Below are 261,260 nucleotides of genomic sequence, written 5' to 3' on the forward strand. Positions count from 1 at the left end.
CAGTATCTTTCCAACTTCTTATATGGAATCTGGTTTTTAAGAGAGAGAGCTTACATTCTGTCATTTGGGATCATTTCCAGTGGTTGAGGTCTTATGTAGCATGACTGAGCATCATCTTACAAACAACTTGCCTTTGCTTATTTTGATAGTGTGACAAAGTGAACATTTATTGGGACAATAGTTCCCGAGGGAGGTGAATGTACAGAGTGGTTACAACCTGTGCTAGGGATACAGACAGACCCAGCTCTTAATGGTTGCTTTGTCACTTTCTAGACCGTTTCGCATCAGTAAAGTGGAACTAATAACCATGAGGGATTAGAAGAGATTTAAACCTGTGTCTTTACATAGTAAACCTGCCTTGAATGAGACCAAATGGTTTATGAATGGATTTGTTAGGGAAAAAGAATCACAACTGCTCCTTACCAGTGGAGACTGTGGGCTGGGTTTCCCTGTTCTGCTCACTCTGACCTTCTCTAGGGGGTTAGCATTTGGTCAGTCACTGACAGATTGTGACTTTGCCTGAAGAACGTGTCCATCTGCAAGCTCTTGTATAATAGACGTAAATCCCATTAAGGCTCCCAGGACTGGTTATGACCCTGAGGTGGGAAGGGATAGATAGGTCTTCTGAGGTCTAGGTTATACAAATTCCATCATCATAGGAAAAATAATATCTAACATTTTTTGAATATTACTATGTACCAGGGACTGTGCTAATGTTTTATTTTTAAATTTTTTTTGGCTACGCTGCACAGCGTGCAGGATCTTAGTTCTCTCGACTAGGGTTCAAACCTGCACCCCCTGCAGTGGTAGCTCGGAGTCTTAACCACTGGACCGCCAGGGAAGGGCCGGTCCTAATGTTTTAAGTGCATTTTCTTACTTAATCCACTAATGACTCTATCAACAGTCAATACGTCCTCCTTTATTAAGAAAGTCAGAAATGCAGAAATTATCAGGGGATTCGTTTAAATTGCAAGCCCCTTTTCCCTGCTACAGTGTTTCTCCTCTAGCTTTATTAAGGTATAATTGATGAATAAAACATATATTTAAGGTGTACAAGGTGATACATTGTGAAATGATTGCAGCAATCAAGCTAAGTAACACATCAACTCATGTAGTTATCTTCGTGTGTGTGTGTATGTGTGTGTGTGTGCGTGGTGAGAACACTTAAGATTTGCTTTCAGCAACTTTTGAATACATGCTATTATTTACTATAGTCACCATGCTGTACATTAGATCCCCAGAACTTACCCATCTTATAACTGGAAGTTTATACCCTTTGACCAGCACCTTTCCATATCTCCCACCCTCCAGCCCCTGGTAATCTCCATTCTAACCTCTGCTTCTATGAGTTGACTTTTTTAGATTCCATGTAAAAGTGAGATCATAGATCATACAGTATTCATCTTTCTGTGTCTGGCTTATATCACTTCGCCTGACGTCCTCCAGGTTTATCCATGTTGTCTCACATGGTAGGATTTCCCATTTTTAAGGCTGAATAATATTCCGTTGTGTGTGTGTATGCACATATATACCACATTTTCTTTCTTTATTCATCAGTGGACACAGGTTGTTTCCATATTTTAGTCATTGTGAATAATGCTGCAATGAACACGGGAATGCAGGTACTTCTTCAAGGTACTGATTTCGTTTCCTTTGGATATATATATTCGGCAGTGGGATTGCTGGATCGCGTGATAGTTCTATTTCTAATTGTTTGAGGAACCTCCTTCCTATTTTCCATAGGAAAATTTACCAATTTACATTCCCACTAACTGTGTGTGAGGGTTCCCTTTTCCCCACATCCTCACCAATACTTGTTCCTTGTCTTTTTGATAACAGCTATCCTAAGACGTATGAGGTGGTAGCTCATTATGGTTTTGATTTGCATTTCCCTGATTATTAGTGATGTTGGGTAGTGATTCAAAATATCAGTTGATTTACAAAGATTCCACGTATGGTTGTTCACACACTTCTGTAGGGCAATGTACATTGATGGATTTGGGGTTTTGAACAGTGTTCTTTCAGGTTCCAGAGTAAATTCTGTTTCTTCTAATTCTTAATCTGGTGGGTCAGGAAGGGAAAGGGAAAACTTTGGGAACCCTCGGAAGCAGCAATGAAGAGCCTAACCGGTCTCCCTGTCCTGGGGCTTCCATGATGGCGCTCGCTCAGGTCAGGCAAGCTGCTGCTCCTTGGGCAACTTGGAGTTGGCTGGACAGGAAGTAGCCTGGTACAGCAGAGCTTGATCTTTACTGCTTGTTCCTGAGGATGAAGGAGCTCCATATTGTGCTTTGCCTGCACCACTTCTTTCTGCTCCCTCCCCCTGTACTCTGGGCCCTTAACATGCCCTTCTTTCTCTCCCTATCCCCGTCAAAGTCTACACTCAGATTCCTCTGTCAGAAGCTAGCAGTGATTTCCAAAATGTGATACAAGGACCATACACACCAGAATTTCCAATGGGGCTTATAAACAATGTAGATTCTGGGCCCCATTCCAGGAAGCTCTGCTTCTCTGAAGGTGAGACACTGGGAATCTGCATTTTGATAAGATTTTTAAAAACTGAAGTATAGTTGCTGTACAATATTATATAAGTTACAGGTGTACAGTATAGTGATTCACAATTTTTTTAAGTTATACTTCATTTATAGTTATTGTAAAATATTGACTATATTTCCTGTGTTGTGCAATATATCCTCGTAGCTTATTTTATACCTAATAGTTTGTACCTTTTTTTTTCTTATGGCACGCGGGCCTCTCACTGCTGTGGCCTCTCCCGTCGCGGAGCACAGGCTCCGGACGCGCAGGCTCAGCGGCCATGGCTCACGGGCCCAGCCGCTCCGCAGCATGTGGGATCTTCCCGGACCAGGGCACGAACCCGCATCCCCTGCATCGGCAGGCGGACTCTCAACCACTGCGCCACCAGGGAAGCCCTAGTTTGTACCTTTTAATCACCTACCCCTGTTTTGCTCTTCCCCACTTCCCTCCTCCTACTGGTAAACACTAGTTTGTTCTCTATATCTGTGAATCTGCTTCTTTTTTGTTATAGGTAATCTGCATTTTAATAAGCAACTCAATTGTTGCCTTTGCACGTTAACATTTGACAACCAATGTAGAAAAACAGAACAAAGTGTTATTGCTCCCGGGGACCCTAAATTTTTAACAGAAATAAACAGCCTTTATACCAAAGGCTGTTAAATTAATAGACGAAAACTATCTTTCTATAGCAGTGGCTCTCAGCCTTGAGTTTACATTTAAATTCCTTAGGGACATTTAAAAAAATAAAAATAAAAAACATGCCTGGACCACACTCTAACAATCTCTGGAGGGAGGACGAGGCATCAGTACTTTTTAAAGGCTCTCCAGATGATTCTAAAGCATAGCCAGGACAAGAACTATTGCTCTGCGGAATAGAAGGAGGATACAGAGAACTGGAGCATCCTTTCTCAGACTGAATATGCATACGCGTTAGCTGGGGGTTTTATTAAAGTGGAGATTCTGATTTTGTAGATCTGGATGGTGACTAAGATTTGCCTTTTTAACGAGTTCCCAGGCCCTCAGCCCACGCTTTCACTAACAAAGCAGTAGAGACCCTGTTCTCAAACTTTGCTGCCTGTTAGAATTAGCAGGGAGCTTCTACAATAAGTGGATTGCCTGGGCAGCACTCTAGACCAATTAAATCGGAATTTCTGGGAATGGGACCCAGGCATGAGTAGTTGTTTAAGCTCCCCAGTAACTCCAGTGTACATCAAGGGCTGGGGGCCGGTGCTGGAGAGGTTTGTTGAATTAATCTAAATCCCAAAGAAGACAGGAGGTTGTAGCCATGCTGAAACACCAAAGAGCAGAAGAGATTAACCCCATTCACTGATTATGTCAAAATCAAGCATCACTGAATTTTTACATCTTAATTTGTTTCACTTGGAAGAAGGGGGCATTGTTCTCCCTTGATAGTCCCACAATCCCCTTCATACACCTCCCTTGTTCCACGCTCATGGTGAGGATTCATGTACTTCTGCAGTTTCCTGGTCTGAGCATGACTGGGGTGAACTACATGCCCAGTTATCCTGTCATATCATGTTACTTTGCTCAGATGGAGGCTGTGCTGTCTTTTTTTTTTTTAATTTAATTTTTATTTTTTTGCCTGTGTCGGGTCTTCGTTGCGGCATGCAGGATCTTTTGTGTGGGCTCTTCGTTGCAGTGTGCGCGCTCTCTAGTTGAGGCGCGTGGGATCAGTAGTTGTGGCACGCAGGTCTAGTTGCCCCGCGGCATGTGGGATCTTAGTTCCCCTACCAGAGATTGAACCTGCATCCCCTGCATTGGAAGGCAGATTCTTCACCACCGGACCACCAGGGAAGTCCCTGTGCTGACTTTCTAAATAAGACATGAAGTCCCCAAATTTAAAAACATGTGAGGTCATAGGAAATCTTTTTAAAACAAATAATTTGGTACTCATGGAAACAAGAAGCTTAATTACATTGTCTAAGAAAGTTGTCTGGAAGGACTTCTCACAGCTCTCAAATGGCTCTTGGTTATGAGGCGCTGGGAGCATCCCAACTGGCGGGAAGCACATCACTTTGATGCCACGTAAGAGCGGATAGATGGAGAATTTTAGAATTTTGCTCCATGTTTAACTCCATCGGGACAGATATTTCACTTTTTCCTTGGCAATCTAATAGAGAATCTTGATTTGTGAACAAGTCCTAAAAATAAATTCATATACCAGCACTGTTTGGTTTGAACTTCATTTTATTCCCCAGTGTATGCTAAGTTGGGTCTCATCTAAGTTTTTTACGTGAACCCTATTGCTTTTCTCCTGAGATTATTCAAGATTATGACATAACCAGGCAAGCCTTACCTAGTGATTTTTGTGTTTCCTGTAAGATGTGACACATAAGCTTTCTGTCTTTCTTGCCTGTCTGAGTCCACTGGGTTCTGTCTTAGGATAAAGGTCTCAGCACTATGTTCATATTTACGTTTCATAGTTGTTTCTGCAGAGACGAGGGGACTTCGTCTGTCATAACCAGAGAATTCTTCCAATTATCTTTGAGAGAAATTAAAAAACCAGAAAAGATCTTTTATATTTACTGCCACGTTTGCCATTTTATTACTATACTTACCATGTTGGCTTTTACTGCCCTTTGTAGTTTATTGTCTTTTATATATACTGCAAAATTTGTCATATTAAATGCTTAAGGAATTGTTAGGGTCTTAGCTAGAACCACGAGCTAATGTACTACTGAATTTCTCATTTTTGGAAAATGTGAGATAATACAATATATTTTTGCTATTTACATTGCTAAATTTTGGGTTAATTTGTTACACAGCAACAGATAAGTAATACAGTAATTTAACATGGTTATAATCACTGTTTTAAAGTCCTTGTCTGCTTATCCCATCATCTCTTTTATTCCTGGGTTTATTTCTATTGTCTGATTTTTCTCCTTGTTTTATAACAAAAGTGCCAAACAAGAAAACACACACACACACACCCCCACACACACACACACACACACAAGAATTTTCCTACTTCTTAATAATAATTTTTTAAAATTGTGGTAAAATATACATGACATGAAATTTACAATTTAACCATTAAAAAATTTACAATTCAGTAGCATTAAGTATATTCACAGTGTTGTGCAACCATCACCTCTATCTAGTTCCAGAACATTTCTTTCACCCCAAAAGGGAACCTGTACCCATTAAGCAGTCATTCCTGATTCCTTCTTTCCACCACCCCCTAGTCACCACTAATCTGCTTTCTATCTCTATGGTCTTACCTATTCTGAATATTTCATATAAATGAAATTGTGCAATATGTGATCTTTTGTATCTGTCTTCTTATACTTAGTACAGTGTTTTCAAGTTGTCATGTTGTAATTCATGTCAGTAATTCATTCCTTTTTTGGCTGAATAATATTCCATTGGATGGACATACCACAGTTTGTTTATCCATTTATGAGTTGATGGACATGTGGGTTGTTCCCACCTTTTGGCTATTTTGAGTAGTGTTGCTATGAACATTCATGTCAAGTTTTTGTTTGAACACATGTTTTCAATCCTTTTGTGTATATATCTAGGAATGGATTTGCAGGGTCATATAGTAATTCTAGGTTTAATTTATTGAAAAGCAATGTGAGAATTTCTTTACATCTTTACCAATACTTGTTTTTTTTCCATATTTTTTTTATTATGGCCATTCTAGTGGGTGTGGAGTGGTATCTCATTGCAGTTTTGATTTTCATTTATCTAGTGAATAATGGTATTGAGTATGTATAATCATTTCTAGTGGAGTCTAGACAATGTGATGACTACATTGTTGAGTGTCTGGGTTTTGTTGCCTTCCTTTAATCAGCATTGGATTTTATTCTGCAAAGCAATTACTTTAGTTCTAGATCTTGATCCTTTTAAGGCATTTTGACACTTCAGGTAGCCTTCACTCTATCTTTCCTAAAGTGTAGCCTTCTGTGGATTCTAATGAATGCCCTGAGTGTTCAGTGAGGTTTCTCCACTTTGATTGGTCAGACCGAAAGGTTTATTAACACTCTGAAAGTTCTGATAGTTGTTCAACTTATAGCTCCACATAAGTTTTTTTCCTATAGTGGTTGCTCTTGTATGTTCTCATCCTATAAATACACAGCTTATTATTTGACCGAATATTCAAGGTGATTCCCATGAAGATTTATGGAGCAATTGATCTAGGCACCTCATTCCTTTCTGGTGCTCCATACAAGTTCTAGCCACTTTGGCGCCCCTGAACGCTGACCTTTGTAACCTCAGCTTATGGAGACTGCTGTGCTCTGCTTGGATTCCTCCTCCTGGAGTCAATGTCTGGTAAATATCTCCAGGTAGAAAGCTGGGGTAATCATTGGATTCAACTCACTTGTTTTCCTTCTTTCAGGAGTCACAATTCTGTGCTGCCAGTTGTATGGTGTCTAGAAATAGTTGTTTTATAAATTTTGTCCAGTTTTCTAGTTGTTTACTGTAGGAAGGTTAGTCTGGTATCAGTTATTCTATCATGCCCAGAAGTGGAAATGTAAAGGGTTTTTAAGGCACTATCTCTCTCTTTTTTTTTTCTGTATAATTAGTTGTTTTAATTTCCATTTCTTATCTTCAACTTGTTCTTTAAGTTAACTTTAGTTCTTATATTATATATTTTTAAATACATCTTTATTGGAGTATAATTGCTTCACAATGCTGTGTTAGTTTCTGTTGCACAACAAAGCAAATCAGCCATATGCATACATATATCCCCATATCCCCTCCCTCTTGAGCCTCCCTCCCACCCTCCCTATCCCACCCCTCTAGGTGGTCGCAAAACACTGAGCTGATCTCCCTGTGCTATGCAGCTGCTTCCCACTAGCTATCTGTTTTATATTTGGTAGTGTATATATGTTGATGCTATTCTCTCACATCGCCCCAGCTTCCTCCTCCCCTGCCATGTCCTCAAGTCCACTTTCTATGTCTACGTCTTTACTTCTGCCCTGCCACTAGGTTCATCAGTACCATTTTTTTTTTTTTTTAGATTACATACATATGCGTTAGCACACAGTATTTGTTTTTCTCTTTCTGATTTACTTCACACTGTATGACAGACTCTAGATCCATCCGCCTCACTGCAGATAACTCAATTTCGTTTCTTTTTATGTCTGAGTGATATTCCATTGTATATATGTACTACATCTTCTTTATCCATTCATCTGTCAATGGACATTTAGGTTACTTCCATGTCCCGGCTATTGTAAATAGTGCTGCAATGAATATTGTGGTACACGTGTCTTTTTTAATTATGGTTTTCTCAAGGTATATGCCCAGTAGTGGGATGGCTGGGTCATATGGTAATTGTATTTTTAGTCTTTTAAGGAACCTCCATACTGTTCTCCATAGTGGTTGTATCAGTTTACATTCCCACCAACAGTGCAGGAGGGTTCACCACACCCTCTCAGCATTTATTGCTTCTAGATTTTTTGATAATGGTCATTCTGACCGGTGTGAGGTGACACCTCATTGTAGTTTTGATTTGCATTTCTCTAATGATTAGTGACGTTGAGCATCTTTTCATGTGCCTCTTGGCCATCTGTATGTCTGCTTTGGTGAAATGTCTATTTAGGTCTTCCACCCATTTTTCAATTGGGTTGTTTATTGAGCTCCATGAGCTGTTTGTATATTATGGAGATAAATCCTTTTTCTGTTGTTTCATTTGCAAATATTTTCTCCCATTCTGAGGGTTGTCTTTTCATCTTGTTTATGGTTTCCTTTGCTGTGCAAAAGCTTTTAAGTTTCATTAGGTCCCATTTGTTTATTTTTGTTTTTATTTTCATTACTCTAGGAGGTGGGTAAAAAAGATCTTGCTGTGGCTTATGTCAAAGATTGTTTTTCCTATGTTTTCCTCTAAGAGTTTTATAGTGTCTGGTCTTACATTTAGGTCTTTAATCCGTTTGGAGTTTATTTTTATGTATGGTGTTAGATTTCATTCTTTTACATGTAGCTGTCCAGTTTTCCCAGCACCACTTATTGAAGAGGCTGTCTTTTCTCCATTGTATGTTCTTGCCTCCTTTGTTGTAAAGTAGGTGACTACATGTGCATGGGTTTATCTCTGGGCTTTCTATCCTGTACCATTGATCTATATTTCTGTGTTTGTGCCAGTACCATACTATCTTGATTACTGTAGCTTTGTAGTATAGTTTGAAGCTGGGGAGCGTGATTCCTCCAGTTACGTTTTCCTTTCTCAAGATTGCTTTGGTTATTCGGGGTCTTTTGTGTTTCCATACGAATTGTAAAATATTTTGTTCTAATTCTGTGAAGAATGCCATTGGTAGATTGTCAGGGATTGCATTGAATCTGTAGATTGCTTCGGGTAGTATAGTCATTTTCACAATATTGATTCTTCCAATCCAAGAACATGGGTATATTTCTCCATCCTTTTATGTCATCTTTGACATAAACACTTTCTTTCATCAGTGTTTTACAGTTTTCTGAGTACAAGTCTTTCTCCTCCTTATGTAGGTTTATTCCTAGGTATTTCATTCTTTGTGTTGTGATGGTAAATAGGATTGTTTCCGTAATTTCTCTTTCTGATTTTTCGTTGTTAGTGTACAGGAATGCCAGAGATTTCTGTGCATTAATTTTGTATCCTGCAACCTTACCAAATTCATTGATTAGTTCTAGTAGTTTTCTGGTGGCATCTTTAGGGTGTATCTAGTATCATGTCATCTGCAAACAGTGACAGTTTTACTTCTTCTTTTCCAATTTGTATTCCTTTTATTTCTTTTTCTTCTCTGATTGCCATGGCTAGGAATTCCAAAACTATGTTGAATAAGAGTGGCCAGACTGGACATCCTTGTCTTGTTCCTGATCTTAGTGGAAATGCTTTCAGTTTTTCACCATTGAGTATGATGTTTGCTGTGGGTTTGTCACGTATGGCCTTTATTATGTTGAGGTAGTTTCCTTCTATGCCCATTTTCTGGAGAGCTTTTATCATAAATGGGTGTTGAATTTTGTCAACAGCTTTTTCTGCATCTGTTGAAATTATCATATGGTTTTTATTCTTTAATTTGTTAATATGGTGTATCACATTGATTGATTTGCGTATATTGAAGAATCCTTGCATCCCTGGGATAAATCCCACTTGATCATGGTGTATGATCCTTTTACTATCTTGTTGGATTCTGTTTGCTAGTATTTTGTTCAGGATTTTTTCATCTATGTTCATCAGTGATATTGGTCTATAATTTTCTTTTTTTTTGTGATATCTTTGTCTGGTTTTGGTATCAGGGTGTTGGTGGCTTTGTAGAATGAATTTGGGAGTCTTCCTCCCTCTGCAATTTTTTGAAAGAGTTTGAGAAGGATCGGTGTTAGCTCTTCTTTAAATGTTTGATAGAATTTGCCTTTGAAGCCATCTGATCCTGGACTTTTGTTTGTTGGAAGATTTTAAATTACAGTTTCAGTTTCATTACTTGTGATAGGTCTGTTTAAATTTTCTAATTCTTCCTGGTTTAGTCCTGGAAAATTGTACCTTTCCAAGAATTTGTCCATTTCTTCGTGGTTGTCCATTTTATTGGCATATAGTTGTTTGTAGTAGTCTCTTATAATCCTTTGTATTTCTGTGGTGTCAGTTGTGATTTCTCCTTTTTCATTTCTAATTTAATCGATTTGCATCCTCTCCCTTTTTTTCTTGATGAGTCTGGCTAAGGGTTTATCAGTTTTGTTTATCTTCTCAAAGAACCAGCCTTTAGTTTTATTGATCTTTGCTATTGTTTTCTTCGTTTCTATTTCATTTATTTCTGCTCTGATGTTTATGATTTCTTTCCTTCTACTGACTTTGGGTTTTCTTTGTTCTTCTTTCACTAGTTGCTTTAGGTGTAGGGTTAGATTGTTTATTTGAGATTTTTCTTGTTTCTTGAAGTGATACTGAATTGCTATAAACTTTCCTCTTAGAACTGCTTTTGCTGTGTTGTATAGGTTTTGGGTTGTCGTGTTTTCATTGTCATTTGTTTCTATGTATTTTTTTATTTCTTCTTTTATTTCTTCAGTGATCTCTTGGTTATTTAGTAGTGCACTGTTTAGCCTCCATGTATTTGTGTTTTTTACAGTTCTTTTTCCTGTAACTGATTCCCAATCTCATAGTGTTGTGGTCAGAAAAGATGCTTGATATGATTTCAATTTTCTTAAATTTTCTGAGGCTTGATTTGTGACCGAAGATGTGATCTATCCTGGAGAATGTTCTATGTGTACCTGAGAAGAAAGTGTATTCTGCCACTTTCAGGTAGAATGTTCTATAAATATCAGTTAAATCTATCTGGTCTTCTGTGTCATTTAAAGCTTGTGTTTCCTTATTTATTTTCTGTTTAGATGATCTGTCCATTGGTGTAAGTAGGGTGTTAAAGTCCCCTACTATGATTGTGTTACTGTTGATTTCCCCTTTCATGGCTGTTAGCATTTGCCTTATGTATTGAGGTGCTCCTCTGTTGCATGCATACACATTTACAATTGTTATGTCTTCCTCTTGGATTGATCCCTTGATCATTGTGTAGTGTCCTTCCTTATTTCTTGTAACAGTCTTTATTTTAAAGTCTATTTTGTCTGATATGAGAATTGCTATTCCAGCTTTCTTTTGATTTCCATTTGCATGGAATATCTTTTTCCATCCCTTCACTTTCAGTCTATATGTGTTCCTAGGTCTGAAGTAGGTCCCTTGTACACAGCATATATATGGGTCTTGTTTTTGTATCCATTTAGCTAGTCTGTGTCTTTTGGTTGGGGCATTTAATCCATTTACATTCAAGGTTATTATCGATATGTATGTTTCTATTACCATTTTCTTAATTGTTTTGGGTTTGTTTTTGTGGGTCTTTTTCTTCTCTTGTGTTTCCCGCCTAGAGAAGTTTCTTTAGCATTTGTTGTAAAGCTGGTTTGGTGGTGCTGAGTTCTCTTAGCTTTTGCTTGTCTGAAAAGCTTTTGATTTCTCCATCAAATCTGAATGAGATCCTTGCTGGGTAGAGTAATCTTGGTTGTAGGTTTTTCTCTTTCATCACTTTAAGTATATCCTGCCATTGCCTTCTGGCTGCAGAGTTTCTGATGAAAAATCAGCTGATAACCTTATGGGGATTCCTTTGTATGTTTTTTCCATTGCTGCTTTTAATAACTTCTTTGAATTTAATTTTTGTTAGTTTGATTAATATGTGTCTTGGTGTGTTTCCCCTAGGGTTTATCCTGTATGGGACTCTCTGCACTTCCTGGACTTGGGTGACTATTTCCTTTCCCATGTTAGGGAAGTTTTCCACTATAATCTCTTCAAATATTTTCTCAGATCCTTTCTTTTTCTCTTCTTCTGGGACCACTATAATTCAAATGTTGGTGCATTTAGTGCTGTCCCTGAGGTCTCTGAGATTGTCTTCAATTCTTTTCATTCCTTTTTCTTTATTCTGCTCCTTGGCAGTTATCTCCACCATTTTGTTTTCCAGCTCACTTATTCGTTCTTCTGCCTCAGTTATTCTGTTATTGATTCCTTCTAGTGTATTTTTCATATCAGTTATTGTGTTTTCCATCTCTGTTTGTGTGTTCTTTAGTTCTTCTAGATCTTTGTTAAATATTTCTTGTATTTTCTCAATCCATGCCTCCATTCTATTTGCATGATTCTGGATCATCTTTACTGTCATTACTCTGAATTTTTTTTCAGGTAGATTGCCTATTTCCTCTTCATTTATTTGGTCTTGTAGGTTTTAACCTTGCTCCTCCATCTGTGACATATATTTTTACTGTCTCTCTCTCTTTTTTTTTTTTTAATGGGTGGGATTGTGTTCCTGTTTTACTGGTTGTTTGGCCTGAGGAGTCTAACACTGGAGTTTGTAAGCTGTCGGGTAGAGCTGCATCTTGATGCTGAGATGAGGACCTCCGTGAGACCTCACTCCGATGAATATTCCCTGGGGTCTGAGGTTCTCTATTAGTCCAGTGGTTCAGACTCAGAGCTCCCACTGCAGGAGTTTTGGCCTGACCCCTGGCTCGTGAACCAAGATCCCACAAGCTGCACAGGGTAGCAAAAAAAAAAAAAAAAAGGAGAACAATAACAAAGAGTAAAAAATAAAATTAGACTAGGAAAGTAACAGATATATTAGAAAGAATATAAAAATAAAAGTAGAGCTGAAACAACAAATGGAAGGTAAAAAAGAACCACAATAGAAGGAGAAGGAAAGAGCTTCCCTGGTGGCGCAGTGGTTGAGAGTCCGCCTGCCGATGCAGGGAACACGGGTTCGTGCCCTGGTCTGGGAAGATCCCACATGCTGAGGAGCGGCTGGGCCCATGAGCCGTGGCCACTGAGCCTGCGTGTTCGGAGCCTGTGCTCCGCAACGGGAGAGGCCACAGCAGTGAGAGGCCCGCGTGCCGCAAAAAAAAGAAAAAAAAAAAAAAAGGAAAAAAGAAAAGGGAAAAAAACAAAAATAAAGGAGGAAAAGGCCTTGGCTGTGGAAGGTGGGGCCTAGGCAGGGGTGGGGTCTGGGTGCTGGGTGGGGCCTATGCTTAGGACCCACAGGGCTGGAAAAGACCCTGGTGAGTGTGGGGCGTGGGGCTTAGGCTCAACAGAGTGGGGGACCCCGCTTGGGAGCCCAGCAGGTTTCCTTGCCCAAGTGGGCAGGGCAGCGCCCTCCACTCTTCTCCTGCTCCTGCATTCTGGAGGGCCCCTCCTGCCTGCCTCTCTTGTTCTCCCCCCACCCTCCCTCCTACGCCCCCAGGACCATTGTGGCCCAGACGGGGCCTCTGAGGGTGTAGGACCCGGCAGACTTCCCCTGCCGATTTGGCAGGTGAAACGCTCAGTGCATTCCCCCCAGTTTGAGCCCCCAAGGGTCCCTCCAGGCGTGGGAACCCCTCTCCCCTCTCAGCCACCCCTCAGGGGCACTGGTCCTGTCCATCCTCCACTTCTCCTCCCCCCGTCAGTCCCCCCACGTCCTACCAGTTCACTTGGGGCTTCCTCCTGTCTCTTTGGGCATTGAGGGTCCCCCACCAGCGTCCAGCAGGTGTCCTAGTTACGGGGAGACACGAACTCCACGTCTTCCCATGCCGCCATCTTGACTCCACGCCTAAGGTACTATCTCTTAAGAACTAGAAAACTTCTTACCCAGTGCTCCAATTCATCTGCAAACCTCCAGTGCCTTTCATTGGTCAGCGGGGGGTATTAAATTTGCTTATTTCTGAACCAATCTCTTTGGTTATCAGATTATGCTACTTATAAATCAATCCCTATGACAAGGTGGATTGTAGTCCCTGATTTTCTTAGTTCAATCAAGACTAATCTTTCAAACTGAAGGTGCAGTCAGGTGACCTAAAATTTCTAAACTCCATGGGGGAGAGGTGGCTTCCTGAATGAAAAGTATGGATAATGCTAGGATGACAGAAGGGGGGATTAAATTCTGGTAACTAACCAGAAGTAGGTAACATACATTCACTACATCCATTTTATAAATGAGAAGTGGAAGGACAGAGAGGTTAGGCGACCTGAGCAACATCCCAGATACGGTGAGTGACTGAATTAGGACTGATCCATCTAACTCCAAAGGCAATGATGATGGCAGAGCAATGTATTCAAATAGACTTTTAAAATTATAAAATACTTTCATACATCTTCATTCGTTTTAATTCTTCCATCAATTTAATGGGTTGAGCAAGGTAGATATTGGCCCCATTTTACAGATGAGGAAACTGTATCTCAGAGATATAAAAGTGACCGATTCAAGAATATATGATTTGTGCAGAACTGGGATTAGAACCCAAACCCTCACGCTCTTTCCATGGAATATGATCTTTCCAAAATTCCTTTAGTTATTTAGCCCAGTTCCTCCCTTCTCCCCCTTCTCTTACCTGTTAAAGAGAATAGATTCCAGAACTTCATTGTGAACCATTTGGTTTTTGTTTCTTAATTTTACAGCTGAGTTCCTTTCACTGGGAGTCGAAAACCACATAACGAAAGATAAAATAATGTGTTCGCTTTATTCCTTTTCTTGGTGAAAGGTCTTGGCTCATGGGATAAATTCACTTTGTTTGGCAACTTGAGATAATCAGAAATTGATTACTTGAATCATTTAAATCTCTTTCTCATTTAAATCTTTTCATACAGAATTAAAGATGGTCATAGGTCAGAGACTACAGGACAAGATTTCAATGCATGCTTTTTTGAAAAGGAAAGAAAATAATTAGAAGACAGTATCTTGGAAAGAACAAGGGCTTTGGAGACTGGGAGACCTGAATTAAATCCCATCTCATCTACTTAGTTACTTAAGGATTTCTAAGCCTCAGTTTTCTCTTATAAAGTGAGGATAATAATAAGTACTTGGAAGGGTCATGTTAAGAACTAAATGAAATATGGAAGGTTCCTACTGTAGCACCATCACATAGTTAATACTCAATGACAGCTATTATTTTTATTACCTTAATGCTATGGAAAATTCTGGAGCTCTGAGAGCAGTGTACTAACATTTTTATCTTTGTCAGATCCTTTCTCCTAGGCTCATTAAAATGTATCAGTAGGATAATCAGGGTCCAAAGTCTTAGAAAAACTGGTTAGGCTAAGATAGTTACTTTCTCTTAGCCTGAAAACCATAGTAGCCTTGAATCCTTGAGTTTAGAGCAGTGGTTAAGGGGACAGGCCCTGGAGCCAGAATGTCTGAGTTACTCCCTGCCCATGGGACCCTGAATATCAGTGTAAGCTTCAATTTCAACATCTATAAAATGAGGACGATGATAATAAATGTGTCTACTTACAGGCTTAGTTTAAAATGAAATGAGACCATCTCTCTAAAATACTAAGAACTCAAACAGTGCTGCTCAAATTGGAGAAGGACCTGGAATGAAGTGGGGAATGAAGACATTTCCTGGTTCTCCATGAACTCTGCATTTAACTCCCAGAATGTAGGTTTCCCAACCACACGGAACTGTTTATTAGCTTCCCCTGAATGCCTATATCATTGTTTTTTCCTGTTATTTTTAAAATCTCTCGAGATTTTAAAAGACTATCTCTCTCTGGAGGCTGAACTACAGAGAAGGTCGCTGGAGTCGTCATAGCAGGCAGACTGATTGTGGATGGGGCTGTGGACCCCCAAAAAGAGAATGAGAAGAGTTATGGAGTTAGAAGATGCTGCCAGCACAGGAGGGCGAAGGGCATGGAATGGGGGCCAGAAGGAACTTGGGGGAAATAGTGTTCAGTGCAATGGTTTGAAGAAGCTGAGAAGGTAACTCTGGGTTTTAGGGGAGGAATTACACCATATTTCTAGGTCTGAGAATGGAGCAGTACATAAAGAGACTTGAGGAGGTCAGATAATATATTCAGCTAGTGGCTGCCCGACATGATGCCAAGTAGGAAACAGAAGAGTCCCAGAAGGGTCCACCACCCAGACATCTCAGAGGGGAACTCCACTCATTAGGCAGTTCTTATAGGCCAGTCAGTGTCACACATATGTCACCTCAGTTAATCCTCAAAGCAACTCTGTGGGGCAGACACTGTTATCGAATCCATTTTGAATTAGATATCAGTAGCTTTCCCAAGGTCATGTGACTAGTCAATGTTAGAACTACTCATCTTCTGTCATTCAGTTTAACATAGTTACTTTGCCTTCTGAAAAACCTGGGGAATAAATCCACTGGAGATGGCAACAAATTTATGTAAGCAAAAGTTAGGTAGATTAGATGCTAAACACCGGTTCACTGAGAGACTAAATGCGGCTGACAAAGAGAAATGGAGAAAGTAAATCTGGTACAATGAGAACAGCTATTGGTAAACTAGGAATTATATGCACTGTAAATGCCAGCTTGGAAACAATTTAAAATTATTTGATTGTTCAAATGAGAATTACATGCATTAAAATACGGTTTTTGTTTGTTTGTTTGTTTGTTTTGCGGTACGCGGGCCTCTCACCGCTGTGGCCTCTCCCGTTGCGGAGCACAGGCTCCGGATGCGCAGGCTCAGCGGCCATGGCGCACCAGCCCAGCCGCTCCGCGGCATGTGGGATCTTCCCGGACCGGGGCACGAACCCGTGTCCCCTGCATTGGCAGGCGGACTCTCAACCACTGCACCACCAGGGAAGCCCTAAAATACTTTTGAATATAAAACTTACCCTTCCCTCCACCCTCCCCTCTCCACAATAAGAGAGTACTTCCTACTGTATCTGGATCCTTAGGAATCTAGGCTTAAGGAGTTTTCCTAGAACGCTTAGGGAAACCATATGGTTCGAGGAGCGCTTCTTGGAATTTTCCATCAAACCCCAAGAAGCTCCTGCAGATCACGTATGGTGGCTTCTATGAGCTCAATCTCTTCCCTCCATTTTAATCAAGAGCACACCAATGCTATTTTTAAATCCATCCAGATATCTGGATTGCCTAGGAATCAACTCCTACCTCAACAAATCCAGCCCAACGAGAGAGATCTGGGCCAAGGCCTTCAGATCCCCTGCCTCCATGTGCTCTAGGAAGTTGGGGGGCAATCCCCCTACCTCTAAGACTTTCCTTTTAACTGACTCCTTCTCTAAATGACTGCTGGCCTGACAAAGTGACCTCAGAATTGGCTTGAGGGCAGCAGAATGTCTTCCCAAGAGCAGGATTCAGTCCTCAAAGTCATCACCCTCTGTCATCACTCTCTAAACAAGAGACTGCATAGGTCTTTCTGAGGATTTCTGGAGACCATTGGGATGGGCATTTTTCATCCGATCTCACAGAATTCTTATCAGTGAGGTCAATTTTGCCTCTTTACTTTCCTAGAAGCCATGGGCCATGTACTATCAGCTCTCTTTTGAAAGTTACCCTACCCCTTGGGAATTCCCCGGCAGTCCAGTGGTTAGGACTCTGCACTTTCACTGCCGAGGGTGTGGGTTCAATCCCCGGTCAGGGAACTAAGATCCCGCAAGCTGTGCGGTGTGGCAAAAAAAAAGAAAAAAAAAAGTTACCATATTGCTTACCGCTCAACTAAGTTTGTATTTTCCATTTCTATAGCATCTGCCCTTTGCCTGGATCAGTTCCTAGAAACATCCTCTAATGAAATTATATGTTTCTTTAGCTTTTCCATGTCTCTGCATAAATGTTTAAACTAACAGGTAATTTACCTGCTCTCTTAGAGTAGAAAGTTCCCGCTGAGTTGGGTTCCAGAGCCACACCATTCCTTTCAGGGTGCGCAGTACTCCTTTTTCAGTCACCACTTTCTACCAGGCATTCCCAAATAGGGTTTTCCTGTTATTGATAGCTCTGGGCATTCTCTGGAGTTCTTCTCACTTCTTCCTTGGACAAGCGTGTTAATTATCATAATATTTCACCCTCTGCCAGGGTGTTAGTGCAAGGGGAAGAATGGGGTAGAAAGAGTGCTGTAGTTCCTGAGTAGTGGGATATTACTGGTCACATTCTTGAATAACTTTTTCCCTGATATCTAACTCATCTGAAGCTGGAAAATATCCAGACAGCTAGCTACCCCCCAAGTCTCCTACCAGTAGGATTTTGATCGTCCTGATTTGCCTTTGTGGAGCAGTATTTCACCAGTTTTTCTATTCTGAGAGAATAGAATTGGGAATGAGAAAGTTGGGACCTTATTCCCTGCAGCAAAAGAGTTTTGTGGAAGCACGTTGAAGATATATTTAGGTCTGGGTTCATTCTCATGTGTGATTTAGCATTTCTTTTTTCCAGGAAATAGGATGCCCTTATACTAAGAAGAGTGGCTTGTATAACGCACTCTAAAAATTTGAGACTCTAGTATCGAGATTGAGTGTGCAGCGTGCTGAGGTGGTTTCTTTTGCTCGCTGACCAGTCTCTGTGGGCAGGGTTTGGACTGCGATCCCTGGTAGGCAAGAAGAGGAAGTGAGTAAGAGAAAAAGCTGATGAGGAGAGAGAAATAGTGCCAGGTTCCAGATTTCCTTCGTTTTTCTTTCCTTTCTTCAGCTCAGGGTGGGAGGGAAATAATAATTTTTAAAAATTTATTTATTTATTTTTGGCTGTGTTGAGTCTTCGTTTCTGTGCGAGGGCTTTCTCTAGTTGCGGCGAGTGGGGGCCACTCTTCATCGCGGTGCGCGGGCCTCTCACTATCGCAGCCTCTCTTGTTGCGGAGCACAGGCTCCAGACGCACAGGCTCAGTAGTTGTGGCTCACGGGCCTAGTTGCTCCGCGGCATGTGGGATCTTCCCGGACCAGGGCTCGAACCCGTGTCCCCTGCACTGGCAGGCAGATTCTCAACCACTGCACCACCAGGGAAGCCCAAGGGAAATAATAATTTTAAAAGTCTACAAATGTTATTCCCTTAGGGTAATAGAGATGGAATCTTTAAAAGTAAGTAAAAATAAGCTAAAATAGACATCTTTGGGGGAATTTCATTTGTCGAAAGTACAGAGATAGTTGCAGGACTTCTTTTCCATCCTACCTGGAGTATTCCTTTCCTGCCTTCTCCCCCACCTGCCAATTCTTTTAACCCACCTTCTAATAACCACTTATTAGAAGGTGAGTTTTGTATTTGAACAATTTGACTTCAAAGTAAAATTGTTCAAATACAAAACCAAAAATAGGACCAGCAGCAGCAGCATCACTAACGTCACATTTGAGAAAGATGCCTGTTTTCACACATTCTCCGAGTTTGGGGAAAAAAGAGGAATATAAAATTGTGGAGAAATAGATGTCTTGGTATGAGAATAACTTTAACAGGGGAAAAAAGGTCACAACCTCCGGGATTTGCCACCCGAGGAGAAGGAAGTCTTCTGCTGTCTTCATCTCAGGGTCTGGCTCCCCTTCCCAGGCCAGGCTTGGCTAAAGTTATTTCCCTCTGAAAGGCTGCTGAGGGAAGGGGAGCCCACAGTTGGGGAGCTTGATTCCTAGCTCAAATGTCAGTTCAAAGCTCCCAGCAGTTCTTTGCTTTGTGTGTGCATGTGGGGGAACATTCCTTTGTTAGGGAAAGACCACCACAAATACCTCATTTGGGATTGGAGAGCTGGGAGACTTTCCAGGGTTTCCAGGGACAAAAATCCTCTGCTGTTCCTATAAAAGGTTGACTTCATTGTGGGCAGAGTTGGATCTTTGCAGATTTTATTTCCTTTTGGAAAGTGCTGCTTTTCTAAATATGACTTAGACTGCGCTGATATTAAAAATTATTTGTTTTTCTTATGAAGTGTGTGTGTGTGTATGTGTATGTTTTCACAGTTATCCACAGGCAATATATACATAGTATAATATAATATATGTTAGATATTTTATACATTGATTTGTATATAGTATATGTTATACATCACTATATATGGTAATTATATGTTGTATATATAAACTATACAATACACTATATGTTATACAGCATTTTAATATATAACATGTTATATATGACATTATAAATATACACATTATAATATATAATGTATTACATATAACATAATATATATATAACATTATATATAACAGATATATAACATTATAATTATATATAATATAATATAATTATCTGTGACATTATGATATATATAACATAGTATATTGTATATTTTCACTTGAATACAAGTTGGTAATGAAAATCAATTGTCAATTATGTCATTGAGGGGTCAGGGAATTACTACACTTATTTTAACTTACTCTGAAAAGACCTTTAATGAAGGTTGAAATTTCAAGAGCTCTTAGCATACAAAAAAGCGTCAGAACTTGGCAAATGGTATTGGAGGGGAGGGCATAACCTGATAGGCATCAAAGATGGGAATGTGGGAACACTGGAATTAAGAGGGTAGCAAGAAATTTTGCTTGAAAGAAGTGAAGATGTTAAAAGGGAGAGTCGTCTGGTGAGAACCAAAAGTGGGGAATTCAGCAGATAGTGCCTTGATATGTGTGCAGTGAGCTATGTGATTTGCATAAATGAATAGGTCTGAAGCTTGGAATTTACAATAGAATTTGTATTTTAAAGCTAGAAGGAAATTTGGAAGGAAAAAGAACCTTTCTCAAGCAGTATCTATGCACTGAGCATAATGCTTTCATGCATGCTTTCATGCTTTCAGGCAATAACTTTGAAACTAGACAAAGATTCAAATCTCTGCTCTGCTACTTTTTTGCTTTGTGACCCTGGGCAAATTAACCTGTCCGAGCTCCAGTTTCTTCATGAGAAAACATTTCTTTGCAAGGTTTTGTGTGAAATGTAAAAAGTTTAAAAAGTGCATGGAATATTGTATCTACTCTGTGAATGTTAATTTTTGTATCCCTTCAATAATTTAGAACACTGAGTCTAGAGATTAGGTGCTGTCTTTGAAAATGAGATTTGGCCAAATTTCAGTTTCCTTTCTCCTAGTCTGATTCCCCCCGACCCCCATTACACTTTGTCACCACTCGAGTTTGAATGACCTCTACTAGGCAACCTGGACATATCTGGTTATGCCAGGCCACTAGGCAGTTTCTAGGAAGGCAACTCTTCCTTTCTGTTTCCTGGAAAAGCCCTCAAAGTAGCACTATTGTAGAGACAGCAAGGCAAAAAGACAATAAACTGTCCCCGAAGGTACAGAGTTTAGTTCAGTGGTTGAGTTAAAGAGAGAAGTGTGAGATACTGTACAGTTGTAAATGGCAGGCACTGAGCAGATCTGAGTGGAACAGTGAAGGCATTTATTGAGGAAAAAGTATTTCTTGGTGAGCCCCTGGGATGGGGAGGCTAAGCCTTTGGGTTATTATGGATATGAGATGAAAGCTATGTTTCAACTTAGAGATAATATTTCCTCCATCATTTCCTGGCATAATTATCTGGACATTAACAAGACACGTGATTGAACTTTGAACTCACCGATTGGAATTCACAGGGAGCAGACACGCTCCAAAAAGTCTGTGAGGTCGTTGTCCGCTCTTACCTAAGCACACTGAGGCTCCAGTTTCTCTTAGTCACTCTGGATAGATTTAAAAGGGCATTGGCCCAAGCTCCTTCTCTTTCCCCATTTGTTTTTTATGGCAAAATGTACAAGGGTGATCATGTCTGTATATTGTACAAGTTCAAGAGCCATGTGACTTGTGGTTTTCTGAGCTTCACTGGTAGCTCTTTCCAATGTGTAATATCCACCCTGCTCCTCGGAGTAAACCCTTGGAGCAGATGTGCAGATGTGTTGATGTGTAGACATGAGACATAGTACCCTCTACCGGGGCTGTGGTCCTGGTGGACAGACGGGAAACAGACACGCTGAGTGGTTTGTTCTCAGACAGTAACTGGAAAGATTGATGTCATTTTATAGTCCATATTTCACAATAAGGCACTAAGCCTGGCTTTCTATCCTCTCAGAACTGAACCATGTGCCTAAGCCTTAAAAAGGAAAACTAAAAGCAGAACATGAAGAATATGTTCCATTATAAGCTCAGGAGGGAGGTGAAAAGTTTAACAAATGAAAAACAGAATAATTGTCAATGGTTGGCTATCGTGAGGCAACATATTGATGCACTCAACCATGAACCAACTGCGAACTGTCTTTTGGGGGCAGAAGAATATACTACACGTTAGAAGGTAGATGTTTAGTTATTTTTCCTTAGCATGATAAAATGCAGGCTTTCGACCTTCTACCAGCTCCTGTGTGCTAATGGGGAAAGAACCTTAATAAAGAGTGAAAGAACAGACCCCCACCACAGGGGCATGAGCTGGTATAATCAGAGGAGGGAAAAGACCATATTATTTAGGATAAACAAGAAGGGGAGAGCAATTTAATTGGTTCCTGATGTCCCACATAACACAGGCCAGAGCTCTTAAAACCTAGTGGCTTATTTTTATTTGTGAATAGATTTTTTTTTTTTAATGGGTTTTCCATCTGTGTTGGTGGAATTCCAGTCAAGAAACTTCCATCCTGGCTGCTTTGATCTTGTGCTCACCTTTGAAAGACATAAAAAGGTCTTCTTTTTCCTTTATGTAAAAGTACTTCCAGCCAATATTTAATATGAAAGTATGAAAGAGATGTTTATCAGACTTGGGACAGGCATATTGAAGCTATTCAGGGGTTGGGGCTTTCTTTCCCTGTTTCGTCTTTTTCCCATGCACACAGGTTTTTTTTTTAATCTATCAGTCTAGGTCCCTGGCCTATACGTCCTCTTGTGAGTTTGCACAGCAGAGGGAGGTGGCAATTAATAAAGTTGTTATAAAAGTAAGTGAGAAGAATGGGAATTCAAGGCGGGAGTGTCGCTGTGTAAGGGAGAAATGTGCATTAATTCAATTGCAAAACCTCTGACTGACAGTGGGTGTGATTATTTCAGAGAGCTGACAATTTCAGTACTGTCTGTTTGCCAGATCTTGATGTGAAGTCCAGACTTACAGGCGGTATTTGGAAGATAATTCTCCGTGGGTGCCGCTGTTACCTTTTCCCCCTTCCTATCTCTAGGAAAGCTATCTGTCTATAAATTATTTAAATTCGGCAAATCAAATAGGTCTCTTTGTGAACTTTTGCAAATAAAACAGAATGTGTTATTTTAAAAACCAACTGATGATGATAAAATAGATCTTTTTTCAGGTGAAAGAAGTTATATAGTTTTTGGACATAAAGCCTTGTCATCTGAGACGATTCTAGAGCCAACTAACGTTTTTCAGTCCACTTTCCACGTAATGTTTTTTATAAACGGTGATACTCACCAGTTAACTTACATATAATTACCCTTGTTTCTTATGCAAAGTAAACATGGTTATAACATTTGTGTTTCTCCTAACATTTAAAGCAAAACACTCCATGAGACAGAAATGTCTCTCCACTTTAAGGAAAATGGGGGTTTGCAAAATAAGTCAGAGCAGAATAATTATTTACACAATGAAAAAATTAATTATTTGAACCCCAGATTACTACAAAATTCCTTTAAATATAGTTTAAATATATTTTTATTAACCATAATTTAATTAAATGCACCTTTTCAATAACATTGATTGCAGTAAAGAACAGTAAATCTCTAAACAGTTTTCTTTTAGCTTTTTGTTTTTCATAAAACAACCACCACAGACTTTGCCTGTGTTACCTACTTCTGCAGCCAACAGGCTTTGAAGAGATTGCTTCATTTTCTGCTCACACAGACCTCTAAAACCACGTGGAAGAATTAATAAGCCTTTTTACACAAGGGCTGTAGGATGGAAACTTTCTCAAAAATAAGCAGTGAAATTGTGGTGAAGGATAAAGGAGACAGGACAATGTCAGCTTTTAAATAGCCATTTATCACACATTCCAGATGATGGAGCAGAAATGCTGGAGCAACAGGTCAGCTGTTTTCATGCTTCTCCCTGAATCAGAGAGCGGGTACTTTATGGATCCCAGCTGTGCTTATTTTGGGGTTTCCTGGCTCTTTACCATTTTCTAGGTTGTAGTCTACGTGTCCAAAGCTCCAGGGAGATTTTGGTCCAGCAGCTCTTGCCAAAGTTAGTTTTCTTTTCTCTTCCTTTCTTTTCTTTTTTCTTTTCTTCTCTCTTTCCTTCTTTTCTTTTCTTTTTTAAAATTTTATAAAGAGTAGCAGATACTTGTAATGTTCCAGATACTGCCATGATGTCCTTAAATGCCAGGTCAAAGTCAGGACTGGGCAGGAGAGTCAGAGGAAAACAGAGAGAGAGAGAGAGAGAGAGAGAGAGAATGAATGAATGAATGAGATAAAAAGAGAGGAAGAAAGACTAGAGACCAGAAAGTGAGGCCAGGGTGTTCCATTAATTTCCCAAGAAGGAAGAAAGGAACCAAAGAATCAGGAATTCAGAGGACTGAAGGCCTCACCTATTTTTTACTTCTTAAGTTTTAGTGCATATCATAATCATCTGGGAAGCTCGTAAAATGAAGAATCCCAAGACTCGCTGACAGTTTCTGATTTATCTGGGGCTCAGGAATCTGCATTTTAACAAGAAACAACTTAGTAGTCTTAATAATGTTGAAGGGCAGTAGCTCCCAGGTATTGGAGCCTGCGGAAGTTGCCTGAAGCGGCTCTGCAGGCATGTAATGAAGTCACAAAAGCAGAAAGAAGAATGAACATTTGAGAGGGAACTAGGGAAACACGGTCAGAGGAGTGTGTTAGGAGCAAAACAAAAGTGACCTCGTGAGATGTGGGAGAAAGAGGGTTAAAAGAGGACGTGAGTACCTATAGAGAGTCTTTTTACTTTCTAACATCCAGATTTGCCTGATGAGATGAAATAGAAGACAGGAAAAGGAGAAGACATAGAAGATGGCCAAGTTGCTGTGAAGGCATTAATTAAATTAGCCAAAACTTAGGGCTGAATTCCTTGATCACTTGATAAGTCCTCTGTCCCAATACTTCTCTTTGAGATATTTATTACACAAGAGGGAAATCATAAGAAAGTACTATGAGAAATAAATGACTGATTGAATTCATTTCCCTTATTCCCAGAAGTTCTACTGAGGTGCCTGCCTTTTATTAGAGAGGAAGACGGAATTTCAAAATAGCTGAAGAAAATCGGATCCAGGAGAGATAGGATCAAAAGTTGCCAATGGAAAGATGGAAGGCTGTTATTCCCACCTCAGAAAAGAAAACTTCAAAATGTCAAAGTTCAAGTGTCCATTTTAAGCGTATAGAGTTCAAAAATGGTATCTGGTTAGCCACTGATGATTACAAAATTTCTTTGTATGAGGGACTTGCAGGCAGTAAGAGGTTTGGAAGGGAGCCAGAGTTGGGTTTGTATAGCGCTTTACATAAGCTTGAGAAAGTCAACTGTTCACCTCAAAGAATAAGGGGTGATGGAGATTATTGGGGGTAGGGTAGGGGGGTGGCTGAAACCATTCCAGTCTCTTTTTTTTGGCGTACGGATAACGAGACTGCTGCTCCCTGAGGCAGACTCACATAAAGTCTCACTAAAATAACCGTGGAACCACAGAGAAAATGAAAACGTGGGTCTTAAATAGACTGATAAGCAGTTGCCTGCATTCTGGAGGGGACTTGGCTGACTACAAAGACCTTGAAATAACCTATGCACACCTTACCACCTGGGAGGAAGCAAGGTGGGCGTTTTCCCCCCACTGCAGCCGACACTCAGCGGCCTGCCCGTCCGCCCGGCGCCCTTGGGCCACCCACGTGAAGGCACATGGGAATGTCTTGCTCCCCTGCAAGGCGCACACAGGGGTGGGGAGCTGTCTCTGCAAACACCTTCCTTTGCTGGTGCTGCGTTATAGCCCTCACACATCATACATCGTTGACCCTCGCATTGAGCAAGACTAGATAGGGCTTCCCTAGAGCCAGGGAAGCCGTCCACTAGCTCCACGGTCCTCAGTTTCCCTGACACGTTTTCTGGATGTTTTTTACTGACCCCTATATGCTAAGAGGAGGAAAGTGAGATCCCCAGGATCCGACTTCATCCTTCTTTTTCTCCAAACTCCACTAGAAAAAGAAAGGATGGACTTCCATTCCTTCCTGCATAAGCAGGAAGCATGGCCTTTGTAACATGGCCTTCCAAAGCATGGCCTTTGTTTTCTGAGTTCTCCCAACTTAATACTTGTAGCGGAACTCTACAATCAAGTTAATGATTATGAAAGTGAGATCTCAAAGAACTGAGAAAATCCTTTTCTCTCTGGGCAAAGCCATTTGACAGAAGCTGAACACTGACCTTTCCATCTCCTGCATTCCTGCTGTTAAGAGTCCTAATTACCCCTGACCATCATCCAAGTCACAGGGCTACTCAAAAAGGACAAACTACATTAGATTATTTCAAAAATATTGTTCATCTAACACAACTATTTCTCCAGTTTATCATTTAAAAAGTGTTGTTTGTTTTTATTTAGAGGCGTTGTAAATTGCTATAAAATTCCCTTATTGAGTAAACTGAGTGAACTGCCCTCTCAGGACTGTTGCATTTACCTTCCCTTTTACCTGGGAGGCTTACCTCCCCCCCTTCCTCCCCCCCTTATCTGCTTTCCTCAGATCTCTGTTTAGTGCCATCTTTACAAAAGGTCTTTCCTGACCATTGGATCTGAAGTAAGTGCTCCCCTAATTACTTTGCATTCACTTTTCTCTAATCCTCTTCGTAGCACTTACTGCTGCCCGACACATTACCTGCCTTTTGGTTGATTTTCTGTCTCCTCCCATTGGAATGTAAGCTCCTTGAGGGATAGCTATATTTTGTTCACTGTTGTGTCTCCACGGTCTAAAATGGGACTTTTCTGCATTTACTAAGATGTATTTTGTTTTCTCCTTTGACCTCATTTTGGGATGACTTATGAATGAAATTACAAGTCACTTTTAAATTCCTAGAAATAATTTTATGTGGTTATTTTGAACTTTTATAATACTGCCATCTATTTTAAAATGTTGCTTCTGGAATACTTTTATCTATAGTTGTTAGTCAACTTGATTTGTACTTCCTCTTACTATCTCAGAATCTTCTTGTGCTTCCAATAATTTTTGCTCTACATAGTTGATGTGATATTGTTAGACACGCCAAGTTTCGTTACTACAACTTTTTGAAAAATTATACCATCGGTTCTTCTCAACTGTCCATTTTTATCTCGTTTCATTTTTTTCATTGACTATTACTTATTCTGATCTTAATAATGCCAGTCTTGAGTTTTTAGACTAGCATTTGCCTAGTATTTTCCTATTCTGCTTATTTTCAAACTTATATTTTCTTTTAGGTCTGCTTCTTTTATTTATTTTAAATTTATTTATCTTATTTATTCTTTTTTTTTTTTTTTTGGCTGCATTGGGTCTTTGTTGCCTCACGTGGGCTTTCTCTAGTTGAGGCGAGTGGGGGCTACTCTTCATTGTGGTGTGAGTTTCTCATTGCGGTGGCTTCTCTTGTTGCAGTTGTGGAGCATGGGCTCTAGGCCCGTGGGCTTCGGTAGTTGTGGCACGCAGGCTCAGTAGTTGTGGCTTGCGGGCTTTAGAGCGCAGGCTCAGTAGTTGTGGTGCACGGGCTTAGTTGCTCCATGGCATGTGATATCTTCCCGGCCCAGGGCTCAAACCCATCTCCCCTGCACTGGCAGGTGGATTCTTAACCACTGAGCCACCAGGGAAGCCCTAGGTCTGCTTCTTTTAAACAGCAGATAATCGTTATTTTATTCAAACACTGAACCTTTAAAAAAAACTTTTAAAACTTTTTTTCATCAATACCTGTACCCACATGTGTTCTTTGGTTATTTAGAAACAATTCTCAGATATCATATTTTATATTTAACACTTCAATATATATCTCTAAAAAGAAAATAACTTTAAAAACATAACCACAATACTATTATCACACCTAAACATTAATAATAGTTTCTTAATATCATCAAACACCCAGTCACAATCCAAATTTCCCAATTGTCTCAGTTTTTCAAAACAAAATGTATTTGTTTGGATCAGGATCCAACAAATGTCCATACATTGCTATTGGTCAATATGTCTCTTAAGCTCTGTTTAATCTGAAGTTCCACTTGTGCCTCTGTATTTTTTCCTTACTTCTCTACCCTTTGTCAAATCTCTCACGTAAAACTGTCCCAAGTTGAGCTGTCAGGAGAGAGCCGTTGGATGGGACTACTGTATATAAAATAGGTAAGCAACAAGGATATACTGTATCACACAGGGAATTACTATCTTATACTATCTTATACTTACTTACTATCTTATACTAACCTATAATGGAGTATAATGTGCAAAAATACTGAATCGCTATGCTGTGCACCTAAAACTAACATAATATTGTAACTCAACTATACTTCAATTTAAAAAAAGAAAAAGAAAGAAAGAGAGAGCCCCTGGACTTGACAATGAACAGTATTCTTCACCGCTACCCTCCCACTTATTTTACATTTCTCAGGATTCATCAGTATGCTGGACCGAGTCTGGTGCAGGTCATTTTCCCTGCTGCTTCTGCTATGTCTGTAGCTTCACAGTGGTTTCACTAGACAATATGTACAATCAGTGAGAATCGTATACAGTCATTTATGTGAACTCTGAAAATCCTCACCTTCCTCCTTTCTCCTGGTATAGACTGGGGCTGGGGAAAACGGTGCTATTAGTGGCTAGGGACTGCTGTGTCATCTCTCATTACACCATGTAAGTCTGTTCCTACTTGTTAGTGTTTCTCTTTAGAAAGCACACACTTGGAATCTCCTTATTTTCAGCCACCAGCCTTAGTAACCCGTTTTTGTAAAACTGGAAAAGTTTTCTTCAACACCCTATTAGATACGTATAACGTTTGATTTTCCATATCTCTCTTTTACATTCTTTATCTTCTCTATTAAAAATTCCACTTCTTTGCTTTTTACTGGGTATTGATAATGATAGCTAACATTTGTTAAGTATTTTATGTATCAGACATTTAGATTTTGCATAAATTAATCATTTAATCCTTATGGCACTCCAGTGAAGGAGGCACTATTTGGCTCAATGTTATAGATGAGGACTTGAAACCTAGAATCAATACTTAGAAAAGATAACTAAAGTAGCACAAGATGAAATACCTGAAAAGGAGTGGAGCTACAATTTGAGTACAGGTCGTCTAACTACAAAGTCTAGGATCCCACCACAACACTATACTGTGGTTACGCTCTGTTCTAGGAGAAGTCTAGCAGTGGATCTAACCCATTAATTTGATTTCCATAAATGTCCGTTCTGCCACTTGTCAGTTTTGCTTTTAGTTGTTTAGTTATTTATTTACTTGCAATCATATTTTTAAATCTATAAGAATTCATTCTTGCTTTCAATGACTACTTTCTAATACCATCTAATGGAAACCCGTTTTAATTTTATCTATGCATTATCCTTTAAATCTCATGGGGAGTATCAGCTACAATTCTTCTGAAGTTCTATTTCGTTTTGCCCCATGACTACTGTTAATGAAGGTCATTTTCTCTGACTCTTCAGAAGAGAACCTGTCTTCTGGTGGCAGATTCTCTTCTTTCATCTAGTTATTTTTTGCTGTCCACTCACGTATGAGTGAAGGGTTAGAACAATCAGCACCAGTGGCCATCGTGGATTTCCTTAGGAATCTTGCTGGACTGTGTTGAGCATCCCTTGGTAGTGCTCTTCCCTTCCAGCCTTGTGGAGGGCAGGTAGGTGTAAGGATCTTGGATAAGCTGAGTCAGCTGGTCTGGGTCAGAAAACTTTCTTTTTTCCAGATGTGTCAGCTAGAAGCAGACCTGAGGAACAATCTCAGAACCACCCCTTTAGGGAGTTCTTGGGGGCCAAAGCCCTACTCAACTTCACTTATCTCATATGAAGTTCAGGTTGAATGATATGCCAGCGGTCTGTACATGGGCCACTCAGGTGGCTTTCAACATCCTGTGGTTTGCTCTCTGGTGGCTGACCTGATCCTCAACCTGCCAGTCACACAGCCTTTGCTCATGGGATCCCAGGGACATTGATGGATGGTTCAAAATGTCGTTGCCAGTGGGAAGCAGGAGGGGTTACAATGACTAAGCATGAGTGAGGTTTTATTGATATACTGAGCTGTCCCCGCCACCTCCCATGTGGTTTTGTGGTGGAAACTTCCACTGAGTAGAATTTTTGACTTCACTCTACTTCAGAAGCCTGCTACAAAGAATTGTCCATTTTATTTATTTGTGCCATCCTCACCAAACGAAGTCTGGAGATAAACACCAGAATTGGCCACTGTCTACAACTTCATATTCATTTATATTCATTACTGTGGTGTAATGGTTCATCACAGTATCGATTAACCATTATACCACAGTGTTATACCAGTTTACTCAGGGAGGGGAGAGGGCATCTAACCCAAAGGTAACCAGTCCTACAAGAAAGCCTGGAACAAAACAGTTTTGTCCAAACAGGGACAAGCTGGGCCAGTCAGATTCTCACTCTCAAGAATTCAAACGAGGAAATACGGTGAGATTCAGGCACTGGCAGGAAGAACAGAAGACAAAAGGGTGTAGAGAGAGATCTTGAGGTACTTTAGGGACCAGGATCAAGTTAAAGTTATGAAGAAGCAGAAAACATTTCATTTACATCAAAGACGTACAGTCAAGGGTGATGAATTCAGTTGATAGTATGAGAAGCAAAAAGACGCAGAAAGAATACAGATTGAGATAGCAATGGAGTCACACTAAAGGCATGCTTTACAGTGAGTATCTATCAACCTGCTTCTCTCAGAGATCCAGTTACAGTCTCCATGAGATCACACAGAGCAGCAGAGTGCCCCTGGACAATGTATGACAATTACATCCTTTGACTTTTGGGGGAAGATGATTCGGTTCTTAATAATCAGACCATGCACATTTCAGAAATTGAGAAAATAGAAAAGTGTCAGATATTTTATGGGAAAAAATTTCTCAACCTTCATTTTTTTCCCTCTACTTTATACAGTTAAAATTCCAATGAGAGAGAGAGCATTTTGTTCTGGAACATTCAGTGAGAGTCACTAGCAGAGTAGGTGAAGTCTTCTTGATGACTAAGAATGACACATACCCTTTACAAAATCCAAGCAGGCAAGTCTTTCAGAAATGGATCAAAATGAAGTTCTATATAATAGCTGAGGGGCTTCTCTCTTAACGTTTGAGCAGAGATGTTTTCTCAATATTGTTTGATAAAAGTTTCAGCATGGTTGTCAGAGGAGAAAGCAATAAGGTGATGGCTGCAATAGCCTATAGAACCTAAAGAGAGACAAAAAGACCCTGAGCAGATGGAGTGTAACTAAGGAGACATTGTGGAATGGAAACTATCTGTTATGAAAAAGTGGAGAAGGCTATGGTGAAAGATTCAGAAAATAGGAAAATTAGAATAGATGCTAAGGTGCTATAGGAAAAAAGAGCCCTAAAATACAGGGGCTTGACTAACATAGTAATGTATTTCTCGGTCAAGAAACAGTCTAGTGGTGAGTGGTCCAGATTGGTGGGAGAGCTTTCCAGTCTTCAGTTAATCATTCAGGAACATTGTTTCTTCCATCTTGCTGCTTCTGCAGTCCCTAGGGTGTTGTTCTCATTAATCATTTGAAATTAGATCAAGCTAGAAGGAGAAAGTACAGAGATGGAGGGCAGGCAATTTCCTTTTAAGCAAATGGTATAGAAGTCGCATACATTTCTTCCACTCACACTCTTCCACTTCCATTGGTGAGAACAAATCACCTATCACTGATCATAACTAGTTGCAAAGGAGGCTGGGTAGTGGAGGTGCTAGCTGAACGTCCATGTGCCAGGTAAAATTCCACTATTAAGGAAGAAGAAAAGAAAGGATTTCTGGTAACCACTAGCAGCATGCCACACCAAGATAATCCCTGCTAGGGATTAAATCTCTTGAAAAGTTTGGAAACCCAGGTCAATAATGTCTTTCTCTGAGAGCCCAAAGCCATCTTGGTGGGTTACGAGTCAAAAGGCAAGTCTGTGAAGTCTGGCACAACCGTGCAAATGGAGCCTTTTTGTTACCACCATAAAACTTCAACTATTGTTGAAATCGTTTTCTGTTTGCTTCATCCCCAAAGATTCTGTGTGAAAGTCCAGAATATTTCCTTTGCTTTTCTAAAAGGCACAATCTAGACCCTCTCTTTTAATGCCCTGAAAGATTAGCTCTGCTCGGGGATATCCTCAAATCTCAGCCTTTTGTTTTTCTCCAGAGCCTTCTTCAAGTGCTCCATTGTTTTTCCTCACAAAGGAACACAAGGCAAACTCTCTCCAAAGGGGCCAAGGACTCTTAGTTCTCTCCTTCTGTCAGGACTTCTTAGGTAGCTCAAAAAGCTTAAATAAATACTGGAATTTATTGGCTTATGTAACTTAAAAGCTCAAGGGACAGACTATAGGTACACCTTGATCTAGGGGTTCAAATTATGTCATCAGGATATTATCTCATTCCCTCTATGTCTCTCAATGCTACTTTTCTGAGTGTTGGTTTCCTCCTTTGGCAAGTTCTCATTCATGTTGGCCTCCAACATTTCAGGCTTTAAGTTTCATAGCTCTGATTGTAGCAGGAAAAGAGAATATACTCCTTTCTCCTCAGCTGAAGCAAAAGTACCCAAGATTGTACATCAGTGGCTCTGATAGGATCACTGGCTCATGTTTGAATTAATCAATGTGACTGTGGAATTGAATGCTTTGAATGGTCAGCACCACATCATAGGAGAAAGCTAGCTAAGTCAACACAAATCAGTAGAAAGAAATATCAGAGTGCTGTTAGCAGAAGGGAGCCTGGATCCTGGGCAACAAAACAACAACAGATGTCCACTGCCCATTCATTTGCCTATGAAGTTGACAAATCCAAACTGGTCTTAGGATGACTCTTAAATACTTGCCTTTGAATAAAGATGCTCTAAAGCCCTTTAAACTACTTAGTTTCCCTGAGTCTTCTTCTTGCAGTCATACTCCAAGTGTTTGTCATTATCATGTCCTCATGGTCTTTAACCCTGAGGGCAGGCATATGCCTTCCTACAAGGACCTACTGATCATGAGTTACATCACAGTAATTGCCATTTTGCAATTATAATTTCCTAAGGTTTTCATTTTGCAGCCCACTTCCATTTTCTGTAACTTCATGCTGTACTTTATGTCTTTTTAAAAAAAATTTATTTATTTTTGGCTGTGTTGGGTCTTTGTTGCTGTGTGCGGGCTTTCTCTAGTTGCGGTGAGCGGGGGCTACTCTTTGTTGTGGTGTGTGGGCTTCTCATTGCAGTGGCTTCTCTTTGTTGCAGAGCATGGGCCCTAGGCGTGTGGGCTTCAGTAGTTGTGGCACACGGCTCAGTAGTTGTGGGTCACAGATTCTAGAGCGCAGGCTCAGTAGTTGTGGCACACGGGCTTAGTTGCTCCGCGGCATGTGGGATCTTCCTGGACCAGGGCTCAAACCCGTGTCCCCTGCACTGACAGGCGGATTCTTAACCGCTGCGCCACAGGGAAGTCCCTGTACTTTATTTCTAATGAAATGGATTACTTAAAAAAACTTCATGTCCCATTTAATATAATGAGGGACACCAAAACTAAAGCATCCATAGCAAGAGTAATTTGTAAAGGATTTCAGGAAAGAAAACCTCCTTTATTTCTTAAACAGAATAATAGATCTCTCCAAGATACAATGGAGACTGGCCCTACTGATAGTTGGTTATATACCCTGCCATAGTCTCTAAGGCTTGGAATAGATAAGATGTTTGCCACAGTAATATCAAGATCTTGTTCATATTAATGAGGACTAACCAGGGAGCAGGGAATCCAGTTTTACCATTGTTCTCTTGGAACAAGCTAGATTCGTTGGGACTTAAACAATGCAGTGTAGGGTGAGGTAGTTAAGACCATAGACTCTGAGACATTTTCCCCAGGATTGAAATTCTACATCTACTACTCACTGCCTGTTTGACCTTAGGTAAGTTACTTGACTTCACTATTCCTTAGTTTCTTCAACTGCAAAGTAGAAATAATAATAGTATTGACCTCACAAAGTTGATGTGATGCTTCTATGAGTTAATATGTATAAAATGTTTAGAATAGTGTGAGAACTATGAAAATAAAGTAAGAGCCATATAAATACATAGTAAGAACTTTATTAGCTATTATTAATTTTTCATGAATATTCATATATAAATATTTAAATAAACAAAGTGAGGGAAGTATTCAGTAGCAAGTTCCTTGAAGAAACAACTGAAGCACAAAACCCACATTTTCTTTTTATGAATCCCACTTAAATTATCCACATCTGAGGAAGAAAGTGGGAATGACATACTAATGGAAAAACAGGCTAACCTAGTTTCACATTTGAGAGGTGGAATAATTTATGGGAAGGCTCTCAAGGCTTCTAAATGCTGCAATCAAATCACTATATGGAGAAAACTACAAAATCAAATTCCAAACAATGAAAACATTAGTTTCTTAATGGAACAGTTCCAACCATCTGGCATTCATATGTTTGCAGGGAGGTTATTGTGCAGACATAAGGACCCAATCCCACCTCTAGGCAAGAAGCTTTCATGAAGGAAGTTTACCCTGGCCATTTGTGGCTGGTTAATATTACCAGAAGAGGTTTTATGGCGTTTTTTGTTTGTTTGTTTTTTTGTTTAAGTGTTCCACTGTTAATGTTTCAAATGCAAACTTTTTTTTCAAAAGAACACAGAAAGAAGGAACTTCAAATATATTTGTAGAGTGCAAAAGAGTGGGTAGGAGATTTCAGCATCTCAGAAATAAGCTTTTTCTTGAAGGCAATTTTTAAAAAGAGGTGCCCTGTTGCATAGGTTGGATTCAGTCTTGATGATAATCTGTTATCTCTTCTAAACAGATTTAAATTAAATGCTAGATAATCTTCTCATCATACTTTAACAACCGATTTTGAATGAAACTTGGAACACAGAAAATAATGACATTTCATTTTTCTTTGAATGAACTGCCAATTTTGTTAGCATATTATCTTTTCCCTCTACTATGGAACTTGACCTACTGTTGAAGGTTCATTCATTCACTTAAGATTAATAATCCAACAAGTATTTACTAAGCCTCTACTAAGTGCTAGGTACTGCATGAGACATACCTATTCAATAGAGTATAAAAAGATGAGTTTTTAAGAAATGAAAACAGGTGTGTTATGAAAAGGGCAGTTTGATATAAAATGTTAACAGCATGAGAGATTTTTAAAAAGATAAAAGGAAGAACTGGAAAACAATTTAACATTCAATGTAAATAAAAGCCACATTGGAGTGATTAGAAAGAAAAATATGCTATGGATAATAGAATCAATCATGTGGGTTTCACACTTTATAAGGTCTCCTAGGATGCAGGGCAAAAGATTAAAAAAAGGGCAAAGAGATAAAAATGACAAGAGAGGAACTGAATGGAGAACAGAGAACAAAGAGCCAGTATATTGACAAGGCTGATCCTGAAGGAGACAGAACAAATGAAGCAAAGCCACAATGACATATATAGTAGAAGAAAACTTTCCTGAGCTTATTGTATAAATTTATAAAACGAATTATAAATTTTTTATATAAAGACCTATTTCTGTAGATGTGTAGTTTCTAGGTTACTACATAATTTACTTTTTATTTTTTTGAAGAGAATAGAAAACATTCAAAGATACACAAAGACTAAATATATACTACCCATAAAGCCTTGTTGAGAAATGTAAACATTAGTCCAAGTGCCTGAGGTGTATACCAAGTTGAGAACATTTGAAAATTATTATTAAAATGTTTTATTAAAAAGAAAGAATAAAATAAATTCATTAAGCATTCAGCACCAGAAACTAAGGAGATTTACAAAATAAACCCAAGGAAGTCAGTAGGAAGGATTTAACTATGAACAAAACAACTAATGAGATACACAGCAGAAAATGAATAGCGTTGATAAATCCATCCTAGATCTGTTTCTTTTTTTCATAAAGGTCAAAAAAAAAAATCCTTAGCAAAGCAAATCATTAAAACAAAGCAAAACAAAACAAAAAACATGTAACCTACAGTACTAGGTTAAACAGAGGGGTGAAGACCATAACAATTCCAGTTCAAGCAATTTGAAAATATCAACAAAAAGACTATTATATGACGATCATTGAAAGATAAATAGAAAGCTAAATAGGATAGAAACTGTGGAAGATACTTGTGCAGGTTTGGTTCTATGTAGATGCCGAGGCTGAGGTAGGAGAACAAAGAAAGGGTTTATCGGGGAGTAACATCTATGAAAAGAAAAGGTGGAGAAGAAGGATAGGACAGGGGGAGCTACCAGACCATGATACAGACCCAATAAAGTCTTCACTAGCCCAATACTGACCTTGGGAGCAAAGATGGTTCATTAGAGAAGTCCCTCATTAGACAGAAATGGCTAGGTCCTTGTACCCCCACCCCACCGCTCAGTCATTGGCCATGGTTGACCATGAGAAGAGTGTAATCTTGGCTATCACTTTGCTCATTCATTGGCTCAAGGGATGCCCTAAGAAGAATGTGGTGTCACCTTAAATTGCTGAAGCCGTGGACCATCTGCTAACCACACCCTTTGCAGCAGGTTTGTGAGTTCTTTCTTGGAATGGATTTGAATGGCACATATCCATGTCTGCTGAGCAGGCTCAGCCTTCCTGCTTGTGGAGATGATCAGGAATTCCACCTCTTCCCTCTCCTTTACCAGTTGAAAGAATTACGGAAGGGGGAGGATCGTGTGCATTCAAGTTCATCTTGGAATATATTACGATACTCAGTGTAATTTATCCTTGCCAAAACCTGTCCTTAATGGGTCAGATGCATGACCTGTTAGTCTAAATTTCTACAAGTCAGTTCAGATCTCTCTCTGGGAAAAAGTCCAGTTATTGTTATTGCTGTTTATCTTTTATCAACTTAAGGTCCCAGAAATGGCTTTTAGATAACTTTTCAGAGATATTTTTTTCTAGGTATTTTCTCAGTAATTGGAGATTAATTAACCTCATCAGCAAATTCTGTCCAGGCTCAATTGCTATACTTCCTTCCTTCTGATCACTGTGTATCTTCCCAGGGGTTTTAGAGTATCCCGTGTTACTGTCTCAAACCCCCTATAGTCCCTCTGTACTCTGCAAATTAGCAGTGACTTCTGTGAGGTCACCTCTTGTCTGCAGAGCAATCCTCCGAAGGTTGTGGCCATATTTTATATCAAATTAGTTCCTGTTGTAGGGTTTGTGATCTTTGCATGGCACAGATACAAGGTGGCCAGGGGTCCTTAACAATCATGGATAAGAACTCCATATTTAGTGGGTGTTATAGGCTGAATTGTGTCTCCCCCAAACTCTTTTCGAAGAACTTAAACCTCAGCACCTCAGAATGTGACTGTATTTGGAGTCAGGGCCTTTAAAGGGGTGATTGAGGTAAAATGAGGTCATAGGGGTGGACCCTAGTCCAACAGGACTATCCTCATAAGAACAGATTAGGGCACAGACGAACACAGACTGAGGGGAGGCCAAGTAAAGACATCTGGAGAAAACCACCATCTGCAGGAGTAGGACAGAAGCCTCAGAAGAAAGAACCCTTGATCTTGGACTTCTAGCCTCTAGATCAGTGGGAAAATGAATTTCTGTTTTTTGAACCACCCAGTCTGTAGTACTTTGTTATTGGCAGCCCTGCCAAACTAATACAGTGGGTATCAATGTCAACCAATAAACTTAGATATTCAAGAAGGATTTTTCTATATTTCAGATTAAATTCTTTTCTGGATCTCCCATTCCTCATGGTTGGTGGGAAAACATGAGCTCAGTTCTTTTGCAGTTTTCTTCTTTTCTTGGGGAATTATAGTTACACACCCCTATCTAGGTCAGTTACTCTTCCCGAGTTTTATATAATGGCAACGTGTTGGAGGGGCTTCTCCAGCATCGGTCTGCAGAGGTTGCCTCTGAGACTTCCTTTGTTCAAGTCCACTGCTGATATGTTACCTGTGAGACATGACCATCTGTGACCAAGCTATGCCATGTTCCATCTACCTAAACACATCTTGCAGTCTTTTCTTCTAAGGCAGCTTGCTTTCTCTCCAGCAGAATTGCTGGGAAGCAGGACAGAGGTGCCCTCTGTTCTTGGGATACACAGTCTTTTCTCTGTTGCTCTCACATTCCAAGTATACTTTTTTTCCTTCAGGTCTGTGCATACTGTGTATGCCTGTAAATCCCCTTCTCCTAAGAGCTTAGGTTTTCTATAAAGAGTTTTGGCTCTTCTGTTTTCTGTTTTGTCATATACTTTCCAGAGCAATGAGCACAGAACATACGGCTATTCAACAATGAGAGAAGGAAAGTAGAAATACAGGGAGAAGAAAACATGGGAAAAAAGTCTCAAAATATAGTTTGGTCATGTAATTATTATATCCCACTAAAGCCAGAAGACACATACTATTGATTATATAAATATATTTTATGGTTATATAGAATTAGAATCCTAGCCATGGAAAGTCACAGGCTTTTTACATAGGAATAATCTACTGACTTGCTTATTATTAAAAAAACAGTTTTTATTGAAGTATGGTTGATTTACAATGTTGTGTTAGATTCTGGTGTACAGCAAAGTGATCCAGTTATGCATGTATATATATTCTTTTTCATTATAGGTTATTATAAGATATTGAATATAGCTCCCTGTGCTATGCAATAGGAACTTGTTGTTTATCCTGACTTGCTTATTATAGTTAATTTTTCTTAGGACATGTGTAGAGTGTATCTTGGTTTTATACAGGAGTACAGTCATTCTCTGCTCTTAAGGGTTGTAGTGTTTAATATGTTCAGTCACAACAGCAGCCTTCAGAGGATGTGATGGCTGAATATTATTCCATAATAGTTTGTCTTAGAAATATCATTGTATGGATAGATCCAGATAATGACACTTGTGTTTTGAAATATACTATTCAGGTGTAATTTACAAATAATAAGTTACACCAATCTTAAATGTTCAGTTCACTGAGTTTGGACACATACATACACCCATGTTACCACAACACAAAGCAAGATATAGGATAGTTCCCTTACCCCGGGAAGTTCCCTTGTGTGCCTTTTCTGTCAGTCCCCATTCCCTATGCAATCATTGTTCTAACGTCATAGATAAGTGTTGCCTGTTCTGGAACGTCACAGAAATGAAATCATATAGTATGCACTGTTTTGGATCTAATTCTGCTCAGCATATTTTTGAGGTTCATCCGTACTGCTGTGTATATCAGGAGTTTGTCCCCGGTATTGCTGACCAGTCTTCCATTCACGTCATTATTTTTTTTTAACCTGTGGAATTTACTCTGCTTCTGGCAGAGTAAATGTTGTCAGAGAAATGAGGGGCGATTGGCAGAGGCATTCAGTGCAATGTGACCAGTAGAGTTTGTGCAAAGGTGTAACACGCCCACTTCTGGCGAATGCCCACTCTAGAGGGCAGGTCATCAGAATCTCTACTTTTCTCAGATCAATCCACAATCTAGGCTATAGGGTGTCATTGAACCCCTGAGATTACAGTCAAAGTGTGTATGAATATATATATATTAGTTAAGCCAAGGTAACTGAGAGATTCCCCAAGTTTAGTGGCTCAAAGAACAAAAAATTTCTTTTTCACATAAATGTCCAGAGAGATGTTCACATCAGTAGAGAGGCTGTCCTTCATGTGGACAGGAGCGTCCTTCAAGCGTCAGGAGTCACGGCTGCCTGTCATCTTCCATCCGTGGCTTCCAAGGTTGGTGTGGGTATTGCCATCCCATCAACAGAAGGGACAAAGAACCTGAGGGAGCACACCTGAGAGGAGTTTTTGGTAGTCCTACAATCAGCAGAAGTCACTTATGCTCAAGTTATCCTGGAGACAACTCAGTTACGTGGCCTCGATTAATCGCAGGAGAGGCTGGGAAATCTAATCTAGCTGGTGCCCCAAAAGGAGAGAATGGATATTGCAGTTGCTTCTGCTACAATATGTATACCTACGTTTACCTGTAAAGCAGTCTCATAGCTTTGATTCAGTTCTGAAGGGGGTCCACATCCAAAAATGTTTCAGAGCCTTCTGTTAAGGGACCACTACCCCACTGCTTCTTCCACCTTGCTCTAGGAGGTATAATAGGTATCAAGTCAAAACAACAGAAATGACATAAGATACACATGACTTGGGAAAACCCCTGTCCCACTTTTGCCCAGAGTGGCACAATACTGCGCATATTCCCTGGAACACTCATTGCAGGTCTTGAGGCAGACATCACATCAACTACTAGAACTCACAAGAATCCAGCATATTAGAGTCGGCCGTATTTTATTTGAAAGAAAAGAGCAGACTCTTTTATGGTTTGTACTTTTTGCACCGTTTGTAAGAAATTCTTCTCTACCCTGAAAAGATGAAGATATTCTAAAAATCTGGAAGTTTTACTTTAGGTCTTCACATCATTAGGAACTTATGTTTGTTTATAGTGTGAGGTAGGTATCCCATGTTGTTTCGGAAATATATTTAGAGGATGCTAAAGAGAACTACAGAGAACATCTTCGATGTACTATTTTACGTGGGCTTATCTCATTTATGTGTGCTTCTGTTTCTGAACCTGCCATTCTCTTTCATGAGATTATTTACCAGTCTCTGCACCAATCCTACATTGTTTCAGTTGGTGAAGCTTTAGAATATTTTGATACCTGGAGCGACAATTTTCCCTCCTTATGCTTCTTCAGAATTGTCTTAGTTATTCTTGGCCTCTTCCACTCCCACATGACTCGTAGAATCACTTTGTTAAGGTCTATGAAAAACCCTATTACAATTTGGAGTAGATTGCACTCTGTTTATGGAGTCCTCTCGTCCATGAACATGATATTATCTATCGATTTATTGAGGCCTCTTCATGTACTTCAATAAATTTTTATAATTTTCTACATATAGTAAATACAGATACTATACCTTTCTTTTAATTTTTATTCAAGTTATAATAAAAATTTGTTGCTACATAAGTGAGACCTTCAAACATTTATTATTTATAATGGGCTGTGGCTTCATTGTACATTGATCTTTTATTCAACAATGTTGCTAAACTCTCTTCTTTGTTCTACTATTTTATTAGATTTGCCTGAATTTTCTCAGAAGACAATTATATCATCTACAAATCACTTTTTTCTTCTTTTCCACACCTTATATCTTCCAATTTCTGTGTGTGTGTGTGCGTGTGTTATTATCTTGGCAAGGTGCTTTATTACAATGTGGAATAGAAATGGTAAAGTGATCCTCGTTTTCTTTCTTACTTTAAAAGGAAAATGTTTAATGAATTAACATTAAGAATAATGCCTCTAGAATTAGGTTGTTGGTAGCAACTCTATCATGTTCAGGAAATTCCTCCCTTTTCTAGTTTGTTGAGATTAAGAAAAATGAGTGGCAAATTTCTTTACATTTTCTAATATGAAGCCATTCTTACATTATGGTATCAGCCTGATGTGCTTGTGATGTATTTTTTAAAAACACATTGCTGAACTTGGTTTGATTATATGTAAGAATAAAATTTTTTATTCCTTTTGAGATTGGTCTAGAATTTTCCTTTCTATTTTGTTTTTGTTTTGTTTTTTTTGCGGTACGTGGGCCTCTCACCGTTGTGGCCTCTCCCGTTGCGGAGCACATGCTCCGGACGCGCAGGCTCAGCGGCCATGGCTCACGGGCCCAGCCGCTCCGCGGCATGTGGGATCTTCCCGGACCGGGGCACAAACCCGTGTCCCCTGCATCGGCAGGCGGACTCCCAACCACTGCGCCACCAGGGAAGCCCTTCCTTTCTATTTTAATGTCTGATCTTGGCATCAAGATTTTATTAGCTCATAAAATAATTGGGGTGCTTTCCTTCTTTTTCTCTGAAATCATTTGAATAGAGATTACCTATGAAGATTTGGTAAATCTTTGCCACCAAATTTTTGACCCTTTTTGTAGGTAGATTTAGAAATATGAATTTAATTTATTCAATAGTTACAAATATATTCATGTTTTTAATTTGTTTGACTCAATAAAGTTTTGTAATTTGCATCTTATTAAAAAGTATCTATTTCAGCTAAGTTTTAAAAATGTTCACAACATTCTGTTAGTATTAGAAAAAAAGTCTCGAAACTATAGTTATAGTTTCATTCACAATCTTGTTTCTTTTCTCTCTTTCCTCACTATCAGTCTTACTAGAAATTTACCAATTTTATTATTGTTTTAAGAACTTTTTGTTTTGTGACCCTTTCTATGAGTTTTTGGATATTTAGGTCTATTTTTAGCTCTAAAATTATACATGTAACACACATATACGGTTTTTTCTTCATTTTCTTCCCCCCTCCCCTTCTGTTTTAGATCAAAGGCTTTTTATTTGGGTGAGGGAAACTACAGGAAAAGGATTTGCTCACCCTTGATCTACTTCAGACACTACCCAGATTATTCATGCAGAAATAGGTGATAAGAAAAAGGTGAGCAAACAGTGCATTTAGGGCTTTCATTTCATTGTAGTCTGGTCCTCATACAGGGCTGCTGCACACACAATCCCATCTTCTACTCTCTGTTCCTAGAGTCTCTTTATGTCACTTCTACCCTGAAGAGTGTTATTTTATTTTATGCTATTTTAGTTTTACTACATTGGGCTGACCTCACCCACCTCTGCCGCTGGCCTTTTAAAATAGACACGTTTCCTAAGGAGAATGATTTCTTTCCAGTCAAGGGGAAAAACAGCAGCGAGGCATAAATACCCCCATTTTAACAAGGAAGAAACCTCTGCCTGAGAGGCACCTGAAAAATTTTCCCAAGCAGGCTGAATTCTCTCAGGGTATTGTTTCACCGGAATACATTCTCTGCATCAGTCTCTACATTAACAGACTGGAGGGAAAGTTTCCAACAGATCTTTTTGCTGATAGGTTTGATTACTCTCTAGTAGAAAATTTCAAAGGCTTTTTGCCAGACGGAAGGGAATGTGGGAAGGCAGAGGGAACTGGCATGACCAGCAAACCCTTCTGAACAAATAACAGAGCCAAAAGTAGTGACAGCCAATGTTTCAATCCTAAATGCTCTGCAGATTATAGTCCTTGGACCACTAGATAACAGCAATAATCTGACAAAGTCTACAGTTATCAAGATATTAATGTAAACTGTACTTGAAATACTCCTCATTCAAATTCTCTTCATTTTGCTGAAAATATTTTTTCTCACGTTTGACAGCACCAGCTATCTTTGGGCCTCTGGCTCTGGTGAAGTCATTTGAAGAAACAGATCTAGAGAAACATTGCTTGGCAGAGGATAAGAGAGAAAGGTTAGGACAGAAAGCATTAAGATGACTATCCAAGAAATGGAATCAGTTTGATTGGCAGGAGGGCCACAGACAGATAAAAACATTAAAGAAAGTATATCAAGGTATCTTTCTGCATCTCTATTGAAATAACATCACCTACTGTTGGGTTTGAAGAAGCCTGCTCAAATATATTATCTTACTTTGTTAAAGGCAACCTGGAACCTGATAAAATAGACTTTATTAGTATTATTATCCCATTTTACAGATGAGAAAACTGGCTCGTTTGGAACACAATACTAGTTTTGATGGATTAATCTCTGTGCTGAACTGGATTCTGTATTGGATTTCATTTTCTCTCTCCTTTTACACTGGGCATACAACCTACAGTTGATTTTAAAGTTATTAAACAAAAACTGGGTGAAGAGCAGTCTCATTCAGACAGGTCCGCATGTGTCAGGGAGACAGGTCTGTCCAGGCTGACCTTGTACTTTGCTCTCCAGTTCATTCTAGGCCATGGTAGGACAAATAAAGAGGAAAGAAAGTTTTTTTAAAGCCAATAACTTGGAACTCTTGAATACACGTCTTGCGTGGACAGAACTCCTCATTTGATGTTAGAAAGGATCACAGAGTAGTTAAGGCAGTTACTATATAGTCAAAGCAGAAGCCACCATATTCCTTAATATGGTAAGAGGTAAAATCAATATCCTGGGAAAAGATTCAAGCTGAGTGGTAGGCAAGAAACTCATTTGCACTTTATCTTTGATTTATGAGGAAGGGTGAAAGATTGAAATAATTAATTTGTAAATTATTTGATACTATTTATTGCTATAGTTAATATAATAATTTAATTATTTTAAATAAAATTTTAAAAGATTCTTTTTACTAGATATAGAAGTTTTGGTATTGAGAAACCCGACAGTAAATACAAAGAGCGTGTAGTAGAAAGAAGACAGGAAAATGAGCTAAGTGATTTTTCTGAGGTGGGTAGAGCTATGGTGCGAAACAAAAGTCCCTTTCAGTATAGTCTTTCTTTTCTTACCAATATGTGCTTTTTATTATATTTAGATTATATAGTGGACATTTTCCTATTTGTCCTGGTATCTTTCCTTAGAGTTTAAGATCAGCTCTCATTATTTTTGCGATAAGAGTTTTAATATGCATTTCTGCATGCTGTAAATGAACATATTAGCACCGTGCATGTATTAAAATTTCTATTTTTTCACATTTTAATGGATTATTATAAAAGAAATGATAAATTGGTAGGAAAGGAGAGGACGCAGAGTTCTTTAAGGCTGATTTTTTAACAAAGGGGATTTGCTACATTGTTTGAAAAAGGAAACAGCTTGAGAGTAATGGATGAGCAGTCAGGGTTTAGCTTTGAGCGCCCTTTGAAAACCGCAAGACGAACTCAATCAAGGTTCGAAGCAGTCACTTGCGGGCGACGGTCACGTTCTCTTCCAGGCAGACCTCACTGTAAGCTTGAGACGTTTCCATCCCCACCAAGAATTCTTCCCCTCCCCGCCCTGTGCGGTTTCCGGTGACCTCCCATTTCTGCGAAGCCCAAGGTTACCGAGTGGCTGCCCCCAACGCAGCCCTCCCTCCTGGTTCTGCGTTTCTTTCTTATATGTACTTGTATCAGTCCTGCCGAGTTCCCTGACATGCTGCTGTCGTAGACCCCACGTGCCGTTTAGAGTTTGCCCAGTTTTTACTCGTAAGCTGCTACTTTTGTTGTGTCGCGCCTTTAGCAGTGGAGCTAGAGGCAGAGAATTGCCAACACTCCAGGAAGCCAAGGGTGGGAGGTGGGTAGGGGGTGGCGCGGCTGGAGAGCCCCCGGTGGACCGGGTGTTGTTCCAGAACCTGGGCGAATCTCTGTGCCCGCCACTTTCCCGAGAACCATCCCCAGGCCTTAGTCCTGCGCCGCTCCCAACCACACCTCCAGGTGTGTATTCCCCGCCCTTAATTACTCTTCTAAAATTGATAGTTTGCACTTGCAAAGTTACACTGGGAAAGCGGAAGAGAAATTTATAATCATGGATATGGAGAACTAGGGGAGCACAGTCACACTTGCTTTGGTCTGCAGACCCAGGCAATCGAAAACTCAGAAATGGAAACGTGTGCACCTTTCCGGCAGCAAAATTGACTCTGCGTTCTTTGCAGACTCGACTTGAAGGCTGCACTGGGAGAAACTCTGTGCCTCCGGGAAAGTTTGGAAACGGAACTACGAGAGAGGCCAGACATCGGGGATTTTGCGGGCCCTGCGATGTCTTCCAGAGCTTTTCAAGTGGGGAGAGAAGAGCGACGAAATGAAAATGCAACGTGTAGGAGAGGCCGCCCGAGTCCCGCAAGTTGCCGGTCGCAGAGGTGAGCACGGGAGCGGGTGGGGATGGAGATCCGGAGCTGGAGGCCGTGGGTCTCCAGACGCGGGTGGGTCCGATCCGGGTGGGGGGCGGTGGGAAGATGATGAATGGAAGGCTTGGGCTACCCTCCGCCCCCGCCCCTGCAGGCGGGGCGGGGAGTCCGGCAACTGGATGGGGGAGGAGGAGCACAGAGGGTAGGGGCTCTGGGGGCGTCGCGCCAGGTAAGGGAATGAGCCAGGGGGAGGGAGTCGGGGGTGTGGGAGTTGCTGACTTGTGCTACGTGGAGCCTGCAGAAAAGAAAGAAGGCGGAGGAAGAAGGGGGCAGGCGTCCGCCCTGCTCCCGCGGCCCTCCCTCGGCGCCCCCCTCCCCCGCCGCCCTGCCAGCGCGCCAAAGCCGGAGCAGTCGGGGCCGAGCGGCGGCTGACGCTCCCGGAGCCGCGACGCCCCTGTCCCCCAGCGGAGCCTGCCGGGATCTCGGGCGGCCTGGGCCCCGGCGCCGCCGAGCCCTCCCCGGCCTCCCGGCCGCGCGCGCGGGACCCCGGCGGGGTGGGCGCAGGGGGCGGCCCCGCTCCGGGCGACGGCCGAGGGGCGGGCGGAGGGCCGGGCTCGGCGGGCCGCGGGGCGGGGGCTGCGGGGATTGACCGCGCAGCCTGAAGCCAGCCCGGGGGCGGCGGGAGCCGGACGCGCGGCGGCGACGGGCGCAGGTAAAGGGACTGGCGCGGCGCGGGGTGGCGCGAGGGGACGGTGCCTTCTGAGCGCGGAGCCAGCTTTCGCCGGGTCCCTTCCGCCGCCAAACGGCGCGCTGGGATCGCGCTGTCCTGCGGCAGACGGGCTTTGTGGCTGTGTGTGTGTGTGTGTCTGTGTGTGTGTACGCGCGCGCCTGTGCCGGGTGTGGGTGGGTGTGCATGCTCGCGGGCCGACCTGCAGGAGGCGAGGCGCTCTTGGCCTCCCCAGCCAACCAGTTGATCGGGCCCCGGGAGGGAAGTGGCCGCAGCCGCCCGGGCCGCCGCCCCTCCCGTCTCCCAACCGGGTCAGCGCTCCCCGGTGCCCACGCTGTGCCCCGTGCCAGCGGCCGGGACCCGCCCAAGTGACACGTAGGTGGTCTCCGGTTACCTGGGTCTGGGTGGGGGCCCGAGCTGGCAGGCGGGAGGCGCTCAACATTACTCCCAAGCCGCGTCCCGGTGGACGTGGACCGCCGGGGGTCCCCGCGACCCGCAGCGCCGAGCTTCCCCACCACTTGCTTCTCACCGGCCACGCAGCGGTCTCTCCCCGCCTGAGGACTTTAAACTTAAGTTTCTGTCCGGACGTCTAACAGACACGTTTATCAAGTAACTGGGGACTCTAAAGCAAGGGAGGGACCTGGCTTTGAGTTGGTGGTTTTGAAATAGACGGGCTCGTTGTGTGTGTGTGCGCGCGCGCGTGTGCGCAGGACTAGTTTGTTGTGAATGGATTTATCATTTATTCTTGTTTTTCTTTGCTGCCATTTGGACTTTGATGTGTAAGAATGACGGTATCCAGGACTTGTTGCTGCCTTCAGTCCGGGGCCTGAGATTGCTGCTTTCTGCTGCTACTTCTCTTTTTTTTGTTGTTGAAATCTATGGAGGTTTCCTAAATGGGGGTTTCCAGTGAGCGCTGGCTTGTTAAAGTTTCTCTATGAACGCGTTGTTTCCCATTGGAATAGATACATATTTACAAACATGAATCTTGAAAACAGGTGACTGCAGTTATGAGAGCAAAATCCTCTATTCCTTCGGGCTTTAACAGTCCGTGATTTTCACCTATTTGCATTAAGTGTCGTTTGCCCAGCCTAAACATAACTGTGAAGCAGGAGGTCTGTTATTCAAAGCTTGCAATTCGGGTTAGAGGGAGACCGTGCTGGTTTAAAACTAAGTTCTTTTTCCTAAGAAACTATTTCCTTGTCAAAGAAGAGTAGTAAGCCCCAAGGAAAAAGGGTGTGTACTGAAATTTGGACCGAATTAAATTGCATTAACACACACATGCATAATGTCATCCATTTGTTTCTGCCCTTGATTCTCCAATTCTGGGGAGGCCGGAGCATATTTGCCCCAAAAGCAAAATTGTGAATAACGATCAGCATTATTAAGGCTGCATTTTTCTTGATACCATTTAATTTGAGGATAAAGAAGCCAAGTAGCCAGAGAAAGAGGTAGTGTGTGGCGGGAAGGCCGGGCTGAGGGGCCAGGCAGGAGGACTGGGTTATCATAATCTGATCCCACAGACACACCACGTCCCCTAGTGGTGCGACTTTAGCTGGTTAGGTCAGCTGGTCCTCCTTCTTGGTGTACTCATCTGGAAAATGGAGGGGTTTGATCATCTCTGCTGTTCCTTCCAGCTCCCCCCACAACACTACAAACTGGAGGGTGGTTATCCCATGTTAGAACAGTAGGGCGAGAGTAGAGGGAAGTGTCAACTGTTAGTCTGGGAGGTAAGGGGGAGGGCAGGAAGGCCAAGAGGGTTGAGGAAAAGCAGCAGTGGGAGATGCCTGGAGGGGGAAGAACCTGGAGCTGGGAGTCGGTTCTCCCCTGTTTTTTCTTTCCTCCTGCACAAGGACATCAATAATACCACCCTACCCCACCCCAGTCAGTCTTCCACTACCCGTATTGTTTAAAGTGGGTGAGCTACTTAACGTTAAAATTGACTTGGAGTCTGTAGTCTGACCTGGCCAACTTCCCATTTGCATCGTTGTCTCTCAAGAGATGAGCTGCAGCTCAGTGCTGAGCGCACTCAGTGGATCTCAGAAATCTCTGCGAGTGATGGGAAAAGTTACCAGACGTGGGAATGTAAGTGGCAGCCCTTTCAACACCTGAGTTTGAAACGTCTGTTTTTATTTGAAGCTAATCTTTTCTGAAAAGTAATTTGATTTAAAAGAAGATTCTACCACAGACTTCTCAAGGTTTTACTGAATCTGTTCTGACTGTTAGACCTACTGGAAAATTCAAAGCAAGTAAAACTCTCACTTGCTAAGTCTTTTTGATACATAGTGACAGTCAGTCTGAGGTTCATGATTTTTAGGCAGGAGAATCTTATTTCAAATGCTTAGTAAGGAAAGTTGCAACCTGAGTGGAATAGACTGTATCATTTTCACTGGGACGCTCAAAGGGTCCAAATAACAAGACCTGAGATTTAGTTTGAGGTCACGATTTTAATATCTGTGCTTGATGTGTGGCCTGTCTCCCTTTTCTTTAATTTTTTTTTTTTTTTGGTACCTATATGCATACACACTTGAGGAACATGGTGTATTTTAAAAGTGAAGTGTGATGTAATAAAACTTGGTTTAAAATTTGAAAGCTTGCTCTGGCCTTGCTAACTCAGCATCTTATTTGGTTTCTAATGTTTACATACCACGCTATGTTCCAAATCCCTGTAGTGTTATGTAGCTATCTCATGGAGAGCTATCATGGATGCCTTAGAAAGTTGGGAGAAAAGGAGGAAATTTTAATCGGATAAGCAGTTACTGCATTCCTTCGACGGTGGCAGATACAAGGATGAGAGAAAGGAGGCTCTAGAAAGAGCTGCAGTACAGAGGGAAAAGATGCAGCTAACTTCAATATATAGCAGCTGGGTTGCATAACTAGGCGGCAGCTGTAGAATCTAAGAAACTTGGCATGCCAGGCAATGGAAAATTAAATTCTGTCTCTGGGGCAGACTTCACAAAAGGGACTTGAAGGATGAAAATGATGTGTCTCTTAAAAGATGAATGGTGGGGAGTGAACTATGTAGTTGGAGTCTGGAGTAATGGAGGCTGGAAAGATACAAGGCGATAAATTGTGGGGACCTTGGCTGTTATTTTAAGGAATTGTACTACCTAGGGACAGGGAGGGGGAAGTACAGTTTAACCCCACAACGCAGGAAGGCACTGAGTCACAAGTACTGGGCATAGAGAGGACTGAAATGATTGAGAGGTGCCTGGGCCCTGATTCCATCACATACCCTCGTAACTCATGCCGAGTGAGTTTCAGGGCGCTGCTGCCAGCTTATCCAGATTATAGAAAGGTTACAGAATAAAGAATATGCAGTTTCTTCGCCCGTATTGCCCCCAAATTGATAGTGGCCTTTTGAGAAATATAATTTAGTGAAAATTAATGATGTTATTGTGTTACATCTGGACCTTGCGAGGCCCTTGAAGCATGTGGGTTAAAATTGCTCCCCAGGCTCAGAGCTGACCAAGAAAGCATTCTGTTTTGTTTTTGTTTAGGGAAGGGCCTGCTAGTTAATGCTAATTGAAACGTGAATCTCATGGCAACCGACATTCTTGACTGTGTGTATGTTATACATAGTATTTCACAGCGGTTGAATATTTGCAGCACAGAAGAGAATTATTATTAGTTTAGAAATGGGGTTAACGCCCTTGTAAAAGGTAAGGGGGTGATGTTGGGGAGAAGGGAGAAGCACCCTTGGTGTTGCAGTGAGGGCTGACACACCACGAAGATCCTTTATTAAGTTTAACCTCCAATAGAAGTAGCTCGCCCAGTGCAGTAGATGAATGCTTCTCTGGGAACCTCCTTTCTGGTCATCTGCCTCTTTTGTTGTTGTTGTTGTTCTTTCCCCTAACTGTCCAGAGCGAAGGTGTATAGCTCATTATCTCTCAGACAGGAAGAATCTCTGTGGGCTCCATTTGGGAGAGACTTCCAGCAACTCTGGAGGTTTCCTCTCACACCACAATACCTCTGTGTCAAAGGTGGGAGTGGGTGGCCTTTCAGCTGCATGTCAAAGGTGCAGCTGATTTGAGTAAGTCTTCTAATTGCCTTCGAATCTGGAGGTGCTGGGCTAATAAGGAGACAGATGATGAAAGGAGATTAGGTCAGCTGCTTTTTACTGTCTTCTGAATACAATTTGAATGATCCTCCCAGCAGTTTGTTTTATCTTCTGCAAGGGAACTTGGGTTTGGCACGTTTAATCAATTAATTAAATTAGTTAAGTTGAAGTAACTCAAAGTTTTTTTGGTTTTTTTAGGAGGGGGGAGGGAGAGTGCTGGTTTTGGTGATTTTATTTAAATTCCCTGGCTTTTTTTTTTTTCAGCAGGTTGGTATGATTTCAGAGTAATATTGTTGTTACTATTATTGACCTGGGGGTGTGGGGCAAAGAAAATTGTCTCAATCCTTGGACGTTGGCTCCTGTCATCTGATCAGTACTGTAGAAACTTCAACTTTGAAGCTCATGTAACATTCAAATTTCTTTCAGAAATGAGAGGACTGTTTTACTACATGTGTGGATTTAGGCTATAATTTATTTGATTTTTGTGGTACTGTTTTTAAAAAAAGTGGTGTAAGGACAGGGCAGACTCTTAACTTTAGTCCAGTGCTAAAACAAATAACGTGTAAGCCTGAATGAGGTAGATCAGGTTGTGTTTGTTTTATTTAATATGGAGATAAAGGAAAGGGATTTCAGAACCAGCCTCTTTCTCTGAAAGAGAGAAAGTTGGACTAATAAAACCTGGTTATGGATCTCTTTGGGGTGGGATTTCCAAGGTTGAAACTGTTGTTAAAGGAGCTCTTGTTCATTATGGCCATTGTGTGTGCCTTGGCTTCTTAAGGTTTAGTATTCACTGTACAGAGAGGGCTACTGTGAACCATTCCTTTTTAGCAAGTTTTCTTTTTTCCCATTTTCTTAAATCTCAGAACAATAGACTGGATTCGATTTCATGTAAGTCTGCTATACTCAACTTTCTTCCTCTATGTTTAAGCGGTTCTTCTTGACCAATCCCCAAGCTGCCTTCATTCTGAAACTTGGCCCTAACAGAAGGATACTCCTGGCTCTTTGGAAGGAGCAATGATTTGGTGGCAGAGGAAACAAGTTCTGTTCTACCCCTAGCAGCACTGAACTGACCGTCTGCTATAACCCAAGCATTGTGCTAGGTGCTAGATGGAGGCAGGGAGGGGGGATGAATAAGGCAGGATTCCTACCCTCCAGCAGGAGCTGAGCTGACAGACATATTAACAAATGATGATTGCAATTCAGTGTGACAGGGCGATAAACTCAGGGCACTGTGGGAGCACCAAGCAGGGGCACCTGACCCTCAGGGGCATGGGGTGGGGGTGAGGGTGAGGGAAGGCTCCTAGGAGATTAAGATCTGGGAGGGACCTAGGAGATAAAACAAGAAACGCAGAAGAGAAAAAGGTAATCAAGATAGAGGGAATCAAGGGGCTTTTAATTTCCAGTGTTGTTATTGCTGAATGAGTCGAAGTTCCATTCTCTTTTTTTCTTTTTTTTTTTTTGCGGTATGCGGGCCTCTCACTCTTGTGGCCTCTCCCGTTGCGGAGCACATGAACCCGTGTCCCCTGAATCGGCAGGCGGACTCTCAACCACTGCGCCACCAGGGAAGCCCAATTCTTTTTATATCTATAAAATAAGAATAGGCACTGATATTATCTGGTTGCTAATTCTAGTTTTCGTTTACTTGTTCCTTAATCTTTAATTTGTTCATTTATTCCAGATGCAGTAAATATTTGTTGCACACCTACAAGGTACTGGGGAACAGTAGGAAACAAGACACAGAAGGTCCCCTCTCTCGAGGAGCTTGCATTCTATCATATTATGTTCATGACTGAAGTTCTTCTGAAACATCTTCAGACATGGAGCATGTTTGTTGAGTTTCAACTTTAGGAATGTTTTCTTCAAACTAGGCCCAGTGTTTTCAGGTCAGTTAGCTTTTCTTAACAAGGTGAGAAGAGATGGATCCTGGTATTCTCATTTTCGTTTTATAAACTTGAAACATTTTTGCCCAGATTTACCTCTTAGTTGTCAAGTCTAGAGATAGACGTAACTGTGTCTTATCTGTAGCCCTTGCTTCCTTCTCATTTCAGATATTCTAACTTTTGACGCAATTTGTGTTTGAGGCTCTATAGTCAGTTGATAACTTGCTTCCTAGAATAATCCAAACCTAGCCTTGCTGGGAAGTCAGACCTATTTTGAGGTCATGCCACAGTGAACTCTGCTTGGTTAATGCATTTTACTTATCCTGTTTAAGTCACTCGGCTATGAACACAGTAGAAAGTGTTCTCACCAGAAGATAGCTGCATTCATTTATAGAAAGATGGGGGTTTTGTAATGATTCAAATGATACAGATGTGTCTAAAGGAAATGTAATATCCCTCTGCTCTTTCTAGCTTACCCATCTGGTGTAACCAACCCCTCTGTCATGAATTTGTTACGTAGCCTTCCATAATTGTACTTCTGCTTATACAAACCTAATGTTTGTGTTTATATATATTGATGCATGTGGGGTATGTGTCTGTGCGTGCATGTGCTCTCTCTTGCCTCTTTTCGTTTTGGAGAGGCTGTGATTGAGATTGCCACCATGGGCCAGACGTTTGAGGTCCAGGAGCCTGCATGGCTCTTCCTGAATCGGTGCAGCGTGCTATGAGGAATTCCCTGGTGGTCCAGTGGTTAGGACTCCACGCTTTCATTGCAGGGGGCACGGGTTCAGTCCCTGGTCGGAGAACTAAGATCCCACGAGCCATGTGGCCCAGCCAAAAAAAAAAAAAAAACCAAAAACAAACACAAAAAAGGGTTCTTGTCCCAGAGATGGGAAGGTTGGGCTATTATGAATGGGAAAGAAGAAAATGATTTCCAGCTGCGTGACAACCAAGACAACAAATATCATTGCCCCAGAATGTTATTTCCACCAGGACTCTGCTTCATCCGGGTGTCTGGCGAGGGAAGGCAGGGCATTTAGAAGCACGTGGTGGGTATCTGCGAACCTTTCGTTAGGTGCAAAGCAAGGCAGCTGGGGAGGGCCTATCAACTGCTTCTAGAGCAGAGCAGATAGGGGGAGTTACTCATTATAGGCAGGTTTCGTCATGGGAGCATTAAACGAGGCCCCCCTAGCAGTCGGCAATCAGCAGGTGATAAGGATGGAGAGTTTTTAACCCAGGGAGCAGCACAGCTGAAATAGAATTGCCTTTTGTTAAGGGGCTGCTTTGCCATCTTGGACTATGATTTGTTGGGAGAGGGATTATTGTCATGTCGAGAAAAGGAGGAATTCATTCTGTACCCGGTATTTATTATAATTCCACAGAGAACGGCTTGCTTTGCTTTCTGAGTAGACACAGAGACCCAGAGGTTCAAAGGCTAGGGCAGGATGACTTGGCTTTTCCAAATTCAGTAGGATCTGTGCTCTCCTCCCTTTATCTGAGACCCTGTCAGTTCAGTTTCATGCAGCTAAAATCTCTGCAGGCTTATGAGATTCAGTCCCTGTGCTCGGCTGAGGACACTACAGTACGAAAATTAAAAAAGGAAAAGCAACCACCAAGCAAGGATGGTTCCCTGCTCTCAACCAGCTTCTAGACATGGAGAGGCATGGATACAAATGCCTGAGATCACGCAGACAGTGATAAATATTGTAAACCGAGGTTTAGACAAAGTGCCATCTGAATATCTGAGGATGGAGAGAGTAACTCTACCTTGGAGTAGAGGAAACATTTGCAAGGGGTTTCTGGCCTCAATGGGCAAGTGGGCTGAGAAGCTCATTCCGTGCAGAGGAGTCATATCGAAGGCCCAGGAGCTGCATGTGAGTGATGGGTTACAATTTGTGGCTGAGTGGTGGTCTGCTTTGGGTCAGTCTTTTTTTTTTTTTTTTTAATTAATTAATTAACTTTTGGCTGCGTTGGGTCTGTTGCTGTGCACGGGCTTTCTCTAGTAGCGGCAAGGAGGGGCTACTTTTCATTGCAGTGCGCGGGCTTCTCATTGCGGTGGCTTCTCTTGTTGCAGAGCATGGGCTCTAGGCGTGTGGGCTTCAGTAGTTGTGGCTCGCGGGCTCTAGAGCACAGGCTCAGTAGTTGTGGCGCATGGGCTTAGTTGCTCCACGGCATGTGGGATCTTCCCGGACCAGGGCTCGTACCCGTGTCCCTTGCATTGGCAGGCGGATTCTTAACCACTGCGCCACCAGGGAAGCCCTTTGGGTCAGCCTTGCAGGGCCAACAGAAGGGTGCAGGGAGCTTCTGGGGACAAAAAAGGGCACGTCGATGCCATTAGCAGAGAGCAGGGGCATGAGGCTATGAGGATTGTGTCAGTGAGGCATGCTGGTTTTAGACGTGTCTAAAGCTAAGGAGGCAGAGATTTTCAGCTGGTAGCTGGAAATTTGAGCTTGCAACTTAGCTGAGAAGTTAAAGCGTGGCAGTATTCAGGAGTACTTGTTATATATCAGAGTAAATACCAGTGAAATTGATGTGATAAGGTGGAGAGAAGTTTTAGAGTGAGAAAAGTGATATATACTCAGTGGGTTTTTAAAAATTATTAAAAAAAAATTCCTCCCAGCTTTATTGAAGTGTAATTGACAAAACTAAGATATTTAAAGAGTACAATGTGATGATTTGATATCCGAACACATTGTGAAAGGATCCTGTCCCATTGATATAAGTACTAGGTGTCTTAACAAGGACAGTAAGTCATTCTTTGATTCTTCAGGTACTTTTTCTATCCAGCAGGTGCTTAAAATAGTTTTGTAGGTTGTCAAACATTCAGTGAACATCCACTATGGCTTCTCTGATGAGGTGGTCCTGGTATGATACAAAGGAGATGGAGTTTCAGTTTGATGTTCCTTTGAGATGAATAAAAGCTTCCAAAACAATCCATTCAGGCAAAGGAAAAAAACAACCTGAAAAGAATTGGAAGATTCTTGGTGATTTGGGGCCTGAGTGGAGTTGCAAATATAGTTTTAGTTTACTGCTGTACTAACAGCATTGAGTATCATATTACTGTCATCACTGTAGTAAAAGACAAGCTGAAAAACTTCTCAGCCTAAAGCCCAGACTTTGAGAAACCCCAGCAAGTTTGCCATGGGGGTTTATAAACTCTGGTCAAGTAAATTTAAGCTTTAATTGCTTGATGAAGGTTAAAAATAACATACAGTAGAACTTTGCTCTTTACCTGGTTACAAAAAGATCTTTTCCAATTAAAAATATATGTTCATTTCAGGAAATTATATTGGCATGCCTTCTTGCAGTAAGATAGAGCAAAGATAATCTGTTCTCAGCCTTTTTCTCTCTAAGCCATTATGATTCTTTAAAATTATACTCATTTCCATTTGAAAGTTGTAAAAACAGTACGTGCTCATTTTGGAATTTGGCGGGACTCATCCATAGTTCCACTGCTCAGGGATAACTTCCTTATTCCATTTTGGGGTAACTCTTGCAGTTTTTAAAATATTTGATATTACTGAATATTTATAGCATTTTGCTTTGTATCATAAGTACACATGGAATTAAAATCTTTTACGTTAATTTTCCATTGACCACATGATAGTCACAGTATTTAATATGTATCATATTTAATCATTTCCTATCTCTGTTAGCTTCTTTATTCTTTTAAGAGTTTTTGCTTCTCTGCCCATCTTTAGGTACTCATGTTCCCAGAGTTCTATCCTTACTTTAAACAAGAACCATGTATGGACTTACCTACAGAGTAGACTGTGGTTTCTAGCCCTTTGCCATCGACTGTACCCTCTTGCTGGAATGCTCTGTTTCCAGGCGTCCATATGGTTGCTTTGTCATCATTTTCACATCTTAATTCAAATGTCACCTCTTAGTGTGGCCTTCTCTAATGATCACTACATTTAACATTGTATAACCCTTCCCATTTACCGAGCTTGCCTGTTATTTTCTTCTCCATTGCATTTATATTGTTTTTACTTCTTTGATGAGGGAAAGTATTAATTAAAAAAAAATTCCTGTTTTATTTACTGCCGTTTTCCCAGTGTAATACCCTTAGGGTAATACCTTGCATGTAGAACTCAAATATTTTGAATTAAAAATTTGTTTGAACTGAAATTTTCTGAATAAAAGAATCAATATATTTACCATCTCCACATGTTATAGTAAATAAGACACAGTCTTGACTGCATGAGATTTACAATCTAGTGAAGGAGACAGCCTCTGAACAAGTAACTCCAAGTTACTTGGAATTAGGGAGGAAAGCAGGGTCTCCTGGAAGTGTCATGGGGATTGACCTTGTCTGCGAGGGAGGGTGAGGAAAGTGTCTCTGAGAAAGTGGCATTTATGTGGGGGCTTGAAAGGTGAGTTCAAATAGGTTAGTGAAACTGGGAGGTGAGAATAGAAGAGGAGGGAGACATTGATTAAAGAAAAAGATGGGCTGATTTGATGGGGAAAAAAATCAAGAAAATAGACAAAACTGGTTCTCACTTCTTGAGTTGATACTAGGTCATTTGTTTTCAGTGAAGGAGTAGACATGGATCAACTTTGTTGTCATCTTTGACGTACATGACTTCATTTTCAATGATTTTGAAATAATGAGCAGTATTTTATTTTAAATTTTGAGTCAGTCATTATCGAGGGAGGAGGAATTTTGATATAAAAGTCCGAAGGTGGCAGTTAAAAAAATGAAGATAGCTTAACTTCTATGTTTTGTGCTAATAGAATCACTAAAAATGTAAAACAGTACAGGGAAAGTGAACATTTTTGTTAATACCTGACTATTGGGAATGCAGCTAGCGGCTCAGTAGGACTTGGCTGCATATTGCTTTATTGCTTACGTAGAAACTTTTGCATAAATTATTGGTTTTATTTATCATGGTAATTAAGTGAGGTTTGTACAATTTTTACTTATTGTGTATTAGGGATTTCTGTGTCCTGAGGATTGAAAAGAGCATGGTTTCTACAGGTGACAAGTGCAGATATGTTTATTAACTCAGCCACTGTAGTAATATTATTCATATCCTCTGTGTCCTGATTCTGTACTTGAGCTGTCACAGACTGATAAGAATGGTCCTTTAGTCTCTTTCTACAAATGGACTTTTGTCAGTTTCTTGATAGCAATTTCTATGTGTTACCATAATATTAAATGCATAAAGATTACTGTTAGGCCTTTATTTTGTTTATCGATGTAAAATAACCCTTTATGCGTTTGGAACTACGTGCTGCTATTTTCCTGATATTAATGTTCCCAGTGTTTTCTTCTTTTCTTTGTCTGAAATAATTTCACTCATCCTTCTGATTTTAAACTTTTGGTGTCTGTCATTTTGTTTCATATATTTTTGCTTATAAGCAACATTTAATTGGATTTTAACATACCTCTCAAAGGGAAACTTATTCCTTTAATATTTATTGTTATGGCCAATATGTTTGACCTTACTTCTTTAAGTTTTTTTTTCTGAGAGGTACTGTGAAAAGCACTGGTTTACTTCTTCCCACCAGTATTTAGCTGCATGGCCTCAGATAAATTACATAATGTCTCTAGGACTACAGTTTTTATTTGTAAAGGAACATGCATACATAGATTTTCAATCAATCCTTTAAAAGTGCCTCGTACACTGAACAAATTAGCTGACACTATTATTGTCGTTGTTGATGGATTGAGTCATATGAAATTGTTATTTGACTGCTTTTGACCTATAAAAATGGCAGTTTCCTACGGTTCAATCTAATATACTTTCTGGACTTTATTTTCTGTCTTTTTCTATGTATCATTTGTTTCATATATATAAACTATTTTTATATGGCCAAATCTAGTTTCCACTTTACTAGTGATTATCTCTGTTTTCCAAATACATTCATGATTCTGTGTTTCTCTGGTTCCCAAAGTCAAAGAACTGAATAACTTTTGATCCCACTCCTCTGCACAACAGAGAATTTAGTATGCCTTTATTTTTTTTGCCTTCTTGCCACTTCTCAATTTCCATCATATTTATATATATACACTATATATATATTTCAGCGTATAGCTTAAATTTTAAGTGTAGACTTTAGACTTTTGTATTCTAGTTTGTAATAAAATCTGCAGCAGTATTTTGTGTGTGTCTCTAGTTAGTTTTGACCCTCATTTGCACTTGGGGTCCCCTTGCTTATGCTAGTTTGAAAGGTGCCTCCCATGTAGTTGGGGTATGTCCTCATCTTTACCGGGCCAGTTGTATCTTCTGCGTTCCTGAGTTCGACTCAGAATTTTTTCTGCATTCATCAAGAGCGTCTGACTTGTTGAATTTCCAAAGGTGCAGTGCGAGTCTTTCAGATTCATGTGGTTCAAGAATTTTCTTTTTACCTATCCTTCACAGAGTTAGTGGAAATAATGCCTAGATTTTGGCTTTTCCCTGCCTCTTTCTAGTACTGCTGCCAGTTTTGCCATTTTGTGCACATTTTTGAGCAGTTTGGTGGGAAGTTGGGAGGAGTTGTATTGGGACATTCAGTTCAGTGGCTTTCCAACGTTTTGGACCATGACCCATAGTTAGAAAGGGTCATATATATATGAAGAAAATGACAGTTTCATGCAGCTTACTACATATAATAAGCATGATCCCCCCCCCATTTCTGTTATAATCTGTTCGTTTTCATTTAAAAGAAGTGTTGGTCATAATTTAGAAGTTTTGAAAACACTGATCTAACTGTGAAGGGTGGTTTGAAAAACACTGATCTAGTTTGTTGCTGTTCTATGTGGAATTAGGGTTATTCATTATTCTACAGGTCTTTATTATATACACAATACCAGTTCTTATGCTAATAGTTGGACTAGAGTGGGGAATAAAGCAGTGATCATCACTGGGCGCATGAAACAGAGTCCAGTGGGAAGGAGGATATTGACCAAATGAGCACCCAAATATATGTGGACAAACGTGATGAGTGTTACAAGGGAAAAGCACAGGGAGTTTCAGAAGAAATTAAATGGGGAACCTCATCTGACTTTGGGGTGATTCAGGATTTCCCTAAGTGACATTTGATTAGATCTGCAGAATGAGAAGGGGTTAACTCAGTGAAGGGTCGAGGTGGGGCGTGTGCGGGATTGTAGAGTCATGGAAGAACTGAGTAATGTAAGCAAAATAAAGTACTGGAAGTGAACGACAGATGGAAGGCAGACCTTTTTGTTAGATGAGTTGGCATTTTTGTGATACTTAGTGGGCCTTCCTGTTTGTGGCCTTTTTTTCAAAAGTCAAAGAGGAATAGAAAGAATATTTGGGGGGAGGTGGGTGCCAGTGTGTTTGAAGCAGTTTTGTATTATAGCAGTTTTGTGTATTGGTAAATAATAATAGCATTTGTTGCAGGTATGCTCTGCACTAGAAACTGTACAAAGCTCTGTGTGGATGTAGAGAAGTAGTTTTGGTTGGATTAAAAAAAAGTCCTACGTAGTGTAATTACCAATCTAGTAACTATGCATAATTTGTGAGAAAGTAGAGCACTGAAGTTAAGTTTTAGTAAGTGGAGATCTGATGACTGAATGAACATTTCATAGCTTCTTAGTGATTTTTTAAATAATGGTTTGGAATTATTGCTGTGTTAGGATTTTTATTTTTTATTTCCTTATTTTGTCATGACAGGGCTTTAGGGTTCATTCCCCTGCCCCCTTTTTAAAGCTGGGTGAAGAGTTCTAAAATATTTTAAATTGGATATCCATACATTAAGTGGACTGATTGAGACTAAGTAAGACAGGCGACCATAATTCAAGTACCAGTTTCCCCACCGCTGTCCATGGGGCCTTTGACAGGACCCACCCTTTCCAGGCCTCAAGGTCCTTGTCTTGAAATAGAAGATTCAGAATAACGTGCACAAATCATTCTCTCCATCGTGTTATGCAGTGACTTCATGCTTTTTATTTTCAACTTTGCTCTGGCTGTTTCACCTTCAAAGAATTGATGTTCTTGTGCCACTGAGTTAATTTAGTCTGACAAGCTCAAGCTAAACATGGGAGAACTCCAAGTATTTACATCCTTACTTGTATCGTAAAGGGAGGCTCAGGTGGTACAAACATCTTGACATTGGACACCAGCACTGATACTTCTGGAAGCATGAAGAGTGGGCAAAGATGAAGACTTTCCTGAGCAAATTCTTGAGACTTTAACATCATAGTTTGTAGTTTGCCCACACTTGAAATTACATTGGTTTTTAACCTTTCAGATTCAGTGAGGGTGAAAAAAATCATTATCTTAGGTTTATATGCTGGATGCTTGCTTTAGGGGAAACGTGTAGTATCTAAATTGTTATACATAATCCACATTTTATAAAAACCCATTGAACAGTAGTGATGTTATGTCAAAGAAATTTAAAGGGCTAAGGAATCCCCATGGAAGACTGATTCAGTTATAATGACTATTCCGAGTTTAAGGAATATTGGACAAGGATTGGGTTTTCTGTGAAAGGGAATGAGAAGTACTTGGCAACTCAGCTTTTCTTACCAGTGTGTTAAATCAGTTGATTAAAATACATTAGTTTTGGTAATTTCAAAACAGTTTTCAGTCTTCCACTTTCACTTACAAGTACTTTATTTCACTTGTTCTTATTTTTGAGGAAAATGTATTTGAGGAGGAAAATGTATTTGAGGAAACAAAAGATAAGATTCATGCTTTTTCTTTTTGAGCACTACCTAATTCCTTATTCATAATAAATATTTATTCAGGAAGTCCAAGTAACTGTGGGTATTCTACTTAGTGTGTTTTGGTATTGCTTCATCAGCTTATATGCCTTTATTTGCTGTTGAATATCTTCTCCTTAAGCTGATACTATGTGGAAACCTGGCCAGGACCTCAGGGGACAAGGCAGAGGCAGGTCACACAGGCGGTGTTTGGGAGCAGGTTGGGCATAGGTCCAGGCACGTAATAGGTATGGATGTTGCTCAAGGCTGGTTCTAAGAAGTAGGTTGGATTAGAAGGGGTTGGAGTCATGGGGTTAGGTTAGGTTCAAGGCTGACAGAGTCAGGGAGATGCACAGAGTGTTCTCATGCACCACCTAGTATTTTTTTTTTCATTTTTGCTGTACGCGGGCCTCTCACTGTTGTGGCCTCTCCCGTTGTGAAGCACAGGCTCCAGACGCGCAGGCTCAGCGGCCATGGCTCTCGGGCCCAAACGCTCCGCAGCATGTGGGATCTTCCCGGACCGGGGCACGAACCCGTGTCCCCTGCATCGGCAGGCGGACTCTCAACCACTGTGCCACCAGGGAAGCCCTGGGCTTATTTTAATACAGGAAGGATGCACAGAATTTTTTACCTACCCAAACCCCTTTCTTTTTCTGTTTTCATCACATTTTGATGGTGGAATAACTCAGCTGGTAGAAGAATTTTCAGCAAACACATGTTAAAGTATTTAAAGCTATCGAACTCATCTAAAAATATTTGTTTTTATGTAAAACGCTGTTTAGAGTATTCTTAAAAAAGTTTTGAAAATTATTTTTGAAACCACATATGGCAATATTTAAATAAATCAAACCTGTTATATTTTTCATTTAATCATGTTAGTTTTATGGTCTATTCCCATTATGGTCTATTTTATGATGTAATTCTACCTAGAGGTAACAAATGTGTTTTTGTTTCTACTGACCAATTTCTACCTATTGTTATATGTGATAATATAGTCTGAATCATTATATTTTTAATAGCTTAATAGTAATCCATTAAGTTGTTAAACCATTTTTCATTCAACTATTGCCCTAGTTTTGGACATTTAGTTTATTTCTCATTTCTTTGCTATTTTATTTTATTTTATTTTTTGCTATTTTAAAAAAACACTGCACCCAACAACTATCTATGTAATTTTCTGAGACTAAGAGTGAGATCACTAATTTGAGAATAGTATCATTTGGTTTCCAAGTAGGTTTAGAATAAGAAAAACTTTTAAAATTACAAAGGTAGTATGTGTTCATTGTAGAAGACAAAAGAAAATATAAAGAAGAAAAAAAGTTGTTATAATCCCCGCCCAGAGATCTCCAGTATCAACTTTATGGGATATTTCCTTCTGATATTTCCTCTGCACATTTTACTAGTTGGTTGAAATCCTGCTGAGTACAATGAGTATACTGTCTTTTGTCTTAATAGTATATCATAATTAGAGGTGACCTTAATGCCATTCAGAAGCTCTACTTCACTGCAGTGAACACCTTTTTCTGTGTTTTGGATGATTTGTTTAGGGTAGATTCTCAGTTACAGAATGTACTATCTCAAAAGGTAGGGATGATTTTTTGACTAGTGGTGAAAAATGATTAAATCAATTTCCAAAACAATGATAACACATTATACACCTACCAATCAAGTTTGAGAAAAATTTAAAGATATTTGCATGAATGAAATGTAGGTTTGTAGAACTTGGAAAATGAGTAGAGCAATGGGAAGCTTCGATAATAATTGGTCTTGGATGACACTGAGTGCAACTGACCAGACCTTACTGGTGGATGTACTTCTTTCCACTGCGGGGATATCCTTCATTCCTTTACAGTTCCGTGTCTAACGAACAGCATCTTGCAGCTTTCTTTGGTCCTGTACCCTCTGAGTGGACAGATTTTAATGTGCCATAAAATATTTTGCTTTTAACTGCATTCACTCTCTTGACTGATTGTGGAAAATTCCTGGTTAATATGCTTCTGCAAAAGAACTGGTTAACTACTAGAAAATGGAACAATTACTGGAAAAATGGATAGCAAAGGATTAAAAGCTAAATAGTATTTATACCTGCACTTGTTTGGTGTATATTACTCATATTAGTCCCCGTAAGTTTTATTTTCCTCCAGATGCTAATTGGTCTTGAGGCCAGGGACAACTTTTGCTCTTTTGGGGGAAATTAAGTGTGCTTCCTTAAGAGATAGTTAATTTACCATTTCATCCATGACTAGAAGGAATCACATGTAATACAGTTCAATTTGATATTCAATTAATGGTCCCTTATTAGCCTTCACAGATACAAAGATGAGTAAGATGGAGGCCTTGTCTTCAAAAAACTCACCAACGGGAGAGGTGGGAACTAAATGAAAATACTGTGTGGTGAATGAAGCGCTAGAAGTTAGTTACTTGAATATTTCCCTACTGAAGGGGAAGAAACTTAGTAAGCGCAGGAAGGAAATGCAGGAAGAGAAAGTGAGAGTGTGAGTTTCGGGAGAGACCGAGGCAGAAGGTTCCCCTCAGGGTCCTATCCATGTATTAGGAAAAGGCCACACATTTCACTGTCCTTGCTAGTAGGTGACACGAAGAGGGGACACAAACAACTGTATGATCCAAAAAGCCTGCAAGTATAAGGGCTAAACAAAGGGCACAACTCTTCATGGTGCTGGGAGGAGAGAGGATTTTATGAATGGTTCTTTAAACATTCAGTATGTTAATGTAATGAACAATGTCTCCAAACACAATCTTTACAATGAATATAACCGTGGGGTTAGAAAGACAACAGCAACGTTGCCCAGTAGGGGTCAATGGCATGATGCCAGAGTTTGTCTCAGAAAAGCAATTCTATGGGAGCTAAAGCAAGACAGTTCAGACAAGTAGCTCTTGGCTGGTGTAGCTCTGTACAAGGATAGACATTTCACATTCCTCGTGGAATAATGGGCTAGATGCCTTTCAGGATATTGCCTGTAAATGTTATTCCTTCAAAAATAATATTTTTGGTAAGTATTGAGTAGCAGTGAGTTCGAGGTTATACAGCTCGACACTGCATCCTTTCCTTGTACTCAGGTAAGTGGGGAGCTGTGTGCTTTAAGTGTCACCCCTGCTGGGCAGCAGGAACAAGGATCGGAATGCGACCACATGCTATGGGAACACCTACAGGCATGTTCTGTAGTCTTTTCAGTTCAAGGAGTAGAAGGAATAGAAATGATGGCCCTGACGTTTTATGCCTTTGGCTGGAGTTTGCAAAACTGGCAGTCTGTGTGCTACATGAATTTGGCCCCATATGCATTTTCTTTGTTCAGTATAAGGTTTTAAAAGGTGACATAGCCAGGCAGGCATTATGACTGGTCCTAATCATGCAGAGTTGAGATCTGCTTTCGCTAGGTACTTCATTTATTTATGATACCTGGTTGGTCCCTGGAGATGTTTGTATTCGTGACACCTGCCAAAGTATGATCACAGCATAATGTGAAGTATGTGTAACTTTCCGAGGCAGCGTAGAACAGGTAGTGATTACTCTGGGTGGGGAGGAGGGTCATAAAAGGTTTTGTTGAGAGGTGGTTCTGAGGCTGGGACTGGAAGGATGAAGTAGGTGTTTGCCAGGCACGGAGTTTGGGCAAGGGAAGGTGTTCCAGGAAGAACCAAGCGCATATGTAAAGACAGTTGTGTGGATCAGTATTATGTGTTAGGGCAGTTTCGAGCAGGTCCAAAGTGCTGATGGTTCATGAGGATGGGAGGTTATGGCTGAAGTGGGAAGTAGCTGGAGGACTCAGTAGGCTGCGCTCAAGGATCTTGGACTTGAGGCAATGGGAAAACATGGAAGGGTTTAAAACTGACCATTGGCATGCTAGATATCTGTTCCAGGAAGATTAGTCTCCACACAGCTAAGGGAAATGGTGGTAGGGGGAAGGGACTTGGAATATCCTAGGGGAGATGATTAGGACCTGAATTAAGGCAGTGATAGTGGGTTTGGAGGGAAGGAGTCAGATGTGAAAGATGTTCAGGAGGAAGAATTGACACAATTTAGTGAATGGGTAGATATGGTAGGCGAGGGAGAGTGGGGAGTAATGGTGAATGAATGGTGATTCCATTGACTAAGATGGAGAAGTAGGAGAGAGCAAGGAGGGCATGGGAAGTCTATGTGTTTGCTAGGGCTGCCATGACAAAGTACCACAAACTGGGTAGCTTAAACAATGGAACATTTTCTCATAACTGGAGGCTAGAAGCCCAGGATCAAGGTGTCGGCAGGGTTGGGTTTTTTTTTTGTTTTTTGTTTTGTTTTGTTTTTTTTGCGGTACGCGGGCCTCTCACTGTTGTGGCCTCTCCCGTTGCGGAGCACAGGCTCCAGACGCGCAGGCTCAGCGGCCATGGCTCACGGGCCCAAACGCTCCGCAGCATGTGGCATCTTCCCGGACCAGGGCACGGACCTGTGTCCCCTGCATCGGCAGGCGGACTCTCAACCACTGCGCCACCAGGGAAGCCCAGGGTTGGTTTTTTTTTTTGAGGCATCTCTTGGCTTGTAGATGGCCCCCTCCCTGTGTATCTTCATATGATCTTTCCTCTGTGTGCATATGTCTGTATCCCAATTTCCTCTTCTTCTGAGGACACCAGCCATATTGGATTAGCGTCCACCCTAAAGACCTCATTTTAACTTGATTACCTCATTAAAGACCCTATATCCAAATAAGGTCAGATTTTGAGGTACTAGGTGTTACGACTTCAACATATGAATCTTTGGGGACACAGTTCAGCCCCTAACAGGAAGGATGAGGAGTGTAGTTGGTACATGTTGAGTTTGAGATGCCTGTGGATGTGCAGTGGTGGTTTTGGAATGCGTTGAGAGATGTGAGAACACAGCTCAGAAAAGTGCTCCAGATTTGGTAGTTGAAACCATGGGAGTAGTTAGTGATCTTGGACCATGGTACCCAACCTTGTCTTATTTTAAGAATCACCTTGTTGGGGGAGCTTTTAAAATAAATCACATGCAGGGGTTCCACTTGAGACCCTCTGACCCCATCTTTGGGACAGACACGGGGGCAGCCACCTCGTGATTCTAATGTGCATGCAAGTTTGAGAGGAGTGTCTAGGGCACGTGATGGGTGAGCCAGAGAAGATGTATGAAAGAATGGCCCAGATCACTCAAGTGATGGCTGGAAGGGGAGAGCAGGGGGGGAAGGGCAGAATTTCAAGAGGCTTCTTGCTTGATGTCCACTGATTTCTCCACGATGGTTGTGAATGTTATGGAGCTTATTTGAGAGGATTAAAGGCTTAGAAGAGCTACCAGGAGAAATGGAAGACAGCAAAGAGCAGTGACACTATTAATGGCTGCTGTCATGAGCTCTGCTGAGATGAGAAGAACTGATGAGCAGTGACATCTTCATCTTATCCATACATTTGCTCCATGGGGCCTCTGGAGGCTGTGAGTGGGGGCAGAACTAATCAGAACTGAGGTGTTAAAAGGCAGAAAGGAGTGTGTGAGGTAGCAGGCTGGTGGGGGGGTGGCCTGTGACATTTAGGCTGGATATTGTGGGAACTGAGGCTGCATGAACAGGGGAAAATGGAGGGGGCAGGAAGCTGGATATTTTGACATCCAAAGGCAGATAGAGCGTATGTGAGTGCTAACAGCTGTAGGGATGTACAGTTCCAGTTAGAAAGAGGATTTTGAAGTGCCCTGGGGCAGTTCTGGGTAATGAGGGGCTAAGCAGAGAGGTCAGATTTGGGGGTATGTTGAAATTACTCTTGCTAATGACTTGCTTGATGACTGAGTTGTTTGAGGGTAGGAGGGATTTACTAAATAACCTTTAAGGTCCTTCCAGCCCTATGATTTAACAAAATGTCATTTGTTTTGAGCCACTGCTATCCTTTTTTTCCTCCCTTTTGTTGTTTTGGAATCCGAATACAGCAATCTGGAAAGTAACCATTTAACACTTCTCTTTTTATTGATCCCCTTGTAACTGTAAATGTTTGACAGGTTATGGCCTCTTTACATGCCGTTGGAATCTATTAGGGCACGTTTCGTAGGGTTCATACAGGGTGAAGTAGTACATTGGTCAGAAATGTCTCCACCAAACAGCTGGCTTGTGAGGTCTGTAGGGAGTAATTATGACAGGAAGGAGAGGCGTTACTGAAGTTCTTTTTAAAGGTAACGTTAGCTGGATTCATCTTTTACCGCATGGCAAAGGTCATTGTTACTACATTTACCATTTCGGGTTAGGAGTTTAACCTCTTTATTGTGGATTTGTTGGTCCTGGGCATTTTAGTTTTGCGGTAAGATGTTTTGTCTGCAGTTTGCATCTGTATTTGGAATGAGAACGAAGTATCGTTTTTAAAGCTAGGACCCAAAACAATGGAAAGAACTGTGAGGGCACATTCTGTGTTCAGTGGTAGAATTTCTTGTGGTTGTTGGAGGAGATAAATTTGACCCTCATCCTAGCATATAAAGATGACTCTTGAGTTCTTGTTGCAGCAAATGCAGACATCAACTACTGGGATTTTGAGTTTGCTTATTTGGGGAAAAGCATTTTCTAAATCACATCAAGCTTAGTATTAATACAAGAAAGCTTGAAAATTGTAAGGGTGAAACTCCAGAGCGTTCACAAAGCTACGGGCTGAAATCCAACTGGTGTGTCTTTATGGTCACAGAAATCCCCCTCCTCTGTTGCTTGGGGTTTTACTTTTCTCCTCTCATTCCTTGCCTTCCTTTTCTTCTTTCTTCTGGCAAGTCCTCCACATTGAGCAGTTTCTCAGCTTTTTACCACCCACCTCCAAGGATCAAGTGTCAGTGAATAATTGCTTTAGGATATTTATTTCCGTAAATTCAGCCCCGTCTCATACGCTGCCCTTCCCTCATTCTCCTACTACATCCCAGATACTGTTCTCCCTGTAGGGACAAGTTTGGACTGGAACTAAAAGAAGGGATTACCAGTACTGGCTTCTAATACCAGTTTAACCATCAGTTGAAACCAGCCCAGATTGTACTGGTCACTTGGATTCTGCCTTTGTGGACCTACGGGAGATAGAGGCGGAGGGAGAATGAGAGGTTGAGAGAGAATGGATGGGTTTGTGTGTGGTTAAGCGGTAATCATTTAGCGACCGTGAAGGTAGGGCATGGGTTCTTGCCTTTTACTTTGCGTCAGAATCAACAGAGAGTATGTTTAAAATGCGAAGTCCTGGACCCTCTCACAGAGATTCTGTTTCAGGCAATCTGGGAAGGGTTCAGGACTGCATTTTTAACAAACTCTACTGGTAGACCACATTTTCTTTTTTTTTTAAACATCTTTATTGGAGTATAATTGCTTTACAATGGTGTGTTAGTTTCTGCTTTATAACAAAGTGAATCAGCTATACATATACATATATCCCCATACCCCCTTCCTCTTGCGACTCCCTCCCACCCTCCCTATCCCACCCCTCTAGGTGGTCACAAAGCACCGAGCTGATCTCCCTGTGCTATGCGGCTGCTTCCCGCTAGCTATCTATTTTACATTTCGTAGTGTATATATGTCCATGCCACTCTCTCACTTCGTCCCAGCTTACCCTTCCCCCTCCCCGTGTCCTCAAGTCCATTCTCTACGTCTGCGTCTTTATTCCTGTCCTGCCCCTAGGTTCTTCATAGCCATTTATTTTTTTTTTTAGATTCCATATATATGTGTTAGCATGCTGTATTTGCTTTTCTCTTTCTGAGTTACTTCACTCTGTATGACAGACTCTAGGTCCATCCACCTCACTACAAATAACTCAACTTCGTTTCTTTTTATGGCTGAGTAATATTCCATTGTATATATGTGCCACATCTTCTTTATCCATTCGTCTGTCGCTGGACACTTAGGTTGCTTCCATGTCCTGGCTATTGTAAATAGAGCTGCAATAAACATTGTGGTACATGATTCCTTTTTTTTTTTTTTAACATTTTTATTGGAGTATAATTGCTTTACAATGGTGTGTTAGTTTCTGCTTTATAACAAAGTGAATCAGTTATACATATACATATATCCCCATATCTCTTCTCTCTTGCGTCTCCCTTCCTCCCACCCTCCCTATCCCACCCCTCTAGCTGGTCACACAGCACCGAGCTGATCTCCCTGTGCTATGCGACTGCTTCCCACTAGCTATCTATTTTATATTTGGTAGTGTATATATGTCCATATATACACTACCACTCTCTCACTTTGTCCCAGCTTACCCTTCCCCCTTCCTGTGTCCTCAAGTCCATTCTCTAGTAGGCCTGCATCTCTATTCCTGCATGACTCTTCTTGAATTATGGTTTTCTCAGGGTATATGCCCAGAAGTGGGATTGCTGGGTCGTATGGTAGTTCTATTTTTAGTTTTTTAAGGAACGTCCGTACTGTTCTCCATAGTGGCTGTATCAGATTACATTCCCACCAACAGTGCACGAGGATTCCCTTTTCTCCACACCCTCTCCAGCATTTATTGCTTCTAGATTTTTTGATGATGGCCATTCTGACCGGTGCGAGGTGATACCTCATTGTAGTTTTGATTTGCATTTCTCTAATGATTAGTAATGTTGAGCCTTCTTTCATGTGTTTGTTGGCAATCTGTATATCTTCTTTGGAGAAATGTCTATTTAGGTCTTCTGCCCATTTTTGGATTGGGTTGTTTGTTTTTTTAATATTGAGCGGCATGAGCTGCTTGTAAATTTTGGAGATTAATCCTTTGTCAGTTGCTTCATTAGCAAATATTTTCTCCCCCACATTTTCTTTGAGAAACTTTTAGGGACTTTAATTTTTTATAATTCTCAGTTTCACAGTAATAGCATATTTCAAGGCTGGACCCATTTGAAATGGCTGTTATCTCAAACTATAGACTTTATTTCATGATAGTGTGTTCTTTAAATACCTCATATCTGAAAATTAAAATGAAAGCAAGTGAGATGTAGGTTTCACCGTGTTCTGGATTGGTCAGAAGCACTCAGCAAGGGTACTGTATTGTGTTTTAGGTTGTAAAAGGGGTTGTAAAGGATCTATGAGATAGGAATTTTGAGAAAGGAAAGGAGTAAATGGGTGACTCGACCTCTACCTTTGTCTGCCTGATCCACCTTCAGGTGTTGGAAGGATGAGATTCAGTTTGATTACAGAAGAGCAGCTGAGCCCCCTGGATGGGCTTTTCAGCCGGGATGATGTGAACTATATTTAAGAGAATTTCTAGCGAGCAACCTGCCCAAGGACTTCATGGCTGGCCTTGGAAGGGAGTGAGCTTCCTGTCATTGGAAGTGTTCCAGCAGATAATGGAGAATGTAGACGAGATGAAAGCATTGGGGAAGAGGAAGAACTAGATGACCTCAGCAGTTTCCTTCCAATTGTGAGATACTACTTATTTCATGAACAGCACACTTGAAAGTTTTAGGATTCTATACAAGAATCCAAGGTGAAAATAAGACTAGGTAAACTATAGTTGGTCAATGGATTACACACCACACTCCCTCCCTCCCTCCCTCCCTCTCTCCCCCTCCCTCCCTCCCCCTCCCTCCCCCTCCCTCTCTCTCTCCCTCTCTCTCTCTCCCTCCCTCCCTCCCTCTCTCTCCCTCCCTCCCTCCCTCTCCCTCCCTCCCTCCCTCCCTCTCTCTCTCTCTCTCTCTCTCTCTCAGGCTCACAAATGATAAATGCCAGGCTGGTTTTGGGTTGCCTTTGAAGTTTATTATTTGCAGGTGTAGAAGCTCTTAGTTTTAGCTTGTAATGTTTCGAGACATGAAGTGCTCTCTTGAACTGTCTTTGATGATTTGATGTTTATACATCGGTTCTGCTGTGAATTTGGAAGGCACTGCAGAATCACTCTTTTAGACATCAGACGACGGCTGGATAGAATAAATTAAAAGTTTTCTCCTGATATTTTGTAGATTCTTGTTCTTTGCCTAGGGATCTGCCTTCGGAGATCTGCTTATGGAAACGGAGTCATGGCAATTTGTGTGAACTCATGAGCCGATGTGAGGTTTTCCTATCATTAGCTAGTAACATATATTTAAAGTCACATAAAAGTATGCTGCCTATGGTCTGAATTTTTATTCCTGAATAAATTAGAGATTGAAATCTGTGGTTTCTAGTTCAAGGATATTGTACATAAACACAGAAATCATGTATCTGATGTGGATTTTGATGTCATGAAAGAGAAGTGGCAGCAGCCAGACATTATTAGCTTTTCCCTCTTTTTCTTCGTTGCATCGGTCTTCTGCCGTTATGCTGAAAGGCCGTAGTAAATGTGGACTTTCTTTCTCTAAATGCCAATAATTGTAAATTTTGAAGTGTTTTTTAGGTAGGTGGTTTTAGCCCCTACCTATCTTTTTTCCTGGTTCTCTTGCTTTCACTGCTCTTGTTCCCAAGACTCAAAATTGAGGCCAGATGTGTGTCAACATTGAGAAACCCTGACTGGCTCTCTTGTTCTCTCCCTTCCTGATATTAACGCACGAAGGAAACTGCGACACCAGGGACGGCCACCATTAGCATTCTTCTATTATTTCTGCCCGTGATTCCCCTGCACTTTCTGTATGAGATCAGCACATACTTTCGTTCTGTGCTTTAAAATTTTAACATTTAAAGGCAACACTTTCCCATAACATCATAAGTCTCTGAAAACATTATATATAAATATATGTATATGCTGCAGATTTTAAATTTTGATTATTTTATTTTGGGGGGAGAGTAGAGTATTTTATTTATTTATTGGCACATGATTTATAAAATTTTGATTATTTGATTAAAATTATTTGTTTTTGGCTGCATTGGGTCTTCATTGCTGCACACGGGCTTTCTCTAGTTGCAGTGAGAGGGGGCTACTCTTAGTTGTGGTGCGCAGGCTTCTCATTGCGGTGGCTTCTCTTGTTGCAGAGCATGGGCTGTAGGTGCACGGGCTTCAGTAGTTGTGGCACACGGGCTTAGTAGTTGTGGCTCGCGGGCTCTAGAGTACAGGCATAGTAGTTGCAGCACACGGGCTTAGTTGCTCCACGGCATGTGGGATCTTACTGGACTGGACTTGAACCCGTGTCCCCTGCATTGGCAGGTGGATTCTTAACCACTGTGCCACGAGGGAAGTCCAAAAATTTTGATTATTATTATTATTTTTCCCTAATAAACCAGAACAATGTCTTTTTTATTAAGTATATATAATATCATATCTAAATGTTTTCCTGTAAGAAAAGAAAAAGAAAGATGCAGTTTTTGAAGAAATACCCATGTGTTTGTGAAAAACTGGTAAGGAGAATTGCAATGTCCCTATTTTGCGGCCTGTGATATTTATCTATTTATTTACATCTTTATTGGAGTATAATTGCTTTACAATGGTGTGTTAGTTTCTGCTTTATAACAAAGTGAATCAGTTGTACATATACATATGGCCCCATATCTCTTCCCTCTTGCATCTCCCTCCCTCCCACGCTCCCTATCCCACCACTCCAGGTGGTCACAAAGCACCGAGCTGATCTCCCTGTGCTATGTGGCTGCTTCCCACTAGCTATCTATTTTATATTTGGTAGTGTATATATGTCCATGCCACTCTCTCACTTTGTCCCAGCTTACCCTTCCCACTCCCCGTATCCTCAAGTCCATTCTCTAGTAGGTCTGCATCTTTATTCCCATCTTGCCCCTAGGTTCTTCATGACCTTTTTTTTTGATTCCATATATATGTGTTAGCATACGATATTTTTTTTCTCTTTCTGACTTACTTCACTCTGTGTGACAGTCTCTAGGTCCATCCACCTCGCTACAAATAACTCAGTTTCGTTCCCTTTTATGGTTGAGTAATATTCCATTGTATATATGTGCCACATCTTCTTTATCCATTCATCTGTTGATGGACACTTTGGTTGCTTCCATGTCCTGGCTATTGTAAATAGAGCTGCAATCAACATTTTGGTACATGACTCTTTTTGAGTTATGGTTTTCTCAGGGTATATGCCCAGTAGTGGGATTGCTGGGTCGTATGGTAGTTCTATTTTTAGTTTTTAAAGGAACGTCCGTACTGTTCTCCATAGTGGCTGTATCGGTTTACATTCCCACCAACAGTGCACGAGGATTCCCTTTTCTCCACACCCTCTCCAGCATTTATTGCTTCTAGATTTTTTGATGATGGCCATTCTGACCAGTGTGAGATGATATCTCATTGTAGTTTTGATTTGCATTTCTCTAATGATTAGTGATGTTGAGCATTCTTTCATGTGTCTGTTCGCAATCTGTATTTCTTCTTTGAAGAAATGTCTATTTAGGTCTTCTGCCCATTTTTGGATTGGGTTGTTTGTTTTTTTAATACTGAGCTGCATGAGCTGCTTGTAAATTTTGGAAATTAATCCTTTGTCAGTTGATTGATTTGCAAATATTTTCTCCCATTCTGAGGGTTTTCTTTTCGTCATGTTTATGGTTTCCTTTGCTGTGCAAAAGCTTTGAAGTTTCATTAGGTCCCATTTGTTTATTTTTGTTTTTATTTCCATTTCTCTAGGAGGTGGGTCTAAAAGGATCTTGCTGTGATTTATGTCACAGAGTGTTCTGCCTATGTTTTCCTCTAAGAGTTTGATGGTGTCTGGCCTTACATTTCGGTCTTTAATCCATTTTGAGTTTATTTTTGTGTATGGTGTTAGAGAGTGTTCTAATTTCACTCTTTTACATGTAGCTGTCCAGTTTTCCCAGCACCACTTATTGAAGAGGATTTCCTTTCTCCATTGTATGTTCTTACCTCCTTTATCAAAGATAAGGTGACCATATGTGCATGGGTTTATCTCTGGGCTTTCTATCCTGTTCCATTGATCTATATTTCTGTTTCTGTGCTAGTACCATAGTGTCTTGATTACTGTAGCTTTGTAGTATAGTCTGAAGTTAGGGAGCCTGATTACTCTAGCTCTGTTTTTCTTTCTCAAGATTGCTTTGGCTATTCGGGGTCCTTTGTGTTTCCATACAAATTGTGAAATTTTTTGTTCTAGTTCTGTGAAAAATGCCAGTGGTAGTTTGATAGGAATTGCATTGATTCTGTAGATTGCTTTGGGTAGTATAGTCATTTTCACAATGTTGATTCTTCCAGTCCAAGAACATGGTATGTCTCTCCATCTATTTGGATCATCTTTAATTTCTTTCATCAGTGTCTTATAATTTTCTGCAGACAGGTCTTTTGTCTCCTTAGGTAGGTTTATTCCTAGATATTGTGTTCTTTTTGTTGCAATGGTAAATGGGAGTGTTTTCTTAATTTCACTTTCAGATTTTTTAACATTAGTGTATAGGAATGCAAGAGATATCTGTGCATTAATTTTGTATCCTGCTACTTTACCAAATTCATTGATTGGCTCTAGTAGTTTTCTGGTAGCATCTTTAGGATTCTCTATGTATAGTATCATGTCATCTGCAAACAGTGACAGCTTTACTTCTTCTTTTCCTATTTGGATTCCTTTTATTTCTTTTTCTTCTCTGTTTGCTGTGGCTAAAACTTCCAAAACTATGTTGAATAATAGTGGCGAGAGTGGGCAACCTTGTCTTGTTCCTGATCTTAGTTGACATGGTTTCAGTTTTTCACCATTGAGGACGATGTTGGCTGTGGGTTTGTCATATATGGTCTTTATTATTTTGAGGAAAGTTCTCTCTATGCCTACTTTCTGGAGGATTTTTATCATAAAAGGGTGTTGAATTTTGTTGAAAGCTTACTCTGCATCTATTGAGATGATCATATGGTTTTTCTCCTTCACTTTGTTAATATGGTGTATCACATTGATTGATTTGTGTATCTTGAAGAATCCTTGCATTCCTGGGATAAACCCCACTTGATCATAGTGTATGATCCTTTTAATGTGCTGTTGGATTCTGTTTGCTAGTATTTTGTTCAGGATTTTTGCACCTACATTCATCAGCGATATTGGCATGTAGTTTTCTTTCTTTGTGACATCTTTGTCATCTTTTGGTATCAGAGTGATGGTGGCTTCATAGAATGAGTTTGGGAGTGTTCCTCCCTCTGCTATATTTTGGAAGAGTTTGAGAAGGATAGGTGTTAGCTCTTCTCTAAATGTTTGATAAAATTCACCTGAGAAGCCCTCTGGTCCTGGCCTTTTGTTTGTTGGAAGTTTTTTAATCACAGTTTCAATTTCAGTGCTTGTGATTGGCCTGTTCATATTTTCTATTTCTTCCTGGTTCAGTCTTGGAAGTTTGTGCATTTTTAAGAATTTGTCCATTTCTTCCAGGTTGTCCATTTTATTGGCATAGAGTTGCCTGTAGTAGCCTCTCATGATCCTTTGTATTTCTGCAGTGTCAGTTGTTACTTCTCCTATTTCATTTCTAATTCTGTTCATTTGAGTCTTCTCCCTTTTTTTCTTGATGAGTCTGGCTAATGGTTTATCAATTTTGTTTATCTTCTCAAAGAACCAGATTCTAGTTTTATTGATATTTGCTATCATTTCCTTCATTTCTTTTTCATTTATTTCTGATGTGATCTTTATGAGTTCTTTCCTTCTGCTAACATTGGGGGTTTTTTTTGTTCTTCTTTCTCTAATTGTTTTAGGTGTAAGGTTAGGTTGTTTATTGAGATGTTTCTTGTTTCTTTTTTTTTTTTTTTTTTGCCGTACGCGGGGCCTCTCACTGTTGTGGCCTCTCCTGTTGCGGAGCACAGGCTCTGGACGCGCAAGCTCAGTGGCCATGGCTCACGGGCGCAGCTGCTCCGTGGCATGTGGGATCTTCCCAGACCGGGGCACGAACCCGTGTCCCCTGCATCGGCAGGTGGACTCTCAACCGCTGCACCACCAGGGAAGCCCTCTTGTTTCTTAAGGTAGGATTGTATTGCTATAAACTTCCCTCTTAGAACTGCTTTTGCTGCATCCCATAGGTTTTGGGTCATCATGTTTTCATTTTCATTTGTTTCTAGGTATTTTTTGATTTCCTCTTTGATTTCTTCAGTGATCTCTTGGTTATTAAGTAGAGTTGTTTAGCCTCCTTGTGTTTGTATTTCTTACAGATTCTTTCCTGTAATTGATATCTAGTCTCATAGCATTGTGGTCGGAAAATATACTTGACACGATTCAGTTTTCTTAAATTTACCAGCACTTGTTTTGTGACCCAAGATATGATCTATCCTGGAGAATGTTCCATGAGCACTTGGGAAGAATGTGTATTCTGTTGTTTTTGGAAGGAACATCCTATAAATATCAATTAAGTCTATCTTGTTTAATGTATGATTTAAAGCTTGTGTTTCCTTATTTATTTTCATTTTGGATGATCTCTCCATCAGTGAAAGTGGGGTGTTAAAGTCCCCTACTATGATTGTGTTACTGTCGATTTCCGCTTTTATGGCTGTTAGTATTTGCCTTATGTATTGAAGTGCTTCTATGTTGGGTGCATAAATATTTACAATTGTTATATCTTCTTCTTGGATTGATCCCTTGATCATTTTGTAGTGTCCTTTTTTGTCTCTTGTAATAGTCTTTGTTTTAAAGTCTATTTTGTCTGATATGAGAATTGCTACTCCAGCTTTCTTTTGATTTCTATTTGCCTGGAATATCTTTTTCCATCCCCTCACTTTCAGTCTGTATGTGTCCCTAGGTCTGAAGTGGGTCTCTTGTACACAGCATATATACAAGTCTTGTTTTTGTATCCATTCAGCCAGTCTATGTCTTTTGGTTGGAGCATTTAATCAATTTACATTTAAGGTAGTTATCAATATGTATGTTCCTATTACCATTTTCTTAATTGTTTTGGGTTTATTATTGTAGGTCTTTTCCTTCTCTTGTGTTTCCTGCCTTGAGAAGTTCCTTTAGCATTTGTTGTAAACCTGGTTTTGTGGTGCTGAATTCTCTTAGCTTTTGCTTGTCTGTAAAGGTGTTAATTTCTCCATCAAATCTGAATGAGATCCTTGCAGGGTAGGGTAATCTTGGTTGTTGGTTTTTCTCCTTCATCACTTTAGATATGTCCTGCTACTCACTTCTGGCTTGCAGAGTTTCTGCTGAAAGAGCAGCTGTTAACCTTATGGGGATTCCCTTATGTGTTATTTGTTGTTTTCCCCTTGCTGCTCTTAATATATTTTCTTTGTTTTTAATTTTTGATAGTTTGATTAATATGTGTCTTGGCATGCTTCTCCTTGGATTTATCCTGTATGGGACTCTCTATGCTTCCTGGACTTGATTAACTATTTCCTTTCCCATATTAGGGAAGTTTTCAACTATAATCTCTTCAAATATTTTCTCAGTCCCTTTTCTATTCTTCTTCTGGGACCCCTATAATTCGAATGTTGGTGCGCTTGTTGTTGTCCCAGAGGTCTCTGAGACTGTCCTCAAATCTTTTCATTCTTTTACCTTTATTCTGCTCTGTAGTAGTTATTTCCGCTATTTTATCTTCCAGGTCACTTACCTGTTGTTCTGCCTCAGTTATTCTGCTATTGATCCCTTCTAGAGAATTATTAATTTCATGTATTGTGTTGTTCATCACTTTTTGTTTGCTCTTTAGTTCTTCTAGGTCCTTGTTAAACGTTCCTTGTATTTTCTCCATTCTGTTTCCAAGATTTTGGATCATCTTTACTATCATTATTCTGAATTCTTTTTCAGGTAGACTGCTTATTTCCTCTTCAGTTGTTAGGTCTGGTGGGTTTTTGCCTTGCTCCCTCCTCTGCTGTGTGTTTCTATGTCTTCTGATTTTGCTTAACTTACTGTGTTTGGGGTCTCCTTTTCGCAGGGTGCAGGTTCGTAGTTTCCTTTGTTTTTGGTGTCTGTCCCCAGTGGCTAAGGTTGGTTCAGTGGGTTGTGTAGGCTTCCTGGTGGAGGGGACTAGTGCCTGTGTTCTGGTGGATGAGGCTGGATCTTGTCTTTCTGTTGGGCAGGTTCATGTCTGGTGGTGTGTTTTGGGATGTCTGTGGCCTTATTATGATTTTAGGCAACCTCTGTGCTAATGGATGGGGTTGTGTTCCTGTTTTGCTAGTTGTGTGTCGTGGGATGTCCAGCACTGTAGCTTGCTGGTCATTGAGTGGAGCTGGGTCTTGTCGTTGAGATGGAGATCATTGGGAGGTTTTCCCCATTTGATATTGTGTGGAGCTGGGAGGTCTCTTGTGGACCAGTGTCCTGAAGTTGGCTCTCCCACCTCTGTGGCACAGCACTTACGCCTGGAAGGAGCACTGAAAGCCTGTCCTCCACACGGCTCAGAACAAAAGGGAGGAAGAAAAGAAAGAAAGAAGATAAAATAAAATAATTAAAATAAAAATTATTAAGAAAAATTTTTAAGCAATAAAAAAAAAGGGAGAAAAAATGGACAGAACCCTAGTACAAATGGTAAAAGCAAAGCTATACAGACAAAATCACACACAGAAGCATACACATACACATTCACAAAAAGAGAAAAAGGGAAGAAAATATATATATTGTTGCTCCCAAAGTCCACCTTCTCATTTTGGGATGATTCGTTGTCTATTCAGGTATTCCACAGATACAGGGTACATCAAGTCGATTGTGGAGATTTAATCTGCTGAGGCTGCTGGGAGAGATTTCCCTTGCTCTTCGTTGTTTGCACAGCTCCTGGGATTCAGCTTTGGATTTGGCCCTTCCTCTGCGTTTAGGTCGCCTGAGGGCATCTGTTCTTCGCTCAGACAGGATGGGGTTAAAGGAGCAGCTGATTCGGGGGCTCTGGCTCACTCAGGCTGGGGGTGGGGGGGGGGTTCGGATGCGGGGCGAGCCTGCGGCAGCAGAGGCCAACATGACGTTGCACCAGCCTGAGGCGCGCCGTGCGTTCTCCCGGGGAAGTTGTCCCTGCATCACGGGACCCTGGCAGTGGCGGGCTGGACAGGCTCCCAGGAGGGGGGTGTGGATAGTGACCTGTGCTGCACACAGCCTTCTTGGTGGCGGCAGCAGCAGCCTTAGAGTCTCATGCCCGTCTCTGGGGTCCGCGCTAATAGCCACGGCTCATGCCCATCTCTGGAGCTCCTTTAAGCGGCGCTCTTAATCCCCTCTACTCGTGCACCAGGAAACAAAGAGGGAAGAAAAAGTCTTGCCTCTTTAGCAGCTGCAGGCTTTTTCCTGGACTCCCTCCCAGCTAGCCGTGGCGCACTAACTCTCTGCAGGCTGTTTTCACGTGCCAACCCCAGTCCTCTCCCTGGGATCTAAGCTCCGAAGCCGGAGCCTCAGCTCCCAGCCCCGCCCGCCTCGGCGGGTGAGCAGACAAGCCTCTCAGGCTGGTGAGTGCTGGTCGGCACCGATCCTCTGTGTGGGAATCTCTCCATTTTGCCCTCCGCACCCTGTTGCTGCGCTCTCCTCCGTGGCTCTGAGGCTTCCCCCCTCCGCCACCCGCAGTCTCCGCCCACGAAGGGGCTTCCTAGTGTGTGGAAACCTTTCCTCCTTCACGGCTCCCTCCCAGTGGTGCAGGTCCCGTCCCTATTCTTTTGTCTGTTTTTCTTTTTTCTTTTGCCCTACCCAGGTACGTGGGGAGTTTCTTGCCTTTTGGGAGGTCTGAGGTCTTCTGCCAGCGTTCAGTAGGTGTTCTGTAGGAGTTGTTCCACGTGTAGATGTATTTCTGATGTATTTGTGGGGAGGAAGGTGATCTCCGCGTTTTACTCTTCCGCCATCTTCAAGCTCTCATGTCTTGATTATTTTAAAATGAGGTTTTCTTGCACAAAATTTTACCTGCAATCTATGGCCAGATGACCCACCTGTGTATCCACATGCATATGTTAAAAATTGTTTTCTTAATTGTGAAACAATAATTGTGTAAAATATAAGCAATAGAAACAATATAACAAATGAAAATTTGTAAAATACACAAAAATTATAAACCATGTAACTAAGCATCCAAAATAAAAGCACTTTTAATGTTTTCAAATACCAACTCTTTCCCCCTCTGCATTTGTGCTTATAATTTGTTTGGTCATTGATTAGAAACTGTAGGGGAAAATCCAAATTCTTACGAACTAGGAATATTAGCTGTTAATATCTTTGGTATATGTCTCTTCATATATTAAAAGACATTGATGCATTTCATATTGTTAAAATTTTAATATTTAGTAACTTTTCTTATTTTAAAAATGATACATGTACAGTTCAGAACCTCTGGAAAAGATAAAAAGCATAAAGCAAATGCTGACAGAAGTCTTTCCACTTAAAAATAAACATTAACCATTTTTAAACCATTATTTTCAAGTATGTACATGTCTATAAATGCATATTTTTTAAATAGGTCTTTATTGGAGTATAAGTGCTTCACAGTACTGTATCAGTTTCTGTTGTACAGCAAAGTGAATCAGCCATATGCATACATATGTCCCCATATCCCCTCCCTCTTGAACTTCCCTCCCATCCTCCCTATCCCACCCCTCTAGGTCATCGCAAAGCACGGAACTGATCTCCCTGGGCTATGCTGCTGCTTCCCACTAGCTAACTATTTTACATTTGGTAGTATATATATGTCAGTGTTAGTCTCACTTTGCCCCAGCTTCCCCCTTCCACCTCATGTTCTCAAGTGCATTCTGTATGTCTACATCTTTATTCCTGTCTTGCAACTAGGTTCATCAGTATCATTTTGTTTTTTGGGTTTTTTTTACATTCCATATGTACGCATTAGCATACAGTATTTGTTTTTCTCTTTCTGACTTAATTCACTTTGTACGACAGACTCTAGGTCCATCCACCTCACTACAAAGAAGTCAATTTTGTTCCTTTTTATGGCTGTGTAATATTGCATTGTATATATGTGCCACATCTTCTTTATCCATTCATCTGTCGATGGACACTAGGTTGCTTCCGTGTCCTGGCTATTGTAAGTAGGGCTGCAATGAACATTGTGGTAAATGTGTCTTTTTGAATTATGGTTTTCTCAGGGTATATGCCCAGTACTGGGATTGCTGGGTCATATGGTAGTTCTATTTTTAGTTTTTTAAGCAACCTCCATACTGTTTTCCATAGTGGTTGTATCAATTTACATTCCCACCAACAGTGCATGACGGTTCCCTTTATAACACACCCTTTCCAGCATTTATTATTTTTAGATTTTTTGATAATGGTCATTCTGACTGGTATGAGGTGATACCTCATTGTAGTTTTGATTTGCATTTTTCTAATAAATAATGATGTTGATCATCTTTTCATGTGCCTTTTGGCCATCTGTATGTCTTCCTTGGTGAAATGTCTATTTAGATCTTCTGCCTATTTTTTAAGTGGATTGTTTGTTTTTTTGATATTGAGCTCCATGAGCTGTTTGTATATTTTGGAGATTAATGCTTTGTCTGTTGTTTCATTTGCAAATGTTTTCTCCCATTCTGAGGGTTGTCTTTTCGTCTTGTTTAAGGTTTCCTTTGTTGTGCAAAAGCTTTTAAGTTTAATTAAGTCCCATTTAAAAATTTTTTTTATTTTTGTCACCCTAGGAGGTGGGTCAAAAAAGATCTTCTCAAAGGGTGTTTTTCCTATGTTTTCCTCTAAGAGTTTTATAGTGTCTGGTCTTACATTTAAGTCTTTAATCCATTTTGAGTTTATTTTTCTGTATGGTGTTAGGTAGTGTTCTAATTTCATTCTTTTACATGTAGCTGTCCAGTTTTCCCAGCACCACTTATTGAAGAGGCTGTCTTTTCTCCATTGTGTGTTCTTGCCTCCTTTGTCATAAATTAGGTGCCCATATGTGTGTGGGTTTATCTCTGGGCCTTCTATTCCTGTACCATTGATCTATATTTCTGTGTTTGTGCCAGTACCATACTGTCTTGATTACTGTAGCTTTGTGGTATAGTTTGAAGTCAGGGAGCCTGATTCCTCCAGCTCCATTTTTCTTTCTCAAGATTGCTTTGGCTGTTTGCGGTCTTTTGTGTTTCCATACAAATTATAAAATTTTTTGTTCTAATTCTGTGAAGAATGCCATTGGTAGTTTGATAGGGATTGCATTGAATCTGTAGATTGCTTTGGGTAGTATAGTCATTTTCACAATATTGATTCTTCCAATCCAAGAACATGGTATATTTCTCCATCTGTTTATGTCGTCTTTGATTTCTTTCATCAGTGTTTTATCATTTTCTGAGTACAAGTCTTTCACCTCCTTAGGCAGGTTTTTTCCTAGGTATTTTATTCCTTTTGTTACTGTGGTAAATGGGAGTGTTTCCTTAATTTCTCTTTCTGATTTTTCATTGTTGATGTATAGGAATGCCAGAGATTTCTATGCATTAATTTTGTATCCTGCAACCTTACCAGATTCATTGATTAGTTCTAGTAGTTTTCTGTTGGCATCTTTAGGATTTTCTATGTATAGTGTCATGTCATCTGCAAACAATGACAGTTTTACTTTTTTTCCAATTTGTATTCCTTTTATTTTTCCTCTCTGATTGCTGTGGCTAGGACTTCCAAAACTATGTTGAATAATAGTGGCCAGAGTGGCCACCCTTGTCTTATTCCTAATCTTAGTGGAAATGCTTTCAGTGTTTGACCATTGAGTATGATGTTTGCTGTGGGTTTGTCATATATGGCCTTTATTACGTTGAGGTAGGTTCCCTCTATGCCCATTTTCTGGAGAGTTTTTATCATAAATGGTGTTGAATTTTGTCAAAAGCTTTTTCTGCTTCTATTGAGATGATCATATGGTTTTTATTCCTTAATTTGTTAATGTGGTGTATTGTATTGATTGATTTGTGTATATTGAAGAATCCTTGCATCCCTTGGATAAATCCCACTTGATCATGGTGTATGATCCTTTTAATGTGTTGTTGGATTCTGTTTGCTAGTGTTGTGTTCAGGATTTTTGCATCTGTGATATTGGTCTATAATTTTTTTGTGACATGTTTTTCTGGTTACTATCAGGGTGATGGTGGCTTCTTAGAATGAATTTGAGAGTGTTTCTCCCTTTGCAATTTTTTGGAAGAGCTTGAGAAGGATGGTTGTTAGCTCTTCTCTAAATGTTTGATAGAATCCACGTGTGAAGCCAATTGGTCCTGGACTTTTGTTTGTTGGAAGATTTTTAATTATGGTTTCAAAATCATTACTTGGGATAGTAAATGCATACTTAAAATAAAATAAAAGTACTAGAGTATATATTGCTTTGTAGGGTTTTTTGTGGTTTTGCTTTTTTTTTTAACTTAGAAATGTATCAAATATTTTTTGTCAGTAAATGCACTATTAAGTTTGTTTTGGTGTGAATTTCTTTTTATTGATCTTGCTGTTTCCTGTATCTGAGGATTCATGTCTACCACCAGTTCTGGTTCATTTTTGTCCATTATTTCTTTGAGTAACACTTCTGTTCTGGCAGTTCTGTGGTTCTGGATCCCCACTTAGATGATTATGAGACCTTTTCAATATCATTCCTGCCTCTGAACCTCACTTTCAAATTCTCATCTCTGTGCCTCTGTCCTCCATTCTGTGTAATTTTTTTTTTTTTTGTAGTAAGTCTCATTTACTGATTTTCTCATTGGTTGCACTTAATCAGGTAGTTATCTCACACAGTGAGTTATGGTTTTCATTTCTAGAAACTCTGAATCTTTTTCAAATTCGTGTCTTGTAAAATGTACCATTCCTTTACTGTATTCTCTTTTATTGTTAAACATATTAAGCATTTTACTTTTACGGTCTGTATCTGATAATTCCATTTTCTGTAAACTTTGTACGTCTGATTCTGCTATTTGTTGTTTTTGATGACTCTGGTATGTGCTGACCTGCTTCCTCATGTGTTCTGTGATTTTTTTTTTTTTTTTTTGATGTGAGCTCATGTTTCTAAGAAGTTTTCCTCTAGTAATTCTTTGAGAACTTAAAGTGAAATACAAAGAACTTGTATTTGCTTCTACTGATGCCTTGAGGGCACTATCAACTCATGTCCACATCAGTTTAAATATCCCAGTTGAGGTTTTTGGGTGGCCACAGCAGTAGTATGAATTTAGGCTCCCAGTGTATTAGGGGCAAATGTCTGGATAGAAATTCTCAGAGGAGGCACCTTCCTGCTTAGATCCAAATCTGAGACAGTCATGTTTCTTTATCCTCTCCCTATGTGACATGGGTCAGTACTTTTCCCCCTTGTTCACCTGTTGAGGGTGGGATGTCCCAGCTTTTTGATCTGACTTCGACTTCCCACTTGATTTCTGCTTGTAAAAGTCACAACCAGAGGTCACGTGGGATTGGGATATAACTGGTTGCTAAGTTATGTGTTCTTTTACCTTGACATAATTTGGCTTCTCAGGGGGTTCATTACTTTTTTAGCCAACTTGGCTAAGCATTTAAAAAGGTAGGTAGGGATGTGTGCACGTACGTGCGCGCGCACGTGTGTGTGTGTGTATGTTACATATGTGTTCATACACCCAGCAGTTTTAGGTGTTTTTGTAGTAGGAGGGTTTTCAGGGTATTTTGTCCTCAGTATTCCTGGAAAGGAAGTCTACAGTATGACTTTTTTTTTTTCTTTTTGCTGTACGTACGCGGGCCTCTCACTGTTGTGGCTTCTCCCGTTGCGGAGCACAGGCTCTGGACGCGCAGGCTCAGTGGCCATGGCTCACGGGCCTAGCCGCCCCGTAGCATGTGGGATCTTCCCAGACCGGGGCATAAACCCATGTCCCCTGCATCGGCAGGCGGACTCTCAACCACTGCGCCACCAGGGAATCCCTGATTACATTTTTATTTACTTAAATAATCCTCTTCCTTGGGACCTTAAGGTTGCTTTCAATTTTTTTTGCAAAGTATATCCTCATATAGATATCTTAGCATAGATGGCTGATTATTTCCTCAAGATAAATAGCTTGCAGCAAAGTTGCTAGGTCAAAGGGTATGCTTGTTTGGTTTTTGATAGATATTGCCATAGTCATCCTGAAGTATGAGGAGCATTGCTCCACATTGAAACTCCTGAACACAGCACTTGAAAGTACCATACTTCACTAACCCCTGAGTGTTACAAGTTTAAACAAATCATCAGTGTATCGGGGGAGATGACATTTTATTTTTAAAACTCAGATTTCTTTGATCATTGGAGAGGTTAAGCACAACTTTTTCTTAGCATTGAATGTTTGTATTTCTCATAAATTTCCAGTTCATCTTGACAATCATTTTTCTACTGGGATGCTCATGAGTAAGTTTTTTTTTATTCATTTAAATTATATACTTAATATATATGTACTACTTCTTTTTAAAACTTTTGAGATATTAATAGCTTTTCATATAATGTAAGACATCTTTCCAGTGTGCATCTCTTTATTCTTAAATATGAAGAGGCTTTAAATGTTTAGATAGTCACCTTTATCAGTCGTTTAGGCTTTTTGCTTTGGCATTATGCTAAAATAGCCTCCCCTACTCTAGGATTATAAAAGTGTTTATTATGTTTTCCCTTAGGTCTGTTAAGGCTTTGTTTTTCATTGAAAATGTGTTTGTTTATGTAATGTGAAGATCTGTCTCTCACTTTATACCATCGTGGATTTCTTATTCAAGCCGGTTTGCCTGTGTTCCTGTTTGGAGGTATGATTTAGATAAAGCCAGATCATTTGGGAATTTCTTCATGTTGAAGCTGTAACTTTTGAAAATGGAATTGGCAAGATATAGAATTGGTATGATACTGAATTGGGAATGTAGATGTTTATGCAGGCAGTGGTGAACTCCAAATCCATGATGAAAAAAGTAGGTGAGTGTGTTAAGGAAGAAAGAACGAGTTAAGGGATGTGATAAAGAAGGTTAACTATAGGGCTTAACCATCACAGGGACATCTTCCTACCCATCTGTGTGTGTTTTCTGTTGTTCTGATTGCTATTGGAAAAAGAATGTGTGGGATGGACCAGAAAGGCTCTTGAATTGAAAAAGCTGGGAAGACCTTTATTACCCACACTTTGTTTCTTGTGTGAAATGGCTTTTTGTATGCAGTGGATGCTCAATCAGTATTTGTTGCATGAATGAATGAATGAATGGAGATTCCCTGGTTAGGAAACAGAGCTGTGTCTCAATACTGTGTATTTTGGGGTAAACCAAGTTTTTGGTTCACTTTTCATTTCTAGTGGTTCCTTGTCTGCCTTCATTTCTCCTTTTGTCCAACAAGCCTTTTATGAGGACTGTCTCTATGCCAGACACACTGAACATTAGGATAAAAAGATAATTATGGTGCTGACTTTGTCCTCAAGGAGCTCAGAGTCCAGTAATTGTCTCACAAGTGAATAGAGTTTAGTGTGATGAATGCTGTCTCTCATGTGCAAGGTGCAGAGGGGATGGCATATAGGAAGGCACGAGCAACGCACTGCTGCTGCTGATGTGTGTGTTAGGGGGTGACTTAGGAAGGAGACTTCTGAGACTTTATAATGAAAGACTGAAGAATAAAGGAGAGTTCACTTTGTGGATAGGCGGTGGAAGAGGGCATTCCGATCATGAAAATAGAATATGAGAAGACATGAAATAATGTGTTTTCCAGGAACTCCAGGTGGTTTGGTTGGTAAGTAATGGAAGACTTGCTCAGGCATGAGGTAGAGGCCAGACCTCTTGTGGGGTGTTCCAAGGAGTCTGAAGTTTGCCTCTTCTCTGTTTCAATTGTTGTTAACAGTTGAAAGGATTTCCACAGTTTTTTATTTTTTGTTTTGTTTCCAGTTAGATCATTATGGGAGGTTAAAATGGAGAGAGACAGAGAAGTGAATTCAGATTAGAGACAGAGACCCTTGCAGTTGTCCCAGGGAGATGACCTGAACTAAGTGACAGTGGGAGCTGGAGGAGAAAGAATGGATTTGAATTTATTGAAAAGTGTAGTCAACAGGATTTAGTGACATGCTCAGCGTAGGAAAATAAGTTGGTTCTGGGATAGTTTTGAATTGGGGGTTTTTTAATTTTGGACAGGTCAATTGGAGTGTGGGAGAATGTTCTGGAATGGGGCTGCATATTTAAGAAACAAGAGCCTGCAAGTATCTTTGGGATCCATTGGTATGAATAAGATGGCCTAGCGAAAGTAAGCAGAAATAGAAAAGGGCTAAGCAAAGGACTCGGGGGGTGCACCAACATTTCCGGATCCTTAGAGGAAGAAGATGCTGCAAAGAGGCCTGAGAGAACCAGCACAAAGTTGGATAAGAATCAAAGGATCGTGCTGTCATGAGTAGGGCAAGTTTTAAAAGACTCTGATTAACAATTTAAAATGCCACTACAGAGTCCAGTAGTCAAGGACAGAGAAATGTGCTTATTTAGAAGAAAAGGATCTTTTCTCAAAATTTTGAGCAGTGAGGGCAGAAACCATGGTACATCGTACAAGGATGCAAAAGCAGTGGTGAGCACAGACTGTTCATTCAGTATTCTTGGCCTTGAAAAGAGAGAGCGGGTGGAGGAGGGGCAAGGAGCTGGGGAAGAGGAGGAAGGAGTAGTAGTTGGGGTCAAGGAGTATTTCTTTCTGTATTCTTTTTAAAATGGGAATCATAGCATGTTTTCATTCTGAGGGCTGGGAACTGAGGAGAGAACAAAGCTGAAGATACAGAGAGGGAATAATTGAATGAAGCCAACTTTAGTTCTAAACTATTCATGGCCAAGTGGGGACAAGAATGGGTGGGAGAAATGTCTTACAAAGTCAGTGTTGGCCAGAATTGGTGACTGTTATTATCTTTGGAAGATACAGGTTTTCCCGGCAAGTATTTCACAAATGTTTATGGTCCCAAAAACTCTGGTAGCTGTCTGTTGGGTATATGCTACAGCCTTAATTATGTCTTTATGGAAAAATTAGCTGGGTGTTTTCCCCTAAGTCTGAATAGCTGGGATAACCTTTATTGGATCATTAATATGTCTTTGACACTACTAACAGTATAAGAATATTACATGTCCCTTGGAACAGTGTTCAAAGGTATATGTAAGTAAATTCAGTTACTTCTGGATTATTGCTGCCCAGCCTAATTCCGGTTTCCCTTACATTCTTGTTTCTGTGAGCCCCAAGAACCTGAAGTACAGTCAGGTTTGGGGGGATGATCACTATGATATGTGGCTCCAGCGTCTTGCCTTCACTTCTATAAAGACTGGTTTATTTTTCATGCTCCAGCTCTGTGGGGTGGTGCTCTTGGGAAGGAAGCAAGCTCCTAACCCCACCAAGTTGCATGGGTACCTGGATGACGCTGCCCATTCTATGATCGTTGCCACTACTTTTTAGTTACTGAACCCCAAATAATTGTTCACCTTACTCCAACCCCCCAAAACAGAAGGAAGTTTTCTTTTCAAGTAGGAAAACTTTTTAAGGCATTTTCAGAGATGCCTGCGTGTTTATAACTCTTTAAGTGCCAAAGATAGCCTTTCTTTTTCAATTTGTGGTACCTTCCATTAAGCAAATTACATTAGGTTTCCCCAGAGGATATGCTCTGGGATGATTTGTGTGCCACCCTGCTGGTCTCACTCTTGCCAGCCTTTTTCTTAACAAGCACTTGGGTGCACCTATAAGCTCTCTCCTACCTTGGAGCGTTCTGGGTTGCCTACTAAAATCCAGGGATTGAGGCAGTCATAGTCTGTCCTCTGTTTGAGAACGGATGTCTGTGGTTTACATACTTTCCTATAGAACCACAGGATTTAGGGATTTCCATTCTAAATGACCTGGATTTCTAGAGTTCCTGATCTGGGTATGCAAATTAGCCTTCTTATAACCAGCACTTCTTTATTTTAAAGAGATGTTGCACACCCCTAATACTTTAGAGTTTGGATGGACCACATATTTCTAGAGCCTGTCCTTTGTATTCCTCTTTTACTGATAGTTTTAATTTCTTTGTTCTTTTAGCCTTGGCAAGAAAAATCCTATCTCTATTTGTGGCTTTAGATCCTCTGGTTTATCTAACTTGGATTAGTGATGAGAATGCCTCCTATCTGGCTCTCAGAAGACAATGGATATTGCTTACAATCAGCCTCACTATACCCCACCCATTTTTTTTTTACAGTTTAATTTTTTAAATTGAGATAGAATTGACATATATTAGTTTCAGGTGTACAACATAATGGTTCAATATATGTATAATGATATAGTTTACATTTTGTTGCCTTTTTTTGCTTTTCAGCCAACCTAAAAATTTTTTTTAAATAACATGTCCTTTTATTTATTTATTTATTTAATTTTTATTTTATAGTGGAGTGTAGTTGATTTTCAATGTTGTGTTAGTTTCAGGTGTACAGCAAAGTGATTCAGTTATGCATAGACATATACATTCTTTTTCAGATTCTTTTCCCATATAGTTTATTACAGAATATTGAGTAGAGTTCCTTGTGTCCTTGTTGATTATCTATTTTATATATAGTAGTGTGTATATGTTAATCCCAAACTCCTAATTTATCCCTCCCCCATACTTTTACCCTTTGGTAACCGTAGGTTTGTTTTTGAAGTCTGTGAGTCTGTTAAATAAGTTCATTTGTATCATTGTTTTAGATTCTGTCCCCACCCATTGTTAGTTTACATCATGTGGCACTTTTCCTGATTTTAAAAGATAAATTCTTTCTGAAATATGTTCTTACTTGTTTCTGGTTTTGTGTGGTTAACTTTGACACACGATGAGTATTGACTGGTAAATTAACTGCTTGTTTTACCTTACGTTAACTACAATACATATACATATTACCCTGATTTACTGTTTAGTGTGCAGAGTGATGTGGCTTAGAAATAAGTTTGAAAATTTATTTCTCAAGGGAATTTTCTGTGCAAAACATAATAGATGAATATGTAATTAGAACTCTATTCCTTTTAAAGGAACATGGGACAGCTTAGCACTTCCATGTGTTTGATTTTAACATATTAAAAGTTAGAAAACATGATGAACAAGAAGGGTTAATTATGAGCTTATTATAACTACTTGTCTTAATGTTTACATTGTTCTAGATGCATTTAGTTAGAGTTCATGCTGACTCCAAAATGACAGAACTCTCTGGAGACCCCATTTTGTAGAATGATGCTTCTTCCATTTTCATTGAAAAGTGACAAAACTTTTTTCCACTTCACAGTTTTTGTGGACAGTATGCCAGCACTGCCCAATAGAAACTTTTAGAGATGGAAATGTTCTATTTTTGCACTGTCCACATATGGCAAGTGACTATCATATTGGACAGTGCAGGCCTTGACTTTGGGGTTAAAACCATCCCTCATTTGCTAGCTGTGTAGCTCCTAACTTGTCTCAGAGAGCGTATTCTTCTGGGCAGACACAGCTGCACAATGAGGCACACAACTGGGCAAGTGGTCCAGCGCTTGCTGGATTCCAGCCCTGCCTCTCCCACTTAGTCACATGCCCTTGTACAGTGACAAGGACCACCCCCCTGACCACCCCTAGGCTCTGCACCTTGACTGCTAAAACAGGAGAAAACCCTGGTCCCATTTCGCCAAGAAGTCTCCCCAGTCAAAGTGGGGCCCATTCTTTCCTGAGTTACGAATCAATGCTGAGAGGCTTGGCTGTTGACAAGGAAAATTGTCGTGTTAGAATTCTTCCTCTACCCAGATCTTTTAGAGCTGGATTTCTGTTCTCCCGTATTCAGGAGGCCACGAACCAGCCAATGGATTATTTATTGTACTTACTGACTTATGAAAAAACTTCTCAGCACAGAACTTCTGAAAGTGATGGGAGAAAGGGATAATAGTGGATCGCTGTCTGGTCGAAAGCAGAGCTGCGTGGTATGGAGCTGGTCCATGCTGTTCTCTTTGGTCCCCACCCCTTTTTCTGGAAAATAAGATAGAGTGGGGGAGGTCTGACCCTTCTAACTTACTTCTCCCTGTTCGTTTTCAGCAAGCAAATCATTCATTGGACACTGATTGTTTTTAATTCAGCTCCATCTTCACCGCACTGAATAGATACTACACTGCACTTAGTGTATATTATTCCCAGGTTCTTATAAATGGCTGGCTGCTCTTCTTGGTTTCAGAGCCAATTTTGAGTTTTTGCCTTTTTGTCTTTATGTGTATTTTAACTGGAAATTGGGTGGGGACAGTCAGGGAATTTGGGCTAATGTCATCTTTATTCAGAAGTCAGTTTATGACCATTTACAGTATGAGTTATTTAATCATAGCTTTTGATTGTAAGGAAATGCCTCTGGTTGAACTGGCTGATCTCAAAGGTTTTGGACGTTAATGTTTCTTAAGAGGATTGACACAGCCGCACTGAGTCACGTGGTGTATAGGAATTACCTTTTGACAGATCAAATTCCATTTCCAAATGATATAAAACCTATCTGTGTCCTCATCCCTCTGCCTTCTTTCAAATTTATAATTTAAGAGCTTAAAAAAAACCTCTGTATGAGTTAGATATTGCCTTTCCAGTAGAGCTGTAATATGATCTTGTGCTCATGAACAGGAAGTGAATTTAAGAAACCTCAGATGTGTTGTCCAGTCCTATTTTTTTTTTCTGTCCAGTCCTTTTTTAAAGGAGAGCTTGCTGTGGACTTCGTCAGAACTAAAGGTGTTGCTTTTGGCAGACACCCTTCACCATTCAGATGGAGACATTAAATAGCTCCACTCCACAGGCCACTTCATATGATGTGGTGGGTACATCGCAGCTCTTTTATTCTTATGGACACACACTGGGATCAAGTCCTGCTCAAAAACAACTTGTTCTTAGCAGCTTCGCTAAGTGTGTTTTTAAAAAAGTGTCCGAGGTTTATGAATGGTTCTACCTGCCCTGCATTTTTCTGTGGTGTTTCAGTTAAAGTCTTTATTGAATAATCCAAAAGCTCCTTCCTGAGAAAATTCCTGGCTATCCTCATCACTGAATAGGTGAAATGACCCTCAATTTGGATTATAATCTAATTTATTTTGTTTGTTAAAGAAAATTCCAAATGCCTGGTATCAAAAGCACATGAGGGGGCTTCCCTGGTGGCGCAGTGGTTGAGAGTCCGCCTGCCGATGCAGGGGACACGGGTTCATGCCCCGGTCCGGGAAGATCCGACATGCCGCGGAGCGGCTGGGCCCGTGAGCCATGGCCGCTGAGCCTGCGCGTCCGGAGCCTGTGCTCCGCAACGGGAGAGGCCACAACAGTGAGAGGCCCACGTACCGCAAAAAAAAAAAAAAAGACCATTTGAGGCAACCGGGATATTAAATGGACAGTCCAGTGAGTGGTTCTCAAAGTGAGTTCCCGGGACCTGCAGCACCAGCATCACTTGAGAACCCGTTAGTAAGTGCAAATTCTCAGGCTCATCCCAGACCTACTGCATCAGAAACTCAGGGGATGGAGCCCAACCATTGATGTTGGAACAAGTCCTCCAGTGAAGTCTGGATGCTGCATGCTACAGTTTGAGAATTACTGGTCTTATGCAGGAGTTAACACATCTGACTTTCAGCCTAGGTTCACTTTGAACAGTTGTTAAAGTACCGATTCTTGGTTCCCACCTGTACAGAGTCTGATTCAGTAGGCCTCAGGTAGGGCCCAGGAATCAGTGTTTTTATATTCTGTGGCAAAGCCTGCTTTGGGAACCTCTGCTCTCACTTTGTGTCATATTACATTAGTCAGTAGCTTTACGTGAAGAATACAATACTTTGGTTCCTATGTAAATGTCTTTATAGAACTCTGATTTAAGACAATGGCATGTGATCAGAGGTTGCTTCAGAATTAATTAAGGAGACTTTAAAAATATAGGAGACTGGGTTCTACTATATCAAGAGATCTTGTTAGGGGTGAGGAGAAGTATTTGTTTTTGTGTATGTTTTGTGTTTAAGTTCATGGGTGAAATGCCCAGGTATTTTTGTCTTCGGATTTCATTGAGAATTGATAGAAGAAATCATCATGTTAATATTTCTGTGTATTTTGTTCTGTATGAGAACTGTTACTAGTATTTAGTAGAAGAGAATTGTCCCTCTCTCCTGATGCTTAATGTGCAACTCTTCTTTTTTCTTTTGTTTGGTTAACAGAGAGCTCAGAGAAAAATTTTGCACAAAATTTTGAAATAATCTATTTCCATTGCCCACTTCAGTCCATGACTCATTCTTTTTTCCCCAGTTTTATTGAGATATTATTGACATATTGTGTAAGTGTAAGGTGTACAACATGATGATCAGATACACATATAGATTGCAAAATGATTACTACAATAAGGTTAGTTAACACATCCATCATCTCAAAAAATCAACTTTTTTAGGGGGTGGTGATAACATTTAAGATCTACTTTCAACGACTTTCAAGTATATAATATAGTATATTAATTATCATCTGTACATTAGATCCCCAGAACTTATTCATCTTATAGCTAGAAGTTTGTACCCTTTGACCAATATCTCCCCATTTCCCCCACTCCCTAGCCACTGATAACCACTATTCTACTATTTCTATGAATTCGCTTTTTTTTAATTAAAAATTTTTTTTAGTGGAATTTCCATTTTATTCCCATTTCTTTTAGTTTTTAAAATAACAGCTTTATTGAGATATAAATCATATACCGTAAAATTTACCCCTTAAAAATGTATGTTTCTGGGGCTTCCCTGGTGCTGCAGTGGTTGAGAGTCCGCCTGCCGATGCAGGGGACATGGGTTCGTGCCCCGGTCCACAAAAAAAAAAAAAAAAAAAAAAAAAGTATGTTTCAGTGGTTTTTAGTATATTTACAGAGATGTGCAGCCATCATCATCATCTAATTTTAGACCATTTTCATTATCACAAAAGAAACTGCGTGCCCAATAGCAGTCAACTCCCATTTTCCCCTCCCACCAGCCCCTGACGACTGCTAATCTGTATCTATGGATTTGCCTAGTCTGGGTGAGTTCGCTTTTTTAGATTTCATACATGAGTGAGATCTTATAGTATTTCGGCTTTTTCTTTCTGACTTATTTCACTTTGCATAATGCATTCTAGGTTCATCTATGTTGTGGCAAATGGCAGGATTTCTTTCTCTTTTATTGTTGAATAATATTCCATTGTATATATGTTATACATATACACCATATTTTCTTTATCCATTTATCCAATGATACACACTTAGGTTGTTTCCATGTCTTATTGTAAATAATGCTACAGGGAACATGGGGGTACGGTTATCTCTTTGAGATAGTGATTTTATTTCCTTTGGATATATACCCAGAAGTAGGATTGGTAGATCATATGGTAGTTCTATTTTTAATTTTTTGAGGAAACTTCATACTGTTTTCTGTAGTGGCTGAACCAATTTACATTCCCACCAACAGTGTACAAGGGTTCTTTTTTTCTCCACAGTGTTGCCAACACTTGTCTCTTTTTGATAATAGCTTTTCTAAGGGGTGTGAGTTGATATATCATAGTGGTTTTGATTTGCATTTTTCTGATGATTAGTGGTGAACATTTTTCATATATGTGTTGGCCATTTGCATGCCTTCTGTGGAAAATGTCTATTCAAGGCCTTTGCCCATTGTTAATTGAATTGTTTGTTGTTTTGCTATTGTTGTATGGGTTCCTTATATATTTTGAATATTAACCCCTGACCCAGATAGATGGTTTGCAACTTTTTCTCCCATTCCATGGATTGCCTTTTCATTTTGTTGATGGTTTCATTCGATGTGCAAAAGTTTTTAGTTTGATGTAGTCCCACTTGTTTTTGCTTTTATTGTTTGTGCTTTTGGTGCTATATCTAAACTATCATTGCCAAGACCAATGTCTAGGAACTTCTTCCGTATGTTTTTTTCTAGTAGTTTTATAGTTTTGGGTCTTTGCTTGTTTGTACATACAATGTCATATCATTTGCAAATATTTTTCTTTATCCATTCATCTGTTGATGGATACTTGGTTTGCTTCCACATCTTAGCTATTGTAAATAGTGCTGCTATGGACAGTGGGGTGCATGTATTTTTTCAAATTAGTGTTTTCATTTTTGCTACAAATATACCCAGGAGTGGAATTGCTAGATCATACGGTAGTTCTATTGTTAGCTTTCTGAGGAACCTCCATACTGTTTTCTACAGTGGCTGCACCAGTTTACATTCCCACCAGCAGTTGTACAAGAGTTCCCTTTTCTCCGCATCCTCACCAACATGTTATTTGTATTTTGATGATAGCCATTCTGACAAGTGTGAGATGATATCTCATTTTGATTTGTATTTCTCTAATAATTAATGATGTTGAGCATCTTTTCATGTGCCTATTCACCATCTGTATGTCTTCTTTGGAAAAATGTTTCTTCAGGTCTTTTGCCCATTTTTTGATTGGGTTGTTTGTTTTTTGATATTGAGCTGTATGAACTGTTTATATTTATGTATTTTGGACATTAACCCCTTATTGGTAGTTTCATTTACAAATATTTTCTCCTATTCTGTAGGTTGTCTTTTTTTTTTGTCAGTGATTTCCTTTGCTGTACAAAAGCATTTAAGTTTAATTAGGTCCCATAGAGAATAGATTGGTGGTTGCCAAGGAGTGGGGGCAGTTGGGAGAGGGTTGGATTGGGAGTTTGGGATTAGCAGATGCAAACTGGTATATGTAGAATGGGTAAACAACAAGGTACTACTGTATAACACAGGGAACTATATTCAATATCCTGTGATAAACCATAATGGAAAAGAATATGAAAAAAATGTATATATATGTATAACTGAGTCACTTTGCTGTACAGCAGTAATTAACACATTGTAATTCACCTATACTTCAATAAAAAATAAATTAAAAAAAGAAAAGTTTAATTAGGTCCCATTTGTTTATTCTTGCTTTTATTTCTTTTGCCTTAGGAAATGGATCCAAAAATTATTGCTACGATTTATGTCAAACAGTGTTCTATGTTCTCCTCTAGGCATTTTATGGTTTCAGGGCTTACATTTAGGTCTTTAATCCATTTTGAGTTTATTTTTATATATGGTGTGAGGAAATATTCTAATTTCATTGTTTTACATGTAGCTGTTCAGTTTTCCTAGCACCACTTATTGAAGAGACTGTCTTTTCTTCATTGTGTACTCTTGCCTCCTATGTCTTAGATTAATTGACCATAGGTACATGGGTTCATTTGTGGGCTCTTTCTTCAGTTCCATTGATCTATGTGTCTGTTTTTGTGCCAGTACCATGCTGTTTTGATTACTGTAGCTTTGTAGTATAATCTGAAGTCTGGGAGCCTGATACCTCCAGCATTGTTCTTTTTTCTTTTTTCTCAAGATTGCTTTGGCAATTTGGGGTCTTTTGTGGTTCTGTATGAATTTTAGGATTATTCTAGTTCTGTGAAAAATGTCCTGGGCATTTTGATAGGGATTGCATTAAATCTGTAGATTGCTTTGGGTAGCATAGCCATTTAACAATTTTAATTCTTCCAATCCAAGAGCTTTCCATTTCTTTGTGTCATCTTCAGTTTCCTTTGTCAGTATTTTATAGTTTTCAGAGTATAGGTCTTTCACCTTCTAGGTTAAGTTTATTCCTAGATATTTTATTCTTTTGATGTGATTTTGAACAAGATTGTTTTTTAACTTTCTCTTTCTGAGAGTTAATTATTAGTGTATAGAAAAGCAACAGATTTGTGCACATTAATCTTGTATCCTGCAACTTTGCTGAATTCCTTTATTTTTTTAAATTAATTTTTTTTTTGTGGTACACGGGCCTCTTACTGTTGTGGCCTCTCCCGTTGTGGAGCACAGGCTCCAGATGCACAGGCTCAGCGGCCATGGCTCACGGGCCCAGCCGCTCCGCGGCATGTGGGATCCTTCCGGACCGGGGCACGAACCTGCGTCCCCTGCAACGGCAGGCGGACTCTCAACCATTGCGCCACGAGGGAAGCCCTGAATTCATTTATTAGTTCTAATAATTTTTCAGTGGAGACTTTAGGATTTTCTATATAAGTTATCATGTCATCTACAAATAGTTACAGTTTCACTTCTTCCCTTCCAGTTTGGATGCCTTTTATTTCTTTTTCTTGTCTGACTGCTGTGGCTAGGACTTACAATACTATGTTAAATAGAAGTGATAAGAGTGGGCATCTTGTCTTGTTCCTGAATTTAGAGGAAATGCTTTCAACTTTTCACTGTTGAATATGATGTTAGCTGTGGGCTTATCATAAATGGCCTTCATTATGTTGAGATATGTTTCCTCTGTACCCACTTTGATGAGAGTTTGTGCCATGAATGGATGCTGTATTTTGTCAGATGCTTTTTTGGCATCTATTGAAATGATCGTATGATTTTTATCATTACTTTTGTTAGTGTGGTGTATCACACTGACTGATTTACAAATGTTGAACCATCCTGTGTCCCTTTAATAAATTCAACTTGATCATGGTGTATGATCCTTTTTATGTATTGTTGGATTTGGTTTGCTAATATTTTGTTGAAGATTTTTGCATCTATATTCATGAAAGATATTGGCCTGTAATTTTCCTTTTTTTGTAGTGCCTTTGCCTGATTTTGATATAAAGGTAATGGTATGGCCCGGTAGAATAATTTGAGAGTGTTCCATTCTCTTCAGTTTCTTGGAATCATTTGAGAAGGATAAGTATTAGTCCTTCTTTATATGTTTGATAAAATTCCCCTGTGAAGCCATCTGGTCCTGGATTTTGTTTGCTGGGAGGTTTTTTTTTTCCTTTTTATTACAAGTTCAATTCCACTTTTAGTGATAGGTCTGTTTAGGTTGTTCATTCCTTCTTGATTCAGTCTTGGCAGGTTGTATTGAGTATGTTTCTAGGAATTTGCCCATTTCTTCTAGGTTGCCCAATTGGTTGGCATATCACTGTTGTAGTGTTCTCTTATGATTGTTGTACCTCTGTGGTATTGGTTCTTATTTTTTCTCTTTTGTTTCTTATTTTGCTTATTTGGGTCCTCGCTCTTTTCTTCTTGGTGAGCCTGGCTAGAGGTTTGTTGATTTTGTTTTTCCTTTCAAAAAAACAGCTCTTGGTTTTTTTGATCTTTTGTATTGTTTTTTGATATCTATTTTATTTATTTCCTCTCTGATCTTTATTATTTTCTTCCTTCTGCTGAATTTGGGCTTTATTTGTCGTTTTTCTAATTCCTTTACGTGGTAGGTTAGGTTGTTTATTTGAGATTTTTCTTGTTTCTTGAGAAAGGTCTCTATCACTGTAAACTTTCCTCTTAGGGCTGCTTTTGCTGCATCCTATAGATTTTGGAGTGTTGTGTTTCCATTTTCATTTGTCTTGAGGTATTTTCTGATTTCCTCTTTGATTTCTACATTGACCCATTGTTTTTGTTTTTTTTAATTATTTATTTTTTTTCTGTGTTGGGTGTTCGTTTCTGTGTGTGGGCTTTTTCTAGTTGCAGCGAGTGGGGGCCACTCTTCATCGCAGTGCACGGGCCTCCCACTGTCGCGGGCTCTCTTGTTGCGTAGCACAAGCTCCAGACGTGCAGGCTCAGTAGTTGTGGCTCATGGGCCTAGTTGCTCTGTGGCCTGTGGGGTCTTCCCAGACCAGGGCTCGAACCCGTGTCCCCTGCATTGGCAGGCAGATTCTCAACCACTGCGTCACCAGGGAAGCCCAACCCATTGGTGTTTTAGTAGCACTTTGTTTAGTCTCCACGTGTTTGTTCTTTCTCCATTTTTCCTTCTGTAGTTGCTTTCTGGTTTCATTCTGTTGTGGTTGGAAAAAATGACTGATATTTCTATTCTCTTAATTTGTTGAGACTTGTTTTGTGGCCTAGCATGTGATCTATCCTGGAGAATGATTAATGTGCACTTGAAAAGAATGTGTATTCTGTTGTTTTTGGATGTAATGTCCTGCAGATATCTATTAAGTCCAACTGGACTTGTTGTCTCTTTTAAGACCACTGTTGCCTTATTAATTTTCTGTCTGGATGATCTCTCCATTGATGTGAGTGGGGTGTTCTCACCTACTATTATTGTACTGTTGTCAATTTATCCCTTTATGTTTGTTAGTATTTGCTTTATATGTGTAGGTGCTTTTGCATTGGGTGCATATATTGTTAATGAGTGTAACATACTGTTCCTGTACTGATCTCTTATATAATCGCCTTCTTTGTCTTTTGTTATAGCCTTTGTTTTAAAGTCTGTTTTATCTGATATGAGTTTTGTTGTCCTTGCTTTCTTGTCATTTATGTTTGCATGCAACTTTTTTTTTCCATTACTGCACTTTCAGTCCATATATGTCTTTAGCCCAGAAGTGAGTCTCTTGTAGGCAGCATGTAGAAGGGTCTTGGTTTTTTTTTTAATAAATTTATTGATTAATTTTTGGCTGTGTTGAGTCCCCATTGCTGCATGTGGGCTTTTCTCTAGTTGTGGCGAGTGGGGGCTACTCTTCGTTGCAGTGTGTGGGCTTCTCATTGCGGTGGCTTCTCTTGTTGCGGAGCACGGGCTCTAGGCGTGTGGGCTTCAGTAGTTGTGGCACTCAGGCTCAGTAGCTGTGGCTTGCAGGCTCTAGAGCACAGGCTTAGTAGTTGTGGCACATGGGCTTAGTTTCTCTGCGGCATATGGGATCTTCCTGGACCAGGGCTTGAACCCGTGTCTCCCGCATTGACAGGCAGATTCTTAACCACTGTGCCACCAGGGAAGCCGGCTCTTGTTTTTTTATTCAGTTAGTTGCCCTATGTCTTTTGATTGGTGTATTTATTAGTCATTGACATTTAAAGTAATTATTGATAGGTATGTACTTACTGCCATTTTAGTACTTCTTTTCCAGTTGTTTTTGTAGTTCTTCTCTGTTCATTTTAAATTCTTTTTGTTTTTATTTTCTCTTATAGTTTGATGGTTTGCTTTATTAGTATGTTTGTGTTCCTTCCTTTTTTGTTTTTATATATCTGTTGTAGATTTTTGATATGTGGTTACCATGACGTTCATATATGTTGACCTGTAACTGTATCTACTTGCTTCAAACTGGCAGTCGTTTAAGTTCAAGCACATTCTAAGAGATGTACTTTTTTTTTTACTCCGCTCACCCCAATTTTGTGTTTTTGATGTCCTATTTTACATCTTCGTGTTTGTCCTTTTACTGCTTATTGCGGTTATAGTTGCTTTTACAATATTTTTGTCTTTTAATCCATGTACTGGCTTATTTATGTGGTTGATCCTTAATCCTTATCATATATTTGCCTCTTCTAGTGGGGTTTTCCCTTTCCTGTAGATTCTTTCTTTTCCATTTAGAGAAGACACATCAACATTTCTTTTAGGGGAGGTTTAGTATTAATGAACTCTTCTAGTTTTTGCTTCTCTGAGAAGTTCTTTATTCCTCCTTCTATTTTAAATGATAATCTTGTTGGGTACAGTGTTCCAGGTTTCAAGTTTTTCCCTTTCAGCGCTTTGAATATGTTATGCCACTTCCATCTGGCCTGCAAATTTTCTGCAGAGAAATCAGCTGATAGCCTTATGGGGATTCCCTTGTATCTGACTCTTTTTTTTTTTTTTTCTCTTGCTGCCTTTAGAATTCTCTCTTTAACTTTTGCCATTTTAATTATGATATGTCCTGGTGTGGGTCTGTTTCAGTTCATCTTGTTTTGGACCCTCTGTGCTTCCCATACCTGGATATCATTTTCCTTCTTCAGGTTTGGGAAGTTTTCAGCCATAATTGCCTCAAATACATTTTTTGATCCCCTTCTCTCTCTTCTTTTTCTGGAACCCCTATAATGTGAATGTTGGAACACTTAATGTTATCCCAGAGATCTCTTAAATTGCTTTCATTTTTAAAAATTTGTTTTCCTTTCTGACTTTCTGATTGGGTGGTTCCCATTATTCCAGATCACTTATGCATTCTTCTGTATCACTTAGTCTGCTATTCATTCCTTCTAGTGTGTTTTTTATTTCAGTTATTGAATCATTAATTTCTGATTGGGTCTTTTTTATATATTCTAGTTCCTTGTTCAGTGTTTAAGTCAATCTTTTTCCTAATTCAGTTAACGTTTTTGTTAGCAGTGTTTTGAATTATTTATCTGGTAAATTGTTTATTTCTATTTCATTATTTTTTCAGGGGTTTTCTTTTCCTCTTTCAATTGAGTAGTTCCTCTGCCTTTTCATTTTGCTAAACTTTCTCTGCCTCTATGAACTTAGATAAAACAGTTCCCTATTGTGGTCTTGAAGGGGTGTTCTTATGTGGGAGCATCCCTATACAGACTGCTTTTAGCCAGTGCCTTTGGTGGGAGTGCTGGGTTTGACATGGATGCCATTCCCATCTTTCCTTAGGGTGTGCTGGCAGCTTTCACCTTGGTGGGGGCGGGGGTGCTAGAGATGGAGGGGCAAGAGCTGGAGCCAGGTGTGAGGTGGGACTTCCTTTCTGCTGCTCAGTGGCTGTCACTGCCCTGTCAGGGGTGGGGGGGTCTGATCCCAAGCTTCTGGGGCAGAAGCCCTGAGGGTGGAGCTCATGTTGGCTCTGTTCCCTTTAAGTGTGTGTTTTCCCTTCTCCCTTCACTGGGACTTTGCCCCAGAAGAGGGAAGTGTTGAAGCAAGTGAGGCCTGTGCGTAGACAGAGGTCTAATGTGTTGCCTCCGTAGGTGCCTGTGGCTCTGCTCAGACACAGCCTCAGGTGTGAGCCCCCTTTGTCTCTCATAGCCGATCATTCTCCCCTTCCTTTACCACCCCTGCCCTGTTGTGGAACTACTCCACAGGGCTGGTGGGTACCCGCATGGATTCTCAAGGAGTGTTGGAGAGTTAGCTGTGGTAGGGGGACGCCATCAGAGATCTGGGCAGCTCCTGGGGCACTACCTAGGTAAGCACATTGCTCACGCATGCTCCTTATGAGTGGAGTCCAGTCTTCTCCAGCCTTTCTGTCTGACTCAGTGGTCTTCCAAATAGCCAAGGGGGCTTGTCTCCACTGTGTCGGACCCCAGGACTAGGATGCCCAGTCTCTGGCTTGACCTGCTGACTCCCCGGGGCAGGTGTCCACTTGTGTAATCTCCCTTTTTCTCTGGGTCCCTTCCCAGGGGCACAGGTCCCAAGCTGACTGCTTTTCTTCCCTTCCTACTTGACTACTTTTGTATCTTTCTTACAGCCTTGGATGTATAGGAGTCCTTCTGCCAGTTTCCAGGTTTCAGTGAGAATTTTTCCACATGTAGATGTATTTTTGATGTGTTTGTGGGAGATGATGAGCTCTACGTCCTTTTACTCGGCCATCTTGATCTTGTTCCCCATACTGTTTTGATTAGTATAGCTTTGTAATGAAGCTTGAAATCGGGAATTGTGATGCTTCCAGCTTTATTCTTCTTTCTCAGGATTGCTTTGGCTATGTGGGATCTTTTATGGTTCCATATCAATTTAGGATTGTTTGTTCTATTTCTGTGAAAAATGCCATTGGAATTTTGATTTGGATTGCACTGACTCTATAGATAGCTTTGGGTAGTATGGATATGGTAGCAATATTCTTCTGATCCATGAGCACAAGATATCTTTCGATTTATTTGTGTCTTCAGTTTTTCTCATCAGTCTCTTGTAATTTTCAGCGTACAGATCTTTCACTTCCTTTGTTAAATTTATTCCTAAGAATTTTATTGTTTTAGATGCTATTATAAGTGGGGTTGTCTTTCTTTATTTTTCAGGTATTCATTATTAGAGTATAAAAACACAACGGATTTCTGTATGTTTATTTTTATATCTTGCAACTTTACTGAATTAGTTTATTACACCTAACAGTTTTTTGATGGAATCTGTAGGATTTTATATAGTTAAGATCGCATCATCTGCAAACAACTTTACTGCTTCCTTTTGATTTGGATACCTTTTATTTTTATTGTCTAATTGCTCTGGTTAGGACTTCCAGGTCTATATTGAATAGGAGTGGTAAGAGTGGATATCCTTGCCTTGTTCCTGATCTTGGTGGGAAAAATTTCACCCTTTTACCGTTGACTATGATATTAGCTGTCAGTGTGTCATAATAGCCTCTATTATGTTGAGGTACATTCCTGCTATACCCAGTTTGTTTTGAGTTTTTATCATGAACGTATGTTGAATTTGTCAAATACTTTTTCTGCATCTATTAAGAGGATCATATGACCTTTATCCTTTATTCTGTTAATGTGGTGTATTACATTAATGGATTTTTATTATGTTGACCCATTCTTATATCCTAGAGATAAATCCCACTTGATCATGGTGTCTCATCCTTTTAACATGGTGTTGAATTTGGTTTGCTAGAATTTTGTTGAGAATTTTCGCATCTGTATTCGTCAGGGATATTGGCCTGTAGTTTTCTTTTCTTGTAGTATCCTTATCTGGCTTTGGTATCAGGGTATGCTGGTCTTGTAAAATGAGTTTGGGAGTGTTCCCTCCTCTTCAGCTTTTTTGGGAGAGTTTGAGAAAGATTGGTATTAATTCTTCTTTAAGTGTTTGATAGAATTCACCAGTGAAACCTTCTGGTCCTAGTCTTTCCCTTTCGGGAGGTTTTGCTTTTTCAGTCTCCTTATTATTGGTCTGTTCAGTTTTTCTATTTCTTTATGATTCTGTCCTGGCGGATTGTATGTTTCTAGGAATTTATCCATTTCTTCTAGATCATCCAATTTGTTGGCTTATAATTGTTCATAGTCATGACTCTTGTTCTTTTATAACCTCTTGTAACCTGGCTGAAACTTGTTTGGAGATAAATGGGATCCAGAAAATAAGTAAATGATGGAATATCTGCCTCTGCTTTGAAACGAGCTTCTTGTTTGGAGAAACTTTCCCAGCTCTTGGTCAGTATTTCTTTATGTCTCCTCCATTTGATGGATGCACTACAGTTATTGCCTGGCTGTGAAAGAGTTAGTGTTTCCCATTACCAGGCACTGACATAGGCAGTAGGGGAAGTCTGGCTCATTTTGTTTCAAAATACACCATACCTCAAATAAGTACAAACAGCTGCAATGTGGGATTGGAGCCAAAAGAAATCCGTGTGATGCTCTGAGCTCCAACTGAGAGGAGTTCATGTAACATGGACCTGAGATCAGGCTCCAAAACGAAACCATCAGGTCCCAACAGGAGGAGAGTCCTTGCTTGTCATCCTGGTCACCTCCACAGCCACCGCCCAAAGAAACTGGTGTAGTTCGAGGTGACCTTTTCCTTTTCCCTCTGGAACCACTTCTCTGCAGCGAGTTTAACACTACATTCAGTTTCTTGGAGCCCAGAACTACAGTAGTGTAAATTGGAGACATCTTGGAACACAGAGCATTTATAGATATGTTGCCTGCTTATTTTATTTCCATGACTTGGCTTAAAATAGCAATCACACTGAGTCCGACCCTCCAGCACACTCCTCCTTTTCAAGCCCCCGTTTCAAGCCCCAGTTCTTGGTCAGGTAGAAACTGCTGCAGCTGAGTCTGTTTGGTTGTTTCTTCATCTTCCAGATTTTTTAGGTAATATCAGTTTAGCAAAACCTTGTTTTTTTTTTCTGATCCCTTTTATAACCAGAATTTCATTTTTCATGTTATCATGCCTTATCTTCTCTTTGGAGTGGCCATATAATCCCTTTCACACTAGGGAGAAATATTCTGCATGACAGTCTTCATTCTCCACACGTTTGGATTTCCCCCTGTGATCTTCTGGACATTCAGGATAGCATCTTTCAGGCTGATGGTTGGATGGTTAGAAGTCTTTAAAGTGGCACCTCACAGCTGTTTTTAGGTCTCCACTTGGTTTTTAGGTCACATCTCAGGCAGAGCGACTTGTGGCTACTTTGTGGCTTCATTATCGCCTCACAGTTTAAAAAAGGCTTCTTTTCCTGTCTATATTCTGCTTTTGTGATAAACAGCTTCAACAACAATTGAAAAAGATGCCAGATATCCACTGTTACATTGAAAACCCTTTCATAAAAGGAAAACAGGAGTTGGAATACCATTCACTTGAGAGTTAGGGAGGAGCCCTTTTTTGGTTTATTTGTTATCATGGTTACTGAGTTATTGTGAACAGAGAGGAGTCATTTGATTCCCTTTGCTTCACATTCCTGATTTCTTCCACAGGGTGATATGTTTGAAATGTTGCTCACAGAATTGTTACATTAATGAATGAGGCCATCCTTTCCTTGTTGACCTCTCAAGTGGGCAAAAGCATGTATGTGAATTCTCAGGAAAACTACAGTCTTCACATATCTTCAACCCAGCTGGGAATAACTCATTCTCCAACACAATACTAGTTTTCTTTAGATTTCCCTCTATTACCTACTGTTTTGTTTTGTTTTTTTTGGTTTTGTATGTTCTTTTCAAAGATAGGAGCAGGTGAAGCCATTCTTAGGAATTTAGGTTTTTTTTTGTTGTTTTTTTTTTTGCGGTACGCGGGCCTCTCACTGTTGTGTCCTCTCCCGTTGCGGGGCACAGGCTCGGGACGCGCAGGCTCAGCGGCCATGGCTCACGGGCCCAGCCGCTCCGCGGCATGTGGGATCTTCCCGGGCCGGGGCACGAACCCGTGTCCCCTGCATCAGCAGCCGGACTCTCAACCACTGCGCCACCAGGGAAGCCCTTACCTACTGTTTTAAAGAGGTATTGCCAAGAAGGACTTCACTAAAGAAAAGTGATATCTATTGTAGCAGGAAAGGAAATGAAATTTCATTTTTCCCCCATGGTGAATTAGATACTAGGGTTGTATTCAACAGGTTTGATTTTTTTTTTTTTCCCCCTTAAAACTTTGGGCAGGATCTATAAGTCTAGATTTAGGATGTACACTGATTTTCTTTTTTTTAAAAGCTGTTATCTCCGACTTAATTAGAAGTTAGTGAAGGAAACAAAGTTTCTTATTTGGTTCTTGAACTCTGAAAATAAACAAAAATTTCATATTTTTGAATAGCACACTGTGGGCCAAACAACATCTGGAAGAGATTATTCTCATTAGTTGGCAGAAGAAATTTCATAATCCACCGCCTCAAAGAACATGGTACCTTGTCACATTTTCCCTATATATGGGAAACAGGACATTCTTAGGACCACATTTGTGGGGTATCTGCCCTTTTCTTTGTTCTGCATTGAATATAAATGTGTCTCTCTACTACTATAGTGTTTCTTTAGCTTTTGGAAATACAGCAAAACTTGGTGGGATGTTGCCGCCTGCACTGTTTACTGTGGTCCAGATTTCTCCTTTTTCAAAAGACCTTTTCGGCAGCGTGCCTCCTATACTCTGCCGTTTGTCTGAGACGTCTTTTCCTGTCTTCTCTAAAATCAGGCGCGTGTGTGGCTGCGATAGTCATGTAATTTGTAACAGTAACTTCTAACTAGATTAAAATTTTTTTTCTTTAAATTCAGTTTCTTCTTGTGCACATCTATTCTTATGGTTAGTAGTGACACAGGACCACTCTCTTCCAATTAAACACATTTTATTGTAGATCGTGGGGCTTCTCCTCCTCCCCCACTCCTCCTTTCTCAAACTTACAGAAAAGTTGCAAGTGCAGTACAAAAATGCAAAGAACCTTTTATCTTGCCAAGTCAATTAGGAATGAATTACTGACATGATGTCCTAACACTCTCAAGTACTTTATAATGTATTTCCTAAAAACAAGAACATTCTTCCACATAGTCACAAAACAATCATCAGAGTTCAGAAATTAACATTATTATTATACTATCCTCTAATATTCAAATCCATTTACGTTTTCCCCAATTGTCTCAATAATACCCTTTATAGCAAAGGATTCATTTCAGAATCTTGCATTGTGTTAGTTGGTCATGTCTCTTGTTATGGGGACAGTTTCTCAGTTTTTTTTCTTTTATGACCTTGATCTTTTAAAGATTATAGGATGGTTATTTTGTAGAATGTTCCTCAATTTGAGTTTGACCCTGTTTTTTTTTGTTAATTAAACTCAGATTTTGAAACTTTGACAGGAATATCACAAAAGTGATGCCATAGTCTTCTCATTGCATCCTACCAGGTGGCACACAATGTGTATTTGTCCCAGTTTCTGGTGACGTTTACTTTGATCACTTGATGAAGGTAGTGTCTTCCAGACTTCTCCACTGTAAAGTTACTGTTTTTCCTTTGTAAGTAGTAAGAATTTTGTGGGCAAGTATTTGAGTCTATGTAAATATCCTATTTCTTGTCAAACTTTTATTAATTTATATTATAATGAACTCAAAGATTCCTATTTTATTCAAAGTGTTATAAATCTGTTCTGTCATTTATTTTGAATCTCAAAAATGTCCATTTGAGGCCAGGAGGGGCCCTTTAAGCTAATTTCCTTGTCTTTTTAACCTCTTCATAATTCTTTGAGTGCTCTCTTTCTTTCAGGCACAAGAAGATGTTCCAAGTCATTGTATACTTCCCTGGCCACAGCTCTGGACTCAGGCGTTTCTCCAAAGAGCCTGGTTCCTTTCAGTAGAGAATGGTATTTAGAGACCAAGATCGAAGTGCTAGGATACTCATAGTTTTTGGGGTGCCACTACCCCCAGACCTCTGACTTGCATACACACACATGTACACCCCACCACACACTCTTAAACCTCTGTTTTTATTTCTATAGCTCTTGAAAACCATGAGTCTGTATCTCTCTCTCCTCCTCTGCTGGATGCCCCTTTACCTTTTATGCTCTGACAAGTGTTGTCAGCTGCCTTCCCATGGGGACATGCTCCTTACCTCACTTAACCTCTGACACTCGGCATTGGGCTGCCCTTGCGTTGTTACAAATATATGTATATATTATAGTTAGTGCTTAGATTTCCTTATAAGCCAGTGTTTTCCTTTCAAGGAAAATATTCTTTAAATATTGTATTTTAAAAATCTTTATCATAGCATTTTTCTTTATTATAAGACTTGCTTCGTATTAATACTTTTTATCGGGGACGTACATGAAGTGCATATATTTAAAATGTGCAATTTGATTTGTTTTGACGTGTGTATATACTCTTGAAATCATCGCCACCATCAAGATAATGAACATATCTACCACCCCTCAAATTTTCTCCTGTCCCTTTGAAGTCCTTCCTTCTGTTACCTTACCCTCCCCTCATATTTCCTGGCAATTACTAATCTGCTTTTGGTCACTATAAATTAATTTGCTTTTTCTATAGTTTTATATAAATGGAATCATACAGCCAATGCTGTGTTTTGTTTGGCTTCTTTCACTCAGTGTAATTATTCTGAGATTGGTACATGCTTTTGTGTCTCTAACTAGTTCATGTCTTTTTATTGCTGAGTAGTAATTCCACTGTATGGACGTTACAGCAATTTGTTTATCTGTTTGTTTGTGAATTGACATTTGAGCTGTTTCCAGTTTCTGGCTATTAAAGATAAAGCTACTGTAAACATTTGTGCTCAAGTCTTTGTGCTGACATACTTTCTTTACTCTTGAGTAAATACCTAGGAGTGAAATGGCTTGATTGGATAGTAACTGCATATTTAATTTTAAAAAAACCTGCCAAATTGTTTTCCAAATTGATCCTATCTTCCATTCCCATACCAGTGTGTGAGAGTTGCAGTTGATTCATATTCTCACCAACACTTGGTATGGTCAGTCTTTTAAATTTTGGTTATTCTATTGATATGTAGTGGTATTTCATTGTGGTTTTAATTTGTTTCTTCCCAATTGCTCTTCTGTGCTTATTTGCTGCCTGTATATTATCTTTGGTGAAGTGTCTAAATCTTTTGCCCAGTTTAAAAAGTGAGTTTGGTTTTTTACTGAATATTGAGATTTTTAAAAATACATGTTGGATACAAGTCCTTTATTAGACATGATTTGAAAGTATTTTCACCCAGTTTGTGGCTTGTTTTTTAAATTTACTTAGTGTCTTTTTTGTTTGTTTTTTTCCGGTACGCGGGCCTCTCACGGTTGTGGCCTTTCCGCTTGCGGAGCACAGGCTCCGGACGCGCAGGCTCAGCGGCCATGGCTCACGGGCTCAGCGGCCATGGCTCACGGGCCCAGCCGCTCCGCGGCATGTGGGATCCTCCCAGACCGGGGCACGAACCCGTGTCCCCTGCATCGGCAGGCGGACTCTCAACCACTGCGCCACCAGGGAAGCCCCTTACTTAGTGTCTTTTGAAGAGCAGAAGAACTTTTGATGAAGACTAGTGTTTCAGTTTGTTTTTTATGGATCATGCTTTTGATATCTTTCCTAAGAAAAATTTGCCTGACCCAACTCCGCAGAGATTTTCTCTTATGTTTTCTTCTAGCAGTTTTATATCAATAGTCCTAGGTTTTACGTTTAGGTCTAATGAGCTAATTTAAGATTACTTTAAGTTAATTTTTGTGATTTGAATTATGAAGCAAAGTTGTTTTTTGTTTTGTATTCAAATAAACAGTAGTTCAGCACAATTTGTTGGAAAGGCTCTTCTTTCTCCATTGCATGGCCTATTTACCTTTGTCCAAAATTTGTTGTTTATATAAGTATAGGTCTACTCAACTTTCTATTATGTTCCATTAATCTATTTGTCTTTCTTTAGGCCCATACCACACTATCTTTATTCTTTATATCCTTTAATGTCTATTGGGTCAGTAGTGACCACCCCTCTTTTGTTTCTGCCATTAAAAATTTGTGTCATCTTTTTTTCCTAACCAGTTTGGTTAGAGGGTTAGCAATTGCATTGATTTTCTCAAAGAAACAGCTTTTGGGTTTATTGCTTTTATCTTCTGCTATTATAATATTATTGTTGTCTGCTGTTATTCACTGTTTCCTTTCTTTCTGCTTACTTTGGGTTATGAGATCATCTTTTTCTGGTTTCTGATGGTCATTTATTTGAGATTTCTTTTCTACTATAAATGTTTAATGCTGTCATTTTCCTCTTCGACACTGCTTTAGTGGCACCCCATAAATACTGATGCTTTGTTTTTTTCTTCATTCAAAACACTCAAAATATTCAATTCAAAATACTTTCTAATTCCTCCTTCAATTTCTTCTTTATTGCATAAGGTATTTAGAGAGATGATAGTTTTCCAGCATTTAGTGATCTTCCAAAGATCTTTCTGTTATTGATTTCTAGTTTAATTCAGTTGTGGTCAGAGACCATACTTTATATGACTTGAATCCTTTTAAATTTATTGAGACTTGTTTTATGGCCCAGAATATGGTCTATCTTGGTACCAGTTCTTTTTGCACTTGAGGAGAATGTGTATTCTGCTGGCACTCAGGTAAGAGTTCTAAAAATGTCAGTCAGATCAAGTTGATTGATTATGTTGTTCAAGTTCTTGTTATCCATATTGATTTTCTGTTCTATCCGTTAATTACAGAGGGGTGTTGCAATTTTGGCTGTAATTGCGGATTTATGTGTTGCTCCTCTCATCAGTTTTTACTTCATATCATTGGAAGTTCCCTTATTAGATGTATAAACTTTTATTATTGCTGTGTCATCTTGATGAATTGACCCCTTTATCATTATTAAATGACTTTCTTTATCCTTGGTAATGTATTCTGCTCTAAAATCTACTCTGCCAGATATTAATATAGGCACTCCAGTTTTATTTTTAGTGTCAGCTTGGCAGATCTTTTTCCTCTTCCTTTTAAACTATTTGTGTCTTCATATTTAAAGTATGGTTCTTGTAGGTAGTGTATCTTGTAGGGAGTTGGGTCTTGCTTTTTTATCCAGTGTGACAATATCTGCCTTTTAATTGGGTTGTGTAGACCACTTCTTGTGTGTATGTGTGTGTGTGTATTTTGTTATGGTTTTATTTAAGTCCATCATCTTGCTCATCTTGCTGTTTGCTTATTTGTCCTGTCCATTCTTTGTTTCTCATTTTTTTTTTTTGCATTTGGTATATTTTATGATTTTTATCTCCTCCTAAGCATATTAGCTATAATTCCTTGTCTTGTTTTTAGTGGTTGATTCAGCATTTATAGTAGGCTTAAATTTATTTTAAGGTATATTTATTTAATTAAATTAATTATATTAAGTGATATTTTCTTAAGTGATACTTTTAAGTGATATTATAATCCTTTATAATATACAACAGTATATTTACTTTTCTCCCTCCTAACTTTTCTAAAACTTTTATTTCTGTAATAAATCCCATCATTATTATTTTTGTCAGTTGTCTTTTTAGCAGCTTTATTGGGATATAATTCAACTATTTAAGGAATACAGTTCAGTGGTTTTTGATATATTCAGAGCTGTGCAACTATCACCACGGTGTTAGAAAATTTTCTCCATCCCCAAAGGAAACCCCACATCTGTTATCAGTCATTCCCTATTTATTGTTTCCAATCCCCTGGCAAACAACTAATCTACTTTTTTGTCTCAGAGATTTGCCTAGACTGGGCATTTCATATAAATGGAATCACAGTATTTGGCCTTGTACGACTGGCTTTTTTCACACAGAATAATGCTTTTAAGGTTCATGCATGCTACAATAGCATTTATTATCATTTTATTTTTTTCTTGCCCAGTAATATTCTATTGGTAAGTCCCCTACATACGAACCTTCAAGTTGCAAACTTTCAAAGATGCTAAAGTGCATTTGCATGTCCAATCGTGTTAGTTAATGTGTCTGGTGTGAACTACTGTACTTTTCAAGGTACTGTACTGTAAGATTTAAAATGTTTTCTTTATTTTGCGTGTTTCTTTACTTTTCTGTCTTTCTGGTTCTCTCTTTTGCGGTACTCTGTTCTGTGAACTCTCGCTGCCTTGAGCTTCTTGGGTTCTCATATCTGCCTCTTTAACTCAGTAGGTTCTGTGGATCCCACCTGGATTTCCCCCGTACTGTGGCTGGACACTCTTGAGGCAGGAAGCTGGGGCAATCATAGGGCTCACCTTGTTCTTTTCCCGCTTCTTAGATGTCCAGTATTTTATAGTTTCTTTTTTTTTTTTAGACACACAATCATCAGGTCCCTGTTACTCTATCTTAGCCCTGTACATTACTTTTCTGTAGAAAATTAAAATACTCATACCACCTCAGGGCACAATAGATATATATGTATAATCTTGTTGTGTGTATGTGTTTCCCAAATGGGAGTGATATATAGATACCTAATTTCAGTACAATTTAATTTTTATTGTCTGTATAAAATTGAATTGCATGTGAACATAGTTTTAATAACTCAGTTGGCAAGCACTATATTATTAGATAGTTTCTACAATTTTCTAGTAATATATTGCATTAAGCCCTCTTGTAGCAAAATCTTTGTCCTTTATTAACACTTTCCACAGTATAAACTCCTAGTTGTAGAGTTACATACCCTCTGATTCAACGTACTTTTTAGGATCTTGATGCAAACCATACACACACATACACACATCCATATTGTATTCCAGGAAGATTATAACAGTTTATCTATACCAGAAATAAATTTGAGTGCCGATTCTCTTACGTTGTGGCAAACACATCAGAAAGCTGTCTTCCAGGCATAACCTTTTTATGTTGAGGTACGGTCTTATTTTTATTTTTAAAAATTTATTTTATTGAAGTATAGTTGATTTACAATGTGTTAATTTCTGCCTTATGGCAAGGCGATTCATATATATATATATTCTTTTTCATATTCATTTCTATTATGGTTTATCACAGGATATTGAATACAGTTCCGTGTGCTATACAGTGGGACCTTGTTGTGTACCCATTCTATATGTAATAGTTTGCATCTGCTAATCCCAAACTCCCACTCCATCCTTACCCCCATGCCCCCCAACTTGGCAACCACAAGTCTGAGGTACAGTTTTAAACCGCTCTTCTTCAATTCAGGCCCTCAGAATGGATTTTCATTTACTCTCTGAAAAGAACTTGAAATTTAAGCTACTGGAAACCTTAAGTAATGGAAGATGCCTCTGTCCACAGACTCCTTTGCTGTTAGTTTTTTTCTTTTTTTAATATATTTATTTATTTTTGGCTGCATTGGGTCCTCGTTGCTGCGCATGGGCTTTCTCTAGTTGCAGCGAGCGGGGGCTACTCTTCATTGCGGTGCGTGGGCTTCTCATTGCGGTGGCTCCTCATTGTGGAGCACGGGCTCTAGGCACACGGGCTTCAGGAGTTGTGGCTCACGGGCTCAGTAGTTGTGGCACACGGGCTTAGTTGCTCCATGGCATGTGGGATCTTCCTGGACCAGGGCTCAAACCCGTGTCACCTGCATAGGCAGGTGGATTCTTAACGACTGCGCCACCAGGGAAACCCTCCTTTGCTGTTGTTTACTGTTATTCTGGGCTGAATACTTTTCTTACCACAGCTGTAGACTTCTGCATTCTGGCCAGCTATTTTGACACTTTGCCCCCACCCGCATTTGCTTTCCCTTTTTCCCTCTTTCCCTTCCCCTTACACCCTTCTATTCTAAGTAATCTGGGAATTACTTCTGATTTTAAAACATGCGCTTGCTCTTAGAAGGAACTGTCCCCCAAGACTCCTCCATTGGCTCTGGTTGGAAGAGTCTAGCTCAGCCTGAGGGTTGGTTATAAAGTTGTAATCTCCTCGTCCTGAAACGCGTGGACTGCAGCCGCTCCAGCATGGCTCAGAGGCTCGCTCCATGAACACTCCTCAGTAGAAACGTATCAACCCTATCTATGCTTCCACTTTCTTGCATGGAACTCTTGATTACCGTTAGTCTTTTCAGGACTCTGGCTCTGGGTCCCTGTACAGCTGGCTGAGTCAAGGCATGCAGATACTAAAGAGATCAGGAGTTTAGACACTGTGGGCCTTGGGTAATGGAAAGAAACAGGGTGGTAGTAAGTAAAGAGTAATTCTTATTCAAAGAGTGATTCTTTTAATTGTCCTGTCTTTCAAGAGGATTTTCTCAGTCTTTTGAGTTGACTTCTCTTCCTTTGTTCTCATCACCTAGTTCTTCTTGCTCTCTCCCTTACGATTGAGCACCATTCTTTTATTTTTTTTTGAACTTAGAGGGTGTATTTCTCCTTTGGCCAATTTCTGACCCATTATTCCTAAACTTCAGATTTCCCCCATTTTCTAAATACTATAGCACAAAGTAGCTTGAGCTTGAAACTGTAAATAGAGTATGGCCAATACATCCTTGGACCTAGTAGTGACAATGTTCTGAGATTTTTCTGAAAATTGTGTTTTTACCATTCCTGGTTATTTTGACAAGTTTCAGGATAGCATCGCTCCCCAGCAGGAACACTTTCCAAAAGGGAAAACTGTATGTCTGTCAATACAGTCTTTGAAATCCAAACAGTGAGTTTATTTAAATACTTTTGGCCAGTTCCTTCCATCTGTAGAATCCCGAACTCTGAACTGTTAAAATACGTGTAAAACAGTGCGACTGTGGTGCTTGTGTTTCTTTTGTGAAGGCAGCGCAAGCGGGATGGGCTAGCTGTATTCCTGCCCTTGAATGCATTAGCTGAGTGCCACGTGGAAAGAACGGTAGACTTTTAGGCCAAATGTAGGTCTGATTGAAAAGCTGGAGAAGCAAATGGAAAAACTGATCCTATATGTGGAAAAGGAAAGATTTTTAAGAGCATGAAATATACTGTCTTCAGTGAGTACATTGAAGCAAGATCTTGGGTCTGATCCTTTGAAGAAGAAAACTGCTGCTGCCATAGGTAGAAGGTGGTATTTTAAAACCAAACATGAGGAAATTATTTGGTCTCTCAAGTGCTTTTCTGACTTCCTTGTTCTAAATCTGCATGTGAAGCAAATGGACTCTGAAAGTGATCACAGCTTTCTTCATCCCAGCTGGACCATTTGCCTCCCTGGTTTTATGGGAAGCAGTGGTAAGGATAGGAAGCTCAGATAAAAAAGTGTAGCACTGCCATCCCTTTGTCACCCATTTCCCCTTTCGCTCTTTAAATTTGGTCTGAAATTCCTCTTTTAGCAACTTTAGAAATAAAACAGTATTGATTGACTCTCAAAAGGTGAAGAATGTTTTCTTTCTTCTTGCGATTTCCTGGAGTTTTTATCTTCGTTTATTACAGTGACATGCATTTCAGTCATATAGCTTTTCTTTCAGTAGTTATAATAGCTGCATTTTTTGGTCGCCGTTATTATCACAGATATCCTTTGTTTACATGGATTGAGAAGAAGCTCATGCCGAGGCTCTCCTGAGCACATTAATTTGATTTGGCACATGAGTACCTGCATTATGTCATCAAGTGGAGATTTCAGGGTGAAATAAATCCTGATTATATTTAATACACGTGCCTTGTTCTTGCTATTGCAGGTAAATGACACCTTGGCCGAATGTATACTTTTTGAGTCATTCTATATTTCTGACAAAATAATGAAAATCGCTTCTGTGTCTTGTCACCTGTTGTGGCCAAGCTGATGACTGTGTCCAGCCTAAGTTTTTCCCTTTGTGATTTGATTTTTCCCCACTTTGTTTTTTAATGGGAATTCTTTTAGCTCTTGAAGTTTAGTTATTTAACAAACCTGCCTTTTAACTGTGGTAACATATAAATGACATGTAATTTACCATCTTAACCGTTTTCAAGTTCAGTAGTGCTAAGTATATTTACATTGTTGTGAAACAGATCTTCAGAATTCTCTTCATCTTGCAAAACGGAATCTCTCTACCTATTAAACAATTCCCTGTTCCCTCCTCCCCCAGCCCCTGGCAACTACCATTCTACCTACTGTCTTCTATGAATTTGATTGCGATAGGTACCTCATGTAAGTGGAATCACAAAGTATTTGTCTTTTTGTCACTGGCTTATTTCACTTAGCATAATGTCCTCATGGTTCACCCATGTTGTAATATGTGCCAGAATTTCTTTCTTCTTTAAGACTGAATAATATTCAATTGCATGCATATACTACGTTTTGTTTATCCATTCCATCTGTCCATGGGTTGCTTCCACCTTTTTGTCTATCATGAATAATGTTGCTATGAACATGGGTGTACAAACCTCTCTTTGAGACCTTGCTTTCAATTCTTTTGGGTATATATGCCCAGCAGTGGAATTGCTGGATAATATGATAATTCTATTTTTATTTTATTTTATTTTTTTTCAATTTAATTTTATTTTTTAACATCTTTATTGGAGTATAATTGCTTTACAAGGGTGTTAGTTTCTGTTTTATAACAAAGTGAATCAGTTATACATATACATATGTCCCCATATCTCTTCCCTCTTGCATCTCCCTCCCTCCCACCCTCCCTATCCCACCCCTCTAGGTGGTCACAAAGCACCGAGCTGATCTCCCTGTGCTATGTGGCTGCTTCCCACTAGCTATCTGTTTTACGTTTGGTAGTGTATATGTCCATGCCACTCTCTCACTTCGTCCCAGCTTACCCTTCCCCCTCGCTGTGTCCTCAAGTCCATTTTCTAGTAGGTCTGCTTCTTTATTCCCGTCTTGCCCCTAGGTTCTTCTGATAATTTTTTTTCTTTTCTTTTTTTTTTTAGATACTATATATATGTGTTAGCATACAGTATTTGTTTTTCTCTTTCTGACTTACTTCACTCTGTATGACAGTCTCTAGGTCCATCCACCTTACTACAGAGAACTCAGTTTCATTCCCTTTAATGGCTGAGTAATATTCCGTTGTATATATGTGCCACATCTTCTTTATCCATTCATCTGTTGATGGACACCGGTTGATTCCATGTCCTGACTATTGTAAAAAGAGCTGCAATGAACATTTTGGTACATGACTCTTTTTGAATTATGGTTTTCTCAGGGTATATGCCCAGTAGTGGGATTGCTGGGTCGTATGGTAGTTCTATTTTTAGTTTTTTAAGGAACCTCCATACTGTTCTCCATAGTGGCTGTATCAATTTACATTCCCACCAACAGTGCAAGAGGGTTCCCTTTTCTCCACACCCTCTCCAGCATTTATTGTGTCTAGATTTTTTGATGATGGCCATTCTGGATAATCCTATTTTTAAGTTTTTGAGGAACTGCCATTCTGATTTGTGTAGGAGCTGAACCATTTTACATTCCCACTGGCAGTATATAGAGATTCCAGTTTCTTCACTGTTTATTCTTCATCCTTGTTTATTTTGTTAGCAACCATTCTAATGGATGTGAGGTGTTATCTCATTGTGGTTTTGATATGTATTTCCCTAACTATTAGTGATGTTGACTATATTTTCAGGTGCTTTTTGGCCATTTGAATATCTTTGGAGAAATATTTATTCAAGTCTTTTAATTTTTAGTTCGGTTGTTTGATTTTGTTGAGTTTTCTTTATATGTTCTGGATATCAGTTCCTTTTTAGATCTATAACTTGCAAATATTTTCTCCCATTCCATGGATTATCTTTTCACTCTTTTTTTTTTTTTTTTTTCTTGCTGTACGCGGGCCTCTCACTGTTGCGGCCTCTCCCATTGCTGAGCACAGGCTCCGGACCCGCAGGCTCAGCGGCCATGGCTCACGGGCCCAGCCGCTCCGCAGCATGTGGGATCTTCCCGGACCGGGGCACGAACCCGTGTCCCCTGCATCGGCAGGCGGACTCTCAACCACTGCGCCACCAGGGAAGCCCCTTTTCACTCTTGATTGTGTTTTTGTGCACAGAAGTTTTAAATTTTGATTTAGTGCATTTTATCTATTTTTTCTTTGATTGTGTTCTTTAAGCCTAAGAACTTCTAATCTTTTAAGAAAAGTTTACTTTTATTGTTAAATAACTTCTGTTCCATTTGTTCTTCCAGGGGTACCAATTATTCTTATATTGAATCTCTATTTTCTGTGCTCCACAGCCATAATTTCTAATCAGTCTAGTAACTATGTTGAGTATAAGCACGTGTGACTCTTCTTAAGCTTGTCTTCCGTGGCGTTAGCTTGGTTTTCTGTAGTGGCACTTCTGCCTGTTGTAGTTTTAAATACATTTTTAGTTTCGGCAGTGATATTTTTTTGCTTTATTTTTAAATCAGTGTTAAAATGATTTAAATGTTCAAATGTTTGAAATTTAAAGTGTCAAATAGCTATATGAGGCTTTCTAAGGAAAAGGAATTCTTTTCTCTCTCCCTGCCATTTACCTTCCCCATAGCTACCATTTTCAGTTGGTTTAGCTGCTTCATTGGGTATTTGCGTTGCATCACTAAGACCTGTACTTTTTGATACATCAGTTTCAAGTATTGATAGACATCCTTCGTGGAGGATGTGCTTCATGCGTACTCCCCTCCTGTACCTCTTCATCCTGATATAGTTAGGTCGTGATTTTGATCAGACCATATTCAGTGTTAGTGTTATTATGACCTTGTTAATGTCATTCACGGTGGAGCCATTTAGAATTCAGGTAGAATTCTATGGATCCTTTTCTTTTTCTGTAAATTCTTCTCCTTTAAATTTTAATTCTTCTTCTTATGTTTTCTTCTTCTTCTTCTTATGTTTGCATATTATTTTTCTGTGTGCTTATTATTTTATTCTATGTGCTTAGGATTCTACGTCCTCATTCAGTCGCAAACTCTGTCAGTTCTACAAATATCTCAATGTACCCAGACAGATTGTTATTCTGCAAACCTACTTTGTGAGTCCACTTACCTGTCATCCAGCGATGTCCTTTCACAAGTAGGCCGGGTATTCCCTTTATTTTTCTCCTCAATCGAGCTCCTGTTCCTGTATCCCATGCCTTCATTTTGATTAGTTTTCTCCCTGTTTTGCAAAGGACATCCTGCAATAAGATTGTAGACTGTAAATCACTTTCTTCATTGTCCATTGTCTTCTAGCTTCTAGATTGCTGTTGAGAAATGCAGGGACTTTCTGGTGCCTAATCCTTTGTTTATGAGCCCCCCCATCACTTTCTGATCAGTTACAGGAATTAAAAAAAAAATCTTGTGTTTAAAAAAATCATGATAATGTGCTTACCGTGGGCATATTAAAATCGATGCAGGTGGGCAGGTATGCATCAGTGGACCCTTACAGTCAACAAACTTAGGACTTGTCACTTTAGGAAATGTTTTGAGTTTGTTGTTTGATCCTCCCCCCCGCCCCCGTTCCATTTCCTTTATTTTTTTTTTTATTCTGGAATTGCTTTTATTTGGCGATTAGATCTCCTGGATTAGTCCTCTAGCTTTCTCATTCTTACTGTTCTATTTTCCTTCACTTTGTTTTTTGGCTGTACATTTTGGGCAAGTTTCTTAACTTTATATTCCAATCCTTCTCCTGCATTTCCAGTGATTGGTTTTTAAGTCTCCTGTTTGTTGTTTGAATGGGTGCAATATCTTCTTCCTGATGTTACTGTTGTTAAGGTCTTTTCATCTACTCAGATTCAAGAGAAGAATCTTCCAGTCTCAGGCTTTAGATATAAGGCTGGCTTCAGATGCTTAAGATAAATAAATAGATAAATAGAAATAGATAAATACTGAGAAAGACAGGCTATAGCTCTGACCTTCCTCTATCGCGTCATCTTGTCCGTCCAGGCTTGAGGTTGAGAGTTTCTTCTGTTTGGTTTCTGCTGAACTCTATAGAGTAGAGAGCTCTCTGAAGAAGGATACACACATTTCAAGTCTGAAATTTTTTCCTATCTGATCTAAATGGCTCTATTTACGTGTAACACTTTTCTAAAATTTTGAGGGTCAATGTATCCATTCCTGGTTTCAGCATTGATGACTGCTTTCCTCCTTTAGTACTTTGTGTCCATCTGTTCTGTTTTGAGAATGGAAGCTTTGAAATCTTTAGTCATGTAGGCCCCACCCAAAGCTCTGGTTTATCTTCTGCTTCAGTAATACCATTTTCTGCTTTTTTATTCTGTTTTCTACTTGATCGACTGCCTTCATTCAAGTTCATAATTCATAATTCTTTTGTGAATGCCGACTCATTTCTGATCTCATGTTTTTCTAAAGTTCTCTTTTATGTAGTATACCTATTTCTTAAGTAAATATTTGCTCTGATTCTATAGTCTTCCTTCTCTGGAGCCCCATGATATTTTTCATTTGCCTGGTGGATTTGGATTTTTCTGTCTCTTATCCTCAGAGAATGAAGTCTATGCATATTCAGTATCAGGTATTACCCTGCATTCTTTCTAGAGACTGAAATGAGTCACTGTTTGACTCAAGTCCAGATGAAGGAAAAAGGTTAGCTTTATAGTAGATAAATTTGCCGGTTAGAAATTCATCTTCCTATGAGGCCTAGGAAAAGAGCCAGCATCAGCTCCAGAAGTAATCGAAGGGAACATTTGCCTCAGAACCAGAGACTTTTTTTTTTAAGGTATTTGGTGTGGCACTCAGTAATTAGCAAGATCATTGTCACTTGGCATGGCTGCCCATATCAGAAAGCCAGCTGGTAGTGCTTTCTTCCCACATATTTTCTGGGCCAGTCATTATGGCCACATGTAAATTAGAAGTAAATACAGCCAGAGATTACTTGCTCAGTTGGAGCCATGAACCCCTTTTAAGGAGCTGAGTGTATTTTAAATGTACTCCAACACTCCCTGGCTTAGTTCACTCCAGCCGTCATCCCTCTGAACAGGGAGCGTCATTGTGAGTCTGTTGGGGTCTCATTTACTTATTTTCTGTCCACCTAATTACAGTTTCACATGAAGGGAATGTTGAGCCTTAAATGTTCTCCAACCTTCCATAGTGATTCTTTCCAGTATATTTCTGGAAGTTTAAGCAATAGCTGGGATCCATCTGTGGCTTGATTCAGGGTTGATTGATCAATGTAGGGTTGATTCAGGATATTTCCTTTTCTTATATTCAATTGGTTATTTTCCGTTAATCTAGCACAGAACCATGAGCCTATGTAGCTTTCTTACTTGTAAATGGTATTTTATCTATCCATTTTTAAAAATATTATTTTTTTAAATTGAAGTATAGTTGATTTACAATGTTGTGTTAGTTTCAGGTGTACAACAAAGTGATTCAGTTATATATACATGCATATCTATTTCTTTCAGATTCTTTTCCCTTACGGGTTATTACAAAATATTGAGTAGAGTTCCCTGTGCTGTACAGTAGGCCCTTGTTGGTTACCTATTTTATGTGTGTGTATATATATATATATATATATACATTTCGAACTATAGGGAGGGATTTTGAGGTAATTCATACCCAAAGACTGTAAAATGGATGAATGGGCAAGTCAACAGGTGACAAAGCTCATATTCTGCAAGTGAGTGGCATTAGATGTAGTTTTGCAGTTTTGAGAAGAATGATATAGATTAGAAGGCATGCCTAGAATGGAAAGTGGGGACCACTAGGGAAGAAGAGAAGGGGCAATAGTGACAGCCAAGGGCACCTGCGGTTAATGGAGCTGACTCACACTGCTTTGTGGTTTCCTGTACCTGGAGCTCAAGCAAAGGAAGTAGAGAGTTACGGTGAGGGCAGGCTATAAGAATTGCGGGGCAGGTATCTAAATACTTGGGAGAGTTCAAATAGGGATGAATTTCTTTAAAAATTCCGTGCAACTCTGTAGTTAGCAGTCTGGGGCTCTGGGAAAGCAGGACACAAGATGTCAACGTAATCCAGCTTACTTGGCCAGAGACTGAATGACATCATTATTTAGGATATTGTCTTTTTTGTCATCACATCTCTTCCCCCATGATTTGTACAGTTTTGTAAATAGGCTGGGAAGTAAATAGGTTTCATAAATGTAATTTTAAGACATTGCTCCCTGAGAGAGCTATTTTATACCCTTTGAGGTAGTATTGCTTAGCTCTTATATTTTAAGAGTTAAGTAACCATATCCCATCTTACAAAAGGCTCTTATAATGTAAGAATAGGTTCAACATACACTTTTATGAATCTTCTAGTGTTATACACTATTATCTCAGAAATAAAGATCTCTTCGTCTGAAAAAAAAAAGGTTTAACAAAAGCTTCAAAACTCGATATGTCTTAGATGCTTTAGGGGAAGACAGTTAATGTTCTTCTTCAAAATATGAAACTAACAATCTGTACTATTTACTATGTAGCTCAGGCATGTGTCACATAAATCAAAACTAGGGGCACATCATGAAAGTTTTATATGGATGAGAGCAGCCCAAGGTGCTCTCTTTCAGGGTTTGGGGAAATAGTTACTCTGCAGAACGTCTGACTTGCATCCTGCTTCCTGAAGGACTTTATGAAATTTTTGCTTAAAAACTCTCCATGCACTTTCTCACTCAATTTTTGTACACTTGGAGGGTTCATCTATGGAAAGGACCTGGGGTGGGTCCTGGTTCAGGTCTCTGCTCCATCATTTCCTGACCACATGACTGGGAGCAATGCATTGGGTTTCTCACCTATGAAATGAGTTAACACTATCTGCCTTAAACTGTATGTGAAATGATTGTGCCAGTGCTCAGCATCTAGTAAGTGTTCATTAAATCTCAGTCTCCTGCCCCTCCCCCTTTTGCTGTCAGCAGTGATGCCATATGGCATATTTGTCACATCCGTTTCGATATCCCTTTCCCGACTGCAGGCTGGGTGCCCAGCATTCGCCTTTTGGGCAGCTCTGTGTACTCTGATTATTGAAAATATTTTATGGTTTTATCGCTTAATGATTTAGCTCGGCAGAAGTGATATTGGGCCAGCACACAGAGCGTGAGTCTTTTAGAATAGAATCTCACTTGCCTGCTTGTTTTGCTTTTTGGTTATCATTGTTTATATATTTATATATTATATAATATATTTATATATTCATCTGTCCACTCCACATATAATAGAGCAAGAAGATGTGAATAGTCAATATGTGAGAAGGAAAAAGGAAAAATACAAAAGTAGGGGTGGCACAAAATGGTACCAGAAATAAGTTCAGTACGAAAGAGTGCACCATAGGGCCCTGTAATTTTCCCAGGGTAGGCTCGGCTCTCTGGCACCCCTCATGAAAGAGGAAATACACTCTGTGGATGTGTGCCTTTCTCCTGGGCTGTTACTTAAAATCACAGTGTGATAAACAGCAGGTATTTTTCCCTCTAAAACTGGGACTGAGGAGAACATCACTGTTGTCTTAGGGCAGCTATGGAATTTTGTGTGGAATATTAGACCAAAATGTGGCTTGACAGCTTTACTTCTTATCTATTAATAAAAATAGTCACTCTGGGGCTTCCCTGGTGGCGCAGTGGTTGAGAGTCCGCCTGCCGATGCAGGGGACACGGGTTCGTGTCCCGGTCCGGGAAGATCCCACATGCCGCGGAGTGGCTGGGCCCGTGAGCCATGGTCGCTGAGCCTGCGCATCCAGAGCCTGTGCTCCGCAACGGGAGAGGCCACAGCAGTGAGAGGCCCGCGTACCGCAAAAAACAAACAAACAAACAAAAAAGTCACTCTAACAGAAAGGTAGAGGAAGAAAATAGGAAGGTGCCACAGTTCTAAACAACTAAAACCTAAAGTGATTAAAACTACAGTATGAAGGATAATACACAGAGACAGGATAAAAATCAGAATGTAAGGTTCAAAAATCAGAATGTAAGTTGCTGCCAAACCTTGATTGTTTCTTAGGAAACAGTTCTTCTGAGGTTATGTGACTTGCTCAGCATACTCCAGCTCATAGAAAATAGTGCCAGAGGATTTGGCAAAGACTTGGGTTAAATATCCAACTCTGCCATTACTTAACTGCTCAAGGCTTGGATCTTGTGATCCTGGTTCATAACTTTTACTATTATGAAGAGTATCCTTTGCCAATAGTTTGAAAGTATTCCAGTGTTCTCTTGCATGCTGCTGCAACCAGAAAGTATATTTACAGACAAAAAGCTCCCTGCAGGCAGGGGCAGGCTCAATTTTATTCATTGTGCCCTTAGTTCACTGTAGATGCTTCATAAATATCTTTTGAATAAAAGAAAGAATATTGTAAGATGGTATGAAACCAACCTAAAAATGAAAAGTTTTCTTAAAATGAATGTATTTTCTTAAATTCTTAACCTGGAAAAAGGTCCCCTTCTGGACTAAATTGCAATGTGGAAATTACCACGTAGGTCTAGCATCCTCTCTCTAAGGGTGTCGAGAGGAATTGAGAAATGTACTCTTCCTCATACGTGTGGAAGTCTGGTTTACAAAGCTCCCCGCTCCCCCAAACCAAGTACTTCACTTTTTCTTGTGACCGACTCCTGTCTGTAACTTTGGGGCGTCTTGCCTTTCTTTAATCCTGAAAGTGGTAACAAGTTCCCTAAAGAAATGTAAACATGAAACAACACATTCACTTATGTCTCATCTGGGACTTGCTCGCTGCTCTAGGGCTGGTTCTGCCGTTAATGAAGAGTAAGGTTCCAGTCATCTCTCTTCTCCAACCCACAGGGTTTTTCATCTGCTAATGGGCAGGGTTGAACTGGGTGTCTCTAAGACCCTTGATACTATTATTCTTTTTGCCCTTTGTCTCTAAACTGTCAGCTCTTAATTGTGAGTCACTCAATTCCTTTGTTATTTAATGACAGGATGGCTCTTCCCTCTGCCCACTCTCCTTGTCTTCACAATTTGAAATCACCTGCCCAAAACATCTAGCTATCATACCAAGTTGGATTCAGACTTATGAAAATACATCAACTGATTTGGATGAGTGGTACAGAAGTCCTCCCGTGAGATGTTAGATGCTCCCTCCCGGATTCCTCTTTTCATTAAGCTGGTAGTTGGCATTTGGTATAGGGGATTTTTCACTTCCCGTGGCCAAAGGTACTTCACTCGCATATGCTAGTCCTCTGAGGCTGACGGTGGGTTTTCCTATCCTTTTCCAGGTACACAGTTGCTCCTAGCATGACCGTGATCTGATCAGCAACCACAAGAATCTGACTCCCGTGTGGGGTGCCTTAGTGCTGGGGCCTGGTCACCGCCCACAACTCCAGAGCTGCCATGGCTGCTGCCTCTACGTCCACCCCTGTCATTTCACAGCCCCAGGTATGTGATTCAAACCTGCATAGGTTTGGGCTAATCATAGTTTTGTTGAGTATTTCAATTGAATTTCAGAAAGTGTGTTTGACTTTGGAGATCATGTGTCTCCTTTGAAGTATCATTTGGTGGGGATTTTTTTGAAGAGTGTTTTTGTGAGGGAGGTGCTTATGGTTTTCAGTACCTAGGGTGTCTGGCTGTTACCGTAGGCATCAAACTCCAAATGAAGACAGTCAGTAGTAAATTCTGCTGTTGGCTTTTTTAGGGTTTATTTTGGAACAGATCTAATCTTTTTTTTTGGCTGCGTTGGGTGTTCATTGCTGTACGCGGGCGTTCTCTAGTTGCGGCGAGTGGGGGCTAGTCTTCCTTGCAGTGCGTGGGCTTCTCATTGCGGTGACTTCTCTTGTTACGGAGCACATGCTCTAGATGTGTGGGCTTCAGTAGTTGCAGCACGTGGGCTCAGTAGTTGTGGCACGTGGGCTCAGTAGTTGCGGCACGTGGGCTCAGTAGTTGTGGCTCGTGGGCTCTAGAGTTGTGGTGCACAGGGCTTAGTCGCTCCACAGCATGTGGGATCTTCCCAGACCAGGGATGGAACCCATGTCCCCTGCATTGGCAGGCGGATTCTTAACCACTGCGCCACCAGGGAAGTCCAGAACAGATCTAATCTTACAGCAAGTTTTCTGAATGTTGTCTTGATGTCCTCCTCCTATAATGATGATTATTTTGTCTTGACCTGTTCTAGTAACTGAGAAGAAAATGCAATTCCAGAAACTTCTGAACCACAGTAATATGAGTTACTTTTGCTGTCCAGTGAAGAACAGTTACATGGCAAGAACATTGTTCTCACTGTTTTACAGTCTGATCTATTCAAGTATTAACTGGACTCTTTCAGTTTCAGCAGGCAGCATGGTATAGTGGGGAAACAGACTTTGGAGTCATTAGGCCTGTGCTCACATCTCAATTGCTGGATAAGGTGCCTTAGTCATGCTAACCTCCCACAGCTTCCATTTCTTCTCATGTAATCATCTTTCACAGCATGGTTATGGGGATTAAAGGAGAGAAGCTATACAAAGCATGTAGTACTCAACAAGTGTGGTTTCCCACTTGCTCTTCCTTTGTCTTTGTCTCTTCCTTTTGGACTGTGACCTCTGATCGCATTCATGAGAATCACTTTTAGGTCAAGGTTGAAGAAAAAAGTACACCTTTGAGAAAAAGCCATATTGGTTGAAATTTGAATCATTATGATACAAAATATTGTTCCATACTTTTTTTTCTTTGTATCATTTTGCATTTTGCTAAATTTTGTATATATTTCTTTTTTTTAATTGAATACAAGTTTTATATGATATGGGAGCCTTCATAAGGAAATGAAGATCTGAAGAAACAGACCTATGTATTTTTATGCTGGGTGGGGTTTTATTGTTTTTTTTTTTTAATTTTTTTTTTTTAATTTTTTTTTTTTTTTTAAGTACAGTTGATTTACAGTGTTATGTTAGCTTCAGGTGTACAACAAATTGATTCAGTTATACATATAGAGAGAGAGAGCGTGTCTGTGTGTGTATATATATATATATATATATATATATATATTTTCAGATTCTTTTCCCTTATAGGTTGTTACAAAATATTGAGTAGAGTTCCCTGTGCTATACAGTAGGTCCTTGTTGTATATATTTCAGGTAGGCGTGTGTGTGTGTAAAGAAGGGGACGGAGGGAAAGGAAGGAGAGGGAGAAAGGAGAAAGGAGCATTTCCACTTTATTTACTATAAATGCTTTTCTTCTCTGAAAGACCTTGGAATTTTATCACATGGGTAGTCGTTGCTGTTCCTTGACATTATAAAGTTTGTATATCATTTTCCAGGATGTTTAGTGTTATCACCATCATGTGTATTTCTGTTTTCTGGTAAATGGATCATTGTCTTTTCAACACCTCATTTAGTTTGGTTTCCATTCCCCTCAGTAGTGTTCTTGGTGCCCGAGAGAGACATGGTAAATGGGTAAAAAGATTTACTGCCTGTTACCGGAGGTCACCATTTCAAAGTCCACTGCACCTGTTCCCTTGCAATGACTATTCTTAGCCTTTTGTGGAGTGAGTTAGGCCCTAGTACAGGTTTTCTGGACAGGGCGTTTCAGCATCCCAGTCTCACTGCTCTCTTTTGTCAGCATTTCCAACAGCATCATCTTATCTACACATCTTCCCTCTTACACAAGCTACTATCAGCCGGTGAGTAATATAAATATTTTTAAATGACTCATTTAATGAAAACGTTTAGCACTGCCCTAGGTAGAAAGAGGTCGTATTTAGTATAAACACTTGGGGAAATATATACTCTTGTAAAGTCTCTGTGGGAAAGTAAATTGGTCCAGTCACTCTGGAAAGTAATTTGACAGTATCTGTTAAAATTATAGATCTTTGCACATGCCCTGTTCCCATCTTGGTACCTATGTTAGAAACATGTGAGTCCAAGGAGATGTGCAGGAAGATATTCATTGACGCATTCGTTGAAGGCCAAGAAGTACAAAACTTTCTAATATTCAATAGTAGAAGGACTTAATCAAGTTGGTCACGTTGATATGATTTTAATACTGCAGTTAAATGATGGATATCTGTCTATCTCAGCACAACTCTGTCTCCTCAAGATATCTCGTGGAGGGAAAAGAAAGCAAGATGCAGAATGATACTTACAGGAAGATATCATTAAAACTGTGAAACAAAACCATATGTTTTTAGGGATAAACATATGGTACATTGATGTAAATGTGTATAGTGAAAAGTCTGTAACACACATTGCCAACGGGAAAGAGATTGTCCCCAAGAGGGCAAAAATTGGATCTTGGGAGATGAAAAATCCCTCCAGAGCTTAACCTTGCCTGATGAAATCCTATTCCTTAATTTCTCCTTAGGGAGAATTTGAATTTAATTAAAATTTCCTCCTTGAGCATCACCAATAGAAAAAAAAAAGTTAAGAAACACTAGTCTAGAAGGATACACAAGGCTCTTCAGTCACATTGCCTAGGTTCAAATCCTGGCTCCAGTATTTCGTAACTGAGCCTGTTGGGGGAGAGGAGAAAAGGTATCCACTCTCTCAGTGCCTTGGTTTCCTCATCTGCAAAATGAGCATCATCATGAAAAAGCCGACTTCATAGGGTGGTTTTAGGGTTGAAATGAGATCATGTGTGTAGAGCTTAGAACAGTATCTGACATATTGCTCAATACATCTCAGTATTGTTCAGCAAGCACTGTGGCAGGCCTAGGGATGCGAGAATAAATAAGATAAAGGAGGCTTTTGCCCTGTCAGAGTTTATAAATGTAGTGGGAAATACACAGATAGGGAAACAAAAAATTAGAATGCTGTGTCACAAATGCTATGATACAGGAAGAATGGGTGCTCTGTGGATAAAGTGGAACACCAGAAAAGACGTGTAGAATCAGGGGAGGGGCTTCTCCAAGGAAGACTGCCAGGCTGGAAGCTTCTGAATGAGGATGAGTTATTCTGGTAAGGGAGAGGAGACAGCCCGTGTGAATGTCAGGCGTCCCAAGGTGAGAGCTCACAGCATTTGCATGTGAGTTCAGGGGTGGTTGCCGTAGACTGGGGTATGAAGTTGTGAGCAGTGACGTCTAGAGCCAGCTCTGCCCGCTTACAAGATCTGATTGTTCAACTTTAAAAGGAATTTCGTGAGCCAGTTGACTTCATGCTTATAGCCTGAAATCAGCCAGGGTGGAGTATTTACACCACAGAAATTGGCAAACACAGGCCCTCATTCCTGAGCACCCATTGTTAAATACTTATCGGCATACTTAAGGTTGTAGAAAAGGTAGATGTTTTAGGTTACAAAGTTGGAGAAGGTTTTGCAGGGTCTCGGAAGCCAAATGAAGGTATTTAACATTAACCTCAAACAAGCCTGTGTACCTCGTGTGTCTTAGAGCTGGGTTCAGACCTTGACTATTAACAACTGTGTTGAAGCAATTAATTAAAGAATCTCAACCAGAGAAGTGAGTCCCATGATTCTCACCATGTGTTGGGAGCAGTAGTAGCTTCTGATAGTTGGGGGAACTCAGGCCCTCTCGGAAGGAGTCGGCTGTAAGCTGGGGTGTTAGGTCACAGAGAGAGGCAGCTTACCCTTCCGGAGAGATGCAGCTCATTGGGTCACTTGGTTCCCAGGATCCTCTCGCCCATGATGAGCATCTTGATTATATGTCAACTCTTCACATGTAATTTGTGCAGTCAGATTTTAATCCAAGGCTGATTTGCCCTTGCCCCCAAGCCTGTATTCATTGTAGTCTCTCCTATTATCAAGTTTTCCCCAGGTTCAGAGAAGGTAAAAGTAATTTAAATACAGCATCTCCTTAGGCAAGGCGTAATAAGCTGTTCACTCAATCAGCTTCACCCGGTATTGTCTGGCACATCAACTTGCATTCTTTTAGAGTGAATTCAGGGACCTGTGCAAAGATAAACCCACATTCAAGTGTGAAAGGCCTGACAATCCTTTCCTAAGACAAAAACAACAATTTAAAAAAAAAGCTTTTGGTGTTGTTTGGTACTCTATTCATTTGGTAACAAAGAGCATTTTTCTAATCAAGGCTGCCTATTACTAGATATAAACTAATTAATATGAACAAAATAGCTGGTGATTGTTTCCAACAATAATAGGGAAGAAAGGTTCATTGTCACTCTTGCTGGAATTGCTGTTTAGTCAGTGAAAGATACGCCTGGTGCTTTGAAGTGGGACAAGTTTGTATTCCCTGCTTGACTCCTGCCTAGACTGTAAGATGGATTTTTGTTTGCTCATGCTGAGAGAGACAGCACCTTGTTCTGAAGCTAGATGAATACTGAGGCGAAACTGGGCTAGCAGCAGCAGGAAGACTGTCGCTGCTTTGTTGTTCTGCTAGTCCAGATAAAGAGCACCCAAAGGAAGCTCTGGAGATGTTTGCAGACAGGAACATACTCATCCTTTGGTTAAACGAATGCGCTCTTACCCTGCGGGGATGGGAGAATGTAGGGGATGGAGGTAGAATAGGTAACCAATGACCATTTTCTGTTTCTAGAATGCTGTTTAGCAGGACTTTAACGGTGGTTCATCCAGTTACTGTGGGTGGAGTATGGATTAAAAGTTTTATTTTCTTTTTGAATGGAGGGGTCAATAGTTCAATCCATGAATGGGTGGTTTGGGCTCTCTCAAACCGACGGGTATTAGAGATCAGAAGAGGTGTTTAAGAACTTCAAAGGCGTTCGGATCTCAAACCTGTGATTCCAGTAAGGAAGGAATCTTTGCCATCAGTATTTTACAAGGTATTTCATTCTTTCTCATTTGCTAAGTGGCTGTCTTGGTTTCAAGCCAAGGAAACGAAGATATTTTGATTCCTTCAAGTGATGTCCCGTAGCTTTCATTAAAGATGTGAATTTGGATAGATGCTTAATGTCTTCATCTTCATCAACAGATTTGTTCCCCTAGTTCTTACCCAGTTCTCTGATATAACTAACAAGTAGGTCTCTACTTGGTGTCTGCTGGAAGACAGGTGTTTTTGAACATCATTACTAATAGGTTTTTAGAGGTTTTATTTCTGATATTAGAGAGTGGATACATTTGGATTAAAGCAGTTGAATTTCTTGTTCAGTGGGTTGTGTTTTTTGAGATTGAAAGACTTCTGTTTTGTTTTTTGGTTTTTTTTTTGGAACTTTGTATTATGCAGTTTTCAAACATTCACAGAAATCAAAAGAATAATATAATGAATCCCAATATAGCCATCACTGAGATTCAACAGTTATTAACATTTGGCCAGACTTGCTTCACCTTCTCCCATTTTGGGGGGATGAAATATTTTAAAGCAAATCCTTGGCATCCTGTTATTTTATCTCAGTCCTCATACATCAATATGCATCTCTAAGAAAGAATTCACTTATATAACCACAGTCCCATTCTTACACATAGCAAATGATAAACAACATTTTAATGTCATTTTCTACTCGTCCATATTCAGAATTTCCCAATTGCTTTTCTCAAAAGTGTTTTTGCAGTTGGTATATAAAGTGTTATCTTTTAAAAACACTGATTAGATCAGTTTACTCTTCTGCCTGAAACTATTCAATGACTTTTTAAGGTTTAAAAATGGAATTGTTGCAATTGTTAAATTATCAGTCCCTAAAGTAAGGGATCATGGCTATCTTGGTAGTAACTTTCTTTTGGACTAAAGTGTGAGCAATTACTTGTAGTATGACGTATGTTTCCAGTGCCACATAATGAAGACATAGTGTGGTCTGGCTTCACCTACCCAGAGAAAAGAGAATGCGTGGGCTTAGATCCAGGTGAATTTTGGTTCAAATATAGGTTTAAATGCCTTTCAATATAGATCTCTCTTCAGCTATTTTTTTTTTTTTTAATCTCTAGAATTCAAATAATATACACTGTGCTCACAGATTTAAATGGCAAAATATCTGCTAGGTGCTTTGTACAGTATTAGCCTCTTAAGAGATCCCTGACATATGTTAGTTCCTTCCTTTTCCCCCATAATTATTCCCCATAGTTTTTTGCAGGGAGTGAGTGGGTACCTCTACATATGGTCCGTGTGTATGACGCGCTTATGTGTAGTATGCCAGAAGATCCATCAGAGGAAAGCCAAGTTGGATAAACACTAAGGAAAACTCCAGTGTATTGCCAGGAATAAATGCGTGTGGAGATAAACACTGAGATTTCTGACTTACTCCACCTTGAACCATGTTTCTATTAGAAGTTAAATTTGTTCTCATATTGCAATTTGAATTCATCTCTGCCCCCTTTTGTGTTTATAAACACAGATAAAGTTTGAGAGGATATCTTATTTCAGAATCCAAGGGCACATTTGGAGTTTTCTATTCATAAGACAAAATTTTACTGGGATACCTAGGGCAAACACAAATGAGACCTTTCATGTTTGTTTCTTTTTCTTTCTAATTGGTTTAGTCTTTAATGATTAATGGAGCCAATTCTTTATCCTTCAGAGTGATGTGGCTTCTTCCCTCTTACTGCCCATGATGGGGCTCTTGGCCTGTTTTCCTTTTTACACTCCTAGCTTCTCCAGTTGTTTTGCTTTGAACTTTAGTTGCAGCTATTCCATGAATAAAAGCTAAGGTGGGAAAATGCCCTGCTGTTTTTACCAGCTGAGGAGATGGTAATCAGAGGGTGCAGGGGAGTTTTGTCTTTTGAGAACTGTACCTTGCTGTAATAAGACTGTCATTTAAAAATTCCACCTTGGGTGATACTACCAAGTGATGATACTGAGTGATGATACTACCATTTGGTAATCACATAGCATCCCTTAAAGAACTGCCTGTAAGCTAGACTTATTCCATTTCGTAAATGATTATCCTGGGCAGGCTCAGGCTAGGGGAGAAGCGATAGTGGGTTGTTACCTGCTCCTTAGCATCCGATAAAATGTTTCTGAAAGGGATGAATTCCTGAAAGGCAAGGTTAGGTATTAAGCAACTTTCAAAGATTCAGACAACCTTTGGTAGCAAGAGCACCTGTCCTGTAGGAAGAGGGATAGGGTATGGTTGTTGGTGAACAAGATATTTGCCCCATTTAAAAGTATTTGCACTGAGATGAACTTCCACCAGCCAGCATAGGGAGGTTTGAAGCCTTAGTTCAAGCCTGGGAGAAAAAGTCATTCATCTGGATTCAGGTTTGGGCCCCAACTCCAAGGGCTTTGCATATTCTAGAACTCTGTTTAGCATTACCTTAACTGTGGTTGATCAAGTTACTGAAGTCACCTGGCAAAAACCTGGCAAAAACCAAGGGCCCAGGAAGAAGCCCAGCCCTATGGCCTGTGCTCTGGGCTTACCTCTGACATGCTGGTTTGTATATGGATACACAGTGGGAACTCAGGACTCAGAGGTTATGGTCAGGCATAGATGTGACAAGTCAGATGGAGACACTCAGCTGCTGGTCAGCTCACTGTCTCATTCAAGACCAACTTGGAAAAGCAGAGCAACACAGCCTGCAGCTGGGAATTCAGCTCTATATCAGCGGAGAAAAAAGGTAGAAAGAACAAGGTGGCGAATGACAGGGAATCTGAGAGATTGTAGTCCTGTTGTGCCACGATGTTTAACTCAAATGATGTATCCGGAATATACATTTATTCTTATGAGAACTTTTCTGCATGATTTTTTTCTCAAACATATTAAAAAATTGCATTAAGTATTTAAAATATTAAAAACGGCCTCTTTTCAGTTGCACATCTTATTGCTTTCCTCTAAGCTAGTCACAGAAAAAGCATCGAGAAGCTGTTTGTAAGAATAAGAGAATACAGTAAGTATGGGTAGTAGAATACAACAAGAACTTAAAGAATAGGTATACAACCCTATTTTTTAAAAATTGAGAGGCGGGGCGCGGTAACGGACGCCTGGACCCCGTGGCGGCAGCGGCGTGTTTAGTGAGGCCTGGCAGGGCTTAGAGGCCCGGCCGGCCCGTGGCCGCAGCCGCGGAGCCTGAGGCCGGGGCGTCGTGCGCAGGCGCTACCCGGCTGGGCCGCGAGCCGCCCGCGGCCTCGGCAGCGAGGCCTTCCTGATGCCGGTTGGGGCTCTGCGGAGCAGAGCGGAGGATGCTCCCGGGCCGCGGGCGTGGTAGAAAGCCGGCGGCCCGCTCCCCCGCGGGCGGTGGATGCGGCGGCGGCGGCGGCAATGGACGCCCTAGAGGAAGAGAGCTTCCCGCTGCCCGTCTCTTCGCCTCTGATGCACAATTTGATGCTGTGGTTGGATATTAAGAGGACATTATCATGGATGGTGAGTTCCAGCTATTACAGAGGAATTGCATGGACAAGTACTACCAGGAGTTTGAAGACGCAGAAGAGAGTAAGCTCACCTACTTTTAACGAATATATTTCTTTGGTAGAAAAGTATATAGAAGAACAGCTGTTGGAGCGGATTCCTGGATTTAACATGGGGGCTTTCACTACAACTTTACAGCACCATAAAGATGAAGTGACCGGTGACATTTTCGACGTGCTTCTCACGTTTACAGATTTTCTAGCTTTTAAAGAAAGCTTTCTGGACTACCGAGCAGAAAGAGAAGGCTGGGGACTGGACTTAAGCAGCAGTTGAATGGTGACTTCATTGTGCAAATCATCTTCTATGCCAACTTCCCAGAAGAGTCTGCGGCGCTAGGTCCCACCTGCAGGTAATGGGATCTTTCTAGACATCACCAGGCCAATAGACTGGGAGAGGCTTTGGCTAATGATGTCAGAAGAATATGTCTTGGAAAGACTGACTCTGTTCTACAACTCTTCACTAATGCTAAGTATTGATGGGTCAGAAGAAAATTACCTGACTTCCTGGACACGTTCTTGTCTTCGGTAACCCTAGTACTCCTCCCTGAGTAGACACCTCTCGCAGGAGCTTCTGAGTCTGGCTTCTGCATCAAGCCCAAGACCAGCATTCCACCTGGGGGAATTCCACCAGCATGCATGTTGGTGTGCCCATGTTGGAAGAACCCTATCATCAACTCTCTTGGCCCAGCAGGCCTTGCATGTCCCACCAGGGTTTTTGTGCACTCACAGCTTTTTATATGGGTCAGAGTTTCAGTCCTGCAGCCTCAGTGGGGTTTTTGACTGGGAGTATTTATCTAGGGGTTAACTCAAGCTAGCTGCCCATCTCAAGATTTCTGAAAATCCTATCACAGCTAGTCTTGGCTGTAGGAATCAACTTAGATTCCCTTTACCTAAAAGGTGCATGTGAAAATCAATTCCTAGTCTTACATGTACAGTTCTTGTATCACTGTCTTCTGCTGGTCCTGATGTAGTCCCATTGTTTCTATAACTCTCGTTCACGTGTTTTTTAAAAAATATTTTTATAGATGAATACTCAGGCTAACCTAGTGGATGTAATCTTGGAACTTCCATGATTACCCACTTCAAGATCAAAATATTATATGCTGTGTGCTTTTTAGCTGTTAGTGCTATGAAAGCAAACATGCTTGCTACGTTGGTGTTCCCATTTTACTGGGTACCAATGAATGTATGCTGGAAGTAGTCTGAAAGGTTTCCTTTCTTAGAGCGTGTTAGTGTTTGTGCAGGTTTGCTTAAAACCCTTTCTGTGTAAAACAGCTCCTTAGGTTTTCTGTTGGGGTAGGGGCTCTGCACTTACTTCTTACTGTCAAAATAATCCTACCAAGATAGTGTTCCACTGGTCTAGCTCAGTAGGAGGTAGCAAACAGCTTTGCTGGTCATCTGTCTGCTTGGGTTTAGTTCACTGGTTTAGTACAATGTTTGATAGAACATGACTGACAAGAAAACATGAATGTCACACGTCTAGAAAGAAAAACTGTAGTAGTTCAATTCCCAATGTGTACCTTAGTTGTTATTTTGTTTTTATTTTTATTTTTCAAGTAAAAATAAGAATCTCTGCTGACTTTTCACTTGGCTGTTCTGGTTTTAAAGGATGAGCTATATGGGCTGTGTGTTTTTCTGTACCGATGTGGCACTTATTAAATACTTTCTACCATGAGTAAAAATAAAATAAATAATAAAAAATTGAACACCTACAACTAATACAATGATTTATGTCAGTCATATCTCAATTTAAAAAACTGTTCAATGAGAAAACTACCCCAAAATCCTGTATACAAATGCCTTAGAAGTATCAAGTATTTAAGAATAACTCTAATAATAAATTTGGTATAAGGACTCTGAGATTATTTATAAAACCTTATTAATAGACATTAAAGAAGACTTAGAGAGATACCATGTCAATGCATTGTGAGATTCATTGATTTCACGTCAGTTCTCTTTAAATGCGTCTGGAGATCGAATGCAGTCACAGTAAAAATTCCAAAAAATTGTCTTGAAATCTCACGAGCTGATTCTAACATTCATATCAAAATACAAAAGGTCAAAACTAGCCAATATCATCTTGAAGAAGATGACCGAGGTGGGGAAAAAGTGATCTTCCAGATATCAGAATTTATTATAACATTATAATAAATAAGTCAGTGTGGTATTTATATAGGGATAGATAAACCATTGGAAGAAATAGAGCCTAGACACCAATCCACACGTATTATTGTAAAACAAATGGATTTGAAACAAGATAATAAAGAAAGATACTCTGTTCTTAGCCTATGGAAATAAAAAGGGCCACGAGAAAATAATTTTCTTCATCGGATGAATTATTTAATTATCTTGTTTTGATCTGTGAGTTCAAGAAGGCTGCATTTTAGAGGTGGTGTTTGATTTATGAAGGTTTAAACCCTCTGGGTTACTTGATTTAAAAGTTTCAGGAGAAATGGATATTACAGAAACTGAATAATAACTCAGTCCTTAAAACATGGTGTGTTTCTCTCTATTTTACAGATGAGGAAACTAACTTCTAAGAGGAGAGTGTTAAATAATTTATTCAAGTCATATTAGTAAACAAAACAACTGGAATTTGAACCCAGATCTCACCAATTCTGGGGTCTAAACTCTAAGCTACTAGAAATCTGTAATGTTATCTCCCAGACCCTTTGCTGTCTCCCAGGAAATAGGAATGTTAAGTGAAGCATGATCATGTATTTCAGTTTAAGGTGTTTGTTTGTTATTTTAAAAATATGTCGGGATATATGTATATGTATAGCTGATTCACTTTGTTATACAGCAGAAACTAACACAGCATTGTAAAGCAATTATACTCCAATAAAGATGTTAAAAAAGAAAATATGTCAAGCATACAGAAGAGTGTAGAGAGTGTTATAATACAATAGGATGTCTATTACCCAGCTTTTAAAATGTTAACATTTTGATGTAATTGCTTCAAAATCTTTTGGGTGAAGATGGTCAAAAGGTACAGACCTCCAGTTGTAAAATAAAGAAGTCCTGGGGATGGAATGTACAGCATGGTGACTATAGTTAATAATACTTATATTGCATTATTGAAAGTTGCTGAGAGTAGATCTTAAAAGTTCTCATCACAAGAAAAATTTTGTAACCATGTATATGGTGATGCTTCTTAACGAGGCTTATTATGGTGATCATCTCACAATATATACAAATATCGAATCATTCTGTTGTACACCTGAAACTAGTGCTATATGTCAATTATACCTCAATAAGAAAGGTATATTTTGGTTATTTTATCCATTCTCCAGTTGACAGATATTTACATTGCTTCTAATATTTTGATATTATAAAAGAGTGGCAATGAAAATTCTTGTATATGTCTCCTGATGCACATGTGTGAGTTTTTCTGGCGTTAGAATCTCTCAATCACGTGTATGAACGTGTCCAATTTAAGTGGTTTTTGCCAAACTGTTTTGCAAAGCAGTTGCACTGAAATTTTATTCCCACCGTAACTGTATGACAGTCTTCGCCAACTCTTGATATTTTCAGACTTGTTAAATTTTGCCCACCTGATGGAATGATTAATTGGGTCTGACGGCAGTTTGTATTTAACTTTCTCTGATTCCCCGGAAGGGTAATTATCTTTTCATGTGACGACTGGCCATTTAGTTTTCCTCTTCTATGAATTGCCTGTCCCCATCTTTGCCTATTTTGCTATTGGATTGTTTGGCTTTTCTATTTTGATTTGTAAACTAAGCCTTTTTTATGTGCATTGCCAGACTTTTTACTATTCTTCAGCTTTTCTTTTCACTGATTAGGAAGTCTTTTGCTGCACGGAAGTCTTGAATTTTGTCAACGTTTTGGTCTTGTTTAGAAAAATCCCCCTATTCACAAATTATAAATATATTCTTTATTTGCTTTTTACATATGTCTTTATATCACCTGAAATTGATTTCTGGGTATGATATGACATAGACAGTCAATTTGTTTTATTTTTTCATATAGATGAACAGTTACACTGTTTTCCCCATTGGTGGGTAAAGCCATGTCTCTTATATCGAGTTACCATAGAAATGTGTGTTTCTGGTTCTTTATTCTATTCCATTGGCTGTTCATGTTTTTCTGTGCCAATATCATGTCTTATTTTATCACTTTAAAATAACATATTCTTTTCCATAGGGCATCTAGTTCTTTGTTTTCCAAGTTATCTTGGATACTCTGGTTCTTCTGTACTTCTGTAGCAGTGTTTAGGGAGCCTGTCAAACTTCGTGAAAAACCCTTTTGGGATTTTCATTTTATTGCATTGAATTTATATATTAATTTTGGGAAAATTGACATCTTAACACCTTTTTCTTCCCATGAAATATTATCTCTTCAATTATTTAGGTTTCGCTGTAAGCTTTTGAATATTTAACTTATTCCTAGATACATTAGACCTTTTGTTATTGTAAATGAGTTGTCCTTGAAATAATAATTAAAAATTTTTTTTCTGGTGTTTCTGTAGGAACACAGTTGATTCATGTGGCTTGATAGTTAATCCAGCAAATTTACTAAACTCTGTTGGTACAGTTTGTTTATATATTATCTTGCATTTTATATGTAACTGATTAATCATTTGTGAAAAAGAGTAAGTTTTTCTTTTCCAATTCTTTCCTTTGTTTTTTTTCCTTATTGTTTTGGCTATAATCACCAATACATGCTAAAAGCAACTGGTGATTGAATCACCTTTGTTTTGTTTCTGCCTTAAAAGGGAATATTTCCATCAAATATGACAATTGCCATACATAAACCTTTTACCAAGTTAAGGAAGTTTCCTTCTAACCCTAGATTGCCAAATTATCATGAAAGGCTATTTAAATTTACCAAACGCGTATTTCCATTTCTAGTGAGATGATCATTGGCCTTTCTTCTTTCCTTGAATTTGCTCGTGTGATGAATTCTATTACCAGATTTTTAAATGTTAAATCATCTTTGCATTCTGGAATAAACTCTATTTAGTCACACCTCTCTCTCTTTCCCTATATAGATCTAGATCTAGATCTACAGATACAGAAACTATATTTTATTTAGGAACTCTTCATTTATGTTCTTAAATAATACTGGCCAGTAATTTATTTCACTCTTAATCTCCTTTTTGTTCTTGTACCATGGGTGTGCTGGCTTCATACAAATATAACCAAACAAACTGAGAATGGAAAATCAAAACAGTAATATGAGGTAATTTTAGGTAGGTTTCAAAACAAATGGAAGTAAAATGCTGAACCACAGTAACATGGGAGCCAGAGGTGTTGGAGTGAAAGCTCATCGAGGGAAGAGGATTACCTTTAGACTTCAAGTCAAGTATGCATGTTAAAATATTAAAGATAAGCATGAAAGAGTAGAAATGGAAATGTAACTGGAACCAGTTGAGGTGGAGAAGGGAGAATGCAAAACCTCAATCGGTTCAGTCTTCTCTTTAGTCTGATATTCTTGGGTCCTATCCTACTGTGTACTGTTCTGCTGATTCTCATACATGGTATCCTTCCTGTGTGTTTGTAGTCTTTGGGATGATGAATTCATCATCAGTGGGGCTGATTCGAGAGAATCCTGTGTGGCTGTATTGAGGTCTGGCCCTCTGGAGAGGTTTGATGCTTGCTAGTACCAGCACGTGGATGGGAGGGGGGGGGGCGGAGATATCACAGGCTAAGGACTGTGGTTTGTGTTAATTTCTCCTCCTGGGTTCTCAGATTTGGCAGAGGTCTAACTTCATTCTCAGACTTGGCAGAAGGTCTAACTTCAAATCCCATCTTGATTGGGAAGGGGAGGGGTTTTGATTTCTGAAGGGAGTCTTTTAATTTATTTATTTCCCAACCTGGAGCCTAAGCTAAGACAAACTTCCTTGTTCTCCCCAGTGCACCTGGGTAGATTATTTTTTCTGTTCCACTCTTTTACTGATAGGGAGATCTTCAAGACTCCTAGCTTAACTACTGGGTCTCAGTTCTAAGTCACTTCCTCAGTCAAGGCCAAGGGCTCATTTTCTTTTTCCCAGTTATATTTAATGCCCTGTCTCCATGATCCTGACAGTGTGCTGCCAGGGCAGCCTATCATCTCAGTTTGCTGTTCCCTTTTAGCTCAGCAGTGTATCTAAAACACTATATTTTTTCTCCAGCATGTCTTAGTGTTTTTAGGCTTGCTTGTTTGTTTGTTTTCCATTTCTTCCTCTTGGGCCCAGACTCAAAATTCTCTCTGGAAATTCAACTAATACGATGTCACTCACTCAGCCTGTTACAAGGGGCCATAACAGATACAAAGTATTTTTATTGATCTACACTTGTTTTCCATAGTTTTCTTTTTTGCATGTGTGTACATCATATTCACGTACATTGTTACTGTATAAGAAGTAGCATTTTATGTACGTTTTCAGATAAAGTTTAAAAAAATCTAGTAGTTGCGCATTCTTCAGCTACTGTGAGGCTAACTTTCTAACTTTAGAACATTTTTAGTTTGCATCAGCATTGTTTTGTGTCCTATTTTCTGATTATAGTGGTAGATCATTCCTTTTTTTCTTTTTATTGTTTCTAATTTGAGACTCTAAAAAGTGTGAGAACTATTTTTCTTGTTAATAGAGACTTAATTGCATTTAATTAAATTCTTTCGTCTCTTTTCAGTCTTTTTTTTGGTTGGGGGGGAAGAGGGAGGAAATGTGTGGAAGGTCTGATTATTTTAGATTTAAAAACTAGAATTGAAGAGCCCTTAGAGATATCTTATTTCACAAATGAGAAATTGACATTCAGAGCAGTTATGAGACTTACTGAAGCTGGTGAGCATCAGAATCAGGAAGAAGTCCTCACCCACTCCATTGTTGTACTTTAACAGAAGTGGGAAACCAAATAGGCTTGATTTAGATCTTATTACTGGTCCTTTATTCAGTATAAATTAAAATCTCCCTTTAGGATGTCAGTAGAGTACATATTTACATTCTTATCTAAATGCTTACTAAATCATACAGGTTTAGTTACCAGTTTGTGAGCTTGTGCTAAGTGCTCCCTTCTCCGCTTGGCTAATGAAGATGTAGTTGTCTTTCAGGAGATTAAATACCACACTGGATGGACCGTGAGTGACCCCACACCAGGCACCCAGGTGTTTCATGTTGGTACCCCTGGAAGGCATAGCGTAGTGTAGTGCCATGCCCCATACCTGGCATTCCAGAAATGTTTGTGAATGTGCCAATGAAGAAATGAAGTGCATAGCGAAGATGAACACCCTCTGTCTCTTTAGAGTTCAGGCTTGGCAGAGTTGTTATGACTTTTGAGATCACACGATGGGTGAGGTAAATTTTTGAGATTTGGAACATCTGTTCTGTAGAACAGCGAACGAGGCCTCCTCCCTCCACCCCATCATCCTGAAATGTAATTGGTGGATGTGCAAAGGGCGTGAGTATGGACTTCTCTTTTTAGCTTTGAGGACAGTTTATTTTTGGAATCATTCTATTTTGTTTACATCTTTGTTTCTTGGGCAGGGCAGAATTCTGTAACTTATTACAGAGAAATTTCTAATTATAGTCATCAGGATTTTGGAATAATGAACTTTAAAAAAGTATTTGAGTTTTGTCTGATTATATTCTTGTTTCCCCCTAAATTTATTGCAACAGATACTACTTTTCTAAAGAAGAAAAGAAAATCATTTATAGTCTTACCTATATAAATTTCACAGAAATGTCATTCTATACATCGTTTTTTTACTCTATTTTCTCCAGTAATATGAAAAGTAATCATCTTTTGGTATATTAACTACTCAATTTGGTGGCTTTTGAATCGATTATATTTAAACTTAATTTTTGAAAATTATTGTTACAACTTAAATAGTATGTTTTGATTCATACCTGAATAATAAGAGAAAATAAACAGATATTTCCATACTTCTCTTCCCCTATTTTTAAGTTCTTATTGATACAGTGATTTTAGTTCCAGATTATTATTAATTTATTGTCTTTATAATAAGTATACCCTCAAGAGTTATTTTTGATATTTGTTTTATAACCATTTGGAGAGCAGTTACTTAGACTCGATTTTGTTTTGTGTATTTTTGATGCTTACTGCCAGTCTTTCTATTCTATTGTGGTTTTTATTTTTACTTTTTTCATGGCTTACTTGCATTTGTATTTTCTTTAGGAAGGAAATGAGATGATGATCTTTTGGAGCTCCCACATCTCTGGGACTGTTCTTTATTATCCCCTATGAGAACATCAGTATAGCTGGCTGTGGAATTTATGATCTCAGACATTTTCTCCATAGAATGGAGATTTTTTCCAAATTGAAGTATAATCGAAATAATGGAGATTTTGATTGGTTGTGTTCTATCTTTTGGAATTCTACAGCAGAAGCTTAGCAATACCATATTTTTCTCTCTTTCTCTCAATATTTGATTTGTTTGCTTTTTGTTTATTTTTTTATGTTTTTAGAATTTCGAATGTTAACCTTGAGATTCCAAAATCTAACCTAGCTATATCAGAATTTTAGTGATTTTTTTAAAAATTTTATTTATTTATTTATTTTTGGCTGTGTTGGGTCTTCGTTTCTGTGCGTGGGCTTTCTCTAGTTGTGGCGAGCGGGGGCCACTCTTCATCGCGGTGCTCAGGCCTCTCACTGTCGCGGCCTCTCCTGTTGCGGAGCACAAGTTCCAGACGTGCAGGCTCAGTAGTTGTGGCTCACGGGCCTAGTTGCTCTGCGGCATGTGGGATCTTCCCAGACCAGGGCTCGAACCTGTGTCACCTGCATTGGCAGGCAGACTCTCAACCACTGCGCCACCAGGGAAGCCCAATTTTAGTGATTTTAATCGACTCTTTTGTAATTTATGTAAACTTGAACCAGTAATCTGAGGTCTTTCTCCTTAAGCAATAACTTTTCTTATGCTTCAAGCTGTGTTACTTAAGCTTTGTCCTAGGCTTACTTGGAAAGCTAGTTATGTTTGGAATGTTTTTCCTATACGTGCCTTCTTTCCTTTTATTCTTATCTCTGACCATCTTCTCTAAGCACTGAGTAAACTTCCTAAGTTTGTTTTCTATTTGCCATTTCAGTTTTCTGGAATTTTTTTTTTTTTTTACGGTACACGGGCCTCTCACTGTTGTGGCCTCTCCCGTTGCGGAGCACAGGCTCCAGACGCACAGGCTCAGCGGCCATGGCTCACGGGCCCAGCCGCTCCATGGCATGTGGGATCTTCCCGGACCGGGGCACCAACCCGTGTCGCCTGCATTGGCAGGCGGACTCTCAACCACTGCGCCACCAGGGAAGCCCAGTTTTCTGGAATTTTTATACATCATTTCATTGCCTGAATTATTGTTTTTAATTGAAAAATAGTTTTTCATCTCTTTGGTGGGCTCAGTGATGAAGTTCTGATGATGTCCATTGCATATTTAATCCTGGAACCACTGAATAGGCTAATTTACATGGCAAAAGGGGCTTTTCAGTTGTGATGAAGTTCAGGATTTTGTGATGGGGAGATTATCCTAGGTTATCTGGGAAGGTAATCACAAGGGTCCCTAAATGTGGGAGATGGAGGAAGAAGAGTCAGTGTTAGAATGATGTCAGTGTGAGAAAAGACTTGGCTGGCCATTGCTGGCTTTGAAGCTGGAATGGGGCCAGGAGACAAAGAATGTGGGCCGTCTCTGCAAGTGGGAAAAGACAGAAAAATTCTCTTCTAGAGCCTCTGGAAAGGAACACAGTCCTGCCAGCACCTTGATTTAGCCCAGTGAGCCCCACTTCGGACTTCTGACCTCCAGAACTGTAAAATAATAAATTTGTCTTTTTAAGCTACTAAATTTGTGGCAATCTGTTACAGTAGCAATGGGAAGCTAATATAATCTCTATGTAGTTTTTTCTGAAAAAAAAAAAATTTTTTTTTTTTGTCTTCGTAATGGCTGGCTCTCTTTTCAGTGCTTGTACCCTAACAAAGCATTTTGAGGATCAAATCAGAAATATCCTAGTATTTAATCTTTTCCATTCCCCCCCTTTTTCTTTTTTAATAAATCTGCTTCAAGGGGAGGTATTTTCTGTTATCCTTTAGGATGGCCATCTCCTCCTCTGAGATCGTTTTCTCCCCATTGTGTTGGCTGATTTTTTCTGTTTGCCGTATCATCATAACCATGACTACCTGAATGTCTTGTAGTCCAAGCACAGTTGAATTGCATTCTCTCAGAGCTCGATGTGGGCTTCTGCCTAAATCCATCAGGTCCTGAAAAAGGAAAGAAGCACTTTCACACTACCCTTGTGACTGCCATTGAAGATGCTGCCAGGGTATCCTTCACTTATTCTCCAGATCTGCTGCTTTTTGCAGATGATAGGAGAAAAGTTTTAATTCTTCTTTCAATTCAGTCCTGTTGTACTAAATCTAGCTGAAATTCCTGAAGTTTTTCTCAGGTATATTCTACCCTTACTATTTTTAATTCCTGGTGTATTTTCTACTGCTTTAATATTTAGTTGGCAATTTGATTAAATATAGAGTTCTAACCCACAGTATTCTTAGTATAGACTTTTAAATCTGAAATAGACCTTATGTATAATTTAGTCCAATTTCCTCATTTAACAGATGGTAAAACTGAAAGGTTCAAAAAATCCTGTAAGTTATGTCATTAAATACGGTATGGTTTTTATGGTATCGCTACTCAGTTTTTGAGAGAAAGAGATGGAATAGAACCAGGTCACATGCCATTTGCTGAGTAAACACTGGATGCCTTCAGAGAAAATTTTTCAGTTTTATTCATCTTAGCATATTGTGGCTTAAAAAGCCAATTTATACTTTATTTTGTCATTCTTAATTATATGGTTTTTCTATGTGGGAAAAGCAAAGAAGCTGTTCATATCACTGCTTGACTTTGTTGGCAGTTGGTGTTTAGAAGTTGGAATGCTGTGAAATACTACATGCTTCCTGTTTGATTACGAAATTTCTTTGTCCGGAGAAAGTAAATGGTTACAGGGGCTAAAGGAAAGAACAGAATTTTCATTTATGTAATATTTATGATTTTTTTTAATATCCTTTGCAGAAAGAAAACTTGTGAAGTGTAAACGTTTTTTGAATTATCTTTAATTTATTAAAGCAATCAGTATATAGTTAGAATCTAATCTAATAGTTGGATGCTATACAACAGTGAACAAGAAGGCTAGAATCTCTGCCGTCATAATGCTTACAGCCTAGTGTGGGCAGGTGTCAATAGATAGTGAAGCAATTATTATACAGTGTGGTAAGTGTTGTTATAGGAGTAATGCAGGGAACTGTGGTAGGAGGCACCTTGCCCAGACATGGGAAGATCTGGGGAGAATGACTGGAAATAATAATATTTCAACTGGTACATGAAGAATGAGTATAAGGTGAAAATGGGGGGAAGATTGTTCTAGGCCAGTGGTATTCAAAGTGTGGTCCTTAGCCCAGGAGCATCAGTGTCATGTGGGGCCCCACCTCAGATCTGCTAAATCAGACAGATGTGGTCATCAAGCTGTGTTTTACAAACCCTCTGGGTGCTGATGCAGAAAACCTCTGTTCTCAGCGATGCTGAGAACCAGAGGTGAGAGAGAGCACAGTATATTAAATAGAGCTGAAGCAGAGAGTTTAAAGTCATTAATAGCTTCAGTTGAGGCTGGAGAGGCCTGATAAGGTGGTTGAAGAGTATGGATTTTTAGCTTAAGTGCACTTGTTAGCCAAGCGTTTTTAGTAGAGGAACAGTTTGGGCAACTTTGTCTTTTAGAAAGATCACTAGAGAAGAGATTGGTGCTAGGTAGAAAGAACACCTAGGAAGCCAGTGTAGTAGTAATGCTGGTGGCCATGAGGATGGAATAGTAAACAGGTTGAACAGATACTTAGGAAGGAGAAGTTACAGGGTATGGTTATTGGTTAGATGATGAAGATGAGGGGAAAAGGAATTCCCACGTTTAGCATTCAGGCCACTAGAAAGATAGTAGTTCTCTAGCCTCTGAAATAGTGACCGCGGGAGGAACAAGTTGGGGAAGGTTATAAGTTTGAGCTTGGTTTTGCACACAGAGACAGAAGTAATTATGAGGTTGTCAGAGATAACAGTGGGCAATTTGGTACTTGCTTAGAGTTAAGGAAAGAAATAAGGGTCAAATATGTGGATGTGGGAGTATTTGAGATATATAAGATAATTGAAATCTTGGAAGACATATTAGAAAACTCAATGAAAGTGTGTTGAATGAGAATATAGGGTAGAAACAGTAATGTTGCACAGAGGATGGGGAACCTCAGAAATGACTGAGAAGCACCATCCAGGGAGAGAGAAAGATCAAGAGCCAGGATAGTATGATGTCATGATAGCTAAAGAAAGAGAATTTTCTAAAAAAGAGGCTCCCAGTCATGTATCTGATGCTTTGAGGGGTTAGTAAGGTGAGAACTGAAAAATTTCCATTGGAACAGCCATCAGATTCGTGTGATTTGGGGAAGTTAATGTGAAACTCAAGAATTGACTAGAGTGGATTTGATGGAGGGGAAGGGGGAGAAGCTGTACCATAGGTAATTGGGAAATTTGTGTGTGTCCAGTGAGACACTGGAGAGCAATTGGCTATGACGGGGAAAATCATCAGAGCTGGAAGCCAAACACGAAGTTATATGGGGATTTCTTTCTTTCTTTCTCCCTCCTTCTCTCCCTCTCTCCCTCTCTCCCTCTCTCCCTCTCTCCCTCTCTCCCTCTCTCCCCGCTCCCTCTCTCCCTCTCTCCCTCTCTCCCCCCCTCCCCCCCTCTTTCTCCCCCTCCCTCCCTCCCTTCTTTCCTTCCTTCCTGTCTTTGGTAGAGATTAAACTTACTTGAATACGGACAGGAAAGATTCAAGAGAGAGGAGAAGGAGTGAGGAGGGACTTGAAGAAAGAAAGCAATGTATAGAACAAGGTTCTGGAAGTAGTAAGAATGGATGGGATTCAGAACACTTGGATGGCAAAGGGTACACCTTTTCCATTGTAACAGAAGGGGAAGAAAAAAATGGGTTTTTGAATAAGTAATTTTAAAGGAAAAAGAGTTTCAATCTGATGATTTCTAAGTTTCCTCTTTTGGCAACTGCTGCTGGAGAGAGGGAAGGTGAGACTCGAGAGAGAATAATAAATTTAGAGTATTTACTGTGAAGAAGATACAGAATAATAATTAGGGGGAAAATCAGATTTCTTGTGGCGTTAAATTCTCAGTTGAGGCAAGACATCATGTGAATTTACAGCAGAATCAATCTGCCAGATATGTTGATTTTTCTCTAACATTTCTCAGAAGCCTTGGTGTAGGTGTGGAAGTGGGAACCAATTGCATTCATCCAAGACTGGTGTTATTCTAAGAAATTGTTACAGAAGTGCAGTGGAGCAAGTAGATTAAAAGATAAAGGTCTCTACTTCCTTATCTGAAACTATAACATTTAAGAAGATCTGAAAACTGATGATTTTTTCTTAACGCAGTGGCAAAAGTTGCTCTGAATGAATAGATATGAGGCTACTTATAACCTTTATTTATCAAACTTAGTGTATATATTCACATGTTTTACTTTAGAGATTAACATGTATCATTATGGAGTGCTGTCTCAGATTTTGGTGGGGCTGTTACGTCAAACATAGATTATGTCCTCTATAACTGTTCTTAAAACTGGCAAATTTTTGAATTCTGAAGGACATCTGACCTCAAAGTCTTCAAGAAGAGACTGTGTTCTTGCGTTAGCAAAAAAAAAAGAGGTTGAAACGATATCCTGTGGAACCTAAGCCAGATAGGGAAAAGGGGGAAGATAGGGAGGTAATCCATTGGGAAAAAGTAGGATGCTTAAGGAAATAGATGGCTTCAAAGAACTGATGTAGGGGGATCAATTGAGAAAGATCGCCAATGAGTGGGGCTCTGTGGAAGGTACATTAGATACCAAGATGTGTAAGACAAGGTCTTCACTCTTCCCCTGGACTATCATCTTTTTAAGAAACAAGGTGATACATAATTATACAACATGGTAAGAGTGATTATTATAGAAGCATAATCTAAAAGCTATTTAGTCTAAATGAGGAGAGAGACCCTAGATGTCTGGACAGGTCAGGAGACTAACCATTCAAGAAGAGTTTCACACACTGTTTTGGAACTTTCTGTGTTTGGTAAACATTAAGGCACAACTCACGGATATTCGGTAGAATATTCGATCAAAAATAGTGGTTAAAACTGTCATATTTGCTAGGTAATTTACTAAATGCAGTGCAAGATATGAAGAAGAAGGTTGGATGTGAGCTATCTTCAAGAAATATTCTCTAATTTTAGGAGTCACAGACAAACCTAAGGCTTTAGGAAGGGTGATTTATTCTATTTGATGTGTAATTTTCTAGTTTCTCCATGTTACGTTTTTTTTTTTTTTTTTGTGGTACACGGGCCTCTCACTGGATGGTCTCTCCCGTCGCGGAGCACAGGCTCCGGACGCGCAGGCTCAGCGGCCATGGCTCACGGGCCCAGCCGCTCTGCGGCATGTGGGATCTTCCCAGACTGGGGCACGAACCCGTGTCCCCTGCATCGGCAGGCGGACTCTCAACCACTGCGCCGCCAGGGAAGCCCTCTGTGTTACTTTTTTCTTTCTAATTTTGTTTTAATAGTTTTATTGACACCTATATCATTCTATTAGAAACTTCCTCAATCCTTTAGAATTCAAGTGAGAGTATAAGTAGTTCATAAGCAAATATATTCTGATTGATGATGTTAAAAATAAGAAAACACATAATGAAACATTATCGCTCAACATTTTAGAAGGTGTACTTTTAGAGCAGTGTCAAAGTACGAACTGCTCTCTGAGGGTTACATTAGTTACGTATTTCTTATGTCCTCCAAGAAGAAAAACGTTCTCAAACGTCATAGATTGTTTGATGAATGCTATTCTGGGGTAAGGAGTTGTGGGGGAAGACAGTGCTGACCACAGGAATGTTAAACAGCAAATGCTGGCTTTGGGCATAGTAGCTTTGATGCATAGTGACCTCTTTGAAATGTTGGGACTGATGGTCCTTGTGGGGACTTGCGTTACAAGATATCTGACACAGATTGAACATACTATGTGAGAACAGAAATGCAGAATAATAGGGCAATAATACCCTATCTATAAACCATCTGTGTTTACAGATTCCCTAAATAACGGGCCAAAATAGATTTCACTATGGTAAATATTCCTGTTGCAACGCTCTGCAAAATTCTCATCTGTCTCATGTATTTTAGGCATGATTTCTGGGTCGTGTGGCTTTTCTAGTAGACTTCAATGATGTGCAACCACCAAGAACAGACCTTGTCATTTATTTAACTCCAACTGTCTTTAATCTCGAGAACAGTAAAACAGAAAGAAACCTTGGGGTTTCAACATAATCATAGAACATTACACAGGATCAGATTTTCAAATTCTTTGCTTTTGCTCTTTTTTGGCCACATTTACCGTAGAAGACTTGCGTTATCTACACATCTTTAAATTTGGGTCCATGGTTTTTCTCTTTTTTAACCTCTCTTCCTTTCTCTTTTAGTTCACAGCCATGAATGAACCACAGTGCTTCTACAATGAGTCCATCGCCTTCTTTTATAACCGGAGTGGAAAGTACCTTGCCACAGAATGGAACACAGTTAGCAAGCTGGTGATGGGACTTGGAATCACCGTCTGTATCTTCATCATGTTGGCCAACCTGCTGGTCATGGTGGCGATCTATGTCAACCGCCGCTTCCATTTTCCTATTTATTACTTAATGGCGAATCTGGCTGCTGCGGACTTCTTTGCTGGGTTGGCCTACTTCTACCTAATGTTCAACACAGGACCCAATACTCGGAGACTGACTGTTAGCACGTGGCTCCTGCGTCAGGGCCTCATTGACACCAGCCTGACAGCCTCTGTGGCCAACCTACTGGCCATTGCAATCGAGAGGCATATTACGGTTTTCCGCATGCAGCTCCACACGCGGATGAGCAACCGGCGGGTGGTGGTGGTGATTGTGGTCATCTGGACCATGGCCATTGTTATGGGGGCCATACCCAGTGTGGGCTGGAACTGCATCTGTGATATTGAAAACTGTTCCAACATGGCACCCCTCTACAGTGACTCTTACTTGGTCTTCTGGGCCATTTTCAACTTGGTGACCTTTGTTGTCATGGTGGTTCTCTATGCTCATATCTTTGGCTACGTTCGCCAGAGGACTATGAGGATGTCTCGGCATAGTTCTGGGCCGCGGCGCAATCGGGATACCATGATGAGTCTTCTGAAGACTGTGGTCATCGTGCTCGGTGAGTTGTGTCTTGACTGTAACTTACTTTACGGATTCTCAATGTCTTAATACAAACCAGGGTAGTTTATGATAGTGGTAAGCAACAGTGTGAACATCAGCGGGTATATATGCAGGAATTACAAGGGGACATGGCACCTTTATAGCAAATGTTTATGATGAAGTCAGCATCCCAGTCTTTCTATAATTACAGAACTGGTTTCAGGGAAATAATGTCTCAGTGATGTGTTATAAATCATGGTGATGTGGAAGATGTCATTGACGAGTTTGGCTATCAAGTATTGAAGGATATCAGCTTTTGAAAGGTTTTATTACAGCCCAAATTGTGGAACTTTTGCCTGTAGTCTCTTTATTACAGATTCTCAGAAAGTGTTCTTACTGTCCCACGTATATGCTTTCACACATAGCTATTTTTATGAGTCTGTTTCCAAATAAGGAGTCTTTCACTTTCTGTCATTGTTACTGCACACACGTAGGTAAGTATATCAAGTTTTTGTATAGATTTATTGCACAAAATGGGTTGGAATTAATACCATCTCTGACAGTCACCTGTATGAAAACTTACTTTTTTTCCATTAATTTTCGGTTTTTAGTGGTGGAAGTTAATTCATATTTCAAGGTGAAAAGCAGGATTTTATTCTTTTATGTAATGTATACTCGAATAACTTTTGCCTTTAAATAACTGTTGTTTTTCCTGGGTGAAAAATTCATGGTTAATGATCACAAGGAATATATTTATTCGTTTATGTATTCAGAAAATAGTTAAAGAGAACCTCATACGTTCCAGGCCCTGTGCTAACTCCCGGAAATGTGTCCATGAAGACAGCATACACAGAACATTTCTTTTGGAGCTTAGAGGGCCTATTTTTAAAGTTCACCCAGTGAGAATTTTAAATAATTACCCTATTGAATTACATTTTCTCCATGGGCTATATTTGGGTTAATGTCTGATCACATTTTAAAAGTATCTTTTAAAAAATCTTTAGTAGTTCATCTTTCTCCATTGAAATTCAGTGGAAAGTTCCTCTAATGCTCTTTGTTCCAGTTTGTAAAGCAGGGTTGAGTGGATGGAACCTGGGATGGTGTGGCTCCTCTGAAACTCTGGGAGCTACTTTAATCTTAGCCCCAGGAAAGAGAGCCCTAATTATGGCTCTAAGAATAAAGACCAGGTCTTGGGATTGCCGACACAACTAAAGCCCTGTCTGTAACTAACTGGCACGTGTAGGTAGTATCCCCACTGAGGCCCCCACCACCTCAGATGCGAAATTTTCTTATTCCATCCAACAAAGTTCAGTAGAAGTATAAAAATGATTTCCCTCTATGTTTAATTATCAACAAAAGCCTTGAACATACCTGTGCCCCAAGTACACATTCTCCATGATAGGGATGAAGCACATCTTTGTTTACCGTGGATGCTATTTTTTGTATTAAATTAAATAACATGAGAGATTTCACTTCTGTATTGACTCAAGTATTTGTTTGTTTACTGCTGATCTCAATGTTGGTTGAAACTTTTCATACGGGTGCACTTTTTCTAGTATCATCTCAAGTACTGCTTGTAGTTCATAGAACCACCAGCAGAAAATGACTGCTGAACTTGGACTATGAACCTGCTAAGTTCTTGTTTGAATTTTGACCTTTGTATAATGCCTAGCATTTTCCGGTGTGTAGTATGCTTAACGATTCATATAAAATTAACTTTTGTGCCTCATTGGGTGGTTTTGCAGGTTAAGTGAGAATTATTATTATTATTTTCGTGTGTGTGTGTGTGCGGTTTGCGGGCCTCTCACTGTTGTGGCCTCTCCCGTTGCGGAGCACAGGCTCCGGACGCGCAGGCTCAGCGGCCATGGCTCACGGGCCTAGCCGCCCCGCGGCATGTGGGATCTTCCCAGACTGGGGCACGAACCCGTGTCCCCTGCATTGGCAGGCAGACTCTCAACCACTGCGCCACCAGGAAAGCCCGAGAATTATTTTGAGGGTTTATGGGGCCACAGTTTCAGTGTACATTGACCCTAAATGCCCCTTTTGCCCTACCACACCAACCCCAGACTTGAAAATAACAGAATATAACACTGGTTTCTGAGGTTAAACTAGTGGGCTCCACAAAGATTGAATACATGTAGCTGCCTCGGGAATAAATGGCATTATCTCTATAGATGTGTGATGGAAGAAGTTTAGAACATGGAGAACTCCCATCAGGGTGATAGGCAAAGAAATTTGGTGAGGCAAGATGTGTATGGGATTGTAGTATAGGAAGGAGAAATTAAATAAATGGACTTTAACCTTGCAGAGAAAAGTAGCAAGAATGGGAGAATGGGCAGGGCTCGGAATAGGTAATTCACCACCCTAAACAGCCAGGTGTTTGTCAAGTTGGTGCCTGTTACCATTTGTACAACGTACTCCCCTGCTTGAATTCTATGTAGTCGTGCCTGCGTGCGAAAGATGGGTTGGTCTTGTAGGAACAAGTTTATTGACCATCAGGTTTTTTTGTGGTGCACGTTCGGTTTTTTAATGTCTTCTCTGCCAGATTGTCAGCTCTGCGGCTGTGAGCAGGAAGTGTGATGATGTGTTGTCCAGTTTCTCCACATTACCTGTTGTGGGATGTGGCACAAAGTAGGTGCTTGTAAAATAACTGTTGAATGAATGAATGTGGTGACAAAACCAGGTTTTTGAGCCTTCAGAACTGAGGACCAGAGAAAGCCATAGTGAATTCACTAAGTTGATGCCCCTTGGTTCAGTCATGTGGCAGAAACCAAACCTAGCTGCACCACTATTACGTTTTGTGCCTTCCAGTCAAATACAACAGCTTGGAAAGCGACCACAAGGGCTGCTCAATAAATAATGTGTATTTTGTTCATGTATTCTGGGGATGATTACAGTTTGATTAAGTGTCAAACCTTCGGTTTCCATTTCACCATGTCAAAATGACCTCTGGGTTTTAGACCTATTCGGTTCAATAAACCAGTGTTTATTGGTTATTTATCCTTCAATAAAAGGATTTGTTAGTCAACAAGTTGAATTTCTAGGACTCAATATAAAATAAAGGGGCTCTGAGATTTATGATGGCAATACCAGCAGCAGTTTTGAAGCACAAGGTTGTGTATAAGCTGCTCCTGAGTGAGTACTGGATCTTAATAGTTTTATTTGTAAAACACATATAGCATTAACCATGTGCCTAGCGCTACTCTGCCTTAGAAATGAGTTTTTGTAAAGAGCATCCCTGTGGAGTCTAGGTTTGTTAGCTTCATTTTTCAGAGGTGAAAACTGAGGCACAGAGAGAGAGGTTAAGTAACTTTCCCAAGATCACACAGCTAGTTAAGTACAGGAGCTGGGATATGTTTCAGGCAGTCTGGTTCCAGAGCCCATGTGTTTTTCACCTCCATGCTATCCTGTCTCTCTATAATACAAACAGCTACCAGCACATGCTGGATTGTTTTATAAAGTTTGAACAGCACTGTGCTATTAAATTGAAACATTGTGATCCCATTTGTTTCTCTTGATACTGCCTAGCTGCCTGTGCTTCATTTCCTGGGTAGAAGAAAGCTTTCAGGGAGCATTCCTTTCCTCCTTTTGCTTCTGATCATGATCGTTATGACTCTCATCTCATTGGCCCTTTTCCACTCTTTGGTGTTGGAGCACCAGTAACTGACTGCTTCTGATTGAAGGAGTGTTTAGTTCAAGGTGTAGTTAACTTGAGGGTTCATTGTCCTAGTGCGAAGTCATGTAATCCTTCCCCAGGCTTGAATTCTCCCCACTTGACATTTTACCAAGAATTCCTTTTGAGTCTGTTCCACGGTTGAATCAGAGTGGTAGTCAAGTTCTTCCTTATTTGACCACAGTCTATCTTGAGTTGTAAGTCCTTGCCTTTCTTGCGCTGTTCCTTCTGATGACACTTCTGTTGGGGATGATTAGAGAAGAGGGAAACCAGGATTTGGAAAGAGAAAATAATGGTTATGGTGTAGAGGTTTTTTCATCTTAATTGTGGGAGAGAGTGAGGAAAATAAAGCAAAATAAATCCAGGTGGAGCCTATGTCTTTGGGGAAGAAGAGAGAGACACTTTTTCTAGTTGGATCTGTTCTGGCTGGAAATGATCACCACTGAAGCTAAATTACTGCTTTTTACCTACGTACCCTGTGCCAGGGTCAATACTCGGCATTACTCTTCATGCACTGTTTATAACCTTACACCAAGGAAAGTTGTGTTTCTCCCATTTTATACTGAGGGAACTGAGTTAAGATAGGGTAAGTAACTTGTTCAAGAGTGCTTATTTTGTAAGTAGCAGAACTGGAATCCAGCTGTAAGAATGTTGTGGACCATGACCTTCTATCATAGGACACTGGTCACGTGCCATATAAGAGACTGTTACTGGTATTAATAATAGTAGTTGGGGCCAGATGAGTTTAAGCCCATTGTTTTCTCGTTACTCTGATGAAGGATAATTTGGCGAATATCCTGTAAGCAAATCTTTATGTACTTCTCTGTTCAGTTTAATTCAACAAACATATTGTTGAGTGCTAATTATGTGCTAAAGGATAAAAAGATGAATAAGGTAAATACCATTTATTTAAATTGAGGCAACATTGTTTTATAACATGATATAAGTTTCGAGTGTACAACATTATATTTCTACAGCATCCTCGTCACCAAAAATATAGTTTCCATCCATCACCATACTGTTGATCTCCTTTATCTGTTTCACCCTCCTCCCCACCCCTCCCCTCTGGTAACCATTACTCTGTTCTCTGTATCTACGTGTTTGTTTTTATTTGATTTATTCTTTTTTTTTAATTCCACAGTGAGAGAAATCATATATTTGTCTTTCTCTGGCTTATTTCACATAGCATAATACCCTCAAGGTCCATCCATGTTGTTGCAAATGACAAGATTTCATCTTTTTTATGGCTGAGTAGTATTCCAGTGTGTGTGTGTGTGTGTGTGTGTGTGTGTGTGTGTGTGTGTGTGTATGTACACACATATATACTACAATCTTCTTTATCCATTCATCTGTTGATGGGCACTTAGATTGTTTCCATCTCTTGGCTATTGTAAATAATGCCGTGATGAACATGGGATGCATATATCTTTTCAAATTAGTGTTTTCGTATTCTTTGGATAAATAGCCAGGAGTGGGATAGCTGGATCATATGGTAGTTCTACTCTTAATGTTTGAGGACTCTCCTTACTGTTTTTCATAGTGACTGTACCAATTTCCCACCAACAGTGTAGGAGGGTTGCCTTTTCTCCACATCCTCGCCAACACTTGTTACTTTTTGCCTTTTTTTTTTTTTTTTTTTTGCAGTACGCGGGCCTCTCGCTGTTGTGGCCTCTCTCGTTGCGGAGTGCAGGCTCAGCGGCCATGGCTCACGGGCCCAGCCGCTCCGCGGCATGTGGGATCTTCCTGGACCAGGGCACGAACCCGTGTCCCCTGCATCGGCAGGCGGACTCTCAACCACTGCGACACCAGGGAAGCCCTATTTTTTGCCTTTTTGATAACAGTCCCTCTAACAGGCGTGAGGTGATATCTCATTTTGGTTTTGATTTGCATTTCCTAATAATTGGTGATCTGAATATTTTTTCATGTACCTGTTGGCTATCTGTATGTCTTCTTTGGAAAAAATGTATGTTCAGCTCCTCTGCCCATTTTTTAATCAGATTTTTGTTGTTGTTGTTGAGTTGTGTGAGTTTTTTATATGTTTTGGGTATTCACTCCTTACCAGATATATCATTTGTAAGTATCTTCTCCCATTTAGTAGGTTATCTTTTTGTCTTGTTGATGGTTTCCTTTGCTGTGCAGAAGCTTCTTCATTTGTTGTAGTCCCATTTGTTTATTTTTGCTTTTTAAACTTCATTCTTTGCTGAGCTTACAGCGTGTTAGAGGAGACTGAGAAGGAGTTGCAAAGCAGTCGGGTCCATGTGCTAGTTGATGTCTGGGTGGAGTGGAGGGAAGGGAGGCGTCACACAGGAGGAAATATTGAGCTGGGTCTTGATGCATGTGGAGGAGCTTGTCCTCCTGTAGGGTGGGGGGAGAGGAGAAGCTAAGCAACAGCTCACCTTTGGGGGACTGAAAGTAGTCAGGTGTGATTACCGTGTGATGGGTATGCTGGATAGAGTTTTGGCTTAGAGCCTTTATAACGTATTAAGGAGTTTGAGTTTCTGCCTTTAGGTGATCAGAGATGCTAAAGGATTCCCTAAGATAAAGAACACCAGTTCCTTATAGGGATAACCCTATAATTTATCATCCAAACTGAGACACTTCTGGTAGTGAAAACAGGCACTAACTGGGACAGTGGGACAACAGGCCTAAACCAAGACTAGTTTGGCCAACCCAGGGTGTACAGTCACTCTCCTTCTAGGCTCTGCTTTCTGTTTGTTTCTAGTTTTTCTACATTTTCTTTTGGCTTTGTAAATGTAGAGCTCAACACTGGACTTGTTCCACTGTGTAAACATAGTAAAGAACAACTTCTTCTTCGTTTTTTTTTTTTAAAGCAAGGATCTGTCCAGATTTAGAATTTTAGAGCTGAAAGGTCCTTTAAAAATCACGCTATCCAACTTCCTAATCCTACAAATAAAGGGACCGAAGCTCCCAAGTTAATTGAGAAATTTAGGTCTGAGTTAGCTGGTGGCTCAAACCGAGAACTAGGTTTGTTAACTTCCAGTAAGGTGCTGTTCCTACTGCCTAGGCCTCCAGCTTGTTCATTTCCATCCACACCTTCCATCATTTTCTTCCCTGTGAACATCAACATGTATTTCCGTGGCTACCCAGGTTTAGGTGTAAACATTGTGGCTATAAAGGTACCCGGAACCCACAGAAAGGGTTCCCTTGAATTTGGCCTTATTATAAACAGCTGGTGATCTCTGAAATGAAGCTTTGATAAAAGTCATTGGAAACTGAATTACTGGCACATTATGTAGTTTTTACACATTTTTTTTAAACTAATACTCTTTATTTTTTTTAATTTTATTTTTTTAACTTTTACTATTTATTTGGTTGCGCCGGGTCTTAGCTGTGGCAGGCGGGCTCCGTAGTTGCAGCTCACCAGCTCCTTAGTTGCAGCATACATGTGGGATCTAGTTCCCTGAACAGGGATCGAACCCGGGCCCCCTGCATTGGGAGTGCGGAGTCTTATCCACTGCGCCACCAGGGAAGTCCCAACACCTTCTTATCATCCTGTTTGCTTTCTTCATAACAGCATTGTATTAGTTTCTTATTTATCTTGGTTTTTTATTGTTTCTATTTTACCGTGTGTGTGTGTGTGTGTGTGTGTGTGTGTGTGTGTGTGTGTGTGTGTAGTTTTCCCACTTACATTCATTGAGGCAGGATGCCTCTGGGATCTACTCCTGACTCTTGTCATTAACTGTCTGGGTGATTCTGGGCAAGTCACTTTCTCTGTGCAGCAATTTCTCTGTACTTTCATCTCTAGAATGGAGTTGGCCAATTTGATTTCCAAGGTTATTTGGAGTTCTACTTATAACTCTATAAATAAAACGATAAGGACATAACTACTGTGGGTCAGCCACGTAGAGTTTTCTAGTGGAAAACGTAGAAATAGAATTGGAGTAAAAGCAAGGGCCTATGATTTTTCTCCATATCAGCCTTTGAATAACTAGGTTTAGGTGTACTCTCCCCCGTTAAAGGGAGTGGCACATTGATAGAGGAGAGTCTCAAAGAAAGGATTTAAAAAAAAATGACTGCAGTAGAGAGCTGTGTGGCAAGAAGGGAGGGTTTCCCAGTTGGTCTTGTTGCTAAGGGAAGGGACTAGACACAAGAGTCTCTTATTCCCTGACCACAGGTGACCAACTGCACATCCTGTTGCTCTGAAGAGGAACCAGAGCTACCCCGAGTCTCCTCAGGTCCCCACAGCGTCCCTGTTAAGGCCTCTTTGAGGAAGGACCTGTGAGACCATTCATGAGAGCCTCTGTTGTTGGATGAGCCACGGGGCTGGCTGGCACTGCGGGTGTGGTCAGGAGAGAGTCCCTGCGGAAGCCCCACAGTGCTGCCCAGACCCCAGATCCTGGGCCTGGTCAGATGAGAAAACAACTTGCAAATACCAGCTCTTTGTACCCTTTTGTTGCCCAACTCCATTCAAATATTTTTACTCAGAAGAAACTTTCAAACAGAAACAGAAAACAAAAATACCACATGAACCTAACAGGGTTTCTTCTGAGGTGTGGACAGAGCAGGCAGAACATGAAGCTCTTTCTTACCTTAGGTCTGATGAGAGTGATTCAGACCTCGTCTCGCTGAGATGCCTGTCAGTCCCAGAATGAACCTTACACAGTCATTTGTCCTCGTCCTTAAAGGTCATAGAAGATGCAAAGGTTTCCTGAAGGAATTGTGGCAGCCGCTGGAAATCACTGTTGCTTAGGGCTTGAGAGCTTCGATTCGGAATAAAATAGGCCAGAGTTTAGAATTGGAATCCTGACCCCTCACTTATTAGTTTCATAGCCTTGAGGAAATGACTGAACGTCTCTGAGCCTCAGTTTCAGGATTAATAGCATAGGGATAGTAGGACCTTCCTATAATCAAGTGATCACGAGCATTAGACAAGGTAATTCATGTAAAGCACACTTAGCACAGGATCTGGCTAATGTAAAACACTTACTGAATGGTAGCAAGTACTGTCATTACCATGAGGTCTTGTCTGCATGTGCCTTTTCTCCCCCTGCGCCCCGCCCACCCTTTCTGTCTTCTCTCTGACATACCTCCACTCATCCACACACCAGCATACATACAATGGTGGGTTTGGTGGCTGTGATGGTGCTTCATTTCTATGACATGGTATTAAAGTACTGTTGTGGTTTAGCAGCTCTTGGCTCCAAAACAGGCTGTAAATTTTATTCTGAGTGGCCTTTGCGTTCCCAAAGATACATCTGCACTGCAGAGTTGCCTGCGTCTTATTTGTTGAGCCTCAGCCATATGTATGAAAAGTCCTGTTACCCCATAAGAAATGACAGTTTTGACCTGGTAACTCTCTGGACGTCTCCAGATTAAACAGTTAAATAGTGTTGGCCATTAAAATGAGTTTTGAAATGGAACAGGCCACTTTGTCAATATCTGTTAGAAAGGGTCATTAGCTCCTTTTGGTGGACCTGCCATGCTTAGGGCACAGCTGGCAACCCAGCCATCATTCAGGGCACCATTCTGTTTCCTTTTGATCTGAAGTGAAAGACTGTGTCTGGCATAAATGAAAGAAATGGCAAATGGATAGGGTCATGAGACCTTATTGCTGTTCCCTAGTGAGTCCCAGCTTTATTGTGAGACCACTTGCGATTCCTTTAGTCTGGGTCCCATCACTATCCACCTAGAAAGGAAAAGATATTTCACTCCCCTTCTAATCTCTCACTGCTACTTTACATACCTCTTTGGAGTATTGTTTTGGGAATTCAGTGATGGCAAGGTTTTATCTTATTTCCCAGCCCCTAGAACAGGGCCTAGCACTTGGAAAACTCTGGATTTTTTTTTTTTTTTTTTTTTTTTTTTCAGTACTCGGGCCTCTCACTGCTGCGGCCTCTCCCATTGCGGAGCACAGGCACCGGACACGCAGGCTCAGCGGCCATGGCTCACGGGCCCGGCCGCTCGGCGGCATGTGGGATCTTCCCAGACCGGGGCACGAACCCGTGTCCCCTGCATCGGCAGGCGGACTCCCAACCACTGCGCCACCAGGGAAGCCCTCTAGATATTTTTTGAATGAATAAATGAACTACACCTTTTATTCTGGATGGAATTTTACAGGTTCCCTAGTAACAATAGAGATATACCTGTGTAGCTTGAAATTCAATGGGATTTAATAATGAGTCTCATTCAAAGGAGTATTTGTTTAAAGGTAGTTGTAATAAGGCAGTTCCGCATCCTGCCTGTCAATGGCATTTCTTTAGGTTAAGTTCCAGTGTGAGCTTGTTAACAATAGTTTGTTTTGTTAACAAACATGTATTGAATGTGTACTAGGCCCTCTGTTAAGGAGTAGGGAAGCGGAGATCAGTGAAAATATGGACCCTGTTCTCAAGCGGCTCTCATTTTAGGAGATCATAATGGATAATTTAAGTAAATAAAAACAATGTAATTTGGTAAATAAAATATGGAAGGTGCTGTGGAAGTGCTGTCTTCTGATTGGGCAATGTCAGGATATTTCGTGATGAAGGAGATTTAGGAATAACATCTTAGATGTTGTATAGGAGTTTGCCATGTGAACCCAGGCAAAGAAATTACTACTATTAGCTATTGTTTGCACTCTGAATTAAGTATTCAGTTACTTCCTTATATTGCAATTAATACGTTACTTAGATATGGAAATAACCCATTTGGCATTTTTGGGGGGGTGGGAGGGGAAGCTTGCATGATTTTAAGACAACATTGTGCTTAATAATTTTTTTGCCTGCATTTTGCACTGTATAATTCATTTTTTGAATCGACTGTAGTTAATCAGATTCACATTAAATTGGTTATGAAGTAAATGAGTTTGCATGGTTACTGACCTATAAGGAAAGGGATGATTTTTCTGCGTGTGCAAATTAACATCTTGTAGCAAGTAAGACGTGCTCTGTAGTGACATGTATGTTTTCAGGACTTGAAAGATCATTGCCTGGAGCTGTGGACACTTACACTTCTGATGAACACACATATAGGCATGCAAATTGCCATATTTAGCAAATATAAGTAATTGCATGAGACATACTCATACTAACAAAAGTATTCATTGTTTATCTGAAACTCAGATTTAACTGGCTTTATGTATTTTATGAGGCAACTCCAACACACACAGCATTGGATGGGAAATAAAGCATTTTAGATGGCAATCAACTCTCTATACATAGATTTTTTTTTTGTATGTATTACAGGTTTCAGTATTATCCTGGAGATCAATTTAAGTACACAGGGTTTTCACTTATTTAATATTTCTGATTTTTATTTTGGGTTGTCTAGAAATAAAGGGACATATCTGCTTTATAGAATCTTATATTTATCAGCAATTATATATGTTTACAAACAGGTAATGTATACCTTCAATTCAAAACTGAATTTTTCTCTCCTTTTACATATACTTTGTCATGCCCTTTGAAAAAAAGTATCTTAACAATTTGTTTTTCCGTAGAAATCATCTTTTTTCCTGTGTTTGTACCTTTGCTATTTTTTTCTTTGAGGTCTAAACTAGAGTCTTATACTCTGAGAAGCTACTTTTTATTCATGTATTTCAGTGAAGATGATACTGTCTAGACTGAGTGTGGTCATGGCTTTACTTAAACCCTGGCTGGTCTCCTCCACCAATAGAGGAGTTATTATAATGATCCAAAGCAAATATGAAGTTCTAATAGGGTTACACAGCAATAACAGGGTCTTTTTGAAGAAGTGGGATTTAGTCTGGCATCGGGAGACTGGAAATTCATGGCTTCACCTATTTATCCTGCCCAAGTAGACTTTTGTTGACACAAAGAACACTGCACTTTAAGTAGGGTTTTCCATGAGTTCATTCTAAATGGGTATTTCTACACTTCAGAAAGCTTCTCTTCATGTGGCAGGCAGGAATTCATTTGCTCGAGTTATTTTCCTTTCTTGGGGGGAGAGGGAAGATAGCCACTCAGGAGCCCAGCCTTACAGGACCCGCACAGGAAACTGATGAGGTGCAAAGCTGACAAGCGTTTGCGGTGGCCAACAAGTGATTCACCACGTTATTCTGGAGGGATTTGCTTTGCTAACCTTGCTAAGCACATGATGCCCGGGAATGCTCCTTTGTATATTGCCCCAGCCCCAGAGGAGAAGCCCAGCTATAAATCGAGGCTCTGGAATCTGAGTTTCTGAACGAAACAGGGGAAGCCTATATTTGGACATCCTGCAAAGTCCATGTGTAATCATCAAATAAACAAAAGTCGTAGAGATTAGAGCACTAGCTTTATTTAATTAGGCAAATTCTTATGTCTTGGGAATTGAAAAACACTATTTCTAAGGCACCATGCATGTACTCTAGCATATCTACAAGTACTAATACATAAGATCGGCTTATTTAAAATAGAAGAGAATACTGTAGAAATCAAATTGGAATAGTAAGTCTAACTGTAGTATAGATGATTACATTGCTATGCTAAATTCCATAACGGAATTTCTTAATATTTTAGTTCAATCTGAATTGGTTCTACCACTTTTAAGGCCAGAAATCTGTCACTAAAGCATGCATACATTCAAAAGACATGAGAATCAGGAACAGAAAGAATTTGAAACAGAATTAGAAAATATATTCATTTATATACATTGATTTGTCTATAATATATCAAATAGTAAATGATTTGCTGCAGTTACATTATAATACATTGTATGTTCAATGTGCTGTCCCTTCGCAACTATTGAATTATAACATTAATAATGTTGTATGTAGCTTTATTACTAGGTAGCCTATAGAAGTGATGGAATATTTTGACCCATTGTTTTAATTCGACTTCAAGGACATTTTTGTACTATCTTTGTGAATATAGATATTTAAATCAAAATTACAGTAACATTCAATTTTGGTTGAGAAGATATTTTCTAGAGCGTATATTAGTCTACTTTAATCCCTTCAACAATTTAATATACTTAAAACATTTCTAATTCGCTATACTTTTCCAGATTTAGTTTAACTGAAATTTTCATGAACATCAAGTGTTTTTGTATAGATTGTAAAATGAAAACTTAATTTATCCATTAGTTTGTTGGGAACAAACCAGATTGTAACAATTAAAGTGTCTACCATTGTGAGTTTTCATTCTTCCTCTCACATTTACTTTCCTTTGGCTTTATTTTACAGCTAAGTTTTATCAAAGATATTTGATTTTTTTTTTTTTTTTTTTTTGTGGTACGTGGGCCTCTCACTGCTGTGGCCTCTCCCGTTGCGGAGCACAGGCTCCGGACGCGCAGGCTCAGCGGCCATGGCTCACGGGCCCAGCCGCCCCGTGGCATGTGGGATCTTCCCGGACCGGGGCACGAACCCGTGTCCCCTGCATAAGCAGGAGGACTCTCAACCACTGCGCCACCAGGGAAGCCCAGATATTTGATTTTTTAAGGTTTTAATATGTAATAGATTTTGTGTAGTTTGGATGTTAATTTTATTTTTAATTAATTTTTATACCAATTTTAACTTTACCTAGGTCAATATTTATAGTTTTGAGAGTTTCTAAAAAAAAAATGAGGATAATAATAATGGTTAACATTTGAGTGCTTAGTACTCATCAAGACTCATTAAATTCACTACTTTGCCTCAAATATATATTATATAAAAATTTAAGCAAGAATCTTAAACTCTCTGAATTTCAGTTCTCTCATAAGTCAGATATAGATAATATATTTTTGTGACGATCATATGTGATAGTGATTGTGAAAGCTCTTTTTATAGGAAGTGTCACATAAATGTAAGCTATGAATGTTTTCGCAGCTGCTGCTTATAGAGCAGTGACAAAAAAAAAAAGGTTGGAATGCTAAGCATGAAATGTGATGTAGTGTGGTTGCAAAGGCATTGACTATGTTCTGACTCCAGATTCGCTACTTACTGGTTGGTGTGACTTTGGGCAATCCTATTAACCTTTATGGCAATTTCTTCATCTGTCATGAAGGGCTCCGCTACATCAGTGTTCCTCCAGGTGTGGTCCAAGGACCACCTGCATCTGAATCACCTGGGATGCTTGTTTAATAAGCTGATTCCTGGGCCCCAGCCCAGACCTACTGAAGCAGAATCTTTGTGTTGGTTTCCAGGCATCCATAGTTCAGTCACACAAACCTGGCATTAAATCTGCCCTTGCTCATTTCTAAAGTCTGTCTTTCACCTTTCCTGCCAAAATATATTGGTATCATTTAAACAGTGAGTGAGGACCTGTGGTCACCCCTACACACATGTGTTTGTACACCTGCTTTACAAGAGGATGAGGAGAAAAGGTAAAGGAAGGTGGAGGTAGGAGAAAACACAGAACTACTAAGATGAAATTCTTGGCTCCTGAAGAGCTTACTATTAAAGAAAATTGATACTTTTACACTTAATAGACTTTCCTCAAAGTATTTGAAGTAGCCACACTGATTGTTATTATCATCCAAGAAAAATGTCACCTTTAAATTTAGTGACCGAAAATGTGACTGACCTATCATTAAGATACCTTGAGAAATCATGGTGTAGAATCCAAGATTTTTTCAGGTAGGCATGTGATTTTATATTATTCTAAGGAGGAACCTTTTCTCTCCCACAAGAGAGGAGATAAAGCAACAGTGTTTGTTTGTTTTTGCATTAACCTAATACAGTTAGTTGTATTTGTCTACAGGGAGATCTTCACAGAATAGGATAAATCAATCATTTAGTTCATAGGCTACATAAAGGATATCCTGTCTCCCCTTTCCTTTTCTTCCAGAGGTAGCACGGGGTAATCTAAAGAGCATGGGATTAAGATTTACATTACATGTACATGGGTTAAAAACCCCAAGTCAGCTGACGTGCAGACTTTATGACCTTGGACAGTATATTTGACCTTTCTGAGCTCTGTTTCCTATTGGGGACAGCATTACTTATCACTCTCCCCCCAAATGGGGAGGTGGTGGGAATTAAATAGATGTTAAAGTACTTAGAATGCTCTCTGGCACATGTTACAGTGAACATGAAGTTCTCATGCCTTACCTGTTGTTCTGCATTCATAAAAGTGCCACCTTTGGCCAGTAGCAATTAGTCTTTGGAACTGTTTTCCCAGGATGGTCATTCCTTGGAGCCATTTACCCTCTTTTATAGACCTATATAATCACTAGTGGCATTTCCCCACTGTCTGCCCATAGAAATGGAATTGAGTGTCCTATATGGGAACTCAACCCATTACTGTGGTTTGTTTATTCATCTATGCATTCATCTCGTAATTACTCATTTAACCAATGAATGTAGAATCCTGGTGTGGAATGAGACTGCAAGGATTATGGCATTCACAGCGTCTTCCAAAGCCAGGCTTGGCTTGTCTGTACAGTAGTAATACGTTGTCTCTCAGCCTTTCCTCAAACATCTTGGATGCAGGAAACATTCTTATCTCCCTAGAGGCCAGACTGACTTCATATAGCTAGGACTATTATATATATTGAGGCAAAATCTGGGAAAGAGCTATATTTTAGGGTGCCACCCACTAGATCTAGTTCTTTTCCCTTCGGTGCTATAAAGAACACTGCCACTATTTACAAACCAATTCAATTCAAGTGACATCTATTGCCTCTTGTGTGTTGGGATAACAAATACCAAAATGTGTAATCCCTACTCATTTACAGATATGACTAAATTACAAGGCAGAATGGGAGTAAGGCCTAAGGCAGATACAGTTACAAAGCAAATATGGCCCTGCCATCCTAAAACCTGCAGTCTGGTAGGAAAGATGCCACATGTACATAGATGATTATTATAAAACAGAAAAGAAGTCTGGATAAAGCTGTATGGGAGTTTAGAGGAGAGAGGGAATCCCATCAATAGTATAATCAGGAAAGCTTTATGTCAATGAGTTTTTTGAGTTGAGTGTTGAATCATAGGTGATGTTCAAGGAATGAGGTAATCTGTTAGACTGCATTTACCCCCTTAAGGACTGAATCCTATTTTAATGATCATCTTGATTACCAAAGTAACACGTATTTATTGAGGGGGGAAAGGCAAAATTAAGAACTTAAAAATTAAGAAGTAAAAATTAAGAAAATTTAGAATTCTGAAACCATTCAGAGAAGAACCAAAATATTAAAATGAATATGCTGTTTCTTTCCAATCCTTTGTTCTGATTAATACTTTACAACTGAAATCATATGGTACATACAATTTTGTTGTATGATTTTTAAAAGTATCCTGTGCATGTGACCATGCCATTAAGTAATGTTTGAAAGCATGAGTTTTCTACACAAAGTTCAGTACATCCAAATGATGGAATATTATATAATCACTGGGTATTTAGGTTTTATCTCTTACTCTCTTTTTTTTACTATTATAAATAATATTGAGATAAATATTATCTAATACGAATCTCTGCTTTCTTCACTGAGACTTTGTGAATCTTGATTAACTATGGTTTAATGTTCTGTAGAAAGTCTGCACCAATTTACACTCTTACCACAAGGGGATGAGAATATTTTGTGACATTCATGCCAGTATTGGGTGGCTCTTTTTTCTCTCTTAGTGGTGTCATGTTGTAACCGTTCACATTATTTCTATTTGTGAGGATGGATATTAGCAAAACTAGAAAAGAGATGGAAACTTTTTCTGGGATTTAGAAGCTAAGACTAAACAAAAATAGAAATGCATTTAGCCCCATTTAAATGTATGTACTACTTTGAAGTACTTCGTTCCGTGTAAAAGTCTAAAGTATATTTATTTCTTAAGAAACTAAAGGCCTAACAGCTGAACAGTATAACACAGGGGATAACAGTTATCTCTCAAGTGCCAACTGCCTCAGTTCTAATCCTGGCCCTCCTACATACCAGCAGAGTCAACTTGGGCAACATATTCAACGGCTCCAAGCTTCCGTTTTCTTGTCTGTACGATGAGAGGCAGAGCAGAAACAGTAAAACCTCAAAAAATTAAGTAAGATTATTATATAAGATACCAGGCATGTAAGGACTTGGTAGATACTATTATGAAATACAAAACGTGGTGTTTTCATTGAATGATCATATAGCTGTGTTGAAACCTAAAGTCCCAGGATTAATCCTTACTGTTGTGAATCTTCATTATGCTGTGAGAAGAAGAGGCAGTCCAGAAGGATTAGGACCCATCGTGCTTCTGGGATTCAGTGGGACAGGTTTTCCTTGGACTGGGTGGTACCACCATGTCAGGTGATCCTGAATGACCCCGAAAACAGATAACACAACTTTCTTCTGAGATCTGCCGTGTTTCTGTCTTCCCTAGACAACTTGAATCCCTAATGCAGATGTTCCCATCATCCCTCAGTGCCCTTTATTGTCTCAGTAATTTTTTCACAGTGCTTTTTAGGCCAGAAGAAGTACCTGACAGTTTCACTTATTAAGCGGTTAAATCAACCTAATAAGTAGATAGGTCCTGATAAATTAGTAGCCATTTCATAAAACAAAGCAAAAACACATACACTGAAAGGAAGAAAATAATTTTTAACTAATTCTTAACAGCAGTGACTAAGGAATGTGAGTGCCTCGTTTGGCACTGCACGGCTTCTCAAAACCTGACTTGGATGGGCCACCGCCATCCTCATTTCCTGTTCCACACTGAGTTTTAGGCAATACTTGCTTTTTTTCATAGCAGACAAACTGCAGAGACATGATGTCACAGAAAGGAATGTAATGCCACCTAATGTTGAAACTGTGAACTACTTCAAGCTAGCAGTTCACATGGTTTCTGAACATATATGTATATATACACACACACACACATAAAGGGGAGGGAAACAGTGACATTCGACGTATATCTATATCTAATCTATATATTTATTTATCTATCTGTTTATCTGGCTGGGTTCTTTTAAATCAACTGGAACTCTAAGGTGCCTCGGGGCACAGTTTGGGAACCAGAGCCCTGCTGTATTCCTGCTTTCTGGATTTACTTCAGTTTTGTTTTCTTCCGGTTACTCGACTTCTCTTGTTCTCTGGTTCCTGTTTCTATTTAGCTCTTAGTTCTAGCTGTCCAGTTTCCTTCCCCTTTGCCCCGAGCCTGGCTCCGCTTCTTCCCCATCAAGCAGCAGCCGTCTCTGGAGCTACTCCTTGACTTTTGCAGACCTAGAGGCAGCCCCGGAGGGCCTCGTATGGTTTGGTAGTTGGCTGTGGACCAACCACTGGGCACGAAATCTTACAGGACTTCGTCAGTTCACAACTCTAGGGAGCTTCATTTCCTCTGCAGGCTGCCCAAGTGGTCTGCCAGTGATGTGCAGTATCTTTTGGTGGCCATCTCCCTGTGGTGTGGACGGGCACGTGCTCCACACCAGATGTCCCAATCCACCAGGGCCGCTCGTGGCCTTATGGCAACAGAGGCCTGCCCAGGACACATTTCACTGTCCCTGTTCTTGGCATGTCACTCCAGAAAATGTATTTGAAGTAGTCGAGTGGTTAATTGTGGGCTCTGGATTAGACTGCTTGCTTTTGTATCCTAGGTTACCACTTATTGCTTAATTTCCTGAAACTTCAGATTCCTCATCTGTAAAATGGAGGTTAATAATAGGACTTACTTTGTATGAAAAATGAGAAAATAAAACGAAATAAAATAAAATCTGGTGCCTAAATGTTAACCGTTACTAATTTTATTTTTCTGAAAGCACCCATAAAATTTATTTTCAATTATGTTGATTTTTGTTAGGAATAAAGTAACAATAGCACTCATTTGAAAAATTTAGTATCTGTCTTTTTACCAGTTTATGAGAGAGAACATCAATATTAAAATGAAAAAACACCTTACACTCATAACATTTGATTTGTATAATTAAAGTATTCTTTTTTTAAAAAATAAATTTATTTATTTTTGGCCACGTTGGATCTTCGTTGCTGCGTGCGGGCTTTCTCTAGTTGTGGCGAGGGGGGGCTACTCTTCGTTGTGGTGCGTGGGCTTCTTATTGCGGTGGCTTCTCTTGTTGCGGAGCACGGGCTCTAGGTGCACAGGCTTCAGTAGTCATGGCATGCAGGCTCAGTAGTTGTGGCTCGCGGGCTCTAGGCGCGCAGGCTCAGTAGTTGTGGTGCACGGGCTTAGTTGCTCCGCGGCATGTGGGATCTTCCCAGACCAGGGCTCGAACCTGTGTCCGCTGCATTGGCAGGTGGATTCTTAACCACTGCGCCACCAGGGAAGTGTAAAAGTATTCTTAATAGACACGTAATCGCAAGATTTTCATGACATAATAGGTATATACTTTACGCACATGACATTTTGCTCATTTTAGAGATGATAAAACTGAGGCTCAAGAGATGATGTGAATTGCTCAAGATAATTCAACATTTGATGAAAGCCACACCCTCACTCCAGATTTGCAATTTCGGTGCCACTGCTCCTTACTTTGTTGCTTCCTTTAATATTTAAAACGTTAAAAACGAGAGAGGAAGGAAGGAAGGAAAGGAAAGAAAAGGATGATTGTTATTCTCTTCGATTTTTCTAAGCAATGAAAATTTGCTGTTTCTGCTGTGTCTAGTGCATTTAAGTGTTACAGTAGTTTTAATTTAGTGTAGAAGGACCACAGCAGTTTGAAAAAAATGTCGCCAATGCTTCATTAGAAATAATGCCAAGAGAGAAAATGCCGTGTGGCCTTGTCGAGCTGCATGTCAAAACATTGTATTCATCGATCAAAAAATATAATACAAGCATTTTTAAGTTCAGTTTCCAATGGACAGAAAAGTGCTTCAGAAAGAGACAAACTTTCCCTTCCCCCATTCTCCTGTTTTCCAAATGTTCACATGCCTAACCCTTTCACCCATGCTAGAGCCATTGCTGCCTGACCACTTTCTGGGCACAGAGGCATGGAAATACATCATCAGTGTATAATTTTGCACACAGCAGAGAGAACATGCTATTATGGAACCGAGTCTCAGCTGAATAGCCTGGCCTTAGACTGTGTTTTCATCTCAGTGTAAAAATGGAAGTGAAACCTCGGCTCTCCTTTCAGGTCTGTAGGGAGTTTGCTGGTCCCATAGTTAATGTAGTTTTCATGCCCAAATAGAAGCTGAGGGGAGAACCAGTGGTCTTGTAGCTTCGAGGTAGAAGGCGTTGACTCTCGAGTGCTGAGTCACTGTAACAATGTAAAGATGTAGCTCGGTTCTCTCTTGGCTTTACTAGAAAATTGTGAAAGTCACAGGCTAGCAAGCTAAACATTTCCTGGCCCACTGGAGGTGAGTTTTTTTGGGCAGGCAAACACTGAACCCCTACAGTGATACAGTGTGGTGGTCCTCCAGCCAAGCATCATGGACATGGTGGCAGAAGCTTTAAGTATCTGGAACATTTAATGTGGGAGAGCTTGGCTAAGTAGGATGTGAGCAGTTAAGAGTCAGTTGTACCTCAAAAAGAGGTTTAAAAAATAAACATTAAGGCTACCAAAAAAAAAAAAAGAATATAAATGATAGATACCTGGAAACTCACAAAAAGAGTCTGAAACTTCCATTCCATTTTTTTCTGTTAGTATTTTAAGGCAATTCTCATGCCAATTGACTTTCTTTAGATGTTGTATTAGTTTTCTGTGCTGCATAACAGATCACACGCTTGGTGGTAAAAAAACATCTACTTGCTATCACACAGGTTCTGTAGGTCAGAATTCCAAACGCACCATAGTGGGTTCTCTGCTGAGGGTCTCACCAGGCTGAAATCAGTGTGTTGACTGGGCTGCCTCCTCATCTGGAGGCCAGACCAGGAAAGGATCTGCTTCCAAGTTCTCTCAGGTGGTTGGTGGAGTTCATTTTCTTGTGGCTGTGGAATCATGGCACCTTGCTTCTTCAAAGTAAATAACCAACAAGGACCTACTGTATAGCACAGGGAACCATACTCAATATTTTGTAATAACCTATAAGGGAAAAGAATCTTAAAAACAATATGTGTGTGTGTGTGTGTGTATAAAACTGAATCACTTTGCTATACATCTGAAACTAACACAGCATTGTAAATCAACTATACTTCAATAAAAAGAATAATAAATTGGGAAAAAAAGTCAGCAACAGAGAGAAAGAGTCTTCACAGTTTCCAATGTCTGACTTCTTTTTAAAAGAGCTTACTTGATTAGGTCCAACTGACCCAGGGTAATTTTCATTTTGATACATTTAAAGTCAGTTTAATTACATATACAAAATCCTTTCACCTTTGCCATGTAACCAAACCATCAAGGGAATGATGCATAACCTTTGCCATATTCTGTTTCTTAGGAGCAAGTTACAGGTTCTTCCCACACATGAGGGGAGGGGACCGTACAGGCTGTGACTCATGCGGGGTTGTGTAGAGTGCGCCCACCATAGATGTGCCATGTGTTTTACTATGAGCACAGTTGGAAGAAAAATTGGCTTTTGAAAAGCACCATTTTAAAAGGAATTAATGTTATTCGATGGAAGACTAAAGGGTGGAATATTATATATTTAAATGTACATTAAAAAATATTTGCTTCATAAATATTTGTCCTTCCTTAAAGAATGTATCATTGGACACGACCTTCTTGAATTTTTCTCTTCTGTTGGCTGCTGAGACATTACTCTTTCCTGATTCTCCTGTCTCTTGCCCTATCCCTTCACTTGCACTTCCTCCGTCCACTGTTTGTTTTTCAGATGTCACATCTCCAACCTGACAATTCCCTTTGTCCACTCACCTCAAGGATAGTAGAAGTCTTATATCCCTGACCACTTACTTCCTGAGCACAGTGGCTCAGAAACGCAAAATCAGGATGTAATTGTGACCCTGCAGATAAGCCAGCAACTCTGTTGGGGTCAGTTGTCATCTGAGTGTCTGCTGAATGGCCTGTGACAGACCTTAGACTGGACCTCACTGTTAAAATAGAAGTGAAAATGTATTTTCTCCACTTTGGTTTATAGGAGACATGCTGATTCCATTCATGTTGGGTAATTGTTATGTCCAAATAGCAGTATGACATAAACAGTCTTACAGACGTGTGCAGAGTATCTGCCTATGTTTGTTTATACTTAACCTTGTATAAAAAAAGGACTTAAGGCAGCTTAAAAAGATGCATACGGTTCAGAAGACAAAGTTTAAAATAAGCAAGAGAAAGGAGGGGAAGGGAAAAATAAATGTAAGGAAGTGCCATGTAACGATATACTTTCTAGCAGTTCAGGCAGATATAAACACAGTTAGAATCATGAGTTGGTGGCCATAAGGTATCAGGAGAAACAGCACTTTTGAATACTGAGCCCAAAGAGACATTTCTGTTACGGGTCTTCGTCTGTGATGGACACATCGGTTACGGTGTGAGGTACTGGACAGCTAACCATGGTCAGCACGTGCAGTAGTACCACACATCATAGGGCCATTTTTTATAATATTCCTTCCTGAAGGCAGGGGTTCTGCTGCCAGAGTGCAGTTCAGTGAAAACATTTCTGTGCAGCTTGACTTTCTAATATATTGGCTGATTCAATCTAGAGTGAGGTTTATTAGAATATTTCTTAGACTTTTAAAATCTTATTGTCCTGCACCTCAAAAGTTTAAGAAAATTTTAAAATTTCATTTTCCATACCTTGGGTTATGTTTTGAAAAAGATGCTGTTGGTAATCTTCTAGCTATAAAGTTGTTATAGCATTAAAAATGAATATGCCCACCACTCGGAATTTTGCTATATTTTCTCTCAACAGCCTTTAAGAATCTTTATTTTACCTTATTCAGAAGAATGAATTATGCAGTTTGCCAAGCATATTATACTTCCTTTTTCAAGGTTTTGTTTTTCAGATGGTATTTCCTGATAATATCTGGACCACTGTTATCTTAACATTTCAAGTTAAGTATAAAATGTTTGGAGTCAGTGCAGTGTTTTCGGTGGGGGGGGGGGCAGGAGGTCAGGGGCAGTAATTAACATTCTCTAAAGAAAACCTGAGGGGCTTAAGGAGACACCTGCCTCTTTAGAAGACTGTACCACCTCAGTCGCAAGGAAAGGAGGAAGAGAACCGGGGCCAAGTGAAGGATCGCCTCATAATAATAATGATGTCCTGGAGACCTTCAAGATGGCGGAGAAGTAAGACGTGGCGATCACCTTCCTCCCCACAGGTACATCAGAAATACATCTACATGTGGAACAACTCCTACAGAACACCTACTGAATGCTGGCAGAAGACCTCAGACTTCCCAAAAGATATATATTTTTTTTTCCTTCTTCTCTTTTTGTGAGTGTGTATGTGTATGCTTGTTTGTGTGATTTTTCTCTGTATAGCTTTGCTTTTACCATTTGTCCTAGGGTTCTGTCTGTCCGTTTTTTGTTTTTCTTTATTTGTATTACTTAAATTTTTTTTTATTTTTAATTATTTTTTTATTTTAGTAACTTTATTTTATTATTTTCTTTCTTTCTTTCTTTTTTCTCCCATTTCTTCTGAGACGTGTAGCTGACAGGGTCTTGGTGTTCAGTCCGGGTGTGAGGTCTGTGCCTCTGAGGTGGGAGAGCCAAGTTTAGGACATTGGTCCACCGGAGACCTCCCGGCTCCATGTAATATCAAACGGTGAAAGCTCTCCCAGAGATCTCCATCTCAACACTAAGACCCAGCTCCACTCAGTGACCAGCAAGCTACAGTGCCGGACACCCTATGCCAAGCAACTAGCAAGACAGGAACACAACCCCACCCATTAGCAGAGAGGCTACCTAAAATCATAATAAGTTCACAGATACCCCAAAACACACCACCGGACGTGGTCCTGCCTACCAGAAAGACAAGATCCAGCCTCATCCACCAGAACACAGGCACGAGTCCCCTGCACCAGGAAGCCTACACAACCCACTGAACCAACCTTAGCCACTGGGGACAGACACAAAAGACAACAGTAACTACAAACCTGCAGCCTGCGAAAAGGAGACCCCAAACACAGTAAGTTAAGCAAAATGAGAAGACAGAGAAACACACAGCAGATGAAGGAGCAAGTTAAAAACCCACCAGACCAAACAAATGAAGAGGAAATACCTGAAAAAGTCTACCTGAAGCAGTCTACCTGAAAAAGAATTCAGAGTAATGATAGTAAAGATGATCCAAAATCTTGAAAATAAAATGGAGAAAATACAAGAAACGTTTAACAAGGACCTAGAAGAACTAAAGAGCAAACAAACAATGATGAACAACATAACAAATGAAATTAAAAATTCTCTAGAAGGAATCAATAGCAGAATAACTGAGGCAGAAGGATGGATAAGTGACCAAGAAGGTAAAATAGTGGAAATAACCACCGCAGAGCAGAATAAAGAAAAAAGAATGAAAAGAATTGAGGACAGTCTTAGAGACCTCTGGGACATTAAATGCACCGACATTTGAATTATAGGGGTCCCAGAAGAATAAGAGAAAAAGAAAGGAACTGAGAAAATATTTGAAGAGATTATAGTTGAAAACTTCCCTAATATGGGAAAGGAAATAATCAAGTCTAGGAAACACAGAGAGTCCCATACAGGAAAAATCCAGGGAGAAACAACGCCAAGACACATATTAATTAAACTATCAAAAATTAAATACAAAGAAAAAATATTAAAAGCAGCAAGGGAAAAGCAACAAATAACATACAAGGGAATCCCCATAAGGTTAGCAGCTGACCTTTCAGCAGAAGCTCTGCAAGCCAGAAAGGAGTGGCAGGACATATTTCAAGTGATGAAACAGAAAAACCTACAACCAAGATTACCCAGCAAGGATCTCATTCAGATTCGATGGAGAAATTAAAACCTTTACAGACAAGCAAAAGCTAAGAGAATTCAGCACCATGAAACCAGCTTTACAACAAATGCTAAAGGAACTTCTTTAGGCAGGAAACACAAGAAAAGGAAAAGACCTGCAATAACAAACCCAAAACAATTAAGAAAATGGTAATAGGAACATACATATTGATAATTACCTTAATTGTAAATGGATTAAATGCTCCAACCAAAGGACATAGACTGGCTGAATGGATACAAAAACAAGACCTGTATATATGCTGTCTACAAGAGACCCACTTCAGACCTAGGGACACATACAGACTGAAAGTGAGGGGATGGAAAAAGATATTCCATGCAAATGCCAATCAAAAGAAAGCTGGAGTAGCAATTCTCACATCAGACAAAATAGACTTTGAAATAAAGACTATTACAAGAGACAAAGAAGGACACTACAGAACGATCAAGGGATCAATCCAAGAAGAAGATATAACAATGGTAAATATTTACGCAGCCAACATAGGAGCACCTCAATACATACGGCAAATGCTAACAGCCATAAAAGGGGAAATCAACAATAACACAATCATAGTAGGGGACTTTAACACCCGACTTTCACCAATGGACAGATCTTCCAAAATGAAAATAAATAAGGAAACACAAGCTTTAAATGATACATTAAACAAGATGGACTTAATTGATATTTATAGGACATTCCATCCAAAAACAACAGAATACACTTTCTTCTCAAGTGCTCATAGAACATTCTCCAGGATTGATCATATCTTGGGTCACAAATCAAGCCTTGGTAAATTTAAGAAAAATGAAATCATATCAAGTATCTTTTCCAACCACAACGCTATGACACTAGATTATCAGTTACAGGAAAAAAATCTGTAAAAAGTACAAACACATGGAGGCTAAACAACATGCTACTAAATAATCAAGAGATCACTGAAGAAATCAAAGAGGAAATCAAAAAATACCTAGACTTCAGTGGGTCTTGGGCCGCGGCTGCAGGCGGACCAGCCCACACAGTTTCGGTCCCCTGCGTTTGCGCTCCCCGACAGCGAGGCGGTCCATGGAGCGGAGTGCTGCGGAGCAGGAGGCAGTGCCCGTCGGTGGGCTGGGGCAGCGCGAGAGCCCACCAGGAGGCTCGGGCATGGCGGGCCGCAGGACCTGAGTCCTACCCCACGGGCAGCAACCTGGTGGTGGGCGATGGGGACACAGCGGGGCTGCCGCCGCACTGAGCCATGAGCGCCGCACTTCCGCCACCACTGCCTCTTCGTTGCCACCTTGACCCCTCGTGAAGCGCCAGGCAGCTTGGGAACATGACCCTGGAGCAGCTCTGCTCAGTCCTCAAAGTGTTGTTAATAACAGTACTTTTAGTGGAAGGGATTGCTGTGGCCCAGAAGACCCAAGATGGACAAAATATTGGAATCAAGCACATTCCTGCAACCCAGTGTGGCATTTGGGTTCGAACCAGCAATGGAGGTCATTTTGCTTCACCAAATTATCCTGACTCATATCCACCAAACAAGGAATGTATCTACATTTTGGAAGCTGCTCTATGTCAAAGAACAGAGTTGACGTTTGATGAACATTATTATATAGAACCATCATTTGAATGTTGGTCTGATCACTTGGAAGTTCGAGATGGGCCGTTTGGTTTGTCTCCACTTGTAGATCGTTACTGTGGTGTGAAAAGCCCTCCATGAATTAGATCAACAGGGAGATTCATGTGGATTAAGTTCAGTTCTGATGAAGAACTTGAAGGACTGGGATTTCGAACAAAATATTCGTTTATTCCAGGTAAAGAAGTTATTTGTTTCGGTGGCTAGGGCTCACTCTGGTTTTAGAATCTTAAGGCTAGAAAAGAGATTATTCAGTCAGGGTAATCAAATCAAGGCTTTAAAGAAGTTAGCAAGGTCAAAGGGAAATCAGTCCATGAATAAATAAAAACTTAACAAAAAATTAGAAATAAAACTGTCACTAGAATTTGGAAGCATATCACAGATGGTATCACATTATTTCTTAGATTTCTATATGTTTTATAACATATATCAAATGCCAAAGGCATCACAACAAATACATTAAAAAAAAACAAACCTAGAAACAAAAGACAACGAAAACATGACAACCCAAAACTATGGGATGCAGCAAAAGCAGTTCTAAGAGGGAAGTTTATAGCAATACAATCCTACCTCAAGAAGAAACATCTCAAATAAACAACCTAAACTTACACCTAAAGCAATTAGAGAAAGAAGAACAAAAAAAACCCAAAGTTAGCAGAAGGAAAGAAATCATAAAGATAAGATCAGAAATAAATGAAAAAGAAATGAAGGAAACAGTAGCAAAGATCAATAAAACTAAAATCTGGTTCTTTGAGAAGATAAACAAAATTAATAAACAATTAGCCAGACTCACCAAGAAAAAAAGGGAGAAGGCTCAAATCAATAGAATTAGAAATGAATAAGGAGAAGTAACAACTGACACTGCAGAAATACAAAGGACCATGAGAGATTACTACAGGCAACTCTATGCCAATAAAATGCACAACCTGGAAGAAATTGACAAATTCTTACAAAAGCACAACCTTCTGAGACTGAACCAGGAAGAAATAGAAAATATAAACAGACCAGTCACAAGCACTGAAACTGGGATTGTGATTAAAAATCTTCCAACAAACAAAAGCCCAGGACCAGATGGCTTCACAGGCGAATTCTATCAAACATTTAGAGAAGAGCTAACACCTGTCCTTCTCAAACTCTTCCAAAATACAGCAGAGGGAGGACACTCCCAAACTCATTCTACAAGGCCACCATCACCCTGATACCAAAACCAGACAAAGATGTCATGAAGAAAGAAAACTATAGGCCAATATCACTGATGAACATAGATGCAAAAATCCTCAACAAAATACTAGCAAAGAGAATCCAACAGCACATTAAAAGGAACATACCCCATGATCAAGTGGGGTTTATCCCAGGAATGAGGGATTCTTCAATATACGCAAATCAGTCAATGTGATAAACGATATTAACAAATTGAAGGAGAAAAACCATATGATCATCTCAATAGATACAGAAAAAGCTTTCGACAAAATTCAACACCTATTCATAAAAACCCTCCAGAAAGTTGGCATACAGGGAACTTACCTCAACATAATAAAGACTGTATATGACAGACCCACAGCCAACATCGTTCTCAGTGCTGAAAAACTGAAACGTTTTCCTCTAAGATCAGGAACAACACAAGGTTGTCCACTCTCACCACTATTATTCAACATAGTTTTAGAAGTTTTAGCCACAGCAATCAGAGAAGGAAAAGAAGTAAAAGGAATCCAAATCAGAAGGGAAGAAGTAAAGCTGTCACTGTTTGCAGATGACATGATGCTATACATAGAGAATCCTAAAGATGCTACCAGAAAACTACTAGAGCCAATCAATGAATTTGGTAAAGTAGCAGGATACAAAATTAATGCACAGAAATCTCTGGCATTCCTATACACTAATGATGAAAAATCTGAAAGAGAAATTAAGGGAACACTCCCATTTACCACTGCAATAAAAAGAATAAAATTCCTAGGAATAAATCTGCCTAAGGAGGTGAAGGACTTTTACTCAGAAAACTATAAAACACTGATGAAAGCAATCAAAGATGACAAACAGATGGAGAAACATACCATGTTCTTGGATTGGAAGAATCAGTATTGTGAAAATGACTATACTATCCAGAGCAACCTACAGATTCAGTGCAGTCCCTATGATACTACCAGTGGCATTCTTAACAGAATTAGAACAAAAAATTTTATAATTCGTATGGAAACACAAAAGACCCCAAATAGCCAAAGAAATCTTGAGAAAGAAAAATGGAGCTGGAAGAATGAGGCTCCTGGACTTCAGACTCTACTACAAAGCTACAGTAATGAAGACAGTATGGTACTGGCAGAAAAACAGAAATTTAGATCAATGGAACAGGATAGAAAGCCCAGAGATAAACCCACGTGCATATAGTAACCTTATTTTTGATAAAGGAGGCAAGAATATACAATGGAGAAAAGACAGTCTCTTCAATAAGTGGTGCTGGGAAAACTGGACAGCTACATGTAAAAGAATGAAATTAGAACAATCCCTAACACCATGCACAAAAATAAACTCAAAATGGATTAAAGACCTAAGTGTAAGGCCAGACACTATCAAACTCTTAGAGGAAAACACAGGAAGAACACTCTTTGACATAAATCACAGCAAGATCCTTTTTGACCCACCTCCTAGAGAAATGGAAATAAAAACAAAAATAAACAAATGGGACTTAATGAAACTTAAAAGTTTTACACAGCAAAGGAAACCATAAACAAGACGAGAAGCCAACCCTCAGAATAGGAGAAAATATTTACAAAGGAAGCAACTGACAAAGGGTTAATCTCCAAAATTTACAAGCAGCTCATGCAGCTCAATATCAAAATAACAAACAACCCAATCCAAAAATGGGCAGAAGACCTAAATAGACATTTCTCCAAAGAAGATATACAGATTGCCAACAAACACGTGAAAGGATGCTCAACATCACTAATCATTAGAGAAATGCAAATCAAAACTACAATGAGGTATCACCTCATACCGGTCAAAATGGCCATCATCAAAAAATCTACAAACAATAAGTGCTGGAGAAGGTGTGGAGAAAAGGGAACCCTCTTGCACTGTTGGTGGGAATGTAAACTGATACAGCCACTATGGAGAACAGTATGGAGGTTCCTTAAAAAACTAAAAATAGAACTACCATACAACGCAGCAGTCCCACTACTGGGCATATACTCTGAGAAAACCGTAATTCAAAAAGAGTCATGTACCACAATGTTCATTGCAGCTCTACTGACAACAGCCAGGACATGGAAGCAACCTAAGTGTCCATCGACAGATGAATGGATAAAGATGTGGTACATATATACGATGGAATATTACTCAGCCATAAAAAGAAACGAAACTGAGTTATTTGTAGTGAGGTGGATGGACCTAGAGTGTGTCATACAGAGTGAAGTAAGTCAGAAAGAGAAAAACAGATACCATATGCTAACACCTATATATGGGATCTAAAAAATAAAAAAGGTTCTGAAGAACCTAGGAGCAGGACAGGAATAAAGACGCAGACGTAGAGAATGGACTTGAGGACACGGGGAGGGGGAAGGGTAAGCTGGGACGAAGTGAGAGAGTGGCATGGACATATATACACTACCAAATGTAAAACAGACAGCTAGTGGAAAGCAGCCGCATAGCACAGGGAGATCAGCTCGGTGCTTTGTGTCCTCCTAGAGGGGTGGGATAGGGAGGGTGGGAGGGGGACACAAGAGGTAGGAAATGTGGGTATATATGTATATGTACAGCTGATTCACTTTGTTATAAAGCAGAAACTAACACACCATTGTAAAGCAGTTATACTCCAATAAATATGTTTAAAATAAATTAAAAATTTTTAAAAAATGTCCTGGGATCATCAGTAATGATGGCCTGGAGTCACAAGGGCTACATGTGATATTTATTCACTCTTCACTGATTTATGCCTGCCTAGAAAAGCACATCACATCTAATGTCAATGTTTTATAAAGGGCAAACATTTAAATACAAGTAAAGCCACCCTGCCTTTGACCACCACCATTGGGACATATTTCTACCCAGTGTGTTTTTTCCCATTGCAGTGTAGCCTTGTCGCTCGGAACAAAGGCTTCCGGAGGGATTCGGATCTGGACTCAGACCCCAGCTCCACCATTTCTTAGTTGTGTAGCCCACAAAGGCCTCTTGAGCTCTCTGAACCTCAGTTTCCTCATTTGTAAGATAGAGACAGTAGGAGTGTCTGTCTCCTGAGGTTATTTAAAGAAATACGTGAGTAAGTACGCGGGATGAGCTTAGCACAGGGCAGGGCACATGGCAGACGCCTTCAACAGATATTGTGTGTGTGTATACATGCACATAAATATATACAGTCGTGTTATAAAATTGATATCGTACTTGATACTTCTTCCTTTAATATTTAAAGTCTGCCTAATATTTACCATAGGGTTATTTTATTTCTATACTTACCTGTTTGCTTTATTTTGGTCGTTCATGCTGTTACTATGGTTTGATAATTGATAATTGATTAAATTGTTATGTTGACAGATACTCGAAGTAAGCAGGAAGAGGTAATAGAAGGCAAACTTGTTCAATTTCTCTTCTTAGGGAAGTCACTGTTTCATTCTCCATGATAATAAGTATAGAAAATTAGCTAAAAGCTCCATTTAGAGACTTTATTCATATCCTTTTATGTCTTTGTACTTCTAGGAATTTATTCTGTGGAAAAAAATGTGTACAAAGATATGTATATGGTTGTATGTATATGTACACACATATATGTCTGCGTGTACATAGGTGTACACATATATATGCTGTTCACAGACTTGCTCTCAAAGACGGTATTATGAATTTTGTTGTATATTGCGTTTTAAAGGGTTCTACATTGTGTAGAACTCTCATGATCACAAAATAGAAGTAAAATTTTTTTTAATGAAAGAAGGTAAAGGAAAGCTATAAAAAGCTAAACACAGTAGTTTTAAGAGTACAGTTAAACAGAGTTTAAAACAGTCTAAAGTATTCTTGAGGACAGTGTCTGTGTCTTAGACACGTGACTCACATGCTGCACATCAATGTAGTTGGCACAAAGGGGCCCTTATCATCATTACAGTCGCTGAATTCAGACTTTTATTTTTAACTTGTGAAGTCTGTTTCATCCAAGGTTGCTATGCAAGCCAGGTGGTTAGAACTAAGGACAGTTTCCGTTTTCAAGGATTAGCACTTGACCTAGCGGAAGAGGTAAAAACATCCTTTTTTAAGGAGGAGGAGTAAAACGCAGAAGCAGCACCTCAGCAAGCAAAATAAAGCAAGCTTCTTTTTGAGTCTTTCATGAGGAAAGAAGTGGAAAGAGGGAGACGACTTTTGTATTCATACTGTGTTAGGCATCTTCCATGTGAGTATCTGGGAATATCCATGTAAGCCTCTGTGATGCTTACATGGATACAATCTGGGAAGGAAGGTGTTTCTGACAAACATCTAGAACAATCCTGGTTGAGAGAATAACTCATGGGTTATTCTCTCAACCAGAGTAACCCATGAGTTATTCTCTCAACCAGGATTGTTCTAGATGTTTGTTAGAAACATGTTTATTAAAGACATTTGCATATTCAGTGATAAAACAGTTTAAAAGTTAGGAAGCTACATAAGAAGACAAAGGGAAGTATGGTTAGAATCCAGTGGGAGTTTGTAAGTTCTTGGGTGTGGAGGTTGCTTTTCCCCTCGGGAGAGACACCTTTTAAGATGATGGCATCCTTTGTGGGCAGGAACCACAGGAAAAATGCAGTGGAGAACTTTTTGTTCCTCATCTCCTGCCAAAGATAAAGGGCAGTGATGATACTTGTCAAGCTTGGACATGTCCTATTAATACAATCTAACAACAACCAGCCTTCCTGTGCAGGACTTGAACTTCTTAGCCATTCTCTCCACTTTCAGCATCTCACCCTTCTGCATCCTGCAAAATAGTCCCTTTGATCTTCCTAATCAGTAATTCAAATGGATCCATCCGCTTTGCCTAAGAAGGAAAGCTGAAATCTCTTACCCTAATAATCTCATCCTTCCAAAATCATATTGCAGCCTGTTCTTCAGACTTATTTCCCATAATTCCCCTTCACTTACTTTGTTCCCTACAAAATGGGCTATTGTTTCTTGGGTGTATCATGCACTTATCTGCTGTTCTAGTCTCGTTATTACGTGGGTTTGTAATATCTAACGCTAAAAATGGATATACTTTAAATATATATAAAACCTTTTATCAATACTTCCGTAAAACTTTGGCTTAGGGACTTTTAGAATTGTGTGTGAGTGTGTGTGTGTGTGTGTGTGTGTAATGACAAGTTCGTGCTAATTTTCATTTCTCTCAGGAAGATGAACCTTTCTGATTTGGCTGTAAGACTGACTTGTAATATGGTAAATTGACTTTTACCATAAATATGACTTTTGCAAACCTGTACCTAATGTAATGGTTGCTCTAAAAGTCTGTACTTTTCATGTGGCATGGTCTGGTGGAAAATTATCTTGGAATAAGATAGTTCAACACTTTATTTCCATAAAGGTAGGTAGATAGGCAGGTAGATAGGTAGTATGTTACATGCCAAATGAATTTCAGGGTCTGGGAATACAATGGAATATCTGGATTTGAACACAGATTTAATTTGAATGGTAGCGTGACAAGTCAATTGATTTCAACTTTAGGTTCCTCATCAGAAATAAGACAGCTGACCCTACTTTATACACTGTGTTGAAGAGTAAATGAAAAATGTTCTGCCGTGGAGTCCTTGTTCCTGTGCCAGACCTTCTTATGGCTGAAAATCTGACCCTCGTAAGGTTGACCAGTTGGTCAGTCCAGTTGAGGTCAACCCTTTCACCAGTTGGGGCAGTTCCAAGAGTGGCAAGATTAGCAAGCACCTTGTGAACTAAAAGGGCCCAGTCTCATCGGGAGGTTGAAGAAGGAAGGACAGTGTCCTGGTGACATTTAGAGTGGAATCTCTGGCCCTTCCCTCGGGGCACAGTTACTGAGTAATGAAAAACTGTGATGTTGAGACACTGTCTCCAGCAAGAGCCATAGGGCTATAATAGTTCAAATTTAGAGATTGCCAGTTTCTATAGTTGGTGAAAGCCTGAACATCCAAACACTAGCTCCATTAACAGCATTTCAGTGCTGTCGGAATGACGAATGTCTGAAAAGGGGTTTTATTATGAATGGTGAAGCTCATTTAATCTTGCCTCTTCTCTCTTTGCTTTTAGAAGTAAAAACAGTTGAATGAGAACTCTTTAGTCAACAAAAAGGTCTTTGACCTCTCAATTCTCTTCCTTTGTAAACTGTCATTAAAAGACAAGGTTTTCCCTTTTTCAAAGTTTTATATTCTGTCTCTGGGTCTGGGATCAGACATTTGCATCTGTAAAGAGGTCAGCATTGGTTTTGAGGGAGGTAGATTCTTGGCAGTGACCAAGTTTCCAAGTTCCAAGTTTCTGTGATACACAGTTCTACAGAGGCAGAGGATCACAGCAAAGAGGTCTGGGCTTATGGGTGGTCAAAAGTGGGTGTGTTTGGAAAGATGTTATGTTTGTCTTTCCATTTTCTATTATTAAGTATTGAAAACCTGTGATTTAGCTGTTTTGTTTCTGCATTGCTTTTTGCTTTCCTCTCTCCCTTCCCCAGTCCTGGGTGACCCAGATGGCTTTGGATCTGTCTGTCCACTTCCTCTCTCACTTGGGGTTTTCTGCCTCTGAGGTTTACTCTGAGGGAGACTGAGATAGTGTCTCCCTGGCCTGTCTGCTTTCTTGCTGACCCTTAAACAAACACCCAGACCTTTTGTATATTGCTGAGTGTTGGATTCCAATCTCAGCTGAGAAACAGAAGGTAATAGGAATATGGGGAAGGTACAAAAAATGGTTCAGATCATCCTGATCTTTACCACTCTGGTGTCTGGTCTCTAGTTCTCTCGTCCCTTCTGAAATGGAAACTAAAAATCCCATTGAGCTTTTCCTGTTTTGTTTTTTAATTTTTATTGGAGTATAGTTGATTTAAAATGTTACGTTAGTTTCTGCTGTACAGCAAAGTGAATCAGTTATACATATATCCACTCTTTTTAAAATTCTTTTCCCATATAGGTCATTACACAGTATTGAGAAGAGTTCCCTGTGTGATACAGTAGGTCCTTATTAGTTACCTATTTTATATATAGTAGTGTGTCTATGTGCATGGAGCACACCAACTGTCCTAAAGGGATGCTGGGCATGCCTGTCCTTTTTCTTCAACAAGGGTCTTGCCAGCACCATGGGCTTCCCAGCACCCTTAGGAGCTGTGTCTGAATTTATAAGGCTTTCTGGGAAGTTGTGCCCACGTCAGAGAGTTTTTGGTCCGCAGAGGAAAAGGCATTGCTTTACAATATCTAGTTAACCCCACTACCTAATGAGTTTCTCTCTCATAGACTAGAATGTTTTATTCAATCCAGTTACTAAAATGTGTTTATCCTCTTAGGTTATTATTTTATTTTACATTCCCCTCTGGGTTTCTTTCAAAGATATTATGTGATCAGGCATTCATTTACATAGGAGTTTCCTATTTTAAGACTTTAATCATTAAAATTAAACTATTATATTTAAGATATTTTAATAGTAAAAACACCCATCTAAATAATAATTTATTAATGTTTTAGTATTAATAAATCATAAAATCATTTAAAATTGTCTTAAGTATTTTAAAATAATAAAAATAAAGATATTTTAAAATAGCTGAGTATTTCTAAATATTTAAATAAAATAGTTAATATTAATAGTACTTTAATTCCTAGTTTAAATGGAAAATGTTCTTAAAATAAGCTTAAGGGAAAAAAAAAAAGAAAAACACTGAATAGTTATTTCCGAAGGACAAATAAACAAAGAGCAGTAGATGGGAGGCTGAACTCTTTGGATTGAAAAAAAGCTTAACCTTTTTCTATTATAATCTTTTAATGAATCCATTCTGAAATCATAAAAGGGTATGTGAATGTGGGGGGGGGTGTGTGTGTTTTAAGGATGTCTTTCTTTTTTGGTAGGAAAATTTTAGAATGATTAAACTGATATAAATCAGAAATCTCAAATGTCCTTTGGATATAGCAAGCCATCTTCTACTCTCTTCTTATTCTGCTTTAATAGCTAAGTTTTTATTAATGATGTTTATTTTCTTCCATTGTGAGGTAATATATGATCAATACAGATAAATTGGGAAATATTGAAAAAGAAGAAAATAGTCACCTATATAGTCCCATCACACAGACAGTAACATAATCTGAGAGGGTCTTTCTGTTATCCTGACATGTGAATGAGGGAGAGAATATAGAATTAATGGATAGAGATGTTTCCTGCAAACCCTCATAGATGTTGCTTTACTGGATCCTGATTTAGAAGAGTCTGAGGTCAGTCTGATTATTCTCACTTTACGGGTAACCTTTTTATTTCCATGTAAGTGGTTGTATGGTTCTTTCACTGTCTTTCTACTTCTATCTCTGCACTTTCTTCCACCAAAGAGCAACCTGGAACCTTTACCCCTTGCCGTTTTACAGCACTAAGGGGATTAGAGCCCTCAGTGCCTGGGGGCCTGCCAGGTCTCTAATGAATCCTTCTAGGTTGTCCTCCACCCATGTCTGTTAGTCTTAGTTTCTCTCTACCCATCCCTTGATGGTTCCATGATGCTATTCACTGAACAGTGCATTATTAAGAACATTGATTGTCTGTGACATCATTTCCATCAAATTTTTAAATAAGATTTTATCTCATATGGTGTTATCCTTTTGTCCTCTTTGTTAAAGTGATATGATGAATACATTTTTAATATTTTCAAACACGTGTTAGCTTTTGTGGTTAGGTGTCTACACTGTAATAACAGAAACTGTAAAGACATCTGTTGAAGTTATTTTATTCTTAATTTTAAGGTTTCTTTAAATTACAAAATTAAAATATTGTTCCAAATCCATTTTGCATCAATGTAGGATTTCCTCATATCATAACTTTCCGAAACTTCCTTTATCCATAAGTTGGCCTCTTAAAGTGTATCCAATATCACTATAGAAATTTTGGTCTTACTTATATTTTATCTGATATATCCCTTATATTTTATACTTTCTAAATATATTTATATTTTTTAAATAGAAATCATTTTAATTTAAAGAGTCTTGTCCCAGAAGAGGCCTAGAAGAAAACTAGCTGGTTATCAACGCTAATGCTTGTGAGAGTCAAATCCAAGGAAAATATTTAAATATGACAAAAGTTCTACCACAGAATCATTGGAATGTGTGCTTTTATTAGATCATTTTTTTAGGTAACCATCTGGCATCTTTTTGGTATTAAAAAAGAGAAGATAAACTTACATTTCTAGTACACGTTAAAATTATGGAGATAATGTTTTTAATGATTACATGTCTTTACTCAGTTTTCCCTCAAAGAAAAGGACACGTGGCTTGAAATAAGCTTTTAAAAAAAATCACCAGTGTCAGAGTTACATCATACAAATGAAGTAGAATTTTACCCTATTTTATGGAACATGTTACACCAAGTTTGGGAGGAGTTAACGACTGTACGACTGTACTAACATAGGAGACAGAGGGTAGCCCAGCATTGTAGTCATGTGCTAAATGATCTGAGATTCCCAAGTGTGAACACAGGAGAATTTTGGCTTCAGAAGTAACATCTCTAAGAACTTGTATTTTTGTGCCATAACCCTTACTGATCTGACCTCTTGAAATGCTTCACTTTGTTTCCAAAATTATGTTTTTGCTGTAGAATGCTTCGTATATCCCAAGCACTTGATGTTTGTAACTTCATTTTGTTCTTACAGCAGTCTTGTAAAGTAGGTATTACCATATCTTTTTTACAAATGAATAAACTGAGACCCAGGATGTTAAACTAGGACACTCAGCCAGCAAGTACACAGACCAGGGCATTTTCTAGTCCAGGTACATCTGAAATCAAAGCCTGAGCTCTTAACCACCAAGCTAGACTGTCTTGTTGAGTGGTTCCATCTAATTCTGTTTAGGAAAAATAATTAATTCTGGTCACATAACATGAGAGATTGAAGGAAGTTCATAGTCTATTTATATATATATATATATATATATATTTTTTTTTTTTTTGGCCACACTGCGCGGCTTGCAGGACCTTGGTTCTCTGACCAGAGATTGAACTCTCGCCCTCATTAGTGAAAGTGCAGAGTCCTAACAACTGGACTGCCATGGGAATTCCCTAGAGTCTTTTTAATCCTTACACATTACTGATAAGAAAACAGAAGGCTTTTAACCTTTATGATAAAGTTAAGGTGTTTATACTTATTTATAAAGCATAGTGAAGGGTATTTTTGTATTAAATGTATTTCTCTGTCTAATGTACCAAACAGTCCATATATGACCTAGCACTTCCCAAAGGTAAATTATTTTTGGACCACTGATGCAGACTTGGATTAGGGTAGCATGGCCAGCTGAAGGAGAAGTGAAAGCATGTTGAATCGGTGTACTGTGATGGGAATCAGCCAGTTTTCCTATAATCCCTTTAGTTTCAGAGATTTGATATAGGTTGATCTAAGAAGAATGCTAAGTGAACAGGAGTAAATACTTTGCTTACTTTCATTTCCTACCAATGGCGGGAAAGGAATGAATAATTCCTCTAAGTGGACGTGGTCCATACTCCAATGGGTATATGTTATATTTAAAGTCTCTTCCTCCTCTTACTTCTTCTCTTTACTGGAATCTGTGAGAGCCTTGAATGTGCATACAAATAAATATGCACAGTTCTCAGAGCACTTTTAGAGACATCTGAATCATAAGAAATAACACAGGGTGGATGAGAAGAATGGAGATCCATAATTTATGGAACAATCGCATTTTAGCCCTAAAAATGGCCCAGGTTGTCTTACAGACCTATTTCTCCAGCCAGTTCTATTTCAAAGATGTGGAAACGGATGCCCAGTAAGTTCTGGCGATCTACATTCTCAGGTAGGTTCAGATCATGCTATATTCTAGATCTGTCCCAGAGTGAGGTAGCTCCCAGTCCAGGACTTTTCCCTGAATGACTTTATGCTTTTGTATACATTTAGCCACCTAATATACAGAATCCCAAGTAGATATGCAGGGCTTTTAGGATTGCACCTTGATTTACAGTGTTATTGAGTATCTCTTTGTATTGTTTTCTTAATGGTTGCTCTGGGTATTATGACCATCTACTGATATCAGTATTTTACCACTTTGAAGTGTGGAAGCCTTATTTCCTTCTAGGCCCCTGTACTTTCCCCACTTTTAAATATAATTATCTTGAGTATCAGGCAATATTTAGTGTTTGTTTCAGTGATCTAATATGTTTTATAAAACCCATGAGGAGAATTGTCTATTGTATGTAGCCATATTTCTGTTCCTTTTGTTGTTTTTCCTTTTTTCTTTTTTCTATGTTCCAAGATTCCTTCCTTTACCATTTCTTTCTGTTTGAAAAACTTCTTTTAGCCATATTTTAAAGGAAGGTCTGCTAGCAACAAATTCTTTTTTTTCCTTCCTCTGAGTTATGTCTCTGTTTTCGTTTCATTCCTGAAGGATAGTTTTGCGGGATATAGAATTTGAAGATGACCAGTTCTTTTTTTTCCCCCCAGCACTTGGAAAATGTACCACTTCCTTCTGGCCATCCTGGTTTTAGATGGGAAATTTGCTCTTATTTGAATCGGTGTTCCCTTATGGGTAATGTGTCATTTCTCTCTGAATGCTGTCAAGATTTTTTTTTTTTTTTTTGCTTCATTTCTCAAAATTTAATTTTGAAATGTCATGTCTTGGTGTGGATTTCTTTGTATTTATCCTCTTTGCGTTTCATACTGTTTCTTGAATCTGTAGCTTTATATATATTTTTTGCCAAATTTGGACATTTTAAACCATTGTTTTCTCTAATATTCTTTTAAGTTTACTTCCTTTTTCCTGTCCTTCTGGGACTTTGATAATGTATATAAATGTTGGATCTTTTGTTATCATCCCAGTCCCTGCCAAAGTGGATTTTTTTCAAGTCTATTTTATTTCTCTTGTTCAGATTGAGTAGATTCTATTGATGTGTTGTCAGGTTCATTAATATCTGTCCTCTGTCATCTGCACTCTACTGTTCAACCCATTGTTTATTCTTGTTATTGCATATTTTAGTTTTAAACTTCCATTTAGTTATTTTTTATAACTTCTAGCTCTTTGCTGAAATATTTGTTTTTACATTCTAAGGAATTTGCAATCGTGTGTTGAAGCATTTTTATGATGGCTGCTTTAAAATCCTTATCAATAATTCTAACATCTGACTCATCTCAATGTTAGCGTCAGCTGATTCTTTTCTCAATCAAGTAGTGATTTTCTTAGTTTTTGATGTGATGGGTGATTTTTCATTGTATTATAGACATTTTGGCTATTATATTTGGAGACTCAAGGTCCTATTTAAATCTTTTATCAGGCAGTCGTCCCATTTGGGCTTAGCATTTTCAGAGACTTTGTGATGTTGTTTTGATCAACTTGGTTTATTTGGGGCTGCTCAGGATCCCACGGTCCCTGCTGGTTCCACCTGAGGGGATGGAGGAGTTTCCCTGGGTATGGCCTCCCAGTGTCTCTGGTGGGGGTGGGGAGAGGAATTCTTTTGCCAGTGAGAACAAACGTACTTCCTGGCGCTTGCTGTGCTGTGATCCTCTTTTCCTCACTCCTTCCCCCACATTGCAGGGAAGGAGAACACTTTCCAGGTGGGGCTTTTTTGTGTCAGGACCCCCTTTGCTGGTGCTGCTAGCTGCTTGCTGTCTCTCACTGGGCGAAGGGAGTCTTAGGCCTGGTGAGAAAGGAGAGTGCTTTCCCTGGCTGTTTACTGTCAGTGGTGCTCCCAATCTATCCCTTTTGCCAGCTGCTTGCTAGCCTGATGGTGTTGGTGGTACCCCATTGGATCTGAGGGGGGAATGAGCCTACCTGGGCTGCCTTCTGTTGCTAGCTTGGGGGTCTGGAAGGTCTGGGCGTGGCTGACCTTCTTATGTTAGGTCTGGGATTGCAAGAGCATTTAGTCCTAGGGTCTCTAATCCGTTCACCTTCCTTTTCTGCATTTCAGAGTTCTCTTTGGTTGCCTCTTATTTTTTCCAGGGTTTGTGTTTATATCAATACTTAGCTGGGAGGTGCAGGGAGAAAGCTGTTTGTGCCATTCACGGACTTTTCCATGAATGGAAATCTCATTCGTGGACTTTTGGGGGAGGGAAACCCCTAAGACTACCCATAATAGAAAAATATGAATTTGGTCAGTGGCTTTATTTCAGCAGAAAGTACTCTATTCTGGTACATTTCTACCTCTCATAGTTCCCTATAAATGAAACCAGAACACAGTCTACCTGCTCCTTCTTCCCCCTCCTTCCTCCACTTCTCTAATCATGCTACCACTATAGACTTCCATGAATGGAAGTTCTTGTATCTTTGAAAGTGCAGAAAAAGAGTTAAATTAAAGCCTGGTTTCAGTTTGCCACCCTTTGTGGTGGGAAAGTGAGTCAGCAAATGCTCTATCCTTGGGCCACCACTTCTTCCTCCACCATGACCTCTTGTCAACCTCACCAAGCTTAACTTCCCAAGACTGGGAAAATGGGCTTTTAAAGACAATTTGTCACATCTTGAACATCAAACTCAAAAAGAGAAAGAAACCTTAAGTGTAGATGCCATCTGCCTTTATTTACTCTTCATCACCCTTCTCTTTCAGAAGCAGCTGGACAGATGCAAGCTTTTACTCTAAAGAGCAGTTTATAGGAACAGATTAAAGAAAGGATTTGTTTTTAAATTTTTGAACACTAACTTGATTTAATTAACATAGTCACTAATTGTATTATAACTGAAAATGCCCCAGCCCTTGGGCAAAAATCTGAAAGATGCAGGGAAGTTGCTGATGAAGATTTTGCATGAGGGTTCAGAAAATCAAATACTCATTTCATTTCTAAGGGAAATAATAAAAAAAAAAACTAAAGGAAATTTAAAGAATTAGTAAATATAACAGCTGTAATCTGATGTGTCCCTCTCAAATTCATTTGTTGAAACCTAACCCCCAAGGTGATGGTCTTAGGAGGTGGGGTCTTTGGGAGGTGCTGAAGGTGGAGCCCCTATGAATGGATTAGTGCCTTTATAAAAGAGACCCCACAGACCTCCCTAGCCCCTTCCACAGTGTGAGGATACAATGAGAAACTGACAGTCTGCAACCCAGAAGAGGGCTCTCCCCAAAACCTGACCATGTCGGCACCCTGATCTTGTACTTCCAGCCTTCAGAACAATGAGAAGTAAATTTGTGTTGTTTACAAGCTACCTAGTCTGTGGTATTTTGTTATAGCAGTGTGAATGGACTAGAACAATAACTATATACATATATAAATGGAATTCTCAAATTCTAGGAAAAATCCGAAGATCTAGAAATAAGTGATATTTTCTCATTTGTTGAGTGTTAGAAATATAAACAATATAATTTTATACTAGTGATCTCAACAGGGTTGGGGAGGCATGGGGCAGTGCATGAGAACTGTAATAGTAAAAGTAGAAAAACTTGATTCTCCCTTAGATGAATTTATGTGTGAATGGAAAATGCTATAAAATGTTTTCAGGTAGGAAAGTACTTGCAGCACAGAATAAAATCACAGTTTTCCAGGACTTTGGGGGAAAACTTTATTTACTGTTTTAAGTTTTCATTTTAATACAATGAGAGTGAGAAAAATAGCCTATCAAGGATACCTGTATTCTTCTCCCTGGAACCTGTAAGTCCCCTTACACAGCAGAAGGGACTTTGTAGATGTGATGAAATTAAGGACCTTGAGGTGGGGAGATTATGTTGGATTGTAGGCTTGGGAGATGGAGGAAGGGTCCATGAGCCATGGAACACAGGCGGCCTCTGAAAGGTGGAAAAGTCGAGGAAATGGGTTCTCCCTAAAGCCTCCAGAAAGATATCCAGCCCTGCCAACTCTTTGATTTTAGCCCATCTCAGACTTCTGACCTTTAGAACTATAAGATAATAAATTGGTTGTTTAGAGCTCCTAAGTTTGGGATAATTTGTTATGGAAGCAGTAGAAAACTAATGCAAATACTTAGGTCATATTTAAGGATGTTGCTGTTCACCTCATATGCTTTTCTATATAAAAGCATTACTCCACCACTGACTTTGCCCTCCCCGCTCCCCCCATTTGGCAATGTCTGGAGACATTTTTTATTTTCATGAGTAGGGTGGGTGCCATTGTCATCTAGTGGATAGAGGCCAGGGATGCTGCTAAACATTCTACACTGGAAAGACCAGCCCCTCAACAAGAAAGTATTATCCAGTCCAAAATGTCATTAGTGCCCAGGTTGAGAAATCCTAAACTAGATTGATTTTCATAAGTATGCAGGAAGTTGAGGCCTACCATGCAGTTTGCTCTAAATTAACTGCGTAGTCTATCTAGACCTGCACTCTCCAACAGGATGGCTGTTAGACATAGGGCTATTTAAATTCATTAAAATGAAATAATTTTACAATGAAGTTTCTCAGTCACACTTGTCATATTTCAAGTGCTCACTAGTCACAGTGCCTAGTGACTACCATATTGGATAACTGATATAGAACATTTCTATTATTGCAGAAAGTTCTGTTGGGTTGTACTGGTCTTTCAGACCCTTGCTGCCTGGAGTGTTATGTATGGACAAGTAAAATCAGCATTAGCTAGGAGCATGTCAGCAATGCAGACTCTCAGACCCCATCCCAGATCTATTAAACCAGAATCTGTATTTTAATAAGATCCCTAGATGATTCATGTTCACATTCAAGTTTGAAAAGTCTCAGTGACTTTCTCTTGCCTTGTTTCCTTTCTCCTTCCCTCTGGTGCTCCTTCTGTTTCCCTTTTGGCTGCACAAAATGCCTTTCTTCTCAACTTTAGTTTCTAGGCTTTTCAAGCCAGAGCTATGTCTTATTTCATCCCCTCCCCCCTCCCCCAAAGACATTTCACACACTGTCTTGCACAACATAGTCGCTTGGTGTTATTGTTTCTGGACTGAATTGTATTGAAATAACTTCTGAGCAATCTTAGTATAGGTCCTTTTTCTTTTAACCAAAAGGATGGCTATTTTCATCTTTTACTTTATAATATGAGCATTTCCTAGAGTTTTGATTATAAAAAAAATAAAACCTTTTCAAATATTGTGAATTAAAGATTCATTGTGAATTAAAATTCCTAGTGATTCCACGATGTGAAGCAGAGAATGCATCATAGTATGCTGTCTCTGGGTAACAAAATGAAGCAGCACTTTTTACTATTAATATTAATTACAGACATCTCCAGAATCATCATGTGTTCTATTGGAATAATTTGTATCGCGTTAAAAACTAAATGCCTCATGTTTGAGTCATCTAAGAGGATTATCAGGTTTTTTTTTTTTGTATCAATCAAAATCTGTTACTTTATGTGGTAGCTACCACTGCAAGGAATTAACTTATTCTTTCTTTGCACCAGTGCGATGAAAACGTTCATCAGATGTTTTGAAGGTAAGGTGACGTAGACTCCATGAATGGCTTGATTTTATGAGTGTTGCAGCTTGTAGCATACATAAGAATTAACTCCTGTAGCAAAGGGACAAATTAAAAATTGTAGTTTAATTAGCCATAGACTATTCAGACTGTAAGGGATCTCTTTCATTTTGCAAATAAGGAAACTGAGACCCAGAGAAGTCAGTGTGGGGCAAAAGATGGTCCCATTGCTTGTGTTTTGTGGAAAGGGCAACATGGGAGACCTTTCTTTTAGACCTCTTGTCTTCATTTCATAAATGCACGCAGTGAGTGAACCAGAAGATCCTCGCATGCCCCTCGCAACTTTGAAAACATTTTTAATCCAGTTCTCCTTATTTTAAAAGTAATGTTCTTTTTATAGTTTCACACTGCCTCTCTGTAGACTATTTCCATCTGGGTGGAAACCCTCACTACAGTACTGGTATTGAAGTTGGATTTAAATTCCTGCTTCTTTGTGCATATTAATGTGAATTTTAAAAGTTTTAATTTCATACATAGGTGAATAAAAGTGCCAAATTATGTAAATTCTCTGTTAGAGTTCTGCAATTCCAAACTTATTAGACAAAGCCAAACAGACTTAAAATTCCTAAAAGCACAACTAGCACTGCAAAAAAATAATTTGGTCCAGAGATTTTGGTGTGGATTGCCTAGAATTGTAAGCAAAAAGTTGTTTTAGGACACTTTTTTTTCCCCTGAGGATAGAGCATTGCCTTTCATTGGACTCTGAGAGGGGCTGATGTCATAGAAATGATTAAGAACCACCAGTCTTTTCAACTCCTGAAATACATATATGCAATCTGAGGGCTGGTGAGAACATGACTTTTGCAAGATTGCAAGTTTTATTAGTAGGATTTCTTGAAACCCCCATTTTTCTATTAAACATTTTCTTCCTTCCTCTAAAATTTCTATGATTGTGAACTTTATGTAACTTCTATGAAATAATCCCCAAGTGATGAAAATTCGACAACAGTGCTGTAGAGATGACAGTCATTGACAACAGTAGTGTGGGTATCTGCTTAGTTAAAAAAAACTTTAAAGAGCTCATTTTAGTCAAAACCCAATTCTTTTTCTTGCTGCTTATCCTGCCTTTCTCCCTATCTTTCTAGTTGTCTTTTTTTTTTCTTCTACCATAGGTCTTATGCTCATCAAGGAAAGTATGATGAGAATACTCTCGTTTGGAGAACACAGGTGTCTATAACTTACACAAGAGATAGCACTGATACAAAGGTTTCTTCCTGTATGATCTGTGTGCAATTCTGATCTGTTGGAGCTTTGTGTATATGCTAAGGGGGTTGGAGGGTGGTAAGGCAGGATGCAGGAAAAAATTTCTGCCTGAATAAAACGTTGCACATCCATATACAAGTTACTCACCCTCAGCCCCAACTTTTAAGCCATGCTTACATGTATTATTTATTTGATAAATGTTCATGTGTAGTACACTCTTCAGAAGTCTTCAATCAAGCAACCTCACTTGTATTATAATAATAATAGTTCCATCTTATTGGAACTTTCTAATCTTATACTATTCCATCTAATAAGATGGAATGGTCCTATTTTTGCTGATCCTTTGCTTTGTTTTTCTTACCAATTTAAGTGTTGGGTTACTTTCCATGCTGTACCCTGGAGCACAATGGGGAATTTTTAAAAAATCAAATACTTAAGTGCAAACTGCAGAATAAACTGTCAGTAGTCAGACTAAGCAACTACATTTCACACTTTGAGATGCCTTGTGTATGTTCCATATGTGGCTTGCCCCTGAGTTCAACTGGGCATTATAAAAGATACCTTGTAGAAATGCATTTAAAACGTGTAATTGCACTTTATAACTTTACATCGTTAAAATCAAAAGCCACAAAAGACTGGAAGAAATAGGAGGTGTCTGAAAAATAAAGGTTTATTAAAAGGAAACCATCAGTAGTAATTTTGAAAATTTAGAGCACTGAAAAATATCAGCAGAGTTTAAAATCTTAAGAGGTAACAAGACTCTACAAATTGGACTTGAAGGTCTACGTCGGCATCATAGCCCTGGATGAAATCAGGGAAGTCCATTTCTCTCTCCAGTCTAAACTGGAAGCAGATATTTTAGTGACAGCTTGGAGCAAAAAGTAGGCAGATGAATCGCCACAGCTTATATCTTCCCTAACAGGATTTTTCTCTCTGTAAGCCCGAACTGATTAAGGTCTTTTATTGAGAAATGTATATGAAGTGGGTGGGTGAATGTAACGAGAAAAGCAAGAGAAATGTCTGGGGTGGTCCAAAGCGTCCCTTCCCTTTCCTTACAAAAGCAAACATGCAACCCCTCTCGACTTCATTTGTTCTTAGGAAAATTTTTTGTTTTATCTGTTTTCTTTTCCCCTTTTGCCAAAACTAGAGTGTGGTGGAATTCTCTCAGCACTGGCCCTTTCCCAGCAGCCCAGCTGTTTCAGGAGGGTGGGGTCCAATCCTACTGAGGTGGCCGGAGGGCATCGAATGCTGACCACCCACCCTCAGTGCTTTCATGGTCTGATCCGTCCCCACCATCCCCTCCTCAGCCATAACCCGTGGGCAACAGAAATGTGAGGGCTGCGTCCGCTCCCTGAAGAAGTTCCTTCCCTGCCTGTTTTTTTCGAACATCTCAGCTGGCTCAGACCCTGTCGTTAAAAACAAGACAGCCTCACCCAGCTTCACAGTTAGGAGGAAGATCTGGCCTCCGCCTTGGGCCTTGACCGGGGGACTCAGTCCTGCCTCTCCTCATGGAGGGGCCCGCGCTGTCGCGTGGCCAGGCAGCAGCATCCACCCCAGAGAAACTTGGAGCAAGCTGCCCAGAGACCCCCCACTGGCTGGCCAGCTCTGAACAGGCTCGGAGTACAGCGTCTCCATTCCTGTGTTCCCAGGCTCTCCGAAGCCAGAAGGATTTCATTGTTTCCAGAACTCGAGAGCAGCAGAACAGGCTAAGGTGGCCCATTACTCTTTAGAAATTGTTCCCCTCTGCCTGAAGCATAGGAAAATCAAGGATCACTTAAACTTTGTATTAATTTGTCTCTTACCTCAAATCCTTTTTCATATGAAGTAGGCTCTAAAAGTAAGAAATGAAAAGAAAATACTCCTTTTATTTCCAACTAAAAGAAGAAAGGGGATGACCTGGAATTTGAGAGCTCATCAAGAAATGCTTGTGGGGACTTTCAGAAGGTTCTTGAACTGAAGGAAAGCAGGCTGAGGGTCCCTTTGTGGCTGAGGTGGCAGTGTACCAGAGAACACAGCCCCGCAGTTTGCTCTCTCTAGGCTGGGAGAACCAATACCGGTTTACCCCGGATATCCATATTTCTTATAGATTTATTCCTTGAGTTTTCCCTGAAGGAGAACAAAAGGGGAAAAAATGGAGGGAGCCTACTAGGTGGCCTCATGCTTTGTATTCTACCTGCAGGGTGTCTCATTCTGTCCTCGCAGCAGTGTTGAAAGTACATAGTATCCCCACTTGACAGATAAGGAAACTGAGGCTCAGTGACATTGAATAACTTGTCCATTGTCACACAACTAGTAAGGGAAAGAAACAGTATGTGACCTCAGGCCTATCTCTTTTCTCCTATAACATATGAATACTGACCCTTAAAATCCTCCTGTTGTGGGAGCCTTAATCCATCCTCTTCCTCACCAAGTAGCTTGTTTTTTTTTTTTTTTTTTTTTTTTGTGGTATGCGGGCCTCTCACTGTTGCGGCCTCTCCCGTTGCAGAGCACGGGCTCCGGAAATGCAGGTTCAGCGGCCATGGCTCACGGGCCCAGCTGCTCCGTGGTGTGTGGGATCCTCCCGGACCAGGGCACAAACCCGTGTCCCCTGCATCGGCAGGCGGACTCTCAACCACTGCGCCACTAGGGAAGCCCCCAACTAGCTTCTTGAGTGCCTGTGGGAATAATGCCTGAATATTGACAACTGTTTCCTTAATTATTAAAGAGAAACATGCTCTTTGTAAAAAACCCAAAATTACAAAAATATTTACATTAAAATTTAAAGTCCATACTGCCACCCTGCCTCCTTGTGGTAACTCCTGTCAACAATCTGGTGTGTATTCTTCTAGACTTTTTTTGTAATACATGTAAGGTATATATGCATATCTATAGAAGTTTTATAACAAATGGAATATTGTAACCTTACAGACTTAATACAATTTGTGTATCTCCTGACGTGGGTCAGTACAGTAGAGCAATGTCAGTCTGTGTGATGGTTTCTTACTACTCCACTTATATATAATGTCAGCGAATGTTTAGATTTACAGTTTTCCCCCAGTACAAATATTGCTTCATCAAGCATTCTGTATTCATAGTATATGCTGCTTCAAGTATTTCTGGATGGGATGCATTTCTACAGGTGGGATTGTTAGATAGGACATTTTAAATTTAGACATTGCAAATTGCCTCCAAAAAGATTGTCAGATGACTCTTCTGTCAACAGTATATCGGTGTGTCCATGGATTTACTACTCATGCCTCATTAATAGGATTATAAATCTTCCCCAGTCTGTTAGCTGTACTTTTAAGATAAGAATATAATATTTAATGCAGATGAGCTTTAAGTTCTGATGCCAAAAGAGCTTTCTAGCATTTCATTCTTGGATTGAAAGACTCAACCATCCAGCCATGGACATTGCTGGACAACCATGCCCCCGCCCCCTCTCCCTGCCCACGCACACAGTCTGAGCCACTAAGCTCCCTGCATGCTTCTGAGAGGGCCAGACAGATGCTTCTTACCAACAGATAGGAAAAACAAACTAAAGATGATTTGGTGCTAATTCAATCTTTCTTATCTCAGTTTCTCTCTCTCTCTCTCCGCCTCCCTCTCCCTCTCTTTTTCCCCTCCCGCCTTTATTAAAGTATAATTGACATATAACAAGCTACATATATTTAAAGTATACAGTTTAGATATAATTGATGATAATCAATTTCTGGTATAGCAATCTAAAAATCTGTACGTGGGGCTTCCCTGGTGGCGCAGTGATTGAGGGTCCGCCTGCCGATGCAGGGGACGTGGGTTCGTGCCCCGGTCTGGGAGGGTCCCACATGCCGCGGAGCGGCTGGGCCCGTGAGCCATGGCTGCTGGGCCTGCGCGTCAGAGCCTGTGCTCCACAGCGGGAGAGGCCACAGCGGTGAGAGGCCCACGTGCCGCAAAAAAAAAAATAATAATAAAGAAATAAAAAATAAAAATCTGTACGTATATGAACATATATGTGAGGGATATGTGATGCACACACACACGCATACAGAGTATATACCTATTCTTAGCTTTCCCTTAACCAACTTGATTATTAACAAAAACTTTGTAAAACATAGTAATTCATGCCCATAGCCACTTTTCTCTTATTCCTTTCACAGCACAACTGCCTAAAAGATTTGTCTGTACTTGGAGGGTCCAGTTTCTCTCCTGTTCACTCTTGAATCTACTACAATGAGGCTTACATTCTCAAGACCCACTGAACTGTCCTCAGTGACCTCCTTATCGCTAAATCCTTTCCTTCAGTTGCTTACAGGTTTCCTCCCCTCCTCTCCCTCTTCCTAGCACTCAGTCTATCAGCGAATCATATCAGCTTTACCATCAAGCTTCTCATGTTCAGAACCACCCTTAGCTCTTGTCTGGATCACTGTGTGAGCCTCTAGCTGCCCTGCTTCTTCCTCACTTGTTCTCCCATAGTCTCCAAATACTGTCCTCCTCTGAAAGATATTTTACTGATTTATTTTGTTAGTAAAGGTCTTTCACACCCTTCCTAGAACCTAAGCTCCATGAGGGGAGATAGTTTTTTCTGTTTGGTTCACTGTGGCATCCCCAGTACCTAGAAGAGTACCTGACATATAGTATACACTCATATATTTAGATGAATTTTTTAAAAAGGGTTAGTTGACTATAGCCTTAAGACCAAGTCATTCAGCTCTGACAGTTACCAAGAATCAATTATTTTTGCTCCTAAAGTGCCAGGTTATTCTAACAATAATGTAACTAGGTAAATATCACGTTATCTAATAAAAATGAGGGCAATGAGAAAACGTTTCTGGGAAAGCTAAGGGGAAGGCTTTGTTAATATTCAATGAAGACAAGTTGCAAAAAGAAACTGCTTTAAGTTTGCTGGGGAGAACAACTGTAAGTGTGGGGAAAACCATAAAAAATCAGCAAGGTTTTTGTACTCAAATTGCTTTGCAAGAATTTTAAGTTCTGACTCCACTTTGAAGAAGCCAATTTGGAGGGAGTTAGTATGTGATGCTTTATTGGTGTGGCTTTGCTTGGAAGGTGATGCAGAACTCCAGTTAACAGACCCATATTCGAATATAAAGCCTTGGTTCTGGGTTAAAGGATTGGCAAATGAATACAAATCGGTATTTTAAATTCAAATAAAATATTGAAGGTATCATTTTTATAATCTTGTGTTCTAAACATTTTTAAAGTTAATTGACTGTTAGCTTCAACTGAAGCTTATTATAGGGTATCTGTGTTTGCGTGTGCACACACTTTTTTGTCTCTGTTGTTAAAGCACAATTGATACCATTTTATGTGTATGTTTTAACACCTTGTTCTTCTTATTTCGCAGTGTATCTTGGAGATCATTTGGTAAGGATAGAATTTCTTGAGAACTTTAGAAAGTTGAATAGAATCCCACTTTATGAATCAACTTAATTTATTTTACTTCTCTACTTGTGGTTGCCTAGATTATTTCCGATTTTTAAAAATAAACAGTGCTGCAAAGAATTCCTGGCACATACACAATTTTATTATGTGTAAATATATCTATAGGATAAATTCTGAGAAGTGATCTTGATGCAGTTTATTTTGATGGCTTTAGAACTGATTGATTTTTATTCAGGATTTATGTGTTAGAACTTGCTTTGTGATATTTTGTCTTAGTTTTGAGCAACCGATATTTCCCTCTGAACGTGCAGTTAAACTGATTGAAACTCATGTACAAAAATATGTTTATGATTTGAATTTGGAAGTCTTTAGCCTAAATGCCCACTTCCCAGTTGAATAATCATTTTTATCGCTTAAAAAAGAACTTTTTAATACAAGTTTCTGATAACAAGAGATATCTTAGGCACACAGCTATCTCGCTGTAGAACAGACTATGCCTCCCTCCTACTCTGCCAAGAGTCTGTACTTCATAAGCATCAATTCAGAGCATTTAGCAACTGTAAGAGACATAGCCAGTCTCCAAATGCACTATCATATTTACAGTTTCTGCTCTTCTTCTTTCTGTGTCTTTCAGCCATTAAGTATATATATATATATAAAACCATTTATATATATATATATACACACATAAACACATACATAATTTTTAAATAAACATTTTTAGATTGCAAGAATATTTCTGAATATGCTTTTGGATTAAATTTTAATTTTTCCCCTCATTTTGTTAGTAAAATAATGAATTATAAATTAAATTTCCATTATGCTTTTTCGTCCTCGAATTTTGTCTTCTGGGTAACACATATCTTGTCGATCCATGAACTACTACATCCAGTAGTTCATGAACTGCAAAGAATAAAATCCACAGGATTCTGTCATCAGCTATCTTCTGTGTGTATTTTCAGCCAGATTTCAGTAGTCGTTTAGACTTGTACCATTTGGGGAGAATCCTAATTCATAGCTGAAAAATTAAATATGTTGTAAAACCAATTACAAATTCCCTGTTTATGTTGAACTTTTTCTAAGGAAAGATTCTGGGCAGGGGGAGTTTCATTTATCCTTTAAGGGATAAGTATTCAAATCACTTTGGTAACAGCTAGACCACAGTCATGCAATAAGTTTAGTATCATTTTCTCAGTTAGACGGTGTTGAACTGTGGCTGACAACACTGATTTTCTGTGAGATTTAAGATTGATCATTTTTCAAATAAGGCAGGGAAATCTGTGTTTGAAAAATTTTGTAATCACTATGTTTAGGAGGCAAAACAGATTTAATTGTTCTGAGAATGGTGAATTATCTCCTATGTGAAGAATATGCAAGTGACATTATCCCTTTTTCTTTGGGTCTCGTGTGAAAGAAAATAAATCTCATTGTCTTTTTTTGTTGTTGTCTTTTTTAAGACACTAAGACGCAGTGACTGTTTTGAATGTGTATGGGTATGTGACACACATACATATTTGTTATATATACATTTATATAGTATATGTATGTGTATATATGTATGTATGCATATATATAAATTATATATTATTTTAAGTTTAAAATATATCTGTTACTTAAAAATGATAAGGGCTTATAAGAAAAACCTTTGTTAGGCATTTAGAGTAGCATTGTTTTTTAGATATTAGTGGGTAGTAATGCTCTGGTGAGCCAGTCTTATTCTAGTTAGTTCACTCCAAGACAGAGCTGGGTGGAAATCCGAAAGCATGTTTAGGGGGGCAGAGGAGAGGCGGGGACCCATCTTAACATGGTTTAACACGCATGGATTTCGTAGGGAGGACTGAGATCCTCATTTGAGAAGCAAGAAGAGCAAGGCCAAGGAGAGGTTAACTTGGACACAGCAGCGGTGTAGGATGGATTTATCTTGACTCGTTTTAGATCTGTGAGATGTCTGATTTTTTTGTCAAAACACAAATTTGCCAACCAGACTGGAAGTGCTTTCTGTTTTTTTCATCAAAAACCTTGGACTCCCTCCCTTGAGGTCTTCTCTGTCAGACATTTTTTTCTTTTTAACTTTGGTTCTTATGTTCCAAATATAAGCAAAGTTCAACTAGTTAGGAAAAAGTCCCTCTAGAAAAAAGCCTCTAATTGTGAGACCAGATGGTAAGCATTATTCAGCTGATGGGGGTGTGTAGATTTCAGGGAAGGTGTGGTAATCTGATCTTGCTCTGCAGCTGTGACCCCTTCTTCCAAAACAGCCTCCTTCCTCACTGCTTTTTGCGTCCACATTCCAGCATCTCTCCTTCCATCTTCGTGGGCACCGGGGCCCTCACAGACTGGTTTGACAGATGTAGAAGAAAGGACTGAAGCTCGCTCGAGGAAGGGTGACTTCTGCTATTTATTCCAAACGACAGATATATTTTGATTATTCTCCTCCCCATGTTACTTGCAATATTGGCAAATCATGCCAAATGTAACCACTCTTGTTCAGCCCACCGAGAAACAGTCTTAAAGGACTCAAATTGCCATGAGCCCATCAGGGTGTCTTTAAGGCCTCTCCATCTGAAGTCATGCAGGTACCTCAAGCTGAAGATAAATAAAACCTAGGGCACCATCTGTGTTCTCCTCACCTACCCTGAGAAAACACCAACTGATACTTTCTCCTGTATTTCTTCCTTCAGTGGAAGGTAGCACCATCCTTCTGTCACCCAAATGGAACATCTAGGAATCATTCTAGACTCATATCTTTCTCATCCATTCCATGCGGTCCATCTTCTAAATACTTTTCCAATCCTTTCATACCTCTCTTCTCCCATTGCCACTGCTTGTGTTCAGGCTTTTCTTTCACCTCTGGAATTTGGAAATATCTGATGGTTTTGCCTTTATTTTTATCCACATCATTTTCTTCTTCCCTTCTCTCATTGTATATTAAATGAGACTCCGGCCAATGAGGCCAATGAAATTAAAATCTCATGGGAGGAAGGATAGATGAAGATCATTATTTCTTATATGTTTTGCAGGCCGTTGTAGTATGTGTCTGGGGCTGAGAATAAATGCTAGACTGGAAAAATTTCAAATATCTTTGCCAGGCTATGTACAAGGTCTTCACGGTCTTGAACATCTTATCTTCTGCTACTTCTGCTTCTGACTTTATAATAAGCAACCACAAACTACTTGTGCTTCCTCTTTCTTTCATGCTATTGCATACCATCCTTGGTTTTATGCCTTGATCTGTGGGGATTCGTCCATCAGAAATGTTCCAGAAATATACAAACTACCTAAAGGACTGTCCCTACTGAGTACCACATTATCTTATTCATCATCTTGGTAGGTACTGAGCTGACCCATGAGAAACTCCAAAATGATTTGGGGCTTCCATGCTTCTCTGCGTTCCTCTCTTTTCCTTCTTGTTATTCTTGTCACATCCAACTGCAAGTCCTAGGAATCTCTTATCATTAGGATGGTGTCGTCTCAGAACTTCTTGAAATGCCAGGTCTTCATGGTCCAAAACATGCTTCCACATTTTGCCCTGGAAGAAATCTGCCCTGGAACTGTGCTACACCAGCCTACACACATTATGCTTCCCGTGATGGCAATAGGTAGTGTAGTCAGGTAGATGTGCAGTGTGTAGAGGGCTTTTACGTGTCATATCTATCTCAATTTGATCCTTGCCACACCCTGTGGAGTAGGCAGAGAGCTATTATTTCTCCACTTTACAGATGTGGAGATGGAGGTTCTTTTCATTCTTATCAACCTGCCTTATAGGTGTGCCCTTGAGTCTCTACAGATTATGTGTTGGTAATCTGTCCACAGGTTACAGATCAAGGGTCCCCAATGCACATCTCAAGTTCTATGACCCAACTGGATTATGGTTGGCTCCTTTTTACTAAAGGGGCTTGGTTGTAGTTTTTGTTTTTAGAAACTTGGTGGTAAATCCGTGATTTGAGCAAAGTTGATCTCATAATGTTCAATCACGATTGTTTAGAAGCCTAATCACCTTGGAATTTTCCAGGGCCCATTTTCCACTGAGGTAGTCCACCTTCAGCTTTTGGTCAGTTTGATCCTCGGCACCTCTGTGAAAGAGAGGGGAGGGAGAAGGAAAAGCTCTGTATGATTGATTTTAGATGTTGATTTTTGAGGCCTGTACTATGAGTCTCTTAAATTACTCAATCAGGTCTCGAAGATCCAAACACAGAGTGTTGAGACGGTGTGGTTGGGCCTAATTATAGTACTACTGAAAACAGTTCCTTTTAATGAAGAAGAAGGGAGGGGAGTTCCTCAGTGAAGCACCCATGTGTATTAGCTCCTGGTCAGGCTATGGTGTCCCCACTTCCTGTCTCTAATCTAGGCTCCTGGCAGGGTTGATAAGGTCCATTGGGCTAGTTCCTGAGACCATCATGGGTTTTATCGCAAAAATCTTGCTCTTTTTGAATTTAAAAATTAGAAGAAGTTATAAACAACAAATGACTGTATTTGAATTCTGCCACTTTTGAAGAAAGTCAGACAGCTTGAGCAAATCCATGAGAATAAGGGTCTTCCCTTCTGCTGCCTGGAAGGAGAAAAAGATCGTGTTATTTAAAATAAATCTATTGAGATGCATGTTGCTGGTATCTAATCAAGCTCTGAATTTGAGCTCAACTAGGGCTTTGATAAAAGAAAGGGGAAAGGAGACTTGAAAGAATGCTCTCCCATTCATGAAGGGCCTGCATGTTTTTAGTTTCCAAGTAAATGGAATAATGGGACCATGTATTTTCCATCCAAGCATTTTCCATCCTGAGAATAATTCCCTTCCCAGCTTCTCAATGAATAATGCATTATTTCTGAAACTCAAGAGGCATTCCTTTGATTTTCCTTTATGTTTAGCTTTCTGAGTGATTTTCAAGCAAGGAAATTCAAGGACTTGGAATGAATGCTTTATTAACATTTTTACTTGAAGTTCAAATAGCTCCTTGGCTATTATCTCCTGATTTTTGAAATATTTTTTTTTCTCCCTAAGCAAAGTCTAAGGTATTGTATTTATTAGAAAATGAAGCACCTTGGCCAGTCTTCAAAGCGAACAGCGGTTTAAAACCAATACACATTTGTGTTTGGAACAAAGAGCTTTATGGGGATACTCTGCTCCTTGCTTTATTTTCATTTCCCTGCTGAAAAGTTTGAAAAAAAGAAAGCTCACATTCAAAACTGGGCTGTTTGGAGACTAAATCTCGTTTGTTTACATTTTGTGAAACTCATGCCTTGAGGCTAGTCCAATTCACGACCCCAATCCAAGCCCGCCTTCACCTAGGCCAGTGCCATTTAGATCAAAAGCTTCAAATGCACTTCTGGGATCATCCCTACTCCCTGTCTGCTCATTGTGTAGCCTAATTACACATAAGGGACCCATCAGGTAAGATGTAATGGGACATGATGGTGCCCACCAGTTCACGTTCTCTTAGCCAAGGATCCCCAGCTCATTCCTGGGGTAATACGGTGGTAGATTTTAATGCTATTTCACAACCTCCATTTCCCCTGGGAGCCAAGTGAGTGGTTTCAGGAGCTAAGTAAGTTGGAACTAAGAACATCATTTGCATTTCCATCCCTTTAGAGTTATAGTAAAATATTCATGATTTAGAAGAGTTGGGGAAGCAAGAGAATTTAAATAGGAAACATCTAGAGCATAAAATTTTGGTTTAAAAGATTTAATTTTATTAATTTAAGAAGTGGGAATATAACCGTGTTTTCTGGAGCATGGACTCTGGAGCCAGCCTTTAAGAGCAGAACAGAAACTCTGGGGTTTGCCTCGGGTCTGCCACTCTCCAGGACCGTGACGTTGAGCAAGTTATTTTACTTTTCTCTTTCTCAGTTTCTTCCTCTGGGTGATGAGATAATAGTTTCTATCTCCTACAGCTTTAGTACAGATTAAGTGAGTTAATGTTTGTAAAGCCTATAGAAAAGTACCATTTAAGTGATAGTTGACTTAAAATAAGAGTAAATGTGCATCTTACTGTTGGAAATTGCTATTTCCAAACAGGCCCGTGCCACTGAGCAGGTAATAACAGTATTATTGCTACTGCTGTTTCTGGTAAGATTTACTGGGTGATTATTTTCTGGGCACTCATTTACTCCTGCCACACCCCAAATGAGGCAAATGGAATCATTTCTGTTTCTCAGATGAGAAAACTGAGGTAAAAAACTCATTTGCCAACACAAGGACCTATGGCGTAGCATAGGGTACTGTGTTCAGGATCTCGTAATAACCTATAATGGAAAAAGATCTGAAAAAGAGTACATGTATATGTGTATCTACACACACACACACACACACACACACACACACACACACACACACATACACAAAACCGGATCACTGTGCTGTAAACCTGAAACTAACACAACGTTGTAAATCAACTCTACATCAACTAAAAAAGGAAAGTAATTTGCGTAAGTTCGCCCAGTTTGTTAAATAGCAGAGCAAGGGTTTGAGCCCAGTCAAACCGAATCCAGAAACTGTGCCTCAACTAAACGTTAAAGGGTGTTTGTCACAGTGCTTTTGCCTGAAAACAGTCTTATACTATTAAAAACTGTATTTTTGGGCTTCCCTGGTGGCACAGTGGTTGAGAGTCTGCCTGCTGATGCGGGGGACACGGGTTTGTGCCCTGGTCCGGGAAGATCCCACATGCCGCGGAGCAGCTAGGCCCGTAAGCCATGGCCGCTGAGCCTGCGCGTCCGGAGCCTGTGCTCCGCAACGGGAGAGGCCACAACAGTGAGAGGCCCGCGTACCTCAAAAAACAAACAAACAAAAAAAACCCTGTATTTTTATAAGTATCAAAGTGTGTATCCTGACTGCCGGATGTCTATTTCATACCGCAGTTGCTTAGCAAACTCTGTTTTGCTCAAAATAATCATCATCAGTGTCTCAGAAATACTCAATTTTAGTAAGGTCTGAATTAATGAGATTTTATTCAATTGCTCATTTTATCGTCAAAACCTTTTCTGATTATTTCAGAAAATGAACATTTTATTGCAAATGATGATCCTGTGGCTTTGAAGCTCAGTATTTTTACCTTGAACTGAAATCGTGTCACCCCATGGCTGTTTGCCTCATCATTCTATTTTTCTGTTCTCTCTTTTTTTCAACCTCCCGATCCCGCTCCCCGTCCTCGCAGGTGCCTTTATCATCTGCTGGACTCCTGGACTGGTCTTGTTACTTCTTGACGTGTGCTGCCCACAGTGTGACGTTCTGGCCTATGAGAAGTTTTTCCTTCTGCTTGCCGAGTTCAACTCTGCCATGAACCCCATCATCTACTCCTACCGCGACAAGGAGATGAGCGCCACCTTCAGGCAGATCCTCTGCTGCCAGCGCAGTGAGAACACCAGCGGCCCCACGGAAGGCTCCGACCGCTCAGCGTCCTCCGTCAACCACACCATTCTGGCTGGAGTTCACAGCAACGACCACTCCGTGGTTTAGAAAGGAAACTAACTAAGATGAGACGCGGCCATCATCTACTGAGGGATGATCATCCTACCCCTTCCCAAAGGCACGGGCAGGGTGAGGTGTGAGAGAGAGGAAAAACACACTCGTGTGCTTAAACACTAACCCATGGCAGTATTTGTTCCTAGACCCACCAAGACTTGATGTATATTGAAAAATTAGCTTATGGGACATCCCTCATCCTACTCCCCGTTCGTTTTGAAAGTAGAAAGTGGAGACCTTGCAATAGAATTCATAAACAGACTCTGGAGTGTCCATTTACACTACACTAACTAGTCTTCAAAAGATTTTGTGTGGTTTGGTGCAAGTCAGAATCCATTCTGACTAATTGAATCCACAACTTCATTTACATGCAGGCTTCCCTGTTTTTCTTTTTAAAGGATACATGTCATTTAATAAACATGTTTATGCCTATCAGCATGCTTGTGATGGATAAGACTATAGACTGTTTTTAAACGATCATAACTCCATTTTTTTCCTTATGTAGGAAAACTGTAAATTAGAATTACTTTTCTAGAAAGCATGCATGTAATGTATGTATGCAGTATGCTGTACTTAAAAAGATAAAAGGGTATTAATTTTAAATCTTCTAGGAAATAGAAAAACCTAGATGTCAAAGCCAGTATTTGTTTAGGTTATGAAACAAACAATGATCTAATCACAATATTACCTTTTTTATTAAAGTGTTGTAACATGTATAAAACAAACAGGGAATGTAAGTTTATTATCAGAAGAATATGTTGTACTCTATAAAAGTTATAGAGATGAGCACAGTGGTATTGTTCCCACATATTTATAATATCCAAGTACATTCTAATTATTAGTTCATCAGAGGAATTTTTTAATGACCTGTGTTTTTCTGTATTATAATACATAGTCATTGTAGAAAACTTGAAAAATACAGAAATGTATAAAACATTCAGAAAAAATACTGATAATATCACAACCCAGAAGTAACCACCATTAACAGCTTTTCCCCTGTGTATGCCTATATGTATATTATATACCTTTTTATATAATTGGGATCATACTGTAAACAGTTTTATAACCAGTTTGTTTTTTCCACTGCATAATTGCCACATTTTCCTATGGCATTAAAAATTTTACAAAAACATAATTTTAATGGCTATATAATATTCCATTTAATGGATGCAACTCAGTTTATTTAACCATTCCTGTATTGTTGACTACTTAGGTTATGTCTAATTTTCACTATTATAAATAATGTTGCAAAAATTTTATGTACATAAAACTTTGTCCATGTAATTGATTATTTACTTAGGACACATTCCCATGAAGGATTTTTTCTTTTAATGTGAAATGTCTTTTTATGCTCTTACCTTTTATAAAAGGGGATTTCCTGCTTTTGCCCTATGTAGGTGGCAATTGTGAGGAAAGCCAGTTAAATTACCTTTTTACAAAGGAAATGCAGTGGTTACTTTAGTTGAGAGTGACTTTTTTATATAACAAGATGGACTAGAAACAGTCAACTGCCACAAATAGCCAGGATACCCTACTTAATATGTCTAGCAATTCCAAATTTCATTTGAGCAATGGATGATCCAACTCTCGGTAGCCACAACTCTAGTGTAGAATTGAAGACAATGCCAAGAAATCAAACATGCCGAGTGAATAAAGGATCATCTTCATATTAAATAGCTTCTGTAGCAAATGGGTTGAGCGTGTTGGTATGTGACTGGATACTGTGTATTCTCTAAGGTCACCCCCACAGATGCCGCCATATTAGGTGATACCTGTTCAACTGTCCGGGTAAACTAATTATTGCACCAGTTTGTCGTAATAAGTAACCAGTAAAGTCACAGTCACGAAGCAGGTGTGGGAAAGTCAGGAGTATGTTTGAGAGAGAGATGTCCAGAAGAAGAATGGTTATTTAGGAAGGAGGAGGTCAGTGCATGGTCACCATTTGAGCAGAGGGCAGACTCAACAAGTGCCCAAACTGGAAAGAATATGGGGAACCGGTTAGCAGAAAGGTGTTTGCACAGACTTTACACAAAATACAGAACATTTTATAGTGGAAGGGAACCAAATGAACTTGGACTCTTACTCATGCGCATTTATTCTGAAGGAGATGTGGACTATTTGAAATTTAAAAACATACTAATTGGACTTTAATAAATCATTCTCAATCAGTGTTTGCTAATGTGTGGTTCTGGTCAGTGCTGTTTCTTTTGTTGGAGAGTCATCCTTGCACTGCATGGTGCCTGCATTCTTTGACCTCTTTTCTGTTCCTGCCACAAGGGCTTCTGAACTCACAGGTGAAGCCACCATATGCTTCCCCAGCTCAGAACTGCTTTTTTTTTAAACCTGAGTCATAAGTCTTTCCAGTGTACAAGAGGTGGTGGTTTGTGTTGCATGAAAGGAGAGGTAACATCTTAGGACAATACTTCACTTGTCAGCAGTATAACTATTAGAGTGAGTTTCTTTTGGAAAAACTGATTTTATAAAAACTTTACAATGACTTTATAGAAAACTCTCACTAGGAGTTTATAAAGTTACAGTGGTCTTTATGTTTTTAGATTTAATGACTAACAGGATAAAAGTGGTAGGTATCTTCCAGTTATATGCTAATTGTATTTTCAATATATTGCTAAGACGGGAAAAATAACAATGGTTATTCAAATGAATGTCTCAATGAGTATTTGGAATAGAATACTGAACCTTTAAATTTAGGTGGTTGTAAGATTGTTAGAAATCAAATGTCTCAGGAGTCTTCTTCACAAATTAACCATGCTTTTTTTTTTTTTTTTAGTGAAACCGTAATTTCCTAGACTCAAAACCTCAGCTAACGTTATACAATTAGTGAGTCTTATCAGTTTTCCCATCCTCTTTCCCAGTTAGCTATTGCTTTAGGTTCCATTGTTCATCATCTTTCTCATTTATTCCATTAGTCTCTCAGCTTCTGAAATGGAATTTTGATACTGTTTCCAGCCCTTCTTCTTAAACCCAGAGTGTGACTTGTGCTAGATAAAAACCGTAGAAATGCTCCTCGATCAGGTTCCTTCATTATACCAAGGTAAGCAGAACATTTTTACATCAAGACCGTTTGAACCAAATTGCTTATTTTTTAACACCGAGTTTACCTGATCCCAAACCCTAGGAAGGCTTGGGGTCAGTTTGTGTGTTGGGATGGACTTGGATTCAGGCACCATCTGACAGAAGAAATGTGTGTAACGAGGAGCCAGAATGGCTCATCAGTCTTCCAAAGCAGGGACCATTCAGTCTGTAACATTCATCTGTACTTTGTATAGTCTGCATATAAAATTCTCGAATTCTCACATTGATAATGCTCATATTCACAGATTACTTACTGCTCATCTGTTTAGTGATATGGCAGATAAAGACCCATTTGCAAATCTAAAGCAGAGGTTGGCAAACTAAGACCCACTGGCCAAAAATCTACCTGTTTTATATGACCTATGAGCTAAAGATGGGTTTTACATTTTAGTGATTGGGGAAAAAAGAGTATTTTGTGAAACATGAAAATTATATGAAATTCAAATTTCAGCGTCCATGAATTAAAGTTTTATTGGAGCACAGTCACACTCACCAGGGCTATGTATTGTTCATGGCTGTTTTTTGTACTGCAACAGCAGTATCGAATACTTGCAGCTGAGACTGTCGCTCGAAGTCTAAAATATTTATTCTCTGACCCTTTACAGAAAAAGTGTGCCAACCCCTGATTTAGAGAATTGCATTTTCAGTCATTGCTATCCTCATTTAACTGTATGTTCATTGGAAGAGTTAGCAGAAATTGGGCACACCATGATCTCTTGAGCTCTAGACTGCAGAGAAAATTGTCAATTGCATTCTTTATAATAAACAGTTTTTATTTTGAAACAATCTCAAACTCACAGAAGAGTTTGCTGAATCTATGGAACATTTTCCCTGAGCCATTTGTTAAGTTGCCAGCGTGATGCCCCATCATCCTTGAATACTGTGTAATTCCTACAGACAAGGACATTCTCTTTCATAACTTCAATACAACCATCAAAATCAGGAAATTAACACTGAGACATAAACTACCACTTAATTCACAGACTGCATTCAAGTTTAACTAGTTTTTCCAATAATGTTCCTTGTAGCAAAGGAATCCAATCGAGGGTCACTGGTTGTGTTTAGTTGGCATACCTCTTGAATCATCTTCAATCTTGAACAGTCCCTCAGTCTTTTCTTGACCTACATGACCTTGTCATTGAAAGATCACAGGCTATGCATTTTATAGAATGTCCCTCACTCTGGGTTCATCTGATATTTCTTCATAATTAGATTCGTATTATTTATCTTTGACAAAATAACATAGAAATGCTGCTGTGGTGCCTCTCACTGCATCCTGTCAAGGAGCACATGATGTTGATTTGTTCCATTACTGGTGATGTTAATTTTTATTACTTTTGAAGTCTGCCAGGTTTCTCCACTGTGAAAAAAACTATTTTTTCCCTTTTTGTAGGAAATATTCTGTTCTCATCAAATTTTAACATCTAGTTTTAGCATCCATTGATATTTCTTGGATGAATGAATCATTACTCTGATGATTGCCAAATGATGAATTTCTAATTCTTTTCTTTTTAAAATGTATTAGTTAGCTGTCTACTGTGAAAAAAAGCTTTGTCCTCTCCTGCTTGTTTATTCATTTATTTATACCAGTATGGGCTCATGGATTCTGATTTTATTCAATTGGTTATAATGTTGCTATTATTTTAAAATTAAACTTTTGAGATAATTTTAGATTCATATGCAGTTGTAAGAAATAATATGGCGAGATCCTTATACCCGTAACCCAGTTTCCCCCAGTGGTGATATCTTACAAAACCAGAGTATGACATCACAGTTGGGATATTGACATGGATACAGGCAAGGTACAGAATAGTTCCACCACCACAGGAATCCCTCCTGTTACACTTTTATAGCCACACTCATCTCCCTTACACCCATCCTGACCCCTAGCAACCACTAATCTGTTCTCATTTTGTCAGTCACATTTTAACTATTTTTTTCATATTCCTAAAAATTTCTATACAACAACAGTTTCAGGGTGGGGGGCTGATACTTCCCAGAGTATTGAAGTGGTTGTTGTTGTGTGTGTCTGTGTATGCAATTTCCAGAGAGAGAGAGAGAGAGAGTTTTGTGATTATAAAAGCTACACAAACTTAATATTTCAAGCAATACAGAAATGAATAAAGTAAAAAGCAAGAATCTCTCCTGTAGGATGGAAGCTAGACCACAGATATTTGTTGAGCACATTACCTGTCAAACAGACTTTCACAAAGTGATTTTACGTCTTGTTTTGTGCAACTCTCCATGTCTTCCCATTGGCATCAGGGGAGCCAGGCTTCAGGTTTGTTACTTGTTTTGCATCTTATCTCTTAACTTGCATCTTTCTTTCTGGAAAGGAATCTTATTTCACTTTGTATTCTCCACCTCACATCACACAGTGCTAAATAGTATTTAATACTTGCTTGTTTAAATGAAAGAAAATGTGTGAGCCACAGGAAAGGTATTCTTGACCAAGAAATGCTCCTTAGTTCCACAAGCCTGATAAAGGTTTCCCTTCATGTTTAAGAATATTGCAGTTAAAATTAAGTAAGAACAATGAAAAACCAAGGGCAACGCCTTTGAATAATACAACATTTGTGCTTTCTGAGTGTCTTGTTTAACTTATTTTGATTTTTAATATTACCATACGTTGAATCTGTAATGTTATCTACAGCTTACAGAAGACATTCGTATAATTTGTATTTTGATCTTTGCGATAACCTTGTTACACATGAGGAAACTGTGTCTCGGGGGGAAAATTGGAAGCCTAATATTTGTTGTCTAGAGGACTTTTTGAATCTAATTACCTATTCTTTATATTGTCATTCATAATTCCCCATATGTACTTATCTATCTTGGTCCTCCAACTTATGAGTTCCTTGATCAGTATGATGCATTATATTTAAAAATTCCTTTAAAGAACCCAGAACAGTAAAAGTTATAGGTAAAATGACGTCATGAGCAGGCACATGGATTGTTCTGTGTCGGGTTTACATTGTTGCAAGTATGCCTATATCGCAAGCTAGGTTATAAATTCTTTGAGAATGAGATAATCTTATATTTTCCACCTCCTTTTAATGATTCATATCACTCGAACAAAACTAAAAATAGGGTGCCATTTACTAAATGGTTCTTGACTGAGGTCTGTAAGACCATAATCAGGTGTTGTCACTGTTATTACTATCACTTGTTCTTTAATTTATTCATCCAGAAGGACTTTTTTGAGGCCCTCTGTATACCCTTAGGATACTGCTGTGAAGGAGATACGCAAGATCTTTAATGGAGCTTGAAATTTAGTAAGAGTGAGGGAGATAAGGGAGAGAAATAAGTAAGTTAAAAGTAAATTACAAGTTGTATTAAGAGCTATGAAGGAAATTATCACGACACAGAAATTGAAGATAAAAGAGATAGAAAAGGCGGGGAGGGGAACTACCTTTGAAAAGAGAGTCTAGGAAGGCTCCCTATTAGGACAGGAATTGTCCTCTCAAAGCCCTCGCCTTGAGCCTGAATTGCACAAAGGTGTGGCTCTGTCAAGCTCTTGAACGTGAACCCACTTTGGTAACCAGGACACATCAAAACAACCCATTAGAGAAATGGACATGAATCCAGCATAGGTAGATAGGAATTCCAGGCAAGACATGTAAATGCTTAGTGAGAGAATGCATGCATTTTGGAAAGAAGGGCAGTAGAGACTGTGAGAATGAGGCTTGTAAGGCAGTAAGTATGGTGTCTTGAGTGATTTTGAAAGTCATTTTACGATGAGAAATATGGAGAATGAGTTAAAGGACTTACATAAGGGAGTGACACAGTCGGATTTATGCTTCTGAATAAATTGAAGAGGAGGAACCCTGGAGGCAAAAGACAAGATCAGAGGTTGTCACTTTAATGAAAGATGAAGATGGTCATGGAGGTGTAGAGAAGGAGGTGGAAGGATTTGAGAGGTGTGCGGGACCTAGTGATTGTGTAATGAGGTCATACCTCAGGTTATGACCTTGGCCTCCGGACAGATGGGGATGTGATATGGTGAGATTAAGGAACATGGGATGAGGAGCAAGTTTACAGAAAGAAGATATTGAGTACATTTTGAAATATCTGAGCCACCCGAGGAGAACTTTGAAGTAGGGAAGTGCCTTTGTGATACGTGAAGCTCAGGATGCATCTCTGGACTAAAGATCTAGATTTTGGAGTCCGTAGTCTTCTGCTGTCATCCTGCCACATTGTCCTCAAGATAGGAAACATAGAGCCTTTGATCTGTTTGAATAGGAAGAAAGAAAAGGAAGGAGATGGGGAGGAATAAAAGAGCAGAACTTAATATCTGAAAATATTATCTAGAAACGTGGAGATGTTTCTTTTTCACAAAATAAGGTTAACTATATATAGTATATTTGATGGGTGTTCTTTTTACTTGATAGTACATTACAGAGATAGATACAAGGTTGATAAATATGTATCTGCCTTACTGTGTAGTTGGGGTAGAGATGTTTAGAGCCTATTAATATCTTATTTTCTCCTCCTTCCTGGGCTCTGGGAAAACTAAAGTTCTGTTAGGCAGGTCCAATGTGACTAATTTTGGCCAGTAGACTGTGAGTGGATGTGACAAGTGTCATTTCTGGGCTGAGGAAGTAAAAAACCCCTGTGCTACTCTCCAGATCTTTTTTCCCCCTGAAAGCCAAGCACAGAGATGTGAACATGAAGAGAGTGAAGTCCCCATCAGCTTGGGACCTTGAGTGACTCTGTAGAGCAAAATCCCTGCCAACTCATAATGAATGTATAGCATGATCAAGAAATAAACATTTTTGGTATTTATGGTGAGATTTTGTGGTTCATTCGTTACTGCAACATAACCTAGCTTTAATACTAATAAATAGTATTAAATTTTGATGAATGTTAGGTTTCTAATTTTTTGTTTTTCTGGACCATAGGGAATGTACATTTAAATTTTAACTTTTGTAGACAATACAAAAATACATTTCAAAAACTCATACCAGTTTATAGTCCTGCATATATGAGAACATTTTTTAATCTGTATTTTACCAATACTGGATGCTACCAATCTTTGAAGTTTCTTTAGTTAAAAGAAGTTTGGATGAAAAATCCCCAAATACTTGGATATAAAGAATTCCTATATAACGTGAGTAAAAGAAGAAATCTCAAGAGAAATTTTAAAATATTTTGAACTAAATAAAAATGAATATACAACTTATCAAAATTTGTGGGGTGCAGTGAAAGCAGTGCTTAGAGGGAAATTTATAGCAGTGAATGTGTATATTAGGAAAGATGAAAGATCTGAAATCAATCATCTAAGCTTCTACCTTAGGAAACCAGAAAAAGAAGGGCAAATTTAAACCAAAGTAAGTAGAAGAGAAGAAATAATAAAATTGGGACAATGAAAAAAAACCAGAAGAGAAAATCAATGAAACCAAAAGCTGATTCTTTGAAAAGATCAATAAATTGATAAGCCTATAATCAGACTAAGAAAAAAAAAGAGGAAACAAGTTACAGATATCAAAATGAAAAAGGGGATATCACTATAGATCTCATTGACTTAAAAAGGATAATAGAGAAATACAATGAACAACTCTATGCTTATAAATTTGATAATCTATATGAAACGGGTCAATTCCTTGAAAGACAATATGCCAAAACTCACACAAGAAGAAATAGACAATCTGAGTAGGTCTGTATCTATTAAAGAAATTGAGCAAAGGGAGTACTACTTAACTCATTCTATGAGGCCAGCATTGCCCTAATAAAACCAAGTAAGACATTACAAGAAAACTAGAGACCAATGTCTTTCATGAACATAGATGCAAAAATTCTCAATAAAATATTCAATAAATATAGTAAATGGAATCTAATGATGTATAAAAAGAATTATACACCACAACCAAGTAGAATTTATCCCAGGTATGTAAGGCTTGTTAAACATTAAAAAAAAACAAAAAATGTAATGCATCACACCAACAGGCAAAAAAAGAAATGTCACAATCATGTGAACGGATGCAGAAAAAGAACAAAATCCAGCACCCAGTCATGATAAATAACTCTCAGTAAACTAGAAATAGAGGGAACTTCCTCAAGTTGGTAAAGAATATCTACAAAAAAAGGTAAAACTAACATTATACTTAATGGTGAGAAACTCAAAGCTTTCCCACTAAGATCAGGTACAAGGCAAGGATATCCTCTCTCACCAATCCTTTTCAGTATGATGCTGGAAGTTCTAGCTAATGTACTAAGACAAGAAAAATAAAGGATATACAGGTGAGGGAGGAAGAAATATAAAGGTCTTTGTTTGCAGATGGTATGATTGTCTTCATAGAAAATCTGAACAAATCAACAAAATACTGAAAGTAATAAGCAATTATAGAAAAGGTATAAGATGTAAGATTAATGTGCAAAAGTCAATCACTTTCCCGTATATCAGCAACAAACAAGTGGAATTTGAAGTTAAAAACAACACCATTTACATTAGCACCAAAGAAAATGAAATACTTAGATATAAATCTAACAAAACATGGGCAAGATCTATACAAGAAAAACTACAAAATTCTGATAAAAAGTCAAAAAGAACTAAATAAATGGAAAGATATTCCATGTTTGTGTATGGTAACTCAATATTGTTGGGTGTCAGTTTTTCACAAGTTGAATGCAATCCCAACCAAAATTCCAGCAAGATATTTTGTAGATATTAACAAACAGATTCTAAAGTTTTTATGGAGAGGAAAGAGACCCTGAATAATCAATGCAATAATGAAGTACAAAGTTGGAGAACTGACACTATCCAACTTCAGGATTTACTGTGGAGCTATGGTCATCAAGACAGTCTGGTATTTGTGAAAGACTAGGCAAGTAGATCAGTGGAACAGAATAGAAAGCCTAGAAATAGACCCACACAAATAGAGTCCACTGATCTTTGACAAAGATTTCTTCCAATACAATGGAACAAAGGTAGTCTTTCTAACAAATGATGCTGGAACAACTGGATATCCACATGCAAAAACATGAATCTAGGCACAGACCTTGCACTCTTCACAAGAATTAACTCAAAATGGATCAAAGACATAAATGTATGTAAAAAGCAAAACTATAAATCTCCTGGAAGTTAACAAAGGAAAAAAATTTAATGACCTTGAATTTGGCAGTGATTTTTAAGATACAACACCAAAGGCATGATCCATAAAAGAAATAATTGATAAGCTAGACTTCATTAAAATTAAAAGCATCTGCTCTGTGAAAGATACTGTCTAGAGAATGAGAAGACAAGCTGCAGATTGGGTGGAAATACTTGCAAAAGACACATCTGATGAAGGACTGTTACCCAAAATAAACAAAGAACTCTTAACATTCAATATAAACAATGCAATTAAAAAATATGGGCAAAAAACCTGAACTGGTGGCTCACCAAAGAAGATATATAGATGGCAAACATAGGAAAAGATGCTCAACATCATTAAGGAATTACAAAGTAAAAGAACAAGATACCACTATAAATCTATTAGAATGGACACTGACAACATCAAATGCTGGCAAGGATATGGAGCAGTAGGAACCCTCATCCATTGCTGGTGGGGATGCAATGTGGTACAGCCACTTTAGAAGACAGTTTGGTGGTTTCTTATAAAACTAAACATATTGTTACCTTCCAGCATCCAGCAATTGAGATCCTTGGTATTTACCCAAAGGAGTTGAAAATTCATGTCCACACGAAAATGCTGCACGTGGATTTTTATAGCAAGGACAACACTTTTTTGTTCTTTAGAAGCCATGTTGTTTGGATGGTTCTTGGAGGTACCAACTTAGAGCTTTCTGAAATCTGAAGAAAATATTTTATGGTCACAAACTTAGCTTCATCTTTAGACCATGTTTTCCTGACAGTGCCCTCAATTTGTTCTTTGCCCAAAGCCATTTTTACTTAGCATTCTTTACCATTTTTAGAAATTGACAGTTTTCAAACCAAACAGTTCCTGGATCCTTTATATTTAACAGTCCTTTCTTTAGCTCATCTCTCTCTCGTTGCATTTTACTATAAATGTCAAAAAAAAAAAAAAAAGCACAAGCAAAACCTCCAATACTATATCTGGAAATCTCCTTAGTTAAACCACCCAGCCTATAGGTACATTTTTTTATTTTTCCACGTTACTTTAGGTATTAGTGTTACTAAACTTTCTGCCGCTGTTTAAAAAGGATCCCTTTTTTCCAGTTTCCAATACCATTTTTCTCACTTTCTCTTAAGTCTTCACCAGCAGCAGTCTTGAAGACCATATTTATGATGCTAGCTTTGGAAATCTCACATTGTTACTTCTCTGGTGTTATTAGAGTATATTATCGAATCATTCTGCTGGGGTCCCCTAAGTTCAATCCTGTGCCTATCCTCACAGGGCTTACAGTTAGAAAGGAGGACAGCCATGGGAAGAGTAATTAATATGAATGAGATGAAATTATAGGGGACTCAACCTTGTCTGAGAATGGGGGTGAGGTAGCAAACAAGGCTTCTCTGAAAAAGTAACTTTCAAGTTTACAGCTGAAAGGAGTGTGTAGAAGTTATCTAGGTGAGAGGGGGACATGGAAAGGTTAATGGAAGGTCATGTATAGAAGTTTTAAAGCATGCTCTTAAGTACTTGAAAGATTGTATATAGGGAGCATGAAAAAAAAGGGAGGGCTAGAATTGGGATGATAATTAAGAGCTATATTATCTGATTGGCAGACCCTATCATTCATGCTAAGGAGTTTTTCCTTTAATCTAAGGGCAATGAGCCACTCAATGGTTTCAAGGCAGGGAGGGAAACCATGAGCTCTGCAGGTTCCAAAGCTTGCTAATTGGATAATAGTTTAGATGGGGGCATGAGTGGATGAAAGGAGACCAGTAGGACGCTACTAATGTATCTGAGGTGAAAAATAATGTTACCTTAGACTAGGGTGTTGGTGGTGGAGATGGAAAGAAGAGGGACAATTTGAGATATATGTAAGAGATAAAAACAACCAAGATTTAGTAATTTGATGGGATGTATTTTGTAAGGGAAAACAAAATAAGAAAGAAAATTCTCTTGCCTCTGGATTAAGCCTGATATTGGTGCCATTTACTAAGATAGGAAAACTTAGATAAGGAGCAGATTTGGAGTGAGGGTAGGGAGAAGAATATGAGTTCACTTATAGATGTGTTTGGTAGTTGCTGCCTCTGATATCTTCAAGGAGATCTGTTTACCCCTGAATGCAGGGCTGAGTGTGTGTCAATAAGTTTTCCTTATTAAAACATATCAATTTTGTGTTGGTTATAGTCCCTTCTCACTATTAATGTATTGACATTTCCTCTATTTCTTGTTTAGCTTTGGTAGAGGCTGTCAAATATATTATTATTTTCCAAGCAACAGCTGTTGAGTTTTGTTATTCCTCCTACTGTATTCTTATACGTGAACTCAGTAATTCTTGATCCTATTTTTGTTCATTCTTTTCTTCTCATATCCTTGCCTTATTTTAAGACACATGAGTTGAATGCTTCATTCATGTAAAAATGTGTACATTTTAAAGATGTGAATTTACCCTGAATCCTGAATTCAGATTTGGAAGAATCTATTAGATTTTGTTTAATTTAAAATTAACTTACTGTGTAAAATTTAAATGACCATTTCACAGAGAATAATAGAAAAAAGAATGATATATTCAGAATAATCATATCCATATATATGGAGAAATTGAGCATATTTTAGTTTTGGAAGTGCTATGGGAAATAGAAGAATACTAATTTTTCACTGCATTCAATTATACAAGTATATTTAGCAGAAACAGCATGATAGACTTCAAGTATCACCTATACTAATGAGGCATTGGCCCCACCCAGGCCATTAAATAGGAGGAGTTCCAGGACTCACCATTATGACAAGGCAAACCTAAGTAAAGCCCAATGTCATTGTCTCTACTGGAGATATTTTCTCTCCTTGATGACCAGAGCACAGGTCCCTAGAAGAAGCAGACTGGTGCAATGCAGTGGCTCTCAACTTTATCAGAGCCAGTGCCTACCTTTGTTAACAATTTTTTGTTTAAAAAATTATTGGGACTTCCCTGGTGGCACAGTGGTTAAGAATCTGCCTGCCAATTTAGGGGACACGGGTTCGAGCCCTGGTCCGGGAAGATCCCATATACCGCAGAGCAACTAAGCCCGTGCACCACAACTACTGAGCCTGCACTCTAGAGCCCGTGAGCCACAACTACTGAGCCCGCGTGCCACAACTACTGAAGCCCACACGCCTAGAGCCCATGCTCTGCAACTGCAACAAGAGAAGCCACCACAATGAGAAGCCCGTGCACCGCAACAAAGAGTAGCCCCTGCTCGCCGCAACTAGAGAAAGCCTGCGCACAGCAACAAAGATGCAACACAGCCAAAAATAAATATATTTTTAAAAAAATTATTATTATCCTGAAATGAGAGTCTTAGGTAATGCAATCTACCTAATTCATAATTTTTTAAAAAGTCAATATTCTTAATTCTCTAACTAATATAATGGAAAACATATGAAAGGAAACTAATTTACAATAAAGTGATGCTTCCTATGTAAATGCTCAGAAAGGCACTACAGTAGAGGAAATAAGGAGGTAGTCAGATGTTTGCATTACTTATGTTAAGTTCAGATTTAAGAGAGATAAGACACTACTCAACCAAATATCGTAAATCCCAACAGTAATGCAATCAGTGAAGTCCATTTAATTTAATTGCATTAAATGCAGTATCACATTATTTAAAGGTCAATGAAATGATTAAATTGCAGTGAGCCTTCTGAGATTTCCTGGGGTTTGCTACATGGGCCAAAACTATCCCCTCCCTTTTATAGTTTGGAGCCTCCTGGTGGCAGTTGCTCTGCTCCAGCTTAATACTAATGGGAAGAATTCCAGATCCTATACTTTCAATTCTCCTTTTTACTGAATTGTAACATCTTATTGGTTCCCTCGTTAATTAATGAGCTTAGTAAAATCTTTGCCATGTATTATTTTATTTTTGTATGAGAGTCGTGATTTTATCTCCTAAAAAATAACCACTTAGCACTATCATCCCCTCAAAAAACCATGTTGTATTGCACAAATTGCTGAGAGACCTGGTGGGTGGGAAGAGGCTGAGGGTCTGGGTCGGAGGAGGTACGTCAGAACCACAGACAGCAGCAGGGCACGCTGCAAACACACAAAAGAGCAAGGCAGGACTTGTTACTTAACATCTAGGCAGAAGCCACTGTCTAATCCTCAGACACCAGGTAGGATAAGCCTGGAATCAATGCAAGTTTCAGAGATAGACCCACTTCCTTTTTCCAATGCCATGATATCCATGAGCTTCCCCTCCCCCCCCCAATACCTAGATGCCTCAGGCAAGAAGTTTCCAAGATAAAGAAAATGGAGTGCGGAGCAAAGTTTTCCAGAGGAAACTGAGTTTAAGCTTCAATAAACTAAATTTTCAAGTAATTTTCAAAGTTACTCTGCATGAGTGAGATTGATTTTTTTTTCCTACCACTGAATGGAAATAGGACCTCAGAAGATCGAATTCAGTTATAAAGAAATAAAAGTTACATTTTTGCACCTCCAAGATGTAACTATAAATTTTAATCTCATCAGGCAAAAATTGGATCATGGCATACCTATTGCCTCATAATCTGTTTTTCTCCCTTATTCAGGGCAACATTCATGCATATGCATACACACGTATCTCAACTTCTAAACTGCTGCATAATATTCCATTGTGTGCATGAACTGTAATTAATCCTTGGTGAACATTTAAGTTTTTATAATTTTTCTTTCATAAAAAGTGCTGGAATCTTTTGTATCTTTGCACGCTTGTCTAATTTCTTCCCTAAGATAAATTTCTAGAAGTGAAATTGCTGGTACAACAATTGAATATGTGCACTCAATTTTTGATTCTGCTTACTGGATGTCCTTGAAGATTTCCAGTCATTAGAGAGCCCATTCCCCATGCCTTCACTAATAATGGTCCTAAACAGTCTCTTGATTCTTAACCAAATTACATGTTTTTAACAGTTTCTCACTTTAATTTTAGTTTATTTGTTTACTGGTGAGATTGACCTTTTTTTCATAAGTTTCTTATTTTTCTTTGCATACCCTTTTTCTATTTTTTTATGAGTTATTGGTCATTTTAATTTGGAAGTTGTTACTCTAACCCTTTGTCTTTCTTGTATATGGTGAATGTTTTTCCTACCTTTGAATGTAATGTCTTTGGCTACATTCATTTTTCCCTTAATAAATTCCATATTATTTTCATTTATGGTTTCTGCATTTTGTGACAAGATTAGAAATGCTTTGTCCTCCCCCCATTTTATAAATATATCTGATCTTTTGTTTCATTTATTTTGTGCTTCTGTTATTTTTAGTGGTTAAATATTAACAATCTTACTGCAATTTTTAAGTATATGGTAAGAAGTGAAGATATACCTTTATTTTTCCCAAGAAGGAAGTCAATTTTTCTAACATCAGTTGCGGAGTTGTTCATATTTGTGTGTGTGTGTATATATATATATATATATGCTTTATAAATATATGTGCATATGGAGAAAGAGAAAGGATGAGAAAGAAAAAGTAGCCTGTTGATCTCAACTCTTTTAGTTAAATAATTTATATATAATAATTTAATATTTTAATTATTACAGTGTTAAATGTTTTAATATAAGACATGGAAACTTACTTATCCCATTCCTTTGTGTCAATATTTTTGTAAGTATTCTTACACATTTGTTCTATTTACAATTTAGAATTAATGTGTCAAATCCCAAAGTAACTTGAAAAGCATGTGAGTTCTTTGCTAGATACACAGATCTATATTTTCTTTCTAATAAAATTTGTGACTGGTATATTTAATTTAATATATCATAAACTATTCTCTTTTACATTAGGTATCCCATTAGGATGGTTTGCCGTAGTGTCCCATTATGATTGTGAATTTGGCCAAATTTAATGCGTATGGCTTAGATGGACATTGTTGGGCTTTTTTTTTTTTTATCAACTTGATAGCAGTATTTTTTGTTTGTTTGAATTTAGAGTTCTCCAAATGTTAGTGTTTCCAAGCCTGCTGTTTTTTTCTTTATTCATTTTCCAGCTCTATGTTATTTTGTCTTGGGCATACAGTTTATAAACAGCAAAAAGCTTGGTTTTGCTTTACTATTCATTCCATGAGGTTTTGTATAATAGAGTTATTTAGTTGATTCTCTTTATTTTTCTTTACTATGCTTTTGTATATCCTTATTTTTCTTTTTCTAATTTGCCATCTTTAAATTACTTTTTTAATCTCTTTGAAGTTTTATATTTCAAAATATTTTTCAAAACATTTTAACTTCTATCAATGAAAAGAATATGTGTATTTCTCTTTTTCAAGTTCAGAAATTTAGCAGTTTTACTTCCTACCCTTTTCTCCAAAATTCCTCATATACTAAAAAAACTGCATATTTATTTCCAGATCCTCTTTCTCATAATGCAGTTTCTCTTTGAAGGATTTTTGCTAACATAGGCCAACAAGTCCTTAGAAAATGGTACTTTGCTGGTTATATAGCTCATTAGGTGTTTTTGTACTATGTCTTCCTCTTTCTATAAATTTTTATGCTGAATCATTTTTCTTCTTGCTCCCATGAATGATTTTTTTCTTCCAGGAGGCGTACCTTGCGATTGCTTGTACGTGTTAAAACATGTTTCATTTTCCCTCTCACGTGAACATTTTTTGGCCAAGTTTACAGTTCTTGGGTAATAATCTTTTTTCTTAAGAAAATGTTAAACATTGCTCAGCTGTCTCTACAATTGATTGTTACAGGAGTGATAACTGATGCCAATCTGGAACATTATTATAGTGTAGGATTTAATGTTTATTTTGGAATTCAGAAATCAGGAATCTCTATCTTAGTATCTATCATTTTTCTAAATGTCTCTTGTAGGCTTGAGAAGAAATAATGTTCTCTAATGGTTGAATGCAAAATTTAATGTTTTCTTTAGATCAAGCATATTCATTATATTTTAATGTCTTTGATATTTTGCTGTTTTCTGCTTTTCCTGTCAATAATCAAGAAAGCTGTATGGAGGTCTACTTTGATAGTGCATTTGTCACTTTTTCCTTGGGGGTTCTATCCATTTCTTCTTTATGTATTTTGAGGCTATTTTATTAGTGTTTATATTTAAAAAGATCTTCCTAGTGAATTAAATCTATCATTATGTAGTGGTTTTTGTTATCTCTAATAATGCTTTTTAACTTGTGTATTTAAATTTGATATTGAATGCTTCTTTACCATTTCTCCTCAGGATTCAGTGAGATTTTCTGATGTAAACCTCAATCAACTCAGAGAAAATTTCTTCTATTATTTCTTTCCTGTGCTCTCTAGTCTCCTGAAAGACCTAATCACATAGATGTTGGACCATCTTCCTCTATTATTCATGTTAGTGAGTATTCCTCTTATCATTTACATAATGTCTGTTTTCGTTCTAAATTCTGTAAGAATTCCCACTAGAATGGAAGCTCCATAGGAGCAGGGGTTTGTTTGCTCCTTGTATACCCAGTGTCTGGATGTGAGCCAGAACAGAGAGCAGAGGAGGTGCTTAAATAATATTTATTGAATAGATGAGTGAATTCTTGGTGTGCTTGTTCTAATTTGTTTTCAGCAGTCTAGTGTCCATTCTGCTATTTCTGGCCTCTATTATTTATTTTTTACTTTGATAAATCATCTTTTTTCCCCTACAGGAACTCATTCTTGTTCTCTGATTACTCCTTTTCCCATAGCCCCCATGTTAGTTCTATGCATCCCTATAGTCTATTAAATTGCTCTGAAAATACACATTGTGATTTTTTTTAAAGTTTTTCCTGGTTTTGCTAACTCTGTGTCTCCAAGAGGATGAGCTTAGGCACTAAGCTAGTGATCCTCTTCATTGCAGGGTACTTTGATGAATATATATATATATTTTTTCTTTTTTTCTTTTTTTTTCGGTACGCGGGCCTCTCACTGTTGTGGCCTCTCCCGCTGCGGAGCACAGGCTCCGGACGCGCAGGCTCAGCGGCCATGGCTCACGGGCCTAGCCGCTCCGCGGCATGAGGGATCCTCCCGGACCGGGGCACGAACCCGTGTCCCCTGCACCGGCAGGCGGACCCCCAACCACTGCGCCACCAGGGAAGCCCTGAATATATTTTTTATCAGTGAAGGGTAAGCTTGATCTGAGCCCTTTCAGTGACTGTACATGTCATTTTTTTGGCCTCCCCAGTATGGCTCAATCTGATTGGCTACTTACTGGAGGAGTCTGAGAACAAGTTTTTCTCTGGGTATGGTTAATGGATGGAGATTCTAGAATTCACGCGGTGTCAATTTCCAATCAGGAATTATTGAACTTCACTGCCACTCTGAAGACCCTCTAAGTCGTACTATTAAGAAGAATAGAGTTGAGGAGGAAAAGAAGTCAACATTTAAAGCTTTGAAGGCACAAGATTTCTTAATGAAGATAACTTAATGCTGGGATAGAGTGTGCAGATGCAACTCCACTCTTTAAAGACAGAGTACCTGAAAGAGAGGTGCCAGTGGACCTCTCCAAGGCAGCCAAGTTCTGACTCTGAATTGCATTTCTAAGTATTCACTGACAGGCTCTGCCCACACAGATATTCTTTCCCCCTTTTGGTTACAGACCCTGAGGTGGAGTGTACACACTCCTTGATGTAGATTGAGGAGAAGAGAGACATCTAGTGGTAACCTGCAACTAGGAGGACTGTTACCAGAGACAAAACTTTGGTACCAAAAATCTGAGACAGAACTCCTGGAGTGACATTCCATTAAATATTGAGTTGACTGTGTTTGCCTGTCAGGAATTTGCCCATCTGCCAGCATCAAGTTCAGTAAGGAGAGTGGAGGGGGCTGTGGTTGTCCACCTGGAAGATATCCAGAAGCATATGACAAGGGTGATTTCCAATGTCCCCAGTAGAAGAGAGAGGGACAGCTAGGTTGTAAATAAAAAGAACTTCTGGGATCCCCACTTAATAGAAGAATTTTCTTGTCTGTGTGTGTATATGTGAGTGTTGGGGATGTAATTTTGAAAAGAGGGGCAGGGAGACATAGTCAGAAATTATTAGTCTATGTAAATCATTTTAGCATCCCATCTTACCCAGGAGAAACCTCTTGTCTCACTTGGCTATTCCCCTTCTACTTCTCTCTGAGGAGCATTTTTCTCTGCCTCACTAGCTCCTGGAAAGAGTGAAAGGGGCCAGAAAACCCTAACTGGAGATGGGAGATGAAGAGGGGAGAAGACCTCAGGGGAAAAGATATGAAGTTGATCTCCATAATAAGAGAAAAGGCACGGGTTTTGAATTGGGTACAATTTATTTCTTTTTTGTTTTGAGTTGTGTGTTTAAGATTGACATTTTAAAAAATTATTATTTTTGGCTGTTTTGAGCGTGCTGCCTTGAAGGTGACATCATCCAGGAACGAAGTCCACTTGTGTCCAAGATTCATAATAGTCACAGCTTCCGTTCTTGCTGCCATATCCCCATTGCTGCTTATACCTAACTTGAGTTCAGAATTCTGGCTCTTTCCAGAAATGGTTCTCTGAGCCTCGGCACATGAACCTCTGACTCTGACTTCTCTGCCTCTATCAATCATAAGAAGAACCTGACTGTTGACTCCCCAGCTTATCAGTTTGGCCCATCTCCAAACTGTTCCTGGCAGATCCAGTCCCAATCCTCTCTTTCCTATATTCTGCTCTAAGTGTTTTTGTTCAAACAGTTCTGTCAGCTCTGCGAGGCAAGAGGCATATTCCCATCCCATTGTTTTCTAAAGCTTTATATTCCCTTTTATTAGTCCCCAAAGTGAATCTTTTCTAAAAAGCTCTCTTGGTATTTTGTTATTCCTACAGGAATCTCATACTAATTTCTTTGTTATTACAATCTGGTTGTTCCATAAATAGATTACTTCTAATCTGTTATTTGAAACAGATTCCTATTAGCACAAAGATTGTATTTATTGCATAACATCGTGCCTATGTGTGATATCCTATAAAAGAAATCTACATTGGTAGAGAAAGATATCTTTGTTTGCTTCCTTTCCCCACGCCACCCTACACTCTGCTTTACAGTAAGGCGATGCTGGGGATATTTGTACCAATATTGAGCATTCCTTTTCGATATCTTCGATTTAATACCAGTGGGGAGATAGCCACAGGTATTCAGAAAAAAATTCACTTCTCTCCTGGCAAACAAATCCTCAGTGGTAAAGCCAAACATAGCAGGTGAATTCATTTGAATAAAAAGCTGATGGACCCTTTTAACATCAAGCCTGTGAAGGGTTACACGGGATTGGGACCAGCTGCTTTCACTCACCCTTGTTAAAAGCAGGAACAGGCTGCAGATAGCGCATGGAGCTACCAAACAGAGGACGCCTTGGCTTTGGAGATGAAGTCTGAAAATTCATCCTCTGAAAATGAAATAAAAATGAAGCTTCTAGTTTCTGTGTACAAGCGCTCAATAAAAAAGCAGAGTACTTTTGCTGCTGAGATATTTCAAGACCTTCGGCTAAACATCCAGGTATGTCCCGTGTTTAATCAAGAAAACCAGTCCTGAATCTGTAACTGGCGTATAATCGAAGTAATTGTAATGTGTTGGAAGGATGGTAGTCTATGTGGAGTCTAGAAATCGAGAGCCAAAGAGTGAGTCATTTATCTCCAACCCAGTTTGGAGATGGGACCACACCGACTGGAATGAGAGGAGTGGAGTCTTGATATGAGTATCTCTATGGGGAGACGCCAGGGAGTTTTTCCTACTGCTTTGTTCTGGTTCAACGCTCACTGAGAAACCTTTCTTTTAAAATTTTCGGCGTTTACTTGTATGCTGTTTTATGTGAGTTATGTTTTTACGTTGACTGTTTTGAAAACTAGAAACACTTGGAGACTGACTCTTCATTTCACTTACCTAACAACTATTTTGGGCATGTATTTTCTTCCAGTCTGTTTTCTACGAATATGTATTATAATAATGGTGTGCAAGCCATTTTGTCTTCTGTTTTTTCATTTAACATTCTATAAGAAGCCTGCCCCATACAGCTAAATTATATTCATAATCACCATTTTAAATATCGCCACACAAGTATCATAGACTTGTTTGTATATACAGCACAAAAGAATTAAATACAAAATTTTTGCACCATGGGCTTCCCTGGTGGCGCAGTGGTTGGGAGTCCGCCTGCTGATGCAGGGGATACGGGTTTGTGCCCCGGTCTGGGAGGATCCCACATGCCGCGGAGCGGCTGGGCCCGTGAGCCATGGCCGCTGAGCCTGCGCGTCCGGAGCCTGTGCTCCGCAGCGGGAGAGGCCACAACAGTGAGAGGCCCGCATACCGCAAAAAAAAAAAAAAAAATTTTTGCACCAGCACGTGAAAAGCTTGACATTAGAGGTTGTCCATGCCAGCATGACTCTCACCTGTGCCTGAGGCTGCACTCCCTAAAGCAGTACAGCAATACCTTTTCATCAGTGTAAGAATGGGTACCCAAGGTCTGTCTCCAGACCCATTCTGGGGTTCTCTGCCCACCTATTCATCTGGGTTTGGTGATGAGTTTGGAGTAGGGGCTGGTCTTTTTGATTTAGCATCTCCCCAAGACAGTGCCTTTCAGATTTCTGCTCTCACTGACAAATGTCCAAGCTACCATGACCCTTGCAAGATACAGGCTTTGGGAATACTGAGCCCAGTGGAGCCCAATGCGCAACACCTTACCTTGTGGCAAAGAAAAGCTCAGACAAGAGCACTTGGAAAATAAACGTATTTTTACTTGTAAAGTTTTTCGAGTTACTCCACACTTTAACAGAGCTGGGCTTCCCAAATAACCGAGGTTAAATTAGCTTTTTCATGGCAGAAAAACATGTTTCTTCACTTGATTGTCATCTATAAATAAAGGTTTACATACATGTGTCAGCATCAGTCTTGTAAAAGTCAAGGGTAAAATTGTTTTGATTAGAGAGTTAACCTAAAGGAAAGGGCTCAAGGCTTCCTGTATTTGGAGGAGCAGTGCTAGGCAGGGTGTTCTTGCCTTTAAAAAACAAACAAACAAACAAAAAAACTTAGAATGCACAGAGGAGTTTTTTCTCCTCTGGCTGAAGCTTGTGATGTGCTTAGTGGTAATACTGGCAGCTGGGCCAGTTTTGCTTTCTTATCTGTCTCAGAAAGAAACTGGACAGAAGCGTGCAAGGGTGCTGTTGGAGGACAAAGAAGAGACAAACCACATTGGCTTCTTGGTTAATCTGTTGCTAGAACATACTGCCAAACAAGCGATCACAAAATCTCAGTTCCATGTAACAGTGAGCATTTATCTCACATTCTGTGGGTCCTCTGAGGGTCAGCTGATCAAAGCCAGACTCAGGTCAGCTCACTGGAGAAGTTCTGCTCCGTGAGTTTCTCTTGCTCCTACTGGGACAGGCTCAGACATGTTCTTCTCATAGCGATGTCAGAAGTTTGTTTAAAAGGACGTGGAACTGGCAGGTTATCATCTCTGCTTCTGTGTTATTTGCCAAAGGAAGGCACAAAGCTGACCTCAAAGTTAAAGTGTGAGAAAGTATACTTTGTGCGTGATGAGGCCGTGGCAAAAATGTAAATGCAGAAAATGGTGAAGCGTTGTGAGCACAGATGCAACCTGTCACACTGAGGATAAGGGAAGACTTCTTGTGAACAGGGCAAATGAATTGATCCCAGGAGGATGAGAGAAGAGTAAGCTTAGAGTTTTGGAATGACATTGCAACAGAAGGAAGGGAGACAAGTATAGTGGACGAGCATGATGTTTGGGAAAATAGAAGTAATTAACTGAGGTGCAGGGAATGTGGGAAGGTGATTGCAGATGAAATTCTAGAGATAGGATGAGGGCAGACCATGAAGGGCCTTGTGTACAAAATAAGGGAGCTTAAGTAATTATAGAGCCACGGAGAGCCATTGAAGAGTCTCAGGTTTGTCTTGGATAAAGGTCCTTATGGCAGAAGTATGTAGGACCTGGTCCAGAAAGGTGTTAGGGAGACTGTTGAAGGAGATGTCATAAGATCTTGAATTAAGGCAGTGGAGGGGGGGATGATGGGGAGGAAAAGGATATCAACAAGGTGGACGTTACAAGATCTAGTTGTTGGGATTATAAAAAGAGGCCTTGCTTCTGAAACCTTGCTACTCAGGGGTCATCCACAGACCAGCAGGATCATCCTCACCTGAGGAATTCATTTTCTGATTTGGACAGTGTAGGAGGCATGGGGGTAGATGTTTAGTTCAGCCTGGGGCCTGTTGTGTTCGAGTCTCCATGGTTTGTTCCAGTGGAGATGTCCAGTCTACAGTTCTGGGTCTCAGGAAAGAGGTCTGGGACTTGAATCTGTGAATTTGGATGAGGCTACCCAGAGAAAGGGTTTTCAACCCAAATAACTGAGCGCTGAAGTCAGATCCTCGATGCAAGGAGTGAGCTAAAGAATAAGAAGAATCATCTGACGGATAGGAAGAAAACCAGAAAGGTGGTATGATGAAACCCAGGGAGGAAAGGCGATCTGCAGAGTCTAAAGCCATAGAGAGATTACGTGAGATTTTTAAATAAAAGGATCTATTGGGCTTAGAAACCAGCAGGTTATTGGTAACATTGATGAGGATAATTTTAGGTGAATGTGGGGTTAAGTGGCTCAGCTAAGATTACCCATGATATTTAAATGGAAAATCTGAGACTCAGACCAGGGTTTGGACTCCAATTCAGTTTTCATCCTGTGCACCTCAGCTGTTGATCTACTTCTGAAGATAAATTAATATATTGACAACTTACCCACAGAAGCCTTTGTGGGAGGGAGGAGAGAGAGCAAAGATGCATAAATGACAGTTTATCAAAAAAATATCTGGCAAGTTTGTTAGGTCAAAGCTCTTGGAAGTCCTGATAGCCTCTAGTTGAACAGATATGTTTGGGCTCCAGGATAGGCAAAGCCATGGATTCCCTTCAGCCTGGATCCCTGGTGACACCAGCAGTCTGTGAGATGTGCCAAGACGTTGTCACTCTGTAATTTCCTCAGAGTTACACGGACATCAAAGGAGAGGTCCTTTCTTTTTACCCTACGCACCTGGAGGTTTTGACTAGTACGTCAGGGAAGAAGGGAATATGCAATGTTGGCCCTTAGCTTTTCCACTCTGCCTTTGCAAAAGTTCTTCCTTTTTCCATGTGGGTGATAAATCCTGTAACTAATAAAATGTCAAATCACTGTAACCAAAAGAGCCATGAAAAATCCTCTCCTCTTCCAGTTAAAATACTGACACACAAAAAATAAACAGCACATCTAACATTGTGGTTTCAAGTATTTTTCCAGGCAAAATAGGCAAGGGAAAAGAATGTAAAGAATCTTAACTGGGATGCATTCTTGCGAGGTGAAGCAGGACTTAATGATTTCCAGTTTACGGGGACCGTACAGCCTGAAAGACAGATTTGAGCTCTGAGCTGACTCCCATGGGCCAATCCCACGCACATTTATCTCGTTTTATTTTTCACAGTCTTCTATTCAATTTCTTAGATTACTGGAATGTTGTATTACCAAAAATGACTTAGAAGTTGATTTTCTAGTATTTTTCTATTTATATATTCTCTAGAAATAATTTTTTGCATTTTCTTTTTCAAGAGAAACGTCATTTTTTTTTCTTTTTACTGACTTATTGCATTGGATGAAACTTCTAGAATAAATTCGTTAGGGTAATGATAATGGATGTGTTTTATTCTTTATTACTTACGGATGGCTTCATTGTGTCACTATGAGGTATTATATCTATTTGAGATGGTGTATAAGCATTCTTCTATTCTTGCTTAGGGTTTTTTCAATCTTTTTGTTTTGTTTTTTCCTAGAAATAGACATTGAATTTTATCAAATGCTTTTTGGCATATGATTTTTAAAATTGCAATTATTGATCTATTTTATTACTAGGTTTATTCAAGTCAAACCATTCTTATATTATTGGAATAATTCCTACTTGTTCATAAATTTTAACTTTTGTAATGTAATATAGTGATGGTAGCATAACATCATAGTTAAAAGAAGTGTTCTTAAGGCAGACTGCCTAAATTGAAGTCCCAGTTCCACTGCTGGCTGGTTGCGTAAACTCGGGCAAGTTTCTTAACCACTCTGTGCCTCAGTTTCCTTACCTGTATGGGGAGGTGGGTATTAGTCCCAACCATACAGGGCTGTTGCAAGGATACAGTAGATGAGGCATCAAACATATATTTTGCTTAGGTTGATTGGTGGAGGTGGCTGGCGACAACTAAATGGTGTGGATTTTCTTTTTGGGGTAATGAAAATGTTCCAAAGTTAATTGTGGTGAAGGATGCACAAGTCTGTGAATATACGAAAAGCCATTGAATTGTATACCTTAAATAGCTGAATTGAATTGTATGTTGGTGCCCAGTAAATGTTAGCTAACAATGTTAATAACACTATTTAATGCTAGAATTGAGAGCAGGGTTCTATAACCGGTTTGCCTTGCCCGGCTCAACCACTTATAAGTTGTGTGACCTCAGGCAACTTGCTTAACCTTTTTTTTGGGTTAGGTTCCCTCAGTGTAAAATAATAGTATCTACCTTTTCACTTGTTATAAAGAGTAAATATATCAATACATTTAAAGCACTAAGAATAGTGTCTGTCAAATAGTAAGTTCCCAGTAAATGTTAACGTTTATTAAAAATATTTCTCAGCTAATATTTTACTTAGGATTTTAAAAATCTTTACTCTAAATTATATTGATTTATTCTCCTTTTCTTTATAAAAAAGCCACCTTCTTTCGTAATAGAGGAGTTACTATGTTCTTATGTATCCATTTTAAAATTATAAGCAAGAAAAAAGAAATAAAATTAACCCACAATCCCACTGTCCTGAGATAGTCAGTGTTATCATTTTGGTGTATAACCTTTTTTCTCCTTACTCTCATTCTTTTTCCCCAGATAAATATGTGTGTGTGTTTGTGTTGTCCTAGAGCATAAATTAAATATGTATATTACATGTATTATATCTATTAATGAGTATAGCACAATTTACAGGAATAATTCACAAAATAGGATTATACTACTCACAGTGTTTTATCTGATTTTAAAATTCAGTGATCCACTGTGAACATCTTTTCATACCATTAATTATCCTCAAAATGGTTCTGAAGAACCTAGGGGCAGGACAGGAATAAAGACGCAGACGTAGAGAATGGACTTGAGGACACGGGGAGGGGGAAGGGTAAGCTGGGATGAAGTGAGAGAGTGGCATGGACATATATACACTACCAAATGTAAAATAGATACATTTTAGTGGGAAGTGGGAAGTAGTGGGAAGCAGCTGCATAGCACAGGGAGATCAGCTCGGTGCTTTGTGTCCACCTAGAGGGGTAAGGTAGGGAGGGTGGGAGGGAGACACAAAAGGGAGGGGATATGGGGATATATGTATGCATATAGCTGATTCACTCTGTTATACAGCAGAAACTAACACAATATTGTAAAGCAATTATACTCCAATAAAGATGTAAAAAAAAAAAGAAAGAAAACTGTAAGGGAAACCAGAGTGGTAATAATCTGTGATTAATCTATAATTAGCGGGCTTCCCTGGTGGCGCAGTGGTTGAGAGTCCACCTGCCGATGCAGGGGACACGGGTTCGTGCCCCGGTCCGGAAGGATCCCACATGCCGCGGAGCGGCTGGGCCCGTCAGCCATGGCCGCTGAGCCTGCGCGTCCGGAGACTGTGCTCCGCAACGGGAGAGGCCACAACAGTGAGAGGCCCGCGTACTGCAAAAAAAAAAAAAAAAAATCTGTGATTAGTAATAGTTGAAGGTTTTTAAGAAGGTACCTGAATACACTTAAGTATTTATATTTCTTTAGAGTTTTCTCTGAAATAATTATTATTGGTAAAGCAAAATTTCTGTGAAAAAAATAATTCTTTTAATAGATGCATGACAGTCCACACATGTTACCATAGTTAACTTAAGCTATTTCATACTGATAACTTTAGGATTTTTCCAATTTCTATTATATATCACATTACAAGGTACAGCATATTTAAATATATCTGTATTTTGTTCTACTCTCTGACCTGGTTCTTTATATGTAAATTATCTGAGGGTTATCTTGGTCTGTGTGAATTGGTCTGCTCCCCATCTATTCCTCCTCTAATGCATCTCTTGCACTGCACATGCGGGAAAGCTAAAAGTCCCATACATCTGAGTAGCTAGTGTTTCCAATGTGATTTAGCTTTTGTGAATGGGATGTACTTGTGTGAGACTTGACTTTGCAAGTGAATTGAGTGGGGAGGAAGGTAAGGTATATGACATCCATTTTACTGATACAGAAACTAGCAGAGGTAATATGGTTTCAGAGCTGGCAATAGTAGAGGCAACTTAGTCATTCGGCACCAACTCTCCTAGCCTAGACCTGCCATGTGGCTTTAGGAGTCATTCCTGGAAATACAGCCTGCAGCCTTTTTTTTTTTTTTAGTCCTCTTAATGATTCTGTAAGCCATTTAGTACTATGCACTAAACCCATTTCTGCTTAAACTAGCTAGAGAAGATACTGGGTTTTTGCAACCGAGTGTAGCAAATACATAATGGCTCTAACTGTATTTATCTCAAATATAATATATTAATAATTCATTCTCTTCCCACTGGTTTGTAATCTAACCTTTATCATATGCATGGCATATATATATATATATATATATATATATATGTATATATATGCATGGGTTTTTTTGAGTCTGTTCTTTTTTTTCTAACTGAATTTTTTTCCGTTTATTCTACTGCCAGTACCAGCCTTCTTTGATTACTGTAGCTTTATGGTAATCTTTAATATGTGTTTGGATAAGTGCCCCCTATTAAACCAACATTTTATAAACCTCATGGGCTTTTCTTCCAGATGAATATTTTTGTCAAGTTCTAAATAGACCTTTGAATTTTAATTGACTTCAGGAGATACCCTACATCTTATAATACTAAATAGTCCCATCTCAAGACATATGTCTCTCTGTTTAAGCAGTCTTTATTTATATAAAGAGAATTGTTTCTTTTTTTGTGCTTGTTACTCTGTATATAGGTCTAACAGATTTATTTTCATGCCTGTTCCCAGATATTTAAATTTTTTGTGTGATGGAGAGTGACATAATCTGTATTGTTTATTTTAATCAGTTTTATCCAGAATATATTGATTTGCACATGTTTATTTTTCACTATTTTCTTCTCTGAACTCGTTCATAAGTTCTCATAATTTTCAGTTGTTCATAGGCTATCAGAGTAGTCAGTCTTAGAGCTAGTAAAATGATAGTGTTCCTTCCTTTCTGATTCTTACACTTCCTCTTGTCTTTTTGTGTAAAGTTATAATTAATATATCAGTAGTATGGTGGATTATGCCTCCTTTTGATGGGTCAGCTCTGGACATCAGTGGGATCATAAGAAGAGGAAATCCTTGAGACCCAAGAGGTGTCTGCTATGCTCTATTCCTCTTAGACTATATGACACAGAGCACATTCATCCACTGTTCTGTCCATTCATTGCAAGATTCCCTTGCTTAGCATGATCTTACCATCCCATATTTAGCCACAGATGATCTCATCATTTTCCCATTGGAAGATAATACACATTTATGTCAATAGGAGTGCCTGTTCCCTGAGTCCAAAATCTCTCCCTGCTCTCCATTCCTTCTGTATTTCTGTGGTAAAGCCATGGCGTGCAAAAGCTATTTCTGCAAATGCCAGTCATTAGAATATAAAAGAGAATTTGTAAAGATTTGAAAGAATGGAAATATCCAGAGTTAGTGAGAGTGGAGAAAAACAGACCGTGTTGTCAGGTAAATGAATCCCGATGAACTTTCTGGAGAGCGACTTGGCAGTATGCTTCAAGATCTTTATAACGAGCATGTGCTATGTCAATTAAAATTCTTTGGTTGCAAGTAACAGGAAGCAACTGGAGTTGACTTAAAGAAAAGAGGTCAGGGAGTTTATTATAAGAATACAGAAGTCTCACAGGCGATTCAAGGGCAGTGTTGCAGTTGGGCCTTAAAACAGTATGAGAACAAGGATTAAAGATGTGTTAAGATCTCAGCTCCTGAGTCTCATGTCTCCCCACTCTGTGCATCCGTCTCTTTTATCTGTACTTGTCTGTAATTGATGTTTGTTCTTTCTGTGGAGCTTGGCTCTCGGATATACTATGCATGGCTTCTGCACCTAGCACATACTCCTCCAAATTCTATGGCCATAGCCTTAATCTTCTTTTTTATTTTTTTAAATTGAAGTATAGTTAATTTAAAATGTTGTGTTAGTTTCTGGTGTACAGCAAAGTGATTCAGTTATATATATACATATTTACACACACACACATATATACTTTTTCAGATTCTTTTCCATTATAGATTGTTACATGATATTGAATATAGTTCCCTGTGCTATACAGAAGGACCTTGTTGTTTATTTTATATATAGTAGTTTGTATCTGCTAATCCCAATCTCCTAATTTATCCTTCCCCACCCCCTTTCACCTTTGGTAACCACAAATTTGTTTTCTGTGTCTGTATGTTTCTGGTTTGTAAAGAAGTTCATTTGTTTCATTTTATTTTTAGATTCTACATATAAGTGATATCATATGATATTTGTCTTTTTCTGTCTGGCTTCACTTAGTATGATAATTTGTAGGTCCATCCATGTTGCTGCAGATGGCGTTATTTCATTCTTTTTCATGGGTGAGTAGTATTCTCTATGGCCTTCATCTTGAATGTGCCTCTCTGACCGTGGTGTTTAGGCTTCCCTCTATGACCACTTGGTGTTCTGAGCTCTTCATTTTTGACTTCAGTCTGTCTTCAGCTTTTACTCAATATTTACGTGTTGCCATTCTGTCTATCTTCTCCCAGGTGTCTGACCCAGGTTGCAAGCATTGTTCCAACTGGCTTAGCAATTAGCTATATCTGACGTTTTATCACTAGGTAAAGTGCCTAAAACTACTACTTCAACATGGAGATAAGTGATTTTTATAACTTTTTTTTTTTCTCTTACACATTGATCCTCAAAATAAATTACTGGCCCCCTCTGTAATTAGGGGAAGCGTTAGAACAGAGATTTTGTACCAGTTTTGATGTGGGGTCTACTTGAGAGGGAAATGGAACCCGTTCAGCATGGTTCTGGTTTGGGGCTGCCAGGCTCTGCCCCAGGATAGTAAGGATGCAAGCCAGCTCAGTCTCTCATTTCATCTTTCTTGGCTTATAATAATGAAGTGACTCAGCCTGGGATTTTATAAAACAGTGAGTCATCCCAAACTATGAAATAAAGTATAGCACTTCTGTTATATAACTATAGTCATCACAGCCTACTCCCCCTGCCCCTTTCTCTCCATGTGCGTATCTATGATATGTCCATATTGTTAGTTACCAATTCTTGTCATTAGGTTTATTGGTTAAACCCTGAGCCTGGTGTAGTCACTACTAGGCTGGTCTTCCCTGGACACCATATCACATGGCACATACTATGTTAGTTACCGCTTGATTTCAGATAAGACAAAATGATTTCAGACCAGACTTTGTAACAGACCAAAGTTTACTCTTTAAGGAAATTTCCACTGTGGCTACATGATTTCATCGACTTTTCCCATTACTTTGGCTCTTTGTGAGTTCTTTTTGCTATCTATGTAATGTAGGGATGCTGGAATTCTGTCTGTTCCATAATGTTAATGGTTCTGAAAAAAAAAAAAAAAGCCATCTAAAAAATTCCTGAAGTTGTGGTGGGAGAGGGTTTAGTGTCTTCTCTGGCTTTTGGCAGGGAAAAGAGTATCTTTCAAGTTGGGTGTTTCCTGAAAGACTTGCCCCCATTAATCAGAAAGCTTTTCTTCTATGGTTGCTTTCTGTTTACAAATATTTAACAGCCCCTTGGCAGCAGGAGGTAGGGTTAAAAGCTCTGTACTTGCAGCTCTTTTATCCCTTTCTCCGATAATGCTGCTGGTTTTCTAAAAATGGAAACGTTCATTAGTTAACGTCCAACCTATTTATGGTTTTAATCATCGTATCATTGTGTGGGCTGATGTCTTAAATGTTCACATGTATGGGGAAAGATATTTCTAAGAAACAAGACAGGGTACTTAATATGGTGATAATAATCTATTTTTATGCATGCTGGAAGCAACTGGATATAACAATTTGAAGTCATTAAAAATGTTTCTCATTCATTCCTGATAGGTTTTCCAGGAGGCTGTTAGTAGTTATCCTTGTCTGTTCAGTAAAAGAGCATTTAGAGAAATAAACCATCCCTCTCTTTAAAAATTGGCTCACACAGGCTTTCTTCTTTTTTCAACCAAGCAAGTGAAGTTTTATAATGTTGATTATTTTGGTTAGTAGTTAACCTGCCATTTGCATTTAACAGATATTTTGTATGGAAAATTAATTGATGTATTCTTTCAATGAGACTTCTTCTCCATGACCTGAAAAATTAAATTTTTGTTTTTTGGTTTTGGTGAACTATTCAGTACACATTCTCTCCTAAGCTTCTCATATGTGTGTCAGCTGCTGGTTCCTATCCAAATGTGGAATTCATTTAACTAAGCACTGCCAGGGCCTTTTCTGTGGGATTCCCCCCCTCCCTCCCATTTCTGGAGACTTCTATTCCTCCTGAATGCCCCTGTCTGGGAAAGATTATCTTGGCAAAGAAGGAGGACGTTGGGAAATAAGAGAGGGCAGCTCTTTGTTGCCAAGCAGAAGTAGTGGCTCACTGACTTCAGAGAAATGTGAGTGGGTGAAGTGGGAAACAGTTTTTAAGAAGTGTAAGTGATCTCATTCTTTTCCTTAAATGACTTCAATGCCATAAAGCAAGAGCGATGCCTGAGAGCTTGATGTTCAAGCTTAGCAATCCTCTTTTTATGTAGCCACTGATGTGAGATCCAACAGTAGCAATGTAAGATTTGGGGCCACCAAGATACTACTGACCACTTCAAAATGAGTCACATGATGTATTTGTCCAGTTTATGGGACTTTGTTACTGTCTCATTTCATGGCCTTCCTAATCACCAGAGTCGTCTTCAAACTGTATGTACCAGGAGCCAACCCAGTTGTTAAGATATTGAAGTACAGTAGCTCCCCCTTATCCACAAGGGGATATGTTCCATGACCCACAGTAGATGCTTAAAACAGTGGAGAGTACCAAACCCTGTATGCGCTATGTTTTTTCCTATACAAACACACCTATGATAAAGTTTAATTTATAAATTAGGCACAGTAAGAGATTAACAATAACTAATAATAAAATAGAACAATTATAACAATATACTGTAATAAAAGATATGTGAATGCGGTCTCTCTCAAAATATCCCATTGTACACATTTAATGCCTTTCCATCTTAACTAAACACTTATCATGCACCGTGGCCATAACTTTTGCAGTTTGAGGTGCGACAGCAAAAGGAGCACAAACTTTTTCTTCTCTGCAGTTTCACAGATGGAAGATTTGTTCTTACCGTAGATGTTAGCAACTTCAGCATACGATTTTTTTCTTTCCTTATCAAGTTGAGAACTTTTGTCTTTTTACTTAATGGAAGTACTTTCAAGCTTCTCTTTGGCATATTTGAATTGCCAGCATCATTACTTTTATGCTTTGGGGCCATTGTTAAGTAAAATAAGGTTTACTTGAACACAAGCTCTGCCAAGACAGTTGATCTGATAACCAAGACAAGCTAGTAGGCGAGATTTGCTGGACAAAGGGTTGAATCATGTCCTGGGCAGACAGAGCAGAAGCGGTGTGATTTCATTACTCGGAACGTCTTAAAATTTAAAAGTCATGAATTGCTTATTTCTGGAATTTTCCATTTAATATTTTCAGACCATGGTTGACTGGGGGGTAATTGAAACCAAGGAAAGTGAAACCACAGAATGCGGAGGCGGGGGTGGGGGACACTACTGTACTTCAGGGGTCCTCTGGTTCTTCCCTAGATCAACTAAGTAAAGTGTTACTCACTTGGTAAGAGGGTGACCTCCGGGCCTTCTATGGATGGTGACCTTTCTAATTTGTCTAATATGGGCCATATCAGTTGGTAAATATTTTGACTATCACTGCTAATAACCCATCTTCTTTTTAGTTTTTCCTTCTGCCAACCCATTCATTCATTTTCAAATTCATTTATTTAAGAAATCCTTACTGATGACCTGCTAAATGCAAGACAGTGTTGTAGATGCTAGAGAAATATTAGTGAGGAAGATGGACAGGGTCCTTGATAGGGTGGTGTTTTCATTCAAGTAGAGAGAACAAACAGTCAACATGAACACAGAGGTAGAAACAAGGTCATTTAGTAATGATGGGTGCTATGTGGGCAGTATAACAGTAATGAGACAATTGCCAAGGAGGGATTCGTTAGGTGGAGGGGTCAGGGAAAGCCCTTCTGAGGGGGAGTGTTAGCTGATACTTGAATGGGCAATTCTTCTGATGTCTCTTGGGCTCCATAGTGTGACCAAGAGTAGGCAGGCTGCCAGCTGAAGGCCTGCTCCATGCATCTCTCACACACATCCAGAATCCTAGCTTAGGCCTTTCCATGGCATAAGTGGAAGAAAGGGAACACATGTTTCTGGATTCTTTCTGTGTCACTTGCTAACATCCTTGGTTAAAGGAATTCACCTGGACAAACCCAGCGACAAATAGGGAAGTTACCTGTGATGTTAAGTAGCAAACGATGTGGATAAAGTGAGGGCTGAAGAAATGAAATCAGTCAACTATATATTCTTCTGTTAACTTTTCTCTTTTAGCTGAACTGTTTTTTAAAAACACATTGTTTTTTCTCCATTTCTATAGCAACCTGTTCTTGTGGTTGTGGATACACTATCTCAGTAACTTCTCAAACTTTTCGGAGAAAACGAATTAGAATATTTTTTTTTCTTAGATTTTCTTAGTTCTGTGAAACATTGCTTTTTCCTCAAGGGTCAATATTATTTGGCAATTTACTCCTCTTGGTCTCTCACTGATCCTGTGGTTTGTCTCAGATGTTTGCTGATGTCTGGATCTCAGTTCCCTCTTGTGGAGGACTGGATTGATTAACATTAGGCACAGATGTGAGCTTTTCCTATCGATTTTTCCTCCAATGGACCTCTCCCCTGAATGGGAGGGCTTGGTATACTTGGCAGGCTTTAATTTAGGGAATAAAAGTGATGAGCAAGCAGGCAATACCAAAATAAGGATCATTTCACTCTGAGGTGCCAGTACCCACACGAGCAACCTTGATTCTCTCCATATTTAGGTATGGATATTTTAGACAAGAGCCTCTAGCTTTTGTTGGGGATTAAATGCTGCCGCCACCCATCACTCTGCTTGGTCAGGGGCCTGGGAAAGGAGTGAATGGCTGAGAGGAGACATTTCTAGTTTTCTTTCCCCCTTCTACTCTCTACACCTGCCTCTGCCTCGCCAGAAGCCTCTCAAAGTTTTAGCAGAGAAGAATGGATTCTGCATTCACTGCCTCTTTATCTTGTTTCCTGTGCTCTGTTATTGGTCAGCATGACCCCATCTGCTTTCCATCTTCCAGACATTGATCAAATCTGTAGTCCACCCAGGCCCGGGATGGTGAGACAAACCCATGTGTTTCCTCTTCCGTCTTGAACTGGAAAGTCATGGAAACCTTGAAAATCCCACAATAAACCCCTCCCAAATTAAGATTGCCAAACGTTAAATTTTCAAGTGGAGGAATTTAAGTAAATCGATTTATACAGTCATCCCTCATTATCCACGGGGGATTGGTTCCAGGACCCCCACGGATACCAAAATCAGAGAATGCTCAAGTCCCGTATGTAAAATGGCCAGTCCAGTCAGCCCTATGTGTCTGCGGATGTGAAACCCACAGATGTGGAGGGCTGACTGTACTAACATTGTCCATTTCCTGTCGCTTATAGCACCTTATTGTTCAATTTCTCCTTACAACAACAACGGATATTAAATTTAAAGATTTCTTTTCAAAAGGCACATACTCATAAAATACACTCTTAGTTTCCTTTTGGTGCTAGCTATTGCAGGAGCAAATGGCCCCTAGCAATTGCAGGTTTCACTTTAACTGATTAGTCTTTCCCTTAAAACTGTTCTACAGCCCTTAGAAGCTTCTTTAATCTAGCTGTGAAAGACTCATTTAGACATGAATGAGGATTGTTTTGAAATCTCTCTGCTGAAAAAAGAAAAAATCTCAAGTAAAGTAGACCCTTCAGTCCTCCCCCCCCTCCCCGCCCCCCGCACCTGCCCCCACCAAAGACATTTCCTGGAGATAAACTGTTCTCAAGCCAAGTGTTCTGCTAAAGAGATTCCAGGCTCACAAGTGCTTCAGGCAGATTGCCCATCCTGCAGGGCTGGTCTGCAGCCAGGGGCTGTCCAACGGCACAAAGCTCTGGTTTAGTTGTGCCCATCTTGGAGGTTTCAGATTTAGGGAGGGTGAGCAATTCTTTCATCCCTATGCCTTAAAGTTTTGGTGGGAGGCTTCTCACTTTGCCCTGGCTTGAAGAAATGAAAGGAAAATCTTGACTATGTGTGTGTGTGTATATATATATATATATATGTGTGTGTGTGTGTGTGTGTGTGTGTGTGTGTATACACACACAATGTCATTGTCAATGGTTCTAAACACATGCAAAATAGCATGCCCTTTTTCCAGAATATTGGAAAACTTATTGCTGGCTGGAATTTTGTTTGACCATTGAATCATGAAAGGCATATAATTATAATTCCTAGAACGTAAGCAGAACATGTTTAGGCTTGTTTTGGAATCTGTTAATGTCAATGAACTAGTCCATACTGATGGAAAAAAGAACATACATTAAACCAGTTAGGTCTTCCATGAGTGTTGTCACTGTAATACTCTGAGGACACTCTTGTACCGTAAATTTCTCCCAGCACCATTTGTTCATTTGCACTATTCCAATTAAACTATTTTATTTCGATTGAACTTTTTTTTTTGGTCTACAATGGGTACGAGGTAGAGTCTTTGGTGGGGGGGGTCAAATGGCTTGGACCATGGTCTCTGGTTGTATACACTAGTATGTAACCAGTTGTGCATAACTCAGTGGTCACCAGTGCAGTAGACACACAGACAGGCTTTCTTTTGGGGGGACCAGCAAGTATCCAGGGGCACTGCATGCAATCCTGGACCCCCTTTTTCTTGCTTTCATAAGGTGAGGAAATCCCTTTGCCATTTGCCCCAATACCATCCTGAAGAGGGATGGAGGATGGGTAAGCTCATCTGAGAGTGATGGCATCGGCCTCTGTGCACCGGTGCTGAATTGCATCTTAGAGACAGAATTTTGGGTGAAGTAGAAAAGAACAGCTTTATTGCTTTGCCAGGCAAAGGGGGGACACAGCAGGCTAATGCCCTCAAAATTGTGTGTCCCAACACGGGGGGATTTGGTGAGGAGTTTTAGAGCAGTGGTTCAAGGGCAGGTTTGCTGATAAGGATCAGGGTGTGTACAAGGCCTGCATTCCTTTAATCTGGCCTCAGATGGTCTCCTGATGAGCTTCTACTGTTCTGGTGGTTATCAAACTGTGACCTTCTCTCTGGAATGAGGAATGCTTCATCAAGTAGTTAACATCTTCCATTTGTTGGGGTTTTAGTTCTGCAGAGAAACTCGAAGATATTGTTATGTGTATTCATTGAGGCAGAACCAGAACCCTGTCCCAAGGCTGCACTACTGTTCCTCCCTTGTTTCTGCATCCCCTCTCTTCCCTGATTAGCAACTGGTTAGAACCTGCCCTTTAGAACTCAGGGAGGGTCATGGAAGCTGAACCCTCATCCCTACGAGCAAGAAATGGGGGACACAAAAAAGCTTCCATGCCCAGGAGTTCCACAGGGTCCTGCTTGGTTTCTTTCTTTTTTAAGGTTTATTTATTACTTATTTATTTTAGGCTGTGTCAGGTCTTAGTTGCGGCATGCAGGATCTTCGTTGAGGCATGTGGGATCTTGCGTTGCGGCAGGCGAGTTTCTCTCTGGTTGTGGCGTGTGTGTTTTCTCTTGTTGTGCGTGGCTCTGTAGTTGTGGCGCGTGGGTTCCAGAGCGCGTGGGCTCTATAGTTTATGGCACGCAGGCTGTCTCCTTGAGGCGTGCGAGCTCAGTAGTTGCAACACATGTGCTTAGTGGCCCCACGGCACATGGGATCTTAGTTCCCTGACCAGGGATCGAACCCATGTCCCCTGCATTGTAAGGCAGATTCTTTACCACTGGACCACCAGGGGAGTGCCCCCGCTTGGTTTCAAGAGCTAAAGAATTTCATATGAGGTGCCTACATTCCTAAAGGACTATCTAAATAATGTTATCGGACCAAGTTTACTATGGTAAACTAAACCATCAGTTTCCCCTCTATGCAGCAGGTGGGAATACTCAAGGAATCAACAAAGAATCTACATTTTCTATATTTTCTTTGCACTGTGGTGTGAATAAATCTGTGATTCTGATAGTGTGTTTTTCATGACCTATTTCTCCAGCTTGGGATACAAATATATTCCCATTTCTTATTTTTCCAATTATTAATTCAGGCAACCCCAAATTCTTCCTCTGGAGTTCTCTCCTACATCCTCAGTGGTCAAGGACAACAGGCAAAAGTGACCAGCTCTGCCTTAACACTCCAGAGGAGACGGGGCCCGGAAGGATGAATCAGTTCTGCTGCAGTTGCTGCTGCTGGAGATCTGTCCTGCTTGCCCACTGGGGCAGGGATGTCTCTGCTAGTCCAAACCCATCTCTGTGCTTGGGCAAGAGTTTGGATTAGCAAACTTTTGTGTGAGTCACTGATGCAAAACTGCTTCCCTCTTCAGCCTCACACTGTATAGGACCAGCCTCCCCTACCAAATTTCCTAAGCCTGTGAGGAGGTCCAGTACCATCCCAAACTTCCCTTCCTTCCTGGTGAGTGTCCTAGGAGGGCTTTGCTATTCTTTTTTTTTTAATAAATAAATTTATTCATTTATTTATCTGTTTATTTATTTTTGGCTGTGCTGGGTCTTCGTTGCTGTGCACGGGCTTTCTCTAGTTGTGGCGAGAGAGGGGCAGAGCTACAAATCTTTGTTGTGGTGCGTGGGCTTAATGCAGTGGCTTCTCTTGTTGCAGAGCACAGACTCTAGGCACACAGGCTCAGTAGTTGTGGCTCAGAGGCTCTAGAGCACAGGCTCAGTATTTGTGGCACACAGACTTAGTTGCTCTGTGGCATGTGGGATCTTCCCAGACCAGGGCTCGAACCCGTGTCCCCTGCATTGGCAGGCAGATTCTTAACCACTGCTCCACCAGGGAAGTCCTGCTATTCTTTCTTGATGGCAGAACTTGGTCAGACCATCACAATCCATCCTGATAAGTTCTCCTAACTTTGAATGTCAGGCATAAGGAGTTGAGTTTCCTCCAGGAAACTACTGGCTTTCAGAAAAGTAGTTCATCTCGCCTACAGGTATGTTAAGGTATCTTCTTGGAAAAGCAAACTCGGTTAAATGACGAAAAGGTTCTCCTTTCCCCTTCAACCATGAAATTAAGGACCTCATTCTCTATTTGTTTAACTAAGTAGGGCCCCTTGAATGATATCTTGTGTTTCTGCTATTTGAAATCCATGCCAAGAATATAGGCACATATACAAAAGATTTTTTTATAGTGTTATTTAAAATGATGGAAGATACATAACAATTCGAATATCCTACGTGACTGTTTGTTGAGGTACTACTTTGTATTTTCTTTTTACTGCTGGAAAACTTAGATATTTGAGATGGCTTTTCCCTCTGGAATTTGTACCTAGTTTTAAGGCCTGTGTTTCCTTTGCCCCAGATGTTTTTGCAGAGCCTAAAGCCTGAGTTGCTTGAGCACAGTCTTTCTTCTTGGCACTTGGGTAAGCCTAAAACAATTGGAGAGATTAGGTATAAGAAAGCAGCAAGAGAAGGGAGGAGATTCTCCAAGGCTGAGAAGGGGGCCAAAGTCTCTGGTTTCTGGCGGTGGTGGAGACCCACTCTGTAGGTGTCCTGGTGAGATGGCAGGAGCCCCAGGGTGAATGGTTGCTTAAAGCAACTAAGAACATTGGGCTGTAGGCACAGAGTTCCTGGACTGACTCTGTGATGATTGGAATATATATATAATATACTAATAATACTAATCTTAGTATTATATATTAACACTATTATACACATGTAAACACACACACAAAATTAGAATTCTACGACTCTTCCGAGTTCTCTGATGGAATGTGATGGTGTGGGAAGAGCCGGCGCCTAGACCATTCTCCTCCTTTTCTTTTCCCAGCCTGGGGTTTGCCCAACACATGAAGGACCTCGTACACACATTCGTGTTCACTATTCTCAGAACACCTGCCCCTTGGTGTGCACACTGGAACTATTCAGTCTGGAGTAGAGGGACTGAGAAAAAGGGTTGTGCCAGTGCTAACATTCTAGGGTCTCTGATACCTGGAACATGGTTTAAAAGGAGGAATATAGGCTCTAGGTAGGCATGTCTCCTTGGCAACTTGGACCCCTTAGCCTATGAGGAGGGTTATGGCCAGAGAAGGGCCGGAGTGAGACCCTCTTAACTGTGGGCCTAAAGTCAGGGCCCCCTCTTGCCCAGGTCTAAGGTTGGTACTGGTCTGTCCTGTGGATTATTCATATCAAGTGAGACTTGCTGGTGCCGTTTGATAGATTACATTGTTTAGTGCCAAGCTTGGAATGTTCCTTGCTGAGCAAGTTCTTTTGTGGTATTTGTGAAATATTGTCAAATCTGCTCTGAGAACTTTCCCAAGTGTGAGCAAAGCTGTGAAATCCTTGACAACAGGAAGAGTTATGGTTTACTAAACTTGAACTGGTATTCTTCCCCTTTTGCATTTCCAGTACATAGCATCACAGACCTCCAGAAATATTTTTTTTATCATAGCTACAGAAAAATTTCTCAATTTCTTCTTAAAATGCTGAGAACCCAGATTACATCCAGGACAGAAATCAGGGACATACGATGGTTTGTAAGTAGTAAACAGGGCAGAAGATTGTCTCCTTGCTTCTTCTCCTTCCTCTTTCCCTGTTTCTTCTCGGCATTTGTGACACTTGGAGGACCCCAAAAGCCTGGGAGAACGCGCATCTCCCAAGACTAGTAATCAGTGGAAGCTTTCTCGTAGGGAGGAAGACCAACTAATGGGCTAGATATGTGCTGTTAGTATGGGGTAGGAAGTTTCCATCTCATTCACTTGGTAGCCAGCTAAGGTTGAATCTGGAGTGTTCCTTCTTTCCTCTGAAGTTCAGCTGCTGCTTCAACAAGAAAGGAAGGCTGGATCCTGGACCAACCTAAAAGATTGATTGTGTTACCAGGATTTATGTCATATCTACTAGCAGCGTGCAAGGAGGTGTTCAACATAAAAGGCTATAATGTGTCATGATTCCTTAACAAGGTTACATCCATAAAAATAAACCTGATGATAAGAATATTTCCAAACTGAAAGTTCAGGAAGTCAAGAAACTCAGACTTTGAATTCAAGATAGTGATTTCGGCCCACCATTTAATCTTTTTTTTTTAATTGAAGAACAGTTGATTTACAATGTTGTGTTAGTTTCAGGTATACAACAAAGTGATTCAGTTATACATATGTATATATCACTTCCCGTTCAGATTCTTTTCCCTTATAGGTTATTACAAAATGTTGAAGAGAGTTCCCTGTGCTATACGGTAGGTCTTTGTTGGTTATCCATTTTATATGTAGTAGTGTGTTTATGTTAATCCCAAACTCCTAATTTATCCCCCCTCCCCTTTCCCATTTGGTAACCATAGGTTTGTTTTCTATGTCTGTGGGTCTATTTCTGTTTTGTGTATAAGTTCATTTGTATCATTTTTTAACGCTTTCTCCTCTTCCAGATTTCGACAGAGTCAATCAAAAAATGTCCAGTGAGAGGATTTATGCACTGTATTAGCAATGCAAGCCAGGGAAGGGTATCATTTATAAGTCAGAAACTCTGAGGATTGTTTTGCAAGGTAGAAGTAGGTGAATCTGGATTAGTGGTCCATGAGAGAAGACTGTCTGGGAAGCACATGGAAAAGAACTTCATGTAGCAGAATTCTCAGAATGGCAGAAGACCACAGTGGTGTAGCAGAGGCTTTAAAACTCCACACAAATTTCCCTTCCTAGGCTCTAAAACCCATGCCTCAGCTGTTACACCAACACGTTTCTCTAGAGGACTCCCCTCCAATGACCGGAGCATGTGTCTCAAGTGGTGACGCCTGACAGGTTACCTGCCACCACTCCCCTGCCTGCCCTGGGGCAGATTCTAGCCCAAGGCTGACCAAAGCACAGGCATAATAAATAGTACAGTTGCCTTTGCCACCGGGTAGACAACCTCTGGGGTATGATTCATGCTCCAGAGCTCCCAGTGAGGCCAAGCTGAGTCACACTTCAGCTCAAACTACCCGTTTGCCCAGCTTCTCTGCTGCCCAATTCTGCTTCTCTCCCTCCCTAAGAATTTTTCCCTGAGAGCACTTCCTCAGTAAATCACTGGCATAGGAATCCTCATCTTTGGCGTGACCCTTAGGGAACCTGACCTAAAACAGTGACCTAGGAGTGGTACCAGGAAGCACACTCTAAGAATGGGAATCTAGAGTTGCATCGCTCGCTGATGGCGATGAGGGCCCCATCACTTGGGGTAGGTGTCGTATAGACAGCCCTTGGAATGCTGTAGCAGTTCAATCGTTAATACGTTTATTTGTAGTGAGCAGGTGGAAGGAAATAGACTACTTTGTGCAAAGCCTCTGCCTTCATAGAACTCACTGCTGTTTAAAATGATCTTCTTTTATCTTTGTTTTCATGTGTATTGTTTGTTTTCCACTAGGACGGAAACTACCACATCCAAGATCGTGTGCATTGTGTTCACTCCTGTTTCCCCAGCACTTACAACAGTGCCTAGCATTTAGTAGCTAATCAGTAACTCTTGGTCGAATAAATAATAAAAAATTAATGGATGGGTTGGAGGAAGGAATGACTGAAGATTTGTTATTAGGTGTGGTGGTCAAAATACTTAACGATAGGGCCCAGGCACTGCCAACAGAATGATCACCATACGTAGGGCCTGAATGCCCCCTTTTGCCAGGTGATAATATTTTAGTTAGTAGATCTAGGGAAACAGTCTCAAGCGTTTAGTCAAGAAGAATGGTTTCCACTTCTACTGCATCCTTCTTTTGTTTCCTGTGCTCTGTTTTCTGTCAGCATGACTCCATCTGCTTTCTATCTTCCAGAAATGTATCAAAATCTATAGTCCACTGAGACCCCACATGGTGAGGCAAACACATGTGCTCCGTCTCCCATTTTGAACAGGGAGCCCATCCAAACATTGAAGATCCCACAATAATTTCACTTAATATAATTATTAATATGCTAGGGCTTAAGTCTGCCATTTTATTTGTTACTTTCTCTTTGTTCTCTCCATTTTTTTCTTTGTTTTCCTTTTCCTCACTTCCTGTGGGTTACTTGAACACTGTTTAGAATTCCATTTTGATTTACCAGTAGTGTTGTAAAGTGTATCTGTTTGTATAGTTTTGTTAGCTGTTGCTCCAGATATTCCATTATGTGTTTGTATGTAGCCCATCATAGTCGATTGGTGTTGACATTCTACCAGTTTAAACAAAGTGTGGAAACTTTGCTTCCTTTTCCATCCTTCTAGCCTCCCTGTTCAGAATATACTTACCTTAAATGCTTCCTCTACACATATTTAGAACCCAGCAAGGATGAAAGTCTTAGCTCCTGACTTCACTCAGACTTTTCTGAGGCCACTCCTGCAGGGTTTGAGCCCCTCATTATGGATGGATGAGGGTGGAAATCTAGGCCCCCATTCAACCTTTGCTGGCCTAGATGGAAACGAACTCTGATTTTTCTGTGGTGTTTGGCTGGAATAGAGCAATTATTGTTTGGAAGTTTTCTGTCTTAATAGGCTGTCCTTTTTCCTGGCTAAAGAGAACAGGCTTTAGTTAGAGCATTTAGGGGTGTATGTCCATTGGTGTTTCTGGGTTTCCAGCTTCTTCAGCTCCAAATCTGAGATATTTGAGGCCACAGGAAAATCTAGGGAACTCACCACTGTGTCATTCCTTCTTCTGAGCCAATCTGCCTACTTCTCTCCACCTTTCATAGTCTTATGTTTCATAAGACTTATGTTTTCATAGTCTTATGTTTATTTCATATGTGATGTTCAAGGTTTTTAGTTGTATTTAGTGGGCGGGATAGGGAAAAGTACATCTCCTCCATCTTTCCGGAAGCAGAAGTCTGCTGTATAGGTTTTTATAACCTGTAGAGTCTGACTCATGTGAATACATTATTATTAAAAATCATTCAATAAAAATAAATAATGCAATGGAAACAGTTAAAAGCAGATTGGATCATTAGATAAGAGATATAATGAATTAGAAAATCAGATTGAGACATTTATCCTATCCCATCCCAGAGGAAAATGATATGAAATTAATACTAGAGTAAAGATAATGAATATAAAAGGCAGTTCCGAGTCATGCATTCTAATAAGGATTCCAAAAAACTAGAACTAAACAGATGAAGGACAATCAGTACGAAAGAAACAGTAACATGTCCTTGACAATTTACAAAATGACCAAAAGAAAGTTGATAAAAATATGTGAAAAAAATCCACGATGTCTCCAGGAATTTAAAAAAAAAAAAAAAATCATAGAGGCTTCCCTGGTAGCGCAGTGGTTGAGAGTCCGCCTGCCGATGCAGGGGACGCGGGTTCGTGCCCCGGTCCGGGAAGATCCCACATGCCGCGGAGCGACTGGGCCCGTGAGCCATGGCCGCTGAGCCTGCGCGTCCGGTTCCTGTGCTCCGCAACGGGAGAGGCCACAACAGTGAGAGGCCCGCGTACCGCAAAAAAACAAACAAACAAAAAGCTAGGAGATAAAAGGTCTCTCTTGTGAAAATGGATAAATATTAAAATTTGATGACATTCTAAGGTAGCCAGTATAAGAAATGGTTACTTTCATATGTTGCTGTTGGTTGTATAAATTGTTGCAGGATTTCTGGAAGGTAATTTCACAGCATACCTTAACATTCCTAAAAATGTGTATTGAGTCTGACCCAATTACTTCAGTTCTATTGTATTCTTAGGAAATAGTAAAAAGATATGTGCAATGAGTTACCTATAGTTCATGGCAGCTATAGATTTAGCTATGGTTCATGGCAGCTACCTATATAATAGTAAAAATTAGACACAGTTATATTAGCAAAACTCTTGGTAGTATTTGCTATGTTTCAAACACTTTCCTAAGTATTGTCCACGTATTAACCCATTTAATTCTTCCATCATCCTATGAACTAGGTCTTATTATTCTTATTTTATGAATGAGGAAAATTGAGGCATAGAGGGATTAAGTCAATTGCTGGGATGTGAGTCAGTGCTGGAGTCCATGTCTTTCACTGCTTTATCTGCTGTCTGTCTAGATACAATTAGGCAATATGTATATAATGGTTTATTATACAGCCCTTAAAGTAATTGTTCATATTTAAAATATAAAAATATGTTCGAAGTTTATTGCTAATGGAAAACTGGTAGACTACTAAATAATACAAGGCAATCTTAAGGGAAAAAAATCTAAGTGTAGATTTCTAAAGTGGAGAATCTAAGTGTAAAAGATTCGTGTTAAAGGATTAATGGTTTTTCCTTCAGAGCTGTGGTATCTTGAAGTCAGCATTTTGATCGTGCTGTAGATACAATGATTTACCTAGTCATGATAAATTCGGGGCAAGTGCTAGACAAATTCACATGTACTGCAATGAGAAAAGAGGCCTTTGAGAGGAAAAATTGAATTTTCTTCAAATTTTTTAAAAAATTGGATGAGTAGAGGCATGCTTCCTTCCAAAATTATCTTGTGTTTGAAAATTAAAAACTGATTTCATCAAGCTTTGCAAAACTGATCTCACAATTGGAAACTGGATTTGTCAGCCATAGAAACTGAGATAAAGAAGTTTCCCCTAAAATTAGACGCTTACTATTAAAACTTAAAACTTATGACTCCTCAGGCATTTCCTGGTCTTTTTTACCTTCTTAGACATCGCATTTACCTGTGGTTCTTTGCTCACTCAGTTTCACCCCTCTGTAGACCTGTCTCCCTTCCTCAGTTATTTTTATCCCTCATTGCCTGTCACTGCTGAGAATAGTTTGGGGGATAGGCTGAAATCAGTGGTTCTTTCTTCAGGTTATCGTAAGCAAAGTGACCTGAGCAGAGTGATGTGGACAGTGACCCTAGGATCATTATTCTCTCCTGAGAAAAGCTGACTTAAATGAGTGAAGATAAAATGAATGAATACATGATACTTGATAGACTTCCCTAAGATCCTTAAATATAATACATCCCAATAATTGAAAAACCAAGATAGCAAAAGTGATGTTGACAGTAAATCATATGTTTAGTCCTTCCTTGAGTAAAGCATCAATTGAAATAAGAAACAGCATCATGCAAACCACTATAGTGCTAACATGGCTAAAAAAGAAGTTCAGAAAGCAGTGTCATGTCAACACTTCTAATTTTAATCGCAGCTCTAAATAGTTAAGAGCACACCCAGAAAATGACAGTGTGTATATCTCAGTCTGGTGTGTTTTGTGGTTAGCATCTCTCTGACATAACTTTAGATAGTACAGGTGGCTTCTCTTCTTAGGGGCACAATTCTAAATGTGGCATTTACTTTCCAGAGGTTGTGGTTTGAAAGGAGAGGAATGACGGCTACTTGCATAATTACAGGTATGATGACAAAGCTTATAAGAATAAGTATCCCTTTTGGATCTCTTAGAAGTTTTCAATTAAGAGGGATCCAGTAAGGAAGACATGTAAAGGTTGAGAAGTTGTAATTATTTCTCCACTTTTATTTTGCTTTATACTCAGATGACATAATCTTTTAGAAGGCAAGGTGAACATCTAGACACGCATATATCTTTGTTTGTAAGAAATGCACTGGCAAAGACTTTAAAAACTTTTTTTTAACTTTTTATAATTTTTAATCTTATTATTAAATTATTTTTTATTGAAGTATAGTTGATTTACAACGTTGTGTTAGTTTCAGGTGTATAGTGACGTGATTCAGTTACACACACACACACACACACACACACACACACACACACACATACATATATACGTATTCAGATTCTTTTCTCTTGTAGATTGTTACAAAATATTGAGTATAGCTTCCTGTGCTATACAGTGGGTCCTTGTTTGCTATCTATTTTATATATAGTAGTGTCTATATGTTAATCCCAAACTCCTAATTTATCCCTCCCCACCTTTCCCCTTTGGTAACCATAAATTTGTTTTTTATGTGGGTCTATTTCTGTTTTGTAAATAAGTTCATTTGTATCATTTTTTTTTAGATTCCACATATAAGCAACATCATGTATTTGTCTTTCTCTGTCTGACTTACTTCACTAAATATGATAATCTCTAGGACCATCCATGTTGGTGCAAATGGCATTCACTCTTTTTCTGTAGCTGAGTGGCAAAGACTTTTTTAAAAATCAGACCGTCACGCCTATGAGTCTTCCCTGCTGATGTAATTTCCCACCACATCATGATGATGTGGTGACTCACAGGACCAAAAGCCACTGAGTGGTGCCGTCGTTTCCATGGTGATCAGGACCCAAGTAAAGGTCTATACGTGCATATATCTTGGTGTCTGTGCTACTTAAGTAGATCTAAAACAAGTAAAAGAATGGTGACCTGAAATACATGTTCTGTGACGATTTGAATCCACAAGCACAGGGTAAATCCTCCCCACAATAAGGAAGATTTTGGTTAAAGCGGTGAAATGAGCACAGCATCAAGTTCTCCCCGCCCCAATTCTCCTAAAGTGGCACGTAGACCGTGTTTAAAAGGAAACATGCGTATCGGTGTTGTAAAACAGGAATGGGTAACAGCTCCATGCAAGAAACTGGTGAATTTCTGCCAGCTGTAATAGAAATGGGAGAGGGTATTGGAAGCTATTAAAATGGACACAATCTGCCCTCTTGAGAAAGAGTGCAGCACCCGGACACCAAGTGTGCTTTCATTTTGGAGAGGCTCTAAGCCTCCTCCCTGACATGAGAGGCATTACCAAGCTGTGAAGCACTTTTCAGCTTTGAATGTAGATCAAGCATAGAAATAGAGCAGAGAGCCTGGCTCTGGGGTGTGTGTGGTGGGGGGGGGGGGAGAATTTGAAGCTCTCATCTATAATAGGTTCTTAGAAATACAAGTATGAAACTGGGGAGAGAGGTTTGAGCTAAAGATTAAAATGTTGGCATGTAGTTGGTATTTACAGCCACAACTGAGATGGCCGGATGCAATCACTGAGGGAGACCTTACATAAAAGAGAGATGAAGCCCAAGGATTGAGCTGTGGCGTGTTCCAATCTTAAGAGGCTAGGAGAAGGAGGGAGGAAAGAAAGAATCAACAAAGAAGATTGAGGAGGAGGGAGCAGGTAATTCCTGAACGACCAACTATTCCAGAGAGGCTTCTCAATCAAAATGGTAGGCTGACTGAACCCCTTCTTTTCCATTCCTCCCAAGATTTCATTGATGTGAAAGTAAATGTGTGTGAATAAGAATAAATCTGTGTAGATGTCGAAACCAATCTAAGTGCCACCATGTTGACAAATGTTTGCAAAGCAGAAGGTATCTAACTGTTCTTATTCATGAATAACACAGCAAACAGTAAACTACAGCCTGCAGCACACAGGAGCCAGCTCTCAGGGGAGGTGGGAAGTGATCTCACATGAATAAAGACTCCAGGCTCTGAGTCAGCAGATGCAGAGGGCAGGGATGGGCTCTGGGTTGTCAATCAGGGTGAGCAACGTGAGGCTTATATATAGAATAGGTGGACTAGGAGGCTTTCCCACCAGCTGGAGCCCCACGAAATGCTCTCTGAATAGACTGGAAGATTTGCCTGGGAAGGGTACTTGTTGTGTGTGTGTTGAATCTAGGTAGGGAGGAAGAGGAGAATAGGGGGAGAAGCTTAGACTCTCACAGGGGATGGAAGGGGCGAAGGAATAAAAGCTCTCTCCAGGAGTGAAATATGCCAAAGCGTTATACCCTCAGAGTAGAGTCTTTTGATCACTTTGGCAACTGTGGGATTTCTAACTCAGCCTGCCTAAATCCTCCCCACAAAGCACATATGCAGAGCCCACGGGGAGCCATCCCGTTAAAGAGAGGCCGTGCTGCATAAACATTCCAACAAAATTGCAGAGGAACTACACTCCTGCCACCTATATGAATCAAAACAACTCTTCATTTGCAATGATGTATGTTAAATCAACCATCACCAGACATTTGTGGAAAACAAAAGCACGAGGAGGCAGAAGAAAGAGGAAGAAAAAAAGGAATGTTAAGAACAGAAGAGAACATAAAATTCTGTGATATTTTAAATGACACTTCACCCATAAAATAGAGGAAATAAAATGGAGTTTTAATGGATATTAAAATAGATTATCAAATTAAAATAATTAAATACCACTATTGGTGTAGCAATGCACGAGTATTACATAATCACACTGTTGTAGGCATTGTTTCTTTTTTTTTCCAAGCTTAGAATCAACCTAGAGTAAACACTCAAATCTTAATTTGTTGCAGAAAAAAAAAATGCAAACATTATAGATCCTGATGGCATAGAAACAGCTGGACAGTATAGAAAAAGCTGTACAGCATAGAAACAGGTGATAGAACATAGGGTGGACGGAAAAAGTGATAGAAGGAAGTGTGTGAGCTTCAGTTGTATCTAACATAGTCCAGAATCAATGGGTAGCCTTTGTTTAAGTGTATTTTTTTTAATGTTTATTTTGTTGAATACAATATTGTGTTAATTTCTACTGTACGGCAAAGTGATTCAGTTTTACGTATATATATATATACACATTCTTTCTCATATTCATGTGGTTTATCACAGAATATTGAATATAGTTCCCTGTGCTATACAGTAGGACCTTGTTTTTTACCCATTCTCTATATATTAGTTTGCATCTGCTAACCCCAAACTCCCAGTCCATCCCTCCCCCACCTCCCTCCTCCTTGGCAACAACAGGTCTGTTTTCTATGTCTATGAGTCTGGTTCTGTTTTGTAGGTATGTTCATTTGTGTCATATTTTAGATTCAACATATAGGTGATATCATATGGTATTTGTCTTTCTCTGACTTACTTCGCTTAGTATGATAATCTCTAGGTCCATCCATGTTGCTACAAATGGCATTATTTCATTCTTTTTTTATGGCTGAGTAGTATTCCATTTTATATATATATATATATATATATATATACGTATATACCACATCTTCTTTATCCACCCATCTGTTGATGGACATTTAGGTTTTTTCTATGTCTTGCTATTGTAAATAGTGCTGCAATGAACATTGGGGGTGCATGTATCTTTCCGAATTATAGTTTTCTCAGGATATACGACCAGGAGTGGGATTGCTAGATCATATGGCAACTCTATTTTTAGCTTTTTTTAAGGAACCTCCATACTGTTTTCCATAGTGGCTGTACCAATTTACATTCCCACCAACAGTGTAGGAGGGTTCCCTTTTCTCCACACCCTCTCTAACATTTGTTAATTGTGGCCTTTTACTGATCGCCATTCTGACCAGTGTGAGGTGGTACCCTCGTAGTTTTGACTTGCATTTCTCTAATAATTATCGATGTTGAACATCTTTTCATGTGCCTGTTGGCCATCTGTATGTCTTCTTTGGAAAAATGTCTATTTAGGTCTTCTGCCCATTTTTCAATTGGGTTGTTTGTTTTTTTTGTTATGGAGTTGTATGAGCTGTTTGTATATTTTGGAAATTAAGCCCTTGTCAGTCACATTTTCTCCCCATCTGTAGGTTGTCTTTTTGTTTTGTTTATGGTTTCCTTTGCTGTACAAAAGCTTGTAAGTTCGATTAGGTCCCATTTGTTTATTTTTGCTTTCATGTCTGTTGCCTTGGGAGACTGATGTTTAAGTGTATTTTTAATACACTGATGTTTAAGTGTATTTTTTAAAGTTATAAGGATAAATAACATGATTGATAATGAGAAGTTAACTAAAATAACTCAAAATTGAGAGGAGTTTGAGTAAAAGTGCTCTAACCTGCCCATCTTTTGTGAAGGGAGATATTACACACCTTTTTTAATTGATCAATTCAGAAAGAGATTAAGTATATTTGTTAGAATTGCATTGGTCATTGCCAGCAGAACTGAAACTAGAAATGGGTAAAGTGGTTTGTACTTAGGCTGGAACTAGAGATGATTTGGAAGAGGGGACTTTTTATTTTTTATTTGTACACTTCTTAGGAGTGTTTAAAAGATCATGTCTATGTATTGCTTTTACTAATAAGTAACAGTTATTTTTAAAAAACTAACCAAGATCCAAAGGAAGAAACTCCTGAGTTTTGGAAACTATCATAATACTGATACCAAACTCTAACAGAGAAGGAAACGATAAACTTTTAATTTCATGAATTTATAAATATTGATGCAAATAAATGTTAATAAAACAGATTTGGTAGTAAATTAAAAGACTGATGTGCCCCCCAAAGAGCATTTATTCTCAGAACATAACAACATTTCAACATTAGGAAATCAATTCTTACATTTCTACATGTTGACAGATTAAGGAAAAAGCCATAATCATCTCAGTAGACTGAAAATTCAACATTCTTTCCTGATTAATAAAATCTGATAGTAAAAGACAAATAGAAGTATACATTTTTAGCATTATAAAAGTGGTTGAAACATGTATGACAAACTTTAACTCAATATATAAAGCATTTTTATAAAGCAATAAGAAAGAGATATACCCAATAGAAAAATAACAATAGGAGGCAAATCACAGAGTAAATCAACTGTCCTCAAGACATTGAAAAAGTGTTCAGCCTTATCTTATTTAAAGAAATGTGAGCATAAGCTACGAAATAAAAACTTAAACTGTTAGGTTGGCAATTATTAAAATGCTCATGCTCAGTATTGGTGAGGTTGAAAGAAAAAGGCTCTCATCTAGCTGGAAGATTATAGATTGACAAAATAATTCAGGAAGTAATTTGTCAATGTATTAAAAGCATTAAAAGTATATATACCCTTTGATCTACAAATTCTATCGATATTTCTAGGAATTATATATTAAGAAATCACTCGAGATAGATGCTCACAAAATTTAGCAACAGGATTATCAAAATACTGTATTTTATAACAAAAAAATAGAAATAAATCAAATGTCCAACAATGGAATAATAGCTAAGTAAATTGTAATTTCATATAATAGAATATTATTCAATCATCAAAAGTGATGTTGCACATGAATACTTGTTGATATTGAAGATGTCTGATACACTCAGTGATTAAAAACAAAGCTTTAAACAATAAAACAGTATGATCTTGTTTTCATTTTAAAGGATTATCTATCTGTTTCTCTCTATAGCTCTCTCTCTCATCTACCTATTTACCTACCTACCTACATGAAAAAGACTGGAACGATATTTATCATGAGTTAATGTTAGTTACCACTGGTTGGTGTTTTTTCATTTTCTTTATTATTTGTATATTGTTGCTTATTATTTTTTCTTTTCAAAAAAATAAATATTGCTTTTGCAATGATAAAGCAAATGCTATTTTAAAATAAAAGTATATATGTATTTTCTCTTCTGTGCAACGTATGACAAAGGTTTACTATTTATTAAATAAAATGACTTACAAATCAATTAGAAAATGAACTATGCAATAGAAAAATGAGTTATAGATAATTCCCCACACGAGAACTATAAATGACCTGGGAACAAGAAAAATTCAACCTCACTAGTAATTTAAAAATAAAATCAAAATGAGATCATCTTTTTCTATAACCAAGTAGAAAAAAGCCTTCTAAAAATAGAGAATTAATTCTCTATGCATGACAGCAACTGTTTAGGGCTATGAGATCCGTTGTACAACTCAGAGATGGGAACAGTGTTTCTAGAGAATATGACGAACAAAAGCCTTAATTTTGTTCATGCCATTTGGCTTGGATGTTCCCTTTTTTCAGAATTTCCATAGGAGATATTTATGGGCTTGTGCAAATGAGGATGACCAATAGAGTATTGTTTGTGAAATAATAGTGAAAACTGGAAAAATAATAATAGTGAAAACTGGAAAAAACTCAAATGTTTCACTTAAAAAACTCAAATATTTTAAAAATAAGAAATATTTAAAAATATTCAAATATTTAAAAAATAAGAAATTAATTAAATTATGGTATATCCATAAAATGGAATATTATTCAGAAATTAAACTGAACTTTTAGAAAAATAGTTAATGATATAGAACAGGTTTATAATATCCTGCAAAGTGGAAGGAGTGCTCCTTTTCTGCTCTATCATGATACCAGGGAATGTGTTCTTTTGGTGCCCTGTAACTCTTGTCTTGTTTGATATTCAACCATTTAACATCACTTGTGGGTGCTTCACCAGTGCCTGTCCTGACACTTGGTAACAATGACCCTGTGAGTCTCTCTCCTGATCTTTTTGAACTTATACAATGATTTTACAATGGGAAAAAAAAAAATCTGTATTTAAAAAGGAAAACAATACTGGTAAATACTGGGCCCATGTCCCTGAGATACAGAACCTTGGGATGACCACTAAGGCAATAGGACAGTGATCTTGACAAAACTTGAAAGTGCATTTAGAGCTAACAAAAAAAAATACACATGCCATCAATTGGATTTTTTGATTAAATTGACAATGCTAAAATATACTTTTTTGCTATTCAATGAAAAGACTGGGATAGGAAATCAGGAGTATAAGGGGTATGGTGTATGCTTTGAAACTACATGCAAATTATAACTCACCTCCACAGAGTCATTGTGATTCAGTTGTTCCCTCTGTAATCATCGGAAGCACCTCAGCATGATGATTGAGAGTTCAACGTCTTTTGGTCACAACCTAGGCTCTGCTGCTCTGTGTGCTTAAGGCCAGTTACACAATCTCTCTGTGCCTGTTTCCTCACCTAAAAAATGGGCATAATGATAGTACTGACATCACAGGGATATTGTATATTTTAAGTTAATATATTTACTTCAATTTAAAAATATACAACTCTCTCACTTGTGTGCTTTATAGAGAAGTTCGATGTAATTCTTATACTCGTAGGTTGTCTCATTCCCTCCTGGCCCCCTTCAGGCTACTTTCAAAATTCTATCTTTGTCTTCAGTATTCTTCAGTTTAATATGATATGCCTAGGTACAGAAATTTTGGTGTTTGTTCTGCATGAACTTCCTGCATTTGTGGTTTTGTGTTTGTCAAATTTTGAAATATTCTTTGCAAATATTACTGCAAATATTTCTTTTGTTCTATCTTATTCTTTTCCTTCTGGTATTCCAATTGTGCATGTTACACCTTTTGAAATTGTCCCACAGTTGTTGGATGTTCAGGGCTCTTTCTTTTTCTTGTTACATTTCAGTTGTGGGCATTTCCACTGACGTATCTTCAAGCTCCCTGATTCTTTTCTCAGCTATGTCCATTCTACTGATGAGTCCATGAAAAATATCCTTCATTTTTGTTACAGTATTTTTATTTCTAGCATTTCTTTTTGTTTTTTTTTAGACTTTCAATATCTCTGCTTATATTACCCATCTGTTCTTACATGTTGTCTACTTTTTTTTTTATCAGAGCCTTTAACCTTCAGAAGTGTTTCTCCTGTATATAGCTTTCTCCCCACTGCCACTTACTTGCTTCCCTAGCTATATCATCCCCAATCTCTGTCCTTGAAGTCCTCACCCTTTTTAACTGAAATGTTTCTCCTTAGGTGAGACATAAAAGCTGGAAGAATCTGGACTAAGCAGTAATTATCTTCCACTAGCTGAGACAACACTGTCAAATTCTTTCCCATGGAATGTAGGACTTTGTTACATGATACCTGGTTAAGTTCTTGGAGGTAAATCTCACAAAAGTTATGGGATTTCCTTAAATCTGTACCCTCCAGGATTTTTTCACTCATATGCTAGTCCACAGCCAGCAGACTCTGCCAGTTCATCAAAATGCCAATTAAATATTCCTACCAGCTTAAAAAAAAAAAAAAAATATATATATATATATAGGCCTTAGACTAAGCATTCCGTAAATGCTAGCTGATGGTATTACTCTTATTACTATTGTTACTATAATGGATTTCTAGTTGTTATTTTAGTTTTCAGTTCCTTTAAATATTTAGTAAAATTGGATGGTCTATATAACAGTTCCTTGCTTGCTCACGTACTCATTCACTGACTGTAGTTACCTTGTCTCTCTGACTTTTTTGCTTTGAAATCTTAAATAGCAGAGCCTAAAAGACACACAGAGAATCTATGAGGCTGTGGAAGGCATGCGGAAGAGACAGGAAAGTAAGGGCAGTTATCCAGCAATGGGGGGGGAAACGGAGCACAGCTCAAAGCAGCAGACAGCAGAACAGGGCAATGGAAACCGTTCTGAGGGGCAACACGTTCCCAGCAGCACTAGCCCCACGGCAGGTCCTCCAAGTAACTCTAACTGTCCTGACCCTGCTTTTCTATGGAGTAGTTTTTCTGATTGGCCTGACTTCCATGTCTTTCTTTTATAATAAAACTCTGTCAGCTGAGGAAAACTGAAGACGTCTTTGACGTTTGCAGAGCATATATGACACACACATGAGTTTTCATGGGTGAAGGAGAGGGACAAGTCTGTGTTGTTGTCTTGGTTGCCTGGAATGACTATGAACAAGAAAATGGCAGGTTTTCCAGCAAAGGTGAAAAAGGTTTTGCATGTAGGTGCCTTTGGAGATTTTAGGTAGAGTCTTCCAGAAGCAGTTGAAAATCTACTTTCAAGAATTCAGACCATTTCTCCATTGCCCTAACTACCAATTAGGTTGAATGAAAGTAAGCTGATATAGGGTAGACTGCTATTTTCTCTTCCCTGTTTATTTACTTTTCGGGAGAATTTGGGTTCATACTATATCAGGAGAGACTCACATCATCCGTGTTGGCCTCAGATAAAGCTGTATTGTGTGGGCACCACTGAGAAATCTTGTGCACCAAGAACCTGACTTCCTGAGGGGTTTTTTTTTTCTTTGTAAGAATCATAAGATGTAAC

At 39.4% G+C, this 261,260-nt stretch overlaps 1 protein-coding gene and 2 pseudogenes across 4 annotated transcripts; 2 read left to right on the forward strand and 1 right to left on the reverse strand.

Annotated features, from left to right (window-relative positions):
* The window catches only part of LOC132427630 (eukaryotic translation initiation factor 2 subunit 1-like), a 13,853-nt pseudogene extending 11,573 nt beyond the window's left edge, over positions 1-2,280 (reverse strand).
* A 42,900-nt stretch (positions 2,281-45,180) lies between these two features.
* Positions 45,181-208,375, forward strand: LPAR1 (lysophosphatidic acid receptor 1). 4 transcript variants are annotated; one of them, XM_060013338.1, is made up of 4 exons: positions 45,181-45,325; positions 123,627-123,786; positions 148,043-148,790; positions 205,896-208,375. In XM_060013338.1, the coding sequence occupies exons 2-4, from the start codon at positions 123,742-123,744 to the stop codon at positions 206,195-206,197; spliced, it is 1,095 nt and encodes a 364-aa protein (XP_059869321.1). In that variant the 5' UTR covers positions 45,181-45,325; positions 123,627-123,741; the 3' UTR covers positions 206,198-208,375. The 4 variants fall into 4 exon arrangements, with proteins under 4 accessions (XP_059869321.1, XP_059869320.1, XP_059869322.1 ...); XM_060013337.1 differs by lacking the exon at positions 45,181-45,325 and adding an exon at positions 45,795-46,025; XM_060013339.1 differs by lacking the exon at positions 45,181-45,325 and adding an exon at positions 46,312-46,415.
* LOC132426823 (ADP-ribosylation factor-like protein 2-binding protein pseudogene) lies at positions 132,426-132,914 on the forward strand (annotated as a pseudogene).
* Positions 208,376-261,260: the final 52,885 nt, after the last annotated feature.

This window comes from Delphinus delphis, chromosome 6, assembly GCF_949987515.2.
Source record: "Delphinus delphis chromosome 6, mDelDel1.2, whole genome shotgun sequence".
NCBI classification, from domain to species: Eukaryota; Metazoa; Chordata; class Mammalia; order Artiodactyla; family Delphinidae; genus Delphinus; species Delphinus delphis.

Bases quoted from the DNA above. Each gene is read 5' to 3' on its own strand.
- LPAR1 (XM_060013338.1), top strand. From the start codon at position 123,742: ATGGCTGCTGCCTCTACGTCCACCCCTGTCATTTCACAGCCCCAG. The intron at 123,787-148,042 runs GTATGTGATTCA...TTTCTCTTTTAG, and splicing joins CTGTCATTTCACAGCCCCAG to TTCACAGCCATGAATGAACC. The intron at 148,791-205,895 runs GTGAGTTGTGTC...CCGTCCTCGCAG, and splicing joins GACTGTGGTCATCGTGCTCG to GTGCCTTTATCATCTGCTGG.